The sequence below is a fragment of the Pristiophorus japonicus genome, chromosome 15, assembly GCF_044704955.1.
Source record: "Pristiophorus japonicus isolate sPriJap1 chromosome 15, sPriJap1.hap1, whole genome shotgun sequence".
NCBI lineage: Eukaryota > Metazoa > Chordata > Chondrichthyes > Pristiophoridae > Pristiophorus > Pristiophorus japonicus.
Window position 1 is genome coordinate 40,546,552 of NC_091991.1, and position 288,358 is coordinate 40,834,909.

At 44.2% G+C, this 288,358-nt stretch overlaps 1 protein-coding gene across 3 annotated transcripts; it reads left to right on the forward strand.

The window, feature by feature from the left end:
* Positions 1–87,220: 87,220 nt before the first annotated feature.
* Positions 87,221–219,089, forward strand: tfec (transcription factor EC). Of its 3 annotated transcripts, none has more exons than XM_070900356.1 (8): positions 87,221–87,256; positions 166,865–167,113; positions 175,107–175,205; positions 196,713–196,848; positions 200,746–200,802; positions 200,940–201,015; positions 201,843–202,023; positions 217,556–219,089. In XM_070900356.1, exons 2-8 carry the CDS (start codon positions 167,021–167,023, stop codon positions 217,931–217,933), a joined length of 1,020 nt encoding a protein of 339 aa, XP_070756457.1. In that variant the 5' UTR covers positions 87,221–87,256; positions 166,865–167,020; the 3' UTR covers positions 217,934–219,089. The 3 variants fall into 3 exon arrangements, with proteins under 3 accessions (XP_070756457.1, XP_070756455.1, XP_070756456.1); XM_070900354.1 differs by lacking the exon at positions 87,221–87,256 and adding an exon at positions 165,427–165,571; XM_070900355.1 differs by lacking the exon at positions 87,221–87,256 and adding an exon at positions 165,427–165,571 and having other exon boundaries at positions 201,876–202,023.
* The last annotated feature ends 69,269 nt before the right edge of the window (positions 219,090–288,358 follow it).

A 288,358-nucleotide genomic window follows, 5' to 3' on the forward strand; every position in this document is an offset into this window, starting at 1 on the left:
ATTGAACAAGTACTTTGGTTCGGTATTCACTAAGGAGGACACAAACAACCTTCCGGATATAAAAGGGGTCAGAGAATCTAGTAAGGAGGAGGAACTGAGGGAAATCCTTATTAGTTGGGAAATTGTGTTGGGGAAATTGATGGGATTGAAGGCCGATAAATCCCCAGGGCCTGATGGACTGCATATCAGAGTACTTAAGGAGGTGGCCTTAGAAATAGCGGATGCATTGACAGTCATTTTCCAACATTCCATAGATTCTGGATCAGTTCCTATGGAGTGGAGGGTAGCCAATGTAACCCTACTTTTAATAAAAAAAGGAGGGAGAGAGAAAACAGGAAATTATAATCCGGTCAGCCTGACATCGGTAGTGGGTAAAATGATGGAATCAATTATTAAGGATGTCATAGCAGCGCATTTGGAAAGAGGTGACATGATAGGTCCAAGTCAGCATGGATTTGTGAAAGGGAAATCATGCTTGACAAATCTTCTGGAATTTTTTGAGGATGTTTCCAGTCGAGTGTACAAGGGAGAACCAGTTGATGTGGTGTATTTGGACTTTCAGAAGGCTTTCGACAAGGTCCCACGCAAGAGATTAATGTGCAAAGTTAAAGCACATGGGATTGGGGGTAGTGTGCTGACGTGGATTGAGAACTGGTTGGCAGACAGGAAGCAAAGAGTAGGAGTAAATGGGTACTTTTCAGAATGGCAGGCAGTGACTAGTGGGGTACTGCAAGGTTCTGTGTTGGGGCCCCAGCTGTTTACATTGTACATTAATGATTTAGACGAGGGGATTAAATGAAGTATCTCCAAATTTGCGGATGACACTAAGTTGGGTGGCAGTGTGAGCTGCGAGGAGGATGCTATGAGACTGCAGAGTAATTTGGATAGGTTAGGTGAGTGGGCAAATGCATGGCAGATGAAGTATAATGTAGATAAATGTGAGGTTATCCACTTTTGTTGTAAAAACAGAGAGACAGACTATTATCTGAATGGTGACAGATTAGGAAAAGGGGAGGTGCAACGAGACGTGGGTGTCATGGTACATCAGTCATTGAAGGTTGGCATGCAGGTACAGCAGGCGGTTAAGAAAGCAAATGGCATGTTGGCCTTCATAGCGAGGGGATTTGAGTACAGGGGCAGGGAGGTGTTGCTACAGTTGTACAGGGCCTTGGTGAGGCCACACCTGGAGTATTGTGTACAGTTTTGGTCTCCTAACTTGAGGAAGGACATTCTTGCTATTGAGGGAGTGCAGCGAAGGTTCACCAGACTGATTCCTGGGATGGTGGGACTGACATAGCAAGAAAGATTGGATCAACTGGCCTTGTATTCACTGGAGTTCAGAAGAATGAGAGGGGATCTCATAGAAACGTTTAAAATTCTACCGGGTTTAGACAGGTTAGATGCAGGAAGAATGTTCCCAATGTTGGGGAAGTCCAGAACCAGGGGTCACAGTCTAATGATAAGGGGTAAGCCATTTAGGACCGAGATGAGGAGAAACATCTTCACCCAGAGAGTGGTGAACCTGTGGAATTCTCTACCACAGAAAGTAGTTGAGGCCAATTCACTAAATATATTCAAAAAGGAGTTAGATATAGTCCTTATTACTAGGGGGATCAAGGGGTATGGTGAGAAAGCAGGAATGGGGTACTGAAGTTGCATGTTCAGCCATGAACTCATTGAATGGCGGTGCAGGCTCGAAGGGCCGAATGGCCTACTCCTGCACCTATTTTCTATGTTTCTATGTTTCTATGTTGCCTTGTATTTACTCTGAACAGCCACCAGAGGGCTCTTCCCCTGGAGTCCTAAGGGATTCCATAATCCCTGGGGAGCACAGATATTTAAGGAGGCTTCACATGTTGGAGAGGCACTCTGGAGACCTGCAATAAAAGACTACGGTTACACTTTACTTTGAGCTCACAGTATTCAGTCTGCCTCTTTCTCCATACTCAACAAGAACAACCTGAGTTTCTCCCATCTAACCACATAATTCTAAATCCTCATCCTGGAACCATTCTAGTAAATCTTTTCTGTACCCTCTCCAGAGCCTTCATGTCCTTCCTAAAATGTGGTGCCCAGCTGGCACTGAACTAGTGTTTTATGTAGGTTTCGCATAACCTCCTGGTTTTTGTACACTATGCCTCTATTTATAAAGCCCAGGATCACAAATGCTTTGTTAACTGCTTTGCTAACCTGTCCTGCCAACTTCAAACATTTTTGCACAAACATCCCCAGGGTTCTCTGTCCTTGCACCCTCTTTAAAATTGTACCATTCGACATGTATTATCTCTCCTCATTCTTCCTCCCAAAATGTATCATGCCACATTTCTCTGCGTTGAATTTAATCTGCCATATGTCCGCCTATTCCACCACCCTGTGTGTCCTCTTGAAGTCTACTACTATCTTCCTCATTGTTTGCTACACTTCCAAGTTTCGTGTCATCTTCAAATTTTGAAATTATGCCCAGTACCCCCAAGTCCATGTCATTAATATATATCAAAAACAGCAGTGGTCCTAGTATTGAACCTTGGAGAACACCACTGTATACCTCTCTCCAGAAAAACAGCCATTCACCACAACTCTCTGCTATCTATCCCATAGCCAGTTTTATATTCATTCTGCTACTGCCCCTTTTATTCCATGAGCTTCAATTTTGCTAACAAGCCTATTATGTGTTACTTTATCAAACGCCTTTTGAAAGTCTATATAGAAACATAGAAAATAGGTGCAGGAGTAGGCCATTCGGTCCCTCGAGCCTGCATCACCATTCAATAAGATCATGGCTGATCATTCCCTCAGTACTCCTTTCCTGCTTTCTCTCCATATCCCTGATCCCCTTAGCCGTAAGGGCCATATCTAACTCCCTCTTGAATATATCAATTGAACTGGCATCAACAACTCTCTGCGGCAGGGAATTCCACAGGTTAAAAACTCTCTGAGTGAAGAAGTTTCTCCTCATCTCAGTCCTAAATGGCCTACCCCTTATCCTAAGACTGTGTCCCCTGGTTCTGGACTTCCCCAACATCGGGAACATTCTACCTGCATCTAACCTGTCCCGTCCCGTCAGAATCTTGTATGTTTCTATGAGATCCCCTCTCATTCTTCTGAACTCCAATATATAAAGGCCCAGTTGATCCAGTCTCTCCTCATATGTCAGTCTCGCCATCCCGTGAATCAGTCTGGTGAACCTTCGCTGCACTCCCTCAATCGCAAGAACGTCCTTCCTCAGATTAGGAGACCAAAACTGAACACAATATTCCAGTTGAGGTCTCACCAAGGCCCTGTACAATTGCAGTAAGACCTCCCTGCTCCTATAATCAAATCCCCTCGCTATGAAGGCCAACATACCATTTGCCTTCTTCACCGCCTGCTGTACCTGTATGCCAACTTTCAATGACTGATGAACCATGACACCCAGGTCTCGTTGCACCTCCCCTTTTCCTAATCTGCCGCCATTCAGATAATATTCTGTCTTCGCGTTTTTGCCCCCAAAGTGGATAACCTCACATTTATCCACATTATACTGCATCTGCCATGCATTTGCCCACTCACCTAACCTGTCCAAGTCATCTTGCAGCCTCTTAGCGCCCCCCCTCACAGCTCACACCGCCACCCAGTTTAGTGTCATCTGCAAACTTGGAGATATTACACTGAATTCCTTCATCTAAATCATTGATGTATATTGTGAAGAGCTGGGGTCCCAGCACTGAGCCGTGCGGCACTCCACTAGTCACTGCCTGCCATTCTGAAAAGGACCCACTTATCCCGATTCACTGCAACCTGTCTGCCAACCAGTTCTCTAGCCACGTCAGTATATTACGCCCAATACCATGCGCTTTGATTTTGCACACTAATCTCTTGTGTGGGACCTTGTGAAAAGCCTTTTGAAAGTCCAAATACACCATATCCACTGGTTCTCCCTTGTCCACTCTACGAGTTACATCCTCAAAAAATTCCAGAAGATTTGTCAAGCATGATTTCCCCTTCATAAATCCATGCTGACTTGGACCGATCCTGTCACTGCTTTCCAAATGCACTGCTATTTCATCCTTAATAATTGATTCCAACATTTTCCCCACTACTGATGTCAGGCTAACTGGTCTATAATTACCCGTTTTCTCGCTCCCTCCCTTTTTAAAAAGTGATGTTACATTAGCTACCCTCCAGTCCATAGGAACTGATCCAGAGTCGATAGACTGTTGGAAAATGATCACCAATGCATCCACTATTTCTAGGGCCACTTCCTTAAGTACTCTGGGATGCAGACTATCAGGCCCCGGGGATTTAGCGGCCTTCAATCCCATCAATTTCCCTAACACAATTTCTCGCCTAATAAGGATATCCTTCAGTTCCTCCTTCTCACTAGTACCTCGGTCGGTCCCGTAGTATTTCTGGAAGGTTATTTGTGTCTTCCTTCGTGAAGACAGAACCAAAGTATTTGTTCAATTGGTCTGCCATTTCTTTGTTCCCCATTATAAATTCACCTGAATCCGACTGCAAGGTGCCTACGTTTGTCTTCACTAATCTTTTTCTCTTCACATATCTATAGAAGCTTTTGCAGTCAGTTTTTATGTTCCCGGCAAGCTTCTTCTCGTACTCTATTTTCCCCCTCTTAATTAAATCCTTTGTCCTCCTCTGCTGAATTCTAAATTTCTCCCAGTCCTCAGGTTCGCTGCTTTTTCTGGCCAATTTATATGTCTCTTCCTTGGATTTAACACTATCCTTAATTTCCCTTGTTAGCCACGGTTGAGCCACCTTCCCCATTTTACTTTTACTCCAGACAGGGATGTACAATTGCTGAAGTTCATCCATGTGATCTTTAAATGTTTGCCATTGCCTATCCACCGTCAACCCTTTAAATATCATTTGCCAGTCTATCCTAGCCAATTTACGCCTCAAACCATCGAAGTTACCTTTCCTTAAGTTCAGGACCCTAATTTCTGAATTAACTGTATCACTCTCCATCCTATTAAAGAATTCTACCATGTTATGGTCACTCTTCCCCACGGGGTCTCGCACAACAAGATTGCTAATTAGTCCTTTCTCATTGCACATCACCCAGTCTAGGATGGCCAGCTCCCGAGTTGGTTCCTCGACATATTGGTCTAGAAAACCATCCCTAATACACTCCAGGAAATCCTCCTCCACCGTATTGCTACCAGTTTGGTTAGCCCAATCAGTATGTAAATTAAAGTCACCCATGATAACTGCTGTACCTTTATTGCATGCATCCCTAATTTCTTGTTTGATGCTGCCTCCAACCTTACTACTACTGTTTAATGGTCTGTACACAACTCCCACTCGCGTTTACTGCCCCTTGGTATTCCGTAGCTCCACCCATACCGATTCCACATCATCCAAGCTAATGTCCTTTCTTACTATTGCATTAATTTCCTCTTTAACCAGCAACGCCACCCCGCCTCCTTTTCCTTTCTGTCTATCCTTCCTAAATGTTGAATACCCCTGGATGTTGAGTTCCAAGCCTTGGTCACTCTGGAGCCATGTCTCCGTGATGCCAATTACATCATACCCGTTAACTGCTATCTGCGCAGTTAATTCGTCCACCTTTTTCCGAATACTCCTCGCATTGAGGCACAGAGCCTTCAGGCTTGTCTTTCTAACATACTTAGCCCCTTTATAATTTTGCTGTAATTTAGCCCTTTTTGCTTTTTGCCTTAAGTTTCCCTGCCCTCCACTTTTACTTTTCTTCTTTCTATCTTTTGCTTCTGCCCCCATTTTACTTTCCTCTGTCTCCCTGCATAGGTTCCCATCCCCCTGCCATATTTTTAATTCCTCCAACTGCATTGTATTTATCCACCCTCTCTGTTATCTCATCAAAAAAGTCAATTAGATTACTCAAACATGATTTTCCCTTAACAAACCCATGCTGGCTCTCCTTTATTGGTCCATGCTTGTCCAAGTGGCTGTTAATTTTCTCCTGGATTATTGTTTCTAAAAGCTTCCCCATCACCGACATTAAACTGACTGATCTGCAATTGCCACGTTTATTCTTCTCCCATTTTTTGAACAAGGTTGTAACATTTGCAATCCTCAACTCCTCTGTATCTGAGGAGGATTGGAAGATGGTGGCTAGCACCTCTGCAATTTCAGCCCCTTAGTTTCCTCAGCAACCTTGGAGCATCCCATCAAGACCAGGTGACTTATCTACTTTAAGTACTGCCAGCCTTTCGAGTACTTCCTCTTTATTTTTATCTCATCGAGTATCCTGACAACGTCTTTGTTTACTGTAGCTTTGGCAAGTCTTCTCCCTTGGCAAACACCAATGCAAAGTACTCATTTAGTACCTCAGCCATGCCTTCTGCCTCCACCAATAGTTCTCTATTTTGGTTCCTAATCAGCCCCACCGCTCCTCTGACAACCCTTTTACTGTTAATATGCCTACAGAAGATCTTTGGATGAACTTTTATGTTAGTCGCCTATCTATTCTCGTACTGTCTTTTTGCCTCTCTTATTTCCTTTTTCACTTCTCCTCTGTACTTTTTATATTCAGCTTGATTCTCCCTAGTATTATCAAGCTGACATCTGTCAAACGCCTTTTTTTTCTGCTTCATCCTACTCTCTAACTCCGTCTAATAGAAATAATATCTGTTTTTACTTAATTTATAAGGAGAAAAGGAAAGATAATCCTGAAGAAGACTTTCTTAGAATTGAACAGTTGCAGATTCTTGGTGGTAATCAGAGTTATGGTTATAATCACAGAATCATAGAAATTTACAGCACGGAAGGGGGCCATTTCAGCCCATTGTGTCTGCGCTGGCCACAATGCTATCCAGCCTAATCCCACTTTCCAGCTCTTGGTTTGTAGCCCTGTAGGTTACGGCACTTCAAGTGCACATCCAAATATGTTTAAATGTAGTGAGGGTTTCTGCCTCTACCACCCTTTCAGGCAGTGAGTTCCAGACCCCCACCACCCTCTGAGTGAAGAAATTTCCCCTTAAATCCCCTCTAAACCTGTTACCAATTACTTTAAATCTATGTCCCCTGGTTGCTGACCCCTCTGCTAAGGGAAACAGCCCTTACTATCCCCTCTATCTAGGCCCCTCATAATTTTATACACCTCAATAAGGTTTCCCCTCAACCTCCTCTGTTCCAAAAAAAAAACCCTCCTCTGTATCCTCTCTAGTGCAATCACATCTTGCCTGTAATGCGGTGACCAGAACTGCATGCAGTACTCCAGCTGTGGCCTAACTAGTGTTTTATACAGCTCCAAGCATAACCTCCCCGCTCTTGTATTCTATGCCTCGTCTAATAAAGGCAAGTATTCTGTATGCCTTCTTAACCACCTTATCTACCTGGCCTGCTACCTTCAGGGATCTGTGGACATGCACTTCAAGGTCCCTTTGTTGTGGGTTCAAGTCCCGCTCCAGGAACTAGAGCTCATAAATCTAGGCTGACACTCCAGTGCAGTGCTGAGGGAGTGCTGCATTGTTGGAGGTGCCGTCTGTTAGATGAGACGTTAAACCAAGGCCATCTGCCCTCTCAGGTGGATGTAAAAGATCCCATGGCACTATTTCAAAGAAAACCAAGGGAGTTATTCTTGGGTCCTGGCCAATATTTATCCCTCAATCAACATAACAAAAACAAATATCTGGTCATTATCACATTCCTGTTTGCGGGAGCTTGATTGTGTGCAAAAATCTGCCGCGTTTCCCACATTACAACACTTACTACACTCTAAAAGTACCTAATTGGCTATAAAGTGCTTTGTGACGTCTGGTGGTCATGAAAGGTACTATATATACGCAAGTCTTTCTTTCTTTCTTTCCTCTATACCTCTCAGTGCCCTACCATTTAATATGTATTCCCTTGCCTTGTTAGCCCTCCCCAAGTGCATTACCTCGCACTTTTCCAGACTGAATTCCATTTGCCAGTGTTCGGCCCACCTGACCAGTTCATTGATATCTTCCTGCAGTCTACAGATTTTTCTCCATGATCAACCACACAGCTGATTTTAGTATCATCTGCAAACTTCTTAATCATATCCCCTACATTCAAGTCTAAATCATTGATATATACCACAATAAGCAAGGGACCTAGTACTGAGCCCTAGTACACCCATCAACCATTACCCTTTGCTTCCTGCCTCTGAGGCAATTTTGGATCCAACTTGCCACTTTGCCCTGAATCCCATGGGCTTTTACTTTCGTGACCAGTCTGCCATGTGGGACCTCATCAAAAGCCTTACTCAAATATATATTTACTACATCAAATGCACCACCCTCATCGATCCTCCTTGTTACCTAATCAAACAAGAAATTTGAATTATGTCTCTTGTCATAATTATATCAACAGATTCTGGCAAGATTTAAATACTAATAGTTTTGCAATTTAGAGTTTGATATTTAAAAACTTTGGGCGAACTTCTTTGGGATTTTTCCCATCTGCTGTCGTAACTCTGGTGGAAATTCAACAGAAACCCCATTTACCCACATGGATAGGGTTTCTGTCAAAGTTATGGCAGTGGAATGGGAGAAGACCAAGGAAATTCATCTCCTATATTTTCTACAGATGGCATTAATGAAAACTTGCCTGTTTCTTTGCTCTTTTCCTCAAAACTCATTATTTTCCCTCCCAGTTCTTTATTCTGGTTTCTTATGTTTTAAATTTTCAAAAATTTGTAATGACATGTACTAGTTAGCACATAAATGTCAAATGTTTTATGTTACTTATATGTCTTTGGGCTAAGAGGAACCCTTCTGATTACAGTTACAGTACCATGACAGACTGGATGTGATGGGTTTGGAGGAGCCTGGAACACCCTGTACTGGACTAAGTTGGCTTGTTATAATGATTCTGGGAGCCAAAAAGTTGGTCTGCAAAATCTTTGAAATCATTTTGTGTTACAATCGCTTATGAATTTCTAGTACCTTGAGATCATAATCATCTTGAATCTGTAAGTATTGTAATGCGTCTTGTGGCTTTTGGGGGCACTAATATGTCAAAGATAAACACATTCTAGTTTGTAGAAAGTAGGATCAGGCATGCAGTGAATGGCATAGTTTCTCTGAAACATTTATGCCTGCCACCTCATCTTGGGAAGCATTATGGAAAGAGATAAGGAAGAAGTATTACAGTAGCGTCAGTAATGAATGCCTTCCAACCGTGGTAAAATGGCAATACATCATTTGGTAAGTTGTTGTTGTGCAAAGCTTGTAATTTTATTAGTGAAGGTAGTAAGTGGAACAATTAAACTAATAAAGCATACTTGCTGTGTCCTTCCCCCAATTCTTCTATAGATCACAGCCCAGAGATTTGGAGAGCACTCTCCTCAAAGCAGGAGCGGTGTCTCAGGTTAGGGACTCCTCCAGCACTAAGAGCTCTCAGTCTATGATTATGTACTGCCTTCTTTTGAAAGTAGATACAAAATATACAGATTTAGAAAACTATGCATTGCCTACACTCATCCTTGTGTGAATCCAATAAATTGCAGCGAGTATGTCATTTCTGGTGGCAATGTTAGTTCTGGGCACACCTTGTATGTGACAGCATATGCTATTTCAATGCCACAAAGAATGTAAGATCCGCAGCTACATGGAGGTGACAGCATGTGTAAAATAGCTGAAGATTGTCTCTATGCTTTGTGTGCTGCCCCCCCCCCCCCCCGTTAGTGAATCAGCTATAACAATTTGCATTTATATAGTGTCTTTAACATAGAAAATAAATTATTTGTGGATTTTGCAGAAGTGTGAGGAAATAGGTTGGAAAGCTAAAGAAAAGGAGATTAGGACGGGTCACCCAAAGCTTGTGCAAAGAGGTTAGTTTTGAGGCAAGTATTAAAGGAGGAGAATGAAGTAGAAAGGTGGGGGGACAGGGGGGTTAGGGAGTGAATTCCAGAGTGGGAACTAGGCAGCTGAAGGTATGCCCACCAATGATAGGCAGAGAAGGGAGAATACACAAGAAGCTGGAGCCAGAGTTTTTTTTGGGGGGCGGTAGTGGGAGATGGGGGCGGGGGGAGGAATTTTAGGGTTGGAGGAGGTTACAGAGATAGAGCGGGGTGAAACCATTGAAGAATGTGAGGCATTGGAGGACCAGAGTCAATGTAGGACAGCAAGGATGTGTGTGATGGGCAAGCTGGACTTGGTGAGAGATATGATATAAGTAGCAGAATTAGGGATCAGCTGAAGTTTGTGAAGGATGAGAGGTCGGCAAGGAGAGCATGGGAATGACAAAGGCATGTATGGGGCATTGGGCAGCAGATGGGCTGAGGAAGGGAAAGGGTTGGAATTCGGCAGTCTTTGTGATGAGAAGGGTGTGAGTTCAGAATCACAGCACATTGAGGTTGTGAAACATCTGGGTCAGCCTGAGATAGTGGCCTTTGATGGAGATGGTGTCGATTGTGAGGGAACAGAATTTATGAGGATGGCCTAAAACAATGGTTTTGCTCTTTCAAATGTTTTGCTGGTGTAATCATTCAAGACTGGGCATTGAATGAGCAGTCTGTCAGCACAAAGGCAGTGGAGAGGTTGAGAGAGTTGGTAGAGAAGTAGAGTTATTTATAATATGCGTGCATATGGAAATTCTCATCAAGAGGTTGTTAGACATATGCCAGGTTAAGCCTATCTCTATTCATTTTAATAATCAAGATCGACTATAAACCAATCTGGTGGATGTATTGTGTTTAATCAGAGTTTAAGACAGAATATAACACATTAGTTATATAGCAAAAACATACAACCGTAACAGATAGTTAATACCCATCCCGATCGGACAAACAGCTGGCGCACATGAGCAGTTCTCTTTAGCTTGCAGTATCTCTCTTTGTCTGGAGCCTTCTTTGGTCCGCTCTCCCCTCGCACCGTCTGTGACTACAAGATTCCGGGAGGTCACTTTTAACCTATTTTTAGGGGTAGGCCTGAACCTGAATATTGACAAGGCCTTTTAACCTATAAAGGTTCCCCAAAAACCTTAATATCCAATAAGACTTCTAGTTCTTTGTCTTGAACTTCGAAACAAAGCCCACCTTAAACATGTCATGATTCTGGCCATATTTCATTGTTTATACCTTATTGAAGTCACTTTTCTGTAGAATTCCTTTGATAGCTCTCTGTTTATACTAAACCAGGGTTTCTTCCTGTGGAAAACATTTCATATCTCTCTCGTCTCCTTTGATCCCATGAAGCCAAACCATAAAAATGCTTGCCTCAGAACCGTTATCTCTTTTACGATGTAGCAACATGTTTAAGTTAATACCTACAACTTCCATTCATTATCTTCACCAGCAATTATGTTAAGGTAACTTCAAACCCTGTCCTTTGCATTATACATAAAGTACATTAAGTCTTAACTTAAAAACAACAGATAATCGCTTCACAACAGGAAGATTGTATATAGTACGAAGAACTATACCATCCATTTCTAAGCATGTTCCAAAGCTACCTGGACTACACTTCCGCCCACCCCGCTTCCTGTAAGGACTCTCTTCTATTTTCCCAGTTTCTCCGTCGCATCTGTTCTGACGATGCCACATTCCATACTAGTGCTTTCAATATGTCTTCCTTTTTCCTCAACCGAGGATTCCTCTCTACTGTGGTTGAGTAAATGGATGAGACGTTAAACCGAGGCCCCGTCTGCCCTCTCACATGGCACTATTTCTAAGAAGAGCAGGGGAATTATCCTCAGCGTCCTCACCAATATTTATCCCTCAATCAACATAACAAAAGCAGATTATCTGGTCATTATCACATTGCTGTGAGTTTGAGAGAGGAGCAGCGAGAGATTATAAAGAGACGTGGTCAGGACCAAGGAGAGGCGAGGGCCCAGGGGCAGCACGGGCCCGCCCACACTGTGATATGTGTGCGCACTAGGTCTGTGCAGCAGAGCTGGTCTCCAGTCGTCTTGGATAACCCTTGCCACTGGACCAAGACCTATCTTTGTCAAGCCCGTGTGGTGGCTGGTGTGCAACGGTCACCACACGTTAAAAAAATCCATGCACAGGCATCTTCCACACTATAAGATTTAGTTCGGGACCTGGAATATTAGATCCTTCATTGAAACACCTGTGAACTTTTTGGCGTGGAAGCAAGTCATCCTTGACTTGAGGGATTGCCTATGATGATGGATGATTGACATGGCCCTCGATCGTGTCCATTTCCCACACTTCTGCTCTCCCCATTTCCCTTCCCTCTCAGAACCATGATAGGGTTCCCCTTCTCCTCACCTTTCATCCCACCGGGCTCTACATTCAACGAACCATGCTCCGCCTTTTCTGCCACTTCCAGCGTGATCCCACCCCAAATACATCTTCCCCTCCCCTCGTCTTTCAGCGTTCTGAAGGGACATGCTCCCTCCGCGACACTCTGGTCCACTCCTCAGTCACCCCCAGCAGCCCCTCCCCTTCCCACAGCACCTTCCCGTGCAAGCCCAGGAGATGCAACACCTGCCCTTTTACCTCCTCCCTTCCCATCGTCCAGGATCCCAAACACTCCTTCCGGGTGAAACCGTGATTTACTTGTACTTCTTTCAATTTAGTAGACTATATTCGCTGCTCATGATGTGGTCTCCTCTACATTGGGGAGACCAAACGTAGAATGGGTGACCACTTTGCGGAGCACCTCCGTTCAGCACGTAAGTGTGACCCCGAGCTTCCGGTAGCCTGACACTTTAATTCTCCGCTTCACTCCCACGCTGACCTTTCTGTCCTCGGCCTCTTACACTGTTCCAAGGAAACTCAACGTAAACTCGAGGACTAGCATCTCATCTTTCTATTAAGCACTTTACAGCTTTCTGGAATCAACACCGAGTTCAACAATCTCAGACCATAACCTCTGCCCCTATTTTTTCAGATGACAGCTGTTGATGATTGTGCTGTACCTATTTACACCTCTTCTAGACTCATCTTTTGTTTCTTTACTTGTCCCGTTACCATCTCCTTTTGATTTGTATAATCACACCTTTTGTTATGTAATCACTCCTGCCTTCTACCTACCACAGGCCTTCCCTTTTCTTCTTTTCTCCCCTCCCCCCTTTCCCTGCCTCTGCATTTGTTTAAAATCTGTTACATCTCTAGCTTTTTCCAATTCTGATGAAAGGCCATTGACCTGAAACATTGGGGCCAAAATTCAGGCCCGCTAGAAACCTGCCGCACCTACGAGTTCTTATCTGTTTTTACCGCCATATGGGAAGAGGTCGACTCCTGATCAATATTCAGGTCTTTGTTGTTTTTATCGACAAGACCGGAAGTCGGTCATAATAGGGGCAGGAATGGGGCGGTAAGTCCTGCTGAAGGGCTGAAGTTGGGGCGGGACCAAGTCTTTGCTGTTGTCACTCAGCGGCGGAGCGGTGGTGATGTCAGTGTGTGTCACCACGTCTCTTCCCTCATTTAAAGGGGAGAGAATCGGTGATTCTGTAGATTCGGCCACTGGGCCACGAGGGAGGGTTTCGGGCGGGCCAGCGGCCTGGCCGAACCCAGGGCAATAATTGGCCGATCGATCGGGAAGTCAGCTGTCAAAAATAAAAACATGGCGGCCGCGGCAGTGCGCTCTCCCCTTGAAGAGCCGCCACGCTGCCGTGCCGCACACACACAGAACATGGTGCCCCAACAGAAAAAGCTGTCAGAGGAACCACGCGGCAGAGCAAAGATTTTTGCAGGTAAATTTGGGGCGGCGTGTGCTGGAGGTGCGGGAGTTCAGTGGTGCGCGCTTTGATGATGCACTTGTGGTGGTCAGCAGCGGTGGGGCGGAAGTGGGGACAGGCCAAAAAATCCCCGAGGTGAATTTGGGTCGTGGCGGCCAATCGAATGCAACGCTGCGGCCTTCGATTCTGCTGCAAAACAGCGGTAACAGGTCTTATCTGGACCCTGAATTTCGGCCCCATTAACTTTGTTTCTCTCTCCACAGATGCTGCCTGACCTGCAGAGTGTTTCCAGCATTTCTGTTTTTATTTCGAACTGATGCCTGACATTGTTTGATGCCCTGGTACAGCAAAATCTGGCCCAATATCCAACAGCCATTCAGCCCAAATAAGGTGTTGACAAAGGTCATACACTAATGTTTAACTCTCTCCAAGAATAAAAATTAAACAATTTTGTAACTTCCCTATGTATATATTTTCAATGCGAACTAAAAACCCTCTATAAATCTTAATATTTCTTTGTTTAGTGAGTTAATCAGCATTTTCTTGATGTAAACTGCACCTTTATGAAAAGCTACCAAAAAATGTAAATTAAACAACAACGAAAAAAAAGCCAGCTCGATCTGGATCATATTAAAGAATTTCTGCAAGAAACCAAAAGATAATTGAAGTCAGTTATTTGGGTGTAACATATTTGAAAGTAGCACGGTAAATGTGAATTGAAATAAATTTTTAGAAAGGGAAGCATGAGCCTCTTGGTCACGAGTTAAATTTTTAACAACAACAGACTTTTGAAGAACTCTTGGTGAGAATATCGTGCTAAATTTTCCTTAATTCTTTGTCTTTTTAAAACAGACTTCAAAACTTGGCATATTATTTTATTAGTTCCTAAACTAGAAAACTCAATTTATTCAATTTAAGGAAATGCAGCTTTGATTTTTTCCTAAGATTCTTACAACTGTAGTACAGTATAGTTTATTTCAAAAGTATTTACCACCTGTCATATTTGACTGACCGGGGGGAGATTTGATGCATCTCATTGGAAGCAGTTTTCACTCCAATGGCATAGTCTGAACTCTCCCTAGTTACCTGTTATCTCAGCAGCTATTTACTGTGCCGTTTATAGCTCAGCGCTGCTTTCTCCTGGCTGTATGCTCTGTCAACGGCTGCACGCATAGGCATGCTTTGGAGAGGACAGTAAGAAGAGCGACGACGTCCAAAATCGTTGAGTGGGCGTCAATTCGGCATTGCACGCTGATTGATGTCACGCTCCTGGTAATTAAAATACTCACGGCGAGTGCAGGCTACAGCAGCACTGCTGACTTGTCGGAAATGGATGGAAGCGAGCCGGCGCTAGAGGTTCGGATTTCTAGGCTGAATAGTTCATAGAATTGCTTTCAAATGTTTTTAAATGCAGATAAAACTTAGTTGCAACCATGATCACATGACAACATTTCACATGTTTAAAGGCACTATAGAGTCACCGCTGATAATTTTTTCATACAGAGAAACTGCAAATGTTAGAAATGTAATGAAGGGCCCCACAAAATATTGACCTGTTCTTCGGTTTCAGATTCTAACTGATCTGCTGGATATTTTCAGTACTTTTTATGCTAATTTTCTGTTTGTTACAATGTAATACAATATTCAACTAAGCATACTGATTAAGGCATTTTTCATCACATGTTATTGTGTTGATGTAGTTAGTCAGATGACTAGATGATTGGGCAATTTCCAAGCATTATTAAATATTCTACAGAACTTAAGAGTTCTGATTTGTCATTTAGAGTTACAACAAATGTTACATTTTTATTTTGCATGTTTTTTAATCTATAAAATCATTCTAGGTTGTAGCAAAGGGAAAGAACACAAGAATTTCACGAAAAGTCCCTATTACAAAAGTTGGTTGTGGCTTTCTTTAAATGTCTCATTGTTGTGTGACTTTGATTCTAATATGTTACATCTGACAAAGAATAATAGTTATACAAATAGTAACACCTTACATTTCAAAGATATTCTCTTAAAAAGTTAGTTCAAGAATGATACGACAGGTTTTATTTTCAGGATGCAGATAATAGGAAACTTTGTCGGCATTAAAAAGAGGAACTGATTGTAGCAGTATTTATGGGACACTCTCAATTGCAGATCTGCAGTGCTAACTTGAAAAGAGACTGGGTAGCTTCAGTAACATATGCACTGACTGCAATCAGAGTGGAACCACCTCAAATATTTATATTCAGGTAGGATGCACTTCCTTTCCATAAATGCTGCATTTCATCCATACAAAATATTCCTTAGACTATAGAATATAGATGATTAGTAAGTTTTTAAGAGAAATATAATTGTAATTGTAAAGCTATGATTAAGTAATGTAATATACAATATAAATATGTGGGATGTAATATATTTGGATTTTCAAAAGGCCTTTGATAAGTTACTGCATAGTAGACACATAACTAAGGCTGGAGCATGTGGAGTCACAGAATGGATAGAAAACTGGCTGCGGAACAAAAAGTAGACAGTAGTGGCTAAGGGCAGCTACACAGACTGGCAAAAGGTGTAAAGTGGTGTTTGACAGGGATCGGTGCTGGGACCACTGTTAATCACAATTTAAATTAATGATTTGGACTCGGGAATCAGAAGTATAATTTCAAAATTTGCGGACGACACCCAATTGGGAGGAATAGTTAATACAAAGGAAGAATGTGACAGAATACAGGAAGACATTAATAACCTTGCATAATTGGCATGTAATTGGAAAATTAATGTCAATATAGGTAAATGTGAGGTGGTGCATTTTGGTAGGAAGAATAAGAAGGCCATATACTGATTCGATGATAAGAGTCTAAATGGGGTAGAGCGGCAAAGGGATCGAGGGGTACAGATACACAAATCACTAAACATAGCGACACGGGTTAATAAGGTCATAAAAAAGCAAACCAAACACTGGGGTTCATTTCTAGAGGGATAGAATTGAAAAGAAGAGAAGTTGGCCTAGATTTTGTGGTCTGAATGCAATACGAACTTACCTGATGGGGACCGTCTTCTGTGAACTTGCTCTCCGACGTTGTGTACTCGAGGGCAGCATAATGGCCCATGGATCCCAGGGGTGCAGCGTGTGTGGAAATGTACCTGGGATCATGTGGGCCTGGTGCTCTAATCAGGAAGCAGAAGGTCTCTTATTGAGAATTGATTTTTGAAGGATTTATATTTGGGGAACAAACATTGCAATAAGCTTTGCATACAGATAGCTTCAATTTCACTTTCAATTTAAACAAAGATATTCTGATTTTTATCCCTTCATCCAAAGTGCGTTTTACATTTTGCCTCTTGTCTGATGAATTGATGGCACAAGAGTGAAATCGGGATAAGACCAAGCATTTGTTTATCAAAATATGAAGCAGTGCAGTTGTAATTATTAATGTGTAGTTGAATACTTGATTCTGTGTGTATGCCTGTCAATTTGTACTATTCCACATTTTCTCTGGGTTATTTCCCAAATGAGACACTCAGGTTCTATAGAATTCTCGGATGTCATCTAATTGCAAAAAAAATCATCCAATACAGTAATAAGGCATTAGAGGAAGATCTTTTTAAAACCCTTACACTGTGGAATCAGGCCCGGAGCTTTTTTCCACCAGCTGTAAAGTTTTCGAACGGAATTGATGGGGAATTAGCCCAACTCTGTGCCAGCAATTAGGGTTTGCAATGCCGGTGTGGTGCTGGTGCAGATGATCTGTCAAGTCAAAATTGAGTGATCGCAAGTTCGGGATTTAGCGCCTGAACAAGTACATGTGGAAATCCCAAACATACTGCCAATTCAAAGGCGGTATGATGGCGTACTCTCAGAGTACGCCATTACACCCACTGCAAATTATGGCTGGTCATGTTAAACATTAGGCTTAGAAATTGGATACTTTGGAAATAAATATGCAGGCACAGCGATGCGAGATATGCCCATGCCCGTTCAAGGACCACAGGCAGCACGCCAACTTCGTGCTGCCTGTTAATTATAATAATTGCAAGCGCACAGCCTAGTGCTGAACGCACTGCTGACAGGCTGTGTGTTCAGCACGGAGACAAAGTTTGCATTGTTCGAGTGAGGCTAACTTTACTTAAAGATAGCCTGTTCCTCTTAAAGGCAGTCTGCACCTCCTGAGGTGAGCTGCCTTCTGCTGATGAAAAATGGTAAAAGAACTTCAGCACTAACCAAAGGCACCCAGGGTCTCTGATGCAGCACTCCAGCTTTGTGCAGGGGTTCAACACTGAAAGAGAAGTCCTCTGCCGACAGGGGACCAGGAGGCTCTCCAGAAAGAAGGATGTGGGACCAGATCTCAGGCAATGCCACCCCAAGGAACTAGCTCCAGCGCCCAAAGAAGTTTCATGGCCTCAGACGAGTAGTCAAGTTCAGTGAATGCATCTTCAAAAGCCGTCGCCTACCAACTGCATCACTAGCATTACACACTGCTCAATGCACGAATCCCCCCCCAACCCCCAACAATCTCTACCAAACACCTCACATTCCTAGCTTCACCTCACCCCCTTGGATGAGACAGTACTGGCTAAGCCCTTGAGCATGGCTGAGCCCTTGGGAAGTGGTGGGGCTGAAAGAATACAAGATGCCAGTGTTCTCATACATTATCTTCCTTCTCACATCCCACTTTCCCCTCATCCCACAACATGTTCTGATTTACAAACTACACATGGTGTAAGCATCCATCTCTCCTGCCTTCCTTTCCTGCCCTCCCCTCACCACAACCCTACCCTTATGTCTTCCTCATTTCAGACACCCAAGAAATGCAGCCTGTCCAGCCAATGGTTGACCAAGAATAGGAGAGTGAAGAAGAAAAAGAAGAAGAAACACCCTCACTCAATTTCACACTCCCAGCCACTAGCCCCACGAGGTCATCCTGCAAGACCATCTGCAGTCTCCCCCACTGAAAGTCAGCAGCCTTGCACCAGCCATGCTGCAGCCATTAGGGTAACACTGCATAAGAGCACTAAGATAGGTAAAAGCACATGCACGACAGTTGCTAAGGGAATGCACAAGGATGATGAGCTGATTTTTTGATGTAATATTGGATGCATGTTTGGTTAAAGTTGGATTGCAAAGTTTGCTTTGTGATGGCTTTTATTTTAGCATTGTGTTCAAGGGGAAGCCTTGATGATCAGTAACAGAGGGAAGGTAAGTTGTGGGACTAATGGTGAAAGGGAAATTGGGGCTGTGTTCACTGGTGCTGCAGGAGGATGATTTCAACTGGATATCTTGTCCAGAAAAGGGCTGTCTGGGATGTCTCCTTCCTTCTTCTTTCTCCTCGTCTACTTCCTCCTCTTCTGCTTTTTCCTCTTCTGCTTCTTCCTCTTCCTCCCCCTCGTCCTCCCCCTGCGAGCAGCTTGTCCCTTTTGCTGCCTCTGCTGCATCTCCATGTCATGCTGCAGCACAAGGGGCACTGCAACTACAGCCCCCAGGCAAGTCATGTTCTTAGAGGCCTTCTTTTAAGAACCAAAACTATGTAAATGTCCAGCAGCACTCCCTGCACTCCCTTCTCACTTTTAAAAACTTTTAAATGTATTGCACCAAGCCACTATTCAAATAAAATTTAAAGAAACCATTAAAAAAGCAAAAATCTAAACTCACCTTAAAGTTGCATGTGTCCCTTTAAGAAGCACAGGTAGGGGTGTCCGTTATACAGCTGAACGCACATTCTGTTGTGCGTGCTTTGGAGACGACGTTAAAAGGAGCAGCGACGTCCAAAATATCAGACTGTGTGTCAATTCAGCACTTCACGCTGATTGACGTTCCAATCTGACTCATCTAAATATCTGGAGCGAATGCAGGCAGTGACAGCGCTGCTGACCTGTCCAAAATGGTGGCTGCCACGTTCTGTGCCGGAAGTGGGTGGAAGGGAGGTGGCCATTTTTTCTTACAAACGGGCCAAATTTCATGGCTATAGAACCTTGGTTAGAATACACTTGGGGTATTGTGCAGAGTTCTGGTCTCCGTAATATGAAAGTGATATAGAGGCGTCGGAAAAAGTGCAAAAAAGATTCACAAGGATAATGCTATAACTGAGAGGATCAGAATAGGCTGAACAGGCCGGGGCTCTTTTCTTTGAAAGAAAGAAAGACTTGCATTTATATAATGCCTTTAATGACCACCGGACATCTCAAAGTGCTTTCCAGCCAATGAAGTACCTTTGGAGTGTAATCACTGTTGTAATGTGGGAAACTCGGCAGCCAATTTGCGCACAAGCAACTCCCACAAACAGCAATGTGATAATGACCAGATGTTATGGTGGTTGGCCAGGCAAGCGGGGATAACTCCCCTGCTCTTATTCTAAATAATGTCATGGGATCTTTTACGTCCACCTGAGAGAGCAGAGTTTAACCTCAGTTTAACCTCTCATCCGAAAGACGGCACCTCCGACTGTGCAGCACTCCCTCAGCACTGCACTGGAGTGTCAGCCTAGATTTTTGTACTCAAGTCCCTGGAGTGGGACTTGAACCCACAACCTTCTGACCCAGAGGCGAGTGTGCCACCCACTCTGTGTAACTCTATGTAACTCTAGTTCTGTTGCACTTATCTACAGCTAATAGCGGGATTCTTTTTGGAGTAATGCCTGATTTCAAATATTCATATCAGATTTGCTTTTTGTTATGCTGTTTTTCTTTTGTGTGAAGAGATAGCGTGATGCTGAATGAAAATGGATCAATGTCTAGTTTGGAATAGGACTGAAGATTATAGGGAAAAACAATAACAATCAAATATTTCATGGAATGTCAAATTTTTTGTCTCATAATACTCCAGTGAAGCATCTTGGGACATTTTACTACATTAAAGGCACTATATAAATACAAACTGTTGTTGTTTTGCTGTTGTTGTTGTAAAAAGCAACTCGCCAGGCTTGAACAATGGAAATGTGAGGATGTGGACACTCTTTTCCTGGTCTCAGGCTGAATCTAGAATTACAGCACATCACAACTGTGACATAATGGCAGTCAACAGTGAAGCGACGGCGATCGCTGCTGACCTTGAAGAAAGCTGCCCACAAAGATCTCAGGATCTCTGTGGCAAAAACATGAGCTTTCCCGACGGTAAATTGATTATAGTGCTGTCATCCACAGCGCAGAGCAACAGTGATGTCATCAAGCTGTCTAAGCAGCCAATCACATTGAAGAATTCTCACAGACAGCAAACCAAGAAATAAAAAGCACTGATTCAATTCACTTTTTGAAAATTTTACAGAGAGTAAAATAAGATTGGGACATACACATGGGGTTAAGGTAGAAGCTGAAATATCATAACCAAACTTAAATAAAATATATATTTTTAAAATTATTTTAAACATCTAGTAATTTTCTATCATAATGGAGAAAATTGACATTCCACAAAAAGAACATTTGTTTTTCAGGGCCAAAATGGTTATTCAGCAGTCAATTCACCTTTAAAAATGCAGTTACACCTACTCCAACAAGGCTAAACTTTTACTGGAGTGTTTAACAGTGAAATTAGATTGGAAAAGCTTAAGTTTTTGTCAGTTCAAGTGATTTCACTGATTGCTGGTTCTGGGGTGGTCCACAGCGCAGCCTGTGGCGGAGCAGGGAATAACTGACTGCAACTTCAGGATTTCTGTGTTTATCTGCGCATTCCCTAAAGTGAACGTTGATAGTTCATCATCATTACTGCAGCAAAATCTGGGCCAATATCCTCAGTTGATCCCTGCTGTTCTCACTTACTCATGTGGTAATTAATATAATGTGGTTAAATGTGGGCTCGGGAGGAGAACTCCTGCTCCTCTAGGCTCCATATTCAGGTACCTTACTTACCTTCTTTGTTGCAGGCATTCCCTAGGGCTGGCTTCCCTGAGTGCAACCTATGCTGGAACTGGCTTCCTTAGGGGAAACCAATCTTGGAGAGGGGACCTCAAGCAACCATTAGGCCCCTTCAGGCATGGGTAAAGGATGAATCTTGTTTACCCTTACTCAATATGGCAGGTGGCCGGAAGTGTGCATGCACTTCCTGCCTGACACTTTGGGGCCTTGGGTGTCCACACAGTGCCCAACAAACGGGTGCTGCCAGATGCAATTTCTAGGCTCATTTTTTTCTAGCTTTTATTCAACTATGATCTCTTGATATCATCATACCTGAGCCCTTTCCATGGCCTTAATATCCTTCCTATAATGTCACACTTTCAACTGAATGGCTTAAATTTGCTATTCATAAAACAGCTCAACATGAGTGAAATATCCTGGTAACGTTTGTGATATTGCTGGAAATCTATAATCGGCAATCATGGCAGAATTAGACATGTTACTAGGCTGTCAAAAACAAAATGTCCAACACTGATAGATGAAATTTGCTAGAATATTTAAAAGCGAAATTTCACTGCAACTCATGGTAAGATCCAGATCTGATTCACCTTGCTGTTTAGTTACTCTGACAATCATGATCTATCGAGAGGAAGAGACACCTGAAGTGGGAAGCAGCAGAAAAATAAAAGGAGAATATTTAAAGTGCAGTATCTACACAGATACGTACAGCCTTCGATCAGCAGTCAATGTTCAGGAGATTTGAGTCATCATCATAGGCAGTCCCTCGGAATTGAGGGAGACTTGCTTCCACTCTTAACATGAGTTCTTAGGCGGCTGTACAGTCCAATACGGGAATTACAGTCTTTGTCACAGGTAGGACAGATAGTGGTTGAGGGAAGGGGCAGATGGGACTGCTTTGCCGCACGCTCTTTCCGCTGCCTGCGCTTGATTTCTGCATGCTCTCGACGATGAGACTCGAGATGCTCAGCACCCTCCCGAATGCACTTCTTCCACTTAGGGCGGTCTTTGGCCAGGGACTCCCAGACGTCAGTAGGGATGTTGCACTTTATCAGGGAGGCTTTGAGGGTCTCCTTGTAATGTTTCCCCTGCCCACCTTGGGCTCATTTGCCGTGAAGGAGTTCCGAGTAGAGCGCTTGCTTTGGGAGTCTCGTGTCTGGCATGCAAACTATGTGGCCTGCTCAGCGGAGCTGATCAAGTGTGGTCAGCACCATTGATATGCATCCCATTTGGTTGAAATACAACAATCTTTATGAATGAATGGAATGCACTGACACGATTCAAGTGCACAAATATGGTATGTTGACTGTTTATACTGATAACCATTCTTAATGAATAGTACCAGACATCTAGTCATTAAGATCTGAGAGCCATTGTTTTACACAGTGTGATATGTCAAGTTAATGGTTTTTAGTGGGGTATAACAAAATAAGGAACCCTTTATTTATTGGAATAGCCATTAGGGAAGAGTGTAGCACTGCAGGAATCTCCCACGGAAATTTCACTTCCTCTTTTTGAAGTGTCAATATAATGTTGTGAAAATAAAACAAATACTATATCTTATTAGAGTGCATGAGATATACTTAATTATAAATGGAACCTTTGGTTTATTTGTATTTAGTTGTTTTGATAGACATTATTTTGAAGCAGAGATGCCGACACCTTCTTGCCATTGCTCAAAATGTAACTTTCCATTTCAAATTGTACACGGAAAGTCCAGAGATAAGTTCCTGCAATATAGGATGTTTATTAATTTTTGTATGCCACAATCTCATGAGCATATGACTCATTCTCACATTTAATCCGAATGACAGGAAAAGACTCTCCAGATGTATTATTATGTTTGTTGCTGGCCTTGGAAAACTCTACAAAAAAGTGCAATGTCATGTCAATGTGTGTAAATTAGACTAAATAAAAGGGAAATCTTTTCTAATAACCATCATCCTACTATATTAATTGTAATTAAGAAAACAAGATTAAAAAATAAATTAATTAGAGATAAAATAACTACAACAACCTTTGACTAAGTCAGAATATAATAAAACAAAATCCCAGCCAGTATCACCAGTAGAAATAATGCTAGAACCAAATATTGGATTTTAGCAATTGAGTTTAGGGGTTGTCTACAATATAAACTATGACTAAAACTCAAATAGTACTGTGTGTAGTTCTATGCACACTATTATAGCAAGGAGACTGGTTATCTGGAAAAAATGCAACACTGGTTTTACTAGGATTGTACAAGGAATAAGGATACAATTATGGTGAGAGCTTTGAAAAACAGGGACAGTCTTTACCAGAGCAGAGAAAGTAAAGGAGGATCTAATAAAAGTATTCAAAGTGTTGTAAAGGTATGAGAGGGTGAATGGCAATTATTTCCACTGATTGGTGAATCAGTAGCAGAAGGTCATAATGTAAAATCAGTGCTAAAAGCACACGGAGAAATTGTGTCATGCAAAGAGTTATCAGAAATTAGCATACACTATCACAAGTGGTTATTGAAGTCGAGTCCATCATGGCACTAAAAGAGGATTAGATTACACTTGAAGAGAAAAAATATTAAAAGGGAGGGGACACGAGATTAGAGTAGATGGCTAGCACACAAATGATGAAATAAATGGCCTCCTTTGCGCTGAAATTTCTATAGCTGCACCTGAACCTGAAGATTAAATTACAGCCCTGATCTCACCCCCTTCACATTGCTTATTTTTGCATGGTAAGGAGCAGGGGGTGAGGGCTATTGCAGTCGATGTTCGACATGGCTTTTGGTATGATCCATGCCTTTGAAACATGAAGCAATTCACAAAGAGATATTTATTAGCTCCTTATGGTACAAGCAAAAAGAGTTTACTGGTGCTTAGAATATATTGTAAATAACCTTAGTTAGGTTGTAATTATGTAGAAGATACTGAGCTGCTTTCTGTTAAGATTCCAACATTTAACATTAAAGTGGTAGCTATGTATTCTGTCTTTTTTATTTTTATGGGCGAGGGGTTGAAAAACTTAGATGTACAGTGTAATGTCTACATAACTAGAGTTGCAGTATTGAATTTGTTTTATATTAATACTGTCTTTCACTACAGTCATAGTTAAAGTATGGTCACTATTATTTTATAACTCCCTTATTTGAAAATATTTTTTCAGTGCCTCTGTCTCATGTATCTATCGCTGCTCCCTAAGTGAGATAGCAGGGTGGCAAGCTGCTCACATGCCACTGTCCATACTGATGTGTAACTGAAAGATTGACTCATCCCTGATTTTCTCCTCTCTCCAGTGGCGAAGTGCCTTGCCTTTTCTTACTACCTTCTGCTGATAGCCCAGTTAAGATGGGAACCTCTGCATGAGGAATGATGGACAGATTCCAGCAGCCATCTCCCCATTCATGTGTCGGTACACACTGTCATTATATATTGGTGCCATGATGAATGTTTGGTATTCCCATTCACCCATCACCCCACAAACCCACACCGGCTCCCAGTCACTGAACACCGGTAATTTAAAATTCTCATCCTTGTGTTTAAATGCCTTCATGGCCTTACACCTCCCTTTCTCCGTAACCACTTCCAGCCTTACACCACACTCACTCCTAGAACTCCCCATTCTTCTGGCTCTGGATACTTGAGTATCCCTACCCTCCCTGCCCTTTGTCCCACCTATGGCAGTCATGCCTTCAGCCATCTAGGCCCCATACTCTGGCATTCCCTCCTTAAACTGCTTTGCCTCTTTCCCTCCCACTCCACCTTTAAGACCCTCCTTAAAGACCATTTCCTTGACCATCACCCTTCCTAATATCTCCTTCTTTGGCTCAGTATCCATGTTTGTTTAATTATACCTCTGTGAAAGATGCTATATAAATGTAAGTTGTTGATATTCCTGTTGTTGTAGGCTAATGCCCCAAGCCATACTGATGCAACTTCTCTCAAATTCTGCAGTGTGAGTTGTTTGTCAAAATTGTAATTACAGAGTTATCAAAAATCTTCAAATAATGCAGCTTGATTATCAAATCATTAATCTCAGTGATCATCATGTACAATATTCATTGCATTTTAGTTTTAGCAGTATGAGGAGTGCAACAAGTAGCAACATTTATGTTTAGTGGTCCTGGATCTGTAATGAATAGAAAAATTCCCCCGTCCCAGGTCCAGTAATGGCCAGTATTTATCATAAATCGTTCACATGATAAAGGGCCAGTGAAAGGAAATCCTTTCAGTTCATTTGCACGTGTCTCTGCAAAAATAGTAATGTCTGGTGCCTAAAAGTAATTTAAAAATTCCCATGATAGCATGTGACTTTATTATGTCACTCCTCTTGTTCTACTTCTGTTTCTTTCGAAAGATAAACAACAGATCTCGAAAAGTTTTCAGTCACAGACAGCTGGGATATGATTGGCAGTCAGCCCTCTGAGATAAACAAGATACTAGTGATACTTGCTGTAATACGCATTTAAACAGGATTCTTGATTTGATGTATAAAATATATATTCAATCAGATAGACTTTGTAAGTTTTACTTGTTTTCATTGTGTGTTTTTCTAAGTTTGGTGAACACTGGTTTTACCGTAGGCCACCAAGGGAAGACTGTCCTTGTGTTGTACATTTAGCATTTTCAAATAGCTAAATTTAATGTTGTAATATAAAATAAATTGATATAGTAAGCGTATAATTAATAAACGTAGAAAAAATATTCTGATGAAAATAAAGAAAATGAGCCTTCTGACAACTTCTGTGAACATAGAAATGCAGGGTTTGGGTTATAGGAAAAAGTTTGTATTGCAATTAACCTACATTTGCATGTGCTAACTAATTCCAATTTGCCTAAATTAACATTATTCCTAACAATATAATTATACTCCCTGAGTTGTAAGGTACTATTTAATGTTCTAACTGACCTCATTTACACATATAAAAGACAGTTAGTTCACATTTAATTAAGTCATCGGTGATTCCTAGTGGTATATACAATTATACTTTCCAAGTTTCATAAAGTTACATCTTATTTCTTGAGTAATGTGGGAAATCCCTGTTTCCTAAGCAACATCATTTACATATGGGAATCTAGTAAATTAGGAACAATTCCTTTACATGTTATCCCTGAAAGGACAGCAGTTATACTCTCCAGCTTTCATAAATATAAAACATTTTTTTTACTTTTACTATCTGCATTTAATAATTCTCAGGAGAAAATCAGATTTTAAAATCTTTAAGCATTCTTTTGATAAATTAAACCTACAGAGATGATGGGGACAGTGTTGGCCTCTGCCCGAAACGGGTGCTAAGTCAGCAGTGTGAAACCGGAGTCAGTTGGCCCGAACCACTTTGGCTTCAGGCCTCATTTGAATGCCAGCAGCAAGCTGTAGCTCACACGCTCTGCCAATTTGCAGCTGAAGGTTGCAAACAGGGTCCTTCAACTGGCATAGAACCCCGATTGACATTTCTAAGCAGCCTCCTGCTCAGAAAATGTGGGCCTGCTGCTTACCCACTGAAAAGTGCAACAGGCAGGCCTTGGGCATCAACTGAGCAGTCGAGGTGCCCGCACACACCCCGCTTTTCAACTGCCAGCCGCCCATGTGAGATACGGGCATCCAGCAGTCAAAAGTCTCCCGTTGTTTGTTTATTTGAATTGTGTATTTTGTGTCTGCATTTAAAGGGTAATTTTAACACCCCCCCCCCACCACCCCCAGGATGGGCGAGACAGTGTTGGGGGGAGAGTTAAATTGTTAAAAATGGGGAAACCAACCCTACCCCGCCACGAACAGCTCCTGAGAGGTGGGTCACTAATTATAATATTTTAATGAGGCTGCTTCAGATTTTGTCATCAATTTGCATGGAACGGCTGTGGGCCTGGTTTCCTGGCAGCTAAAGGGAGGCAGGAGCTGCCAGCTTCAGCAGGTAAGTGCTTTTCCAGCACTGCTTGTGGGCCAGCAGGGGCAGGAGTGCTTCCCCACCCCCCAAGTTCCTCAAATAAGCCTACCTCGATCTGCCTCACTCTGTGCGATCTTCAGCACCTCCTTCACGATTGGCCCCCACACCCATGATCTCTCCCCGGCTCCCCTGACTATCTCTTGGACCCCCTCCCCACGATCTCTGCCCTCCCCACGATCTCTGCCCTCCCAACGATCTATGTCCTCCCTGCGATCTCTGCCCTCCCTGCGATCTCTGCCCTCCCTGCGATCTCTGCCCTCCCCGTGATCTCTGCCCTCCCCGCGATCTCTGCCCTCCCCGTGATCTCTGCCCTCCCCGCGATCTCTGCCCTCCCCGTGATCTCTGCCCTCCCTGCGATCTCTGCCCTCCCCGTGATCTCTGCCCTCCCCGCGATCTCTGCCCTCCCCGAGATCTCTGCCCTCCCTGCGATCTCTCCCTCCCTCTCTGCCACTCTCTGAGCAACAACCACACGACCCCCACAACCGCCTATTTTTTCGATTGACAAAGACCGTCCCCAGCAATCCCCGGCTGCTGCCTTGTATCGCAGGCTTTCCCGCCCGACAGTCAGCCAGTCAGTCTGTCAATCTGGCCAGCTGTTTGGCGAGAAATGAAGTAAAAAAATTCTCATGAAGCTCTGCCATTAAATTCTGCAGGATCTCTGCATTCCCACCATTTACAGGTATCCCAGCTGGTGACAGGTGCCCCTGCTCCCTCCCTGTATTCCTGTAAATATCAGGGCCCATAAGCTTCTATTCTCAATGCCAAGCCGTAGATCAGGTTGTCAAACATTTTGGTGTTGGGGACGCTCTTTAAATCTTGATATACTCCAAGGGACCCCCTTTCCTAACCTTCAAAAGACAGTGATTGAAAGGGAAATAGCGCTATCAGTGTAGAAACTGTTTATTTTAATAGTATATGCCACAACACAACTCACATGCTAGTAAATCAAAAAATAGAGAAAGCTGATGATAAATGGACAGAAATCTTTTGCTCTTACAGTCTTCTAAAAGTTCTTATAGACTTTTAGGGTCCAGGGATCCCAGTTTTAAAATCTACATCGTAGATGACGTTAATCTAATGTTATTCTGTAGCATTTAGTCTTAAAGTGGTAAAAATAATTATTTTCAGGGCTACGGGGGAAGGGCAGTGGAGTGGGACTAGCTGAAGTGCTCTTGCAGAGAGCCAGCATAGGCACGTTGGACTGAATGACCTCCTTCTGTACTGTAACCATTCTATGATTCTAATTTCCACGTGAGTTTTTGGTGGAAACCCTGGAGAAGCTATGTAAACAGCCAGTTACACCACATCTGAGGTTTCCGCTGATCTACTGCCCATGTTATGGCAAGACATTGGGAAACGCCCCCATGGACATTCTATACCAGTGTTTTCTGGAGCTTCAGCAGGCCATTTGGAACCTTGAGCCTGCTCCACCATTTAATAAGATCATGGCTGATCTGATCATGGTCTCAGCTCCACTTCCCTGCCCGCTCCTCATAACCCTTTACTCCCTTATCGGCCAAAAATCTGTCTATCTCCGCCTTAAATATATTCAATGACCCAGCCTCCATAGCTCTCTGGGCAGAGAATTCCATAGATTTACAACCCTCTGAGAGAAGAAATTTCCCCTCGTCTCAGTTTTAAATGGGCGGCCCCTTATTCTAAGACTATATCCCCTAGTTTTAGTTTCCCCATGAGTGGAAATATCCTCTCTGCCTCCACCTTGTCGAGCTCCCTCATTATCTTATAAGTTTCAATAAGATCACCACTCATTCTTCTGAACTCCAATGAGTATAGGCCCAAATTATCCTCATAAGTCAACTCCCTCATCTCCAGAATCAACCTAGTGAACCTTCTCTGAACAGCCTCCAATGCAAGTATATCCTTCCTTAAATACGGAGACCAAAACTGCATGCAGTACTCCAGGTGTGGCCTCACCAATACCTGTACAGTTGTAGCAGGACTTCTCTGCTTTTATACTCTATCCCCCTTGCAATAAAGGCCAACATTCCATTTGCCTTCCTGATTACTTGCTGTACCTGCATACTCACTTTTTGTGTTTCATGCACAAGTGTCCCAGGTCTCTCTGTACTGCAGCACTTTGCAATTTTTCTCCATTAAAATTATAATTTGCTTTTCTATTATTTCTGCCAAAGTGGATAACCTCACATTTTCCCACATTGTACTCCATCTGCCAAATTTTTGCCCACTCACTTAGCCTGTCTATATCCCTTTGGAGATTGTTCGTGTCCTCCTCACAATTTGCTTTCCCACTCATCTTTGTATCATCAGCAAACTTGGCTACATTACACTTGGTCCCTTCATCCAAGTCATTAATATAGATTGTAAATAGTTGAGGATCCAGCACCGATCCCTGCGGCACACCACTAGTTACTGTTTGACAACCAGAAAATGACCCATTTATCTCTGTTTTCTGTTAGTTAGCCAATCCTCTATCCATGGTAATATATTACCCCCAACCCCATGAGCTTTTATCTTGTGCAGTAACCTCTTACCTGCATAAGTAGCTGTGACAATTTCATAATTTCATTACACAACTATAAGTATCGTTGAGCTGCAGAGAAGAAGCAGTGACTCTTGTGTATGGAGAGAAGAGTGAGATTCAGTAACAGTCAAACTAAATCTGCCTGAATTGTACTATGTTGTAAAAACCCTAAATGTACTCTTGGAAGAAGTGTGGCATAATGGATATATTGTCCAAAAGGTTTGTTGCATATAGTATCTTACAGTAATTGGATTGGATTCAAATGCACACTCACACGGCATAAATCATTCATTAGGCAATAATGAGGGTCACACTTAATGTTTGTTGTAAACAGACGTGGGGTTAAGTCAGGAAAGAGAATATTTTTTCCATAAATTGTTCATCACCTATAATTTAAGCATCTCTAGACAGCGTGGCCTTGTTTCAAATCATCAAACATTAACGTCTTGTTTTTGCATGACTAAGCAGTAAATCATGGTCAATGTACTGTGACAAGACTGCATGTAGGTTTACTGGTGGCATGGTGTCATTCTTAGTGACATGTCTGAGTATGAAGCTTCTGAAGTAAAATTTATGGTCCACTATAAATCAGCTTGAATTTTTGAGGGTTGATGGGGTTGATAATTTACAATCACTATTCCACATCACTTGTATGTTTATGTGCTTTATATTCTGTGTCTGAAGTGTGGTACAGCCTACTTTACTTTACAGTGAGATTGGACAAAGCAGGCTTCTAGAGGTGCAGGATACTTTAAAACTGCTCTTCACGTCTAGAATTAGTGTTTAAACTCAGCCCAGACTGATAAGATAAAAAGGCCCTCTTTAATAGTTAGTGGAACGGTAGTATGGTGGTTATATTACTGGACTAATGATCCAGAGGCCTAGACTAATAATCCAGCAATGTGAGTTCAAATCCCACCATGGCAACTGGGGAATTTAAATTCAGTTAATTAAATAAATTTAGAATTAAAATGCTAGTATCAGTAATGGTGACCATGTAACTACTGGGTTGTTGGAAAAGTCTAACTGGTTCACTAATGTCCTTTTAGGGAAGGAAATCTGCCGTCCATAACCAGCCCAGACCCACAGCAATAAAGTTGACTCTTAACTGCCCTGTGAAATGGCCTAGCAAGCCACTCAGTTAAAGGAAATTAGAGATGGACAATAAATGCTGGCCTTGCCAGTGATGCCCACATCCCATGAATGAATAAAGAAAAAAAATAGTGCCACTGGTGAAATTGGCAAAATAAAACATACAACTAATAGCCTTTTCTGTTTAGCAGCAAGTGCACAGGTATCTATACCTGTTTACAGTAAGTGTGACCCTCCACCACTCTGAGGGAAACAATTCTTGCCTCTACTTTTTTTTCCAGGCTCGTTAATTTGTTTACTCACGTCTTCTAATTCTGCAATCACAGTTTAAAGTTAAGTATCCTGCTTGCATTCTTGTCAACCAGTTCTGTTATTTTAAAGCCAGGATCAGGTACTAAAATGATTTCTAAACATTTTCTAATCTTCCTTTGAAACAAATCCAGCACTCACAAAGCTTCTGTAACATTTGCCATTTCACACAATTCTGAAACTCTGAGGGCTTACTTTAGCCTAATTAAGGTATTAAGGCTTGGGAATGTAATTAACAGTAATTAGAGACTTCACATAATTACATTGTAGCAGGACAAAATACAAACATTGATAAAGATAAAAAGAGTCTTCTTAGGAAAGTAATCCCAATTATTCACACACAAGGGGGTAGTTTTTGACTTTGTCGATAATGTAAAACGTGTGATAGTGAATCGGCAGCCCATTTTATTTTCTATTGACTTTGCTTGGGCTAGTTCTTTAGGGTTTTTGCGAATCTTTTGCCGAAGTTACTGCAGACAATCAAGAGAACGCCCAAAGAAATTGTCCTTTCTTGCTGTGTTGGTTAAGGGAGAAATGTTGGTCAAGACACTGGGTAGCTTCTTGGTCTGCCTCAAATACATCATCCTGAAAAGGCAGCTTGGGACCACGGTTTAACATCTCCTCCAAAAGATAGCACCTCCGGCAATGCAGCGCTCCCTCAGTGCTGTACTGAAATGTCAGTATAGATTACATCCTCAAATCCATAGGGTGGGGCTTGAATGCCCAACCCTCTAACTCAGAGACAAGGTTGCTGCCAACTGAGCCAAGCTCACATTTGCAAATAGAGCCAATTTCTGCTTGGTGGTGGGCCCCATTTCCACTGTGAGTAGGGCTGGTATGCCTTCTTGCTCTTGGTATACCAGCTGCTGGGTGCATCCCAGGCCAGGACTGTGGAAACTCCTAGCTTGGGAGTCCTTTTCCAAAGTCCACATGGAATGCAGCTACTGGTTTCAGACTGGCAGATGCAGTGTAAGTGCACACTATGGCCCATAATTTGCAGCACCTACGAGCACATACAAGGTACTTACACAATGTAAGGGCTGCACAAGTTCCGGGTTTCCACGTGCAAAGCACATGCGCGAAAATCCGGAACTTGCAATCTGTCAAGAATCTTCTTGACAAATCCAATGCACCCCTAGGAAAAGGGCATCCACGGGCCTCTACCCATGGATACCCGGAGAGGCCCAGGACTGCGAGTCTCCGTACCTCCCAGACCACCAGGTATCCGGGCATTTTATTTGCGGATCAGAGGCATTTCCCCATGGGAAGCCTCCGACCGCAAATTCCGGGCCATTATTTTAATTTCTGATCTTTCTAACAAATTTAGGGCCTATGGTTTTTTCAATAAGCTCACAATTTCTAACTTCTTCTTCAATCTCACTTAAACTTAGAATTGTACACAATGTTTATGAAAAGCATGTAACTTTTCACTGAACTCATTGCATTATTATTGTGAATCACCTTTAGAAAACGGAGTAGTGAATATCTCTAAATTTTCGACGTCCGTTCCTGGTTTTACTGTTAGCAGAATCTAATGTGCATAGTCTCCCTTTCTATCCACTGCTCCAAGAAATAGTTTTTTGTGGTTGTTCTTTCTTGCCCTTCACTTCTACATGTTAGGACTCAGAGATTTCCTGTTGTGAGTGTTTCCTGGTTTGTATGTTTGTTCCTCTTCTTCACTTCCACATGGGTCACCTGGAGTTCTCAATCTCACAGTCCTAAGGTGTGTATGGTGTGATCTATGTGTTGCTCCTGGGTCCCTGGAGTTGCCAAAGCCATTTTCAAAGTTGCTGCCATTTTAGGTATCATTGCCGCTAGGTGCTGTTACCATCTTGTTCTTCTGCACTTGGGAAATGTACATCTGAGGGTTGAGTACATAATATAATATATAGAACATAATGACCATTCGAGAGTGATTATAAAGTATAATCTAATCAAGTTTCAGAGGATGTGGAAAACAGTTTTCCTGCCCTGCTCGGCCATTTGCAAGGGCCAGTTGCACTCCCGTCTTGCGCCTCTGGCCGGGCCTTGTGCCTGAACATCAGGCAGGAAACAGGAGTGTAGCTGTAGGCCTGAGAGAACTGCAGCCATGCTCTTGGCTCATGCCATTAGGGCCTTCTCATCCTGGGGTTTGGCAATACAATTTGACTGGCCTTTCATTTTACTCGTTGGCCTGTCCCCTGGCCATGGGGTCCTGTAACAGGCACCTGTAGCTAGCTTCAGGGGATCTATCATATTCAAACATTGTGCCTGTAGTTACATACTTAGGGGAAGCCTAGAGGGCAGTGAAATGGGGGGCAGAGACCTGATGTAACTTGTCTCTGCTACATTTCCCTCTTCTATACACTGATACAGAAACACACAAGAAGAACACGCGGATTACTATTTGCAATTGACAAGCCACTGTATTAATTTTTAGCATAGAATGGAGTTTTCCACAAGATCATTGATAGCAGTGGCAATAACACTGATGCTACAAAATTAAGCATCTGGTTCTTGAAGTATAGTAATGTGTTCTTCATACTCGTGGATGACGGTACCAACAATGAAACAGTGGAAGTTCATGGTTGCTGGGTGAATTGATGACCATGTAGACCGATCCATGGTAGATATTATCTACCACAAGCCTCGCATAACTATGTTTCTGGGGGTTTTGTTGTTGACTTTGCTGGTCCTTGCCTCTCTCTTGTGTCTGGCCTCCATACTGGTGTGGAATTGAAGCACAAAGCCCTTTACTCCTTCTCTCATTTCAGCATGCACTGGTGTCTGTCGTTGACCAGGGTTTCCCCAAGAGTCAACCACTCTGTTGCACTGCTTCAAGTGAACCTTCAGTGTGTCGATGTAATGCTTTTGTTGTCTGCACTGATTTTGTCTGCCATTCACTAGTTCTCCATAAGTCCACTGCTTCAGCAACCATACGTCTTCCATTCTAACAACATGTCCAGCCCAATAGAGTTGAGTATTGATTATCATAGCCTCATATTGGTGATGTCAGCGCATTACAGTACTTTGTGCCAGTGATCTTGTCCTGCCACCTAACATGAAATAAGGTGCAAAGGTATCTTCAGTGAAGCAGTTGAGTGTGCCTTCTATAGAGTGGCCATGTTTTGCGTCCATACAGGAGACTGATAACCGCATTATAAACCTTCAGTTGAGTAGCAACCTTGATGCTGCGCTGATTCCAAACGTGTGCATGCTACCAAAGGCCACGCTTGCACACGAACCATCACTTCCTTATTGATCCTTGCATCATCAGATAGTACATCCACTTGTCAATAACCCATCTGGCATTAAAATTGGAACCAAGATAGTGCATTATGTAATTACAATGTAGTTTAAACTTTTGTGGTTTAAACTTCACTTGTGGTCAAAATGGCAATACACTAAAACTGGGGAAACTTAGGAGTGGTTCAATTATTCTTGATCTAAATATAATGTTGAACTGGAGTTTCTTACAAAATTTCCCTTAGTTTATTTCAATCAGCTGCAAGTACGAAACCCCCTCAGGCCAGAGTCCTTGGTCTAACCATCATCAGCTGATTCATCAGTGACCTTCACTGATGATTCTACAGTCTTTGACTTGACTTACAGCTCCTTAGATCATGAAGCAGCCCTAGTCATCAAAAGCAGAACATGGACAACATCCAGGCTTGTGCTGACATACAACAAATGTGACAAGTAACATTTGCATCACATAAATGTCAGGATATGACCATCCCAACAAGAAAAGGCCCAACCACTTCTCCCTGATTTCAACAGCACAATCAGCAAATCCTCCACCAACAACATCCTGGGGTTTCCCATTGGTCAGAAACTTAACTGGACCAACCGCACCAACAAGTAGGCTGCAAGACCACGGCATACGCTGAATACTCTGCAATGACTAGCTCGCTTCCTAACCCCTTAAAACCTCTCTACTATCTACAAGCCTTAAGTCAGGAGTGTGTTGAAATACTGAGTCCCAACATGAATCTGTTCAGCCACAACAGTACTCAAGAAATTCAACACCATCCAAGACAAAGCAGTCTGTTTGATCGGTACCCCTGCCACAAACTCAATGTATATCCTCGCCACTATTAGTGCACTGTGACTGCAGTATGTACTATCTGCACTGCAGCAACTTGCCAAGCTGACTTCGAAAGCACTTCCTAGCTCTGTGGCCTCTTTCACCCAGGAGGAGGAAAGCAGCAATATCACAGATTTACCATCACCTCCACGTTCATTTCTAAGTCATACACCATCCTGACATGTGCCATTGCAGCGAAGGAACAGCGATATATATCCAAGAAGGCAGTCCCTCATCACCCTCTCTGGGGAACTGGGGATGGGCAATAAATGAGACCTTTTCAGCATTGCCCACATGTCAAATTTTTAAAAAGCATTGCATCAGAAGATGATGAGGGATAGGCCATCATTTGACCTTACCTGTCAGCCAAACATTTCATCTGTGCTTGATGATTCTACCTGAGATCAAGAACTCACTGTCCAGGGGAAGCTTGGGACAAACACTGCTGAGTCTGTACCACAATCTACAAGTCTATGCGATGGGACAAGGCAAGTAATTGGGGGGGGGGGACCTGCTACCAAGTGCAGGTGTAGCTAACTGTCTTTCAAAATGTAAATTCTGTCTGGAAACCATGCATCTCTGCAAATTAGAGTTTGGAAAGTAAAACATGATCAGTGACAGCAAGTGATAATAATGATGAACTCAAGGTTGTGTGCACATGGAAGTTTTATCATAGCACTGTTTATTTTAATACTTGGCTTTAATACATATCAGAACAATCTCTGGCATCATAAATACCCAACATACTTATGCCTGCTTATTCATTATTATCTGACTAGATACATCATCATCATCATCATCATAGGCAGTCCCTCAAAATCGAGGAAGACTTGCTTCCACTTTAAAAGTGAGTTCTCAGGTAACTGTACAGTCCAATATGGGAATTACAGTCTCTGTCACAGGTGGGACAGACAGTGGTTGAAGGAAAGGGTGGGTGGGGAATCTGGTTTGCCGCACGCTCCTTCCGCTGCCTGAGCTTGTTTTCTGCATGCTCTCAGCGACGAGACGCGAGGTGCTAGATACATGATAATGCTCATTCTCAAAACATCTCATTGTTCTACGTTAAAGATATGCTTCTGTGAAGTCAACAATTTAAAATACTTTATCACTACAGGGCACAACAAAATTAAAAAGTTCCCTCCCCCCTCTCACAAAATCAAACTGGAAACAAAATATCATCAAATGTCAATTTTTGGAAAAATTTGCAATTTGGAATAATATAGTGCTGAAATTGCTGAACCCCCCCCCCCCCCACCTTCAAAAACATTTAAAAAATCTGTGGCTGTAATAAATCTTTTGGCCTTGAAATTTACAGTTTCTCTGAGGTTTCCGTGGGTCTCCGACTGAAGTGGTAGGTAGCCCTATGGACATTCACAGCCATTACCTTCTAAACACAATGGTTAATAATGTCTGTAAATTAATCCATTAAAAATTAGCATTTCTTTAATCCACCGAATGTTTTATTGAAGTTTCCCTCGCACACTCAAATCTATGGCAGTGCACCCATGTCAGCTTTAAAAACAAGCATTTTCTGCAGAATATATAATTCAGAGTTTTGATTTAGATTTGTCTGGAAGAAATTTGCACAGATTGCTTTTTAAAAGATGTAATGGGATTAAAGAACGTTGCAGTTACTGCTGAACTATTAAAACATGTATTTGTAATATATATATATATAAAGAGCCAGCAGGGGGCATCTCTCCCCATTGTATGTATTACTTCTGGTTATTTAAATAGAATGGTATAGTAGAGATGATAAAATAGTAATATTTTGGCAGGGATAACAGATACAACAAGGCACTACACGAAGGATTTTTTTAACACCACTAATTCCAGCTTTGCTACCTTTTACTTTTGGTATTTGCCTTTGCATTTTGTTAATTATTTTTTCACACTCTTTAGGTTCCCTAAATGATGCTTGACATCACATCCAAGGCTTGCATACGTTGCTCTTAGCAGACAAAACACATCAGGTTGATATAAGTGACCTGCTAATGGTATTTGGCATGACCTTTTACCTTAGAGTGCACAAGATCAGCGTCCGCTTGATACTGTTCTACCAATAGAGTACCACCTAATATACCTGGGGCTCGAAATTCGGTTATGTCCTGTTTGGGGGCAGTAACCAAGGCAAGGTGAGACTTCCTGCGCCCGGCTTGGAAGTCCTGCCCGAGCCGCGAAATTCCGGTTACCGACCTTCACAGGAAGTGGAACGTAATGTCGCATGTTCCACTTCCTTTTGGGGTGGGATCGGTGGCGTGACGTGGGCGCGTCACGGAGCACTAAGCGGCCTCTGCATAGCACTGATGTGTTTCAATTCTCCTTGCATTCCATTAAAAGGGAGGGCGCTGCAAACTCTGCAGGCCCTTTGAAGACCTCCGCTGGGCCGCCAGGGCTAAGATTCAGCCCAGTAACTGCACACCTTAAACAAAACCTAAAGCAGATTATCTGGTCATTGTCACGTTGCTGTTTCTGGGATCTCGCTGTGCATGATTTGGCTGCTACGTTTCCTACTTTACAACAGTGACTACACTTCAAAAATAATTCATAGGCTGTAAAGCGCTTTGCAATGTCCTGAGGTTGTGAAAGGTGCTATATAAATGCAAGTCTTTCTTTCATTCTCAGTCTTAAAGAGTTAAAATAATTTTGAATCGCCTACTCCGTACCCCTTTTTGCGGACAGAGGGTTTACCTTTTGCAACTGGAATTGTATTTCCACAAAATTAAATTTCATCCTAATTTATTGTTGGCCTTGAAGTTATTAATCTTAAGGATTGGTGAAGTACTTGGATCAATCGAACTACATTCAGATACAAGTTCACAGCAGAAAACATTGATGCTTTCAGCCGATCTGAATGATAAAAAGTTACTTGACTTGACCCATGAGCATTGCTTTAGTTTGAGGCCATCTGCTGGACACAATGAATAAGACAGCCTAGTTTAAAGAAGGATTCAGTACAATGATTTATCATTAGAAGGATACAATATGGAACAACATATAATGCTGGAAACACACAGTAGGTCAGGCAGCATCTGTGGAGAGAGAAACAGTTAACGTTTTGGGTTGATGACCTTTGATCAGTTGAACAGTCATTGACCTGAAACGTTAACTCTGTTTCTCTCTCCACAAATGTTGCCTGACCTGCTGAGTATTTCTAGCATTTTCTGTTTTTATTTCAGATTTCCAGTAGCATAGTATTATGCTTTTGTATGGAATAACATATACTGACTGTTGAAATTTATGTTGTGACCATTTGTGTAGCCTCTGCAGTGATTAGGGCATGGACAGGTGATCTGCCATGATCCTTGCCTCCTGGACTTACTGCTTAGTCAAAACCAAGTGCTAGTTGAGCAAAAGCTTCCTTCAAATTAACATCAATGAGTGAAGCTGTACCGATTGGCTCGTACCAAAATCTCTGCACTTTAGCTCCAGGTCCATCTCGCTGCCTGGTAATTTGCTCAGATAGACCCTGGCACTGCATCACCCCAGTGCCCTGTTTGACCCTGAGCTGAGCCTCAAACCCATCAATGTGTTTATAGATGAAAAATTCAAGCATTTACAAAGTCAAAAGTTAAATTCCAGCTCTGATCCTATAGGGTAGCAAGCTGGTCACTTATATTGGAAGTACAATTATAATCTTCCACAACCCCTCACTGGATGGAGTGGTTCAGATGAATTTCTGGGGATGTGCAGTGAGAATGGAGGGAAGGAGCAGCGATGAGCTGCTGGTGTATAGCTCTGGCTGTAGGTTGATGGAGACTTCCAACTTTCTCCCTTTCATGTGGTGGATGGTCCTTTTCATCTGTTGCCAACGGTATCTCTCCTCCATTGCATGACAGAGTTAAGCAAGAGGCAGCATGCCACCACTATCTCATGGTTGTACTGCAGGAAACCTCTAGACAGTAGAATTATTGTATGAGGGTTGATTCCTCGATGCTCCAATTGGGCTGGTTGTGTCTGAACTCCACAGGCATCTGTAGGTTTTGGAGCAGTGTCATCCATTGTCGGTGACTTGTTGCTCCTCATCAATGAGAGGGAGAATGTTGGACTGCCACAGGATGTAGGCAGCAGGAGAGATACCTGATAAGCAGGCACACACCTACATGAACTACACCTCAAAAGTACTTCATTGACTGTAAAGCTATTGGTGGTCACATAACAGCTGGACATTAAGTAAGTGAAACCCGTTGCTGTGGGTATGCAGTCAATGGCACTCTACACGTGGGAATCCAGCAATGCCTGAAAACCCCACAGTCCTTTCTTGCCAATTCCTGAGGTCATGGGGAATGTGATGAATTAATTTGCCTGACAAAAAAAAGTATGCTTATATAGCACCTTCCATGACCTCAGGATGTCCCAAAGTGTTTCAGTTCTTTTGAATTGTAGTCACTGTTGTAATGTAGGAAATATGGCAGGCAATTTGCACACAGCAAGCACCCACAAACGCAATGTGATAATAATCAGGTAATCTGTTTTTTAGTGATGTTGATAATAGGGGATAAATATTGGGTAAGACACCGGGGATGACCCCCCTGCTCTTCTTCGAAATAGCGCCATGGGATCTTTTACACCTGAGAGAGCAGACGGGCACAGTTTTTGTGCTCAAGTCCCTGGGGTGGGACTTCAACCCACAAACTTCCGACAAGCAGCATGTCTGTGACTGCTTTACGTAGGAATGCACTACAGCCTGAAATAACCCTAATGCATTATAATTCCGGACAATGATCACCGTAACTGCCACAGGCATCACCATCATAGGCAATCCCTCGGAATCGAGGAAGAAACATAGAAACATAGAAAATAGGTGCAGGAGTAGGCCATTCGGCCCTTCTAGCCTGCACCGCCATTCAATGAGTTCATGGCTGACTTGCTTCCACTCTTACCATGAGTTCTCAGGTGGCTGTACAGTCCAATATGAGAACCGCAGTCTCTGTCACAGGTGGGACAGCAGTCATTGAGGGAAGGGGTGGGTGGGACTGGTTTGCCACATGCTCTTTCCGCTACCTGCGCTTGATTTCTGCATACTCTCGGTGACGATACTCGAAGAGCTCAGCGCCCTCCCGGATGCACTTCCTCCACTTAGGGTGGTCTTTGGCCAGGGACTCCCAGGTGTCAGTGGGGATGTCGCACTTTATCAGGGAGGCCTTGAGGATGCCCTTGTCACGTTTCCGCTGCCCACCTTTGGCTCGTTTGCCCTGAAGAAGTTCTAAGTAGAGCGTTTGCTTTGGGAGTCTCGTGTCTGGCATACGAACTATGTGGCCTGCCCAGCGGAGCTGATCAAGTGTGGTCAGTGTTTCAATGCTGGGGATGTTGGTCTGGTCGAGGACGCTAATGTTGGTACGTCTGTCCTCCCAGGAGATTTGTAGGATCTTGCGGAGACATCATTGGTGGTATTTCTCCAGTGACTTGAGGTGTCTACTGTACATGGTTCATGTTTTTGAGCCATACAGGAGGGTGGGTATTACTACAGCCCTGTAGACCATGTGCTTGGTGGCAGTTTTGAGGGCCAGGTCTTCAAATACTCTTTTCCTCAGGTGACCGAAGGCTGCACTGGCGCACTGGAAGCAGTGTTGGATCTCGTCGTCAATGCCTCCTCTTGTTGATAGGAGGCTCCCGAGATAAGGGGAGTGGTCCACGTTGTCCAGGGCTGCGCCGTGGATCTTGATGACTGGGGGGCAGTGCTGTGTGGTGAGGACAGGTTGGTGGAGGACCTTTGTCTTACTGATGTTTAGCGTAAGGCCCATGCTTTCGTACGCCTCAGTAAATACGTCGACTATGTCCTGGAGTTCAGCCTCTGTATGTGCGCAGACACAGGCATCATCCGCGTACTGTAGATTGACGACAGAGGTTGGGGTGGTCTTGGACCTGGCCTGGAGACGGCGAAGGTTGAATAGGTTCCCACTGGTTCTGTAGTTTAGCTCCACTCCAGCGGGGGGCTTGTTGACTGTGAGGTGGAACATGGCAGCAATGCAGTGCCAACTATCTCAGCGGGCTCCAGCTCCAGTGGCAGCATTCTGCAGATTTCTGAAATGGCCTTCTGTGCGACGTGCAATCTCCTTCTACAATGCTCCTTCCTGTGGTTGAGGTATCTCAGTCTGGGCCTGTGGACCATATAGGCAAGGTCACCTGCAGGCAGTCCTTCTCCTTCCTGGACTCCTTGCTGGACCCCATGATGCTCCCTGAAGCTCTCCCACTCGTTGCTGCCGCTCCTATTCCTTCTTCTTCTGCAGCCAGGACCGAATGGCCATTCTCATCCTGCAGTAAAGCAAACACTTCACTGTGCAAAGAAATGCTAAAAAGCACAATTTCAGCAAAACAATTTCTCAGAAACGCTCCTTCAACTCTCCAGACAGGCACCAATGAACGCTTGCAGAGGAATGACCCTTTGAATAGTACTGGCCATTTCCGGTTGTATCACCCAGCACTACTGAGTGGGTCCGGCAATGAGCCTTCACCTCTCTAAAGTCAATTAGAATGGCGTTGGGGTGCGATTGATGTCTTAGTGATATCATTGGACCCCAATTTGCATACTTTCATGAGGCCCTGCCAACTTCAGGTGGGAGCCTGATCATCTATGCCAATCAAAATGGCAGCAGGCGGAATGACAGCGGGAACAGGGTGGTAAGTTCTCCAGTCCCATTTTCTTTGAGCTACCACCCCCGCTCCTGCTTGAAAATCTGAGTTGAAAATCAGCCTTGTGGGTTCCATGAAAACCTGTTTTGTCTTTTTTGAAATCAGAAGGAGCACATTAGAACCAAGTGACATTTGTAATTTATTACCCATGCACAAGGAGCAACTTAAATAGCGTTCTTCTTCTTCTTCTTCTTCTTCTTCTTCTTCACATAAATACATTTATCTTTGATCTTAAACTAACCTAAATTTCTTGGCTAAGGAGAAATCTTTGTATGGGGCAGTTAACTTTTTCTCCAAATGTTATTCCAATTATAAAGAAGCAGGAGAGTATGGTGGCCTTTAACTTTGATAGAAGCAAGCCCAAGAAATTGATTCCTTTAGCTTTTAATCCGAAATATACCTCATATCAGATTATTTTCTCATATAAATGTCATTACCGACAGCTGCATGGCGAGGTCTTCTATAGCCATTGTATTGGGGGGGAATTGAATTTGTTAAATAGTGAAGATCTGGCTATTAAATTTGCATGGAACAGAAGAAATAAAATAATTAGTGTTGAAAAGAGCAAATCTGTAGGTGTGTGGAGTTTAAAAGGGTGTTTGAGCATGCTGAGCTGCTGAAAGAGTGCTCTGTCTCTAAAGAAAAATACTGCTTAGTATTTTCACCACTGCATGATCAAAATAAGGGCTACAAATTAGTTCATGCTCATTGAAGCTACATAGCCTCATGCAGAGAGCTGTCTTTGGGAATGTTTTAATGAGCAGAGAAGGTCACCGGCATGTGACACCATTTTTCAGAGTTCCTCAGAAATGATGCAAATTTCCTGTCCAAACAGTTTAGCAGCAGAGAGTACTCTTCTGCCACACAGCGGCACAGCGCAAGTGTTTTCATCCTGGCATTGGCATGAAGTGTTTGTGTCACCAAATGTGACACAGTTATTTTCATGCTGCGTCCATCCATTTCATGTTCGGAAGCTGCCACAGTGGGTACACTGAGGGTGCATGCTGGGTGAAAAACCAGGCAGGACAATGAGATCCACATCCCACTGAAAGTTCTTTTTCTTCCATTCTGGAATAGAGCTTCAAGAGAATATTTTAAATTAAATAAAAACATCTCGGCTGTCTCAGAAGAGACACCAAATGCAAAAATATATTCAAGATATTTTGGAGAAACAAAAACAAACTTACGGGAAGAACCAGCACGCCATTGATCGCAGAAAAGTCCTATCTCTGTCTGGTATTTGACTAAAAATTGTAGTCAGCCAGAGATTGAAATGAATGTTACAACATGGTGGCTAGCTTTGGAAGTGAAACACCTGGGGGAGAAATTGGACTTTCGCCCGAAACGGAGTGATTGCTCCCCATGCCAGTCCAGGCCAGCGCAAGACACGAGTCAAATTCAACATCATTTGAATAGACGCGGCAAACTGTGGATGCCAAATGGGTTTCCAATTCCAGCCAGCTCCGATGCCGTGCCGGCCCGCAGCGAGGTCCTGGAGCAGGGACGGAATCCGAAGCCGAGGGGGCGTGAGCCAGGGTTGGCAGCGGCCCACAGTACTTTAGCTGAACCAGTAGAATCACTCTCGCTCTCTTTGGGTCCTCAACAATATAATTTAAAAAAGGTTTTGCGGGCGTTTTTTGAGCAGTTTCCAGAGGTCCCTTTAAAGACCGCAGGGTCGGCCTCTCAAGACCTGGTACAACTGAGCAGAGCTTGCATGATGCAAGCTCCATCCATTGTACCTGAATTTTGCATTGGGGTCCTACAACTGGTGTAAGACACAAGTTGCATGGTAAAATTACCTTACACCTGTTCCAGGCAGGCAGCTCGCCCATTTACAGGCTGGCTCGAATATGGCATCAGGCAGGCCTTGGGCATCAATGGGGCAGTAGAGATGCCCCTCCTGTTTTTCAGGCGCAGAACGGATGGCCATGAGTTGAATTTCTTCCCCACTGAGTAAAATATTGGTGGCATTTGAAGGTTAAGTTTAAGCTGTGATTATCAATTCTTGCATTGTATTGCATAAAATGGATGATACACTTGTAGTTCTACTTTCACATCTATAACCAAGTGAATCCATGAATGTAAAGCTTGTGTACTTTGAAAGGGACATAATATTGTATTAAGAATGCATTTATTGCACCCCTTATTTACTTTAATGACCAATTTCTGGGAGAACTTCTGTTGCATCATGGTTACAATTGCACTACACAAAAATATTGTATTAAAGTTTGGGGGAGAATGTATTTTCTTGGAAAAAGGTGAAACTATTTTGTATTTATATGTGAAATCTTTTGCATCTGTTTCTGTTTTCAATTACAACTTTTTTTGATAGATTCACTATAAAATGCTGTGGGCTAGAAATTCCCTTGCGTCCCATTTGGGGGGGGGGTGTTAAATTTTGAAATCTCTCAAAATTATCGCCAGCCGATAATCCTTTTTTTCTCCGGGGTACTTCAGTTTTAACACTCCAAGAGGGAAGTGGAGCACTAAATCAAGCGCTAGATGTTATCTATGCAACACTATGTAACCAGCATTCTACCGCCACCAGAGGGCGTATCTGTTGGAGTCCCAAGGGATTCCAGCATCTCTTGGGAGCACTGTATATAAGCAGGCCTCCCATGAGTACCAACACTCTGGAGTTAGAATAAAGAGCCTAAGGTCACACTTACTCACGTCTACAGTACTCACTCACATTGCTTTATTTAAGACATAACAACTGGCGACGAGATAATGAACCATGCAGAGAATGCAGCGAACTGTTGGTATCCTGGAGAAATTCTCAGAAGCGGATAATTGGGAGGCCTTCATGGAGCAACTCGACCAATACTTCGTGGTCAACGAGCTGGAAGGGAATGCAAATGCAGTCAAACAAAGGGCGATCCTCCTCACCATCTGCGGGGCAACAACCTATGGCCTCATGCAGAATCTTCTTGCTCCGGTGAAATCAACAACCAAATCGTATGAAGAACTGTGTATGCTGGTCTGGGAGCACCTACATCTGAAGAGGAGCGTTCTGATGGCAAGGTATCGATTTTACACATGTCAACGGTCTGAAGGCCAGGAAGTGGCGAGCTACGTCGCTGAACTAAGGTGCCTTGCAGGACATTGCGAATTCGATGGATTCCTGGAGTAAATGCTAAGAGACTTTTTTGTGCTTGGCATTGGCCATGAGATTATCCTTTGCAAACTATTGACTGTTGAAACACTGAACCTGAGCAAAGCCATAACGATAGCCCAGGCATTTATGTCCACCAGCGATAACACCAAACAAATTTCACAGCATAAAGATGTTTCGGCAAGTACTGTACACAAAGTAACGTCGTTTTCAGGCAGGAATGCATATGGCAGAACGTACCCGCCTGCAGCTGCATGACCTCAGATGACTCAGAGTCTGCCATCAAGTGTTAATGCGAGACAATTGACATCTTGTTGGTGCTGTGGAGGTGATTATCGAGCCCATCAATGCCGCGTCAAACACTATGCATGCAAAGGCTGTGGAACAATGGGACACCGCCAGCGAATGTGCAGACGAGCTGCAAACCCTGCAAACCACCACATTGCAGAGGAAGACCGATCCATGGTGGATCAAACTGAACTAGAGACGCAAACTGAGGAGGCAGAATTGTACGGGGTACACACCTTCACCACGAAATGTCCACCGATCATGTTAAAAGACGAACTGAACAGAATTCTGGTATCTATGGAACTGGACACAGGTGCAAGTCAGTCCATTATGAGCAAAAAGGCCTTCGACAGGCTGTGGTGCACATATGCCCAAGCTGAGCTCCATTCATACCAAGCTGAGAACTTAAATTAAAGAGCTGATCCCTGTAATTGGCAGCGCAGCAGTAAAAGTCTCCTATGATGGAGCAGTGCATGAACTCCCACTATGGATTGTACCAGGAGATGGCCCCACACTGTTCGGCAGAAGCTGGCTGGGAAAAATCCGGTGGAACTGGGATGACATCCGAGCACTTTCGTCCATCGACGACGCCTCATGTGCCCAGGTTCTGAGCAAGTTTCCATCGTTGTTTGAGCCAGGCATCGGAAGTTTCTCGGGGGCGAAGGTGCAGATCCACTTGATTCCCAGTACACGACCCATCCACCACAAGGCACGGACGGTGCCATACACGATGCGAGAGAAAGTGGAGATCGAGATAGACAGGCTGCAACGAGAAGGCATCATTGCGCCGGTGGAGTTCAACGAGTGGGCCAGTCCGATTGTTCCAGTTCTCAAAGGCGATGGCATGGTCAGAATTTGTGGGGACTATAAAGTAACGATTAACCATTTTTCGCTGCAGGACCAGTACCTGCTAACCAAGGCAGACGACCTATTTGCGACGCTGGCAGGAGGAAAGACATTCACCAAGTTGGACCTGACCTCGGCCTACATGACGCAAGAGCTGGCGGAATCTTTGAAAGGCCTCACCTGCATCAACACGCACAAAGGTCTGTTCATCTACAATAGATGCCCGTTTGGGATTCGATCGGCCGCGGCTATTTTTCAAAGGAACATGGAGGATCTGCTAAAGTCAGTTCTGCGCACCGTGGTTTTCCAGGATGACATATTGATCACAGGTCGGGACACCATCGAACCCTTGAAGAACCTGGAAGAAGTTCTAATTCGCTAGATCGCATGGGACTCAGGTTGAAACGCTCAAATTGTGTTTTCCTGGTGCTAGAGATCGAGTTCTCAGGGAGAAGAATCGCAGCAGACATCAGACCCACTGACGCCAAGACGGAGGCCATCAAGAACGCGCAGAGACCACAGAACGTGACAGAGCTGCGGACGTTCCTGGGACTCCTCAATTATTTTGGTAATTTCCTACCCGGGTTAAGCACCTTGCTAGAACCTCTACACATGTTGCTACGCAAGGGAGATGACTGGGTATAGGGGAAATCACAAGAGACAGCTTTTGAGAAAGCCCAAAATCTGTTATGTTCCAACAAACTGCTTGTCCTGTATGATCCTTGTAAACGTTTAGTGCTAGCTTGCAATTCATCTTCGTATGGGGTCAGGTGTGTGCTGCAACAAACTAACGAATCTGGAACATTGCAACCGGTTGCTTATGCGTCCAGGAGCTTGTCCAAGACCGAAAGGGCCTACAGCATGATTGAAAAAGAAGCTCTGGTATGCGTATACGGGGTAAAACAAATGCATCAGTATTTGTTTGGGCATAAGTTTGAGTTAGAAACTGACCATAAGCCGCTCATATTGCTATTCTCAGAAAGCAAAGGTATCAATAACAATGCCTCTGCTCGCATCAAAGACGGGCGCTTACGCTGTCTGCATATAACTATGTAATTCACCACAGGCCAGGCACAGAGAACTGCGCTGATGTCCTCAGTCGGCTACCATTGCCCACCACCGGGGTGAAAATGGCACAGCTTGCAGACTTGACTTAGTGATGGATGCATTTGAAAATGAAAAGTCACCCGTTGCTGCCCGCCAGATCAGGACGTGGACCAGCCAGGATCCTTTACTGTCCCTTGTAAAAAAAAAAACTGTGTCCTCCATGGGAGCTGGTCCAACGTCCCAGCGGGGATGCATGAAGAGATCAAGCCGTTCCAGTGGCGTAAAGACAAAATGTCCATGCAGGCGGACTGTCTTTTGTGGGGTAATTGCATGGTTTTGCCCTAGAAAGGCAGGGAAACATTCATACACGACCTACACAGTACCCACCCAGGCATAGTAATGATGAAAGCTATAGCCAGATCCCATGTGTGGTGGCCCAGCATCAACTCAGATTTGGAGTCTTGCGTTCGCCAATGCAACACTTGCTCTCAACTGAGCAATGCACCCAGGGAGGCACCGCTAAGTTTGTGGTCATGGCCCTCCAATCCGTGGTCTAGGATCCACGTTGACTTCACTGGCTCGTTTCTAGGCAAAATGTTCTTGGTTGTTGTGGATGCTTATTCAAAATGGATTGAGTGTGTAATAATGTCTGTAAGCACATCCACTGCCACCATCGAAAACCTACGAGCCATGTTTGCCACACACGGCCTGCCTGATGTCCTTGTCAGCGACAACGGGCCGTGTTTCACCAGCGCTGAATTCAAAGAATTCATGACCCGCAATGGGATCAAGCATGTCACATCTGCCTAGTTCAAGCCCTCATCCAATGGCCAGGCAGAATGGGCAGTCTAAACCATCAAGCAAAGCTTGAAATGCATGTCGGAAGGCTCCCTGCAGACCCGCCTGTCCTGCTCAGCTACTGCTCCAGACCCCACTCACTCACCAGGGTTCCCCCAGCCGAGCTGCTCATGAAAAGGGCGCTCAAAACAACCTGATCTCCAGGATCATGTTGAAGGCAGATGGCATCAACAAAGCATGTACCATGATCGCGCAAATTTGTCACTCGATATTGAGGTCAATGACCCTATATTTGTACTCAACTATGGACATGGTTCCAAATGGCTTGCTGGCACTGTCATAGCCAAAGAAGGGAGTAGAGTGTCTCAGGTCAAACTCGCAAATGGACTAACTTCCAGAAAGCATTTGGACCAAACCAAACTGTGATTCACAGACAGCCACGAGCAACCTGAAGAGGACACCACCAACTTCGACCCTCCGACACACACACACAAGTGGCAACCGACATCACGGTTGATCGTTAAGCTGAACTCACCATCCCCAGCAGCTCAGCAGGGCCAGCTGCACAGCAGCCCAGCGAAGGCCCAACCAACTCACCTGCACCTGCATTTGTACCGAGACAATCGACTAGGGAGCAGAAAGCCCCAGATTGTCTCACCCTGAAAATAAGTGTACTGTTGACTTTGGGAGGGAGTGATGTTATGGATGCAACACTATGTAACCAGCATTCTACCGCCACCAGAGGGCATGTCTGTTGGAGTCACAAGGGATCCCAGCATCCCTTGAGAGCACTGTATATAAGCAGGCCTCCCATGCTGTACCAACATTCTGGAGTTAGAATAAAGAGACTGAGGTCACACTTGCTCACGTCTACAGTACTCAATCACATTACGTTATTTAAGACATAACACTAACCATCTCTCTTAGTGCGCTGAAGTGTGTGGGAGGGGCGGTAGCAGCAGAGTGCTGAGGAATGTTTAGTGCAGTGTTACCGGCATCAGAGGCTGCTTCCCTCGCTTAAAGGGCAGAGCCAATAATGGTTTACAACATTCTTCTACTGCGTTCTGTGTGGCGAGGTGACCCACATGACTGCCATTACAGCCCACTCACTCACGCAGCAATGAGGCCTTCAAAACTTTCAGCAGGCATCAGACTGGTTCAAAGAATAAAGATTGGCCTACCTGATCATTATTGCCTTTAATTAGCACTCCCCAAGCGGCCAGCCGAGGTGACAATGCCTCCTCTTCCTGCCATTGTTGATGCCTGGCGATGCAGCAGAGGGGGGAAGCCAATCTCACATCCAGGGCAGTAACGGGGCGCTGCGCACTTGATGATGTCACGATCTGCAAGGCGTAAGAGACTGAGGCGGTAAGTGTTAGCGGCAGCGCTGAACTGGCAGGGAAGCTCGCGGGCGTCGGTGATTTCTCCGCGCCCGGTCGGTAACCCCTTAATGCCCCATTACCGCCCCCTGCAGGCGCTAATGGGAGGCGCAAAGCAACAGAATTTCTCCCTTTTTATAACATTGTGGTGTTGTTCAAGATGAAAGGGCCAATCTTCGTGTCCCTAATACTTTGTGAGCGCCAATTCATGCAATGTTAGGGGCAGGTAATTGGAATGTACACCAGTAACACTGGCCCCAATATTTATGGGTGGGAGTGGGGACGCCTGTCAGTGGCCAGAAACCAGGAAATACCAGAAAGGTGGAGGTCCTGCCGAATTTAACGGCAGGATCTTATTCGAATTTTCAGAGTAGGTTTGGCTGCCAGGCTGGAAAGCCTGCAGTATAAGGGAATCAAGACAATCGGGAGTCAGTGGAGCGGGGTGGGGGGGGGGGGTGGGGTAGGGAGTTCGTGGGAGAAGGTGCTCAGAGCACAGCAGCGAGAAGGGGGGGGAGGAGGGAGAGATCATGGGGGGCAGAGATTGCAGGGGGAGAGATCAGTTTGTGGGGGAGAGATCGGATCACGGGGGGAGAGACCGGATTGTGGGGGGAGTGTTCGGATTGCGGGGGGAGAGTTCCGACTGTGGAGAGGGAAGCAAATCGCAGGGAGAAAGGCAGATCTCAGTAGGTTTGCTTGAGGGGTCAAGCGGAAGCAGTCCTGCTCCTCCTAGCCCACAAGCATTGCTGGAAAAGTACTTACCTACTGGATCTGGCAGCTCCAACCTCCTGTTACCTGCCGGGTTTCTCGAGCCCTGGGAAATCCGGGCCACACCCGTTAAATTTAAATTGCTACCAAAACCTGAGGAACAGAGCTTCATTAACATTTTAAAACCACTGGCTCGCTTCCCCTGAGTGGCTTATTCTGATGACCTCAAACCCACCACAGTTAAAGTAGGTTCGTTTGTGGGGGGGGTTCGAATCGCGTTTCACATTTTTACCAATTTACCCCTTCCCCGACCCTCTCCCAACTGTTGTGGGGAGGTTAAAATGACCCCCATTGGGTCTATGCCCTTGAAACAGTTGGGAGCATTCAAATCTCATGCAATTGATGTGGAAGTGACATAATAACACGTCTTACATCATTATCCAAGGACTCCGCTGGGAGGACACCAGGAATGACGAACGCCCAGGAAATCTGAGCAATAGGTGCTTCTAGGCTATTCTACGCCTGGAGATCAGACTAGGAGCCACTGACAACCTTTATTTAGGTTAGGGGTCCATGGAACAAGACCTTTGGTCCAGCTGGGCTGCACTGTGGGTGTGATAGAACAGTCAGAAAGAGCATCCACTGGTGCTAACATCAGTCACCTTTACGCTTCACACATTGATGTACTGCATGCAACTTTCTGCCTTAACTCTGAGCGAGTGTTACCCTGTACTTGCCCATCACACGAGCCGAATCTGTAAAAACGATAGGCATCATAAGAGACACAAAGTGCACTTTGGTTGGAGAAAGATGGAAGGTGAAAATCAGTTCTAAAATCTTAACAGCAGTTTATAATTTTATAATTCCTTTAATGAAATTTAACAGGACCAATTTTCCTTGTCCCCACACTTGGTGCTAGTCAGGTGCACCTGGAGCGCGCTCCACCTGACATGACCTGTATTTTTGGATTCAAGCATACTCCAGTGCAGGCCACCCCTTGACAAGGCCAAGTGCCTGGAAGCGAGCGAAGAAAGTCAGGGGCTGAGAGAATGCAGTAACAATAATGGCAGGCTGCTATAGGGCCTTTTGGCTGCTGTCCAATAACAGCAACTAGAAGGCTATCAGGTCTGAAGGTGGCATCTGGTACCTGAAAGAAAATATTTTTTTCCTTAGCTTCATTTTCTTGCTGCTTGCCTTTGCTCGGGGCAGCTGAACGGAGAGTGACAGGGAGCAGGTCTTAATGCCTAGTTTTGCTTGGCGACACACTAGTTGCCCACCTGATGTTGCTAGAACAAAATGAGGTGGGATTAGGTCACTCCTCATCATTTGCCGATGATCCGATTCAAACACCCCACCCCCCACCCTCAGAGACAACCTCAGAAATATCTTAGCCAATGCAGAGGGGGCATTGCGGATCTTCACCCCATGCGCCTTGCTCCTGGGGAATAAGCATTCCAAGGGCTGGTGTAAATACTGAACTGACGAGTAAAAAATATCAATATAGGTTTAAGAAACTAATGTACATGCTTTTCCGTTGCCATAAGAGACAGACAGTAACACAGATTACGGATTGTTAAAGGTTGGATGAAATCTGATTCCCATAGTTTCTAAAAATATATCAGTAATTTTACTTCAGAATAATATTCTGCTTAAGTTCACATCACATTGATAAAATTCTCAGTACTTTACTTGGAAGGAAGCGCCACTGAAATAATTAACCTTCCAATGAATTATTGATAAGGTACACGTTAATGAACCTGCAATGTAAAAATTAATTTGCAGTTCAAATTCTTTTCCATTTTTTATTCCAGCTGCAAAGCTTCCGAAAACGGGGCAAAATCAGAATGCAGTCACGGACTGGATTTCGGTTAGAGCTGATGCAACAACAACTGCAGCAGCAGGAGAGGTGGGAGAATGCATGGCAACAGCAAAACACTTCCCAATACATTCAACAGCATCTTCCAGTCTTGTCCACAGCTCATGAGTTCCAGGACATCTTCCCAATAGAGACATGGAACCAAGTGCAGATACCAGAGAATATTTTCAAGGTAGTACAGAAGTCCAGTGAAAACTTTCAAAGATCCACAATTTGGTTCTTGACAATGTTTACTTTTTGTTAAATGGCCACTTGTGATATAATTTGTCCTGTTTAAATTATCCTAATCCTGAAGAAAGTTACTGGTAACAGTGTGAAGTACATCTAAATGTTTGCTTACAATCTACAAGGAGTTTCATTTACTACTCAAAATAACTCACATATAGCAATGGATTCATATTGTTTCTGTAAACTCAGTTTTAACTTTAGACTACTAAAGTCATTTCTGTCTTACCATTTTTAGAAGTATTAGTTAGTACTGTGATGCTGAAACAAATTCTATTGTAGCAAAAAAGATATTCAGATGTCAGTAGAAGTTTCTTATATATCATGCGTATACAAGTAAATCTTTATTTTAAAAAACATTTCTGTTTGTCCTGTGTTCTTCCTCCACCTGCATTATCTTATTTTTATTTAACATTTACTTTTTTTTTATAGCTAACAACTCCTATTGTGACACTTTAATCTATTTTTAAAAAGTATATTTTCTTACTGTTTTTTCTGTGCCATCTCAGGTCCCATATTGCTAATTGGCTGAAAACTAATTCTTAAGGCTACTGTACTCATCCAGTTGAGTGCTAGAACTGTAAATACTGCTATACACACATTTTAGTTTCTTTTTGAAAAATATTGGGACATCTTCAACACAGGACTCTTAAAGATAACAGTTCAAGGGAACTTAGAAAAGGCACATTGTCACAATGTTAAAAATTGGGAACTGTTAGTTACAAAGTTAGTGCAAGTATGAAGCAGGGTTTCCAACATTTTTGCTAACAATAATTTAAGTTGCATTTGTATTGACCTAAAAATTGCCGAGGCTCTGCATCACTGGTGAAAGTGGAGTCGGACTTATGCCTGCCGGAATCGGAGGAGGCTGACCCTGTCAGAAATTCCGGGGTCAGCTAATTTAAATAATACTATGAGACAAGGGTGGAAATCCCTCGAGCAGGGGATCAATTACACCCGGGAGCCCAGAAAGTTCGAGAAGGATAGAGAAAGGTGCAACTTGTTTATTTAAAAGACCCTGCACAATGCACATTACATTTAACATTATAACTATCATTTTGGGATACCTTATGTGAGTACTTTGAGACGTGACGTGTGGTAAGTGCAACAGGCTTGGGAGCAACAGGTGACTGGAGTTTTCCTATTATCACGGCTGGATCTGTTGTGTAATAATTGATAGAGATTGAGTTCTATGGTTACCTTTGTATCATGCGACGACCAGGATGGTTGAAGCTGAACTGGATGGACCTTGGTCTTTTTTCATCTAGCAATTCCTATGTTCCTATGTTAGCAGGCTCTTGGAAGAGGATCTGAAAAGGCTGGAGCTAAAGAAGGAAAAAGGCTAGCTTCTAACTTTTCAGAGACTGGTATGGAAAGATGCTGGTACAAATATGAGAATGGAGGGATGCCATGGTAGGAAAACCAGGGAAGAAGTTATCACATGCAACAGTATTGGGCATGTGGAAGGAGGTGGCTGTGAGTGGGACCTCCAATAACTCAAGGAGCTCGTTGCTATATCGGTAAAAGTTGAATGAATGCAGGAAGTAAGCACAGGTAAGAGTGTTTTCAGATGAATAAGAGGGCAGATAACTGGACTACAGGTACAGACTGTATGCAGATTTTTGGGGGCTATATGGTTTACTATCAAATAAATGTATGATTACTCTACATGCATTGGACTGGACTATTGGAGTATTGTGTTCAGTTCTGGGCACTGCATCTCCAGAGGATATATTGGCCTTGGAAGGGGCGCAGCACAGATTCATCAGAATGAGACCAGGGCTAAAAAGGTTAAATTATGAGGACAGATTCTATAAACTAGCTTTATATTCCCTTAAGTGTAGAGATTAAGAGGTGATTTAATTGAGACTTTTAAGATGATTAAAGCAGTTGATAGGGTAGATAGAGAGAAACTATTTCCTCTGGTGGAGGAGTCCAGAACAAAAGGGGCACAACTTTAAAATCAGAGCCTGGCCATTCAGGAAACACTTCTTCACACAAAGGGTGGTGGAAATCTGGAACTCTCTCCCTCAAAAAGCTCCTTAGCCACTGACTCCATCCCTCTCCCAACTTCTGTCTGAGGCTGAACCACACTGTTCGCAACCTTGCTGTCATATTTGACCCTGAAATGAGCTTTCGACCACATCCGCAGCATAACTGACCGCCTATTTTCACCTCTGTAACCTCACCCATCTCCGCCCTTGCCTCAGCTCATCCGCTGCTGAAGGCCTCATCCATGCCTTTGTTACCTCTATACTTGACTATTCCAACGTACTCCTAGCTGGCATCCGAAATTCTACCCTACGTAAACTAGAGGTAATCCAAAACTCGGCTGCCAGTGTCCTAACTCGCACCAAGTCCCGCTCTCCCATCACCCCTGTGCTCGCTGACCCACATTGGCTCCTGGTTAAGCAATGCCTCGATTTCAAAATTATCATCCTTGTTTTCAAATCCCTCCAATGCCCCGCCCCTCCCTATCTCTGTAATCTCCTTCAGCCCCACAATCCCCCGAGACGTCTGTGCTCCTCTAATTCTGCCCTCTTAAACATCCCTGATTATAATCGCTCAGCCATTGGTGGCCGTGCCTCCTGTTGCCTAGGTTCTAATCTCTGGAATTCCCAGCCTAAACCTCTCCACCTCTCTACCTCTCTTTCTTCCTTCAAGACGCTCCTTAAAACCAACCTTTTTGACCAAGCCCTAATTTCTCCTTATGTGGCTCGGTGTCAATTTTTTTGTCTCCTAATATTCCTGTGAAGCACCTTGAGATGTTGTTGTTGATAAATACAAGTCGTTGTTGTTGATGCTAGGTCAATTGTTAATTTCAAAACTGAGAATAATAGATTTTTGTTAGGTAAGGGTATTAAGGTGTATGGAACCAAGGCGCGTAAATGGACTTAACATACAGATCAGTATCTTATTAGATACATGGGAGCTGAAATTCAGGCTGCTGATAAGTCCCGTTAACGCCCGTTTGTGGCGGCCATGCGACGGAATCCAATGGCCGTTGCTTTGCCGTCAATTGGCCGCCACGACTGAAATTTGCCGCGGGAGTTTTGGGGCGTTGTCCACTTCCGCCCTGATTGGCCGACTTCCGTGGCGGTATAGGGCTTGTGGCAGTGATGATGCAATCAAAGTGCGCACCGCTGCCGCTCCGCCCCTGAATCTATTTTCACCATGGCTGGTTAGTGACAGTGTCCCCACCAGTTTTTTAGGTCGGTGCACTGTGGGAGGCCACCAGCTGGTGTGTTGCAATCGGACTTTGGTTGATCAGAATTTTTCGGGGATTTTTGTGGAACTTTGGAAAAACAGTAGCAGCCTTGTGAGAACTTTTGCTGATTGAGTAAACCTTTTTTACTCTTGCTCATTAGTCGTGGCCATTGGGCGTCATTCCTAGCTCCACAGAGTCCACCAGGTGAAGGTTGAGCCTACAGCCATAATGGACTTGGTTTTGGCAGGGGAACGCCTGCTCCACATTTTCAGAGGCAGGGTGGCATGCTGGAGGAGGTGTCGCCGTCACCAACGGGTCCTCAGACAGCAGGGAAGGGAGGCAGCAGCCATGGCTGCCCAACATGTAGAAGGGCCTGCAGATGGCCGCAGACCTCCATGTCGAGAGGCTGGACAGGAGGGAGATGGCGTGAGGAGGTGAGGTACGCTGACCCCCCCCTCACCAGAAAGTGGCTGAGGAGCCTTGCCAGCAGCAGCCTGCAGAGGCTCCGCAACATGATGAGGAAGAGGGAGAAGGCGCTCATCCAGCTGGCAAGGGAGGGGCCCAGCACATAGCTCTGGCAAGGAGGCCCTACCGTCCAAGGTATACCGGCATCAGTTCTCCTTCCTCCAGCTCAGCCACGAGCAATGTATGCGAAGGCTGCAATTTACGAAGGACATCCTGACCGAGCTCTGCAATGTCCTGCGGCCAGATCTGGAGCCTCACATAAGGCGGAAGACCGCTCTCAGCATTAAGACAAAACTGACCATAGCTCTGAACTTTTATGCTACCAGCTCGTTCCAGTCTGCAAGTGCAGACATCTCTAATATCTCACAATTCTCCGCCCATTTCTCCATCCGACAGGTCAACAATGCGCTATACAAGAGAAGACTCCAACGTGTTAGTCAGAGTAGAAATAGCAGGATAGTTCAGATGAATACGTGGCTTGAGGAAAGGTGTAAGAGGGAAGGGACTTTGGAACTTGTTCTGGGGGAGGTGGGACCAGTACAAACCGGATGGTCTGCACCTGGGCAGGACCGGAACCGATGTCCGAGGGGGAGTGTTTGCTAGTGCTTTTGGGGAGGGTTTAAACTAATATGGCAGGGGGATGGGAATCTATGCAGGGAGTCAGAGGGAAGTAAAAAGGGGGCAAAAGCAAAAAGTAGAAAGGAGATAAGGAAAAGTGGAGGGCAGAGAAATCAAAGGCAAAAATCAAAAAGGGCCACATAAAACATAATTCTAAAAGGACAAAGAGTGTTAAAAAAAACAAGCCTGAAGGCTCTATGTCTCAATGTGAGGAGCATTCATAATAAGGTGGATGAATTAACTGCGCAGATAGCTGTTAATGGATATGATGTAATTGTGATTACGGAGACATGGCTCCAGGGTGACCAAGGCTGGGCACTCAACATCCAGGGGTATTCAATATTCAGGAAGGCTAGACAGAAAGGAAAAGGAGGTGGGATAGCGTTGCTGGTTAAAGAGGAGATCAACGCAATAGTAATGAAGGTCATTGGCTTGGATGATGTGGAATCTGTGTGGGTAGAGCTGTGGAACACTAAAGGGCAGAAAACGCTAGTCGGAGTTGTGTACAGACTACCAAACAGTAGTAGTGAGGTTGGGGATGGCCTCAAACAGGAAATTAAGGGTGCATGCAATAAAGGTACAGCAGTTATCAGGGGTGCCTTTAATCTACATATTGATTGGGCTAACCAAACTGGTAGCAATACGGGGGAGGAAGATTTCCTGGAGTGTATAAGGGATGGTTTTCTAGACCAATATGTCGAGGAACCAACTAGAGAGCTGGTCATCCTGGACTGGGTGTTGTGTAATGATAGAGGATTAATTAGCAATCTTGTTGTGCGAGGCCCCTTGGGGAAGAGTGACCATAATATGGTAGAATTCTTCATTAAGATGGAGAGTGACACAGTTAATTAGGAAATAAAGAAAGGTAACTTCGACGGTATGAGACATTAATTGGCGAGGATAGACTGGTGAATGATACTTAAAGGGTTGACGGTGGATAGGCAATGGCAGACATTTAAAGATCACATGGATGAACTTCAAGAATTGTACATCCCTGTCTGGAGTAAAAATAAAATGGGGAAGGTGGCTCAACCGTGGCTAACAAGGGAAATTAAGGATAGTGTTAAATCCAAGGAAGAGGCATATAAATTGGCCAGAAAAAACAGCAAACCTGAGGACTGGGAGAAATTTAGAATTCAGCAGGGGAGGACAAAGGGTTTAATTAGGAGGGGGAAAATAGAATATGAGAGTGAGCTTGCAGGGAACATAAAAACTGACTGCAAAAGCTTCTATAGATATGTGAAGAGAAAAAGATTAGTGAAGACAAATGTAGGTCCCTTGCAGTCAGATTCTGGTGAATTTATAATGGGGAACAAAGAAATGGCAGACCAATTGAACAAATACTTTGGTTCTGTCTTCACAAAGGAAGACACAAATAACCTTCCGGAAATACTAGGGGACCGAGGGTCTAGTGAGAAGGAGGAACTGAAGGAAATCCTTATTAGTCAGGAAATGGTGTTAGGGAAATTGATGGGATTGAAGGCCGATAAATCCCCAGGGCCTGATAGTCTGCATCCCAGAGTACTTAAGGAAGTGGCCCTAGAAATAGTGGATACATTGGTGATCATTTTGCAACATTCTATAGACTCTGGATCAGTTCCTATAGATTGGAGGGTAGCTAATGTAACCCCACTTTTTAAAAAAGGAGGGAGAGAGAAAACAGAATTATAGACCGGTTAGCCTGATATCGGTAGTGGGGAAAATGTTGGAATCAATTATTAAAGATGTAATAGCAGCGCATTTGGAAAGCAATGACAGGATCGGTCCAAGACAGCATGAATTTATGAAAGGGAAATCATGCTTGACAAATCTTCTAGAATTTTTTGAGCATGTAACTTGTAGAGTGGACAAGGGAGAACCAGTGGATGTGGTGTATTTGGACTTTCAAAAGGCTTTTGACAAGGTCTCACACAAGAGATTAGTGTGCAAAATTAAAGCACATGATATTGGGGATAATGTATTGACGTGGATAGAGAACTGGTTGGCAGACAGGAAACAGAGAGTAGGAATAAACAGGTCCTTTTCAGAATGGCAGGCAATGACTAGTGGGGTACCACAAGGTTCATGCTGAGACCGCAGCTATTTACAATATACACTAATGATTTAGACAAAGGAATTGAATGTAATATCTCCAAGTTTGCAGATGACACTAAGCTGGGCGGCAGTGTGAGCTGTTAAGAGGATGCTAAGAGGCTGCAGGGTGACTTGGACAGGTTAGGCAAGTGGGCAAATGCATGGCAGATGCAGTATAATGTAGATAAATGTGAGGTTATCCACTTTGGTGGCAAGAACAGGAAGGCATAATGTTATCTGAATGGTGACAGATTAAGCAAAGGGGAGGTGCAACGAGATCTGGGTGTCATGTTACATCAGTCATTGAAAGTTGGCATGCAGGTACAGCAGGCGGTGATGAAGGCAAACGGCATGTTTGCCTTCATAGCGAGAGGATTTGAGTGTAGGAGCAGGGAGGTCTTACTGCAGTTGTATAGGACCTTGGTGAGGCCACACCTTGAATATTTTGTACAATTTTGGTCTCCTAATCTGAGGAATCACATCTTGCTATTGAGGGAGTGCAGCGAAGTTTCACCAGACTGATTCCTGGGATGGCAGGACTGACATATGAAGAAAGACTGGATTGGCTAGGCTTATATTCACTGGAATTTAGAAGAGTGAGAGGGGATCTCATAGAAACATATAAAATTCTGATGGTATTGGACAGGTTAGATGCAGGAAGAATGTTCCCGATGTTGGGGAAGTCCAGAACCAGGGGTCACATTCTAAGGATAAGGGGTAAGCCATTTAGGACCGAGATGAGGAAAAACTTCTTCACTTAGAGAATTGTGAACCTGTGGAATTCTCTACCACAGAAAGTTGTTGAGGCCAGTTCATTAGATATATTCAAAAGGGAGTTAGATGCGGCCCTTTTGGCTAAAGGGATCAAGGGGTATGGAGAGGAACAGGAATGGAGTACTGAAGTTGCATGATCAGCCATGATCATATTGAATGGTGGTGCAGGCTCGAAGGGCCGAATGGCCTACTCCTGCACCTATTTTCTATGTTTCTATGTTTCTAATATATCTCCTTCCCGATGACCAGGGAGAAACAAGTGGAGTGCCAGGCCGGATTTGTCCAGATTTCAGGGTTCCCCCAGGGTGCAGGGGGCCATCGACTGCACACATGTTGGCCTGAGGGCACCGCGTCACCATCCAGAAATATTCATCAACAGAAAGGGGTACCACTCCCTGAATGTTCAGTTGGTATGTGACCACCAGCGAAGGATCCTGGCAGTTGATGCCAGGTATCCAGGCAGCAGCCATGATGCCTTCATCCTGTGCCAGAGCAGTGTGCTCGCCCTCTTCACTGGTCAAAACCAGGATTATGTGTGGCTGCTTGGGGATAAGAGATATCCCCTGTCCACTTAACTGCTCATCCACTTCGCAACACCAGGACTGCGGCCAAGCATGCCTATAACGATGCTTAGCATCCTCATTCAGGCCAACATCCCCAGCTTTGAAGCACTGACCACACTTGATCAGCTCCGCTGGGCAGGCCACATAGTTTGCATGCCAGACACGAGGCTCCCAAAGCAAGCACGCTACTCTGAACTCATCCACGGCAAACGAACCAAAGGTGGGCAGAGGAAACATTACAAGGACACCCTCAAGGCCTCCCTGATAAAGTGCGACATCCCCACTGACGCCTGGGAGTCCCTGGCCAAAGACCGCCCTAAGTGGAGGAAGTGCATCCGGGAGGGCGCTGAGCTCTTTGCGTATCGTCGCCGAGAGCATGCAGAAATCAAACGCAGGCAGCGGAAGGAGCGTGCGGCAAACCAGGCTCCCCGCCCACCCTTCCCTTCAACCACTGTCTGTCCCACCTGTGACAGAGACTGTGGCTCTCGTATTGGACTGTACAGCCACCTAAGAACTCATGCTAAGAGTGGAAGCAAGTCTTCCTCGATTCCGAGGGACTGCCTATGATGATGAACGATGTTCATTCTGGGGCCAGGTGCATCATTGTACACTGCATTGGCATGCTTAAACAATGTTCCGTTGCCTGGACCGCTCTGATGGCTCATTGCAGTCCTCACCTGAACGGGTCTCCAGCTTTGTGGTCGTCTGCTGCATGCTGCATAACCTGGCTGTCATGAGGGGACAGCAGCTGGAGGTCAATCCAGCAGTACCACCGCAGGAGGAGCTGCAGCAGCAGCAGGAGGTGCAGGAGGAGCTGCAGCAGCAGCAGGAGGTGCAGGAGGAGGTGCAGCAGCAGCAGGAGGTGCAGGAGGAGGCGCAGGAGGAGAAGGAGGACCAGGATGCGTGTCGCGAGCCACCCAGGAGGTGTCGTCGCCATCCCAACCCTGCAAGGGAAGTGCAGACATGTCTGATTGCTGCTCAATTCAGATAATTTCATCCCCACATGACCCTTCAGTTTCTACTTTCCATGGCCATCCCAATGAGTGCCTTAAAGCATAATTGCCCACCGTCACATTATATACCAGCCCAGATATGGGCGCAAAAAATAAAGATTTAATACATCATCAAAATTACTCCAAACAACTAAAACAACAAAAAATAGTGCCGAAAAGTAACATATATACATCATTTGCCACCCTTGTGCATTTCCATATAACCCCTCTTACGTGTGCCTACCCTACTACTGTGCATCAATATCTCCCCTGTGGCTGCCTCATGGGTCTAGGAAGGCTGCTGTGTCCCCTGCATGGAAGCTGCAGATGTCCTTCTAGGATGCTCTCGAGCAGCTTTGGGCCTGGAAGGGCCGGCTGCAGACTGGTCAGCACCCTCCTGGGAGGGTTCAATCTGGCTGGGCTCGGATGAGGCCATGCGTGGAGGCACTGGCGGAGTGACAGGTCTGGGGCCAGGAATGCTGCGATCCTGAGGGAGCGCATCATCCGTATCCTAGTGTGAGGAGCCTCAGTCCCTCACCGGGTACAGCACGATATCACCACCACCAATCTGAGGGAGCTCAGGTTGGTGCTGTGGCCCACACCGGAAAGTCCCCCATGGCCCGTGGTGGACCCAGCTGGGAAGGAAACACTTAGGTGTCGGGTGACATCGACCTGAGACTGCTTGAGAGCAGCCAGAGTCTCAAAGCCACCAGATATGACAGCATTTAGATGCTCCGTGGCCTGTTGCACAGAGTGCATAAGAGCATTCTGAGCTTCCAGGGCCGTGGCAATACTCTCCAAACCAGCACCGATGCGCTCGTTCCCTTGCGCCTGTGCTGCAATGGCAGCTGCCACTTCACCTGTGAGTTGCAGCCTCACATCTGGATCCGTACGGTCTCTGGGAGTCCACCATGGCCTGCACACAGGCAATGATGGGCTCCATGGAGTACGCAGAGCTGTCGACAATGCGGGAGGCGGACTCCTCCATGCTCCTCACCACTTCCGACAGCCTCTCCCGCACCCTTGCCAATGCCCCCAACATCTGGGAATGCATGGCCTCCACCCTTCTTTCCTAAGCCCCAACCTCGATGGGCTCATCCGAGTCCTCCTCAGCAGAACTCCGGTGCGGACGCTCCCCCTGGAGAGATGGCACCTGAGGTTGCCTCGCCCCATCATCATGCTGCAGCCCGCTACGCCCCAGTGCAACACGCAGTGCAGATCCCTGAACTATCTGGACTAGATCCGACTGCGTGTTCCCAGTAACTGAGCTGGCGCATGTGGGTGGAAGCAGTGATGTGGTGCTGCCAACAGTGTCCCCATTTCCCTCTTCCTCATGGGACAGGTCCCCAAAAAATGGAGTGAGATCCAGGGTGTCAGCAAGGCTTGATCCCTGAATGCCCTCAATGGTGTCAGGATGTTGATCTGTCTCATTATCATCAAGGGTCTCCTCCAGGGCTCGCGACGGTGTCTCAGCAGCCGATGTCTCAGGGGGAGCAGCTCCCTCGCCTCGGCTGCCACTCGGCCTCTCATCTGCAAGCATCAATGGGAGAAGGCCTGCCGTGAGGGGGAGGTGGGGAATTTACACATGGAGCCTACAAGTAGAAGACTTTCAGAGGGAAAGGCACAGTGTGCGCTGTCGCTTTCAGGGAGAGATATCATTAACTTTCACTTACCCTCATCGGCATCGCCAGTGCCCTGAGCCACAGGGAAGGCACCATGTCTGCCCACGAGCGCCTCGACCCTCACCTCCAACAGTGTGAGGATTTGAATGTCAGCCTCGCCACCACCTGTCCTCCTTTGCTCAAAGTGATTATTATCAAGTTTGGCCTGTAATACAAAGAATGGTTGGTTCGTAGCACCTTGATGATGCATCAGAGATGAGAGCACAAGTGTGTGTCCCTGACATGCAGCTGTAAATGTGAGATGAGAGGGCCTCCATTGCAAACACACACACACATATATATATATATATATATATATATAGAGGCCTCAGCAATGAAATGCTGTGTCAGTGACTAAAGAGTAACGGTGGGAAATAAGAGAAGGATGAAGGAGAGGCTTGCAGATGGAAGGTGAGCCATTGGTGGAACAGGTACTCACGTTCATCAAACGAATGATGTCGTTCAGCCTTTTCCTACATTGGGTTGCTGTCTAATCATAGATGTAGGTCCCCGACACCTCTACTGCGATCTCCCTCCTGGCATTACTGAACACTTTGCGAGTTGTTTTCCCTGCATCTGGGGATAGGACTCGCCTCCTTCCCTCGACAGCCTGCATCAGGGTCTCCAGCTCCGTGTCGAAAATCAGGTTGTCTTCCTTCCCACAGTAGCACCAGCCATGATCTTCAATGCAAGGCCTTCCCTCATCGGGGCCTAGCTGAAAACCCGGGCCTTTAAGAAGGCCAGGGAGCAGCTGGCTCGATGGCTGGAAATCACCATAAGGGTGAATTTCCCTGTGTGAATAGCGCCCCAACCAGCCCACCCACACCGCTGCAAAGTATCAATTTGGAAGGTCATTACCGCTGGAGACCATTTTTTAAAAAAAAGGTGAAAATCGATCCATTGGTCGCCTCAATCATAGCGGCGGTAATCGCGGGAAAAAGGCGGTAAGTGTACCAGCTTTCTGCCGGCACTGAATTTCGGCCCTAGGATCTAACTGAATGGCAGAACAGGCTCGACGGGCTAAATAGCCTACTCCTGTTCATTTGCGTTCAAGTGGAAAATTGAGCAGAAAAAATGTCTGCACAAAACAAAGATTCAATTGAAATCTCAAAGTATTTCAAGAATTTTGCTACATACTGCTCTACGTGTGCCAAGTTTGCAAAGAATGTTTTAACTTGTTTGGCAGATGCTTTCATAATTGACTGGCTATGCGATTGTAACATTATAAATGCTATGAAGCTATGATTCACATACTGAGTCTGATAGCACAGTACAACCTGCACGTTATAGGAAAGAACACTGGAGAAAGATGCCATATAGTAACTACTTGACTACTATTCATTCACTAATTTAATTAACGTCCTTGCGTGCTTTGGACTAACAAAATGTGACCCTTAGATGTAGTACATTTGTTTGTACCTGTACTTTAATATTATTTGCATTAACAGCAAGATGTAGCAGGAGATGACTATATCAAAACAGCGATCTCACAAAACTGATCTTAATTATTTTGGGAAGTTAGAAAGCACTGGAGAAGTTGTGCTCGGGTATCAGATTTCCCAGAGCTCAATTCGTGGTTCAGCAAATGACGATTAACTGTGAATTTAAACTCCTACGCAAGAGTTGGAGCTTGAGCCAATGGTACTTCAATAGACAGCAGAAATGAAGCTCAAATTCTGTGTAAATATTTTTGGATTTTGAGGTGCAACTGCTGTCCTGAGTATATACAGGGAGTCTGGCTTCCAGGAATTCCTGTTGTAATGGTGCTTCAGCCATAGTCTGCTCGATGTTCACCTGCCATATACCTTGATTCCCTTAATATCCAAAAATCTATCAATCTCTGTCTTGAATATGCTTCCACACCTCTGGGGTAGAGAATTCCAAAGATTTACAACCCTCTAATTGAAGAAATTTCTCCTCATCCCAATCTGAAATGACCGACCCCTTATTCTGAGACTGTGACCTCTGGTTCTCGACTCCTCAGCCAGAGGAAACATCCTCCCTGCATCTACCCTGTCAAGTTCTGTAAGCATTTTGTATGTTTCAATGAGATTACCTTTCATTCTTCTAAACTCTAGAGAATATAGGCCTAGTCTACTCAATCTCTCCTCATAGGACAATTTCCCCATCCCAGGAATCAGCCTGGTGAAGCTTTGTTGCACTCCCTCTATGGCAAGTATATCTTTCCTTAGGTAAGGAGACCAAAACTATAAACAATACTCCAGATGCGGTCGCACCAAGGCCTTGTATATTGCAGTATTACATACTCTTTGCCTCTATTAATAAAGCCAAGGATCCCCGTTACTATTTTAACAGCATCCTCAATTTGTCCTGCCACCTTAAAAGATTTGTGCACGTACACTCATGGGTCATCCTGTTCCTGCACCCACTTTAAAATTGCACTATTTACTTCACATTGCCTCTCCTCATTTTTTCTACCAAAAGGCATCACTTCACACTTCTCTGCTTTAAATTTCATCTGCCATGTGTCTGCCATTTTAACCCCTTTGACTTCATAAATCCAGTGCCACCCAAATTAGCCTCAGATACAGAGATATTTCTTGCTATCAACTGGTTGGACATGACACAACCGATAAATTCAGAGCCTAGAATGCATTCAAAATAACAGTTAAAAAGGAAAGTTTTGAATTATTTTCATCATTATTTGTTGGCGACATGCCAATGTCGAAGCCATAAAAGGCCAGTTAGGATAGTCTGAAAAGGCACTGGAATGGTTAAAGAATAGTCCAACTGCAGGGTGACCTTATGGACATGATGGCACAATATGTGTGGCATAATTTGACCATTTTTATCGTGCAGAGAGGATTACATGGGCTTGTTAACATTCCCCAAATGTCACAATGTTAAAACCACATTGTTTCTGGGATCACTGAACAATTATGTGTGCCTTTCCCTTGCTCACTCAACATCAAACAATAAATTGTACAGTTTCCTTCTTTTAATGCTGCAGGAATGGAGGTCCAATAGCTCAGCTCTTTAGTGTCATTAGAAGAATTTTGCATTCTGGGTCACTCTTACTAGAAGGAATTGTAACCTTGGTTTGGTGTAACTCATATTTAATCTCCTTTGTCTGTTTGATCAATAAAGCCCCACAGTTGTGTAGAATATTATGAATTACGTAAATATGGAATTGAACCAATTCAGTAAAGTTTTAATGAAATATTTTTAAAATGTCAATAATAAAACCAATATAATACCTGAATCATAGTTTCTCAAAATCCAGACATATTCTTGTTGGAGGTTTTCAATTAACTTAATGGTCTAGTATAATGAACAGTTTTAGATGAAGCGCACTAATGCTAAAAACAATTTAAAAGGGTCTGAAGTAACTGTAGTTTCTAAAATAAAGGTGGATTTAGTAGAATAAACATGGCAACAGGGAATGTTAAGCTGATTTTGACTAAAATGGGCCCAAATTTATTTGAATCCCAGCAACATTGCATAGCAGAAGTCCAGTTTAACAATAACACCTAACAATATGATAATCTGCTCGTGATTTATCTTTGTCAGTAAGTTTCCAAATAAAAATTATTAACCATCTTTTTTGAAATTAAAAAAAAAAATCCAGTGATCATTTTTAAAAAGATGACGTGTGAATGAATGGTCATAGGGAGTAAGCAGACCATTCTCAGGTGCTTTTTGGAACTGCAAAAGGTTTTAATAAATCATACATGACAATGTTGTTTTATATCCTCGTTGTGACTTGGTTATTTAACTAGCATACAACATGCTCGGTCCAGATTTTCTTATCGGGTGGGATCCTGCTGGATTGATGGTGGGTGGGCTTTGTGCCTACTCATCTCCAAGGGTGACTCTGGCAGATCATCTGGGGCCTGGCTCATTTCAAATTTACTGGCGGACCTGCAGCAGTCAGAAAGTTAACATGCAGGTACAGGAAACAATTGGAATGGCAAATGGTATGTTGGGCTTTATTGCAAGGGGTTGGAGTTCAAGAATAAGGAAGTCTTGTTACAATTGTACAGGGCTTTGGTGAGACCACACCTGGAGTACTGTGTACAGTTTTGGTCTCCGTACCTAAGATAGGATAAACTTGCCTTAGAGGGGGTGCAACAAAGGTTCACTAGATTGATTCCTGGGATGATATGGTTGGCCTATGAGGAAAGATTGAGTAGAATGTGCCTATGCTCTCTGGAGTTCAGAATAATGAAAGGTGATCTCATTGGAACATATAAGATTCTGAGAGGGCTTGACAGAGAGTCTAGAGTCTGGCTGGAGAGATGTGAGCTCAGGGATATTGTCTCAGGATAATGGGTCAGCCATTTATGACAGAGATGAGCAGGAATTTTTTCACTCGGGTCTGTGAATCTTTGGAATTCTTTACCCCAGGCGGCTGTGGATGCTGAATTGTTGAATATATTCAAGGCTGAGATCGACAGATTTTTGGACTCTAAAGGAATCAAGGGAAATAGGGATTGGGCGGAAAAGTGGAGTGGAGGTTGAAGATCAGCCATGATCTTATTGAATGGTAGAGCAGGCTCGAAGGATCATACGGACTGCTCTTAATTCTTATGTTTTTATGTTCTTAGTATTTCCACTGCTGCTGGATCATCCATCTTAATTTGCAGGGGGTGGGGGGTGGAAAATGGTTGCACCACCTCTTGCAAAAATTAAAATAAAACTTAGCTTCCCTAGATCCATTGGTTGCTCTGTGATTGATAGTGCTAGACAAGGTGGCCCTTTAATGTTAAACTCTTTTCCCCTCCCCCCCACCCCCGCCCGCTCCACTGCCCGTTCCTGATGGTCAGTGTTGCGAGGTCATTAATGATGAGAAATATGTGAGATGCTGTATTGCTGTTGTTAACTCATCATTTACAAACACCCATCTAAATATGTGGGATATCCTGGAAGTAAAGGTGGATGTTGGAGAGCCAATGGAACAGCTCTATGCCATGGGGGTTATTTTGTTGAAAGGGTAAAAACAGGCGCTAAATGGGTGCTGTGCTAATAAGACATATGTGTTTGAAAGTCTGGTTTTAGCACGCAATTTTGGACCTAATTGATGATTACCATAACTTGAACTTGACCGAAGTGCTAAAACAGGGACACGTGCAGGTTTAGCACTCAAGCGCTGATTAGATGCAATTTTCGTGGAGCAGTATATGTGGGCTCCATGCATCCATTTCCACTAAAGGTGTGGAGTGGACTGGCTGCCGCACAGTGGCAGATTTCAGGATGGCTCAGGGACCAAGTGAGATGGCACACATGTTCTCAGTTGCGGCACTGGCAGTCCTGTTGAGGGGATCCAGAGGAGGAAGGATGTACCCACGGGGGCGAAGTGCATCTCATCCTCCTGTTCCTCTCTCCTGGTGGTTCTCTGCCTGGCCTCAACTCCTCCTCCCATTTCACCTGGGACCCAAATTAAGATGCTGATTACCAAGCACTATATTTCTCCTGGTGACTCTTATTATGTGTCCAATAAGGTAGAGTAGCACAGTACTTATACATTTTAGGTGAAGTCCCCAGAGAATTTCCAAAATAAATGTTGATAGAGTATTGATGAAGTCTTGAAAAAGTGTCACAGAAAGTCTCTCGATGTGTTTCGAAAGTCAATTATCTTCAAAACTCCAGCAGCAAGTAAACAGTAAAAGGTGATATACCATTTAAGGCGGTGTCCACCGGTACGCTCGCGGCCTTCCGCGAGAGGTGGGCACCGGAGGGACTGGAGTGCATCATCACCCCCAGTAACCAAATTTTAATTTGATTTTAATGTCTAAAGTTTAATTTGTTTAAGTTGTCGGTTTTAGTGCCCCCCCCCCACACACACCTTTGAGCCAGCGGGCACTTGTATAATTTGTGATTTAATGCCCTCAAAAAACACCCCAAAAAACAAGAGGGCACTTGTTTGAAAATGTTTGGTGTGTCCTCCCCCCACCCCCCTTTAATCAGGGGGCACTTGATTTAATTGTTTCCTACAAAATAATTGTTAGGTCAAGCACTAGCCACCAATATGTTGTGCTGCCTCCTTAATGAGCGGCAGCAGGCACTTTAAGTGGCAATCTGCTACTCAACGATTCTCTGATGCCCATTCCTAATGCAAGGTTAACTCCTTTACCAAGATGGCATCCTGTGCTAAATGCGGGCTAAACCGGCATTTCAGCTTAAGACCCCATCTCGGCCACCTCAGAGACTCTCTAGCCCCTAAAGTATCTGGAGTAAATTTCCCCCATTATTACTTACTTACACCCACCAAAATCAAGCAGTATCAGGGTGGAGAATGCAGTCCAAAGTGTAAAGGAAATCTCTCTGCTTCAAGACATTTTGAGAAGAGGCTTGTTAGAAAGCACAAATATGTGTCTTAAGTTACTTGCTGGGAATTTCCTTGCCGGGGTAGGGGGATATCGGCGTATTTTTCCGATCGAGCACTGTCATTTTGGCAGATCAGTGGAAACCCTGTTTATGCATGTCTCCAGGCGTTCCACCAATCTTACACCAAAGTTATGACAGAAGAACCTGCAAGGAAATTCCTGGCAGCTTTGTTTGAGTAACTGAACGCAGCGATTTCTATTTTACGCACTTATGTATGTGACTTGGATTGGAGATCGTATAACTTGTGAGTGATAGATTGTCATAAGAATCCTTGAATAAATACCAGCAAAGCATATTTGAAAAGTTAAATATGTTTTTCTCTTTTCAATGCATTTCCTATTGTGAAGGAGAAACTCCACATATATCATTGGTTAAAACAGTGCTGAATGATTTAGCACTGGAAATGTAGCCCTGATATTCCTCTCGTACATATCTGGGGAATGCACAGTTTCCAGGTCTCTGTCCCCTTTATATTGCCGTGGGTTTTCTGGGGCTTCCCCCATGGGGGTATGAAGCACCTGTGCCTACACCAAGCATAAGCATTGTACTCACTGCCTCTCTGAATGCTGGTTCTGCCTCATTTGAAGGGGCCCTGAAGAAGCGGCCGCAAGTCCCTGTACATGGCTCCCCACGGATTGGAGGGTCTGAAGGGTTGGGTGGGCAGACCAAAAGACCAAGAAGGCTAAGAAGATAAATGGCCTCTTTTTCCCATAGAGACCTATTGAATCCTTGGGTTTTTGAATAGCAGCCAGAAACAAGATAAGTGGCCTCTTTTTCCCATAGGGACCTATTTGAATCCTTGGGTTTTTGAATAGCAGCCAGAAACCTTTGGAGCAGCGACTGACTTTTCACCTCTGATTCTGTATGCAGGTCTCTGTTGGGGGCAGGTCTGTGTCAGGGACATGTCGGGGCCATGTTAAAGACCTGCAAATTCAGGAGGGTTCCGCTCAGGTCAAAACCAGAGCATTTTGAGTTTCCTGGCAAAGGTGGGAGAGAAATATCAGGGCCATATGCTTACAATAATTTTGAAACTATTTACGAATGCTCTGCTGATCAAAACAGTGCTGTACTTTAATCATGAATGATTGATATTATTTTACAGTAAATTCAAAGCTATTAATGCAAAAGTCCTATCTATTTAAAAAAGGTATGGGGGAAATAGTGAGTTAAACTGTTCAGTTTTACAATATTACCAGCCACATATTGAACTTGGATCTTTTTTCTATTAAGAAAAAATATGTTTTTTTATGGGAGGAGCAGAACAGGAGGATAGTTAAATGCTCTGAAGAGTTCAAATAAGTTAAACACTTTCTGCACTGCTTGTATTTTCATAGTGAATCAAGGCTCCAAATATATTTTACCTCCTGACAGTACTGATCTTGTTAAACCCAGCAACTTTCTAAAACAGAATTACTCAGTGTAGCAGGTGGCTGCATAAATCCAAGTCTTCAGTTCGTTACCAATGTTTTAATCCTATTACTGCTAACTGAGTGAAGTCTGCAGTCCTTTTCAGTTATGTAAAGTTTGAGTCATAATTAGAATCAAAGGGAAGTAAAGAACCTTGTTAATACCAGTACTTAGCTCTCCTCACTTTATTAATGCAGCTTAGTTAAAAAAAATCACTTGATTGGATTTTCAGAAAAATGTATACCTAGTGGGACAAAGCAACATAAACCTTAATATAGTCTTACTTTGTGAAAATGAATATTTAGATTTGTGACAATGAAATAGAAGCAACAAATCTGAATGTGCACTTGAAGTTATGTCAACAGCCAATCTGTATATGTGAGAGTAAACATAAGCCAACAATTAATCTGAATGTATGCTGGAAGAATGAGTCAATAACTAAAGTACCTGGGCATGCTTTATATTTCTAGACTAGTTATACTACACAGTTTGCGTCGGTGTAAAGTCAAAATGCTTTGCTTTCATGTAAGTGTAATTTGGGTGTGAAATCTCTTGAATCCAATTTAGCAAATAGGTATGGAGTCATCTCCAAGAGGTTGTCTACTATTGTTTAGGCTTCATGCCAGTTGCAGTATAACTACACTCTGGCATGAAGCAATTTAAAAAGTTCCTTGGCTTTATGCTGACATTAAAATGTAAGTAGGATTTGGATGTCATTTTGCCTGGCTGGAGAGTACTGGTTTCAAACAGGTAGCTTCAGTATAATTGTGTCTTTATATAAAAAATTGCAAAACACAGACATTAAATATGATCAAGAAACACAAGTATTCCTGAATTCCATGGTGCTATATACCATGTACTGTGTTGAAAAGCACTTGGGGCTAATCTCACTGCATCATTGTACATTATGTGAGTGAAATTGGTCAACACCTGTAGCGCAAAGCAGGCTGATAGCGAATCGGCCCCGTTTTACACTGTGCCTGATTTTCGTTTCCATTAAATGAAGCGCAGTGTAAAACAGGCTGCTGATTTACGATCAGTCTGTTTCGTGCTAATGCCGTTAACCAATTTCAGCCCCTATATGTTAGGAGTCAGATATATGGACAAACATCCTAAGCTTCTGATTTAGTGACAATTTGTCAGGTGTAAGGAACATTTACAGACTGTTGCATAAAGCTACAAGCTCGATCCTGTTCATATTATATCACAATAGATGCCCAGCCTCAATAAACTTGCCATCGTGCAGTTTGGGATAATGAATTTTAGCAACGTTTTTCCAGGTTGATACTTATTGTTTGGGATTAGTGCAACATACTGCTCAGAAAAATACTTCAATAAACCAAATTTGGTAGAAAACAATCTGAAAATTTCCAATTCTGGATTGAAATTGTCTCCCCATACACAATCATGTACAATGATATTGCCCATGTTTATTTCAGTGATGATTGGATCTCTGGGAGGAGCTGCCTCCACTGATACCTTGTCGTAGCACCCCAAAATAACTGAATGGACAAAGGATTTGGATATTTCAGCTACCTTTATTTGTAGATATGTTTTTTTGTTGGTTTTGTTTGGATGAGTTTTCTAATGTTCCTGAGAGACTGGCTGGTCCAATAGGCACCTGCTATTTCTGCTGAAATAACATAGCTGCCACCAGCCTACCTGACCGTCTCCTTCTTCCATCAAAAATAAAACGGGGAAGGTGGCTCAACCGTGGCTAACAAGGGAAATTAAGGATAGTGTTAAATCCAAGGAAGAGGCATACAAATTAGCCAGAAAAAGTAACAAGCCGGAGGACTGGGAGAAATTTAGAATACAGTGGAGGAGGACAAAGGGTTTAATTAAGAGGGGGAAAATAGAGTATGAGAGTAAGCTTGCCGGAAACATAAAAAATGACTGCAAAAACTTCTATAGATATGTGAAGAGAAAAAGATTAGTGAAGACAAACGTTGGTCCCTTGCAGTCGGATTCAGGTGAATTTATAATGGGGAACAAAGAAATGGCAGACCAATTGAACAAGTACTTTGGTTCTGCCTTCATAAAGGAAGACACAAATAACCTTCCCGATGTACTAGGGGTCCGAAGGTCTAGTGAGAAGGAGGAACTGAAAGATATCCTTATCAGGCGGGAAATTGTGTTAGGAAAATTGACGGGATTGAAGGCCGATAAATCCCCAGGGCTGGATAGTCTACATCCCAGAGTACTTAAGGAAGTGGCCCTAGAAATAGTGGATGCATTGGTGATAATTTTCCAACAGTCTATCGACTCTGGATCAGTTCCTATGGACTGGAGGGTTGCTAATGTAACACCACTTTTTAAAAAAGGAGGGAGAGAGAAAACAGGTAATTATAGACCAGTTAGCCTGACATCAGTAGTGGGGAACATGTTGGAATCAATCATTAAGGATGAAATAGCAGCACATTTGGAAAGCAGTGATAGGATTGGTCCAAGTCAGCATGGATTTATGAAGGGGAAATCATGCTTGACAACTCTTCTGGAATTTTTTGAGGATGTAATTAGTAGAGTGGACAAGGGAAAACCAGTGGATGTGGTGTCTTTGGACTTTCAAAAGGCTTTTTACAAGGTCCCACACAAGAGATTGGTGTGCAAAATCAAAGCACATGGTATTGGGGGTAATGTACTGACGTGGATAGAGAACTGGTTGGCAGACAGGAAGCAGAGAGTCTGGATTAACGGGTCCTTTTCAGAATGGCAGGCAGTGACTAGTGGAGTGCCGCAGGGCTCACTGCTGGGACCCCAGCTCTTTGCAATATATATTAATGATTTGGATGAAGGAATTGAGTGTAATATCTCCAAGTTTACAGATGACACTAAACTGGGTGGCAATGTGAGCTGTGAGGAGGATGCTAAGAGGCTGCAGGGTGATTTGGACAGGTTAGGCAAGTGGGCAAATACATGGCAGATGCAGTATAATGTAGATAAATGTGAGGTTATCCACTTTGGGGGCAAAAACACGAAGGCAGAATATTATCTGAATGGCGGCAGATTAGGAAAAGGGGAGGTGCAGCGAGACCTGGGTGTCATGATTCATCAGTCATTGAAGGTTGGCATGCAAGTACAGCAGGCGGTGAAGAAGGCAAATGGTACTTTGGCCTTCATAGCAAGGGGATTTGAGTATAGGAGCAGGGAATTCTTACTGCAGTTGTACAGGGCCTTGGTGAGGCCCCACCTGGAATATTGTGTTCAGTTTTGGTCTCCTAATCTGAGGAAGGATGTTCTTGCTATTGAGGGAGTGCAGTGGAGGTTCACCAGACTGATTCCTGGGATGGCAGGACTGACATATGAGGAGAGACTGGATCGACTGGGCCTGTATTCACTGGAGTTTAGAAGGATGAGAGGGGATCTCATAGAAACATATTAAATTCTGACGGGACTGGACAGGTTAGATGCAGGAAGAATGTTCCCGATGTTGGGGAAGTCCAGAACCAGGGGACATAGTTTTAGGATAAGGGGTAAGCCATTTAGGACTGAGATGAGGAGGAATTTCTTCACTCAGAGAGTTGTTAGCCTATGGAATTCCCTACCGCAGAGAGTTGTTGATGCCAGTTCATTGGATATATTCAAGAGGGAGTAAGATATGGCCCTTGCGGCTAAAGGGATCAAGGGGTATGGAGAGAAAGCAGGAACGGGGTACTGAAGGAATGATCAGCCATGATCTTATTGAATGGTGGTGCAGGATCGAAGGGCCGGATGGCCTATTCCTGCACCTATTTTCTATGTTTCTATGTTTCTATGTTTTAAAGAGTTTTTGTGGAACTTATCTGGAACATAGATTAGGAAGGCAAGCAAACCTGTTCACAGGACTGATCAAAACAACCCTGGGAGAGATTGTTGGCAACCATTAGTGCAGAAATAGTAATTACTTTGACTGCTAAGAGCAGCTTTCTAAAGTGGCCATGTAGCATTAAATGCATAATCAGGTTTGCCTGTGTTACTTAATAGGCAGAGTTTTGTCAGTTCTTTGTTGGGCCACAAGATGGAGCTTAGAGAAAGAAGAGATGATTTGCCTATCCGTCAGTGATCACACTACAGTGTTTTTAGTAGTATGGAGCAGTCAAAGGACTGTTTGCTTCACTCTACCTCCCTCCATCGAAGTGAGAAGTTTGATGATAAACAGCTAAAATAGAAACAGGAAAGATTGAATCTTAAAGGTGATATTGTTAGCGGATGGTCAGCAGCAATTTTCAAGATGTGATCAAATAATTAAATGGGAACCAGAACCTAGAAAGCGCTGGCATTGGTGGTATGATGCAGCTCAGAATCACTAAGAGTGGAAAGTTGGAGAAATACTTGCTCCACTGGTTGGGAGTGTCGAGGAGGTGGCAGCAACGCATAATAATTTACATACATATTTCTCTAAATTATGAGGTGCTCACTTTGGTTCATTTGTCGCATGCTTTGACGTATATATAGCAGTCCCGATGCTGTGGGTGAGTTCACAACAGTCATGCCTTGAACCATTCTGGGGAGTGAAATCATTAGCAGCACTGTCAGCAAAAGCTCAACTCTTTAGTTTAAATATATAACATTAGCTTAAATCCTATAAATTAGTTTCCATAATCTCACTGAAATATAGTAGATGATTTCTCCTTTCATTTCAAAATCCTGACATCATTTCAAGGAGAGTAAGTGATGGAAATATTTTGCAGGTGCTTTATTTTAAACAAGTCTGTAGACAAAGTGGAGGTTTCCTCATATTGATATTCTGAAGGATTAGAATCAAATTGTGTCATGATTAATCTGGTCTACAGAAGCAAACTAACTCAGCAACTTGTTGAGCATTTAAGAGACACGACTGTGCAACACGTATCTTAATGTTTACTGTAAGTTGGGGACATGTCAATTTAAGGAGTTCTTTAAGTAAGATTGGGGATTTGCTCCAAGTTGTATAACTGTTAGTTATAAAAAGCTGCTCAAGATATTTTACTGCACAAATTTTCGTTGGTTCAAAATGATAGGAGATTGGCAAAACAAATTTAATCACAACACTTGCTGCAACCTTTCCTCTGTCAAATATCGACTATTGTCCCAAAGTGTAAGGCCACAAAGTAATATAAACACATTTTCTGATCCCCTCAAAATAAGCTGCTCATGTCCAGGTGAACATCTATCCTGTCTAAACTGTTGAAGAAAACAGATATATACCCACACCCGAGATCACCGGGGACACATTTTAGTAGCTAGCCTGTATGAAGTAGGTTTCACAGGTCTATCTCCCTCCCCCACCCTAACCATCCAAGTACAGTACCAGTAACTGGTTGTGTTGTGTAATCTGTAAAGCATGCACTCCCATGTTTCGCCACCAGGGAGTGTATCCCCTGAAGTCCCAAGGGATCCCAGCATCCCTTGGGAGCACTGTATATAAGCCGGCCCCGAAGGCCTGTTCCTCAGTCTGAAGTGTCTTAATAAAGGCTGAGGTCACTGTTACTTGAACATCCCTGTGTGCAGTCTCATCTGTGTTAGGAACACAATAACTGGCAACGAGTATACGAATCCAATGTAAAGATGCAGCAAACTGTGGGCATCCTGGAGAAGTTCTCGGAGGGTGAGGACTGGGAAGCCTATGTTGAACGACTAGACCAGTACTTTGTAGCCAACGAGCTGGATGGAGAAGGAAGCACTGCAAAACGAGAGCGGTCCTCCTCATGGTCTGCGGGGCACCGACCTACAGCCTCATGAAGAATCTTCTGGCTCCAGTGAAACCCACAGATAAGTCATATGAGGAGCTGTGTATACTGGTTCGGGAGCATCTTAACCCAACGGAGAGCGTGCTGATGGCGAGGTATCGGTTCTACACGTGCCAGCGATCTGAAGGTCAGGAAGGGGTGAGCTACGTCGCCGAGCTAAGGAGACTTGCAGGACAATGTGAGTTTGATGGCTACCTGGAGCAAATGCTCAGAGACTTTTTTGTACTGGGCATTGGCCACGAGACCATCCTACGAAAACTTTTGACTGTAGAGACACCGACCTCAGTAAAGCCATTACGATAGCACAGGCGTTTATGTCCACCAGTGATAACACCAAACAAATCTCTCAGCACACAAGTGCTAGCAATGTTCATAAATTAACTGGAACTGTGTTTGCGAGCAGAAATGTACAGGACAGAAACCACGAGTCTGCAACTGCCAGCAGGCCTCAGGTGACCCAGATGACTCAGAGTCCGCAACAAAGGATTAATGCAAGGCAACTCACACCTTGTTGGCGTTATGGAGACTTCCATTCAGCCTATTCATGCTGCTTCAAAGGGTATGTTTGCAAGAGCTGTGGAACAATGGGGCACCTTCAACGAGCTTGCAGATGAGCTGCAAGCTCTGCAAAACCTGCTAACCACCACGTGGCAGAGGAAGATCGGTCCATGGTGGATCAAAGCAATTTCGAGCCTCAGAGAGAGGAGGCAAATGCTGAAGTACACGGGGTGCACACATTTTCGACGAAATGTCCACCTATAATGCTAAATGTTAAATTGAATGGCTTACCTGTAGCAATGGAATTGGACACTGGTGCTAGCCAATCCATCATGGGTAAAAAGATGTTTGAGAGACTGTGGTGCAACAAGGCACTCAGACCAGCCCTAAGCTCTATCCACACGAAACTGAGAACGTACACCAAAGAGCTCATCACTGTCCTGGGCAGCGCCAGGGTCAAGGTCACCTACGAGGGCACGGTGCACGAACTGCCACTCTGGATTGTCCCGGGCGATGGCCCCACACTGTTTGGAAGGAGCTGGCTGGGCAAAATCCGCTGGAACTGGGATGACATCCGAGCGCTATCACATGTCGATGAGGCCTCATGTACCCAGATTCTTAACAAATTTCCTTCCCTTTTTGAGCCAGGCATTGGAAACTTTGGCAGACAACCTATTTGCGATTCTGGCAGGAGGCAAGACGTTCACCAAGCTCGACCTGACTTCGGCCTACATGATGCAGGAGCTGGAGGAGTCTTTAAAGGGCCTCACCTGCATCAACACGCACAAGGGACTGTTCATCTACAACAGATGCCCGTTTGGAATTCAGTCGGCTGCAGCGATCTTCCAGAGAAACATGGAGAGCCTACTCAAGTCGGTATCACGCACGGTGGTTTTTCAGGACGACATATTGGTCACAGGTCGGGACACCGTAGAGCACCTACAAAACCTGGAGGAGGTCCTCCAGCGACTGGATCGTATAGGGCTGCGGCTGAAGTGGTCGAAATGCGTCTTCATGGCAACAGTCGTGGAGTTTTTGGGGAGAAAGATTGTGGTGGATGTCATTCGGCCTACAGACGCCAAGACAGAGGCTGTCAGGAACCCGCCCAGGCCCCAGAACATCACGGAGCTGCAGTTGTTCCTGGGACTCCTCAACTATTTTGATAACTTCTGACCGGGGTTAAGCACCCTCTTAGAGCCCCTACATGTGTTATTGTGTAAAGGTGAGAACTTGGTGTGGGGAAAAAACCAAGTAATTGCTTTCGAGAAAGCCAGAAACATTTTATGCTCCAACAAACTGTTTGTATTGTATAACCCGTGTAAAAGACTCGTGCTAGCATGTGATGCGTCGTCGTACAACAAGCAGTGTATTACAACAAGCCAACATTGCGGGGAAGTTGCAACCTGTCGCCTATGTCTCCAGGAGTTTGTCTACGGCTGAGAGGGTCTACAGCATGATTGAGAAATAGGCATTAGCGTGTGTGTTCGTGGTAAAGAAAATGCATCAGTACCTGTTTGCCCTCAAATTTGAGCTGGAAACCGATCACAAGCCCCTCATATCCCTGTTCGCTGAAAACAAGGGGATAAATACTGATGCCTCAGCCCGCATACAAAGCTGGGCACTCGCGCTATCAGCGTATAACTATGCCATCCGCCACAGGCCAGGCACCGAGAACTGTGCGAATGCTCTCAGTCGGCTACCATTGCCCACCACGGGGGTGGAAATGGCGCAGCCTGCAAACTTGTTGATGGTGGCACAGCCCGCATACTTGTTGATGGTCATGGAAGCGTTTGAAAATGATAAATCACCTGTCACGGCCCGCCAGATTAGGACTTGGACCAGCCAAGATCCTCTGCTGTCCCTAATAAAAATCTGTATACTGCATGGGAGCTGGGCCAGCATCCCCGTTGAAATGCAAGAGTTAATCAAGCCGTTTCAGCGGCGAAAGGACGAGCTGTACATTCAGGCAGACTGCCTGTTGTGGGGTAACTGCGTAGTGCTACCCAAAAAGTGCAGGGAGACGTTCATCTCGTATCTCCACAGCACACACCCGAGTATAGTAATGATGAAAGCGATAGCCAGATCCCGGTATCGACTCTGACTTAGAGTCCTGTGTACGGCAATGCACCGTGTGTGCTCAGTTGAGCAATGCGCCCAGAGAAGCACCACTAAGTTTGTGGTCCTGGGTCTCCAGACCATGGTCGAGGATCCATGTTGACTATGCGGGCCCGTTTCTCGGTAAAATGTTCCTGGTGGTGGTGGATGCTTTTTCAAAATGGATTGAATGTGAAATAATGTCAGGAAGCACTGCCACCGCCACCATTGAAAGCCTGAGGGCCATGTTTGCCACCCACGGCCTGCCTGACATACTGGTCAGTGACAACAGGCCACGTTTCACCAGTGCCGAATTTAAAGAATTCATGACCCGCAATGGGATCAAACATGTCACCTCTGCCCCATTTAAACCAGCCTCCAATGGGCAGGCAGAGCGGAAAGTAGAAACAATCAAACAGAACCTTAAACGAGTCACAGAAGGCTCACTCCAAACCCACCTGTCCCGAGTACTGCTCAGCTACCGCACGAGACTCCACTCGCTCACACGGGTGCCCCTGGCTGAGCTACTCATGAAAAGAACACCAACCTGCATAATCAGGTAGAGAGCAGGCAGCAGCAACAAAATGTAAACGATGATCGCGCGACTGTGTCATGGGAAATTGATCTGAATGACCCTTTGTATGTAGTAAACTATGGACATGGTCCCAAGTGGATCGCGGGCACGGTGATAGCTAAAGAAGGGAGTAGAGTGTTTGTAGTCAAACTAGACAATGGACAAATTTGCAGAAAGCACCTGGACCAAACGAGGCTGTGGTTCACAGACGGCCCTGAACAATCCACAGCAGACACCACCTTTTTCGAGCCCACAACACACACCCAAAGGATCAACGACACCACGCTGGACCAGGAAATCGAACCCATCACAACCAACAGCCCAGCAAGGCCAGGCTCACCCAGCAGCCCTGCAGGGCCAACAACACGCCTGCCCAGCGAGGGCACAGCGAACACACCAGAACAGACATTTGTACCGAGGCGGTCCATCAGGGAAAGAAAGGCTCCCGACCGCCTCACTTTGTAAATAGTTTTCACTTTGACTTTGGGGGGGAGTGAAGTTGTGTATCTGTAAAGCATGCACTCCCATGTTCCGCCACCAGGGAGCTCATCCCCTGAAGTACCAAGGGATCCCAGCATCCCTTAGGAGCACTGTACATAAGCCGGCCCCTAAGGCATATTCCTCACTCTGGAGTTTCTTTATAAAGACTGAGGTCACTGTTACTTTAACCTCCCTGTGTGCCGTCTCATCTGTGTTAGGAACATAATAGGTTGTACATTAAAGAGTTTTCCTCCCCTGTTTAGAAGAACAGGTTCAAATCACAGCCTGCGGGATCAATAGGGGAGTTCAGTGGATGAGCCCCAAGGGTAAATTTAACTACCCGCCCGATCGGTTTGCTCATGAGGTCAATGCTCCTGTTGTCCACCAATGAAAACTCAAACTTACACTTGGGCAACAAACTAGTGACTATTCCAATTGATGAGTGGGAAGAAGGGGAATGGGTCCCTTTGAATCAAGGTGTTTCCAAGATGATGTGCCTAGAAATTCAAGTTCAGAACTAACTTAACTTTCTGACAGACTTTTAATCTGACACCTGAACCAGGCAGGGCTACAGTTGATGATCCACTAACACTCTGGCTCAGTAATGGTAGCCAGAAAGGTAGATCTGTCACAGAGGACTGGGATTCTTCCCACTCAGTTCCAGATAACTACAAGCCAAAATCTACACAAGCAGTAGGTTGCTTACAGTGGTTTGTACTGGTAGAGATCTTTGCGCTCCTCCAATTCTGACCTCTTGCGCATCCCCGATTTTTATCACACCCTCATTGGCGGCTGTGCCTTCAGCTGCCTAGACCCTAAGCTCTGGAATTCCCTCATAAACCTTTCCTCCCCCGCCCCTGCCTCTCTCACCCCCTTCAAGACATTAAAACCTACCTCTTTGACAAAGCTTTTGGTCACCTGTCCTAATATCTCCTTATGTGGCTTGGTGTCAAATTCTGTTTAATAACGATCCTGTGAAGCAACTTGGGACATTTTACTATGTTAAAGGTGCTATATAAATGCAAGTGCTGTTTTTGTGGGTTAGAAAAGCAAGGAAACACGTTCATAGGACTAATTAATACAACCATGGGAAGGAAGAAAACTAGTAAAAAGACATTAGTGCCGAAATAGCAATTAATCTGACTGCCCAGAGCAAGCTGCATAAATTTGGCTAGTTGAACCCCAGCAGTACCTCTGCAGACACTTGAGGGCCTCTCAGACTTGGCTTGGCTAAACTGATCGTAGGACTTGAATAAGTGGGTTGCATCCCCAACGGGCAAAGTGTGCATTCCATATATCAGACAAACAAATTCTACAGTTGTAAATTTCTCAGGGTTAGAAATTCAGCTCCATAGCATCTGATTTTTCGGCGCTACAGGTGGCTTTTTCAAAAATGGTGTCTGCGTCGCGCGCTCACACTTCTGACGCTGGACGCCATCTTGGTGAGGGTGGTAGGGCGGGCACTGCAATGGAAGTATGTTGAGTGGGCAGATCCTGACGTCAATCAGCGTGCAACACTGATTTGGCGTGAGTGCTGCCATTTTCATCCTCAATGCTGGAGCTAATGCTCTGTCTTAACCTTGCACAGCTAAACATGCACTCAGCAGCAGCAACGGACCCTCACCAGTGCTATTTAAAGGGATCAGCAACCACTCTGAGATTAGTTGCTAATTAATTACTATCGGCTCTATGTAAGTTTGTGGACGTGTTTAGAGCTTTCCAAAGTTGTTTAAAGTTGGTGAGGTGACAGGAAGTGGTGATGCAAGTGGAGAAGGTCTTCGTTCTGACTTCAAGGGTTCTGGTCAGACCACTTGCTCCCAGTCATGGGTGCTCTAGTTGTCATCCTCATTGGCTTGCAGCATGACAGGGAGATGGAGCAGAGGCAGCGAAGGAGAGGACAAGCTGCTCACAGAGGGAGGAGGAGGGGGAGAAGGGCTCTCAGCAGGAGGCCTTATGCACCTAGGGTCTTCTGAGAGCAATTCTCTTACCTCAACTTGAGCCAGGAGCAGTGCGTAAGGCGTCTGCACTTTACGAAGGTAACGCATTTGCCTGGATGGCCTCCTGGCCTCCTGTGGAAATAGGACCTCTCTCCTCCTGTCCACCTCCTGCAGTAAGGCCTCCAGTGCTGCATCGAAGAACCTTCGAGCCCACTCTCTCCCCTGTTGTGAGATCATTGCATTTTTTTGCTGCGCTCACTCGCTTACCCAGCCAGTTGAATGACCTGCTGCAGGCAGAATGCACCTCCCCTTTAAGAGGCGCAGACTGCCTTTAACAAGTGCAGGCTAGCTTTAATTGGTGCTAGCCGCGCATGAACTTTGGACCACTGCTGATTCTTCAGCCACTCAGCAGTGCGTTCCATAGTGAGCTGAACGCACCAATCATGTTAATCATCAGGCAGCACGAGGTTAGCATGCTGCCTGCATTACATTGAACAGACGCCGGGTGATTGCGCATCGCGATCCCTGTGCCGTTTTCAGACCAAACTAATTTTTAGCCCTCAGTATCTTGGTTGTGAGATGCTTAAATGTGATAGTTTTCCTACTGCATCAAACACCCAGGTGTTGCAGATGTTGAATGCAGATTTGTAGCATTGTAGTGGCGAATGAAAGTTGGTGCAATGTTTAGTGGACACAATCTAGAAATTATTTTGGCTTTATGATTTAACATTGCCCCTAATACCCAAACAAGAATATTATCGAAACATACTTGGTGCACAATACCGCAATACTTTGCAGCGGCTGTTCAAAATATCACTGAAATGAAGCTGTTGGGCCACAAACTGTATTCAAAAAATGATTTCATAAATACTGCTATGGTTCAACTACAATGACGTATATTTTGCAGAGGGGGTGAAATTCATTATCACCCCGTTTGGGGACGGTAACAGATGGGAGGCGTGAAACTTAACACAGGGCGCTAAAGTTTCGCTCCTCTCAAAAATTTGGGTTGCTGCTCCCGGAAGGAAGTGGAACGCTAAATCAAGCACTCCACTTTCTTCTTGGAGCGCTAACGGGACGGTCGCCTCAGCAGGGCTGCACCCTGGGCCGTGCAGCACTGCCACGTCCAATGGGCTCTTCCCTCACTTAAAGGGAAGGGCTCACGCTGCAGACTCTGCAAATTAAAAAGGGACCTACCTGGACCACCAAGGAGCAGGGGTGCCACACGATCAGCTCGGCACTCAAGCAAAGTGCTGGGCTGAACGATCACGGCCAGGACCCCGCAAAAGAAACAGCGAAAAACAAGGTAAGTGTTTTTTAAATTTTCCATCGGCCACCTCGCCTTTAATTTTTGCCCCTGTAGCGGCTGGCCGCCCGATCCACACCTCCTGCAACTGCCAGTGTTTACGCCCAGTGCTGCTGCAGTAGATGATGCGCACGGTGATGACATCACGATCTCCAGGCGCAGGAAATCAGGGCGCAAAGTCATAGCGCTGCCTTTAAAATCCTGCCCACTATGGGGGGAGTTGTTGCCATCATTGAATTAACATAACATAAGAACATAAGAATTAGGAACAGGAGTAGGCCATCTAGCCCCTCGAGCCTGCTCTGCCATTCAATAAGGTCATGGCTGATCTGGCCGTGGACTCAGCTCCACTTACCCGCCCGCTCCCCGTAACCCTTAATTCCCTTGTTGGTTAAAAATCTATCTATCTGTGATTTGAATACATTCAATGAGCTAGCCTCAACTGCTTCCTTGGGCAGAGAATTCCACAGATTCACAACCCTCTGGGAGAAGAAATTCCTTCTCAACTCGGTTTTACCCAAAATGCCTTTGAAGCTTGAAAACGGCAAGAATCAAGGGCCCAAAATTCCACATGGACTTTTTTTGGTGTAGTTGTAGAGGTACATCCGATTTTTTAGTGGCCCAACCGCACCAAAATAAGTTCCAAGTTTCGCTGGCATAACTTTTCATTTTGGAATGGCGCAGATGTCCTTAAGCTCTGTGATTGGAGCTTAATGTCTGCGCTGAAAAACTGAGGTTGCCAGGGTAATGAGGGACACACTAAAGGGCTGAGGCAATAAATAAAGCATTTCCCCTTTGTAAAATAGATCACTAAGTGAAACTTGGGACAACAGACTGAAATTTCAATATATGAAACAGTATGAAATTCCTTTATTCTTTTTTAGTATTTATAGATTTTTTTCACTCTACAGTGCCGGTGCCACTGCAATCCCGAGCCAAAAGGCCCCCGCACCGGCCCGCACTTATCCCGGGCTGAATGGACCTTGCACCGGCCCGCACCTATCCCAGACCGAAAGGACCCCTGGCCCCCTACCCCCCTCGCAGATTTTAGTTTGCTCCAAAAAAACTAGCCCAAAAAGATGGTGCAGAATGGTGGCGAAAATTCAGCCCCAAAACTTTGAAATACCATAACTGTAAGAATGAGAGATCAAAAGATTTGTGATGTGAAGCCAATGCCTAATGGAATTTTTGGCCTGAGAGGCTAACTTGAAGACTGTTTTAAACAAGATTATTTGACTGAATTATAAGCAGAGAAACTTATACATATATATATGTAAATCAAATTAACCTTTTAAAAATTCGAGTAATATAGAATTAGACAGCAGGGTTTTACTGATCCCTCCCCTTTACACTTGCTTTATCTCTCCAATAGATCTGTGATGCACTGCAAATATCTGTCAGCTTCATTCATTAGAGATTTACTTCAAGAAATATTTAGGCTTGTAACCTATATTGCACGTGGATGATTTCTTAGAAAACAAGTACTTCATCTTCCTTTGCACAAACAGCAAGTTGACTCAATCCTACTGTCGACCCCCAACAAAATTTATCATGTAATAATCTAGCCAGTCTAAAGTCTACATCTGCATTTGGAGCCATCTTTATCAGTTTCTTCTCTCACTGGTTTCTCCTCCTTTTCTTTTCAGAGTCTTGTAACATGTTATCTAACTGTTCTTTATGGCCCTTACACTGTCTAGAATGCTTTATTTGTGCTAACTGTTGGTGGTGATTAGGGGAAAGGATTGTCTGCATCACCAGTCATTCAGGGATTTTAGTGTGCAGTTAATTCACACGAAGCTCCACAACCATCTGTTCATGGTTTGTTAGGCTGGAAAGTTTTATTTCTACTGTTGTACCATTTAGTTGGCAGCAGTATAGCGCCTCCTGACAGAGGTGGAACCACGTATAAAGCATTTGAGGGGAACATTGGAGTGCGGAGAATGGTGGGGAAGAGAAGGACATAAATCATGTCAAAAATGTAATGGGCTCAAGCCCTTCATATCCTCCCAATGATTGTGCCTATTTTACCTCACCCGTATTACAGAAATGTGCTACATTTAGAATGTGGAACTCCGTACCACAAGGAGTATGCTCCTAGCATAGGAGCATTTAAGGGGAAGCCAGATAAACACATGAGGGAGAAAGGAATAGAAGGATATGTTGATGGGGGTAGATGAAGAAGGGTGGGAGGAGGCTCGTGTGGAGCATAAACACCGGCATCGACCTGTGCTGTAAAAAACAGTAATAATTCTACTATTCCTTTGACTGCAAAACACCTGCCTATGTGAAGTGAAGTGTGCCACTACAAATTACTTCTGGCAGGTGCCAATTTATGGGAGGTATGCAGGACAAATGAGCTCACTCGGCACTGTATGTCAGGGCACTGTCTTTTCTTCAGAATTGCATTTTGTGGTTTAACTGGTATAATTTTTTTTTCCGACTGAACTGCATAGTGTGCAATAACAGCAAAAGTTAGATGGTTCCTCTTTCAATTAGTGTCACCCAGTGCTAGTTCTTCTGTGTAAGTGAGGAAATGTAACCGAAGGATTCCTTCCAGCGTTGCATACGACTGAGTGGTAAAAATTCAACATCTCTTACTTACTTATCTGATCATAATCCAATAAGGGTTCCAGTGGGTAAGGAACAGCATTATTTGTGAATGAAAGCCTAAAAAACAGTTTCTATCTGATTAATTCAGTAAAAATGAGATGAAGAGCCTTTTTCTTTAAAAAGAAACTACTCTATGAAAGGAAAACTACTATCAGATCAGGTTAAAGATGGCGTACCAGTGAGAATACTGCAGTTTAATTCAGTTTGTGGATACTGACTATGGGGTTTGAGGTAAAATCAGTCTTATTGTTGCACAACAATTTATGGGGAGGTTTTTTTAAATGAAAATGATAATGTGCATTCTTTGATTTACATAAAGTTACAAACTGTTAAGAAAATAGACACTCAATGATAGTAAGAGTCCTTTTGTCAAGATTAGTGTATTTTGGTTTGAACAGAATCCTCCCTGATACCTTGAACTGATAGTTTTGTTTGCATTGCTGCACTCTTAATACAGCTTCAGAATTGAGTTAGTGACATTGTGTAAATAAAACACATTAATAGGGTAATTAAAGGGGCTCTACTGTCAGTAAGAAAGTGCATAGGAACATAACAACAGGGGTAGGCCATTGAACCCCTCGAGTTCGTTCTGCCATTCAATTCGATCATGACTGATTACCTCAATACCATTTACCCAGCTTCGTTCCATCTGCCCTGATAACCTTACCAAACAAAAATCTATCGATCTCAGTCTTGAACATTTCAATTGCCCCAACATCCACAGCCTTTTGTGGGAGTGATTTCTAGATTTCCACTACTCTTAGCATGACTTCTTGATTTCACTCCTAAATGGCCTAGCTCTAATTTTAAGATTTTGCCCTCTTTTTCTGGATTCCCCCACAAGAGAAAATAGTTTCTCTGTATCTACCCTATTGAATTATTTTATTATTTTAAACACATTGATTAGATCACCCCTCAAACTTCAAAACTCAAAGGAATACAAGCCAAGTTTATGCAACCTGTCCTCATAAATGTTATTTACCTGTCTAGCATGCATTGGAACATTTCCATTTTATAATGATTACATTTTTAAATGTAGTTGAAAGTCTCAAGTGCAATTGTATAAGGATGATCTGGGATTGCAGTCAAGTACTTGAACCATATCCAAGCTTTATACAGGATTAGTAACATCTTTTCATGTAATAGCATTTCAGGAAAAGAATGAGATTAAAAATCATATTTGTCAGAATTTATGCTCTTCCTCTCAGGCTTGAAAGGGTTAGTTATGTGGAAGAGAAGCATTGAGTTCTACACAATTGAATCCATTGTTACAGAATATTGACAGTGAATGTAGCAATCCAAATAATCAAGGAGAATGCTGAGCAGTGGTAGCCTTGGCTGAGAACGTTGTGCAGAGGATGAGCAGTCCAGGGCCATTGCTTTTCTGACAGTGGCCAATGGCCTCCACTGGTGAAGAAGAATTGCATCGTAAACCAGACCCAGGCAATTCCTCAAAATCCCTCCTCTCCACATTGCCGCTGGAGCCCTGAAGAAATATTAGAACAGAGATTAAAAAGAACCTGGGCCGGTGTACAAAAAACACCAAGAATTGGATTAATTGGCATAGCACAAGGTGGCTGGGCACAGTTGGGGAAAGTGTCAGTCTTGGAAGAATCCCTACCAAGTACGAGTGTCCATGCAATTAGCTGTTCGAACTCTAACCCTTTCAGAATAATTAATGAATAACAGAGGGGATCAGGACAAAGACACAAAGTGATTTGGTGAGTCCTAGCAAGTAATACATCAAAGAATGTTGGTAATTGGCCCTGTGGCTTTCATTCTTTGCCCTATTTCTTTCAATTCATTGACTCAAAATAATGGGTTCAGGTTCATTATCAACAGGTTTAAGCACTAAGATTCCAACACTCCAACAAAGCTCTGATTGTGGCCGTACTTGTGGCTAAGTAGTAGGTGTAGACCTGAGTGCATATGCTTGAAAGGCAAAGTGGTCGCTTAACAGTGAATTTGAATCTCTCTGCAATTTAGACTGAAAAAGTTCAATAACTTTTCTTATTCAAGATTTACTAAATTTAATGATGTTGGAATACAGCTGGTATGGGCAGGTAGGTGCTGTTTAAAGAACTTCTTTGTATTTTTAAAAAATCACTGTGGACCAATCTTTGCTAATTTATAAAAGTCTCCAGAGATAACTGGATGCTTTTTAAAAGCTGTCTGTTATCATGAGAATGCTGTGTATAAAGTATCACAAGAATGAATTATACTTAATTTCCTAATCGAAGTATACATAGAGTTTCAGATGAGCTTGGATTTTGAGTGGATCTCAGCATTTTATCTTTTTGCAGGTCTTGCACAAAACACTGTGTGTGATGTATGACAGAGAACAGCTTTGTAGTTGCTCATTTTGCAAAGCCTCTTGTGGGTTAGTGGTAAAGTGCAACAGTGAGAGGTTATTCCAGACTAGAGTGTGAATGTGGAAATCTGAACAGTTGCAGTTTTCGAACAAATGTTAATACTGACAAGTAACACAAGTTGGTGCCATTATCAAGGGATTGGTGCACAATGTGAACTCCAGTGGTTTCAGTTTAATAACGACGGACTCTCTTTCTATCAACCATACATCACAGCTTTTGGAAAGCAATATCTTAATAAAAACTATAATTCATTTAGGATTTTTTGGTTGTAACCAAATTAATTAGTTTTGCGCCTTTTATTGTCAAGGTGGAAAAAAGAAGGCTTTAGGTTAAGAGCTCTGCACATAGACTCCGGAAGTACAAGCACAGGATACTAGTCACAATATATGCTTGCATAATTTTAATTCTAGGTTTCCTATACTTACAATTATTCACTAAGAAAAACAAAAGAAAGAAAGAACTTGCATTTATATAATACCTTTCGCAACCTTAGGATGTCCCAAAGTGCTTTACAGCCATTGAAGTACTTTTTTTAAAGTGTAGTCAGTGTTGTAACGTACAAAGAGAGGATTAAGGTACTAAAAATAATTATGCATTTAAAATTGTTTAAAGACTTGCAAATACTTTAATAAACGGACATCTGATTTATTTCTTTATTATGAACATTCATTTTTTTACTTTTATAAATTAAACATGTCCTCCAATAATACTATTTTCCAATAGAGAACTGATTCTCCCGATGTGATCTTACAATACTTCTAATTGTATATATGTTTGCAAAAAATGATTGCACCATCCACTAGAAATAAGACTTTTCCTATCCTGGTTTTTTACATAGATTTTCTTTATTTACATCTATTGTGTCCAATACCATTTTCAGCTTCCTACAGTTGTATTTATTTCACTCTTGTTTGTTGCTCGTGTATATTATGACTATGATTGCTGGAGCTGTAGTGGAACAATGTGTCAATCATGATGTCTAGTTATGGTTGAAACTTTCAGCAGGATTCTTGATAATTTAGACAATAATCGAGATGGTTTAACGTGAGGTAGTTCAGAAATACAATGGCCACATTCTGCGCCTGCAGTTCCCAGATGGACCTGCTGGTCTGGCTTTGGTTCTCCGAGCAACACAGCATCACATCCCACCAAATAGGGCTTCTAGCTCACTACTCCTGCTCCAATTTCAAATGCTACAGACATGGCTCAAAATAACTTGAAATGTTGTAAAAATTAAAATAAAACTATATCAAAGGAATCTGGAGATAGAATGGGATTTAGATGAATGATTACTGATTCATGGAGAAACACTAGCCTGGAAACTCGGCCGCATTGCCTGTGGGTGTTAAGGACACCTTGGCCCTTAACTTTTATGCCACGGGCTCTTTCCAAGCTGCAGCAGGTGACATCAGCAACATATTCAAGTTCGCAGTACACCATTGTAGCAGGGAGGTCAGCAAGGCTCTCTATGGCACAAGGAACACATACATCTCCTTGCCTATGGACAGAGCGAAGCAGGATGAGAGAGCGCACTAGGCCTTGTTCACGTGGCAGGCTTCCTCAGGGTCCAAGGTGCTATAGGCTGCACCCACATTGCCTTGCATGCTCCCAATAACCATCCTGGTTTCTCAATAGGAAGAGATTCCACTTACTCAATATGCAGCTGGTTTGTGACCATAGGCAGCACATCACATAGGTCTGTGCCCATTATTCTGACAGTCGTCATGATTTATTAATCCTGCCCCAGTCCGCTGTGCTGCCTTTATTCCAAATAGGCCAACAAGTTACAGGTTGGCTGTTGGGCGATAAGGACTATCCTCTTCAGACATGGCTCATGACTCCTCTCAGGGACCTGTGCACAGCTGCAGAGCTGGTCTACAATGAGAGCTATGCCACCACCAAAAATATTATCAAACAAACAATTGCCACTCTCAAGCAACACTTCCACTGCCTGGCCCACTCCGTAGGAGTTTGGCAGTACACCCATGAGCGGATATTCAAATTTGTGGTTGTTTGCAGCATGCTCCACAACTTTGCCATCGTATGGGTTGAAGCTTTACCACCACTTGTGCAGCAACAAATGCAGGAGGAGGAGCAGGAGCTGGAGGATGATAGCCAGTACGCTTTCTTCGAGGAGGTGAGGGGGTGTGCAGGTGGGCTGTTGTCTAGAGTTCTGTGCGACCTTATCCTGCAAGAAAGGAGAGTGATAGTGAGAGTCGTATGAGGTGTTTTGAGAATGTGCCTGAAATGGTACAAGAGCTGGTATTCAGTGCGTGAGATGTGAGTTGTAGGTAACTGAGAGTTGTAATAATGGTGAGTGTGCGAATGTAAGGAGAAAGAAATGTAGTGAAGTGTGGTGCAGTGATTGTAGAGATTGAAAGGAAGCAGAGAAGGGTATTCTTGTGAGTTCTGTGAGTCTCGTGATTAGTGAAGCTGCAGTTAGTGGAGGTATGAGCAGAGACTACAAGGGCAGTATTCTTACCTTGACAAAGCCAGTTACGTCATTGAACTTCTTCTGGCATTGCAGCCATGTCCTGGGTGCTAAACACATGGCATTCACACACTCTGCGACCTCCTTCCATTATTGCTGGAATTGATGCCTGTAAGGTGTCCTGCCATCAGGGGATGAAGAGGCGGTCCCTCCTCCTGTACATTGCCTGAACAGAGCCTCCAAGGCAGCATTCGCGAACCTTGGTGCTCCTTCAGCACTTGTTACAGTCATTTCTCTCCTTACGTCTTTTCCTGGTGTTGGCAGCCAGAATGTGCCTCCCATTAAGAGGTGCTGGCTGCCTTTAAGTGGTGTCAGACACCCCCGATATCCCCCCTCCCCCCCACAGGTGTGTAGCCAATGAGCAGAATAAGTAGCACTGGATGTAAACCTGAGTGATTAAAATGATCAGGCAACACAAATATTTACAGGAGAGATTTACACTGGGTGTCATATATTGCAGTATCCAATCTAAAAGCAATAGCAAAACTGCTGCCATTGACTGGAGACGCCATCCCTTACTGTAATCATATATACAAAGTGACTCCTAAACTTATTGATCTCAGCAGCAGCAAGTGAAACTTTCAACCAGTATTTCCCCCAATATGTCAGGATGAAATGAAGAATTACTGAGACAGTTTAAAGGTAAAAATAAATGTTGCTGCAGATATAAAATACTGCCCATGGTTGCCCTTTAAATGTACATGTCATGTATGTAACCACAATGTAACACCACTGTATTACTCTATACACTCAACCTAGACGCACACCTTGACCACAAGGGGTGAACTTGTGGGAGACACTCCTTACCTGATCACACAGGTAAAAAAAGGGAGGTCCCACGCAGGGTCATCACTTGGAGTCCTGTGAATAAAGAGTTAAGGTTACGGAGTGACCTTGTTCATAGAATGTGCCTCGTGTGGTTTTATGCTGTAGAGTAAGGAGTTTACAGTACGTAAAATTGAATTACCATAAACCTGCTCAGTTGTGCTTTATCAATATCTATGAGGTATTCAAAGCAATGGTGGACTAATTTCTGATTCCTCACGTCTGGTATCATGACAGAAATACATTTTGAAAAAACAAAGTCCAAAAACCCCAGAAAAAAAGCACATTGCACACTTTGGGAACAATAGCTGTATATAAGAACTACGAATAGTGCAAATCTCAGGTGAGACACAAACTGTGTCTAAAACTAAAAATTAAGCCCAGATTTTATCTTGGGGTGAAAAATTGGATGGACGGGGTTGGGGTAAGCAGGAAGCCCCCAGAATATCGCCAGTATGAGGCACAGGTGATTTTAACTCCTGATCCTCATTTTAATATGATTGATGGGCTGCCCACCCGATTGCATTGAGAAACAGGCAGCCTCCCCATTTTGCCCACACAAATTTAAGTGGGCACCCTGAGGCCGAATTAAAGTGGGAATGCACTTCTTAAAGTGAGATTGAATTCCCTATTTTGATATTTTGTTCCACAATTTTGGTAGAATTAATGAGTCCCAGGTTTCACGTTGCCTCCCTTGAAGTCTTAGTGGAGGAAGTCAGGGAAAGCTGGGAGGTACTGTTCCCAAGCATTCATAGGTGCATCTTCAGGGCCACTATCCAGGAGATTTGGCCAGAAGTGGGTGACAGCATCACTGCCAACAGCATCACCCCCAGGACCAGGCTTCAGTGTAGGAAGAGGTTCAATAACCTCACAAGGGCAACAAGGGTGAGTAAAGCTCTTCATCTGTCCATCTCTCTCAACAACACCTGTCAACACTCCTTTCACCTCCTTTTTCACTACTCTCAACAATTCTCACCCCTCCATCGCATTCTTCAGCATTCAATCAGAAGGGCAAACTGCAACATCTCTCTTTTTCATTCCAAATATATTCACCTCTTCCTTTGCTGTCTTCACAACATAACAGCATTCTCTGCTCACATGCTAGCACTTGCACAACCACTAAACCCTCCCAGGACTCCTTCCTCCCTTCATATTCCACACACTTGGCTTTACATTCATCACCTCCCCATCTCATTTCATCTTGCTTCTTCTCCAGTTCTCAGCAGATGCACTATATATATATAATATAATATAATATAATATAATATAATATAATATAATATAACACAAGCAATACACATCTCCACTTACCTCTTCAACAGCCACTCACTAACTCTCATCCTTTCTATTTGCAGGATAAGACTGTACATAATGCAAAGGAGAGCAGCAAGATGAGGGGAGGAACACTGGACATAATAACCCTCATCCAAATGGAGCAGGAAGCCCTAGAGATTAGTGGCCCAGGCACAGCGAGGCGAATACAAAGCTGGCGGCTTATCTGAGTAGGGGATCTGAATATTACTTGTAACCTTTCATTCACCTCAGCAAATAGCCAGCAAGCTTCACAACTTTTAGCTGTTTTCTGAAGACTTTCCCCTGAGAATGTCCAGCTTCTCAGTGCCATCCTAACTCTTGTCCCTTATCTCTTTCCTCTAGGTCCTTCTCAGCAGCAAGAGCTTCCTGAAGATGACTATCGGGCAGAGGACAATCCTCCTGAGGATGTACCGTCACACGCTCTACCCCTCCCAAGCACTAGCACAGACATTGGCACTCTGAGTGGGTTAGATAGTGAGTCAGAGGGGTCTGCACGTGGTGAAACAGGCAGTGCAAGTCAGCAGCAGCAGGTAATGGTGGCAGGGACTGTTCAGGAGACAGCTGGCCATAAGATGGTGCCCTTTCCCAGCTCTGCTGAGCAAGACAGAGATGAGGACGTCAAGAACCGAGGCATAACAAGAAAACTGCTTCCCTCTCACACTAGGTGTTGGAAGGATTTTCAGCACTCTAGCTGAAAGTACGGAGGAGTCCACTTTCAGCCTTGGAGAGACAGATGGAGAAATGGTGAGGAGCTTTCAAGGCATCACTCATCTTCTGCAGTCTGCCCTTCCGCAGATGAATGGACGTGATGAGCCTCAGCCCCTTGGGAATGGCAGTAGTGCAGTGGGAGTGACATGTGTTGCCCTCTCTTAGGAGGTCAGCACATCTCCTCCCTCACCATCCCCTCAACCAATACCAACCATGGTGCCAGAAAACCAACGGGGCAGATGACCCCTGCAGCAGCCGGGCCCTCACAGTCTTGAGCACCCACAAGTCACTGGCCATAAGCATCTCAAGGGTCCCAATATGAGCAACAGCAGCCTTCCACCAGTTTTGCTGAGACCACTAGGGGAGCTCTGCATAGCAGTAGTAGCATTAGTAAACCTTCTTTTAAGAAAGGCACCATGGGATGACATTTGGGTGTGAAATGAATAGAAGGCAATTAATATTTTGGGAATTAAATTCATTATCTTTGTCACATTTGACACTAAATTCTGCAAAGTGGTTTTATAACGGCTTCTGAAACTTGATGGTCAGTATATCATTGATATATAAATTGGTTGAATGATTTCAATGTTCCTTAATACAGGATTAAGGGAGAGACAAAGTATATAAAAAACTATAATGCAGAGGGGCTTTGTGTAGATTTAATGGGCAGGGGAATGAGCTGGTCACCAGAATCACTGAGCAATTAACTCACCCCTCGCATCTCTTGCTGCAAGGTGTTGAGGTAGCCCTCCTTCTTCTGCTACTTCCTTGCCTTCCCACGGTCTTCCTCATACAATGATGACTGTTGCTGTTGCTCTGCTTCCTCCATATTTAGGCCTCTCTGTCTGTCAAGGTTTTGCAGGATGTCAGACTTAGTTCAAGGCGGTTGATTATCAGAAGCTACTTGGCTTTTGGCAAGCTAAGACTGCTAAGTCAAAAGCAGATTCATCGAGCTCGATTCTAACCTTACCCGCCCGGCGGAAGCCAGGTGGATGGGATGTTAAAATTGAACAGGTTACTTACCCACTCAGATCCTGACAATTTCTGCTGTTAAACTGTAGGGTTTTGCAGGCGGATGAGTTGCCTGCTTAAAGCAGGCAAGACCCTCATAAATTTATCCAAACCGGAATTCTATCATGTCAAAAGGACCCCGATGTAATTTTAATGATGCAGATCTGAGGATAGAAGAGTCCCTTCAGGTTAATCTGAAACGCTCCTTTGTGGAGCCAGGAGGATAGCTCATCTGAGCTCCACAAGGAATGCCAAAGCCTCTCCTGCCTTGGAATCCTTCCTCCCCAAATTGCCTCACTGCCACCTCCCTGGAAGCCGGTGGCTCAGCCATCCGATCTTTGACTCCAGCAGCCACTCTGTAGCCTCTTCATGCCTGGTTTGGACAGGAAATGGATTGGCAGTATTTAAATATTGCCCAGCAGTTGTCCATTCCACCATCTTATCAATATCTTACAGCTGTCTCTGCTCCTCAGAATTATTTATTATTTTAGTACCATCTGAAAGTTTGGGTAGAACCCTCTTGAACATTATGTCCAAATCATTGATGTATGCAGTTAACAGAACTGATCCCAGGACAGATCCTTATGGATCATGTTAGAAATAACCTCTTTATGGCTATCTCTGGTCACTTTAAATAATGCAGTTGGAGTGCAAACCAATATGGTGAGTATATTGTGTTTAATCAGAGTTTAAACACAATATACAGCAAAAACATACAACCATGACAAGTAGATGATACCCATTCGATTGGACAGATGTTGACACACGTGAGCAATTCTCTTCCTTTCGTCTAGAGCCTCCTTCTCTCTCTCTCTTCCGTCTATGAGGACAACCTTTAGGAGGCTACATTTATTTTGTTTTTAGGGGTGGGCCTGAGCCGGGATATTGAAAAGACCTTTTGATCTATAGAGGTTTCCCTAAAAACTTACTATCCAATGCCGTATCGCGTTCTTTGTTTCGATTCTGAATCAATTCCCCTCCCTAAAGATGTCTCATGATTTTGGTCACATGTCTTGTTATTAATACTTTCCCAAAGATGCCTTCCTGTGGAATTTGTTTAATCTCTCTCGTCCCTATTCTCTCGGGTATAATCAGTACAAGGCCTAATCCTTACCCAAAGCAGAGCTTTCTCACTTCCACCAGTTGTTACCTCCTTTATGATGTAGCAAATTGCCTTGTGTTTACACAAACTTCTACCACAGAACTGCAAGTGTTTTGTTAAACTAACTTCAATCCCCTATTTTAACATTATACATAAATTACATAAACAAGGGTCAAGTCATAACTTAAAAACAGATAATCGCTTAGCAACAAGGAGATTGTATATAGTACAAAGAAGCCATACCATCCACTGGAAGCCAAGATATTAGCATTTCTAAGATTCTGTCTAGTCTGAGAAGACTTTTTTTCTGCAATTTGAACATAACCATTTAAACACAGCATTTTTCATGTCACAGTTTTAATCACATAACCCATATAAATTTTTAGGCATCTTTAGTTTCCAACAATGGCCTAGAAATCCCGGTCCTCTCCTTCCCGCAGGCGCTCGACAGAAAAAGGTAAAAAAGATGCGCACCTACCTTATCCTGCTGTGTCCACCAGCGATCCCAGTCCTGAGGCCTCCTTTCCCTGCACATCGGAGTGGGTGCACATCGGGACATTCATATGTTGGAACTGGAATCACATGGCACTGGGCAGCCAATCAGGTACTGTATTTTCTCATTCATAATAATGGGAACTCCATAAGTAGGAGTTCCCATTATTATGATTGAGAAACACCCCCCAAACACAAATAAAAAATAGAAAATACAGCACATATTTAAGATTGATTTAAATCAAAGTTGAAAATGTCTTATAAAAAAATATATATTTTTCCGATTTTTAAAATGTTTTTTAATTATGGTTTAAAATAAACTTACTTTAGTGGGCAGGGTTTTTAACGTTAAAATGTGTTTTTAAAACTTTATTTTACTATGTTTCTGCATGTTTTAAAACTCTTGCGCCTGTAAAAATAGGCTATGCGTCTGCTTTTATTGGGCGCAAGAGTTTTCAGGACATCCGCTGGGCAAGATATGGGTAAATATCGCAATCTTGCCCATGTGGATGTCCTGTCTGTGGGGATATGGTCAATCTGTTGTGCGCTGAAAATCAGCATTTGCGATGCCTTCCCGTGTCCTTAAACACTCCGAATGGACCCAGGTAGGCTGGGATTTCTAGGCCAATCATTTCTAACCACTTCCATCCATTCTGATAAACTGCTTTTCACTCTCTTCTAACCATTTTAAAATCCAATTTGCTATCCTTTCCTAATTCGTTTAATCTTCTCCGATAATCTTTTATGTGGAACCTTGTCAAAAGCTTCCTGAAAGTCGGAGCGACCACAACAGTTGCTCCAGCCAGGAGGCTGTGGATGCCTCAACCACCCGGCATTAAAATCGAAGTGGGGCAGTATTGAAGTGGGAAAAAGACATGCTCGATTTTAACACCCCTTCTGCTCGGTTTCTGCTGAGTGGAGGTTAAAAACCCCTTATAATTTCTAGGGCCTCCATTCTTTCTTCGCCAATTTCCTTCAGGAGCATTGGATGTATTTAGTCAGGCCCGGGTAATCAACTAGTTTTCCGTGCTTTGTGTTTGATGCACTTTTTATATAAGGTAAGAGCCACAATATACATGGGAGCCAGATATCTCTACAATGTGTAAAGAGAGATTTGGCAATTTGGCTTTTAGATGGCAAAATCCACGGCGTGGCCTTGGACAACGTGGACCACTTTCCATACCTCGGGAGCCTACTATCAGCAAGAGCAGACATCGGCGACGAGGTCCAACATTGCCTCCAGTGCGCCAGCATAGCCTTCGGTCGCCTGAAGAAGAGAGTGTTCGAAAACCAGGCCCTCAAATCTGGCACCAGGCTAATGGTCTACAGGGCTGTAGTGATACCTGCCCTCCTGTATGGTTCAGAGACGTAGATCATATACAGTAGACACCTCAAATCGCTATAGAAATACCACCAACGATGTCTCCGCAAGATCCTGCAAATCCCCTGGAAGGATAGATGCACCAACGTCTGTGTTCTTGATCAGGCCAACATCCCCAGCATCGAAGCACTGACCACACTCGACCAGATCCGTTGGGCGGGCCACATTGTCCGCATGCCTGACACAAGACTCCCAAGGCATGCGCTCTACTTGAAACTCCTACACGGCAAGCGATCCCCAGGTGGGCAGAGGAAATGTTTCAAGGACACCCTCAAAGTTTCCTTGATAAAGTGCAACATCCCCATCGACACCTGGGAATCCCTGGCCAAAGACCACCCTAAGTGGAGGAAGAGCATCCAGGAGGGTGCTAAGCACCTCGAGTCTCGTTGTCGAGAGCATGCAGAAAACAAGCACAGGCAACGGAAGGAGTGTGCGGCAAACCAGGCTCCCCACCCACCCTTTCCTTCAACGACTATCTGTCCCACCTGTGACAGAAACTGTAATTCCCATATTGGACTGTACAGTCACCTGAGAACTCACTTTGAGAGTGGAAGCAAGTCTTCCTCAATTTCGAGGGACTGCCTATGATGGTGAGAATTTTCTTGCGGGCGGAGATGATTTAGAATGAAAAATGGAGGTATGATGGCAAATTTGACCTGCATGCGATTGATGCAAATTGGATACAATGAGGAAAGCCATCAATCATCAATCATCAAAACCTGTTATCACCCTGATGTAAGGGGCACATAGGTGCAAACTTAACTCCACATCAGCTCCCTTTTCTGATACTGATGGACCTGCTTTGTATTTTCAGTATGTTCTGTTTTTATTTTGGATAATTTTAGGGAACAATTTGTTATCAGTAATACAGACACGCTTGTTTGTTGTAAAAAAAAATTGCACTTTTTGAAAAGAAACAGCTACTATTATTGTACCATTTCTAAACAGCACATTTATTTCCAATCTTAAAAGGAGGACTTTTCTGTCAACTACTCAGAATGCAGTATGGTTTGGAAGGGGAAATGTTACAGAATTGATAACAAGAAATATAGGCTGCCTTTTAAAACTTGTAACATTAGGAATGTTTCTATGCAATATCTTTTGCAACATTCATTACAAGCAAATATCGATCATCGACACAATTGTAAATGTTGAGGTGCAACAATATTACAGGGCTGAAATTGCCCCTTTCTGTAAGAGCCGTGGGCACGGGTCGGTTAAGGACTCACCATTCGGTTGGCGCGGAAGGTCCGTCATTTTGAAAATTTCCCTCCTTTGTTTTTTTTTTGCAGTGATGTACGGGACCGCCCTGGCCGTCTTCCTGTCCCGTCGGGCACGCGCGGACTTCTTACCCACCGGTGGTGACCCCCCCCTTCCGCCCTGCGTGGGCAATTGCCTGGCGGTAGCAGGTAGCCCGCCACTTGGTGCCCCCGACTGATTTTCCAGGACGGAAGTTTCTTGTGGTTGGGCGATGCGTTCACCCTTAAAGGGGAGGGTGCACTGTCGCAGCTGCCATTTTATTTTCATTGTCGGCTGACTACTAGTTCGGCCCGACGATGGTGGCCACGGGTTCGGCTGGGGCCACCATGGGCAGCTTGGCACCTCCTCTTGGGTACCAGGCTGCTGGCCCAGCTGAAACCCTCCCTGCTGGCCCAGTGTTTGCTACTAAAGTGGCTGCAGAGTTCGTATCGGCTCGCCCCTTTAACTGAAGGGGAGGGCCATTGTGACGCATCAGCGTGACGCGGCACATCCGCGTCGCTCTGACGTCATCAGTGCGGCGCTGATGACTCAGAGCGACAGACGTTCTGACCTACCCGCACTTCTGCTCTGCTGACGGTCCCACATCTGCTCCGCTCCCAAAAAAAACAAAGCTGAATTTCCATGGAGTGTCGGCCCCATGCATTGAGGCGGACAGAACACTTAAAAAATGGAAGGTTTGCCCCATCTGGGGCGGAGGGCAATTTCGGTTCTTACATCTCTTATATTAAATCAAACCCACACAGTACCACTGAACAGTTCCACTAACTCTGATTGAGGTGGGAGAAGAGTGAGATTTGTGTACTACTGTATTTAGTTAGAATAATCAACTGAAAATACTTTTTAAGGGAAACAAATAGGGGAAAGTTGGAAAAAAGTTCAAACAGGATTGTGAAATACATTATTGCAGTGACCATTGAGTTCAAAAAATTACAATGCTTAAGACGGAAATAATAATTGCTTGAAGAAAAATGTCAGAGCTTGGAGAGGAGCATATAAATGGCATTAATTAGCTCTAATGTGGGGCCAGCATTAGCACAAGGCATATTGAGATAAATGGCCATCATCTACAAAAAAAAGTAAGAGCTTGCATTGATATAGCACCTTTCATGACCTCAGAATATCCCAAAGCGCTTTACAGCCAAAGAAGTACTTTTGACGTGTAGTCACTGTTGTAATGTAGGAAAATTACACTAAAGTTTCTATGAATCTATGAACGGCTTCTTGGAATAACACAATACTGGCAACTATGGGGTTAAAGCTATATTGGAGGCAGAATTTGAAATACCAGCTTAATTATCTTAATCACTGACTTCAACAAAGTTTATTTTTTCCATAATACCATTCCAGCAAATAGACCTTCAAGAGGTCAGCACATCTCCAGTAATCGTGTATTGGACCATTATTGATTTAATCTGCATTAAGTCATTCTGTCTGAGTAGTTGCCTGCTGTGATGAAAGAATGGTGTCACATTGAATTAGTTGCATTTAGTAATGATTGCCAAAACATTCTTTCATTCTACACCTATCACTAGAGGGTTGTTAGTATTTACTTGAATAGACATATACAGTGGTCTGTGCTTCAAAGCATCTGAAGATGTCTTGTGCCCTCCACCAGCAGTAGATCACTCTCAGTGCTAATGTGTCTGAATGCACTGAGAGTGATCTTCCGCTGGTGGAGGATAAGAAATCTTCAGTTGCTTTGAAGCACAGACCTCTATATAGCACATCTTGGTGTTAATAGTAACAATCATAATAGTAATTGCAGTTAATAGGAACCATGCTTTCCTTTCAGAAGTGATATTAAATAGAGAAGCATTATTATTTCAATTCCTCAGCTCCCTAAAAGTGATTGCGTGAAAGCTTCTCACAAGCTGCTAACATTTAATGAGTTTATTTTGCAATAATTTTTACAGTATGTTAAACTGTTCAAATGAAAACATCTGACAAGTTGTTCATTAGCATTGCTCAAACTACTTAACTTCAAGAATAAAATGAGTAGGTTAGAACTAAAGGGGTGAAATTCTATAGCACTGAAAAACGGGCGCGGGCACCACGATACAAGATATATCCACATTCGTTCAAAAAGCTCAGGCAAATTCGTGCTGCCGCTAATTATAATGATTGTAGCGCACAGCCCAGTGCTGAATGTGCTGCTGACAGACTGTGCATTTAGCACGGGGCCCAAGTTCTCGATATTACTTAAAGCTAGCTTGTGCCTCTTAAAGATAAGCTGCCTTCTGCTGATAAAAAGTGAGAAGTGCTTCAGCACTAACCAAATGGCTCAACAGGCCAGAGAAAGGGTACCTAAGGTCTCAGACACAGCACTCAAGCTATGTGCAGGTGGTGAACACTGGAAGGGCCTCCAGAAAGAAGGATGTGGGACCAGATCGGCGAGGCATTCACTGCCAGCAGTGTCGCCTCCAGGACCTGACTCCAGTGTCTAAAGAAGTTTCAAGGTCAGTGACTGCATCTTCAAAAGCCGTTGCCTACCAAATGCACCACAAGCTTCATGCACTGCTTGATGCAAGATGCCCCCAGCCCCATCACTCACCCTCCAACAATCTCTACCAAACACGAGGTACACCTCACATTCCTAACTTCACCTCACCCCTGGCCTTTCTTTGCAGGGACATGGCTGAGTGCTTAGCCAGCGGCGGGGCTGAAAGAATACAAGATGCCTGTATCCTCAAACGTTATTTTCCTTCTCAGATCCCACTTCCCCCTCATTCCACAATCTTTCATGATTTACAAGCTGCACATGGTGTAAGCATGCACCTCTTGCTTTCCTACTCTCCCCTCACCACAACCCTACCCTTGTGCCTTCCTCATTTCAGACACCCATGAAATCCAGCCTGCCCAACCAGTGGTTGACCAAGAAGAGGGAGAGGAGAGTGAAGAAGAAGAAACACCGTCACTCGATTTCACACTCCCAGCCATCAGCTCCTCCAAGACGTCTTGCGAGGCCATCTGCAGTCTCCCCCACTGAAAGCCAGCAGCCTCCCACCAGCCATGCTGCAGCCACTGGGGTAGCACTGCATAAGGGCACTAGGATAGACAAAGGCACATGCAAGTTACTCACTAAGGAAATGCATAAGGGGGATTAGTTGATTTTTTGATGTAATATTGGATGCATATATGGATAAAGTTAGATTAGAAAGTTTGCCTTGTGGTGGCTTTTATTTCAGCATTGTGGTCAAGAGGTCGCTGTGATGGTCAGTAACAGATGGTAAGATGTAGGACTAAGGTTGAAAGGACAATTGGGGTTGTGTTCACTAGCGGATAATTCAAACCCACATAACCTGGCCAGAAAGGGGCCTTCTGGGTTGCCTCCTTCTTTCTGCATTCTTCTCTTACTCCTCCTCCTCCTCACTCTGTGAGCAGCTTGTCCGCTTTGCTGCCTCTGCTCCATCTCCATGTGATGTTGCAGCCCAAGGGGGACTGCAACTAAAGCCCCTAGGATCAGGAGCAAGTGGTATTCCCAGAGGCCTTCCTTTAACATCCAAAGCCTTGCAATCATCCAGCAGCATTGCCTGCACTCCCTTCACAATTTAACAACTTTTTAAATGTCTTACACCAAGTCACTACTCAAATAAAATGTAAAGAAACAAGTACAAATGCAAAAATCTAAACTTAGCTGAAAGTTGCATGTGAAAAAATAAGAAAGAAAGACTTGGATTTATATTGCGCCTTTCACAACCACCGGACATCTCAAAGGGCTTTACAGCCAATGAAGTACTTTTGGAGTGTAGTCACTGTTGTAATATAGGAAAAGCAGCAGCCAATTTCTGCCCAAGCAAGCTCCCAGAAACAGCAATGTGATAATGACCAGATAATTTTTTTTTGTATTGATTGAGAGATAAATATTGGCCAGGACACCGGGGGTAACTCCCCTGCTTTTCTTCAAAATAGTGCTATGGGATCTTTTACGTCCACTTGAGAGAGCAGTCGAGGCCTCGGTTTAACGTCTCATCCAAAAAACGGCAGCTCCAACAGTGCAGCACTCCCTCAGCACTGCACTGGAGTATCAGCCGAGATTTATTTTTGTGCTCAAGTCCCAGGAGTGGGATTTAAATCCACAATTTTCTGACTCAGAGGCAAGTGTGCTACTCACTGAGCCACAGCTGACACTTGTCCCTTTAAGAAGCACTGGTAGGAGTCCGTCGAACAGCTGAACCCATGTTGTGCTGTGTGTGCTTTAAAAAGGGCGTTAAAAGAAGCGCCAATATCAGAAATAGCAGGTCGTGTGTCAATTCAGCGTTGCGCGCTGATTGACATCACATTCTGACTAATTACCATATGTGCAGGCAAAGGCAGCATTGCCGACCTGCCCAAAATGGCGTTCTGCAGCAACGAGGTGGCTGCTATTTTTTCACCTAAACTGGCCTTATCAGCTGCCAGTAATGGGCCGAATTTCACGGCCACCATGTTTAAGCTCCATGACCCAACAACTTTTCGTCATAGAAAGCATAAATTTAATGTAGTTTTAAAGCAATTACAGTTGGAAAAAGTCTCCCATCCACATGTTATTTTTTTATCTCCTCGGTACTTCCCTCCCCCAGACATAACATTCAGCACAATGACATAATCATGCTGATTGCACAAGGGTCAAACTAATGGTCTCAGCACTTTTAATAAGCAAAACACCACAATTCTCGATAGTACAGACTGTAAACAAGTAGATTGGGAGACCGTCTCTTCCTCCTTCAGTTTCAACAGAGGACCTTACTCACTATTTTGTTACATTTTAAATGCTTCAGTTGCCAAAATTGTACCAGAAATGATCCAGCTGTTCAGGGATTAGAAAACTATGGGCCTTTGTACCGGTACTGTTGCACTTGTCTGTGATTTCAGGTAGGAACTGTTAGTGAAATAAATTTTTGGTTCTAGTCAGGACATTTTTTGTATCTTGTATCCGATGTCGTAATGGAGTGCATCTGACTCCTGCAGTATAAATGTGCGTTTGCCTGCTATTGTATTCATGTTCTTTGACAGTCCTGGTGATCTAGTGATGAACATGGGCATTCATTCCCTGGCGGGTTAGTAAGGAAGATAGATATGTCCATATTCTTAAGGGGGGGTTTGCACACCGGCCCAGTATTAGGTTTAGTCTATGGTTCCTATACTGCACAGAGCAATCTTTCTCAACAGTAATCTGACCTTTATCCTATTTGTCTTATCTGTGGAGCTGATGTCCCTGTGGGAGTAACTCAGACAGCAAGCTGTTGCCAAACTAGAATCTGTACTTCCTGCTCATTCACATGGTTAACCTACATCTCGAATTGAAAACAAGTTCTCAGTAATTAAAAGGGATTAGAAGTTGATTGTTTAAGTTATATTATGAGCATATTAGACTTAAATAAACACTCCCATATAGTGCAGCTTTATATTCATGGCTCAGATTGAGGGAGATAACTTGCTTCTCTTTCACTCCCCCATTCAGTGTGCTTATACCAGCTTCTGTCTCATCTTTGGCTCACACTTTGTGAGCTGGAGCAAGGGAAAATTAAGACAGCAATTAAATAGCATACATCCTCATTAAGACTGTTTGTATTAAGTATCTGTTACTGCTAAAAGCTGACCTATTGTGCAGTCAGTCATCTTATTACATCTACATTGATTAGTGCAAAGTTGTACCAGGTCACACTTGATCTAATTTTACAATTAATATTGCAAATTATGACTGCCATGCATTGACTGAATTCCACATAAAACTTAGTTATATCACATAATTGGTCATTCTAATTAAGGAAGAAAGACATTCTTTAATTAGTAAGTCTGACCAGAAATCGTATAGACTGGCTTTTGAAACTGTAATCTTATTTACGAATTCCTATCCTATAATTATAATTGGTGAGAATACTCCACAGTACCAGTATATTTTGATTCAAGTTGTTATCTGAATGTTACTAAAGTATTACAGTTTCAAGTGCATGCTTTAGGGTTTTTGCTTTTAATGGTGATCTAAAACATGGCAGTATTAATATCTAATGTAATTGTATACAGTGAAGATTGATTTGAGTTTTTTAAAAAGTCAATTATTTGAGATGGTCACATTGCCTATAAGGTGGTCACAGATTGGAAAGCTAAGGGTAAGCATTCAGGTGTTTAGGTGATAGAGTAATTTATTTATCTCTGTACAGTGGTGGTGATAGTCTGTCTCTGCTCATCTTGCCGGCTTGTTTCTTTGCATTATATATTCAGATTAACACTAGTCAATTTTCAGGTGGCTCATATCTGTAATTAAAACATATTAAGATTCCTTCCTAAATTGCTCTCTTGTTCAATACTTGTCATTAAACTTTGGCTCTGTTCTGTACTCTCAGTAAGATTAATTTAGATGCTTTCATTTATTGTAGACTATGAAGTATCTGTTGACCTTGTTATTTAAGCCTTCACATTCCTGTCTTTGTGTGTAAATGCCATGAAGAAAATCTTTTTATAGTCAAAGAATAGACTTGACCTACGTTGACCTCTGATCCTAGCTGTCCTTTTTACAGCAGCTCTTATGATCTGAGTGTTCCAGATACGTTGGCTGTCAGTCAACACTCAGCACAAAATGTTCATCTTTTCAAATGTGTAACAAAGCAGAATGTCTGACACACATTCTCATGCTGAAAATACAAGGGCATCTAATGTTTTGGAAATACCTATCGTAATAGAGAGGGCATGGTGTACTTGAACTTAAAAAAAAATCTCGTAGTAGAGGATTGCTGTTAACTGGCTATAAACATCATATTATTGGTCATCACATTTGGGGTGAAGAGTTCCTCTGGGTGCTAGTGTTACAAATGTAGTTCTGCCATCGATACCTTCTCTGGTTCAGTGGGGCTAGTCACTGTCCAAGCAGTTTTAGCAATTTACTTCTATGGGAGTTGACTCACAATCCCTTATATCTACTTGTCCGATAGCGTAACCCAGGGACATAATGAGTATTTCCTTGTCATCTTGATTTCTTTTTGTGTTTTTCACATATATGTTTCTTCAATTTGTGTAAATGCAGACCTATTAAACAATCGGTGAGATGATGCTTGGTATGAATTGTTAAACTATTTTATTTCAGAGCATGTGAACATACAGAAAAACAGTTATAACTGGATTTACTTATTTCAATCAATACAACTGGTCTTCCTAGTGATAACTGAAGTCATTGGGGATCAGGGGGAAAAACTCTCCAGTGGCTGGAGTCATACCTAGCACAAAGGAAGATGGTTGTGGGTGTTGGAGGCCAATCACCTCAGCCTCAGGACATCGCTGCAGGAGTTCCTCAAAGCCTAGGTTCAATGATTTTCAACTGCTTCATCAATGATCTTCCCTCTATCATAAGATCAGAAAGGGGGCTGTTTGCTGATGATTGCTCAGTGTTCAGCTCCATTGTAATTAAAAGGGGACAAGTCCGACTGCGGCAACTACAGAGGAATCCCCCTGTTATCAGCCACTGGGAAAGTCGTCGCTAAAATCCTCCTTAACCATCTTCCCCCTGTGGCTGAGGAGCTCCTCCCGGAGTCACAGTATGGATTTCATCCTTTACAGGATACAACGGACATGATTTTTACAGCGCGACAGCTGCAAGAAAAATGCAGGGAACAGCACCAACCCTTGTACATGGCCGCCTTTGACCTTACAAAGGCCTTTGACACTGTCAACCACGAGGGACTATGGAGCGTCCTCCTCCGTTTTGGCTGCCCCCAAAAGTTTGTCACCATCCTCCACCTGCTGCACGACGACATGCAAGCCGTGATCCTGACCAACGGATCCATCACCGACCCAATCCACTTCCGGACCGGGGTCAAGCAGGGCTGCGTCATCGCGCTAGCCCTCTTCTCGATCTTCCTCGCTACAATGCTCCACCTCACACTCAACAAGTTCCCCGCTGGAGTGGAACTAAACTACAGAACCAGTGGGAACCTGTTCAACCTTCATTGTCTCCAGGCCAGATCCAAGACCGTCCCAACCTCTGTCGTCAAACTGCAGTACGCGGATGACGCTTGCGTCTGTGCACATTCAGAGACTGAACTTTAGGTCATAGTCAACATCTTCACTGAGGCGTATGAAAGCATAGACCTTACACTAAACATCCATATGACAAAGGTCCTCCACCAACCTGACCCCGCCACACAGCACTGCCCCCCCAGTCATCAAGATCCACAGTGCGGCCCTGGACAACGTGGACCACTTTCTGTTATGTTTAGAATAACTCCACAAGACTGTATATCTTAAGCTCAAACTGTTGTGACTTTGGTCTCTTTATCGTAACTCCAGAGTAAAGAGGCAGCATGGTAGACTGCCTTTTATACCTGCTTGTCCAGGGTGTGCAGGTGACCCTTGGGTCTCCCACAGGTGCGCCCCCCCGGTAGCAAGTCTTACACATTGGTAATGTTTACATACATAACATCATTTCCCCCCCCCAAAGTCTTATGTACAAGTTATTTACAAGTTGAAGTGATCCGGGGCTCTGCGTTCCTGGGTTGATCGCTTGATTTGAAGTCCTGGCATAGGTCGGTCGGTCGGATCATTGCTGCACTGCGGTATGGCTGGTCTGATCGGACTGTCAGGCATTGAGTTTCATTCTGGTGGTTGACCGCGAGGTCGATTACTGGTTGGGTGTGTGTGGGTGGATCAATGATGGTAATGTCCTCTTCAAACTGTTCTTGGTTGTCAGTGAACCACAGTTTGGTCTGATCCAAGTGCTTTCTGCACGTTTGTCCGTTCAAAAGTTTGACAACAAACACTCTATTCCCCTCCTTGGCTAACACAGTGCCAACAACCCATTTGGGACCATGACCATAATTAAGAACATACACAGGGTCATTGACCTCAATGTCACGTGATACAGCCACGCGATCGTGGTACATGTTATGCCGGTGACGCCGGGTTTCTACATGATCATTGAGATCCGGGCGGACTAAAGAGAGCCTGGTTTTGAGCGCTCTCTTCATTAGCAATTTTGCAGGGGGATCCCTGGTAAGTGAGTGGGGTCGCGTGTGGTAGCTTAGCATAATCCGAGATAACTGGGTCTGCGGGGAACCGTCCGTCACGCGTTTCAAGCTCTGCTTGATGGTTTGGACTGCCCGTTCCACTTGACCATTGGATGCGGGCTTAAAAGGCACAAACCTGACATGCTTGATGCCATTATGGGTTATAAACTCGTTGAATTCTGAGCTGGTGAAGCATGGTCCATTAACAAGGATGTCAGGCAAACCATGGGTGGCGAACATGGCCGGAGGCTTTCAATGATGGCAGTGGATGTACATGATGTAATTATTATACATTCAATCCATTTAGAGTAAGTGTCCACCGCTACTAGGAACATCTTTCCTAGAAAGAGGCCAGCGAAATCTATGTGGACCCTTGACCATGGTTTGGAGTGCCATGACCACAGACTCAGTGGGACCTCCCTTGGTGCATTGCTCAACTGTGAGCAAGTGTTACATTGGTGTACGCATGACTTCAACTCCGAGTGAATGCTGGGCCACCAAACATGCGACTTGGTGATAGCCTTCATCATGACTATGCCTGGGTGGGTACTGTGAAGGTCGCGTATAAACGTTTCCCTGCCTTTTTTGGCAAAATTACACAATTCCCCTATAGGAGGCAGTCCGAATGGATGGACATTTCGTCCTTGCGTCGGTGGAACGGTTTAATTTTGTCTTGCATTTCCCCTGGGACCGCTGACCAGCTCCCATTGAGGACACAGCTTTTTACTAGTGATAGCACCAGGTCCTGGCTAGCCAAGTCCTGATCTGGCAAGCCAAGGCGAGTGACCCCTCGCTCTCAAAAGCATCCATTACAAGAAGCAAGTCAGCGGGTTGCACCATTTCCACCCTGGTGGTGGGCAATGGTAGCCGACTGAGGGCATCTGCACTGTTCTCAGTGCCTGGTCTGTGGCGGATTACATAATCATACACAGAGAACGTTAGTGCCCATCTTTGGATGCGGGACGAAGCATTGGTGTTAATACCTTTGCTTTCTGAGAACAACAAAATGAGCAGCTTGTGGTTGGTTTCGAGCTCGAACCAGAGCCCAAATAGGTATTGGTGCATTTTCTTAACCCCGTATACGCATGCTAATGCTTCTTTTTCAACCATACTGTCGGCTCTTTCAGCCTTAGATAAGCTTCTGGACGCATATGCAACCGGTTGCAGTTTGCCTGACCCATTGGCTTGCTGTAACACACCCTGTACAAAGATGCATCACAAGCTAGTACTAAACATTTACACAGGTCATACAATACAAGTAACTTGTTAGAACATTGCAGGTTTCTGGCCTTGTTAAAGGCTGTCTCTTGAGCTTCACCCCAAAGCCAGTCACCACCCTTGCGTAGCAATAAATGCAATGGTCCAGCAAAGTGCTCAACTCCGGTAGAAAGTTACCAAAATAGTTGAGGAGTCCCAGGAACGAACGCAGCTCCATCACATTCTGTGGTCTGGGTGCATTCTTGATGGCCTCCGTCTTGGAGTCCATGGGTCTGATGCCGTCCGCCGGAATCTTTCTCCCCAGAAATTCGACCTCTGGCGCCAGGAAAACACACTTGGAGCCTTTCAATCTGAGTCCCACTCTGTCTAGTCGCTTGAGAATCTCTTCCAGGTTGTGCAAGTGTTCGGTGGTTTTGTGGCCAGTGATCAAGATATCGTCTTGGAACCACCACGGTGCGCGGAACCGATTTCAGCAGACTCTCCATGTTCCTCTGGAAGATGGCAGCCGCCAAATGAATCCCAAAGAGGCATCTGTGGTATATGAACAGTTCTCTGTGCGTGGTGATGCAGGTCAATTTTTTCAAAGGTTCAGCCAGCTCCTGTGTCATGTAAGCAGAGGTTATATCCAGCTTGGTGAACGACTTCTCCCCTGTTAGCATTGCAAACAGGTCATCCGCTTTGGGAAGTGGGTACTGGTGCTGTAATGAGACTCCGTTAATCGTTACCTTGTAGTCCCCGCAGATTCTGACCATCCCATTGCTCTTCAACACCGGAACAATTGGACTGGCCCAACCATTGAACTCAACTGGTGATATGATCCCCTCTCGTTGAAGTCTGTCCAGCTTGATCTCGACTTTCTCTTGTATCATGTATGGAACCGCTTGGGCCTTATGATGAATGGGTCATGCATCAGGCACTTTGGTGCCTATGAAGTTGCCGATGCCTGGCTCGAATAACGACGGGAATTTTAGCACCTGGGCGCATGAGGCATCATCCTCCAAAGACAGTGCTTTGATGTCATCACAGTTCCATTGGATCTTTCCTAGCCAGCTTCTGCCGAACAGGGTTGGGCCATCGCCTGGTACAATCCATAGTGATAAATCATGCACAGTTCCATCGTACGATACCTTCACTGCCGCACTGCCAATGACTGGTATGAGCTCTTTGGTGTAAGTGCGCAGCTTGGTGTAGATCGGACTTAGTTTTGGCCTTTGTGCCTTGTTGCCCTACAGTTTCTCAAAAGCTTACTGGCTCATAATTGACTGACTCGCCCCCGTGTCCAATTCCATGGAAACTGGAATGCCGTTTAATTTGACTTTTAACATTATTGGAGGGCTTGTGGTGGTGAAGGTGTGTACCCCAAACACTTCCTCTTCAGCCTCGGGTTGAGTTGCCTCTCTTACTCATTCAGTGTGATCCACGCCGGATCGGTCATCTTCTGCCGACTCTGCCACGTGGTGAGTCGCAGTATGTTTGCACATTCGCTGGAGGTGCCCCATTGTTCCACAGCTCTTGCACACGTAGTGCTTGAATCGACATTGATGGGCTCGATGATTACCCCCCGCAGCGCCAACGTGGTGCGAATGGATTCACATTCACGCCCCACGGCGGACTCTGAGTCATCCTAGGTCTGGCCTGTGCGGGCATGTAGGCCCTGCCATGTACAGTTCTGCCTGCTGAAGGCGTTATTTTATGCACAGTACTTGCTGGTGAGTTCCGATGCTGCAATGATATCTGTTTAGTGTTATCATTCGTGGACATAAAAGCCTGGTCTATTGTGATGGCCTTGCTCAGATCTAGGGATTCGGCAGACAGCAGTTTGCGAAGAATGACCTCGTGGCTGATTCCAAGCACGATAAAGTCCCGCAACACTTCCCCCAAAAATCCAGCAAATACGCACGGTCCCGCAAGGCGTTTTAGGTCGGCGACATAGCTCGCCATGTCCTGGCCCTCGGAGTGGTGGTGCGTATAAAAGTGATACCTAGCCATCAAATGCACTGCTTCTGCTTCAGGGGTTCCTGAACCAACGTGCACAACTCTTCATATGTCTTCTCCGTTGGTTTCATCAGTGCTAGCAGATTTTTGATGAGGCCATATATTGTGGACCCACAAACAGTGAGGAGAATCACCCTGCGCTTGACAGCGGTTTTTTCCTTTTCCAGCTCGTTGGCCACGAAGTACTGGTCAAGACGCTCAACGAAGGCTTCCCAATCATCACCCTCAACAAATCTCTCAAGAATACCAACGGCAGCCATCACTGCGTGAAAGTTCGTGATCTGTTACTTGTCACCAATTGTTATGTTTAGAATAACTCCACAAGATTGTATATCTTAAGCTCAAACTGTTGTGACCTTGTTCTCTTTATTGTACCTCCAGAGTGAGGAGGCAGCATGGTAGACTGCCTTTTATACCTGTTTGCCCAGGGTGCAAGTGACCCTTGGGTTCCCACAGGTGCGCCCCCTGGTGGCAAGTCCTACACATTGATAATGTTTACATACATAACACTTTCCATACCTCGGGAGCCTATTATCAGCAAGGGCAGGCATCGACAATGGGATCCAACACCGCCCTCCTGTATGGCTCAGGAACGTGGACCATATACAGTAGACACCTCAAATCACTTTTGAAATACCACCTATGATGTCTCCGCAAGATCCTGCAAATCCCCTGGGAGGATAGACATGCCAATGTTAGTGTCCTCGATCAGGCCAACATCCCCAGCATCGAAGCACTGACCACACTCGACCTGCTCTGTTGGGCGGGCCACCATGTTCGCATGCCTGACACAAGACTCCCAAAGCAAGCGCTCTACTCAGAACTCCTACACGGCAAGCGAGCCCAAGGTGGGAAGGGGAAATGTTTCAAGGACACCCTCAAAGCCTCCTTGCTTAACAAAGGACAATGGCCACTATATTTATGGGTGGCGGGGAGGGAGCGGGGGAGCCCGGGTGCAGGGAGGAAACTTGGAAATCCTGGACACACGGAGGTCCTGCCGACTTTAACGATCGGACCGCAGCATCATTTTTTATTCCGTTTCCGGTCCAGCAGCTTGGTTGATTGACAGGCCGGGTGGGAAAGGTAGTGGTAGAAGGCCGCAGCCAGGGATCATTGGGAACAGGAATGATTGGTGGTGGTGGGTGGTGTCAGAGCGAGGTAAGCAAAGATCGGGGCTTGGCTGGTGGGTTCGGAGACCAGCAATCGGGAGGGACAGCTGGGAATGATCTGGTCTTGGTGGGGGGCATTGGAGCATGGCAATTGGGAGGGAGGGAGACAAAGATTGCGGGTTACTGTGGGTGGTGTCGGCCGATAACAGCAGTGAAGAGAGGCCTCGATCGACACAAGGATTGCTTGAGGGGCCAGGCGGAGCACTATTCCTCCTCATAGCTTACAAGGAGGGCTATAAAAATCACTTACCTGGCTGCTCCAGTCTCCATTTAGCTGCCGGGTTCCCTGAGCCCTTGGAAAACCGTCCGGCCCACGTTAAATTTAAATCAGGCTCCCAACTGCACTGTGTGAGCCTGGTTTAAATATTATAATGAGGTGTCCCACCTCTCGAAAGTGGGACACAGCCATGCCTCGCACCCCGCCACTGTAAAAACATCAGGTTGGGGTTCTGTTCTGTGATTTTTAATTTTTACCCCTCCGACCCTCGACCCTCTCCTGCCCCTCGGGGGTTGTGGGGGGGGGGTGTTAATATTGACCCCAATATTACTGCTTTCATCAAAGGTGGGGGTTTCATTTTATTGTTCTGAGATGTTAGCGACACCCTGCACATGTAGTCCATGAAGATATTTCAGAATTCACCTTTCTCATAATATCACAAAAGCATGAAATTTGATTAAAATTTAATTTGAAACGTGATATAAACACAGTCCCAGTCAGCAGTGAATATGGCAAGTGTCCCCAACTCCTGAGGACTGTCATAACTAAGACACAACTTAAACATTTAGGAGTTAGAATCATAGAATCGTACTGCACAGAAGGAGGCCATTCGGCCTGTCGAGCCTGTGCCGGCCCTTTGAAAGAGCTATCCAATTAGTTCTACTCCCCTGCTTTTTCCTCATAATCCTGCAAATTAACTCTCATCAATTACATGTCCAATTGCCCTTTGAAAGTTCCAATGGAATCTGATTCCACCTCCCTTTCAGGTAGTGCGTTCCAAATCTTAACATCCCTCTATGTGAAAACATTTTTCCTCTTTTCACCTCATTATTTTACCAATTATTTTGAATCTATGACCTCTGATTATCTACGACTTTTTAAATAACCAGTACTAAACTTTTAAACAACTACTAGGAAGAGTGTAAGGATGCATTTACATTTCAAGTTTAGTGTTGATGTGAAATTACTTGTTGTAGGGCATGTATTTGTTTTATACTCTACCCCGATTCTTTTACTTTGAAACTTATAGGGGAAAAGGACAACACCTGGCACAAAATTTAGGCTTAACACAGTGTCAGTTTTATTACACAGAAAAACTAACCAAAACTATAGAACTAGACTTCTGAGAGAAATCGATTAGAGACATACAATCACCCTTCCTGATTGTAGCTTGTAAGTTCGTGGTCGTTGGTTCCGTGACTGGTTGGTTATTCTTCTAGCCGTTCTCTGCAGTACTGTTCCTTCTGTGTACGTTCTGTACCTCACTTCGGTATCACACTTCCGTTACCCCGCTGAACAATAATGGACAACTGGTGGTGGGTATATGTGTACCTGTACAGGTACCCTTCTTCTACGTCAATCTGTTCCTTCCATCTGTTCTTCTTACATGTCCTTCTGTGTGTTGAGCTGCTTCTAGCTAGCATATTTATATCCATGTTTTGACTGATCTCCCGCCACTGCAGTTTCTGATAAATTGTTTATATCGATACATTGCTTTGTGGTGATCCTGATTGATTGACTGCAATAATGGACTCTTCTGTTCCCAGTTTGCACATAGTGTCTGCAAAACTCAAAATGATTCCCCATCTTAACCTCTCATTCCCCAAAAATGTGCACCTGTGGTGATTCCTTTGTTGTCCGGTCTTTTTGCAGACTTGGCGTCTCCAGTGAGTTTGTTTTTCCCCATCCTTGGCCAATCAAGTCCAGGGCCTCATGTAACATCATCATCATCATCACCATAGGCAGTCCCTCGGAATCGAGGAAGACTTGCTTCCACTCCTGACGTGAGTTCTTTGCTGGCTGAACAGTCCAATACGAGAGCCACAGACTCTGTCACAGGTGGGACAGATAGTTGTTGAGGGAATGGGTGGATGGGACTGGTTTGCCGCATGCTCTTTCCGCTGCCTGTGCTTAATTTCTGCATGCTCTCGGCGTTGAGACTCAAAGCGCTCAACGCCCTCCCGGATGTACTTTCTCCACTTAGGGCGGTCTTTGGCCAGGGACTCCCAGGTGTCAGTCGTGATGTCGCACTTTTTCAGGGAGACTTTGAGGGTGTCCTTGTAACGTTTCCGCTGCCCATCTTTGGCTTGTTTGCCTTATGTAACAACTCCATTGTTCTTATGCATAAAGTCAGTTTTAGTTCCTGACCACAGAGTGTCCTTAATTTGGGTGAGTCAGCACCTGCCCTAAGGCTGGCGCCTTTTTGCTCCCATTGTCCAGTTTAATTCCAAAAGCTTGTATTAAATTCCAAAAGCTTGTATTAATCAATTATTAGTTCATGGTCTCCTTCTGTGCTTTCCTGAAGATTAGTAACCTTACACTTGCAGTGTATTTGCAGAGATAAGGGCTGACTTGTTTCTGATGTTAAGTATGTATCCAGAAAGCACTTTGCCCTGACACTACAATTGTAGTGTAAATGCATCAAAAGTGACCCTTCAAACATTTCTAACTGCTCCTAAATCTCCTGTCCTTCCTGACTTTTGCTAAAGGGGAAAGAAGAGGATTATATACTCCAGAAATGATGAGCTTTAGTCTTCAGGTTGTTCATATTTACAGAATGAAGTCTTATGAAACAGGTCCCATTTCTAATTGCATTTCATGTTAAATTAACACAACTAATGGAATTCTGTAGTCTCCAGGCAACAGCTATCATAAAGTAACAGTAGCTGAGCAGGAGTTCAAAATCAGCACAGCCTAGTTTAACCTACGGCCTTGAGTAACTCAAACCAAACAACTGTTCTCAATAATTAAAAAAGTCAACTTAAGTACTTTGGATCAACTTCTGTTTCACACTTTAATCTTCATTCTGTTGAAATAACTACATATATGTAAGCAACCAATTTATTTTAGATTGGAACTATTCCTCGTCTACTATAGGAATTCTTTCATATTGACAGAATTCTAAAATATGGGTCTCAAAAATATTCTCCCACCAAGCAATGGCCTCTGAATTCTATACAACTCATTTTGTCATATAAAGATCAGAATTTCCATATGAAAAATAAGCCTATGATAGGGTTGCTTATGACATTTGGCTGACTGAATGGTCGTCCACACTCAAAGTGAAGAAGCGATCTGAGTTTGAGGCCTTGCCTCATCTACATTTGCTCGGTCACCCCGTTTCTGACCCAGTCGTGAACCCCTTCTTCGCTTACCCGAGGGTCAGTGCGACACCCGATCTTCAAACAGGCTTCACTTTGTGCAGAATCTTTTTAGGCGGTCCCACACCAAAAAGGAATGAGTTCACAGGTGTTTCAATGAAGGACCTAATATTCCAGGTCGCAAACTACATATTGAAGGGTGGAAGATGCTTGTGCATGGATTTTTTTTAACGTGTGGTGGCCATTGCCCATCAGTCACCACACGGGCTTGACAGAGCTAGGTCTTGATCCAGTGGCAAGGATTAACCAAGACAACTGGAGACCAGCTCTGCTGCACAGACTTAGTGCGCACACATATCGCTGTGTGGGCTGGCCTGTGCTGCCCCTGAGCCCACGCTTCTTCTGGGCCCCGAACTCATGCCTCTCCTGGGCCCCGATCACGTCGCTGTGCAATCTCTCGCTGCTCCTTCGCCCCATCCTCGCTGCTCCTGCTGCACCTGCCCATGCTCCAATCAGCGACCTGGTTTATGGTGCTGTCCAATCCAGTCACCTCTTCACAGCTGTCAGTGGAAATGAGGCCCAAGACACAATAGCAGGGGAACCTCGGGCGCAGGGATCATACCCTGCGCCCCCCGCACCCCCCCATCCCTTGTGACTAAATTTCCAAGTTATTGTGCCATCCAATCCTCCTGGGAGCTTGCTCTCCAGCACAGTAGTATAATTAAAATACAAAATATAATGCAATGCATGGTACAGAACCTTAAGCCATCGGAAAGCTCATGCATGTTAGTAAAGCTCGCTGCCAGAGTTGGAAGACTATTATACAACCCAAATGCCATCAACCCACAGATTTGCATCTTTATTTCATAACTGTGTAACTGCCTTTGAATTTTTACATATCTTGAATTCCACTTTTTATAGTATGAATCCCAAATATTGTAATACATTCATATCGCTAATGATAAAAATTTTGTCTAAACTATTGAAATGAGAACCAATATAGTGGAAAGTAAGGGAGAAGTGCTGAACACTGACAGTTTACACATGAAACAATTGTGTATTAACTTGCTGATGAATACATTTCATTAAGCAACCAGAAATTAGTTTGGCCTTATAACAGGCTTTAGAAATTCAAAAAATAATTAATATTTTTTCATGACCTTAATTCCGCCTTTGCATTTCCTTCTTCTCTTCTTCTATTTTCTTTTAAAGCACAATTACAATATTATTTTTTCTCTGGAAGATTTTGGATGTAAATAAAACAGAATATGAAAAATATTCCAATTACTGACTACTTAGTAAATGTAGATTATAAACCAAATGAATAGAACATATTAGAGAACATGCCAAAGAAGCTGGCCTCCGCTGATGCTTGCATAGAAATGATTGAAAATGGGGAACTAACTAGCCCTCAAATTCACTCTAACAATCAGTCTCCCAACATTCGAAGTTGTCAGGTGCTCTTTAAAAGGCCTATAATAAATGTAGGTACATTATCAGTACATTGCATTTATTGACACAGAATATATAGCAAAAATATAACTATCAAGAGACGCAAAGATATATATTTCCTAAAGCAATTCTTGCCATACTAAAAGAAACAGCAAAGCATTTCTTATGAATTGACAATGGGAGCACTGAATTGAAAATATTTTAATTCTTGGATGTAAGAAAATCTAGACACTCAATAAATGAATAGATTTCTTCCTTGACTTTTATGTTGATATGCTCTGTGTACTTGTACCCTTAAAAATAATATTCTGGCCCACAACTATATTTGTGAAAAAATATCTTTAGGTTTACAGTACGCTACCTTGACTGTGATTGTGATATGTCATTTTATCAGAATTTATGAAAATTAGTCTTTCATGATGTTTAACTATCCATAGTTTGCAAATGTGTAGTGTGGATAAATGTGTTTTCTTGTAAGCCATATGAAAGTCTATAGCTGGTTTTATGAGCTATTTCTATTAAGAATTTCCAGCTTGCAAGCTGGAAACTCCTAATACAGATCAGGATGAGGTAGCATAGTGGTTGTGTTACTGGACTAGTAATCCAGAGACATGAGTTCATCCCCACCACGGCAGCTGGGGAATTTAAATTCAGTTAATTAAATAAACCTGGAATAAAAAGCTAATATCAGTTATGAAACTACCGGATTGTTGTAAAAACCCATCTGTAGAGAACAGATTAGAAATTGGTTAATAGTGATAGACTTCAAGAAGACATAGACAGGCTAGTGGAATGGGCGGACACATGGCAGATGAAATTTAACGCAGAAAAGTGCGAAGTGATACATTTTGGTAGGAAGAACGAAGAGAGCCAATATAAACTAAAGGGTAGAATTCTAAAGGGGGTGCATGAACAGAGAGACTGAGGGTATATGTGCATAAATCATTGAAGGTGTCAAGGCAGGTTGAGAAAGCGGTTAAAAAAGTATATGGGATCCTGGGCTTCATAAATAGAGGCATAGAGTACAAAAACAAGGAGGTTATGATGAACCTTTATAAAACACAGGTTCGGCCTCAGTTGGAGTATTGTGTCCAATTTTGGGCTCCGCACTTTAGGAAGGATGTGAAGGCCTTAGAGAGGGTGCAGAAAAGATTTACAAGAATGGTTCCAGGGATGAGGGACTTCTGTTACGTGGATAGACTGAAGAAGCTGGGGTTGTTTTCCTTAGAGCTGAGAAGGTTGAAAGGAGATTTGATAGAGGTGTTCAAAATCATGAGGGGTCTAGACAGAATAGATAGAGAGAAACTGTTCCCATTAGCAGAAGGGTCGAGAACCAGAGAACACAAATTTAAAGTGATTGGCAGAAGAACCAAAGGCGCCATGAGGGAAAACTTTTTTACGCAGTGACATGTGGAACCTTACCTGAAGGAAAAAAAATTGCAAGGCTAAAGTGAAAGGGCAGAGGAATGGGACTGGCTGAAGTGCTCTTGCAGAGAACCGGCACAGACTCGACAGGCTGAATGTGTTGTAACCGTTCTATGCTTCTATGATACTATGTAAATAACATGTGGCTGGACAAACTAACTCGATTACAGACTGATTCACCAATAGAGTTATTTTTTTAAAAGCTTAAACAAAAGCTTCTATAGTTAGAGGTAAAGGCTGTGGGTGACTGCCAAACGGTGACCCAAATTGTTAACTTCACCACGTTCTTTAAAGACTCACATATCACTTTTGATGAAAGTAACTAACATTGGGTTAACAAATGCCAGTGAAAGCATGTTCCTGGCAGGTGAGATGTGCAAACATGGCATACACAAAATCGGTGTGCAGCTGTATAGCTTTTCAAATGCAAGGGCAAGATTTTCTCCAGGCAATTTCCCAATTATAAAATTGGATTAAAATTAATAGAACTTGCTAAAAGGGACACATTATCTTACTTAGGATGTTGAGTAAATTAGATTTTTGAAAGGGTTGTACTGAAGGTCAACTAAAAAGGATGTTGCGACAGAATTAAAGTATGGTATTGAACTTAAAACAGTAGCGATGGTATCTCTAGCCAATGCGTTATTATCTAAATTCAAACCATAGAAAATGAAATCTACAGAATTCCCATTGAATATTATTAAATCATATCACTGAGTTTCAAGTACGATTATATAATGAGTAAAACTTCAAAGGACAGTAACGGTATTTAGAACACATAAACTGTGAAAAATTAGTTCAGAGGATTGAACAATTACAATTTTTAAAATAGAACTTTGGAAACATCTGTGGGATAGCAAGAAGAATGTGTATTGATCTGCCAGTCAAAGAATGTCGGGGCATAAATTCATCGGCACTGGTCTCAGGCATAAAGGTGGCGATGCAACTGAACCTCATTAACATGAATTGGGCGAGATTCTGGTGCCTGTCACGCTGCCACAGACAGCTGGCCCATTTAAAGAAATAAATATCAAACCACTTACCTCGCCGACAGTGGCTGGAAGGTAAGTCCGAGGAGGCAGGGGGGTGGCGGGGAAGAGTGCCGAATGGGATACTTTGCAGTTGGGGAAGAACTCCTGCTTCTCCTGACTCCACAACAATGATTTTTTTTTAAACTTACCTTTTGGTGTCAGTCGCTCAGTGACTGCATAAGAATGCCAAGCTGGGCAGGCCAGACTCCTGCTCAGCTCTGCGACATCCAATTTATCGAAGAGGGCCTAAAACAGGCATTAGGCCTCTTATTTACATATGTAAGGGGCCTGATGGCTGTTTTAGGCAGCCACCAAGTATGCCTGAAAAATTGCCCAACCCGCTAACGAGTAGTATGTCTTTCAGTCATCTTGTGAGTGTGGGACGTTAGTCCCTGAAATTGGCCCTAAGTTTTATGGCTGTAAAATGGATGCAATCAGGCCCAATTTCTACCCAACTATCTATTAGATAAATAAAAATTGTGGGGCTAAAAATTCGGTTGCATAGCGCACTTTGTTTGGGCGCCATGGGTGCCGATTTGGCTTGAGAATGGCGTCCAAGCAGCGTGCGCACATTTCTAGTGTGGGCCGTGTCAGCTGCCATTTTGGTGAGGGTGTTAGTGTCGGTGCTGGGAGCATGCGCTGTAATTATGTAGAGTACGCAGTTCGTGACGTCAATCAGCCTGCATCGCGTTCCCAGCGCTCGTTTTCAGGGGCTATCAAAATTTTAGCCTTATAACCTGAACATTCATTCATTACTACTTACTAGTGGGTCTCTCAACACCCAACTTAGGGTGTTGAGCTTCTTGAGTGTTGTTGGAGCTGCACTCATCCAAGCAGGTGGAGAGTATTCCATCACACTCCTAACTTGTGCCTTGCAGATGGTAGAAAGGCTCAACACCCTAAGTTGGAGATTATGGTTTCTTTCTTACATGTCTCTGTTGTTTTTGTGTTGCTATTTGTCTTGCTGTCTCGTCTCTTCTGTTTATGTCTTCTTCTGTTTTTCTTTCTGTTTTTTTCCTTTTCTTTTCTTCTTGGTGCAAGATGGTGAGTGGGGTAGCATGGTGTGGTGGGAAAGGGACTACATTTTACAGTGGAGCCTATGAGAAAAATCTGACCCCCAGCAACTCTCTTCCCACCCCTCTCCAATCAGGGGTGTAAAATGGGCAGCCGACCCACTGCTGCCTGTTTGCCTCCTGGCAGGAATAATTAAAGTCAACCCTCTGTGTCTCTCAGTTTAACTTGGTTGCTGAAATATCTAGAAGACAAAACAAAAGCTACAACAGCTGTGGAATCAGTATATTTCACACACACACGCACATGCATCAGGCCTGGAGTCACACCTGGGATAAAGGAAGATGGTTGTGGTTGTTGGTGGTCAATTATCACAACCCCAGGACATCGCTACAGGAGTTCCTCAGGGCAGTGCCCTGGCAAAGCCATCTTCAGCTGCTTCATCAATGACCCTCCCTCCATCATAAGAAGTGGGGATGTTCGCTGATGATTGCAGTGTTCAGTTCCATTCTCCACTCCTCAGCTAACGAAGCAGTCCATGCCCACATTCAGCAAAACCTGGACGACATTCAGGCTTGGGCTGATAAGTGGTAAATTACATTCACGCCACAAAAGTGCCAGACAATGACTATCTCCAACAAGCGAGAGTCTAACCACCTCTCCTTGATATTCAACAGCATTACCATCACCGAATCCCCCACCATCAACATCCTGCGGTTCGCCATTGACCAGAAACTTAACTGGACCAGCCACATAAGCACTGTGGCAACAAGAGCAGGTCAGAGGCTGGGTATTCTGTGGCGAGTGTCTCACTTCCTGAGTCCCCAAAGCCTTTCCACCATCTGCAAGGCACAAGTTAGGAGTGTGATGGAATACTCTCCACTTGCCTGGATGAGTGCAGCTCCAACAACACTCTAGAAGCTCAACACCGTCCAGGACAAAGCAGCACGCTTGATTGGCGCCCCATCCACCACCTTCACCATTCACTCCCTGCATCATCGGCGCACTGTGGCTGCAGTGTGCACCAGTTACAAGATGCACTGCAGCAACTCGCCACAGCTTCTTCGGCAGCAGCTCCCAAACCCGCAACCTCTACCATCTAGAAGAACAAGGGCAGCTGGCGCATGGGAGCACCATCACCTGCAAGTTCCGCTTCAAGTTACGCACCATCCTGACTTGGAAATATATCGCCGTTCCATCATCGTCGCTGGGTCAAAATCCTGGAACTCCCACCTTAATAGCACCATGGGAGTATCTTCACCACAAGGACTCACAAAGTTCATAAAGGTGGCTCACCACCACCTTCTCAAGGGCAATTAGGGATGGGCAATAAATGCTGGCCTTGCCAGCGACGCCCACGAATTTTAAAAAAGACTGAAAATCTTGATGTGAGTGCCTGAATACATTTACCGGGACCGGCACCACAGAGCTTGCAAGAGTTTTTAGAGTCTGGGAAGATTCTCCGTTAAATATTACTAGGTGGCTTGCACCACTATAGGCATATCTTTGGCACCCTCTAGAAGATGGGTGCGGAGATATGTGCTGGAAAACTGCATATGGGTTTGCCAGCACAATTTGCCCAGAATAGGCCAAACACAGAACCATCAACCCCCTTTATGAATCTCAAAATGCTGCTAGATCTATAAGCGTCCAAACAAGTCCCAGTCCTGAATCTACAAATGGGTCCCATTTCTACTGTTCTGGTGAAGGGTGATCGACCTGAAATGCTAACTTTGTTTCTCTCTCCGCCTGCTGATTATTTCCAGCATTTTCTGTTTTTATTTCCTATTTCCACTGTCTGTCTACCAATATGCTACTGCTCCCCAGACATACCAACGTGCTGCTGGATTCCCAGACTGACCTGAGGAAATTTCCAGCCAGGGAGCACCCTTCCTCCAGGCCACACCCCCTCTGACACAGCAGACTATATTTGGGATGGAAAGAGGGAGTGTGGAGAATGGCTTGCAGAAATCGGGGGCCAGCTACTCTCTGCATCTAAAAATACAAATACACTCAACATATACTTTTCATGAATAACGCTTTTGAAATTTGTCTTCTAACTTTTCTTCAACGCATTTTGAGAAATAACTGAACAGGTGCTGTTGGAAGCTGTAGAGGAACATTCCTTTTGTTCAGCTGACTGAATGAAACTAATGCATCCTGGGAAATTGGGTACACTATATATGCTCTCACTGCACAATTTGAATTCAGCTAACAGAATCACAGGTCTGGGCACAGATATCAATTCATGCCCCTACCTCGTCCCCTTTTGGGGGAATTTGGGACAGTCGAAGACATTTAAGTAAAATATGTAATGAAGGCATTAAAAGAACACAAGTCAGTTCAGTGTCAGAGGCCAATCATCACATCCCAGGATATCACTGCAGGAGTTCCTCAAGGCAATGCTCTCAGCCCAATCGTCTTCAGGTGTTTCATGAAGTCTGGAGTGGGTTCTTTACAAATGATTCTACAGTGCTTGGGTCCATTCAGAACTTCTCTGTAAGTGGCAAGTAATGATATCTCCTCATGAACTTTAAAGGCACCACCATATGTTGGAGGTCATCACTAACCAGAAGCTTAACTAGATTAGTCTCGTCAACAATGTGGCTGCAAGAGCAGACCAGAGACTGGGTACAGTATGATGAGTGGTTCAGCTCCTGACCGCACAAATCCTCTTCAGCATCGACAAGACTCAAGTCAGGGGTGTGACAGAATACTCACCACTTGGCTGGATGGATGCAGCTGCAGCAGCGATCAAGCTCAATAACAGCCAGGATAGAGCAGACTGCTTAATCAGTGCTCATGTCACTGCACTCAATATCCTCTGCCTCCATCGTTGGAGCACTGTGTGAGAGGCCAAGTGACATAGGGCTCAATTTTCCCCCAGTGATTTGCAGTTTTTTTGGAGAAGGCTGCTTTTTCTGGTCTAACTTAAAAATCCACAGTTTTCCCAATCAATTTGCACCAGCATAACCCATTTAGTTACATTTTGTTTTAGGTAAGTTTTTTTTTCATCTAAAGGGGGCGTAACCAGCCACCTATGCCAATTCTGGCCATTTGGTGAACTTTGGTCAGCTGATAGTTACTCCATTTCTGCTTAGGCCAGTGTATGTGGCCGCTCGAGAAGACCCTTGTAGAGAGTCAAAGAAATCGGCGCAGCTAAGTAAATTGGAAGCTATTCGGCCTGGGCTAGGGGCGGAAAGTGGAGCGGACCTGGACCGGCATTCACTCGGGGACCGGAGAGGCTCGGCGGGGGAGGGAGCGTACTGACCGGCACTCACTCAGGGCCACAGCGGACCGGGACCGGAGACAGTCGGCGGGGGAGGGAGCGCACTTATCGACAAGCCCTTCGGCCTGGGCTAGGGGCGGGAAGTGGAGCGGACCGAGGGAAAGCACTCACTCGGGGACCGGAGAGGGTCGGCGGGGAGGGAGCAACTGTGTTATCCAGAAAGACCTGGGCATGGAGATGCCTCTGGAAGTGCCATAGCTGTTTTGGAGGTTAAAAAACATGGAGTATCAGGAGGACCATTACTCAGATAACTCCTCAGTGATGGCAGAAGCACGAATCCAAACTCAACTTATCAATAAAGTGTTTGCAATTGTTTAACAATCTTCCTTTGTCATCATTTAACCCCACCTTCACAAAAATTACAAGTCCATTAATCCAGTACCCATCCTATGTTATCACATCACATCGGAATTCTTTGGCCCTACATGGTCATCCAAACCTACATAATATGAATGAATAACCGAGCATTACATAAGTCCACAGTTTTCTGTATGACTATAATTTCCATGAATAACTAAAGATAAAATAAGTCAACATTCTCCTTTATTACAAGCAACTTAAAAGTGACTATAAACCATCCCATTCTTTCCTTAGTCTATGCTTACCCTGGATATCTAAATGTGCCTTTCCTTCTCCTATTCTACTGCTTCTCCTAGCTGCACCCACTTGAGATCCCGGTCCCAGTCTGGAGGCCTCTCGATTGCCAACTCAGAGCTGTACTGCGCATGCGCGTCCATTGCAGCGACGTCAAAAACGTACGTTTTTTACCCCTGCTTGCGCAGAAGGCCCGGCTGCGCTTTTTGGCACAGAGAGCAGGCTCCACCCACCGCGGCGACTGGCCACCCTGCGTGGCTCCGGATTGCAGTATAAAGATTCGGATTGCAGTATAAAGATTGCAGTATAAAGAACTTTGGACATGTTTTTCTGGCGCATTTCTGGACCTAAAAACCCGGCGTAACTCTGGCAATATGCCAGAAAACGGACTTGGGCAAAATTGAGCCCAATGGAACTAATTGTGTCAGTTACAGAGCATATGCACTCGTTGCAAGCTGCAAGATTTGTAATATAGTAGATCGATAGGGATATATACTGATGAACTTTCATTACTAAAGCAAAACTTAATTGTCCTAAAGCCTAAACTATTTTTTTTTATATAACTCAAAGATGTTTTATTATTACATAAAGAGCAAGAGGATAACTAAGGAAAGACTAGGGCCTATTAGGGAGCAAAATGGTTATCTATGTGTGGAGGCGGAGGATGTGGGTAAGGTATTTAACGAATACTTTGCGGCTGTCATCACAAAAGAGTGGTCGATGCCGATGTTGAAGTTAAGGAGGAAGAGAGTGAAATATTGGATGACATAAACATAGTAAGAGAGGAAGCACTAAGCGGTTTAGCATCTTTGAAAGTAGATGAATCGCAGGACCAGATGAAATATATCCTAGGCTATTAAAAGAAGCAAGGGAGGAAATTGCGGAGGCTCTGACTATCATTTTCCAATTCTCCCAGGAGTGGTGCCAGAGAATTGAAAAACTGCTAGCATTGTACTTGTAAAGTCCTGTCCCCTCAGTACAGATTCACAGGAGGCATATAGTGAAGTCAAGGTCACTCTGGACCTGCACCTTTATTTCACAGCTCTGGAATGCTGCACTTGTCTGAGACCTGTCCTTATATACCTGTCTCTTGCAAGTGCACCCCTGGTGGTAAGGTATGCTGGTGGTTACAGGTCATATCTTATTACAGTCATGTATAGCATGTTAGGATACAGTTATATATAATAATATAAGATACATGACATCACCCTCCTCCTATTGTCTTTATAGGTTCAGTCTCTCAGGTGGTCTACGCTCTCGCGTGGAGCGTCTGAGTTGTGGTTCAGTTGTTTGCCTTGGTGTCTGTTTTTCTTTGGGTGTGGTTGCTGGTATCTCACCTGGGCTGTCTGTTTCGATTGGTGTGATTGTTGTTGACTCACCTGGGCTGTCTGTTGGGATTGCCCTTTCCTCAGGTTGTTCCCTCTGTCTGTCCACCAGGTGTGGTGCGAGTTCCACATTGTAGTCTGCCTCTGGTTCCGCAGTGTTGTTGGTAAATCTGCTTTTGACTTGGTCTACATGTCTCCGGCAGGTTTTTCCAATGTCCATTTGTACTACCAGTAGCCTGTTTCCGTCCTTGCCCGTTACTGTCCCTGCAAGCCATTTGGGACCCCTGCCATAGTTTAGTACAACCACTTTGTCCCCTATCTCATTCCATCTCCCCCTCGATTTTCTGTCATGATACTCAGTCAGCTTACAGCGTTTTGCCTCAACGATTTCGTGCATGTCTGGGAGGATTAACGAGAGCCTTATTTTTAAAGTCCTTTTCATCAACAGTTGCGCGGGGGGATCCCAGTCAATAAGTGCGGACGAGATCTGTATGCCAGCAGCAGTCGCGACAGGCGACCCTGCAGCGCGGGACCTTGGATTTTAAGCATGCCTTATTTAATGATTTGCACTGCTCTCTCCGCCTGGCCTTTGGAGGCCGGCTTGAACGGTGCCGTCTTGACGTGATTTATGCCGTGGTCAATTATAAAGTCTTGGAATTCGGACCATTGTCACTGACCTATATGTCAGGGATTCCATGCATTGTAAACATGGTTGCGAGGCTCTCCACAGTGGTGGAGGTTGTGCTCGAGTTTAAAATGGTGCATTCGATCCACTTTGAAAATGCATTTACAACTATGAGGAACATTTTGCCCATGAATGGGCCCGCATAGTCTACGTGCACCCGCAACCACAGTTTGGTAGGCCAGGGGCTCAGTGGAGCCCCCCTGGGGGCATTGCTGAGTTGAGCACAAATGGTGCACCTTCGGACGCAGAGCTCCAAGTCGGTGTAAATACCAGGCCACCAGACGTGGGATCTGGCTATGGCCTTCATGAGAACAATCCCCGGGTGCTTGCGGTGGAGCTCCCGGACAAACGCCTCTCTGCCTCGCAGAGGCATGACTACTCGGCTGCCCCACATCAGGCAGTCTGCTTGTAGTGATAGCTCATGCATGCGCCTGTGAAAGGGTTTTAATTCCTCGGGGCAGGCATCGCGAGCCTCTGCCCAGTCACCGGTTAGGACACATCTTTTTACTAAGGATAACGTGGGGTCGCTGGCCGTCCAGGCTCCGATTTGGCGAGCCGTCATGGGCGAACCTGTGGACTCAAAGGCATTGATTGCCATGACTATCTCACAGTCCTGTTCATCAGACCCTTCTGTGGTCGCCAGGGGTAGCCTGCTGAGCGTGTCGGCACAGTTGTCTGTGCCTGGTCTGTGCCTTATGGTATAGTCGTAGGACGCCAGCATAAGTGCCTACCGTTGAATTCGCACCGAGGCATTGCCGTTTATTGCCTTGCTCTCAGATAGGAGGGAAGTGAGGGGTTTGTGGTCGGTTTCTAATGTGAACTTGGCCCCAAAAATGTATTGGTGCATCTTTTTGACACCGTACACACACGCGAGCGCCTCCTTCTCTACCATTCCGTACCCGCGCTCCGCCCGTGAAAGTGACCTGGAGGCATAAGCTATGGGTTGTAATTAGCCCGCACTATTGACATGTTGCAAAACGCACCCGACCCCATACGCTGACGCATCGCATGTGAGAACTAGCTTTTTACCTGGGTCAAAGAAAGTCAAAACACTGTTGGAACACAGAAGGTTGCGTGCCTTATTGAAGGCGCGTTCCTGGGCGTCCCCCCAAAACCAATCGCACCCCTTCCTGAGTAGCACATGGAGAGGCTCCAGCAGTGTGCTTAAGTTCTGCATAAAGTTCCCAAAGTAATTGAGTAACCCGAGAAAGGCGTGCAGTTCTGAGACATTCCGGGGCCTGGATGCCAGGCGAATTGCTTCTGTTTTGGACTCTGTTGGACGGATTCCATCAGCGTCAATCCTTCTGCCCAAAAATTCAGCCTCGGGTGTGAGAAACAGGCACTTGGATTTCTTGACTAGTAGGCCTACCCGATCCAACCGCTTTAGTACTTCCTTCAAATTACGGAGATGGGAGCCGGTGTCCCTGCCCGTGATAAGTATGTCGTCTTGAAATACAACCGTCCCCGGGATGGACTTGAGCAGACTCTACATGTTGCGCTGGAATATGGCAGCTGCCGACCTGATGCCGAATGGGCATCGATTGTACATGAAAAGGCCTCGATGTGTGTTGATGGTGGTGAGTAGCTTGGATTCCTCGGTCAATTCTTGCGTCATATATGCAGATGTGAGGTTTAATTTTGAGAAAAGTTTACCTCCAGCCAATGTGGCAAATAAGTCCTCCGCTCTGGGCAGCGGGTACTGGTCCTGTAGGGAGACTCTGTTTATGGTATATTTGTAGTCCCCACAGATTCGTACGGATCCATCAGGCTTCATGACTGGGACGATGGAACTTGCCCAGTCGCTAAATTCCACAGGTGATATAATGCCTTCCCGCAGAAGCCTGTCTAGTTCGTGTTCAATCTTTTCCCTCATCACATAGGGTACAGCTCTGGCCTTGTGATGGACCGGTCTAGCATCCTGTGTAATGTAGATTTTGACTTTGGCCCCTTTGAAAGTGCCCACACCTGGCTGAAAGAGATGTTCAAATCGCTTTAAAACTGTTGAGCAGGAGGTCCGTTCCTCTAATGACATGGCATGGACATCATCCCATTTCCAGTTTAGTTTTGCCAGCCAGCTTATCCCCAACAGTGCTGGGGTGTCTCCGGGGACAATCCACAGGGGAAGTCGGTTCACTGTCCCTTTGTGTGTGACAGAGAGCATGGCGCTGCCGAGGACTGGTATGATTTCTTTGGTATAGGTCCTTAGTTTGGTGTCGACCCTTGTGAGTTTTGGTCTGTCTCTTTTATGCGGCACAGTTGTTCAAATTGTTGAGCGCCCATGAGAGATTGACTCGCTCCCGTATCCAGCTCCATGTTGACAGATATCCCGTTGAGTAGGACCCTCATCATTATAGGAGGCGTCCTGTTGTAGGAGCAGTGGCCATTGATCGTGTTGACCCGCTGTACATCGGTGTCCCGGGTACTGTCCCCACCATCTTCTGGTCCGCTTTCCGACCCATCCGATTCGTATACCAGCCGAGCTGCCGTTTTTTTGCACATGCGGGCCAAATGCCCTGTATATTCACAATTGCTGCAAACAGCCTGCTGAAATCGACATCCCCTTGATGAGTGCCCACCCCCACACCTCCAGCACAGACCTGTTCCATTGTTCAAAGTGTTCCCAAAAAATGAGCCGCGTCTGGCTGATCTCTCTTGAGCTTCTCTCAGTTTGTAGTTGATTGCTCGCATTGTGGGTTGATGAGGTGTGAATGGACGTTCCTGTGGCCCTTGATGGCTTCTGCCTGCTGTTCTCCCGGTTTTTTCTGTGTGTGGTGGTAGCAGCTTGTTTAGTGCTGTGAACTTCTTGTTCCGATATTTCGTTAGTTGTCGTACCTGTATTGTAAATCAACCTCGTTTCTTCTCCCCCTACCAAGAATGTCTGTGCAACCAGTGCTGCTGCCTCTAAGGTCAGGTTCTTGGTCTCTATGAGCTTTCGGAATATGCTTGCATGGCCTATTCCTTCAATGAAAAAGTCTCTCAGCATTTCTCTCCTCAGTTCATCGGAGAACTCACATAAACTAGCCAACCTCCGAAGTTCCGCCACGAAGTCGGGTATGCTCTGGCCCACACAGCGTCTGTAGTTGTAGAACCTGTGTCTGGCCATGTGTAGGCTGCTCGCTGGTTTCAGGTGGTCTCTTACCAGTGTGCTCAATTCTTCAAACGACTTGCTTGCTGGTTTCTCGGGTGCCAACAGATCCTTCATTAAAGCGTATGTTTTCGAGCCACAGCTGGTCAAGAGATGGGCTCTTCTCTTGTCTGCCTTATCGTCGCCTAACCAGTCTTTGGTTAGAAAGCTTTGCTGGAGCCTTTCTATAAAGTCCTCCCAACTGTCTCCCGCATTGTACTTTTCATCTGATCCGTTGTTCGCCATTCTGTGGATTCTGTAATCCCGTAACTCGTTGCCACTGTAAAGTCCTGTCCCCTCAGTACAGATTCACATGAGGCATGTAGTGAAGTCAAGGTCACTCTGGACCTGCACCTTTATTTCACAGCTCTGGAATGCTGCACTTGTCTGAGACCTGTCCTTATATACCTGTCTCTTGCAAGTGCACCCCTGGTGGTAAGGTATGCTGGTGGTTACAGGTCATATCTTATTACAGTCATGTATCGCATGTTAGGATACAGTTATATATAATAATGTAAGATACATGATGGTACTCTTGTTTAAAAAGGGAGGAAGGGATAAACTGAGTAATTACAGGCCAGTTTAAACGCGGTGGTGGGAAAATTATTGGATGAATTCTGAGGGACAGTATAAACCTTCACTTAGAAAGACACAGATTAATCAAGGACAGTCAGCATGGATTTGTTAAGAGAAAGTTGTGTCTGACTAACTTCATTTAATTTTTTGGGGAGGTAACAAGGAGGGTCGATGAGGGCAGTGCATTTGATGTAGATTTTAGCAAAGCTTTTGACAAGATCCCACATGGCAGGCTGAGCAAAAAAGTTAAAGCCCATGGGATCTAAGGGAGAGTGGCAAATTGGATCCAAAATTGGCTCAGTGGCAGGAAGCAAAGAGTAATGATTGATGGGTGTTTTTGCAACTGGAAGGCTGTTTCCAGTGTGATTCCATGGGGTTCAGTACTCGGTCACTTGCTTTTCGTAGTATGTATTAATGATTTAGACTTAACTGTCGGGGACATGATAAAGATATTTACAGATGATACAAAAATTGGCCGTGTGGTTGACAGTGAGGAGGAAAACTCTAGACTGCAGGAAGATATCGATGAACTGGTCAGTTGGGTAGAACAATGGCAAATGGAATTCAATCCGGAAAAGTGTGAGGTAATACATTTGGGGAGGGGCAACAAGGCAAGGGAATACACAATAAATGGGAGGATACTGAGAGGTGTGGAGGAACAGAGGGACCTTGGCGAGTATGTCCACAGATCCTTACAGGTAGCAGGACAGGTTGATAAGATAGCTAAAAAGTATACGGAATGTTTTCCTTTATTAGCCGAGGCATAGAATATAAGAGCAGGGAAGTTATGCTAGAACTGTATATAACACTAGTTAGGCCACAGCTTGAGTACTGCATACAGTTCTGATCACCACATTACAGGAAAGATGCGATTGCACTAGACGGAGTGCAGAGGAGATTTACGAGGATGTTGCCAGGACTGGAAAATTTTAGCTATGAGGAAAGATTGGATAGGCTGGGTTTGTTTTCTTTGGAACAGAGGAGGCTGAGGGGAGAGTTAATTGAGGTGTATAAAATTATGAGGGGCCTAGATAGAGTGGATAGCATGGACCTATTTCCCTTAGTAGTGGGGTCAATAACCAGGGGGCATAGATTTAAAGTAATTGGTAGAAGGATTAGAGAGGAGATGAGGAAAAACAAAATTCGCCCAGAGGGTGGTGGGGGTCTGGAACTCAGTGCCTGAAAGGATGGCTCAGGCAGAAACCCTCCTCACATTTAAAAAGTACTTGGATGTGCATTTAAAGAGCCGTGACCTACAGGTCTATGGAAGGTGCTGGAAGGTGGGAATAGGCTGGGTAGATCTTTTTCGATCGACATGGACACAATGGGCTGAATGGCCTCCTTCTGTGTCGTAATTTTCTATCATTCTATAACTCTCCACCATACTTTTTCCAGTAGCTTGTTTGGCCTACACTGAAATGAAAACTGAACAATGATCGCTGTGTGTGCACAATCCTAAAGTACAGATTATAGGAAGTTGGTGTAACCGAAGATAAGCTTAATGCAGGAAAAAAAGGGGATCTGTGTATGAACTTTCAGCTCCTGTTTTCAGAGGAAGTGGTGATGACAAGAGAAAGAGAGAGGAGCTGTGAAATCAGTATGCGGTCCATACATCAGACCATTCATTTAAACAAGCACTGCAGCTGCTTCTTGACATAGTTGTATCTTGACGCTTCACATAGGAAGTCCTTTTACTCGAAAGTGCAGTGTCATTTCTTTCTCATCCTTTTCTGGAATTCAAGCGCTGTTGAAAAGGAAAGAAGCTAAGGCATGTGGCTTCTCTTTTATAACTGGGCTTTACGCTGAAATATCCTTAGATATTCACTCAGGTCTTTATTAAATCCATTGAATCTTAGTATTGAGTTGTACGTGTTGCATTCCCTGATGCATCAGCGAGCATGAGTCAATGCTGTGTTGTAGAGCTGATAGCACTGACAGAAATCCAATTAGTGCCGGTAGGTAGCACATTTACCAATGACTTTATCTGTGGATTCTGTTTCATTTATAAAGATATATTGAGCCTTAAAAAGTCAGAGCCCTTCCTTTTGTAGGAGCTGCAGTTTATTTCTGCTTTGATGGGAGAGGTTAAAAGTATACTGTAAGAAAAAAATCTGATTAAATATGTTTCAGGTTGAGGCAGTAAAAAGAGGTTAAAAATTTAATGATCAATTTAATTTGGCAATGCTTTTGATGAGTCATTTTAGCTTGCTTGTACATGTAAACATGGCTGAAAATACTCTTAACATACTTTTAATTATTTTTCATAAAAGAAAGTGTAGCTTAATACTAGTTACTCACTGATATTGGGAATGGGATTATTGATTAATAAAGCAACATATGCATATAGTTCATCTTAAATAATAACTAATAAATTAATAATTGAATGAATATTTATGTCATTTTTTATATCCTGTTAAACTGCATTGTGGAGTCAAACTCAAAACTGGCTAAGGTTATATTGAAGTGTATCTTTTATATGTGAGTATATGTTATTTCCACAATAGATGTCTCTAAGAATATGGTGCAAAGCTAAAGTGATTTGTTTAAGTTTGGCAAATAAGAGCTGGTGTTTTAATCACTGTAGTAATTGGTGTACTTCCTGGAAGCGAAAAGATTTAATCCTAATTTGTACCAACCTTAGTAACAACTACCATTTATTCAGCTGGTGCCATACAAGTCTGGCGGGAAAGCTTTAAAAATGTTTTAAAGCAAGTAAATGGTGCAGCCTAAGTAGATTATTAACAGAAATTAATACTTACATTTGGATTTGAATTTGGAATTAGACCTCCCTGAAATTAGGAAAATCTGAATCTGAGGCTGAAAACATCTGAAAGGCAAATACACACAAAGCCTTCCAGACCACTAGTGAACAATGATAATCCCTCAGTAGGTCACCAATTAGTCCCAGACCACAGCTAGGCTGCAAGAAAGCAGGAGTCAGTCAGGTATCGCAACATGTTCAACGGGAAATTGGATATGCCAAACTAGATCATTAGAGAATTCAGCCAATTACCTCCTCTAGAGAATGTGAGAATTCATTCAATTTACTTCTCCAGAGCATTAGAGAGTTTAGTCAATTATCTTCTCTAGAGCATGCGCAAATTCATTCAGTTATCTCCTCTAGAGTATCAGAGAATTCAGTCAATGACCTTCTCTAGATGATCGGAGAATTCAGTCAATTACCTCCTCAAGAGCATCAGATAATTGAGTCAATTACCTCCTTGAGAGCATCAGATAAGTGAATCAAGTACCTCCTTGAGAGCATCAGATAATTGAGCCAATTACCTCCTCGCGAGCATCAGATAATTGAGTCACTTGCCTCCTCCAGCACATAAAATTCAGTCAATCACCTCCTCGAGAGCATCAGATAATTGAGTCAGTTGCCTCTTGCAGCACATAGAATTCAGTTAATTACCTCCTTGAGAGCATTAGATAATTAAGTCAATTACCTCCTCGAGAGCATCAAATAATTGAGTCAGTTGCCTCCTCGAGAGCATCAGATAATTGAGTCAGTTGCCTCCTCTAGCACATCAGAGAATTCAGTCAATTACCTCATCTCGAGCATCAGATAATTTAGCCAACTACCTCCTCCAGAGCATCAGATAATAGAATCAATTACCTCCACCAGATCATTAGATTTATTAGATATGTATCACCAGGGAAATCATTTGCAAACTGCTACAAAAAAGACTCAGAGCTTGAATGGATAATTCCATGCTTCACCACTAGGGAAATGAATGTAGAGTCTACCTGTCCAGAAAAAAATAGATGCACAGCCATTATTTCACCACATGAAGCAACAAAATATAGAAATTAAACAAGTAAACAGATACCAATGTTGACTCACTCGCTTCCAGTCATCAATATCCTCCAAAAGAGGAAGCAACATGTACAGAATAGAAAGAAATCAGCAAAAGGTGTAACTACACAGACAGCACTACTTTCTTAAAATGACAGACACGCTAGACTTTGTAGTCAGAATAGGGACAACATTCAGATTTTTATAAAATATCTATAATCAGTATTTTGAAGACATTCTACCTACACCAGAGATTAACTATCTGGAACCTGGGATGGCCATGAGTGTTTCAATTGTAAAATTCTATGCGATTTTAAGGCTGCCTGCTCTGAGTTGGTACCTGGTCCAGGGTGACTTGGCTGAAAAGTGTAGATATTATTTGAATGGAAGTCTGGTGAATGTTGACTGAATGTCAATAGGACCTCCATGATGCAGCAGGTAGGAACTATTGGAGTACTGGTGTTCTGTGGATTGTCTATGTACTGGAAATGTAGGGATATCTTTGCATTGGGATGGTGTTACGTAATTTCCTTTCTTGGAGCCAGTAGCATGAAAATGCTTGGGTAAGTGCTTTTTGTGCCAGTCTGAACACTACTACTCTGGATTCAGTGAAACCCTGGAAGGGAGAAAGAGAAAAGAAAGATGTAATTTTCCGCCACAAACTCCATTCCCTAGCCACTGACTCCATCCCTCTCCCTAACTTCTGTCTGAGGTTGAATTAGACTGCTCGCCACATTGGTGTCATATTTGACCCTGAAATGAGCTTTCAACGACATATCTGCAGCATAACTAAGACTGCCTATTTCCACCTCCGTAACATTGCTTATCTCTGCCCTTGCCTCAGCTCATCTGCTGCTGAAGCCCTCATCTATGACTTTGTTACCTCTAGACTTGACTATTCCAATGCACTCCTGGCTGGCCTCCCACATTCTACCCTACATAAACTAGAGGTGATCCAAAACCTGGCTAGCCATGTCCTAACTCGCACCGAGTCCTGCTCACCCATCACCCCTGTGCTCGCTGACTTATATTGGCTTCCGGTTAAGCAACGTCTCGATTTCAAAATTCTGATCCATATTTTCAAATCCCTCCATGGCCTCACCCCTCCCTATCTCTAATCTCCTCCAGCCCCACAACCCCCTGAGATGTCTGCGCTCCTCTAATTCTGCCCTCTTGAACAGGCTTGAATATAATCGCTCAACCATTGGTGGCGTGCCTTCTATTGCCTAGGCCCCAAGCTCTGGAACTCCCTGCCTAAACCTCTCTGCCTCTCTTTCCTACTTCAAAATGCTCCTTAAAACCTATCTCTTTGACCAAGCTTTTGGTCACCTGCGCTAATTTCTACTAATGCAGTAATGTTTTATCTCATAATACTCCTTTGGACTTTTCACTGCGTTAAAGGCGCTATATAAATACAAGTTGTTGTTGTTATCTGTGCTATTACAAACTACCAGTTGTAATTGAGATTTGCTGTATCACAATTCTAAAACATATTATCCAGTGCTGTGAACTGACATCATGAGTGATACTATCTTAATATTTAAATCGTATAAAATTATATTTTTGGCATTTTTTTAATGCTTTGATGAACATAAATGAGGTTAATGGTGGGGACTGGAGCACTTCTTTTCACTTTGCACACCGACACCTATATCACCTGAAATAGGCCAATATAGCTGTAGAAAATGAAGGGATATGAGGCAGGGAGGCCTACCACTGCATCTCCAACCTAAACAGCACTGCCAGAAATCTTCTTTCCCCGCTCCAGCAAGTAAGTTGACCGGTTAACTCTTGACGGCCTGGCCACATGTGAATGACGGCAGGGAGGAAGGGCCTGCGAACCAAGCTGATTTCCCTGCTCCGCCACATTGTTCGGCTCTACTACAATCAGCCTTATAGACCACTGTAAGGAGATAGGGGTAGATCATGGGGCAATGGTGGAAGGTTTGCTGAACAGTCTTTTGGAGGAATTGGGTTCAGTAGTGGGCATCTCTGTCTGAGACTGAGTGAGAGTGCTAATTTGTACGGAATTGGGGACTTAAGTATCAATTAGTGCCATAAATGGAACTTGTACAATAGCTGTTCGAACAGAATATCAATGGCAGCACTTAAGGGACAATTTTAACCTTGGCTGCCCAGCAGGAATGGGACCATGCAAGATGACACCACAAAGGCTGGTAGCAAATGACTCCACACTTTCAGCCATAGTGCTGAAACTCCCAATTGCTGATATAACTGCTTTTGTAAGGCATACCGAGTGCCAATGTCTGTGCTGGTGCTTGGAAGGGATGGAGCATCAGATGGTGCATCCTCAGGAGGACTTTCCTCCTCTAAGGTATCTCCTTTAGGAAGCTTTTGTTACTCAGAAAGACCTAGAGGAAAGAGAAAAGGGACAAGAGTTAGGGTGGCAGTGAGGCAGGTGACAGTCTTCAGAAGGCAGCTTGTAGTTATGAAGCTGAGGTGAATGAAATAATATACAGACATTCTGCTCAGGTAAGCCACCAGCAGCACCTTCCCTGATGCGCACAGCTTTTCCTGCCACTAATCTCCAAGATTCCTGCTCCATTGGCGCGAGGGCTATTACGTCCTCCCCTTGTCTTGCATCTCTCCTTGGCATTATGCGCTATCTTGGCCTACAGTAAGAGAGGATGAGAGTTAGTGAGTGGCTGTTGAAAAGGTAAGTAGAGATGTCTAGGGCTTATGCATATAGTACATGTGCAAAGAGCTGGAGAAGAAGGAAGATGGAATGAGGATGGGGAGGTGATAAATGTAAACTTGTGTGTAGAATGTAAAGCGATGAAGGAATGCTGGGAGGAGTTGCTGGCTGTGCAAAGGCTAGGAGGTAAGAAAAGAATGCTGTTAGTATGTGGTGTGAAGAGAGCAAAAGAAGATGTTCGTGTATATGAAATGAGATAAAAAAAGGTGTTACAATGTGCCCTTGTGCTTGTATGTTAAAGGATGTAATCAGGAAGAGGATGTGTGTAATATAGAGCTCCACCTAGTGGACTACTGCTCCTCCTAGTGGACTACTGTGGCACTGCAACTGCTGATGTATATAATAAAAGCATCATGTGACAAAGTCACCTGACAAGATCCTGTCGGACCATCTTATATATGTGTTTGTGATGCCGTAAAGAATATATCACATTGGCGATGTAGGATCAGATTTCTGGATACCCTAGCTGAAATTTTTGTTGGTGAATGATCCAGCTAACCAACAGAGTGACTTTGAGAGGTTCTTTGTTTTGTAGCGCAGCTAAAAATCCAAGGTAAATTACAAGCACACTTGGCTGAACTATCAGAGTCCAGATGACCGCGCCTATGGGAATAATAGGGTATTTGGATGAGTTCCATCGCAACCAGGTGACTTTCGGAGTGTATGTGGAGTGGCTAGAAATGTTTTTCACTGCGAATAGTATTGTTGAAACATACCAAGAGTCCACTATACCACCCTGCTTCAAATGGTGCAGCAGAGCGCAGAGTACAAATTTTAAAATGTGCCCTCATCAAGCAAATATTGGATACAAATCCAAAGAAATAGCAGTTGTCGTTGGACCACAAACTAGCAAGTTAGCTGATTACTTATCGTAATACTCCTCATACAACTACTGATAGAACACCAGAATTATTTCTCAAATGACAGGCATGAACCAGTTTGTCGTTGTTAAAGCCTAACATAAGAACATAAGAACTTAAGAAATAGGCCATTTGGCCCCTCGAGCCTGCTCCACCATTCAATAAGATCATGGCTGATCTGATCGTGGGCTCAGCTCCACTTCCCTGCCTGCTCCCCATAACCCTCTACTCCCTTACCGCTCAAAAATTTGTCTATCTCCACCTTAAATATATTCAATGACCCAGCCTCCATACTTCTCTAGGGCAGAGAATTCCATAGATTTCTGAGAGAAGAAATCCTCCTAATCTCAGCTTTAAATGGGCGACCTCTTATTTTGAAACTATACCCCCTAGTTCTAGATTCCTCCATGAGTGGAAATATCCTCTCTGCATCTATCTTGTCGAGCCCCCTCATTATCTTATATGTTTCAATAAGATCACCTCTCATTCTTCTGAACTATAATGAGTATAGGCCCAATCTACTTAACCTTTCTTCATAAGACAACCCCTTCATCTCTGGAATCAACCTAGTGAACCTTATCTGAACTGCCTCTAATGCAAGTATATTCTTCCATAAATAAGGAGACCAAAACTGTACGCAGTATTCCAGGTGTTGCCTCATCAGTACCCTGTACAATTGTAGCAGGACTTCTCTGCTTTTATACTCTATCCCCCTTACAATAAAGGCCAACATTCCATTTGCCTTCCTCATTACTTGCTGTACCTGCATACAAATTTTTTGTGTTTCATGCATAGGGACCCCCAGATCCTTCTGTACTGCAGCATTTTGGAATTTTTCTCCATTTAAATAATAATTTGCTTCTTAATTTTTTCTGCCAAAGTGGATAACCTCACATTTTCCCACATTATACGCCATCTACCAAACTTTTGCCCATTCACTTAGCCTGTCTATATCCATTTTAAAATGTTTTGTGTCCTCCACACAACTTGCTTTCCCACTCATCTTTGTATCATCAGCAAACTTGGCTACATTACACTCGGTCCCTTCATCCAAGTCATTAATGTAGATTGTAAATAGATGAGGCCCCAGCACCAATCCCTGTGGCACCCCACTAGTTACTGTTTGCCAACCGGAAAATGACCCATTTATCCTGACTCTATGTTTTCTGTTAGCCAGCCAATCCTCTATCCATGCTAATCATCATCATAGGCAGTCCCTCAAAATCGAGAAAGACTTGCTTCCACTCTAAAAGTGAGTTCTCAGATGGCTGTACAGTCCAATGCGGGAATTACAGTCTCTGTCACAGATGGGGCAGACAGTGGTTGAAGGAAAGGGTGGGTGGGGAGCCTGGTTTGTCTCATGCTCCTTCCGCTGTCTGCGCTTGATTTCTGCATGCTCTCGGTAACGAGACTTGCGGTGCTCAGCGCCTTCGCAGATGCTCTTCCTCCACTTTGGACGGTCTTGGGCCAGGGATTCCCAGGTGCCGGTGGGGATGTTTCACTTTATCAAGGAGGCTTTGAGTGTGTCCTTGAAATGTTTCCTCTGCCCACCTGGGCTCGCTTGCCGTGTAGGAGTTCCGAGTAGAGTGCTTGCTTAGGGAGCCTCTACCTAAGCCTGTTTTGAGGGGTTGTTATGAAGGGAACAGTGGGATAGAGAACTATAAATAGCTATTACAGTTTATGAGAATATCAATAGGAACACTCAGCTTTCTTAGAATCCTATAAATAGTCTAGAGGGAGAGGGCAGGAAATAGATATTTCTCTAAGTCTTACTAACATTTTTTTTCATAGTTTGTAAAATATGCAAAATATTTAATTACTTGACTTAGGCATGCAACCAAAACCTTCAATTAATAACACTTGTCTCATCGACTGGGCCACTTATCAATGGTCTTTAGTTTGAATCTGAGCAACTAAATGTCTGCAAAGAAGGAAGCATTCGAATCATAATTCGAATCCTGTTCAGTACATCTCTGAGAACTTGTATTTGGTCCTCACATGTAATTAACTAATTGACTAGACTTACCGGTACAATTATTGGTGGTTAGACAGATTAGAATTTCAATTATTCTGAAAGTGAAAAGGCTGCTTTTGAAGAAGATTCACTGTAACATAATTTTAGTTACTAAGGACATCTTTTCCCAAAAATAAAATTCTCTCACCAAAGCAGAATACCAAAATTAGATCGACTGCATCATTAGCTTTGCACAGTACAGTACTTTCGTACCTCCATGATCTTGTGAAAGTATGGTGCTTGTGAAACATGTTGGGGTGGAGCTCGACTTTGATAGTGTAAAATGGATGCTAGTGAGTCGGCAGCTCGTTGTACATTTCTCCCGATTTTTATTTCCTCTGACTTCAATAGAAATAAAAATGGGGAGCGATCAATATTCCCTTTCATTGGGCTGCATGGCCCACTCAAATGTCCGCGCATGCGCGGTTTATCCTATTGTAAAGCCGGCAAGCAGCCTGCGTGGGATCTCTAGACAGTTGCATGGCCGCATAGCTTAACAGGAACATTGGGAGAGATTATAATGGACTGCCAACTCGCTATCACCTGTTTTACACTATCACACAAAGTCAAGATCCATCCTATGTTGAGTCATTGAGGACCACCTTATTCTCTAAACTAAAGCAATAGGATACAGTTTGGAACTGATTATTCTAACAACAAACAAAAGGATGAGGAATCAAAAACTACTCGCTGAATGAGATTATGGATTAAAATGTATGACTACATTTTTCACATTTTGAACAGGTTGACTGGAAACGAAACCATTGGAAATGAATGAAAGTAATAACTTTTTTTAATTAAAGAGTATAATTGCAAATAAATGGTCATGACTGTGTGATGGACAGATTGATTGCAGCAATAATGAGATATGAAAGTACTGTATTGTGCAAAGCTATTCATGCAGTTCATCTAATTTTAGTATTGTGTGTGTGTGTAAAAGGACTTTTTTGGAAAAAGATGATGTCTCGTAAGGCTCCTCAAACAGATAACATATTATTCTATGAGGATTTAATGAATCAAGCAGCCTGATATACGCTGGACAAAATAAAAATATTTTATGCCAAATACTGAATGAAGTATCTGTTTTCTTTGATTTCAGAGTATTTTACTCTGAGTAAATATATAATCAACAAAATAAAAGCCAAAGGGCTGGATTTTCGGTTGTCTATAGCCTCAGTTAGTGGCCAGAGGGGACGTTAATGTGAGCGTTAGAGTTTAGCCACCGGGCACGCAGCTTTTGGCACCCCAACATAAAATTAGTTACAGGTTTATCGGAGGCACAAACTGCTAGTGCCTGGCTGTTGACGATCACTCTGATCATGACACCATCCTAGTGCAACGCGCCGCTTGCGCCCAGTTCGGTAAATTAGGTGCGGCCACCTCATTTAGCAACCGACAATAATCACAGTCAGTACAGCCTTCTAGAGGTGTTAAATGATGGCTACTTAAAGGGATGAGGAAGTGCTTCCCTCGGAGGTCAGAGTCAGTGCAACATTTACACAGAGCACGGTATGTGAGCATCCGAGTTTGCAGCAGTAGACACACATAACAGTTTATCGTTAGAAAAAATAACTTGCTAAACTTTGATGGGTGCATTACTATGCCACCAGCATAGCATTGTACACACTTAACAAGGCGACGTCAACAGAGAAGGACTGTTGGCCATGTCGGCGGCCGAAGGAGGACAGCCCCTAGACGTCGGTGCAGGAGGCCATAAGCCCCCCCAAGGCTTCACCAGCGGCAACACTCATACCTGGACCTGTCCAAGAAGCAATGTGTCAGAAGGCTGCATTTCCGAAAGGGGGTAGTTACAGAGAACTGCCATCTCCTGCAGGCAGACCTGCAGCCTGACATTGGCACCAGGACTGCGCTGCCCGTCGCAGTGAAGGTCACAGTGGCATTCACTTTCTATGCCTCCGGCTCCTTCCAGCCTGCATCAGGGGACATATGCAGTGTCTCACAATTCACAGCACATCGCTCCATCCACGACGTCACACAGGCACACTACACACGCAGAATGGACGCCATTATTTTCCAGAGGACCAGTGAGAAAGAAGATTTTCCAGGATAGTGGGCTTCCCTAGGGTGCAAGGAGCAATTGACTTGCGAGCACCATTCCAGAATGCAGCTGTTTTCAGAAACAGAAAGGGATACCACTCCCTAAGTGTGCAGCTGGTATGCTGGTGAAATTCTTATCTTCTGCCTCCAGTCTTTGGTCTGCTTCAGGACTTTTGCAGATCCTCTGATCTACAACCATCACAGGGCAGTCCAAGTTTCATCAGATGTCTTACCCTTGAGCACCCCAACAATTCTAGGCATAGCAAGATGATGCAGGTGGCCAGGAATGCCCTCTCCCATTTTATTAACATGGAATTGATGGGCCTGCCCCTCCTACAGGGTTAGGCCCACTGAAGTCTATGGGGGAAATTCTGGGCAAAGGGGGAGGACACCTGGCATAATAAGACTTCACCTTTTGCTTCTTCATTGCTCATCGAGAACCCAATTTCCCAGGTCTAGTGAAGAGGAAAATCTACCCGATTATATGACAATAACTCAAATGATAGGATTGAACTTCCATGCAGCAAAGTTTACTTATGATCCCTTAAGGTGCTATGGTTAATACCTGTGTAAAGTAGCATACATAGGAGACGTGAATGAGAGCGTTAAGCATTCAAATATGAACTTTGCCAATTGGAACTTCTAGCCCAACAGCGGTAAGTTTTTCCTGTCCTGTGGATATACCTTTAGGAAAAATCTCTTTCCAATAATGTACTAAAAGGACATTATGTGATGAAAACAGCAATGTTTATTTGGAGGAGCACACAAATGCTTCAACGGACAGGAATATCGGACGGGTTGTATAATGGATATCCGATCCACTACATCCCGTTTTGTGCACCCGCCAATACTGAATTGTTAAATTAGGAGGCATTGGCCCATAATTTGCGGTCAGTGGCAAAGCAAAGACTGCTGTGACGTCAACAAGCTACCTAAGCAGCCAATCAAAATGCAGCATTCTCACACACAGCAAACCAGGAAATAGGCAAGCTCCTTTGATTATAACTTTAAAAAAAATGTTAGAGAGCAAATCAAAGATTGGGACTCTCACATGGAGAAAAAGAAAACCTGAAATAAAGAAGAACAAACATTTTTTAAATAATTTTTTTGTTAAGTTTCTTAAAATTTGTAATTTTGTATTAAAATGGATAAGTTCAACACTGCATAAAATTAAAATTCATTTTTCCAGGCCATAATCTTTGTTTAACAATCAATACGCTGTTAAAACCCCAGTTACACCTAATCCAAAAGGGTCCAACTTTTACTGAGGTATCTAACAGCAGTATTTCTGCAGAAAAGCCAACATTTTTGTCCGTTTAAATGATTTGAGAGCACTGTTTGCCAGCTCTGGAGCGGGCACAGCGTAGCCTGTGGAGGATCAGTGAATGACCCACTGCAACTTCAGAATTTCCGCGTTTGGCTGAGCATACGCTAAATCCTAAAGTTGCGGTCAGTTTCAAAGGCGAAATGAGGGCAAGCGCTCCCAGTTCGCCGTCATCAGGACCACAAATTCCAGGCCATTTTCTCCTTACTAAAGTATAATTTTTGGCTCTGGTGCAGGAAAATTGTATTCTATTTTAAAACATCAATGTATTCATTGTGGTAAAAATGGTTGTAAATACATAGCCTTCCACTTATACAGGGGTACCAACATGCCATGTTAAGTTACAACCCTTTTCTAATAAAATTTGTACTATGCATTTTTACAGTGACCTTTTGAAACAGGTGAATGATTGGTAATGGTCCAGAACTTTTAAAAAAACAATGTGACAATGGTACAAAGTACAGAAAATATTATGCAGCAAATGATTCTTTTGCACTATTTTTTCGACACCATGCAGAATGTGCTGTAAAATTAGTTCAGAGTATATAAATCTTCTATATTAGACAACAAACAATTCAGCCTGGCCAGGATGACAGTACAGTGAATGATAATACAGCAGCAGCTCATAAAGGAGGCAGTAAGAAGGCTTAAACATAGAAACAAAGAAAATAGCAGTAATAGGTCATTTCGCCCTTCGAGCCTGCACCACCATTCACTATGATCATGGCTGATCCTCTATCTCAACACCATATTCCTGCTTTTTCCCCATACCCCTTGATGCCTATTGTGTCTAGAAATCTATCTATCTCCTCCTTAAATATATTCAGTGACTTGGCCTCCACAGCCTTCTGTGATAGAGAATTCCACAGGTTCACCACTCTCTGAGTGAAAAGATTTCTCCTCCTCTTGGTCCTAAATTTCCTACCCTGTATCCTGAGACTGTGACCCCTTGTTCTAGACTCCCAGCCAGGGAAAACATCCTCCCTGCCTCCAGTCTGTCCAACCCCATCAGAATTTTATATGTTTCAATGAGATCCCCTCTCATTCTTCTAAACTCTAGTGAATACAGGCCTAGTCGACCCAATCTCTCCTCATATACAACAGTCCTGCAATCCAAGGAATCAGTCTGGTGAACCTTCGCTGCACTCCCTCTATGGCAAGTGTATCCTTTCTTAGGTAAGGAGACCAAAACTACACACAATACTTCAGGTGTTGTCTCACCAAGACCCTGTATAACTGTAGTAGGACAGGGTCTTGGTGAGACAACTCAAATCCTCTTGCAATGAAGGCCAACATACCATTTGCCTTCCTAACTGCTTGCTGTACCTGCACGTTTGCTTTCAATGACTGGTGTACAAGGACACCCAGGTTCTTTTGTACATCGACATTTCCTAAGCTATCACCATTTAAATAATACTTCGTCTTTATGTTTTTCTTTCCAGTGGATAACTTCACATTTATCCACGTTATACTCCATCTGCCATGTGTTTGCCCACTCACTCAATCTATCTAAATCGTCTTGCTGCGACTTTGCATCCTCCTCACAACTCACAATCCCACCTAGATTTGTGTCATTAGCAAACTTGGAAATATTACATTTGGTTCCCTCATCTAAATCATTTATATATATTGTGAAGTATATATATTGTGAATATATATTTATATATAGTCAAGGCCACCTACGGTCCAAACACGCAAGATCCTACCCCACTGCTGACCAAGAACAAGGAAACACTCATCAAGGACACCGAGGCAGTCAGGGCCCGCTGGAAGGAGCACTTCGAAGATCTCCTCAATTGAGACTTTGCCTTTGACCCGAGTGTTCTCAATTCCATCCCGCAGCATGCTACCCACCACCACCTCAGTAAAACCCCAACACTGCACAAGGTAGAAAAAACCATAATACAGCTTAAGAACAACAAGGCTACGGGAGTGGATGGAATCTCTGCTGAGGCACTGAAGCATGGCGGAGAGGCACTGTTGGCGCGAATACATGACCTCATCTCTCTCATCTGGAGGGAGGAGAGCATGCCGGGAGATTTCAGAGATGCAGTGATCATGACCATCTTTAAAAAAGGGAACAAGTCCGACTGCAGCAACTACAGCCACTGGGAAAGTCGTCACTAGAGTCCTCCTCAATTGTCTTCTCCCCGTGGCTGAGGAGCTCCTCTTGGAGTTCGTCCCCTACGGGGCACAACGGACATGATTTTTGCAGCGCGACAACTGCAGGAGAAATGCAGGGAACAGCACCAGCCCTTATACATGCCCTTCTTCGACCCTACAAAGGCCTTTGACTCTGTCAACCGCGGAGGTCTATGGAGCGTCCTCCTCCGTTTCGGATGCCCCCAAAAGTTCGTCACCATCCTCCGCCTGTTCCACAACGACATGCAGGCCGTGATCCTTATCAACGGATCCATTACAGACCCAATCCAAGTCCGGACCGGGGTCAAGCAGGGCTGCGTCATCGCCCCAATCCTCTTCTCAATCTTCCTCGCTGCCATGCTCCACCTCACAGTCACAAAGCTCCCCGCTGGAGTGGAATTAAACTGCAGAACCAGTGGGAACCTGTTCAACCTTCGCCATCTCCAGGCCAGGTCCAAGACCATCCCAACCTCTGTCGTTGAGCTACAGTACGTGGATGACACCTGCATCTGTGCACATACAGAGGCTGAACTCCAGGACATAGTGGATGTATTTACTGAGGCGCACGAAAGCATGGGTCTTATGGCTAAACATCCCATAAGACAAAGGTCCTCCACCAGCCTGTCCTTGCCACACAGCAAACCCCCCCTCCGCCCCCCCAGCCATCAAGATCCACGACAACGTGGACTATTTCCCATAACTCGGGAGCCTCTTATCAACAAGAGCAGACATTGACGACGAGATTCAACACCGCCTCCAGTGTGTCAGTGCAGCCTTCGGCTACCTGAGGAAAAGAGTATTTGAAGATCAGGCCTTCAAACCTGCCACCAAGCTCATGGTCTACAGGGCTGTAGTAATACCCGCCCTCCTGTATGGCTCAGAGACATGGACCATGTACAGTAGACACCTCAAGTCGCTGGAGAAATATCACCTACAATGCCTCCGCAAGATCCTACAAATCCCCTGGGAGGACAGACACACCAACATTAGCATCCTCAACCAGTCCAACAGCCCCAGCATTGAAGCACTGACCACACTTGATCAGCTCCGCTGGGCAGGCCACATCGTTCGCATGCCAAACACGAGACTCCCAAAGCAAGCGCTCTACTTGGAACTCCTTCATGGCAAATGAGCCAAAGGTGGGCAGAGGAAACATTACAGGGATATGCTCAAAGCCTCCCTGAAAAAGTGCAACATCCCCACTGACGCCTGAGAGTCCTTGGCCAAAGACTGCCCTAAGTGGAGGAAGTGCATCTGGGAGGGTGCTGAGCACCTCGAGTCTCATCGCCGAGAGCATACAGAAATCAAGCGCAGGCAGCAGAAAGAGTGTGCAGCAAATCTGTCCCACCCAGCCTTTCCCTCAATGACAACCTGTCCCACCTGTGACAGGGATTGTGGCTCTCGTACTGGACTATTCAGCCACCTTAGGATTCATTTTAAGAGTGGAAGCAAGTCTTCCTCGATTCCGAGGGACTGCCTATGATGATGATGATGATATATTGTGAATAACTGGGGCCCAAGCACTGATACCTGTGGTATCCCACTTGTCACTGCCCACCACCCCGAAAAAGACTCGTTTATTCCTACTCTCGGTTTCCTGTCAGCTAATCCAAATACACTGCATCCACTGGTTCCCCCTTATCTACTCTATCAGTTACATCCTCAAAAAACTCCAGTAGGTTTGTCAAACATGATTTTCCTTTCATAAATCCATGTTGACTTTTTCTAGTCCCATTGATATTATCTAAGTGTGCTGTGATCACATCCTTTTTAATAGACTCTAGCATTTTCCCTACTACTGATGTTAGGCTAACCGGTCTGTACTTCCCTGTTTTCTCTCTCCCTCCTTTTTTAAATAGTGAGGTTACATTTGCCAACTTCCAATCTGCAGGAACTGTTCCATAATCTATAGAATTTTAGAAGATGACAACCAATGCATCCACTATTTCCATGGCTATCTCTTTTAGTACTCTGGGATGTTAATCATCAGGCCCTGGGAATTTATCGGCCTTCAGTCCCATTAGTTTCTCCAGCACTATTTTCTTACAAATACTCATTTCCTTTAGTTCCTCTTCTTCCCTAGCATTTCTGGGATGTTATTTGTGTCCTCTTCCATAAAGACAGAACCGAAGTATTTATTTAATTGTTCTGCCATTTCCTTGTTCCCCATTATAAATTCTCCCGTTTCTGTCTGTAAAGGATCTACATTTGTCTTCACTAATCTTTTTCTTTTTACGTACTTGTAGAAACTTTTGCAGACGGTTTTTATGTTCTTGCAAGTTTACTCTCATATTCTATTTTTCCCCTCTTAATCAATCTCTTGGTCCTTTTTTGCTGAGTTCTAAACTGCTCCCAATCCTCAGGCTTACTACTTTTTCTGGCGTCTTTGTATAACTCCTCTTTGGATCTAATGCTATCCTTATTTTTTTTTTGCTAGCCATGGTTGGGCCACTTTTCCTTTTGTGTTTTTACGCCAGAAAGGAATGTATAACTGTTACAATTCATGCATTCGTTCCTTAAATATTAGCCATTGCCTATCCACTGTCATGCCTTTTAATGAAGCTTCCTAATCTATCATAGCCAATTAATTCCTCATATCTTCGTAGTTTCCTTTGTTTAGATTTAGGACCCTAGTTTAGGATTGGACTACTTCACTTTCCATCTTAATAAAGAATTCAATCATGTTATGATCACTCTTCTCGAAAGGACCTCACACAACAAGGCTGTTAATTAAGCCCTTCTCATTGCACAATACCCAATCTAGGATAGGCTGTTCCCTAGTAGGCTCCTCATCATATTGGTCTAAAAAAACATCTCGTACACACTCCAGGAATTCATCTTCCACAGTATTATTACTAATTTGGCTTGGCTCGTCTATATGTAGATTAAAGTCACCTACGATTACTTTAGTACCCTTGTTACATGCATCTCTAATTTCCTGCGAGATGCCGTCCCCTACATTACCACTACTGTTTGGAGCCCTATAGACAACTCCCACCAATGTTTTCTGCCCTTTGGTACTCCTTAGCTCCACCCAAACTGATTCTACAACTTGATTTTCTGAGCCAATATCCTTTCTCACTATTGCTTTGATTTCATCCTTTACCAACAACGCCACACCACCCCCTTTTCCTTTTTGCCTGTCCTTCCTAAATATCAAATATCCTTGGATATTCAGTTCCCAACCCTGGTCACCTGCAACCATGTCTCTGTAATTGCAACTATATCGTATCCGTTTACCTCTATTTGTGATGTTAATTTGTCTACCTTATCACAGATGCTTCATGCATTCAGATACAATGCTTTTAGAATTGTCTTTTTAACATTATTAGACATCATAACATTATTTCGTACTATAGCCCTATTTGTCTTATTGCTATTTTTTCTTACCTGGACCCTATTTGTTAGTGCACTCTTTTATTTGTATGCTCTGTCCCTTCCTGAAATAATCTGGTTATCCTTACCACAATCATTTTCCTGCATTGCTTCCTTTTCTTTTTTCTTTAGCATTCTAGATTTCTCTCTACTACGACCGTCCTGCACCCCTTATTTAGTTTAAAGCCCTGTCTATCTCCCTAGTTATTCGATTCGCTAGAACTCTGGTCTCAGCATAGTTCAGGTGTAGTCCGTCCCCACGGAACAGCTCTCTCTTTCCCAAGTATTGGTGCCAGTGCCCCACAAATTGAAACCCACTTCTCCCCCACATCAACCTCTGAGCCACGCATTTATCTCCCTGATTTTATTGACAATATGCAGAGATTATTACCTTCGTGGTTCTGCTTTTCAATTTAGTCCTTAGCTGTTCAAACTCTCTCAGCAGATCCTCTTTCTTAGTCCTACCTATGTCATTGGTAACTACGTGTACCACGCCAACTGGGTTCTCCCTCTCCCACTCCAAGTTCTTCTGCAGCCCAGAGGAGATGTCCTTTACCCTGGCACCAGGTAGGCAAAACAGCCTTCGGGACGCATGCTCTTGGCTGAAGAGAACCCTATCTATCCCCCTAACTATGCTGTTCCCTACTACAACCACCTGCCTCTTTACTCCCCCACTTGAATGGCTTTCTGCGCCATGGTGCCTTGGTCAGTCTGCTCGTCCACCCCGCAGTCTGCATACTTGTCCACAGGAGTTGCAAGAACCTCAAATCTATTGGACAAGTGCAGGGACTGAGGCTCCTGCAATACTACCTCCTGGATCCCCGTACCTGCTCCACTCGCAGTCTCACCCTCCTGTCCCTGACCACGTGTCAATTCTAAAGTATTTAAGCTAAAGATGACCAACCTCAGGAATAACTGTTTGGAAAATGTGTTTTTTTTGTTTCAAAATCCATAATTTGATCACTGTGCCATTTGGATGTACTCTTTCTGTGATAACAATGGTGGACACTTGTTCTGACTCTTGCCCCAACCAAAACAAAAGGCTTGCCATTCGTTCCCCCCACCCCGCCTTTTGTTAACATAGAAACATAGAAAATAGGTGCAGGAGTAGGCCATTCAGCCCTTTAAGGTATGGGACATGTATCATATTTTTATTATTCCTTGAGACAGTGATGTAAATTGTGCTCACTCATGCTGCTCTTTCCACCAATCTATGATCATCCATCTGCACTGTTCTCAGTATCACTGCCAATAAGCTGAAAGAAGGAACTTTGCCTTGGGTTGTAAGCACAGCTCAGCCGAACCTCAGAAAACTATGAATATTGCACAATGTGTTTAGCAATGGTTGCCAGAGCAATATTAATTTTAATTGGTGAAAAGATTTGGATTTGATCCTAATGAACACTCAATGGTCGGTATAGCATTTACAATTTCCACACTGGATGAGCCAAACACTCGCTTATGATAGCTGAGCTTGAGGAGATGCACCAAGGGCTGCACTTGAGCTCCTAAAGTTACACATCCAAATGTCAACAACCACCGACTATCTGTATATTATTAACCAAGGACCTTTTGAGTACATTGCATTTTTTGTAATGGATAATCTAACATCTATTATTCTCCACAATGCTATTTTTGTACAGATGTGTTCATGCATTTTATAAACCTGCTGATCTTTGGCAGCTGTACTTTGAATATTTGCTTCATTTTGAGCTTGGGGCATTTTGGATCAGCCACAGCATCACAAATGTTAATTTATATATTTGAACTGCTATTTTTAGTTGCTAAAAGTTATGCAGTTTATAATAACGTTCTGTGGCATTAAACATTTGGGCTATTTATCATTTAGCAACAAATCCTATTTTAGACTATGAATTTTAGCATGGTAATTATAGGCAAATGTCCAGAGGTTAGTTTTTACATCAAAAGTTGTGGAAATCTTTCAATGAATAGACGTTTCTCTTCTGTGTCAGCTGTGAAACTTATCAGTGTAATCTCTACTTGACAAGAACACAGTTGTATAAAGAAGTGCATGGATACTTATTCTTAACCACATGTGTTGTCCTTATTGATCCATCTGCGATGGGGATATTTTGTATCCGGAGCCCTAATACAAAAGAATAACTAGAGTTTAAGGGCCCAAGTTTCAGTTGAGGATTAGAACGGTGCACTTCTGAGAGATCCGCCGATTTCCTGGAATAAAAAGCAAGCCGGTTTCCTACCTTGCTATTCTCGACTGAAATTAGGCCTCCTATGGCCTCGGCATAGTACAGCGGGGGCGGAGTTACAGCCCTGTGCCTAAAAGACTGCTGGCAGCAGCTTGCGTGCGCAGTGGAGTCCGCGTGCGTATGCAGTAGAGTCTGCGCGCGTACGCAGTAGCTCCTGGCACCCAGATTCTGTGTACGTGTGCTACAGGCTGTGTGGGGGGGGGGGGGGGGCAAAGCACACCGCCCAAAGCCCAATGCTGCAGGCTCTGCAATTTAAAAATCACCTACTTGGAAGTGTTTGCGTGCAGGAATCAGCGAAGAAAGCGGCAACTAAAAAGGTACGTTTTTTTTTACGTACCCCAGCCACCTCGTCGTAAATCATGGCCCCGGTAGTGTCCAGCCGCCCAATCCACGCCTCCTGCAGCTGCCGGTGTTTTCGCCGCTGCTCTGAGCCCTGGCCAAATGGGTTCCCCGCCGCGACCTGGTTTTTATCCATGTTTATTAATTATTCTAAAACTGCTCAGAAAGTAATCAGTGCTCCTCCTAGACTCGAAGTGCCTTACAGGCACCAGAGAGGCACTTTGTTCCAATGTTGATATGTTTGGTAATTTTGATAAAGTCATCTGTTGTGTCTTGCTGTAGTCGGAGCATTGAAACACTTACAAATAAAGAGGATAGCTCACAGTGACTGAAGCCTCCGACTGCAATATCTGCACCCACATCTTTAAAATGTAGTCTAAAGGAAACTAGCTGGAATTTACCGAAAGAGCTCCTCGGTTTCTGAACTTCAATATCAAAAGGTTAACTGCTTTGAATTAATGGAACATTGCTACATTGTTGATTATGCAGTACTCGATTATATTTACGTATAATTCTAATTTTCTTGGAGGTGTTCAAACAGATTCAATTTAATGTAAGTCAATGGCAGAAAGTCTTGATAATTCAACTGTGCAATCATAATATTCAGAACGTAAGTGTCTGTTGTTGTTGATAAGAATGCTATTCTGAGGTTGAGTTACTACACTGCTGCTGGAGTCTCTCGCACCTAGCCCTGGCCGAAGGGCATTGCCGGTGCGTGCTCCAGTCGGGAAGGTAAGACTCTTTACTAATTATTACTTGATTTATTTTACATTTTCTATTATTTACTAAATGCTATGGTTTATATGGTTCTTTATTGGTTACAGTGCTGTGTTTAATGCTTTAGTGCTTAGTGTTTAATGCTTCCCACCCCCTGTCTCTGGCTACCTGCGCTGAACTCTTAACTCACCGCAGGGTTTTTCAGAACGTACAAAAGTGGACACTTGCTCTGGCCTAAGTTAGTTTGGTGTAAGTTTTAACTGTCGAAACTTGCATAAATGGCTAAAACAGGGGTAAGTGGTTGGTAACACCCCCTTTTGAAAAAAAAAACAGAAAAAAACCTAACTAACTCGATTACACTGGAGCAACTTAAAAGTGGAGAATTGCGATTTTTAAGTTACTCCAAAAAAATCGAGTTGCTCCAAAAAAAACGGAGCAACTCCAGTTGAAACTTGGGCCCTTAGTGTGAATTCTCAACTAAAAGAATTTCCACATAATGAGCTGTGTCATTTTTATGCTTATAGGAGATTGAGAGATATTTACACACAGTTTCCTGGATCAGCTCATTTGCACATTCATTGGAATAGTGATTGGTGTAAATCCCGTGTAAAACAAGTGTATGGAAATTAGAATGCAGCCTTAAGAATGAAAGTTCTGGCTGAACGCTGCAGCAGCAGACTGGGACAGGCAGTTTGCTGCATGTCTTGTGAAACTATTCTTGAGATTTTTCAAGGATAGCTGTTGCAGGAACAGCTGGCAGACGTAGTCAAACAAGGCAGCAGTGCATGGCACACTGACACAAGGCAAGGTGGCATAATCTCACAGAATTTGATTTACAAGCCGTTATCAAGGAAATTAACACCAGGAGTCAGACTGCTGGGTGTCTGTGGCAACAAATTTGCCAGAAATGTCACTCGTACCATGTGGGAGAATGGGGTGGGAAGGAGGAAGTGGCACTCCTTCACCGCAAAAGGTTCAATGACCTCAATAGGACCAGTAAAGTTACGCAGTGGACACTCTCCTTTTTCTTCAATGGTCACCCTAGAAACCAGTACGCTCTTCACTCACTACAAGGAACAAGCTCGCCGCTGACCTTGAAGAAAGCCGCCCACAAAGATCTGTCAATTGGTGTCAATTTCAGCTCTCTTGAACCTTAGTTTGAATCTAGGGCCAAATCAAGTGAATCACCAGTGTCCAGCAACAGTGATGTCAGCAAACAGCCAATCACATTGAAGAATTCTCATAGACAGCAAACCAGGAAGTAAAATGCACAGATTATAATTTACTTTAAATACATTTTACAGAGAGCAAAATAAAGATTGGGTTACACATAGGATTCAGGTAGAAGGTATAACATCATAAACACATTAAAGAAAAATTCTATTAAAAACTTGTAATTCTTAATCATTTTAATGGGAAAATGTGACATTCCACAAATATAAAATTAGTTTTTCACGGCCAGAATGGCTGTTGACAGTTGGTACACCGTTAGAAACCCACTTTCAACAAGGCTTAACGCTTTAAGGGGTTTATAACAGCAATATTCTATCATGAAAGGTAAAGTTTTCATCCTTCCATACCATTTGAATTGATTGCCAGCTCTGGGGAATTCCTCAGCACAATCTGTGGTGGAGCAGGGAATGACTGACCGCAACTTCCGGATTTCCGTGTTTATCTGCGCATGCGCTAAATCCTAAGTTGCTGTCACTTTCAGAGGGTTAATGACGGCAAACATTGGCAGTTACACCATCATTACCACTGCAAAGTCCGGGCCAATATCGTTTTTTTTATAAGCTGAAAACAGGAACTATGCTATGGCTTCAATTTAAGTGGCTCTGCCCATGATGAGCAAGTATCATAAAATTGGGCTCTGATCTCGTGTGACCCAAAATCTCTCCATCACAAAGGCTGCCGACATCCATCTCTGTAGCATCACCTGTCTCAGCCCCTGCCTCAGCTTATCTGGAGCTGTAACTATCATCCAAGTTTTTGTCACCTCTTGTCTCAACTATTCCAATGATCTCCTGGACTTCCCATCTTCCACCCTCCATAAACTGAAGCTCATCCAATATTCTGCTGTCCGTATTCTAAGCCGCACCAAGTCCTGCTCATCCATCACCCTATGCTGGCTGACCTACATTAGCTCCTAGTCCATCAACCCCTAGCTTTTATAATTCCCATTCTTTTGTTTAAATCCCTCCCTAGCTTTGTCCCTCCCTAGCTCTGTGATATCCTCCACCTCTACAACCCTCCAAGAACTCTGCATTCTTCCAACTCTGGCAGCTTGTACACTCCCACTCTATTAGCAACCATGCTTTCAGCTCCTCCACCTCTCCACTTCCTCCTCCTTGAAGACCCTTCTTAAAACCTACCTGCTTGACCATGCCTTCTTTCGGATGAGACATTAAACTAAAGATCTGTCTGCTCTCTCAGGTGGAAGCAAAAGATCCCATGGTACTATTTTAAAAAGAGCAGGGGAGTTCTCCCTGATGTCCTGACCAATATTTATCACTTGAACATCACTGAAAACAGATTATCTGGTCACTATCGTATTGCTGCTTGTGGGACCTTGCTGTGTGCAAATTGACTGCCGCGTTCCCTACGTTATAACAGTGACTACACTACAAAATTGGCTGTAATCCACTTTGGGATGTCCTGAGGTTATGAAAGATGAAATATAAATGCAAATCTTTCTTTCATTCTTTCTTCTGCACTGAACATTTTGCATAGATTATTTTTTACCCTCTATATTGTGGCCTTTTGCTGTAAGGCTATTTTTTGGCAAAGACGCACATTTGTGGAGTCTGTGTTTGCAGACCACAACATTCCTAGCTGGCCAAGTAAGAGGCCAACAGGCTTCAGGACCTATGCTCTACTGCAGAGGCAGTGGCCGAGCTATGCCACCTTCTCCTGCCTGACTTAATCAACTTTAATGACTGGCATGGCTCCTCCCACATCTGTAAAGATCACAATGGTAATGTAACAGAATCCTCCCAAGCCACCACTGGGCATGTTTGCAAGATAAGTCAGTCTGCTGTTTATTCCTGTATCAAGCGAGTGATTGACACCATGTCAGGAGAAGCACTTTCATCACTTACTCAGTTGAAAAGAGACACCAACTGGAACACCATTATCACCTGGCAGGCTTTCTAAGAACTCGAGGTGTTATAAATGAACCCATGTTGGCTATCAGGACTCCATGTGTGAATTCTAATGCATACATTAATAGGAAGAGGTACCATTCAGAGAGGTGGTTTTAGATGACAGAATCTTACGTGATAATATCTGTTATTGGGAGTGTCCTTTGATGTTTTCATTCTGTAGCAGCTCAATGTCCCTGCATTATTTAATGGTTCCCAGAAAATGGGAGACCAGAGTTACCCTTTGCAATCATAAACTCCCCACAATGCAGCAGTGTGCAGATACAACGAGGCCTCTGCAACCAGCTGAAATACTCCTGAGAATAGAATAAGGCTGCTGAAACAATGATTCCAATATTGGGATTATGCAGGCAAGGTGCTGCTCTATAATCCAGCCAAAGTCTCAAAGATCATTAGCATCTGCTACATGCTTTCAAATTTTGACATGCAAAGTGGGATCAGCATGCAGCAGGATGATGATGAGGTCTATGGCTCTGCAGCCACATAGGAAGAGAAAGAGGACAACAGTAATGGAGAGGATAGCCTGCTGTAGAGGTTGGACTATAACTTTGCTGTCGACAGATATGTCTGGTAATGGGTACTTTTGTGACTGTCCAATTTGGGTTTTTCATGTTAACATCCAGACATTGCAACCCCAAGAATATTTTGGGCTAAAAATTCGATTGCGTAGCGCCCGTTGTCTGGACGCCACGGATGCCTTTTTGGGTTGAAAATAGTGTCCGAGCCATACACGCACAATTCTGGCGCAGGCTGCATCGGACGCCATCTCGGTGATAGGGTTAGCATCAGTGCTGGGAACATGCGACAGAAGTATGTAGTGTAGGCAGATCGTGATGTCAATCAGCGTGCAACGCCACATACAACTATTTTGTTGTAAACTAAGGAGGACACAAACAACATTCCAGATATAAAAGGGGTCAAAGGGTCTAGTAAGGAGGAGGAACTGAGGGAAATCCTTATTAGTCGGGAAATTGTATTGGGGAAATTGATGGGATCGAAGGCCGATAAATCCCCAGGGCCTGATGGACTGCATCCCAGAGTACTCAAGGAGGTGGCCTTGGAAATAGCGGATGCATTGACAGTCATTTTCCAACATTCCATTGACTCTGGATCAGTTCCTATCGAGTGGAGGGTAGCCAATGTAACCCCACTTTTTAAAAAAGGAGGGAGAGAGAAAACAGGGAATTATAGACCGGTCAGCCTGACCTCAGTAGTGGGTAAAATGATGGAATCGATTATTAAGGATGTCATAGCAGCGCATTTGGAAAGAGGTGACATGATAGGTCCAAGTCAGCATGGATTTGTGAAAGGGAAATCATGCTTGACAAATCTTCTGGAATTTTTTGAGGATGTTTCCAGTAGAGTGGACAAGGGAGAACCAGTTGATGTGGTATATTTGGACTTTCAGAAGGCTTTCGACAAGGTCCCACACAAGAGATTAATGTGCAAAGTTGAAGCACATGGGATTGGGGGTAGTGTGCTGACATAGATTGAGAACTGGTTGTCAGACAGGAAGCAAAGAGTAGGAGTAAATGGGTACTTTTCAGAATGGCAGGCAGTGACTAGTGGGGTACCGCAAGGTTCTGTGCTGGGGCCTCAGCTGTTTACACTGTACATTAATGATTTAGACGAGAGGATTAAATGTAGTATCTCCAAATTTGCGGATGACACTAAGTTGGGTGGCAGTGTGAGCTGCGAGGAGGATGCTATGAGGCTGCAGAGTGACTTGGATAGGTTAGGTGAGTGGGCAAATGCATGGCAGATGAAGTATAATGTGGATAAATGTGAGGTTATCCACTTTGGTGGTAAAAACAGAGAGACAGACTATTATCTGAATGATGACAGATTAGGAAAAGGAGAGGTGCAACGAGACCTGGGTGTCATGGTACATCAGTCATTGAAGGTTGGCATGCAGGTACAGCAGGCGGTTAAAAAAGCAAATGGCATGTTGGCCTTCATAGCGAGGGGATTTGAGTACAGGGGCAGGGAGGTGTTGCTACAGTTGTACAGGGCCTTGGTGAGGCCACACCTGGAGTATTGTGTACAGTTTTGGTCTCCTAACTTGAGGAAGGACATTCTTGCTATTGAGGGAGTGCAGCGAAGGTTCATCAGACTGATTCCTGGGATGGTGGAACTGACCTATCAAGAAAGACTGGATCAACTGGGCTTGTATTCACTGGAGTTTAGAAGAATGAGAGGGGACCTCATAGAAACGTTTAAAATTCTGACGGGTTTAGACAGGTTGGATGCAGGAAGAATGTTCCCAATGTTGGGGAAGTCCAGAACCAGGGGTCACAGTCTAAGGATAAGGGGTAAGCCATTTAGGACCGAGATGAGGAGAAACTTCTTCACCCAGAGAGTGGTGAACCTGTGGAATTCTCTACCACAGAAAGTAGTTGAGGCCAATTCACTAAATATATTCAAAAAGGAGTTAGATGAAGTCCTTACTACTCGGGGGATCAAGGGGTATGGCGAGAAAGCAGGAAGGGGGTACTGAATTTGCATGTTCAGCCATGAACTCATTGAATGGCGGCGCAGGCTAGAAGGGCCTAATGGCCTACTCCTGCACCTATTTTCTATGTTTCTATGTTTCTATGTTTAACTAATAATCAAGTGCCCCCTGATTAAAGGTGGAGGGAGGGGGCACATTACAAAAACATTTCAAGTGCCCCCTTGTTTTTTTGCAGGGAGGGCACTAAGAACACAAATTATACAAGTGCCTCCTGGCTAAAAGGGTGGGGAGGCACTAAAACTGACAAACTTAAACAATTAAACTTTAGACACTAAAGGTTCAAATAAAAATTTGGTTGCTGGGGGTGACGATGCACTCCAGACCCTCCGGCGCCCACCTCCAACAGAAGGCCGCGAGCATACCGGTGGAAACCACGTGCTCCATCTCCAGGGACATCCCGGCTCGGATGTAACCGCAGAAGAGAGGCAGGCAGTCAGGCTGAATGACCCTCCTCGACCACCCGCTGCCAGCTGATGGCCCCCTTGGCCATGCTCAAGCGCAGTCCTACGAGGAGGCCCTCGGACCCACCCGCTCCCCTCCGCACAGGGTGCCCAAAGATTAGGAGTGTGGGACTGAAGTGCAACCAGAATTTGAGGAGCAGCCTTCAAATAATGCAATAGGGGCTGCAACCTCACACATTCAATAAAAAAATGGAACACGGACTCTTCCAGACCGCAGAAATTGCAGGCGGTCTGGGAGCCTGTGAACCGACTTAAAAACTTATTGCACGGGACTGTTCTATGCAATACCCTCCAGGCCAAGTCCCCATTAAATAGAGGGAGGACTCCCGCGTAAAGTGCACTCCATTGGGGACCCCCGCCTCCACAGGGACGGCAAGATGGTGCGCCATGACGTGTCTGGATGGCAGACGAGGGTGGCAAAGTGGAGAGTGTGCAAGAGCAGCCTGTACAGGAATCCCCTCCGCGCAGAACTGAAATGCACGAAGGGGATTTCCCCGAGGAGGCTCAAGTTGTGAGGCGCCGGCTCCACAACGCCACGTACAACTATTTTGTTGTGAACAAAATAAACATTAATTCCAGGCTGGAGCTGGCGACTTCTGTAACATCTCGCAGTTCACCGTTCACTGCTGTATAAGAGAAGTGACAGCTGCTCTTTATGCCAGTAGAGGGCACTTCATTGTCTTCTCTCTGACCAGAGTGAAACAGATGGAGCATGTACATGGCTTTGCCAGGGTAATGGGCTTCCCCAGTGGTGCAGTGCGCCATCAACTGCATGCCCATAGTTTTGCGGGCACCACATCTAAATACTGAGATGTACCGTAACTGCAAAGGTTAACATTTTCTGAATATGCAGTTGGTGTGTGACCATGCTGAGCACATCATGATGGTAAAAGCCCAGTATCCTGGCAACAGTAATGATGCTTTCATCCTGCGGCAGCCCACTGTTCCCTCAATCTTGGAGCTACCAAGACAAACCAGAGGGTGGCTACTGGGCAGCACGGTCTATCCGCTGACCATGATTCTGCTGTGTAACCCACACACATGTGGGCAGCATGCGCACAATGAGAGCCATGCTGTCACACGGAACCTGATAGAGATGACCATTGGCATCCTTAAACAACGCTTCCACTGCCTGGACCTCCTTGGAGGAGCCCTGACGTACTCAGCAGAAGGCGTCTCAAGATTCGTCATGGTGTGCTGCATGCTCCACAACTTCGCCATCATGAGGCCCCAGCCTTTGCCACCAGGTATATGGCGACCAGCTGAGGAGGAGGGGAAGGAGGAGGAGCAGGAAATGGAAGAGGAGGAAGATTAAGGGAGGAGGCAACCCAGATAGTTCCTTTCTGTCCAGGCTATCTGTGATTGACTCATCCGACTGGGGTATGAGTGAACACAATCTCAATTCCCCATTAAACAATAGTCCCACACCTTACCGTCTCACTGTTACTGATCATCACACCATCCTCTTGGCCACAATGCTGAAATAAAACCACCGCAAAAGAAACATTCCATCCAACCTAACATAACAAAGTCAACGAATCACTCTTGTGCATTCCCCTAGTGCCTATCTTCAGTGTGGCTTTGCCTGTCTTAGTGCTCCTTCGAAGTACTAACCTGGTGGCTGCAGCATGTCTGGTGGAAGGCTGCAGACTTTCAGTGGGGGACAGTGCAGACTGACATGTAGGATGACCTTGAGCAGCTCTGGGCCTAGAAGGCTCAGCTGTGGACTGTACCACCTCGACATGGACCGCAGCAGTGTTGCCTGGCTGGATAACAGAAAACAGCACGGGCATTGGCGGAGTGGCATTGATGGGAGGACGAATGCTGTCATGCTGGGAGTGCTCCATGGAGCCACTGCCACTCCCTCTGAGCAGCATTTTCACATTCATAAACATCTGTTGGAGGACAGATTGCTCCACTGCTGTGACACCCTGCAAGCCCCTTTCCACACTAGTAAACAAAGCCACAATGACAGTAGTCTAAGCTTGCGTGGCAACAAGCCGAGACTGCATGAGAGCAGTCTGAGCTTGCATGATTTCAATATGAACTTCTACTGCAGCACTAAGATGCAGCATGGATTGTGCTTGTGCTGCTTGAAGCCGAGACATCAGCCATCAGATGCTGCATGATGGTTGGGTCCTGCTTCTAAACTACCCTCTAAACTTTGCGCAGTGCCATTATCTGAGCTGATGGCTGTGAGTGTCAGATCAAGTGTTGTTGTTTCTTCATCATCATTCTCTTTTCCCTCTTCTTGAACCACTGACTAGGCAGGTCAGATTTTTTGGGTCTCTGAAATGAGAAAAACACAATGGTAGAGTTGTGATGAGTGGAGTGGTTAAGCAAGACATGAATGCTTACACTGGGTGATACTTGTAAATCAGAAGAGATTGTGGGATGAGGAGCAAGAGGCATGTGAGAATGAAGATAACGTTTGAGGACACTGACATCTTGTACTCTTTCAGCCCTGCCCCTCCTAAGAATGGGCAGCTCCGTCTCCTCCATGGGGGTGAGCTGATTTAGGCGAGCCTATCCCTCTCCGGTTAGGTTCTGCTGACGCTGGTTATGCGGCACCTTTCCCTGCAAGAGAAAGGGAAGTGTGTCAGTGAGTGTGGTGCAATGTGTTTGGGTGATATGCCTGTCATGGTTGAATAGCTGACAGTGTGTGCAAGCTGTGAGATGTGGGTGTGATACTTGCATCAGCGATAAGTGTGTAAGGGTGAGATGGAGCAATGGAATGTGAGGTATGAGTCATGATTGATAGAGATTGTTGATAGGTCGGTGATGGTGGTGTGGTGAACTGAGCGGTGTGGTGAACTGAGCAATGTGCGAGGCTTGTGGTGCAGTTTGTGGGATGTGGCATTTGAAGATAAATTCATTGATGTTTACTATTTGTCTGAAGTCATTAAACTTCTTCCTACACTTCATCCAGGTCCTCGGATGCTGGCATTCACCACAATTGCTATCTGTTCCCACTGCTCCCACTGTTGCCTGGAGGGCCTCCTGGCCTCCTGTGTAAAGAGTACTTCTCTCCTGCTATTGACCTCCTGCACCAAAGCCTCCAGTGCTGCATTGGAGAAACTTGGTGCACGCTGTCTCCCCTGTTGTGCCTTCATTAATAGTTGATTCCCACTGTCTTCCTCAGCCAGTTCAATGATATGCTGCAGGCAGAATGCACCTCTCTGTTAAGAGGTGCAGACTGCCTTTAAGTAGTGCAGGCTAGCTTTAATTGGTGTCAGCCTCGCAAGAACTTGGGCCCCCCTGCTGATTGTTCAGTCACTCAGCAGTGCATTCAGTACTGAGCTGAATGCCACAATCATAGAAATGGGCAAGCAGCATGAAGTTCAGGTGCTGTCTGTAGTCCTCCGAATGGGCACAGGTTGCTAGCGCATTGCGATCCCCGTGCCCATTTTTGGGGGCAAATGAATTTCTAGGGCACTGCCTATTCCCTCCAAAAAAAACTGTACTTCAGCTCTCTCTCAACAAATATTTGCCTTTCTACAGGCCAACCCAACACTGTTCATGCATTAACACTATTTACAATGCATATTTGCTTTAAATCCTACATCTATTCTTCACTGGATGCTTCTATAAGGTGTGTTTGTCCTACTCAACTGTAGGAAAGTGTTCTCAGTGGGAGGGGAAACTGGAGTGGAAGACTGCTTTGGGTGCAGTGCCATGATTGAATTGTCCCTGAATCTCTGGGTGCAGGGCAATGCAATGTCCCTTCAACATTTAGAGCCGTGTCTGGCAATACAATGTCTGCAAGTAGCTGCCTCCTTCCTGAGACTTCCTCATACTTTTGAGGGACCTGATTGGAGTGAGAGAATGTGCAGATAAGTTAAGAGGGAGTGTCCTCCAGTCACAGCCCAATACCAGGCAGTCTGTAAATGATCCACATTCTGCATGAGAGCAGTCTGTAAGATGTCACTAATGTGGTATAGCGTGCTATCACTGTTCTTTCCAAATGATCACCCAGTGAAAAGGAAGAAGTGAAAGAGTATGCTGATGTAAGAGGGGCTTCGGATATGTGTGGCAATGTATAGCCAGAGGAGATTGCTGACTTAGGGTGACACAAGCTCATGGAAGGGTTTGTAATTGAGAGCAGGATATTAAAATCAATCCCTGTGACGTGGGGAATCAGTGGAGCCTAGCAAAGGTAGGGGTAATTTATGCAGGTAAGGACTTTGGCTTTAGCATTTCGGATAAGGTGTAACTGTTGGGGAATGGAGTCACGAAGACTGGTGATAACCAGAGAGACCTGGCCATGTATGTACACAAAACTTTGAAGGTGGCAGGGCAAGTTAAGAAGGCTGTTAAAAAGGCATATGGGATCCTCGGCATAGAATACAAAAGCAAGGAAATTATGCCAAACCTGAATAGAACACTGGTTGGGCCCCAGCTGGAGTATTGTGGTGATTTCTGGGTCCCACACTTTAGGAAGGATGTCAAGACCTTGGAGAGGGTACAGAGAAATGGTATTAGGGATGCAGGACTTTGGTCATGTGGAGGGACTAGATAAGTTGGAATTGTTCTCCTTAGAGCAGAAGTTAAGGCGAGATTTGATAGAGGTATTCAAAATCATGAAGGTTTCGATAGAATAAATAAGGAGCAACTGTTTCCAGTGGCAGAAGGGTCAGTTAGCAAAGGACACAGATTTAAGGTAATTGGCAAACGAACCAGAGACGACATAGGGGAAAAACAATTACGCAGCAAATTGTTAGGATCTGGAATGCGCTGTCTGAAAGGGTGATGGAGGCATACTTGAATGGGGAAAATTTGCAGGGCTATGGGGAAAGAGCAAAAGAGTGGGACAAATAGGATCGCTTTTTCAAAGAGCCGGCACAGGCATGTTGGGTCAAATGGCCTCCTTCTATGCTGTATCATGATGCTATAAAGGCATGGATTTTCCCAGCAGTGAAGAACGGTAAAGGTGAGGACAGATGATGTTGTGAAGATGGATGAAAGCAGTGTTGATAATGGAATTGATGCGGGGGTGGCGGGGGGGAGAAATCAGCTCAGGATCAAGCAGTATGCCAAGATTACACATCCCTGGACTTAGTCTGAGGAGGCAGCTTGGGAGCTGATGGAATCAAGGCTGGGGCATGCAAGTACTGCCAAGTTTCAATTTTGCCAACATTATTTGGATTACATTTTAACTCATCAATATCTTAAGGCCAGACAGGCAATTGGAGAGTGTAGAAACTGCTTTGGAATTGATAAACCAGGTGGAGAGGTATAGTTGGATGTCATCAGTATATATAGAATCATAGAATGGCTACAGCACAGAAGGGAGCCATTCGGCCCATCGAGCCTGTGCTAGCTCTCTGCTAGAGCACTTCAGCTAGTCCCACTCTCCCGCCTTTCCCCATAGCCCTGCACATTTATTTCTGTGGAAGTTGACCACATGATATTGGTGAGGGGTAGCAAGAGCAGAGAACCACCTGTACATCACAGTTTGGTTCTTTATCAAGCAGTATCCCTGCTGGATTGTCACCCCAACCAAAGGAATACTCTCAGATAAACCATGGGAATAAACAAATATTTCAGCTTTTCACACAGGTAGATTCTGTGTAAATGTAGGATCATTTTTATGGGTTTTTACATACCCTTTGGTTCAACAGGTCTATGCCGGAGTTTATGCTCCACATCAGCCTCCTCCCACCTTACTTCATCTCACTCTATCAACATATCCTTCTATTCCTTTCTCCCTCATGTGTTAATCTAGCTTCGCCTTAAATGCATCTATGCTAGTTGCCTCAATTAGACCCTCTTAGTTCTGGTAGCATCCTTGTAAATCTAATTTGCACTTTCTCTAGTGCTTCGATATCATTTCCCCAATATAAAGTCCAGAACTGAGCACAGATTTTATCTTCTTGGAGATGAATCAGGAAAATCAGAAGTAATAACTATTAAAGAGAATTGCCCCTTTCATTAAGGCCTGTTACCATCGCAAATCGAGTTCCACATTCTCACCACTCTCTAAGTTTCTATGATTCTGGAATCATAGACGTTTCTCTTGAATTCCTGACTGGATTTATAAGTGACTATCTTATACTTACAACCCCTAGTTTTGGTCTGCTCTACAAGTGGAAACATCTTATCTATATCTACCCTATCGAACCCTTTGATAATTTTAAAGACCTCTATCAGGTCACCTCTCAGCCTTCTCTTTTCTAGAGAAAAGAGACCCAGCCTGTTCAGTCCTTCCTGATAGTTTTACCCTCTTAGTTCTGGTAGCATCCTTGTAAATCTAATTTGCACTTTCTCTAGTGCTTTGATATCATTTCCCCAATATAAAGTCCAGAACTGAGCACAGATTTTATCTTCTTGGAGATGAATCAGGAAAATCAGAAGTAATAACTATTAAAGAGAATTGCCCCTTTCATTAAGGCCTGTTACCATCGCAAATCGGCGGCCACACAGCGGAGTGCAGTGGCCGTCAAATTTTCGTGGAATAGCCGCTGATATCCCAATTGCCCTTCTGAGGTTTCCCGGCAGTGCTGCAATCCCCCCCCCCGCCACCCCACACTACCGCTCCGCTGCTGCCAATCCGTGTTAAGCGCATTATCACCGTGAGCACCGCCGATCTACCGCCCCCCTCTCCCCCCCCCCCCCCCCACCCCGCAACAGTGAAAATTCACTCTGAAAATCTTCGGCCCGCCTGGCGGTTTTTGCCCGGTGGTCCAATGAGGCTGTAGCCTTCTGCAACGGCGTTGCGGCTTCCCTTAAAGGGTAGGATGCACTATCGCTGCTGCCTTGTTTTCTTTTGTCAGCCGACTGCCGTGTCAGCCCGGCAATTATGCCCCGGTGGCCCAGTGGAGCGAAGTTTTAAAATCGCGAAGACTCTCCCCTTTAAGTGAAAGGGAGAGCCTTGGTGACATGGCGCCGTAATGACGTCATCGCGGCGGTCACTCCGCACCGCCCCCAACTTCCGCCCCACAGGTGTTGCTACCACCGCGTATCTGCCCCTCTAGTGTAGTCACTGCCCCATTAAGAGCGACTTTCAGTTCCAAATTAGAAAAAACAACAAAGAGTGGAATTTTGCTCAAGAGGCAACCTCAACCACAGCTGTGGTAAAAACCATTGAAACAGGGTGCGTGCACCCCGTTTCAGGTAGAGGGAAATTTCGGCCCCAAAGAGTTTAACTTTCATCCACTCTGATTCAAACAAGACTCTTCAAGGCATTAGGGCAGTATTTTTCAAAAGACCACTACTCTTCAAAATTTGTTTTATAATTTTTGAAATATGCACTTTTTTTCTTATACAATAAGGATGAGATTGTATTTTGTATTGCTGCACATCATAAAATTGCTAAATCACATAAAATACATCTGCATTGTATTCTTCGTAAACATTATAAAAGTGACCTTGGGACACGGGTATTTTTACATTTTGACACAAACGCTTTGCCTGGTTCTGAAAGAAAAAGAAGAAAATCATTATCCAATTAATCTTGTAAATCCAGAAGGGAAAATGTCAGTATAGAGATGGTTTAAAAATAATACTTCAACTCTGATGTAGTTTTGTAGCAAGAATACAAATTGTGCCTCCTGGGGCTTTTTATAAGGTGACAGCAACTCCCTTCAAATCTAATGAGCAAATTGAAAATGCATAATGCCATATTTTTGTTTACAATGGGACTGCATTCGTACCATTTCAAAGTCAGTGCTGATGAACAGTCTGCCCTTCTATATGTAAATACAAGCAACACAATGAACTATAGAAATAAGTAATAAGCATGTTTTGGGAGAGGAAGAACAAACAGTGTATTATCCAGAGAGACCCTGGAGGAAAATGTGGCACAAGACAGTTAAATAAATGGTTGCTACTTAATAACGAGGCAGAGTAGTGCCGCTTTGTGGAATTCTTGATAACTAGACTATGCAGAATTACTGTTGTGATCAAATTGAGGGAAAGTGACGTCTTTCTAAATCAGAAGCTCTCTGAAGTACTTGTCACACTATAATGGAAGAATGGTCTCGTCTACACCAATTAGATCCTTTAGCATTCCTTGTCAGTTTATAAAGTCTTCTGCTTGGCTTCAGCAGTAGCACTCTTCTGAAGATTGGCCGCAGAAAGATAATTCTGCAAAGGAGTGTGGAATTCTTGTCCTCACAAACTTCAAGTGAACTACATATTCTTCTGTGATCCAGAATGCCACACATATCAGAATATGCATATTACAAGGTGAGAATCAGCTCCATTATGATGGACAGTTTAGCTTTTGCAGCTGATGGTAGCCGTGAATTGATAAATTCTAGTATTTCATACTTTCTCGTGCTGTCCGACGTACACATAATCCCCCTGTGTTCAGCACTGCAACAGTTCCCAATGGCATACTGGTCTTCTGACGAAGAACCTGAAGAAGTGTTGTTTGTTTTGGTGTACGTGTGCATGATACAGCTCAGTCCCATTACAGTCTAACGGTGTGACCTCAATTAGATTCAATTATTACTATTTATATTTTAAAGTCTTTCGCTAAGAGATAAATTACTCAATATTTCAGGACAGCGTTTCTTCATGAAATTAGAGGTGATATCTTTGTCATATTTAAAGAGACATACATTAATGGATTGACCAGATATCATTACTTTGAAAATGATATATATCCTTTAAATAAATACTACAAATAGGTCAATAATCTCAAAAATGTAACTTGTGTCACAGATTCTGAAATATGTGGACAATGTCTAATTATATTGGATTTCCTCTGGTGCTATGTGTAACAGTCATAACCCTGTTCTTTCTAAACAAGTTTACAATGTTATTACACATAGAGCATACAGAAAGTCTTGATTTTATTAAGGGGAAATGATTATATGATTCAGTTTCAATCTCTTTCCACAGGGTTTCGAAGAGAATAACCTTTCAGAACAATATGGTTACTCTAGAGTATCTTGGCATTAAGTAGTAATAAGATTGGTAAAGCAATAACTGAGTAGTTTATTGTTAATTTAACACGAGAAACTTAAAACCTTCAGACAAAAATAAGTTTACTTAATCATTTTTTAAACTTCTTCCTGCATAAACCTCTTTACAAATCACAGAGTTAATACATGTCATGAGCGAATCAGATGTTTTTCAGATGCTAGTACTTTCAGACACACTCAACGCCATGGGATTGATTGTTTTATTGTATTTAAAACTCACTTTGGACATTCTTATAGATCAAAACAAAAACAGAATGGTTAATTCCTGTAATGCAACTGTGACCAATTGATTGATGTTACCAGTTTCCCTTCTCTAGTATTTCAGTTTTATCTCTGTTATTGCACAGATACAGCAACAGTGACAACAATATTTTGGAGTAGTTGAAGGTCTGCTGTTTCTGTTGGGTACAGACCAGAAATGTATCTTTGTAATGTGTTGCCATGCACAGTGAAAGTACATAAAGTCATGTGCTCTATACCCATCGACTATTACTTTTACAATAAAGTATAAATGAAGAGTCTTCAAAGTTTTTCACATTATTTTCAACAGGTCCAGACGCACCTGGAAAACCCAACAAAGTATCACATCCACCAGACACAGAGGCAACAGGTGAAACAGTACCTGGCACTGGGCACCAAGCTTTCCAATCAGACCCTCTCCATTTCTCACTCACACCCAGGAGAATCTGTTGGAGCAATTCCTATTATGAGAAATGGCCATATTCCCGCTGGCAACAAAAGTAATACGCCTGACAGCCCAATCACACTGCTTTCTCGAGGAACAAGTCATGAAAATGAGGTAATCTTTCTTTTAGTACTTTTGCATATTTTTATAACAATTAATTAATTACAGTACAGAGCAAAATTATAAGTGTTTCACTAATCTATATTCAACTTCTGACTACAGGATGAGCGTCCGAAATCCGGAGTTCCAAAATTCGGAATGTTCCGGAATCCGGACACCGCGCCAATCCGTGGTGGGGTCATCTGGAAACCGGAAAATGTTCCGAAATCCAGACTCACCCCACCTTGGAGGCCTGACCTCACCCGGGCCTGACCTCGTTCCGGTCCTTGCCTGCCTGACCTCGCCCCAGCTCGATCTCGCCCCAGCCCTCAGCTGCCTGACCTCGCCCTGGCCCGACTTTGCCCCGGCCCTCGGTGGCCCGACCTTGCCCCTGTTGTGTATCTGTAAAGCATGCACTCCCATTTTCCGCCACCAGGGAGCGCAGCCCCTAAAGTCCCAAGGGATCCCAGCATCCCTTGGGAGCACTGTATATAAGCCGGCCCCTAAGTCCCGTTACTCACTCTGGAGTGTCTTAATAAAGACTGAGGTCACTGTTACTTTAACCTCCCTGTGTGTAGTCTCATCTGTGTTAGGAACACAACAACTGGCAATGAGTACACGCATCCAACGCAAAGATGCAGCAAACTGTGGGCATCCTGGAGAAGTTTTCGGAGGGTGAGGACTGGGAAGCCGATGTCGAACGGTTAGACCAGTACTTTGTAACCAATGAGCTGGATGGAGAAGGAAGCGCTGCAAAAAGGATAGCAGTCCTCCTCACGGTCTGCGGGTCACCAACCTACAGCCTCATGAAGAATCTTCTGGCTCCGGTGAAACCCACAGATAAGTCGTATGAGGAGCTGTGTTCACTGGTTCGGGAACATCTTAACCCAAGGGAAAGCGTGCTGATGGCAAGGTATCGGTTCTATACGTACCAGCGATCTGAAGGTCAGGAAGTGCTGAGCTATGTCGCCGAGCTGAGGCGACTTGCAGGACAAGGTGAGTTTGATGGCTACCTGGAGCAAATGCTCAGAGTCTTATTTGTACTGGGCATTGGCCACCAAACCATCCTACGGAAACTTTTGACTGTAGAGACACCGACTCTCAGTAAAGCCATTGCGATAGCACAGGCGTTTATGTCCACCAGTGATAACATCAAACAAATCTCTCAGCACACAAGTGCTAGCAATGTTCATAAATTAACTGGAACTGTGTTTGCGAGCAGAAATGTACAGGGCAGAACCTACGAGTCTGCAACTGCCAGCAGGCCTCACATGACCCAGATGACTCAGAGTCCGCAACAAAGGATGAATGCAAGGCAATTCACACCTTGTTGACGTTGTGGAGCCTTCCAGTCAACATATTCATGCCCCTTCAAAGGGTATGTTTGCAAGAGATCTGGAACAATGGGGCACCTCCAACGAGCTTGCAGACGAGCTGCAAGCTCTGCAAAACCTGCTAACCACCACATGGCAGATTGGTCCATGGTGGATCAAAGCATTTTCGAGCCTCAGAGAGAGGAAGCAGATGCTGAAGTACACGGGGTGCACACATTTTTGATGAAATGTCCACCTATAATGCAAAACGTAAAATCAAATGGCTTACCCGTAGCCATGGAACTGGACACTGGCGCTAGCCAATCCATCATGAGTAAAAAGATGTTTGAGAGACTGTGGTGCAACAAGGCACTCAGACCAGCCCTGAGCCCCATCCACACGAAACTGAGAATGTACACCAAAGAGCTTATCACTGTTCTGGGCAGCGCCATGGTCAAGGTCAACTACGAGAGCACGGTGCATGAACTGCCATTCTGGATTGTCCCGGGCAATGGCCCCACAATGCTTGGAAGGAGCTGGCTGGGCAAAATCCGCTGGAACTGGGATGACATCCGAGCGCTATCACAAGTCGATGAGGCCTCATGTACCCAGGTTCTGAACAATTTTCCTTCGATTTTTGAGCCAGGCATTGGAAACTTTTCCGGGGCGAAGGTGCGGATCCACTTGGTCCCAGAGGCATGACCCATTCACCACAAGGCGCGAGCAGTACCTCACATGATGAGGGAGAGAGTGGAAATCGAGCTGGACAGGCTGCAACGCGAGGGCATCATCTCCCCAGTGGAATTCAGCGAGTGGGCCAGCCCGATTGTTCCAGTACTCAAAAGTGACGGCACGGTCAAGATTTGCGGCGATTATAAAGTAACTATTAATCGTTTCTCGCTACAGGACCAATACCCGCTACTTAAGGCAGACGACCTATTTGTGACGCTGGCAGGAGGCAAGATGCTCACCAAGCTCGACCTGACTTCGGCCGACATGATGCAGGAGCTGGAGGAGTCTTCGAAGGCCCTCACCTGCATCAACACATATAAGGGACTGTTCATCTACAACAGATGCCCGTTTGGAATTCGGTCGGCTGCAGCGATCTTCCAGAGAAACATGCAGAGCCTACTCAAGTCAGTACCATGCACAGTGGTTTTTCAGGACGACATATTGGTCACAGGTCGGGACACCGTAGAGCACCTACAAAACCTGGAGGAGGTCCTCCAGTGACTGGATCGCGTAGGGATGCGGCTGAGGAGGTCGACATGCATCTTCATGGCAACAGAAGTGGTATTTTGGGGGAGAAAGATCGCGGCGGACGGCATTCGGCCCACAGACGCTAAGACAGAGGCTGTCAGGAACGCGCCCAGGCCCCAGGACGTCACGGAGCTGCGGTCGTTCCTAGGACTCCTCAACTATTTTGGTAACTTCCTACCGGGGTTAAGCATCCTCTTAACATGTGTTATTGCGTAAAGGTGAGAACTGGATATCGCAAAAAAACCAAGTAATTGCTTTTGAGAAAGCCAGAAATATTTTATGCTCCAACAAGCTGCTTGTATTGTATAACCCGTGTAAAAGACTTGTGCTAGCATGTGTCGCGTCGTTGTACGGAGTCGGGTGTGTATTACAACAAGCTAACGTTGCGGTGAAGTTGCAACCTGTCGCCTATGCCACCAGAAGCTTGTCTAAGGCCGAGAAGGCCTGCAGCATGATTGAGAAAGAGACATTAGCATGTGTGTTCGGGGTAAAGAAAATGCATCAGTACCTGTTTAGTCTCAAATTTGAGCTGGAAACCGATCACAAGCCCCTCATATCCCTGTTCACTGAAAACAAGGGGATAAATACTAATGCCTCAGCCCGTATACAAAGGTGGGCACTTGCGCTATCAGCATATAACTATACCATCCGTCATAGGCCAGGCATTGAGAACTGTGCGGATGCTCTCAGTCGGCTACCATTGTCCACCACGGGGGTGGAAATGACGTAGCCTGCAAACTTGTTGATGGTGACGCAGCCCGCAGACTTGTTGATGGTCATGGAAGCGTTTGAAAATGATAAATCACCTGTCACGGCCTGCCAGATTAGGACTTGGACCAGCCAAGATCCCCTGCAGTCCCTAGTAAAAAACTGTGTACTGCATGGGAGCTGGGCCAGCATCCCCGTTGAAATGCAAGAGCTAATCAAGCCGTTCCAGCGGCGAAAGGACGAGCTGTCCATTCAGGCAGACTGCCTGTTGTGGGGTAACTGCGTAGTGCTACCGAAAAAGGGCAGAGAGACGTTCATCTCGGATCTCCACAGCACACACCCGGGTATAGTAATGATGAAAGCGATAGCCAGATCCCATGTGTGGTGGCCCGATATTGACTCTGACTTTGTGTCCTGTGTGTGGCAATGCAGCATGTGTGCTCAGTTGAGCAACGCGCCCAGAGAGGCACCACTAAGTTTGTGGTCCTGGCTCTCCAGCCCATGGTCGAGAATCCATGTTGACTATGCGGGCCCGTTTCTCGGTAAAATGTTCCTGGTGGTGGTGGATGCTTTTTCAAAATGGATTGAATGTGAAATAATGTTGGGAAGCACCGCCACCACCACCATTGAAAGCCTGAGGGCCATGTTTGCCATCCACGGCCTGCCTGACATACTGGTCAGTGACAACAGGCCATGTTTCACCAGTGCCGAATTTAAAGAATTCATGACCCGCAATGGGATCAAACATGTCACCTCGGCCCCGTTTAAACCAGCCTCCAATGGGCAGGCAGAGCGGGCAGTACAAACCATCAAACAGAGCCTCAAACGAGTCACAAAAGGCTCACTCCAAATCCGCTTGTCCTGAGTACTGCTCAGCTACCGCACGAGACTCCACTCGCTCACAAGGGTGCCCCCGGCTGAGCTACTCATGAAAAGGACACTTAAAACCAGACTCTCGCTGGTTCACCCCAACCTGCATGATCAGGTAGAGAGCAGGCAGCAGCAACAAAATGTAAACGATGGTCACGCCACTGTGTCACGGGAAATTGATCCGAATGACCCTGTGTACGTGCTACACTATGGACATGGTCCTAAGTGGATTGCGGGCACGGTGATAGCTAAAGAAGGTAGTAGGGTGTTTGTAGTCAAACTAGACAATGGACAAATTTGCAGAAAGCACCTGGACCAAACGAGGCTGCGGTTCACAGACTGCCCTGAACAACCCACAGCAGACACCACCTTTTTCGAGCCCACAACACACACCCAAAGGATCAACGACACCACGCCAGACCAGGAAATTGAACCCATCACGCCCAACAGTCCAGCAAGGCCAGGCTCACCCAGCAGCCCTGCAGGGCCAACAACACGCCAACCCAGCGAGGGCACAGCCAACACACCAGAACAGACATTTGTACCGATGCGGTCCACCAGGGAAAGAAAGGCTCCCGACTGCCTCACCTTGTAAATAGTTTTCACTTTGACTTTGTGAGGGGGAGTGATGTTGTGTATCTGTAAAGCATGCACTCTAATGTACCGCCACCAGGGAACGCATCCCCTGAAGTCCCAAGGGATCCCAGCATCCCTTGGGAGCACTGTATATAAGCCAGCCCCTAAGGCCTGTTACTCACTCTGGAGTGTCTTAATAAAGACTTGAGGTCACTGTTACTTTAACCTCCCTGTGTGCAGTCTCATCTGTGTTCGGAACACAACAGCCCCGGCCCTCGGCGGCCCGGCCTCATCCCTGCCCTCCGCGGCCCGACCTTGCCTCGGCCCTCGGCGGCCTGACCTCGCCCGGCCCTACCTCGCCCCGGTCCTCGGTGTCCCGACCTTGCTCCGGCCCTCGGCGGCCCGACCTCCGGCCCAACTTCACCGCGCCTTTGCCCGCCCCGACTTTGCCCGCCCTGTCCCTTGGCGGCCCAACCTCACCCCCACTGTCTATGGCCCGACCTCCGGCCCAACTTCACCGCGCCTTTGCCCGCCCCGACTTTGCCCGCCCTGTCCCTTGGCGGCCCAACCTCACCCCCACTGTCTATGGCCCGACCTCCGGCCCAACTTCACCGCGACTTCGCCCGCCCCGACTTTGCCACAACTTCGCCCGCCCCGGCCCTCGGCGGCCCGACCTCGCCCTGGCCCTGGCCCTGGCTCCCCCCCTTCTCCCCCCCGGCCATGGCTACTCCTTCTTCTCCCCCCTCTCCCCCTTACCTCAGCTGCCAGACCCCACCCACCTCGACCCAGGCAAAGACGTTCCAAAATCCGGAAATACCCGGAACCCGGAACGGCCTCGGTCCCGAAGTTTTTGGATTTCGAACGCTCAACCTGTACTTTAAATTATAAATATGACATTGAATGCAAGTTCTGACTGCAGATCATTTTTAATTTGCAGATCATGCAAGTTTTTCTAATGAGCTATTTCTGGGTCATAAAATAAGCTATTTCATCTCTTGTTTTTTTATTCTTCCCCTAATTCTTATGAATTTGTTATAAAAGGGTAACTAATGGATGCATTACAGGACTAATTTAGTTTATATATATTCTGAAATGTCACATGTTTAAGTAGCATGGTCTTCATATAAAAATGGTCAAACCTATATTTTGTTTGTTTATAAATATATAATGCAGTGATGTAAATCCAGCTAAAATGTTAAAATGTATAATTCTATCACCTGGCTGTGCGTTTTTCACAGTATAACTGAATCTTCACAAAGTTAGAGGAACTAAATAATTTGTAGAAAGTTGTTTTGCATTGACTTTAGGAGCCGTCTAAATGAGTTATTGGATTTCTTCAACTTTGAGGAACTTCAGAGGCTATGTGAAAGTCACAAAACTCTATCCACAAATCACTTACATGAATTTTGATGATAAAATTGACTCTTCTGATTCTACTCCCACATCAAATATAAAGAGAAAATGGCAAATACATTTTCTTGAAGACAGTGAGCCTTTAAATTTTCATAAAATGAGGTTAAGATTTGGATTCCAACATACATGGGCTGCCAAGTGGGCATTTCCATCAGTAACACTGGAGAGGAGGGAACACATAAGATAGTGAGTCCAGGGAAAGAGGGCTGTCGCAATTTTCCGCAAGTTATTCATTCGGGAATTTTTGATTTTCTCTTGAAGAGTTAGTTATTTTATTTTAACTGGTTCCAACTGGCTGTCCTTTCAGCTTCCAAATGCAGATACAAAAGTTTGTTAAAATGAAATTATTTTGATTTTAGTTAAAGAATTTGTGCCAATGAAGAATGACAAAACAAGCTTTGCTGAAGGATAGCATTTATAAAAGCAGATTCTTCTTTTTTTTTTTAATTAATTTATTTTCTTCCCTTTTTTGCTATGCACCTTCTCCAGTCCAGAGGACAAGTTGAAGATTTTCTCCAAGTTCTTCACTACCGCCAGTGTTCAGCTACTTGTGAGGAGTTGTGTGATGGGGTCTTTTCTGACTCTTTGTCTTATTGTTCGCTCTCCCTGTGGGAATGCCTTATTCATCCATGTTACAGTCTGTTGGATCTTCATTCTGTGAAGCCAATAGTTTCCTCTTAATCAGGAATACTCCAGGACTGCTTTTAAAGTATGTTCAATTATTGCTCCATTTACAGAAAATTATAAGTACATTTTTAAAATGTAATTCTAAAATGTGTTCGCTCCAGTTTTTGTCCCTTTCAGTGCCATGTACTATCCTCCAGTTGAGAAAGCAGGCAGCTGTCTTGCTGTGATACAATGTCAAGGCTGCACATGAGCTTTCTGCTTGGAGCAGCACGGGAGAATGGCCAGAGTGAAGCATTCCATGTCCCATCCTCTCCGTAAGGAAGTGCATAATTCCTGCTTGCCACTTCCCTTGATGGCACAATCAAAAGAGGGAACTCACAACATGGGGAATTACAGGCATAAACCTGCATTTTACTGGGTAACATGCATATAAGCCCTGTAAATTAGATGGGATGTTTAACATCCTGGGCAGAGGAACTGATATACACAGCAGGGCAAGCCATGTTCGTAACAGAGGTGTTGATATTCATGTGTTAAACACCTAAAGATGGGTATGGTGCCTGTGTGAGTGACAACATCCCTGTGTCTACATAGTAAGTATGGGCCTCATACAATGTGACAAATGAAATGTCGAGCAGGTCTCCATTTACATGGTGTGTACGGTATGCCATACATTGAAAATAACAATCATTGCTAAATAGCAGCAGCCAGTATTCCACAATGTAGCTGAAGTCATGAAGCTGTCCACTTGGGAAAAAATAAAATGGCAGTATATTAACGAGTAGTAATTTTGAACTGAGATCGGTTCATGTCATTCAATGGAAGCACCTCAATGACCACAGAGCAACATTTTTTATTCTTCATTGATTTTTGGTTGCACTAATAGCATAAATACAAAAATCAAGACAGATTAACAGTGCAATTGTTTTGAGTAAATGCCCAAAACTATACTTCCTGAATGAGCTAGTGTTTAACAGAGCTGTGTTTTGTTACCTTGGCTAAAAGCTGTGTTTTTAAGTCAAAGCCATATACATGTACAGCATGCATTAGTTATACCAATACAGGTTTCTTATCTGCAATTTGCTGTAACTATGAGTGAACACATGGGCAATACAACGACTTGACTCAGGATTTGTGATGTATTGCAGCTCTCAGCCCATTCCCTTTTGATTGTCACTTAAAATGAAATTGAGAGCACTGTATTTTGACAATGTCATTTTCACCTGCACAACACGTTTTAGATGGATGAAGTTATCGATGATTTAATCAGTTTGGAATCAAGCTGCTTCAATGAGGATTCTCTTGGCTGTATGGAACCACCTTCTCTCATGCATAACACAGTAAGTACTGATAAAGGAAGGAGAGCATTTTTAGGGGCCTATATTTTGGGGGGAGGACTAAAGGCCCAGCATTGGGTCGACTCCAAGGTATTAAAATGAGTGGGAAATTTCATTTTTGCCATTCTCCATAGCACCTCTTTCATGACATGGCAGCAGGGAAAATAGTTCAAGGAAAGGAACCATGAAACGGTGGAGAAGCAATTCCACTCTCATGTACGCCTTGAATTTGCTGCTTAATGTTTAGGCTAAACTGTTTTTATATTTTCTTGTACATTAGTTGCTTTGAATGCACTAGAATGATATAACTGAACTATTATTGTAATATTGTGCTGGAGAAAGCCAAAGTCACTGATACTGTGCCTGTTTCTAAATGTGCACAACAGATTCAAAAAAGTCACAGCGAAAAGGTAATTGCAATTTTAATCTTAATGTTAATTTGAGGGGAGAATTCAACTTCTTCCATAATGCCATAAAAATAGTTTACATAACTGTCCATGCCACTTAATTGCCCTCCACTTTAATATACAATGTGTACTTGATTCCATTTTTATATGGTTTGATGCTCCATTGGGAGCAGTGCAAGGAGACAGTCGAATTAAACATGCTGCAGTGAGTCAAGCACCATTCGAGCTACTTTTTATCCAAATGTGCAGGTTACATAGGTTTCAACCTAATGGTGCTGCTAAGATCAATTAATTTTACAGTGAAAATATTAAAGCATAATATGAAATTCTACTTTCAAAAGAAACATAACTTGGCCAGAATAGCACATTTGCCCTCTAATTCTGCCCTCTTGAGCATCCCTGATTATAATCACTCAACCTTTGGTGGCCGTGCCTTCTGTTGCCTAGGCCCAAAGCTCTGGAACTCCTTCAAGACGCTCCTTAAAACATACCTCTTTGACCATACTTTTGGTCACCTGCGTTAATTTCTACTTAAGTGGCTCGGTGTCAATTTTTAAAATCTCATAATATTCCTGTGAAGTGCCTTGGTATGTCTCACTATGTTAAAGGCACTTCACAGGAATATTATAAATATATATAACTATATATAAATACAAGTTGTTATTGTTGTTGATTTGATTTGATAAGAGCCCAGACAGGCATTTTTTTAAATTCATTTTATATTTTGCTACTATTTTTTTACCCGTCCTCTGCTGAAGGCACTGATGGATTGTAGTTGTCCTCTGGTATGCTGCCACAGTTTCCATCGTTGATGCGTGTTCTGCAACAGCAAGTGACAGTAGGCTATTTTACCATTGGGAACATCACAGCTGAGCGCAATCCTGCAATCCTCAGCAGTGATGCTTCTCATGGTAAAATAGTTGCTGACATTTGCCAGCAAGGATCACAGATGGAGGGTAGGCATTTGGGCAAGGTACTGGAGGGAGACTGTAGGAATCTGCATCTTGTTATTGGATAGTGATGAGAAGCAGTAACTTTGGCTGATTTTTTTTCGTTCTCTGGCCGAGAGGTACCAATACCCAAATTATTCTTTGACAAAATCAAAAGGGAGGGGAATATCCACACTTATTGTCTCACCACCACAGAGAAAAACGACTTGTGTGATCTGAAACAGGAAACTGCTACTGTTATCAGTGCATGTGATGCAGTGAAGTTTATCCACACCATTTAGTTTAATGTGTGGTGCATAAAATAACTGCACACTATGGCCCCAAGTTTCCACATGCGGCGAAAAAGGCGCACCTCAGAGCTGGGCGCCTGTTTTTCGCGCCGAAAACAGCGCCGGAAAAAAAGTGCGGTATTCTCGAGCTCCTTGGAGCTCGATGTCTGCTTGGCGCGGCGCACAGGGGGCGGAGCCTACCACTCGCGCCGATTTTGTAAGTAGGAGGGGGCCGGTACAATTGAAATGAGGCTTCTTGGTGCCGGCAACCCTGCGCGTGCGCGTTGGAGCGTTCGCGCACGCGCAGTCTGAAGTAAACATTGGCACTCGGCCATTTTTAAAAGTGCTGCAGAAAAAGTGAAGATTTGTTTCTTGGACCCCTGCAAAGGCTTGTATTTTAATTTTCTTGATATTTCTGTGTGTGAGGGAGTGCTTTTAGCAACACTGCTGAATAAATCACCTGCTGAAATCAGTGAGTTCAGCTTTTCACTGCTAAACTTGCAGAACCGGTGTCTGCAAATTAAGGACTGTGTGTTTGGAGAAATAAGAGTGCCAATTCAACTTTGCAATGGATCAACATCCACCAAGAACAAAGAATTTCTTGCATGAGGAAGTGGAGATATTAGTCAACGTAATTGAGCAGAGATGGCAGGAGCTAGATACCAGCAACAGAGGTCGCATAAAAGTGCCACCAAAAGAAATGAAGAAACGCTGGAACCAAGTTGCAGAAGATTACTGCGCAGTGGTGCATACCAGGAGATCTGGAAGTCAGTGTAAAAAGAAATGGCACGACCTTGGTCAAGTAGTTAGTGTAAGTAATATTTCCCATTTTTAATTTAATCGTAATTGTAACCTTGCTATCTATATGTCCCACCTTGCAGACTGACACACTCTGTAAAAAGTTATATTTTACTCTTTGCAGAAGAAATTGGCCCACAACAAAAGGGAGGCAACTCGGACAGGAGAAGGCGTGCCCAATCTGCATCCACTGACACCCTTGGAACAAAGGGTAGCTGCTATGATGAGTCGGACATGGAGTAAAGCAATCGGGACAGCACAAGCTGGGCCCGCACGCGAGGAAGAGGGTAAGTCCTGAAAATGCATCATGGCCCTTTAAATCAATCTGCTGCCTGGCCTGCTATGTGTGAGAGTACTCATGCCACCCACCCAGCCCCCTCCCTTGCTGTTAAGCATTTGACTGTTCTGATGTATTTTGCAGAACATGATGATGATGATGATGATGATGATGATGATGATGACGATGCTGCTGCTGCCAACCCTGAGGATCCTGAGGGTACAGAACAAGAACCAGTACAACCAGCTGCGGACGATCCAGACTGGATGATGGCAGCGATGACTGAAATGTCTGCAGGGGAGAGCTTCCAATTTAATGTTTATGAGCCCCCATCAAGGGGCATCAGAGTTTCAATCCCTACCATAGGTCTTGGTTCCACCTTCCATGGTTTCGCTTCCGATGTTGCTGGTCCCAGTGGTGCTGCTGGTATAATGCAGCATTCTACAGTCAGTACACTACCCGTCCCAGCCTGTGCCTCCCTCTCGCATAGGTTCTGGTTCCACCTACTATGGTTTTGATTCCGACGTTTCGGGTCCCAGTGTTGCTGCTGATATCATGGAGCAGTTTACACCCATTCGTCCAACATCCCAGCCCACGGCTCGCACTCGAGTGCTGTCGTCTGGAACACCGAGCGTCCTACCGTTCCAGCCCGAGCCTCTCCCTCTAGTTCTGCCGTCTGCAACACAGAGCATCCCACCATTCCAGCCCGAGCCTCTCCCTCCAGTTCAGCCGTCTGGAACACAGAGCTTCCCACAGTCCCAGCCTGCGCCTCCCTGTGTAGTGGTGCCGCTTGCAACACCGAGCATCCCACCGTCCGTGCCCGCGCCTCCCAGTGTAGTGGTGCCACAAGGCAGACCCAGGCAGAGGAGAAGGAGATTGGAGACACGCTCTCCTGAGATGCAGCGTGCAACAGATGCGACTCAGGTTGTGGCATTGGGTATGGAGACCAATGAGCTTACCCGATCACTCATCGGTGACACGGGAACTTAGGGAGGGAATGTCCGAGGGAGTGCAATCGACGGCTCAGGCCGTCAGGGAGGGCATGCAAGTGTCGGCACAGGCCATCAGGGGGGGCCTGGTTAAGGTAGCTGCTGCAATAAGGGCACACAGCCCAGCCAATCAAATGACACTCCCATGAGGAAGTGAACATTCACTGAGATATGGATGAGACATGGTTGCAGCCTTTCTTTGCTGCTTTTGTTCTTGTTCTTGATGTAGCTGTAGTAGCGTTTTTCAAATTGAAATTGTTTTGTAAGTTTTGTAACTTTACAACTTATAAGGGATCTTATGGTTTTTAAGTGATCTTATAGTGTAAATGCACTCACATTTTTTTGTATATTATTTAATTTTGCACCTAAAAAGTGATCCTGAAGTTTAAGTGTTCTTCAGAGTGTAAGATTTTTCACAATGAAACTGTTTTGTAACTTTACAACATATAAGTGATCTCAGGGTTTTCAAGTGATCTTATAGTGTAAATGCTCTCATATTCTGTAAATTATTTAATTTTGCATCTAAAAAGTGATCTTGAAGTGTAAATGATCTTAGAGTGTAAAATTTTTTACATAGAAAGTGTTTTGTAACTTTTGTAACTTTACAAATTTATAAGTGATCTTAAAGTTTTTAAGTGCTCTTCAAGAGTCATATTAAAAAGTATAGTTTGATACAACAAATATTTTATTAGAGTGACGTTAACTTTCCAATAAAATATTTTTTCATTAAAACGGTTTCATGTTCCATTAACACAACACAACGTAGGAACAACTGCAAAGAATAAACATGTCCAAATGCAAAAGTGGTCGCAGAGCCCTCAGGCATCAGTAGTTGAAGCATTCACGGATGAGCTGCTGGCGCAAGTCTCGAGCAATCGTTAAAGGGGCACGATGGACGGCCCTCCTCCGACCTCGTGCTCCGGCATCAGGCACTTGCATGCTTTCCTGATTGTCGTTATCATCCACATCCTGGTCTTCCGTAATAATAACATCATGCACTGGAACCTCACGTCGGTCTTCGGGTTCCACTACCAGCTCCTGCTGTCTCATGATGGCTAAGTTATGAAGCATGCAGCACACAACAGTGAAGTGACCGACAATCTGAGGAGAGTATTGCAATTGTCCTCCGAAATGGTCCAGGCATCGGAATCGCTGTTTCAATATGCCAGTGGTCCTCTCAATGATGCTGCGCGTCGCAATGTGCGCCATGTTGTATTGACGGTCAGCTTCTGTCCGTGTCACGCGTAGGGGCGTCATGAGCCAGGTGGTCAGGCCGTACCCTTTGTCTCCCAGTAGCCAGCTCTGCCCTTCTGGCTGCTGCTCAAACATGTCAGATAGAACGCTGTCGCGTAGGATGAATGCATCGTGGGTGCTGCCAGGGTATCTCGCATCGACTGACATGATGCGCTGCTTGTCGTCACACACGAGCTGCACATTGATAGAGTGGAAACCTTTCCTATTTCGGTACTGCTCAGATTCCTCCAAGGGTGCTCGCAAGGCTATGTGGGTACAATCAATGCAGCCTTGTACCTTTGGGAAGCCAGCAATCCTGAAGAAGCCCACAGCCCTCTCATGGATCGCTTGTGCGGTCATTGGGAAATTGATGAAGTCATTCCTTCGCGCATAAAGTGCAGCCGTGACCTGGTAAACGCAGGCATGTATTGCACGTTGAGAGATGGCACACACATCTCTAGTTGTAGCCTGAAACGATCCCGAGGCATAGAAAGAAAGTGCTGCTGTTACCTTCACTTCAACAGACAAGGCAGTTGTCCTTCTGCTTCTGGGCTGCAAATCTGCTCTCAGCATATCACAGATCTCAGTGACAACTTCTCTGTGAAAACACAGCCTTTTCACACAATCAGCCTCGCTCATGTCCAGGTACGACGCCTGGTTCGATATTGTCGACGTGGGTAAGGTCTCCTGCCCATTAACCTATGGGCTACGACGTTCCTGGTGCGGTGAGCTCTAATCAATTCTCTCCTATGCAGTGAATTGATGGCAAACCATTGCATAATACATGGTGTTGACAATGCAGCACCCATTCTGCAAATTTAAATATAAAACTGTCGATGTGGCTGCCTCTCCCTGTCCAAATGGCCTCAGTCCCCCTCACAGCTCGAAGGCTGCTGCTGTATCTTTGGCTGCCGGCCAGCCACTGACGCCGCCCCTAAAGCGTGGCCGAATGCCTCAAGAACCTTAATGAGCTGCGTGTGTCCTGCGATGATTCTTCGGCTGCCGGCCAGCCACTGACGCCGCTGCAATCCCATGGCCGAATGGCCTCGGGTCCGTCCGGTTGCTGCATCTTCGCGGGGAATGAAGGCCTGCCTCAAGCACCGCAGCTCAGCTCGAAGGCTGCTTGCTGCCTGCCGCTGCCGTCGAGACACTGACGCCACACCGCTGCCTGAAAGGCCTGCCTGAAGCACTTTCACACAGGTAGGAACATGGTTTATTTAATCTTTTCTTTGCTTATAAATTTTTATTCAGATTGGATTTATTTGTATAATATTTGTATAAGTATAACTAAGGATTGATTGTAGAATTTATTGTCTTCCCTTCCCCCCCCACCTCGTTCCCTACGCCTAATTTGTAACCTGCGCCTGATTTTTTAAAGTGTAGACAAGGTTTTTTCAAGCGTACAAAAATCTTCACTTACTCCATTCTAAGTTAGTTTGGAGTACGTTTTCACTGTGGAAACTTTGAAATCAGGCGTCAGTAGCCGGACATGCCCCCTTTTGAAAAATAAATTCTGTTCCAAAGTGAAACTGTTCTACCTGACTAGAACTGCAGAAAACTAAATGTGGAGAATTCCGATTTCTAAGATACTCCGTTCTACACCAGTTGCTCCTAAAAATCAGGAGCAAATCACGTGGAAAATTGGGGCCTATATGTTGTTCAGGCTGACAGGGCAAGCATTACTTGTGGAATCGCACAGCAGCAGGAGTCTGCTCTGTCAAGAAATGTGCTGTACTTTTATATTAGGAGTTTATTATTTGCTTTGGCTCAATTTTCCCCTATGTGTCTAGTACACAAATATTAGCTACATTTGTCTGGTATGTGCATAAAAGTATCTTTATCCACAGAGAGGCGGAGAGAAAAAATGCTCAACATTTTGGGTAGCATTCTTAAAACAAACAAGCTCAGATTGAACAAATTTGACTTTCAATGGATTAACAAACAAAATAAAGGTGAAATAAAGAGGAATAAATGACCGCTACAAAGCCCATACAGGGAAATAGGAAAGAGATCACTTGGAGGAAAATTCAGGGTGATCAGTGGGGCAAAAAGGAGCCGAGAAAAAAAAAACAGCAGCATAGTCTAAACACAAGAATAAAAATATTTGGTCAGTACTACAGCATTAGGAAGACAGCCAGAAAAGAGGCTGCAAACTGAGGATGAACACTTACTTCCTCCAAGTATTCACAAGGGAAGACATGAGCAACATGCCCTCCCCAAACAGAGATAACTTTAGCAAAAACAATGCCTTTGATATAAATGAAATGGAAGTCCAAGACAGGCTAAAATGGATGAAAATAAATAAAACTTCAGGGACAGATGTTATTTATCCCAGAGTGCTGAGAGACTAGGGAGGAGATTTGTGAGACGCTGACAGACATCATGAGCGACATTGGGAAGGTACAAGTAGAGTGGAAACAGATCCATTAGCCTTACTTCCATTCCATGTAGAATAATGGAATCGATTATCAGGAGTAAACATATCTGTATAACAATAACCTAGTAAATAGCAGTTAATCTCGATTCAGAAGGAGAAGATCCTGCCTGACCAATCTCCTCCACTTCTTGGAGGAAGTGGCAACCCAGTGTACTGTGGAAAGCCCTCCATATGTTTTTTTTGTGTTCTTGGGATGTGAGCAACATAGGCATTTTATAAACTTCTGCATGAAAGACTATCAATTAAACTCAAAGCTGTAGTGATTCAGGGTGAACTCTGAGAACAGATAAGGTGAAAGGTGAAAAAAACAAGGGGGCTGAAATTCCCCCTTTCTATAAGGCCCGTGGCCACCGAGTCTCCGTGGAGGGGCCGCCATTTTTAAAATTGCCCTTCCTCAGGTTTGGAACGGTGTAGGGGACCGTTCTGCCCGTTTTCCCGCCACGGCGTGCATGCGTCGATCCCTTACCGACCATCAGCGACCCCTACCCGAAATTGCCTAGTGGGAAATTGCCCCTTTCCCAGAATTGCCCCGGGGGAGCGGCCCCACCACTGGTCAGTGCCACTGATAGCTTTTGCTGTCGGTACCCTTTCTGTGGATTGGCGATGTCATGTGTTTTTTTGGTCGGCTGACTGCCAGATCGGGCCGACAATTATGGCCATGGGTTCGGCCAGGCCTCCAACAGGCTGCTGGCCCAGCCGAAACTCTCCCTGGTGGCCCAGTGTTTGCCACTAAAGTGGCTGCAGAGTTTGCAGTGGCCCTCTCCTTTAATTGATGGGGAGGGATGTTGTGACGCGCCAGTGCGATGACATCATCAGCACGGCACTGATGACTTTGAGCGGTGGCTACTCCGACCCGCCCCCACTTCCATCCCGCTTGTACTCGTAAGGAGAGTTATGTCGGGGTTGGGAGGTGCAGGGAAAGTACTGAGTGGGGTGCCCCAGAGCTTAGTGTTCAGTCCACTGCAGTTTCTAATTTACACAAATGATTTGGATTTGGAAACTCAATACAAAGTGGTTGAAGGAGGTTGGGGGGCAAGGGGGGGGGAGGGGAGAGAAATCGGAGGAGGTAGCCCAGAAGGTACAGACTGTGTTGGACAAAATATGTATGAGAGAGCAAAGGCAGATGAAATTTAATGCAGAAAAGTGTAAAGTGCTGCACATAGCATAAAAAAAAACACAACACTTGCACTCTATGAATGATGCTGGACTAGCTAAGGATGAAGCTGAATTAAAGTAAGAATCTAAGTATGATTAGTAGATCCAGAGTCCAACAAAGGAAGGAGACCTGTCTTTGAGTAAAGGGGGAAGTGGTGCCAAAAAGTGTTTAAAGCAGCACATAATAAAAAGAATGAGTGAATGATCAGAGGTGATCAGATATAATGATAATGAAGACTTTTCTAATGCTCTTATTCAGAAGAATATATCAAATTGCATGCAATGCAGACCATTTATACATTATTTTGAGAGATGATAATCCCTGATATTTGTGTACAAACAGGGATTTACAGGATGGTTTAAAAAAAAATCCACAGGATGGGTTTCTAGAAAATGGATTTTTTAAATTTACCTGGGTTGGCAGCCAAGGGGGCAACTGAAGAATCCTAAGTGAAGCAGACATTGGGCTTATTGCCAACTAATTTCTGGATGGGGTCCTTCAACAAGTTCATCATCATCATAGGCAGTCCCTCGAAATGAGGATAACTTGCTTCCACGCCAAAAAAAGGATGAGTTCACAGATGTTTCGAATGAAGAACCCGAACTGCATCCTCAAGGGTGGAAGATGCCTGTGCGTGGATTTTTTTAATGTGTGGTGTCCATTGCACACCAGCCACCATACGGGCTTGACAGAGTTAGGTCTTGGTCCAGTGGCAAGGATTACCCAAGACAACTGGAGATCTGCTCTGCTGCACGAACCTAGTGCGCACACATATTGCAGTGTGGGCTGGCTGGTGCTGCCCCTGGGCCCCTGGTCCCGAGCTCACGCCTCCCCTGGGCCCCAATCACATTCCTCCACAGTCTCTCACAGCTCCTTCGCCCCTCTCGCCGCTCCTGCTGCATCTGCCCATGCTCCAATCACCGACCTGGACTTTGCTGAAGTCACTCTTTGCTGCCGTTGCCCTCCTGCACCAGCTTGCACTGTACCTTGTAGTGGCATGCCTCCACCCTGCTCACTGGGCCGCCGCCCGCTGCTCCTTTTATGGCCCCGACCTGCCGCTGATGGTTTCTTGCAGGTCGGGACCTTCAACAAGCTCCTGAATTCGGCTTAGGCATCTGCCTGAGACACCTAACGAAAGCAGTGTGATCAACGCCTGTGCAAATTGGGCACAGGCCGTCCCACTGTTAAACTGCTACGGTTTGCACCCATTTGATGCCCTAAAAACGGGTGCAATGAATACCAATTTTTACCCCATTATCTTTTTCAGATTAGCCTGGATTGATAGATTCTCTGTACAATTTTAAACTATCATATATTAAAAAAATACAATTCCAAAGATCATGATTATTATTTTGTAGTTTGTAAAGAATGACAACAGCCAAGTGAAATGAGCTTGAACAGTCACATTAAAATATGCCCTAAAATAACAGTAAAGTTTGTCTATCTATGAAGCATAGTGCTCAAGATGATTATTGGTTGCCTTGCAATCACCTCCCACTATTCAGGGTTGCTAGGCATTGATGCATTATTCAGTGGGAATTATGAACATAGTATTACTTACTGGTGGTATCCACCATGGTGAAATCTATATATGCAGCTTGGAAAGAATATTTCTAGCAGTTAAGCGGAAACTAAAGATAAAGGCAGACTTGCTATTATTCATGGCAAGTCCTGAAAAGTAAAATCTCTAATATCCAACCAGGAGTATACCTTCTACATATCAGATCGTCAAGCACAGATTTATTGATTTTTCACCTCACTGTTTAACTTCTGTTGAAATAGTTTCTTGCAAGCCAGTAAACATTAACAATTGCACTGCTTGACATAACATCAAAGAGCTGAACAGCCTACAGGAGAATGATTTTGCGAATTTCACTCTGTATCAGATTAGTGTTAAAGTCCACGAAGTCAGAGTTCATTTCTTTTTGTGAATTGATGTTCAGCACATGTATCTTAATCCCTGCTCACATCGCAGCTCTGAGAAAGAAGGAAAGTTAAAATGAAGGAGAAAAGCAAAACAATTACTATTGTGGAGTTTATAGAATCACAGAATATAAAACTGGTAAGAAATAGACTTTTTCCTTATTGTTTGGGCTATAGTCAGTAGATATCGGAGACAGCATATTGAGAAATATGTACAAAATTAAAATATCATGAGATAAATGTAGTGCAGTACATTACTGCAGTACAGTACCCCTGTGCTGAATGCAGAGTCCTAAAATGGTAGCAGCATTTGTGCATCAAACGTAAAATAGTAGCAAAATTACAATGGCTTTGCTTATTCAAATAACACTGCAAATGAAAACATTCTTGGAATTGTGTAACTTTCTATAGGCTAGACTTTGCATTGTTGTCCAGATTCCCCAAAAATAGGCAGTATTTCTCCTTTAATATTCAGTAGTAAGAATTTAGCGATCATTTTCTGTAAACCTTAGACTTAATACTGTATTTTCAAAAACCACAATGGACATGAGTTGAGGCATGTATGAAGAGTATCATTGCCTTTTTAAATGGATATCAGGAAGTAGAACCACCTGTACTATAATATTAAGGTTAATAAAGTGCAGGGTGTTGCAAAAACAACAATCTAATGCTTGTAGTTAACATGTAAGCATCTTGCAGTTTTTAAAAATGCAGATTAGATGTTTTTGTCTCCTGTGAGGCTTTTCAACTTTCAAAGGTTATCAATGGATTATAAAGTAACCAAAGTACAAACAGGATGACACCGAGCCAGGCCTTTTGTGATGTAATTATGACAAAAACTACAACGTAGAACGGAGTAGGTGGTCATACCATTTGAATTCTCATTATTTTTGATATTTTACAATGCAATCCAAATGTTAACATGTTCTTAAAAACAAACTAAAAAATGATTGACAGCAAGAGCAATTAATTGATTCTTCATAATAAGCTTTCATGTTTACTGGAGTATTTACCTTGTGTGCAGGTCTCTAAAAGTATTAGCCAAAACGTTACATTATTTTTCCATGTAAAATAGCCGTCTCTAATACTATAATGTAACTTTATTTATAGGAAAGATTGGGCTGGATTTTTGGCTTTTGAGATTTCGGGGTGGTAATGATAACGGGGTGGCCGTGATAACGCCTGGAAAAATTCAGTCAGAAAAATTGGGCAGATTATGGGGCTGAGCCCTAAAGGAGGCGTTACACACCTCACTTGGGGCGCTAAGTCGGCATGTGAAAATGTCGAGCTAAACAGCCGGCCTCGAAGTGCTGTAAGAGAGACCTGGGGAGAACCCCGCCCCGGGCCCCCCGCCCCCTGAAAAAAACCCACCAAAAACATTCCCAATAACTAAATCACGCCACCACAACATAAATCTCGCCACCACAACATAAATCACCAAAAAATAAAATAAAAACCAATCACACTTACCCGAGGTCGACATTACTTACCTCATTGCAGCTGCTACAGCTCGGACCACCCGCTTTCACAGGCGGTCCCAGCAGGGAGCCCTACGCATTGCTACGGGTTGGGCGGGAGCCAAAAATGGAGCTGGTGTCGTAACCAGGGGCGTTGCATACCGGCTCGCCACTTCCGGGCGGTAATGTTCCACGCCCCGCCGAAACCAGTCCCGAAAACCCCGGCAGGGCGCTGAAAGCTGGTCGCCCGCTCAGAAGAGCTGGCCACCGCCATTGCCACCCTCCGGGGTGAAAACAGAGGCAGCAACAAGCCAAAAATCCAGCCCCAAATCTTTTGAAGCTGCATTCGTCAACCTGCTGTATTACATTTGGTATACGTTCCAAAGTCTTCCATTATTTTTTCATAACTTTACTAGTTTATATGGAGTTAAATACAGAATGGAGTTTAACACTTTAATTCAAAGTTTCCTTCTCAGCAAAATTCCCCATATAATGCTTACTGTTATGAAATGGTGAAACTGTCCCTGCAATTACTCAATGTGGAAATAGCAGATGGGAATTTCAAAATGTCTGGAGGGGTTTCACAAGTTAAAGATAAATATTAGAAGCTGTAAAAATACTTGAGACAAATGCTAATACTTTTAAGCTTAAAAATCCTATGGCACTATTCAAAGAAGAGCAGGGAAGCTCTCCCCAATATCCTGGATAATAAGGACATAAGAACATAAGAAATAGGAACAGGAGTAGGCCATACATTCCGCGAGCCTGCTCCGCCATTTAATATGATCATGGCTGATCTGATCATGCACTAAGGTCCACTTCCCTGTCCGCTCCCCAAAACCCCCTATTTCCTTATTGGTTAAGAAACTGTCTATCGCTGTCTTAAAATTTATTCAATGACCCAACTTCCACAGCTCTCTGAGGCAGTGAATTCCACAGATTTACAACCCTCTGAGAGAAGAAATTCCTCATCTCTGTTTTAAATGGGCGGCCCCTTATTCTAAAATCATGCCCCCTAGTTCTAGTCTCCCCCATCAGTGGAAACATCCTCTCTGCATCCACCTTGTCAAGCCCCCTCATAATCTTATACGTTTCGATAAGATCACCGCTCATTCTTCTGAATTCCAATGAGTAGAGGCCCAACCTACTCAACCTTTCCTCATAAGTCAACCCCCTCATCTCCGGAATCAACCTAATGAACCTTCTCTAAACTGCTCCAAAGCAAGTATATCCTTTCTTAAATATGGAAACCAAAACTGTACACAGTATTCCAGGTGTGGTCTCACCAATACCCTGTATAACTGTAGCAAGACTTCCCTGCTTTTATACTTCATCCCCTTTGCAATAAAGGCCAAGATTCCATTGGCCTTCCTGATCACTTGCTTTAACTGCATACTCACTTTTTGTGGTTTCATGCACCAGGACCCCCAGGTCCCGCTGTACTGCAGCACATTGCAATTTTTCTCCATTTAAATAATAACTTGCTCTTCGATTTTTTTTCTGCCAAAATGCATAACCTCACACTTTCCAACATTATACTCCATCTGCCAAATTTTTGGCCACTCACTTAGCCTGTCTATGTCCTTTTGCAGATTTTTTGTGTCCTCCTCACACATTGCTTTTCCTCCCATCTTTGTATTGTCAGCAAACTTGGTTACGTTACACTCAGTCCCTGCATCCAAGTCATTAATATAGATTGTAAGTAGTTGGGGTCCCAGCACTGATCCCTGCGACACCCCACCAGTTACTGATTGTCAACCCGAGAATGATCCATTTATCCCGACTCTCTGTTTTCCGTTACTTAGCCAATCCTCTATCCATGCTAATATATTACCCCCAACCCTGTGAACTTTTATCTTGTGCAGTAACCTTTTATGTGGCACTTTGTCAAATGCCTTCTGGAAGTCCAAATACACCACATCCACTGGTTCCCCTTTATCCACCTTATTCGTTACATCCTCAAAGAATTCCAGCAAATTTGTCAAACATGACTTCCCTTTCATAAAGCCATGCTGACTCTGCCTGACTGAATTATGCTTTTCCAAATGTCCTGCTGCTGCTTCTTTAATAATAGACGCCAACATTTTCCCAACCACAGACGTTAGGCTAACTGGTCTATAGTTTCCTGCTTTTTGTCTGCCTTCTTTTTTTAAACAGGGGCATTACATTTGCAGTTTTCCAATCTGCTGGGACCTCCCCAGAATCTAGGGAATTTTGGTAAATTACAACCAATGCATCCACAATCCCTGCCGCTACTTCTCTGAAGACCTTAGGATGCAAGCCATAAGGTCCAGAGGATTTATTCGCCTTTAGTCCCATTATCTTAATGAATACCACCTCCTTAGTGATTGTGATTGTGTTAAGTTCCTACCCCCCAATAGCCCCTTGACTATCCACTGTTGGGATATTTTTAGTGTCCTCTACTGTAAAGACTGATACAAAATGTTTGTTCAGAGTTTCTGCCATCTCCATGTTTCCTATTATTAATTATCTGGTCTTGTCCTCTAAGGGACCAACACTTACTTTAGCCACTCTGTTCCTTTTTATATACCTGTAGAAACTCTTGCTATCCATTTTTATATTTCATGCTAGTTTACTTTCATAGTCTATCATCTCTTTCTTAATCCTTGTTTTAGTCACATTCTTTGCTGGTTTTTAAAAGCTTCCCAATCTTCTGTCCTCCCACCAGTTTTTGTCACTTTGTATGCCCTTGTTTTTAATTCAATACCATCCTTTATTTCTTTAGTTAGCCACAGATGGCTATCTTTTCTTTTACACCCTTTCCTCCTCACTGGAATATATTTTTCTTGAGAATTATGAAATATCTCCTTAAATGTACACCACTGTTCATCAACCATCCTACACAATAATCTATTTTCCCAGTCTACTTTAGCCAACTCTGCCCTCATATCTTTGTAGTCTCCTTTATTTAAGCTTAATACTCTGGTTTGAGATCCAACTTTCTTGCCTGCCATCTGAATTTGAAATTCAACCATGCTAAGGGTCCCCTCATTCCAAGGGGATCCTTTACAAGGAGATTGTTTATTAATCCTGTCTCATTACACAGGACCAGATCTAAGATAGCCTACCCTGGTTGGTTCCGTTACATACTGCTCAAGGAACCCGTCCCTTATGCACTCTATGAACTCTTCCTCAAGGCTACCCTGACCAATTTGATTTGTCCAATCAATATGGAGGTTAAAATCACCCATGATTATTGCTGTTCCCTTTTTACAAGCCCCCACTATAAAATGTTTATCGTTCAACCAACATAACTAAAAGAAGATTATCAGGTCATTATCTCATTGCTACTTGTGGGACTTTGCTGTGTGCAATTTAGCTGCTGCATTTCCTATTTTGTCACAGTCCCTGCATTTCAAAAAGTACTTCATTGGCTGTAAAGTGCTTTGGGACATCCTGAGGTCATTAAAGCCCCTATATAAATGTAAGTTCTTTCTTTCTTGTGTGTGACTTCAAGTAAAAGAAATAAGCTTAAAGGAATTTAATTTCTTAAACTTGTTTTTATGCAATCTATTTTCACCAGTTCAATCTTAACTGAATTCTCAATCTGTTGTGTCAGCCTTGGCTCAGTGGTAACACTCTCACCTGTGAGTTATAGGCTAGAGCTTTGAACACATAGGCTGAAATCTTCCCAGCCCGGCGAGTGCCGGTTTGGAGGCGCGGCTGCTGTCAAAATGACCCTGATTGATAGCAGGTCGGGATCCCACTCTAAACCCACCTCCATGTGAGTTTCTGAACTGTCATATCTGCGTTCGGATCGCAGACTTGATAGCAAGTGGCGGAACAGGGAATTTATATAATTAAAAGTACTTAAATGGTAGTTAAGATGGTTAAAAGCAGGCACGCACAATTTTACCAAACTTTTGACAGGTTTGCCATGCCTTGGGTTTCATGCCAGGTAAGTGGAGTCAGGTTCTCAGTGACAATCACAATCACTAAGGAGGTGGTACTCAGTAAGATAATGGGACTAAAGGCAGATAATTCCCCTGGACCCGATGGCTTACTTCCTAGGATCTTTAAGAGAAGTAGCGGCAGGGATTGTGGATGCATTGGTTGTAAGGTACCAAAATTCCCTGGATTCTGGGGAGGTCCCAGCAGATTGGAGAACTGCAAATGTAACACCCCTATTTAAAAAAGGAGGCAGATAAAAAGCAGGAAACTATAGACCAGTTAGCCTAACATCTGTGGTTGGGAAAATGTTGGAGTCCATTATTAAAGAAGCAGTAGCAGGACATTTGGAAAAGCAAAATTTGACCAGGCAGAGTCAGCATGGATTTATGAAGGGTAAGTCATGTTTGACAAATTTGCTGGAATTCTTTGAGGATGTAATGAACAGAGTGGATAAAGGGGAACTAGTGGATGTGGTGTATTTAGACTTCCAGAAGGCATTTGACAAGGTGCGACATAAAAGGTTACTGCACAAGATAAAAGTTCACAGGTTTGGGGATAATATATTAGCATGGATAGAGGATTGGCTAAGTAACAGAAAACAGAGAGTCGGGATAAATGGTTCATTCTCTGGTTGGTAACCAGTAACTAATGGGATGTCACAAGGATCAGTGCTGGGATCCCAACTATTTACAATCTATATTAACGACTTGGAAGAAGGGACTGAGTGTAACTTAGCCAAGTTTGCTGACAATACAAAGATGGGAGGAAAAGCAACGTGTGAGGAGGACACAAAAAATCTGCAAAAGGACATAGACAGGCTAAGTGAGTGGGCAAAAATTTGGCAGATGGAGTATAATGTTGGAAAGTGTGAGTTCATGCACTTTGGCAGAAAAAAAATCAAAGAGCAAGTTATTATTTAAATGGAGAAAGATTGCAAAGTGCTGCAGTACAGCGGGACCTGGGGGTACTTGTGCCTGAAACACAAAAGGATAGTATGCAGGTACAGCAAGTGATCAGGAAGGCCAATGGAATCTTGGCCTTTATTGCAAAGGGGATGAAGTATAAAAGCAGGGAAGGCTTGCTACAGCTATACGGGATATGGGTGAGGCCACACCTGGAATATTGCGTGCAGTTTTGGTTTCCATATTTACGAAAGGATATACTTAGGCAGTTCATAGAAGGTTCACTAGGTTGATTCCGGAGATGAGGGGGTTGACTTACAAGGAAAGGTTGAGTAGGTTGGGCTTCTACTCATTGGAATTCAGAAGAATGAGAGGTGATCTTATCAAAACGTATAAGATTATGAGGGGGCTTGACAAGGTGGATGCAGAGAGGATGTTTCCACTGATGGGGGAGATTGGAACTAGAGGGCATGATCTTAGAATAAAGGACTGCCCATTTAAAACAGAGATGAGGAAAAATTTATTCTCTCAGAGCATTGTAAATCTTTGGAATTCACTGCCTCAGAGAGCTGTGGAAGCTGGGACATTGACTAAATTTAAGACAGAAATAGACAGTTTCTTAAACGATAAGGGGATCAGGAGTTATGGGGAACGGGCAACGAAGTGGAGCTGAGTCCATGATCAGATCAACCATGATCTTATTGAATGGCGGAGCAGGCTCGAGGGGCTGTATGGCCTACTCCTGTTCCTATTTCTTATGTTCTTATGTTCTTATGCCTCTCCATCACTTTGGCTAGTTGACAGTTGCAGAAGTGCTATAAAAGCTACCATTTCATGGCTGTTCACTTTCTAATGTCAGAAGCTGAAGCCTTCAGGTTTTGGAAGAGGCTTTTGAGCTGTATGCAGGTTGGAAGTGTTTGCAGTGAACTCTATATTCACTGTCACCTCCTTGGAGCAACCACTCTCACCATTGACAGATCGCTTCCGTCATCTCAACCTCACCTGCCTTCTTTTGCAGCATCATCAGTCCCCTTGAAAAAATCTCACCTTGATCTATAGAATCCCACTACCAACATCACTAAACACATCAGCATCACCAATCTTCTTCGCAATCACCTGATGCTGCACAGGACACAGGACATCAGCACCCGATCTCATTGCTACCTGGGAGGCAAGGGATGGCCTCACCATGGCCACACTTATTTCATTTCATGCTGTGCACTCTGACTCCCACATGATGCACCAGGTTGGCACCACCCCACATCAGCTCCATAAAGCATCCCTGCAATGTCCAAATCATTCCTTTCACATTCATCACTATTGTGGGGGGTACCGTTATGTCTCACCTTTCACTACAGCTCACTAAACCACAAATCTGTCCAAGAACACAAAGTGCTGAAAATAAAGATTTCAATGTTTGACTACGCATCAACATTGACTATACATGAACAATGGCTAAAGGATCTAAGTGCCTACCCTTGTGTGTTGTTAGTTGGCATGACTGGACAAGGATGAGGGTGAGTATGAGAGATGGTGAGTGAAATGAGGAACTGATAATGTAGATAGCGAGAGTGGGATGGGTGGAGGTGCATAGTCAGTTGGTGTGAGTATGGATGTGCAGGGTAGAGTAGGGAAGGCAGAATGATGGGGATGTGATGAGTAAGAGGATGAGTTTGAGTGTAGCTTTGCAGTAACATTTCGTGATCTACTGAGATCATTGAAAGGTTTGTATCACTGCAGCCTAGTCCTCCTGACAACATCCCTGCTTGTGTCCTCCTGTGCAATGTGCAACGAGGCTGCGTGGATCTCTTGGGGAGGTCCCTTCCACCCATGGGCCGGGAAGAGAACCTCTCTGCATGCTGTGACTACTTTCATAAGCATCTAGAGGGAGTCATGGGAGCAGTGCTTCTCAGTGTTTGCAGCACCTCAATGCTGCAGAATAGTGACAGAAGAACTGTCAAAACCATTGTGGGCATGGTCCCTTTAAGGAAACTGGCTGATGACACATCATCAAATGACATCATCAGACTGGCTCCCTCTTAAATTGGCTGGGAAACCCGCAGGGCGAGATTAACAAGCCCGAACATTGGAAGATTTGGGAGAGAGAGTGGGCTCGGGCTTTCCACACGCCACCAACCCTGGCTGCATTGATCTCGCCACGTGTGGAGAGATCGCAGCCATAGGTTGGCACTCCAGTGCAGTACTGAGGGAATGCTGCAATGTTGGAATTGCTATCTTTTAGATGAGATGTTAAACAGAGGGCCCATAAAAGAACTCATGGCACTATTCAAAGAAGAGCAGGGGACATATCCCAGTGTCCGAGCTAACATTTATCCCTCAACCATCACCACTAAAACAGATTATTTGTTCATTTATTTCATTGCTGTTTGTGAAACCCTGCTCTGCACAAATTACAGGGACTAGACTTCAAAAGTACTTTATTGGTCGTGAAGCACTTTGGAATGTCCTGAGGTCATGAAGGTGCTATATGAATGCAACTCCTTTCCTTTCTCTTTGTATGACCTTTCTGATTTGAAACTATATAGTAAAACTTCCTTGATGACTCAGTAAATAAATGCACCATAAATGGCTAGAAATTCCCCCATGTGCTACATATATCCTATAGGCAAAGTCATAGTGGCTACATAATTTGGTCAGGAGATAAATGAAAATCATGGAGGAATTTGTAGTCAATAGCATTATACTCATCCATAGATACCTGGACGCTTCCAGCTTTGTACGGAATCAGTTGATCTCAGCCAGGGTGCTACAGGTTCAGCAACACTGGGACTAGAGAAGAGAAAAGCTCAGGTTTCCATTCCTGATCACTATCTATTGCCCCCTGCTGTGATACCGCTCACAGTTGAAGTGCCTGTTGACATGCAAGGCAGAGGCTAACATTTGAAGAATAGACCCTCAAGTGATGTAGCAGAGAAATTCTGACACTCGTGTAACAATACCTTAGCATAAATTATTATAAAAGAGCAAATGAAAAAACACAAACTCCTTAATAGTTGTAAGATAGTTTGTGAATTGTGATAGACTGTTTTCCAAAATATGCAATTTTTTTCACAGTACATAGCTTGTACTAGTTTGAACTATTTACTTCATACTGACATTCAGCAAATGAAACTTCTGGCATTGATTTCACCAACAGAATAATCTGTATTGGAGTGTGATCTGCTTATGGAATTTTACTCAAGTACTATCCTGTTTAGACAGAAATGGCTCATGACAAAGCAGAGAGCATTCAGTGTAACTGTATATAACAAACACAAACTAAAAATAGACAAAATATATTTATGCTGTTATGTGATGTCTGGCAAGTTGTTGCAAGCCATCTACAGCTGTAGATATTATAAGATGTATCAACATCATCCCTTTGAATATATTTTGTCTATTTTTAGTTTGTGTTTGTTATATACAGTTGCACTGAATGCTCTCTGCTTTGTCATGAGTTATTGCTATCTAAACAGGATAGTACTTGAGTAAAATTCCATAAGCAGATCACACTCCAATACAGATTATTCTGCTGGTGAAATCAATGCCAGAAGTTTCATTTGCTGAATGTCAGTATGAAGTAAATAGTTCAAACTAGTACAAGCTATGTATTGTGAAAAAAGTTGCATATTTTGGAAAACAGTCTATCACAATTCACAAACTATCTTACAACTATTAAGGAGTTTGTGTTTTTTCATTTGCTCTTTTATAATAATTTATGCTAAGGTATTGTTACACGAGTATCAGAATTTCTCTGCTACATCACTTGAGGGTCTATTCTTCAAATGTTAGCCTCTGCCTTGCATGTCACTTCAACTGTGCTAATTACCACAGATCAAAATAAGACCACCACTTCATGGTATCAAGAATTAATACATTACTTATTCTACAACTCTTTTTGAGGAGTACAAATAAACATTAGATCGAGTGCCCCCCGATCTGGGGAACACTCCAGACACTTATAACTGCCCTCTTTTTTGTTGTTTTTTTTTGTTTTTTTTACTTATTCTACATTTTCTAGTACATGTCTACAAATGTTCTTCATCAACCTTTTAAAAACAGTTCCAATGATTATAATGAACCAACAACAGCTGTTGAAATTGAAACTCTGACTCCAGATTAGTGCCAGCAATTTAGGAATGAATACAATCAAAACTTTAGATACATGAGTAACCCAGATAACCAGGATGTAAGAAGATTTAAGTGCATTGACCAATTTATATTTGAGTTTGAAAAAATGGTTAGGAGAAAGGGAAGCAGAAAGAAATAGTGGTTTAGTGATTTCTGGTATTCTTTTCCAACATGTTGCTGTAGTATTCATTTTGCCTGCTGAATGTCTCTGTGTAGCATAACTCATTCCTTTTTATGTGGAATGATTTCCATAGATCCACTATACTGCTTAATTGATTGATACCTACGAGCAGATACTTACTTTATAAATTGCAGGTGATAAAACATGGATTTTAAATAGTTGGTTTTAGCTGTGTCCCATATAAAGTTGATTGTTTTCAATTAAGGTAAGGTGCAGTTGATTTTTTTAAAGAAAGTTGCCAAAGACTATTGAATATGTAGTAATTGAGCTAACTGGTCTCAATCTGATAGGTTATATTTACTAGTTTTCAGGACTCTGGTGGTCTCAAACTGAAGAAAATACTAAGTATGTTTTCTCAGTATTAATACATGAATGTAAATGCAGTATAAGTACTGTATAAAATATCAGACTGCAAATCTTTGACACTCTATTTTACAAGTTTTGAGTATTTATCTATTCTGGTTTTTTTCTCTCTCTTGTTTAACCAGCTGCCATTGTCCAGCAGTATTCTAGATGTCTATGGTGATGATCAGGGAATGATTGCGAATAATATTGGACTCACTGGCACTTCCTGCTCTAGTAACCTTCCAGTGAAAAGGGAAATCACAACTACACATTCTGGAAGTAAGTGGTGTATTAATCAGTAATATATTGTAAATCCTTCTGAAATTACAGTGGTTAAACTTTTTGAATTTTTGAGATTGATGAGGCTCCATCTAGAAAACCTAATGTTGGTATAAAGGATATTTCTTAATTTATGGTGATCTCTGATTATATTAAAATAAATGCAGTTTTTCTGATTTTGAAATTGTATTCTAAGCATGTGCTTTGGGAAGGAACACATGGTTCTAAATACTAGGTATCAGTAGGTACAATTGGACTGGTATATCTGAGAACATTAAATTAGCTACACTATTTTCAAAAGTAGTGTCCTGTCTACAATATCTATGCAGACCAAATCCATTTGTGCTGTGGCAGGGAGCATACTTCCTGCTTGCTGGCAACAATGAGCATCAGGGTTCTTTTTTGACTACCACTTGTAATGGTAGTAAATCCATTTGACACAGAGATCATATCTGTAAAGGATGCTCCAGTTATTTTCCATTTGTGGGTTGGAATCTCAAGGCATGAGATATGAAACATAGTTTGATAACATCAAAGAGTTATTCCAAATCCTGGGCTTTAGGGCAATAGCACTATCATGACAATTAATCTTTCAGCACATTTAAAAAACATAGCTATAGTTCTTCAAGCTAGTATATGTCTTTAAATAACTGGTCTGCTGGCAGAGGTCCATCCCTTCATTCATGTCTTTGAATAGGGCAGTGCAAAGTTTTCTTTAAAGGCACAGATTCTTGTCTCTAGCAAGAATAAGCAGGAGCTGCCACTTCTTAACCTTTTGGCTCCACCTTTTTCCTCCACTGACATTCTTCCCATGACCTGAATTGGAACTCATTGACCTTTGTTGTGAAAGCTGACTCCAAGAAGCATCTTTCATGCCAATCACTTCCTCCTCCTCCTCCAGAAGCTTCTTAATTCTCCACGAAGCTCAAGTCCTTCTCAAGATGCATGTATGTTTCAGTTATCAGTCAGAGGTCAATAACTACAGTTTAGTTTTCAGCCAGTTTACTTTGCAACTTGGAATTCTGTCAGTAAAGAGCTCGGCACTTGTATGAATGGAGAGTTCCCCTTCCCAATGTTTACATTTTAGATTCTTTATGCTCTTAAACAATTGCATTAATTGCAGGTAAATATAAAAAGTAATGCCCCCCCCCCCACAGCTGTGAATGGAGTCAGACTACACGGACTCCAGCACTGCTGTGTCTGGAAATGAGTCCGAACCTGACTTTGTATTTACACTACAATTTTAGTGTTGGTGAAAAGCAGACCCATGCTTTGCACTGATGTGACAGTTGTGATATTAAAGCACCTGATGACTTGAATATTGCTCCATAATTAATGTCCTCACACTTCTGGTCAGGATGCAAATAAAGCTTGTCCTCTTAACTTGTATTTAAATAGCACCTTTTAATGTAGTAAAACATCCCAAGGCACTTCATGGGAGCGTTATAAAACAAAATTTGACATTAAATCACAAAGGAGATATTGGGGCAGATGACCAAAAGCTTGGTCAAAGTGGTAGATTTTAAGGAGCATCTTAAAGGAGGAAAGAGGTTTAGGGAGGGAATTCCAGAGCTTAGGGCCTTGGCAGCTGAAGGCATAGCCACCAATGGAGGAGTGATTAAAATCAGGGATGATCAGGAGGCCAGAATTAGAGGAGTGAAGATATATCGAGAGATTACAGAGATGGGAGGGGCAAGGCCATGGAGGGATTTGAAAATCAGGATAACAATTTTAAAATTGCTGCAATGCTTAGCCAGGAGCCAAAATAGGTCAGCGAGCAAAGAGGTGATGGGTGAATGGCACTTGGTGCGAATTAGGACATGGGCAGAGTTTTGGATGACCTCATGTTTACGGAGGGTAGAACATGGGAGCCTGTGCATTGAATAGTCAAGACTAGAGGTAACAAAGGCATAGATGAGGGTTTCAGCAATGAGCTAAGGCAGGGGTGGAGTCGGCAATGTTCCGGAGTGGAAATAGGTGGCCTTAGTGATGGTGCGGATACTTGGTCAGACAAACCTCTAATGCCCTACGTTCTTTCTTTGTTTTAAGCCTTCTTGTCTTTTAATTTTATCAGTACCACTTCTTTGAACTTCTCTCTTCAATTCTTAAGATAAGAATAGGCCACCATACACTCTTTCACTTCCCTACACCCTCATAGCATTGAAAGCAAGCTTGCTGTTGTGGTCTAGCACTCAATTTATGGGGCCGAAATTCAGGTGCACCAGGAAGCTGGCACGCCTATGAGTTTTGGCGTGGTACTTACCGCTGGAACTCCTGGTGTGGTGAGTAGATCCATTTCCTGCAGGACTTTGACATTTTTTCAAAGTCCTACAGGAAATGGATCATAATGGGGGCTGACTGGCTGAAAATGGGTCGGTTAGGGCCTTCGCTGCTGTCAATCAGCGGTGGAGTCGTGGTGACGCCACAGCACGTGTGCGTCACCACACTCTATCATTTTTTAACTTTGGCCACTAGGCCACCAGGGAGGGTTTTGGCTGGGCCAGTGGCCTGGCACCTAAGAGGAGGTACCAGGCTGTCCGTTGATGGCCTGGCCGAACCCAGGGGGCAGTATTTTGCCGGTCGATTGGCAAGTTGGCCGGCAAAAATGTTTCCGTTGTGGCTGCGGCAGTGGGCCCTCCCCTTTAAGGGCGTCTGCGCTGCCGGGCCGCACTCAGTGCAGAGATGGTGCACCAGCAGAAAAACCTGCCGGAGGCACCGTGTAGTGGGGGTTGACGGATTCAGGTGAAAATCGATGGGTAAGTATTTTTTCATTGCTCAACATTGGCAGTGAAACTACTTGGGCGGGATGGGGTCCAGGCCAAAAAATCCCCAACATGAATTTAGGTCAGGTCGGCCTGTTGACTCCAAAGCAGTGGCTATTCGATTTTTAGGAATGCCGCCGCAAATGGGCATTAATGGGTCTCTGAGACCCTGAATTTCGGCCCCTATGTCTCAGCACCTCCACAGCTAAGGATCTGTCTTCCTTCCTGCTACATTCTTCAGGCGTTGAAACCAAAGTTTTGCAACATCTTATCACTATTTTGTTTCATCTCTTTATTATTCCATGGTGTGCTGTACAGTAGACCTTTGCCTTTGTTTCTCAATTTAAAAAAAATAGCAGCACTCTATAATTTGTGCTGTGGAAAGGGGTAGTGGTTTGCTAGAATAGTTGGGCAATTCTACTGCTACCAACTCTCCTCAGAAATTACAGGCAGAGGGAATCCCATCCATTTATTTCCCCTTTTTACATGTTCTAAAAGTAGTTCTAGAAAAAGCAAAAAACTTAAACCTATTAAGAATAAAAAAGATCTCTATCACATTCCACCAATTCAACATGAAAGATTTTTTCAGCTGATTTTATGGCCACTTTCAGTAACCAAGAATAGGACCCTCTGTCTAATATTGTAATTAATATCATGCTCTATTAAAGCCTAATGAATTTAGGAAGCTGGGTGAACGCCTCCCTTCAATATTTAAATCAATACAGCAGTCTTTCAGATTGTGGTATTTTTAGAACACTGGCTTATTATGAAAATTCACAATTGTGCACTTGACAGTAGATTTTACTGGTTAACTGGATTAAGATTGGTTGCTGTGGTCATGCAAAATTAACTCTATCTGGATAATCTTGTGGAGTGGGGGGACGGGGGTGTATATATTTAAATAAAAACTAATTTCATTTGGGAAATGTTCTAGTGGAATAAATTAAATAATTCAGGGATGGGGACTTATTCAGGAATTGCTTGCAAAGACCGTCTACCAAGATGACTTTATACAATGACTACTGAAGGCTGTTGGGATGGCAGGCAGAGGACTATCAATGCATGTGATTGTGTTGCATTCAAAATAGATCTCATGGTCGCTTGAAACTAACCAAGTCCTCATTAACTGCTGCAGATGCTGAAACCCGTGCACTTGTTAAAGAAAGGCAAAAGAAAGATAATCACAACTTGAGTAAGTGTGGTCTAATTCAATGTTATTGTGTTGAAAGTTTTGGTTCTGTCTTGGGCTGTATTTAGGTATAATTGTACCTGAATACAGTATATGCAATTTCATCACATGCAACTAATTTAATTCTTGCTACTTAACAGTTGAACGAAGACGAAGATTCAACATCAATTATCGTATCAAAGAGCTTGGTACCTTAATTCCAAAGTCAAATGATCCGTAAGTATAGATAGGTATTGATGCGTTTAAAAGAATCCTGTTTTTCAAACTTTTAACACTTGGGTTTTAGTTGCATTTCTGCACAAAGCTGGATCAACGGCCTGCACAATCCCAACTACTTTAGAACTTCCTTACAGCCCGTCTCCTCTTCTCTCAGCGTAGTGCTGCATACAGTGACGTTGTAATTACTTTAAACAAATGATCCTGCTGGATTTAATTGCTTTTAAAAATTGGTATTTAATTATAAAACTATTAACTGTAAAATGTATCATTACAGTATCCAGTTACCTTATTGGACTATCAAAACCACCTTCTATACAGAAGTCCCCAGATTCTATTTCTGGAAAATATTAATGTTGATTTTAAAGTCTTAAAGAGCAGCATTGATGCAATGGCCAATGAAGAGAATTCATTGTGCATTACTAATTTTAAAATACCAATTAATTAAAATTGGGTATGAGAGCAAGGAGGTAATATGCTCAAATGCTGTCTCTAGCATGTGAATAATGAGTGTGAAACCAGACTGGATAGGATACTGATCTCCAATCTGTTAATGAGTTTAATGGGAATCTTCCTAGTCTTTATCCTGTGATAAGAGTATGTCTGAGGTTGAGGGTTAAGAGCAGTTGTTAGGGAAGTTTTTCATTGATCTGTGAACACTTGTAAATTAGATAATATTGCTTCCCCCAGTGTGCAAGCTCTATAAAACATTAACCAAGAATCCATAACCCTCTTTACATTGTCATTTGTTTTCACTTTTAAAGTAACTGTTCAATTTATTAATTTGATTACATTTTTCCTTTTTTGATAAAATTCTGCTGAGGCAGACTTTTATTAAAAGATGACCTTTTACTCTGCAGTGATGTGCGCTGGAACAAAGGTACCATTTTGAAAGCATCTGTGGAATACATCAAGTGGCTCCAAAAAGAGCAGCACCGTGTCCGAGAATTAGAAAACAGGCAAAAGAAACTGGAACAGGCTAACAGGAGACTAATGCTGCGGATTCAGGTTTGTAAAGATTCCAAAGGACGTGTGTTTTTTGTGCTATGCAGTTATTTGGGGAGGGAAAGGAGGATTTGATGGGTGCCGGTGAAACCTGTATGAGCTTCTGTCCTTGGTGGAAGGAAAGAAAGAGTTGGATATTTTAAACACTTAAAAATAAATAAATAATGTATTCATTCGCAGGATGTGGGCATCGCTGGCAAGGTCACCATTTATTGTCCATCCAAGTTGCTTTTGAGAAGGGGGTGGCGAGCTGCCTTCTTGAACCGCCGCAGTCAATGTGGTAAAGGTACTCCCACTGTGCTGTTGGATGGGGAGTTCTGGGATTTTGAACCAGCAACGATGATAGAACAGTGTCAAATTTCCAAGTCAAGATAGTGTGTGAATTGGAGGGGAATTCTGAGGTAATGGTGTTCCTAATGCGCCTGTTGCCTTGGCCTTCTAGGTGGTAGAGGTCGTGGGTTTGGGAGGTGCTGTTGAAGAAGCCTTGGTGAGTTGCTGAAGTGCATCTTGTGGATGGTACACAGTGCAGCCATGTTGCCCTGGTGGTGGAGGAAATATATGTTTAAGGTGGTGAATGGGGTGCCAATGAAGTGGGCTGCTTTGTCTTGGATGTTATCGAGCTTCTTCAGTGTTGTTGGCGCTGCACTTATACAGGCAAGTGGAGAGTATTCCATCATACTCTTGACTTGTGCCTTTATAGGCAGTGGAAAGGCTTTGGCGAGTCAGCAGGCGAGACATTCGCCGCAGAATACCCAGCTTCTGATCTGCTCTTAGCCACAGTATTTATGTAGCTGGTCCAGTTAATTTTCTGGTCAATGGTGACCCCCAGGATGTTGAGGGTTTCGGTGATGGTAATGCCATTGAATGTCAAATGGAGGTAGTTAGACTCTTATTGTCTGGCACTTGTGTGGTATGAATATTACTTGCCACATGTCATCCAGGTCTTGCTACATGCAGGCACGGACTACTTATTATCTGAGGAATTGCGAAAGGAATTATCAGCGAACATCTCCACTTCTGACCTTTTATGATGGAGGGAAGATCATTTATGAAGCAGTTGAAGATGGTTAAGCCTTCAACCGAGCCAGGGCACGGCACTGAGGAACTCCTGCAGTGATGTTCTGGGCTGAGATGATTGGCCTCTAACAACCATCATCTTTTTGTGCAGTGTATGATCCAGCCCTTGGATTGTTTCTCCCCCTGATCCCCATTGACTTCAGTTTTACTAGGGCTCCTTGGTGAAACACTTGGTCAAATGCTGCCTTGATGTCAAGGGCTGTCACATTCACCTCACTTCTGGAATTCAGTTCTTTTTGTCCATGTTTGGACCAAGACTGTAATGAGGTCAGGAGCAGAGTGGTTCTGGAGGGATTCAAATTGAGTAGGTTATTGGAGAGTAAGTGCTGCCTGTTAACACTGTCGATGTATCTGTCCATTAGTTACTTTGCTGATGATTGAGAGTAGACTGATGGGGCGGTTATTGGTTTTGTCCTTTGTGTTGTGGACAGGACATACCTGGGAAATTCTCCACTTTGTCTGGTAGATGCTAGTGTTGTAGCTGTATTGAAACAGAGGTATGGCTAGTTCTGGAGCATAGATCTTCAGCAACAGCCAGGTGTTAGACATAACCTCTTTACAGCTATCTCTAGTCACTTTAAATAAGCCGGTTCGAATGCAAACCAATATAGTGGTAGTGAAATAGGATGTCCGATTTTTTTACTAGGTCCTCCTGCTGCAGAGTAATATTTACTTGTATTTGGGTTATATTGTGAGTTTTTATGGGAATCAAATAAGTGTTTCCTCCTCTAGTCATTTCAGTAGGTCTTAAGCAGAAGGTTGGCCATCTGACCTGACTGTTGTCTAGCCTGTGGGTATATTGTGTAGAAGAGGTGGTCATACAATAGCGTCCCTGACTTAGATAACTAACCAGAGTGTGATTATTGCCCCATGTTTGGACGGTGCAAGTAGGTGACTCTTCATCTACAGTGAACCCGCATGCTGGTGTCCCTGGTTTGATACTGTCACATCTACACATCTATAATCCTTTGTTTTTAGTACAACAATCCAAATTAGGGGCCTTCCAGGTCACACCTTGCTTAATCAAATAGTGTGGATATTCTGCATATTGCTTGTGTACCTTCCCTTCCATAGATCCTATTTATTTTACCTTGAACACTTCCCACCTATTCATATTTAATCGGGGCAACCATAAGACTACTCGTATAAGAATGCTTTTGGAGTCTAGATAATCATTATGCTCCACACCTAGGCATGGTAATTTGGCATAGTAAGCTAACCAATGTTTCCTAGTAGTACACCATGGTTCAGTCTTGTTAAACCATTTCTCTAAATACTTGTTGTTCACAAAGTTAGGTATCTGATTATTTTCAATGACCATCTGACTCTTCTGTACTTGATCCAACAGAAAACTTCCATACATAGCACAAGGGATGCACTTAGAAGACTGGTCCTTCCTTACTTCAGATTCTTTAATTATCTCATTAACCTTATCCTGAATCTCAAATGTTTAAAGTTGTTTTAGTGCTTCTTCCAATTTCTTAATTTGATCTGAACCTTCCTTATTTAATTTGGCTCAAATTCCATTCAATTATCCCCCCATAGCCTCATCATGTTCCCACATAGATTCTATGTCTATTCTATTCCATGCTGCAGTTCCTGCTGTAGAAACATAGAACATAGAAATCTACAACACAGAACCATTTCGGCCCATCGTGTCTGCTCCGGTGGCTTCTATTCCTATCCATTCTCCCAACCTTCGCTTATTTCTCGACTTAATCATACCATTTCCTCCCCTTAGCACTGGTTCATACCATTGTTCATCAATCGGGGGGCCAAGATTCGTCACCGTCTTTTCCCGTATTCCTTTCAACAAAATCCATAACTATTTGCCTCACCTGATAACTGTAAAATATCTCATGTGCATGCTTGCACAGTCCTTTAGCATTTGGACTGCTGAAAGGTTAAATATCACTGGGACAATCTCGTATCTAACGCATTATACGGGCTCTCATGGGTGCGATTTACTACTAAACCATTATCGGATCCTTCTGTTATTTTGGGACAGTTCCCTTTCCTATTATTGGTTTTAATTTGCCGCGATCTCCCCTCTCTCTCTTTTGTGTTATTACAACGACACCTCTGCTATTAACATACCATCCCCACCCAGCATCGTGTGTTATTGCGCTTATTATTTTCTTGCCACTTGACTTTCCACTGGTATTTACCCTCCTGTCTCAGCCAAGAAGATGGCCAATTCAAATCATATTTCTTGATGTCCCATTTTTCGCCTTTTACTTCAAAGGATATTTCCATTCGTCCAGTTTTAACCAATATTATGGATACCTTCAGGTACCATCCCAGGGCTTTGCCTTCTGGGGTATCTGAATTGTAGCCCTTTGTGCTGCAATGTAGTTGTACCCGCACTCCATTTCCTTCATGAACCAAAGGTGGTGCTTCCAAATAGTAACCGTCGACGGACGTACCACACATCCCTCGCATATGAATTTTGTTTTGCATATTTCCTTCAAAACTCTGCCCTCACCGTCTGTTTGATTGTAGTATTCCACCCAGTTCGTAGAGATTAGAGAGGCGTTCTGAGTGTCTTGTGTATATAATGACCCCCAGCAAGAGGGTTCAATAACTGATACAGCGTGTTATCATTCTTAACTGGTTCTGTAAGGTAAAATATGCAATATTTATTCTTTCACAGTTTTCAATTGATTGATATGGTACCATTTAGCTACCTTAGTCCTCCCCTTTTCCCCAGGAAATTACACCAGATAAACCGAAAAACTGGCCCTCTTGATAATCGGAAAGGGGACATTCTACTTTAGTTCAAAGCAATGTTGCCTCTTTCCATAGTTTAGTACTATTAATACATCTCCCACTTGATACTCAATAGGTCGAACTTTCTTGAAGTATTTCTTTGCCTGGATTTTTGATTTGCCTGTTTGTGTAGCTACAAACGTGTGTGTCTGCAGCCCATGAAGTGGGCTGAGGTAACAGACATCCATTTTGATGCCATGCAATAACAACTACATAGGGTGAATAACTGGACTGGAGGGAAGGGAGGTTGATGTCCCCACCTGGGATACTCGAGACTGACTTTAAGGGAGGGGTAGGGGCTTGCCAGAGGTCACCGTTAACAGTGGCATCCATAGCAGCACGATCTACCTGTGAGTAACCTGGGTGTGTACGTTAGAAGAACGTGAGTGGGACTTCACCTTACCAACATAAACAGAGGCTGATTGTGAATGTAAAGAGTCCCAAAGGGAAGCAAAGAGGTCTGCATGGAGCAGGGTCTTGCCATCAACAGTACAAAAATTATTTCCAGCATACAGCAGTAAAGATAGCAAAGTGTTAATCACATAGGCACTATCTGACCAAACATTAATGGGTATGTCATGGGTAATTTAGATCACTGTTACCAGGGCTGCAACTTCAGCATATTGAGCGGAGTGGGGAATGCATTTATATTTAATTTCTGTCAGGCATAACTACTGCAAATCCAGTAAAGGGCTTTCCATGTGATCGGATGACCCATCAATGTAGATATCCTGGACGCCACTTAACACTGTAGCAGAGATGGGGTGACGGTCGAACTTCAGTGGTGGAAGTGAGCATTCATGACTCTTTTTGCTCCCCCCCCGGCCCCACGCTCGTACAGTAGGAGCTAAGGTAGTAGAGTTGTCTGCTTTGGTGTTATTTTCAAATCTCTGAGGTAACAGAAGAGTCCAATGACTGAGTCGAACAGAGAAGACCTAAGTGTCCCCTGGTTTATGTAGAAGTTTCAAAGAAGTGTAGGAGCTGTGGATTATTATTTTGTTCAACCTGGTCATGAACGTGAAGTGTTTAATCACCCAAAAAGTGGCCAGCAGATGTCGCTCACACAGTTTAGCTCGTCTCCACGCCAGTCAAAATACGAGAGGTGTACGCAATTGGCATAAGTTTATCATGTACCTCTTGGCACAGCATGGCAGCAAGACTCTGATCTGTGGATCCCACCTCCATATGGAAAGGCTTGTCTCAGTCAGGGCTTGTCAGGCATGTGACTTGCATAACAGCAGTTTTAAGGAGGGACACAGCTGTGGTATGTTCAGCTGTCCAATCACGCACCGCTGAATCCTCTTCGCCCTTTAATAGTTCATATAGGGGTTTGGCCAGCTCTGGTATCCCACCAGACCCAAGAAGGAACAAAGTGCGGTTTTGGATGCAGGCAATGGTAAATTGCTGAATCACATCAATCTTCTGCTGGTCTGGACTAAGCTATTTCGGTCCCACAGTAATCCCTAAAAATATTAACAATCGTGCTGCCTTTTGCTAAATTTTTAGTCCAGCCTTCAGAAGAAGATCCAAAAACTCCTCCATTAGTTCAATATGAGTCTGTTTGTCAGGTGTAGCAAGCAAAAGGTCATCTACATACTGCAGCAGGCAATCTGGTCTCAAGAAAAGTTTAAGTGCCTGAGCTATCCGTTTGTGGAATATAGTCAGGGCATTGTGAATACCTTGAGGTAAACATGTCCATGTGTAACTTTGACCTTCAAAGGTGAAGGCAAACTTGTACTGATCCTCTGCCTGAACAGGAATACTTCAAGGTGGAGAAGTAGCAGCTATCTGGTGGAATCTGGGACAGGAGAGTGGGGGTCTCCCGAACAACAGGGGCGCAAGCTGGGGTTACCGAATTAAGCTTGCGATAAACAATTGTTAGACACCAATTATCATCTGGTTTCTTAACTGGCCAGGTTGGAGAGAATTGGTGGTAAAAATGTCAGTGCAGATAACACCCTGCTTTAACAATGAATCAATAGTAGACCGAACATAAGGTTTACTCTCAGCCGGAATGGAATACTGCTTAACAGGAGAATGGGAGGGTCCATTAATCTCCTTATCTCCTGACATTCTACCACAATCCTGTTTGAACTTAGCAAAAACCTCTGAAAATTTGTTTATTGACCACGGGATCTTCATTTCCGGGAAGGGCGAAAAACCTTTGGGTTTTTTAATCACATATGGGCATCCGACATAGGTGTTGGTGTTCCTCATTAAAATGGCACCAAAGATGATTATTAGCGTAGTTAAGGACAGCACTGTGTTTATGCAGTGTGTCGCTTTCGAGGACACCTTTCTGGTCATGGGTGGCCATATATACAGGAGAGGAGACATCAATGGCATTCCCATCGACAGACAAGACTATGGAGCTCAATCCCTGACTAGCTAACTGAATAGTAGCATTAAAGCCAGAAAGGTTTAGGGTGGTGCCAGAATGGGAAAAGGGAGCAGGTTCATGTAAAATAGGTATGGCGGAGCTGGAATCCACAAGTATAACATGGTGGCGGCCTCCATGATCAGTGGCCCGGACAAAGGGTCGTCCGTCCTCCCCGTACCAGACAGGAGAGGATGTGGTTACCGTGGAGGCCTGTGACCGTCACTGGGGCCGCGAGTCTGGGAGCACATCTCCGCTACATGTAACAGATATTTTTCCCCCTTGTCTGATGTTTCATGGCCGCAACTGATGCCTAAAGGCTTTCTAGCTGCTGCTGCACAGGGTTCAAATCAGGTCCGTTACCTTCATGGATTGGGGGTTGGTAACATGGGCCATTATTTGGACATCAACTATAGCAGTAGTCGCGAGCATAATGTCCAGGCTTAAAACAGTAATAACAAATTAAGTTGCGTCTGTCTCCAAGCTGGTGAAGGGTCTGTGGAATCGGAGGACCCTTCACCACCAAGACTTTGGACTCTGTAGGGGTGAGGGGCGATTTAACTAGGTCCTAAGCTCGAGTGCGAGAGTCCAACAGATCAGCCCATGGGGTTCCCTGATGGACAGTAATATCAAGAATATCTCTTACTGTGGGGGGGGGCGGGGGGTAAAAGAACATTGATGAATGTCAGTTTAAATCCCTCAGTTTCCCAAAACTCTTGGTCGTCCCGGTTTTCCTGGGACTGGTCGTACAAATCATACAATCGATTTGCAAAGACCATGGGGTGTTCGGCAACCTCTTGCCAGACTTCCCCAGTCGAGCTTGTGAAAGTAACTGATTTCATACCCAAACTGGTACAAATTGCATCCATGACAATCCACCAACTCTTACCTTTATCATAGATTTCACATGGGAGTGATGCCTTGAGTTGCCGTGAGGCACTTGCCAACAGAATTTGTTTAAAGTCTTTCAACTCCTAACTAACTCAGGGTGACAGCGACGGAAATCACCCAGTCACTTGGTAGGGCAACTGGGTTCATCCCCAATTTATTCGCCCCAAGTCTTTGGCCAGTGCTTTGCACTCTGGCAGGGTCAAACTTCTTCTGGTCATAGATATTTCCTCATTTTTAGGTAGGTTGCAGGCTATAGAGGAGGGATTATTATTGAATTCATCATCTGTGTGTAGGGTCACCAAATCGAGTGGTAGTAGTCCCTATATTAACCTGCTTGGTTTCTACTGGGGCAGTTTGTCCTGAATAGAGAGGGGGATGCACAGAGAGTGTGGGACTATTTTGGCAGATGGGATTATTATTGCACTGGACTTTTCTTGTTCGATCGTCCATATTAAAATAGGATTCCTGGGTTTAAGACAACTATTGGCTGTAACAGCCACCGCTTGTCTCCCCAGTTTTCCCTTCAATTCCATGATTTGTAATTCGCATTGAGTATAGTCGGCATTTGCCAGAGGGGGTTTCTCAAGTCATTTTCTCAAGGCCTCCCTGGCATCCTCCAGTTGTGAGATCAGGGATTCATTTTTTAATTTCTAGACCTGATGGTGGCATCTTGAAGCAAGTCGTGCTTCATTTGCTGAGGCTCGCTCTTGACGTAGAAGAGCACAGGTTGTGACATGTCTGTCCTGCCAGTCCTGTAACTCCCTTTCAAATTGTGCATTTCTCTCTCTCAGGAGTACAACTTTGCCTCCAAAATGGCACATAAGTGGGCTGTGTAAGCCAGCCTATTTCTGGCTTCCTTAACTTTACATTTCTCGTCATCCTGCACTATCTCGATCTTGGGCCCCGGGGGTCTCTAACTTATCTGAAAGACTGTTTGCAACTTTGTCTCTAAAATACACAGCTGCCATCCCAATATCAATACCTGGTATCTTTACGACCGTGATCGGACAGACAGTTGACACACATGAGCAATTCTCGTCCGTTCATCTAAAGCGACCCCCTCCCCCACCCCTTCCTGCCCTGGGGGTGCTGAGGCCCACACGCACTCTCTGCACAATTCCCTTCAGTCTTGCATCGGTCGCTCGGTCTGTGTGTGAAAGCGACAGGAACTGCTGCTGCGTTGAATGTGGGATGGCCGGTGATCCGGCCTCCCTCCCGCACCGACCTCCCCACAGCCCCCGAGAGAGGGACAGCCTGACACTCGCACAGATAACTGCAGCCATCGAGCTGCACAGCGCCCTCTGTGTCTCTGTACTGGAGGCCTGTGGGCAGGCAGAGCTCCCTCAGCACCCGTCACACTGACTGACTGATACTGGAACCTGCAGCTCCTCTTGGTCCCTTCCTTGGTCTCTGATCCTAATACAAGAGCCCTTTTGTAATTAAAATGAAGAATGTGATTCGAAGGTCTGAGCAGTTTCTTCACTTTTCCCCGGGACTCGGCTTCTTCCTCGCTACAGTGGGATTTTTAAGTCTGGGGTAGGCGTGATCTCCCGTGGTCTGGCAAATTCTCTAATCCAGCACAGGTCAGGTCCTGAGGGTGCCGGATTAGAGAGGTTCTACTGACTATGGAGAGTATACTACACAGTACTATACTCTCCATAGGAAACCAAAACATTAGCACTTCTAAGCATCTATCTGGTCCGAGGAGACTTTCCATCTGCAATTCGAACATAACCATTTAAATCCAGCATTTCTCCCATTACAGTTTTAATCACATAACCATATACATTTTTAGGCATCTTTTAGTTTCTAAGAGGGATGTTGTCGGGCTCAGCCTTTGCTGTATCCAATACGCTCAGCTGGAATGAATCGAATTGGCTGAAGACTGGCATCTGCGATGGTGGGGACCTCCGACGGAGGGCAAGATGGATCATCCACTTGGCAGTTCTGGCGAAGATAGTTGAGAAGGATTTAACCTAGTCTTTTGCATTCACATGCTTAGTTCTGCCATTGTTGAGGATGGGACTTTTCATGGAGCCTCCTCCTCCCATTAGTTGTTTAATTTCGTCCACCATTCACGACTGGATGTGGCAGGACTGTAGAGCTTTCTTCTGATTCGTTAGTTGTGGGATCACTCAGCTCAGCCTGTAGCATGCTGCTTCCACTATTTAGCATGCATGTAGTCCTGTGTTCTAGCTTCACCAGGTTGGCACCAGGTGCTGCTCCTTCTACACACTTCATTGAATCAAGATTGGTCCCCTGGCTTGATGGTAATGGTAGAGTGAGGGAAATGCCAGGCCATGAGGTTATGGATTGTAGTGGAATACAATACTGCTGCTGATGGCTCACAGTGCTTCATGGATGCCCAGTTTTGAGTTGCTAAATCTGTTAATCTATCCAATTTAGCACGGTAGTAGAGCCACACAACACGATGGAGGGTGTCCTCAGTGTGAAGATGGAACTTCATCTCCACAAGGACTGTGTGTTGATCACTCCTACTAATACTGTCATGGACAGATGCATCTGCAACCAGTAGATTGACGAGGATGAGGTCAACATAGAAACATAGAAACATAGAAAATAGGTGCAGGAGTAGGCCATTCGGCCCTTCTAGCCTGCACCGCCATTCAATGAGTTCATGGCTGAACATTCAACTTCAGTACCCCATTCCTGCTTTCTCACCATACCCCTTGATCCCCCTAGTAGTAAGGACCTCATCTAACTCCTTTTTGAATATATTTAGTGAATTGGCCTCAACAACTTTCTGTGGTAGAGAATTCCACAGGTTCACCACTCTCTGGGTGAAGTAGGGTTTTCCGTCATTTTGGTTCTTTCAACCCCTGGCAGCTATGCCTTTCAGGACTCTGCCAGCTCAGCCAGTGTTTCTACTACCGAGCGGTGATGGATATTGAAGTCCCCAAACAAAAGTACATTCTGTGCTTGTTGAGCACTTCTATCAAACTTCCTCTTAACCTTCTCTCTAAGGGAGCAACCCCAGTTTCTCCATATAACTGAAGTCCCTCATTCCTGGTACTATTCTAGTAAATCTCTTCTAAGGCCTTGATATCCTTCCTAAACGTGGTAAACGAGCCAAAGGTGGGCAGCAGAAGCGTTACAAGGACACCCTCAAAGTCTCCCTGGAAAAGTGCGACATCACCACTGACACCTGGGAGACCCTGGCTGAAAACCACCCGAGGTGGAGAAAGTGTATCCGGGAGGGCGTTGAGTTCTTCGAGTCTCAACGCAAAAAGCGTGAAGAGGTCAAGCGCAGACAGCGGAAGGAGTGCGCAGCAAACCAACCTCACCCACCCCTTCCCTCGACAAATGTCTGTCACACCTGTGATAGGGTCTGTGGCTCTCGTATTGGACTGTTCAGGCACCAGAGAACTCACTTTGGGAGTGGAAGCAAGTCTTCCTCGATTCCGAGAGACTGCCTATGATGGATCCTTCCTAAAGTGTAGTGCCCTGAATTGAACACAGTACTCCAGCTGAAGCCTTGCTTTTGTACACTATGTTTCTATTCACAAAGCCAAGGATCCTGTATGCTTTATTAACAGCCTGCCACCTTCAAAGATTTGTGTATGTACACCCCCAGTGCTCTCTGTGCCTGCACCTCCTTTAAAATTTATTTTATATTGCCTCTCCTCATTCCTCCTACCAAAATGTATCACTTCACACTTCTCTGCTTTAAATTTCATCTGTCATGTGTCTGCCCATTTCACTGGTCTATCTATGTCCTCCTGAAGTCTGTTACTATCCTTTTCATTGTTTACTACAATTCTGAGTTTAGTGTCATCTGCATGCTTTGAAATTATGCCCTGCATACCCAAGTTCAGGTGATTAATATATATCAAAAAGAGCAGTGGTCCTAATACGATCATCATCATAGGCAGTCCCTCGAAATCGAGGAAGACTTGCTTCCACTCTTAAAAATGAGTTCTTAGGTGACTCAACAGTCCAATACAGGAATTACAGTCTCTGTCACAGGTGGGTCAGACAGTCATTGAAGGACTGGTTTGCTGCACGCACCTTCTGCTGACGGCACTTGGTTTCTGCATGTGCTTGGTGATGAGACTCGAGGTGCACAGCACCCTCCTGGATGCACTTCCTCCATTTAGGACTGTCTTTGCCCAGGGACTCCCAGGTGTCGGTGGGGATGTTGCATTTTTATCAAGGAGGCTTTGAGAGCGTCCTTGCAACGTTTCCTCTGGCCACTTTGGGCTCGCTTGCTGTGTAGGAGTTCCGAGTAGAGCGCTCTCTTGTGTCAGGCATGCAAACAATGTGGCCCACCCAGCGGAGCTGGTCGAGTGTGATCAGTGCTTCAATGCCAGGGGTGTTGGCCTGGTCGAGGATGCTATCGTTGGTGCGTCTGTCCTCCCAGGGGATTTGCAGGATCTTGCGGAGACATTGGTGGTATTTCTCCAGCGATTTGAGGTGTCTACTGCATATGGTCCACGTCTCTGAACCATACAGGAGAGCGGGTATACATGAGCTTGGTTGCAGATTTGAGGGCCTAATACCTAATACCAATCTCTGGGGAACACCCTCCATACTGTATACTACGCTCCAACTTGGAAAAACAACCGTTTTCTGCTTCTGTCCCATAGCCAATTTTGTATCCATGCTACTTCTGTCCCTTTAATCCCATGGGCTTTAATTTTGTTAACAAGCCTATTATGTGGTACTTTATGAAACTCCTTTTAACAGTCCATATACATGACATTGACCTTCTCCATTACTTGGTCAAAGAACTCAAATCAAGTTAGTCAAACAATATTTACCTTTAACAAATCCATGCTGAATTTTATTTATTAGCCCATACTTTTCCAAGTGCTAATTGTTTGTCTTTGGATTATTCTCTCAAAGTTTACCCATCGTTGATGTTGGGCTGACTGGCCTGTAATTGCTGGTTTATCCCTCACGGCCCTGTTCAAAAAAAGGAGAAATGTTTGCAATCCTCCAGTCTTCTGGCACTACCCCCATATAAGGAGGATTGGAAGATTGTGGCCAGAGTCTCAGCAATTTCCACCCTTACTTCCTTCAGTATCCTAGGATACATCCCATCCAGACTGGGTGACTTCATTGGCAGCATCATCCTCTCTAGTGAATAAAGATGCAAAGTGCTCACTTAATATCACCGCTATGCCCTCTGCTTCCATGAAGATCTCCATTTCGGTCCCTAATCGGACCGACCATCCCTCATGACCACCCTTTTACTATTTATATGTTTATAAAAGAATTTTGGATTCCCTTTTATGTTAGCCACTAGTATTATTTTCATACTCTCTGCCCCTCTTCCTTTTTTTTAGATGGTCTCTGCACTTTCTGTATTCAACTTTGTTCTCTACTATATTATGAATCTTACACTTGTCATGAGCCTGCTTTTACTGTTTTATTGTAATTTCTATGGGGCTGAATTTGTGGTCGGAGGCTTCCCTCGGGTGGGTGCCTCTCTCCTGCAAAAATTCTGCGAACTTAACTGAGGTTCGGACACTTGTGCTCCTGGGCCTCTCTGCGCATAGGCCTGCATAGAGGCTTGCGTACCCCAGGGACGCATGTGGTTCGCAAGCGCTCCTGGGACCATGTGGGCTTGCCCAACCAATCAAAGAAGGGAATCCCCATTCATGCTTATGGGGATTCAGCATGTACAGAACTCCCATAAGTATGAATGGGGATCACATAAAAAATACCTCTATCTATATATATAATATATATATATATATCAAATAAATATATATCAAATAAATAAAAATAAAAAACAAGCAAAAAAAAAAAAGAAATGGAGATCAAATGGCATTTAATTAAATATATATATATTTTTGAAAAATAGCCTGTTTTACCAGGGCTAAAAAATAAACTTACTTTACTGCATATGGTTTTTAATGTATAAATGATAAAATTTTCTTTTTCTGTTTTTTAAAACTCTGATGGCGTCTGCTTTTACCAGGCGTAAGAATTTCATGGGCGTTCACTGGGCAGATCGCCACCAACGAGTGCCCTTTTCGTGGGGATTTATATTATCTGTCAGTAGGCACTGCAAATTATGGCCCTATATCTTTAGTCATCCAAGCAGCTTGAACTTTGAATGCCCTTCCTTTCTCCCCTCGTGGGAATGTGTTTACTCTGTATCTGAACCATCTCCTCTTTGAAGGCCTCCTATTGTTCAATTACTGTTTTGCCCACCAATATTTGATTCCAATTCACCTGTGCCAGATCCCCTTTCAACTCACTTGAAATGTGCTCTTCTTCAGTTTAAGTATTATTATGATTAATTGTTTCTTGTCCTTATTCATAACTACTCGAAGCCTAGTATTATGATCACTTCCCCAAATACTCTCCCACAGAAAATGGTCCACTTGGCCCACTTCATTCCCCAGAACTCCTTCCTTCCTCGTTGGACTGGAATAAACTGATCAATAAATTTCTCTTGTACATAATTCAGGAATTTCTCCCTCACTTTGCCCTTTACACTGTTACTATCCCAGTCGATATCACGATAATTGAAGTTTCCCATTATCATTACTCTCTAGTTCTTCCATTTTTCTATAATTTGCTTCTCTTTCTCCCTCCCACTATTTGTTGTCCTATAGTATACACCCAATAGCATAATAGTTCCTCTATTGTTCATTTATTCTAACCAAATAGATTCTGGGGTGGAAAATGTCCTCCGTCCAGTTTTGGGCGGATAATTCGAATGAATTGAATTATTAGCGCCTGGTGGGAGTCAGAGGGAAGAGGCGGAAGATTCGTCTCTTTAACGGTGATAACACCTCCCAGTGCTTTGTTTGAGGTGGTGGGGTGGGTTTGGGTCGGGAGCGGGGCGGTGATGACGTCAGCGCGATGCGAATGTGCTGTGTTGTGCTGATGCATAGTAACGTCTCTCCCCTTCAGTTAAGGGAAATGACACTGTGAGGCCTCCGTGGCACCCACTGAGCCACCAGGAAAAGGTTCAGCTGGGCCGGCCACCCAGAGGGGGACAATCAAAAGAAAATGGTCACTGTGGTGGTGCGCCCTCCCCTTTTAAGGGTGGCCGCGCTGCCCAGCCACTGGCAGTTTCCTGCTTCGCGAAGCTATCAGTGGCACCAACCGCAATTTCCCCCACGGGGCAGAAAAGGGGTTGCCGCTGGACAGTAAGGGGTTGGCATACGGCCGACAAGGGGTCAGCGCTGGGCGGGGCATGGCAGAAAGTTGGGCGCGGCCGAAACCAATTTCACTTTTTTTTGATAAAGTAATTCTTTCTATTAAAAAGCAATAAATATGTCAGTGATTACATGGTAGAAAAGCCTCCCTGTTTCTATAAAGTTTCCCGATAACAGCTTTTCCTCTTCTGGAGCCTATTCCTAGCTGCCACCCCTCTCTCTCTTTTTTTTGATCTTCCCCATTGTTCCTGATTACCCTGTAGCCAGGAATATCAAATTCCTAATCCTCCCCTTTGTGCCAGAGCTCCATTATTGCCACTATATCTATTGCATGTCCGTGTCACTCCAGACTACAACTTCCAGAATGCATCTAAACCCAAGCCTAAGGTGGACTAAAAAGGCAGGCCAGAGTTTGTAAGCACATCGAAGAATGACCAGTGCTGCACTCAACATTTATATCCAAATCTTTCAAATGTAGCCCAAATTTCTTATTGGGGGGGGGGGGGGAAACAAACAAATATACTCCCAGATACAGTAGTCTGAGTTCGAAATCTGAGTAAATTAGTTGCATTCCTAGTAAACAGGAGAGCCTCTTCTGACATTCAGTATTAATTTTTTAATTCTCCTCTTCAATCCCGTTGGGTTTGATTTACCCCCTGGGATTGTTCACATGAGAATGTTACCAGCTAAACATCAACCTAACCTTGAGCTGTGCTACAGGAGAGCAGAGAGTTTTTTTTAGATGTATATTCTGTTCAAGGATGTAACCAATAAAAGTCCAATCAAAATAAGTGACCGTTTTGTGGAGTTGCATTTGAGAGGTTTTTATGTTTACATTTTCTTCCTCCATCCCAATATTGCAAATAGTTTTAGACAAAAGGTAAAATGACCATGTGTATATAATGGAAATTTTTACCCACATGGGTGCAAACCCTGCCCCCACTAACAAAACCTTTTTTTAACATGTTAAAAATAATGTTTTTAACTTTTTTTTGCATTGGAGCTCATGTATTTTCGGATGGGTTAGGAAAAGAGACTTGTAATTTTCCCCCTACACCTTCAAAAACATTTACATTTGGTTATGTGTCCTAGGAAATTTGGTTGAGACTGCTAGCATTGTTGTCGCCTAGTCCATAGTCTTAATACAGCTATGTACTGGACAAGTCCTACACATTATTAATGATGACCTCCTTCTCCATGTTTAAATGTAAGTTATGGTTTTCTTTTGCATATATAAATGATTTGATACATCCAAGATGACTGTTTCTCATTCAAATTGCAGGAGCTGGAAATGCAGGCCCGAGCTCATGGGCTGCCCACCATGTCATCGGCCCTTAATCCAACCGAGCTGGCTGCTCACCTCATCAAGCACGAGTCCTACCAAGAGGGCAATGGCCCTGATTACCTGCAACAGCCAATCTTACCTCAGATGTTGAGTGAACTCAATGAAGGGTCCTGTAGTTTCTTGGACCCTTTGTTACATTTCACAGACTTGTCCTTCAGTGCTGCTTTGAAACAAGAGAATAGGCTTGATGACATTCTAATAGACAACACAATCTCTCCATTGGGTGCAGATCCGCTGTTGTCTGCATCACCACCTGGTGCATCTAAAGGAAGCAGTAGGAGAAGTAGCTTCAGCACAGATGATGATGAACTGTGATAACGACCATTCTCTGTGATACAGTGAGGGACTGTGATCATGTCATTTCTTAAGAAAAATGATTAAACACACTGGAATGATTTGCTTACTGCTTAAGTACTGATGCCCTTTGAGCCATTTGCACATCAGACTGTTAAACTTTTACTCAAGGTTAGAATCCTCTTCACATGTTTGATGTTTATTTCACTTCAGTGCTGCTATTAACAATCCTTCACGAGGGAAACCAAGAGATCTAGTGAGTTCACAATGACAAAATAAAAATTGCACATTTTCAGAAGAAATATAAAATCATATGCACAATTAATAGAGAATGTAAAGCTCCAACATCCTTTTTCCCTAAGTATATTCACAAACGACCAATTGATCTGTGTACTTGGGCTCAAACTGAAGTGGTACAAAACACAAAAAGTAATAAATATCAAACTGAATTTTTATAGAAAAGAAATGATCAGACTGAAATACTTTAAGAAATGGAAATGGGATAGTAAAAGTTCCTGTCAAAACTGAATGTCAGACAAATGCACATTAAACTATTATTTTCTGTAGTTGCAGTATAGCTATGTCCTGTCAATCAGAATTGTTACAGACACCAGGCCGTTTAATGAAGGATCAGATGGAATTACGTTTTTCTGAATACAAAATAAAGATCTTGTGTGTGTGTGTGTGTGTGTGTGTGTGTGTCCTTTTTAGAAATTTGTGTGTTTCCTTCCCCCCCACCCTCCCACCCCCAATGCCCAAGTATATTTGAGTCAAAACTGCATCCTTATGCTTTAAGGGAGAGAGATTCTCAGCTCAGCTGGTTCTGTTTGACTGGGTGTGGACCAGACTCGTACATAGCTTCCCATTTCTGTTATTTAAAAATAGCAATTGAGCAAAAGGGAGATGTTGATTTTTCACTTTTGAGAAATACCCAAGTGATGCAAAAATAATTTTTTTAATAAACTCCTATTGTAATACTGACCCTCTCTTTCTGGATCTATGCGGGAATGATGTTGTATTATGCATAAAAGCCCACGTTCAGCGTATAATTAGGGTGTATATTAGTTTGTTAGAATTATAGTGCATTAAGCAAGTGCAAAATGTAGAAAAAATACTTAATTCATTCTTGCTTGAATAAGAATAAAAGGTGTTGAAAGCTCCCACACTGTCTAGAGGAGTTTTCTAAGTAAAACTTTAGTTTCTAAGGAATGTTACTTTGCTTCTAAATTTTTATTTTGCTGTAAAAAGTAATTAAGGTCCTAGAAATTACATTCTGATTTTGTTTAAAATATGCTTCCGTATTATTTCAGAAGCCATGTTTCTTTTTAAACTATTTTATTTGGTGTAAAACAATCTTCCTCACTGTATTATTAATTGTTGGAGCCGTTTGATTAGTGGGTGATGAACTGCATAATTAAAGATATTTGTTGCAATTAGAAAATGGAGCATTACAATAGCTCGCTCTTTTTTTTCCTTTAATCATTTCCCAACTATTCAACAACAACCTGCATTAATATTGAATCTTTAATATAGCAAAGCATTTTTAAAGAATCAGAAAAGAAGAGGTCACTGAGCCAAAGAAGGAGCATATAGGAGGGGTGACCAAAAAGCTTGGTCAGAATGGGGTTTTAAGAAGGGTCTTAAAGGAGGAAAGGGAGGTGGAGAAGTAAGGGAAATTAGGGAGGGAAGGCCAGAGTGTGAGTGGCTGAAGTCATGGCTGCCAAATGTGGGGGTAAATGCAGAAGAGGCCCAGTTTCAGAGAAATTCAACATTTAGACCAAGTTGTAGGGCTGGAGAATGTTACAGACATAGCGAAGGATGAGGTCATGAAAGGATTTAAACACTGGATGAATTTTAAATTGAGATATTGTGGGGGGACCGGTAGCCAATTTAGGCCAGCGAGGAGGGAAGTGATGGGTGAGCTGGATGGGATTTAGGCAGCATAAAATATTGAATATAATTAGTCTATATTATAATTAGCCTATATTAATTTAACTGATGCTGATGGCATTGCTTCAGCACAAGTGAATAGGCTTTAAACCTGCTGGAATATACAAGATGTCCAGGGACCTGCAGCTTTATGATTAGCTATAATCGTGTTCTGAGTGATAAACACTCGTGACGCCTTAGCGACATTTTGATTACATAATAGATTAAATTACAATCTTGTCTTTGGAAGGCTGCCCTTCAAACAATCTAGAATTCTTGAAAGTAATGCAAACTTTTTAACATATACAATAGACTGGGAATGGAAAACTGATTGGAACTTGAGTCATTTAGCCAGTCTTTGCTTTAGAAAGATGATGTACAAGCAAAACAATATTGCTAATGAAGACTAATTTTCAATGGGAGAAAATGTTTCAACATAGTGTTTACCCTGTTCTGTATAAATGGGGTTACAACTTTCTTACACAGAGTGCACAGACAAGATGCTAGTTTTGGAAATGAGGGAAGAGATGAAGATTTTGACAGCTTAATGAGAACAGGGTTAACTGTAAATATCTTGTGCAAGGCTTTTTTGGGCTTGAGCACTGAATCATTAAGACTTTAGACTTGTAAATCTATATTCCAGGCTATAAACTATTTACTGAAATGTACTATCATTGTATAATTGCAACTTTTGTATGAAATAACCATTTGTAAGATTTGTATAGATTTTTAATCTTCTGTGTAAAAGATTCAGCACTGAATTCTTGTGTGGAAAATTCTTCATGTACATAGTGTATTTTTTCCTGTCATCACTGTCATTGAAATGGACATTACTAAAACTAGTAAACTCACCATAAAACAAGATTCAAACTTGTGATCTTCATACTTCGTCTTGTAGTATTCAGCCTAGTGTAATTTATTTTCTTGTTAAATAGAAATGCCCTTAGCTTATAGAAGACCATTCCATATTGTGCTTAAACTGTTTAAAAAAAAAAAGGTGCATGACAAATACCAAAATATGTTTCTCATTTAATGAAAATGTAACCCATCACATTTTAGCCTTTTTAACCATTTTTCCCACAGAGAGGATTGGGGGGAAAGTTGCCTTTTTAATATTGTGGTTTTTAAAGTAAAATATATTCCCAAATTTGAAAAAAGGCACCCAGATAAAAGGTAATTATTCAGCTTTGGGGGAATTTTTTTTTTTTTAAAAGCCTGTAGGCCCTCACAAAATGCTTATAGTTTAATCAATAAACACCTCTTGCACAGTCTGTTGGAATACCTTTTGACCCCTTTCCAGCTGTGAGCAGAGGAAGATAAAACAGACAGACAAGCAGTCATCTCCTTAAAGAGTAAGCAGTAAGAGCTTTTGTGGAGATGTAGGTTTGAAATGCAGTTGTTAGAAGTCACCTTGTTTGAGTCAACTATGATAACCACCTGATGTGAGGAAGTGTGGGGTACTTTATTAAACTTAGTGTTGTGTATGCAATAACTGTTGGACAGAATACTGTTTAACTCCAAGAGGTATAACCTTGGCTCTGCTTTATTAAGGCCCAAAGTGACTAATATACAAAATGGCTAGCCTTTTATACTTGGGCTGCACACATGGCGTGCAGCCCAATGGCCCCCAACAGTGACTCCATCTAGTGGCTAGTGATCCCAAAAGTACATACATGACAATACCCCCCTCTGAGATATTAACACAGTCTTTTACAAATTGAGACTGTCAGGTGTTTTACGCTCCCGGGTTGACCATCTCAGTTCAACTCCAGCCTTGGGTGAGTGTTCAGAGTCTGTTGTGACTGGTGGCTGGGTGGCTGATCTAGTGGGAGTGGCAATGGCCATGTCAGGGATTGAAAGTTCATTTTCATTGAACACGTCAGTGATTGAAAGTCACAATTCACTGATGACCACTGAGTCCTCTGATGACTGGGGGTAGGTCGGTTGGTCATCGATTGTCTCTTCCTCAGACTGTTCCGGTTCGTCTGTGTGCCACAGCTTTGTCTGATCCATATGTTTCCTGCATGTTTGCCCATTTTTGAGCTTGACAATAAATACTCTGTTGCCCTCCTTGGCCATGACAGTGCCAGCAATCCACTTGGGACCCTAACCATAATTCAGAACATATACAGGATCATTTACAGAAATATCGCGTGACACAGTTGCGCGATTGTGATACCCTTGCTGACTTTGTCTTCTATATTCAACATGATTATTCAAATCAGGGTGTACAAGAGATAGCTTGGTCTTGGACCTCTCTTCATCATTAGTTCAGCAGGCGAGACCCCCGTAACCGTATGTGGTCTTATCCTGTAACTAAGCAGGATACATGATAGGCGGGTCTGCAGTGACCCTTGGGTTACTCGCTTCATACTCTGCTTTATGATTTGGACAGCACGTTCTGCTTGCCCATTTCTTGGGCATAACATGATTGGTCCACAGTATACAATCCGACTGAATAGACAGTTCGTCTTTGCGACGAATGTAAGGTTTGGTCTCCTCGCATGTTTGCTTGGATATGGCAGACCGATTACCTTTGAGGATGCCACTCTTCATCACCGATAAAATCGGGTCCTGGCTAGTCCAGGTCTTAACTTGTTGAGCCGTGACAGAGGTTCCTTCATTCTCAAAAGCATTCATAACTAACAATAGGTCCGCCAGTTGTGGCGTTTCCACCTCTGGTGTGGGCAACCACAGACGGCTCAAAGCATTGGGACAATTCTCGGTGCCAGGTCTATGGCGATTGACATAATCATAAGCAGATAATGTCAGCGCCCACCTCTGGAGGAGGGATGAAGTATTGGTATTGATACCTTTGTTTTCAGAGAACAGTGAAATGAGCGGCTTGTGATCTGTCTCCAGTTCAAACCGAAGACCAAACAGTTACTGATGCATCTTTTTAACCCCATACACACAAGCTAGTGCTTCTTTCTCTACCATGCTGTAGGCTCTCTCCGCTTTAGACAAACTTTTTGAAGCATATGCGACTGGTTGAAATTTACCCGACTCATTAGCTTGTTGGAGTATGCAACCAATTCCATATGACGAAGCATCACAGGCCAATACTAAACGTTTACATGGGTCATAATGTACCAGCAGCTTGAAAGAGCAAAGCAGATTAATGGCTTTCTCAAAAGCTCTGTCTTGAAATGCACCCCACACCCAGTTGTTGCCTTTTCTTAGCAGCATGTGCAGTGGTTCTAATAAGGTGCTCAATTTAGGTAGGAAGTTACCGAAGTAGTTGAGTAGACCTAGGAACGAACGCAGCTCCGTCACATTCTACGGCTTGGGTGCATTCTTGATGGCCTTGGTTTTTGCGTCCGTGGGCCTGATACCATCAGCAGCAATTTTCCTCCCCAGGAATTCGACCTCTGGTGCCATGAAGACGCACTTCTAGCATTTCGATCTGAGTCCCACTTTGTCCAGACGATGTAGAACCTCTTCCAGATTGTTCAGATGTTCCTCGGAGTCATGACCTGTGATCAGGATGCCATTTTGGAACATGACGGTTCTGGGAACGGACTTCAGGAGACTCTCCATGTTCCTCTGAAATATTGCTGCAGCCGAGCGAATTCCAAAAGGGCACCTGTGATAAATAAACAGTCCTTTACACTGTTAATGCACGTAAGTCTCTTCGACATATCGACCAGCTCCTGTGTCATGTAGGCCGACGTCAAGTCCAGTCTGCTGAACGGCTTCCCCCTTGGCAAGGGTTGCAAACAAGTCATCAGCCTTCGGTAACGAGTACTGATTCTATTTTGAAACCCTGTTGATCGTAGCCTTGTAGTCTCCACAGATTCTGACTGTGCCATCACTTTTTAGCACAGGAACAATGGGGCTGGCCCATTCATTAAATTCATCTGGTGATATGATCCCTTCACGCTGAAGTCTGTTCAGTTCGATTTCGACCTACTCCCTCATCATATACGGAACTGCTCGAGCTTTATGATGGATGGATCTTGGATCCGAGTCCACGTGGATCTGCACTTGGCTCCCATGAAGTTGCCGATACCCGGTTCGAACAGCAAGGAGCACTTGCTCAGTACTTGGGCACATGTATGTTCCTCCGACGACAACACCTTGATGTCGTTCCAGTCGCATCTGATTTTTTCAAGCCAGTTGCTGCCGAACAGCATTGGGCCATTGCCTGGGACAATCCATAGCGGTAACTCGTGAACTGCACCATTATATGACACTTTAATTGTGGCACTGCCAATCATCGTTATGAGTTCTTTGGTATACGTGCGCAACTTGGCATTGATTGGACTCAGCCTGGGCCTCACAGCCTTAGTATCCCACAGCTTGTCGAATGCCCTCTGGCTCATTATCAATTAACTCACCCACGTGCCCATCGATACCGACACCCCATTAAATTTCACATTGATCATTATCGGTTTGCTCTTAGTTAGGAACGAGCATAGTCCATACACTTCCTCCTCTGGTATCTCGGATTGCGTATCCGGATCCGCGCTAGTCTGACCATCATCCTCCACGTGGTGTGTCGCAGCACGCTTGCTCATCTGCACACACTTGCGTTGGAGATGCCCCACTCTCAGACAGCCTTTGCAACTATATTGCTTAAATTGGCACTGCTGGTGCCGGTGATTTCCCCCACAATGCCAACACGGAGAAATCGGATGCATTCCTGCTGGCAGACTTTGGGTAGCCATAGGTTTCGTGTACAGGATCAGGTAGGCCCTGCCATGTGCCACTCTGCCGAACGCCGAATCAATCATATTTACAATCTTTGCTGAGTTTTGATTTTTCACTGATATCTTCTTTAGACTTCTATCCATCGTCATGCATGACTGAGCGATCGTGATGGCCCTGTTCAAGTCCAACGTCTCCACCGCCAGTAGTTTATGCAGGATCACCTCATGGTTGATGCCGATTACAAAGAAGTCCCGCAGCATGTCTGCCAACACAGCCCCGAACTTACACAGTCCCGCTAGACGTCTCAGGTCAGCAACGAATTCCGCCACATTCTGGCCCTCTGAGCGAATGTGCGTATAAAATCTATATCTCGAGATGATGATGCCTTCATCTGGCTTAAGTTGGTCCTGTACCAGTGTACACAATTCTTCATACGTCTTCTCTGTTGGACTCACAGGCAGGAGTAGATTCTTTATCAGAGCATAAATCTTTGGACCGCAAGCCGTGAGGAACACCACCCGGCGCTGATCTGCACTGCCGACCTCCTCCATTTTGTTGGCCACGAAGAACTGGCTCAAATGGCTCACAAAGTCTGCCCAATCTTCTCCTTCCACAAATCGCTCCAACAATCCAATTGTGCTCATTTTTGCATGCAAAGGTTCTTGTTGCCTCATCCCCAAATGTTGTGTATGCAATAACTGTTAGACTGAGCACTGTTTAACTCCAAGAGGTATAACCTTGATTCTCCTTTCTTAAGGTCCAAAGTGACTAATATACAAAATGGCTGGCCTTTTCTACTTGGGCTGCACACACGTGATAGTGATGCCATCTAGTGGCTAGTGATCCCAAAAGTACATACATGACGCTTGGATTATTCTATGGTACAGGTGGATACAGGACAGTACGATTTAATTCTCCTAAAAGTAAGACTCTCGGTCCGCCAACAGGAATGACGATATTACTGAATCTGAGAAGATATCTTTGGTGATCTGAATTTGTAATGATTGGTGGTAGCTACCTGGAATTCTGAGCTACACTGGTGGTGAAGGTGAATCAAAACATTTGAAAATTAAAAATAAACAGACAGATTTTTAAAATGTCCAAATTGATCAGATTTATCATATGCCAGAACAGAAGCAGTGAGATTTAAAAAATACCCAATAAAGCAAAACTGGTTGAGTTTGAGAGATTAACCTACAAAGAAAAAGTGAATGAGAGTTTCAGGTAAGACAGCACACATTTTAAATAGAACTTGAGTGATGTGCGTGCATTATGAGAGGGAACAACAAAATTCAAAGTCAGCAGAATAAATTTTTTATTGGAATGTTGCATATTTGGTGCTGTCTCTCATTTCCGTTTTGGGGCTGTGGTATGGAATGGGAAATTGATGTAATGATGGGCAGAGTAACAGAGAAGTGGCCTGGAATTCATTGGAACTGACGTCTGATGAGGTGCTCGTGGACCACCCTTGCAGAAGGCCGATTGCGTGCCTGCCTCCTCCGTCACTGCTGTTCTTGCTCCTGTTCCTCATCCTCCTCGTCCTCCCTGGTGCAAGGGTCAAGGATGTCTCTGAGCAGCTGCAGGGCATTTTGGAGGGGGAGGGTGAACAGCCAGTTGTCGTGGTGCATATAGGTACCAACGCTATAGGTAAAAAATGGGATGAGGTCCTACAAGCTGAATTTAGGGAGCTAGGGGTTAAATTAAAAAGTAGGACCTCAAAGGTAGTAATCTCAGGATTGCTACTAGTGCCGTGTGCTAGTCAGAGTAGAAATAGCAGGATAGTTAATATGAATACGTGGCTTGAGAAATGGTGCAAGAGGGAGGGTTTCAAATTCCTGGGACATTGGAACCGGTTCTGGTGGAGAAACTTCTTCACTCAGAGAATTGTGAACCTGTGGAATTCTCTACCACAGAAAGTTGTTGAGGCCAGTTCAGCTAGATATATTCAAAAAGGAGTTAGATGTGGCCCTTACAGCTAAAGGGATCATGGGGTATGGAGAGAAAGCAGGAATGGGGTACTGAGGTGACTGATCAGCCATGATCATATTGAATGGTGGTGCAGGCTCGAAGGGCCAAATGGCCTACTCCTGCACCTATTTTCTATGTTTCTATGTTTCATCGTCCTCCTCCTCCTCCTCTATCTCCTCCCCCTGCTCCTCCTCATCCTTGTCCTCCTCCCCCTACTCCTCCTTCTCCTCCTCCTCCCGAGGTGGTGGAGCTATGCCTGGTGGCAATGGCTGCGCTCTCATGATGGCCAGTTTTTGCAGCATGCAGCAGACGACGACAAAAAAGGACACCCGCTCAGCCGAGTACTGGAGGACCCCTCCCGAGCGGTCAAGGCAGCGGAACCATTGCTTGAGCATGCCAATGGTTTGCTCAATTATGTTCCTGGTGGCAGCAAAGCTCTCATTATATGGGTACTGGGCACGAGTGTTGAGGTTGTGGAGGGGGTCATGAGCCAGGTGGAGAGCGGAAAGCCCTCGTCTCCGACCACACAGCTGCGAGCTTGATGTGGTGGTTTAAAGAGAGCTGGGACACCAGTCTGGCACAGGATAAGAACAGAATATAAGAAATAGGAGAGCAGTAGGCTATTAGGCCCCTCGATCCTGCTCCACCATTTAATAAGATCATGGCTGATTGATCATGAACTCAGCTCCACTTCCCTGCCCACTCCCCATAACCCTTTATTCCCTTATCTCTCAAAAATCTGTCTATTCAATGACCTAGCCTCCATAGCTCTCTGGAGCAGAGAATTCCAGAAATTTACAATCCTCAGAGACAAGTAATTCCTCCTCATCTCAGTTTTAAATGGCTGGCCCCTTATTCTGAGACTATGTCCCCCAGTTTTAGTTTCCCCTATGAGTGGAAATATCCTCCCTGCATCCATCTTGTCGAGCCCCCTCATTATCTTATATGTTTCGATAAGATCACCTCTCATTCTTCTGAACTCCAATGAGTATTGGCCCAACCTACTCAACCTTTCTTCATAAGTCAACCACCTCATTTCCATAATCAACCTCGTGAACCTTCTCTGAACAGCCTCCAATGCAAGTATATCCTTCCTTAAATACGGAGACCAAAACTGTAGGCAGAGTCCTAGCTATGACTGCCTTTTCGTGGGATATATGGAACGTTCTTTGTTCCAGTCTTACTCAGGTCTCCTCCCTCACCTCTTTCTCCGGTACATTGATGACTGTATCACTGCCGTTTCCTGCTCTTGCCCTGAACTTGAAACTTCCTTTCAGTTTGCATCCAATTTCCACCCTTCCCTCACCTTCACATGGTCCATCTCCGACTCTTCCCTTCCCTTCCTCGACTTCTTCGTCTCCATCTCTGGGGATAGGCTTTCAACAAGTATCCACCATAAGCCCACTGACTCACACAGCTACGTGGACTACACTTCCTCCCACCCCGCATCCTGTAAGGACTCCATTCCGTTCTCCCAGTTTCTCCGTCTCCATCGCATCTGCTCTGATGGCGCCACCTTTCACACCAGTGCCTCTGACATGTCTTCCTTTTTCCTCAACAGAGGATTCCCCTCGGCCATGGTTAACATGGCCCCTCAACCGTGTTCATTCTATTTCCCGCACCTCTGCTCTCACCCCTTCTCCTCCCTCTCAGAACCATGACAGGGTTCCCCTTGTCCTCACCTTTCACCCCACCAGCCTCCATGTTTAACGGATCATCCTCTGCCATTTCCACCACCTCCAATGTGATCCCAGCACCAATCACATCTTCTCCTCCCCTCCCCTCTCAGCATTCTGAAGGGACTGCTCCCTCCGCGACACCCTTGTCCATTCCGCAGTCATCCCCAGCAACCCCTCCTCTTCTCACAGCACCTTTCCATGCAAGCACCGGAGATACAACACCTGCCCTTTTACCTCCTCCCTTCCCACTATCCAGGGCCCCAAATACTCCTTTCAGGTGAAACAGCGATTTACTTGTACTTTTTTCAATTTAGTATACTGTATTGGCTGCTCACGCTGTGGTCTCCTCTACATTGAGGAGACCAAGCGTAGATTGGGTGATTGCTTTGCGGCGTAGCTCCATTCAGTGCGCAAGTGTGACCCTGAGCTTCTGGTCACCTGTCACTTTAATTCTCCACTCCATTCCCACTCTGACCTCTCCGTCCTCGGTTTCCTACACTGTTCCAACGAAGCTCAACACAAGCTCGAGGAACAGCATCTCATTGCACTTTACCGTCTTCTGGACTCAACATTGAGTTCAACAATTTCAGAGCGTAGCCGCTGACAATCTTTGCCTCCCTTCCCCCCCCCCACCACCCCCCACCCTACCCCCAACCACAGAGCCTGTTACTTTCTTTCTATTTTTCTCCTTGTCTCTAATGGCAGCTGGTCATTATCCTAACATTCGCACTCTATCTTGACGAATGTTTTTCTAACTCCTGGCATTACCATTTGAATTTGGGCCATCATCCCTTTTGTCTCTCTAATCTCTCCTGTCTTCCAACTGATCTCAGACCTTCCCTTTTGTTCTTCAATCCCCTCCCCCTTTCAGTGCTTGTTAGGGATCCGTTCTTTCCGAACACTCACCAGTTCTGACGAAGAGCCATCGACCTGAAACGTTAACTCTGCTTTCTCTCCATAGATGCTGCCTGACCCGCTGAGATTTCCAGCATTTTCTGTATTCTCTCTTTGTCTGGCCCCACCTAATACCGTACTATTTCTTACTCTACATGTCTTTCCCAATCCTTTGTGCACCTTTTTTCTCCTTTCTGTTGCTATATCCTGGTGCCCATCCCCCTGCCAAATTAGTTTAAACCCTAACAATGAATACATTGTTACATATTTAAGCATACATGAATCATAGGATATATTCTTGTGAATCAACTGAAATAGTTTTCTTGTATAATGAAAGTTGTTTGTTGATGCCATTTTATTTCCTTCTTACTTATTTTCTTGCCTTAGTTCATCAGCCTGTTTTTTTGTAATCCACATAAATTTCAGTTATATATAGATTTGTAACTTCAAGGGGGAGAAATTCGGCTGCTTAGCGCCTCTCGTTAGCACCTGGGGGTAGGCGCTAACGGGGCACTAGGGCATTACTGACCAGGCTCAGCGAATTCAGTGACGCCCACGAACTTCAGTGCTGGTTTAGCCCCAGCGCTAACACTTACCACCTTGGCATCTCGCACCTCACAAATCATGACATCATAAAGTGTACAGCACCCTGTTATCGCCCCGGATGTGAAATTGCCTACCTACCCTGCTGTATCGCTGGGCATCAACAATGGCAGGAAGAGGAGGTGTTGTCAACTCGGCTGGCCACTTCGGGAACGCTAATTGAAGGGATTGGTTTTCGGGTCGGCCAGCTTTTATTATTTGTACCAATCTGGTGCCTTCTGAAAGCTTTTGCTGTTTCATTGCTGCAATATGTACAAGCCCTCCACTTTCTGAGAGTGTTTGGGGCTGTAATGGTAGTCGCGCCATCATCGGCCCTTCCCTTTAAGCGAGGGAAGCAGTCTCTGATGCCATTAGCATTGCACTCCACATTGTTCAGCGCTCTGCCATTACCACTCCACTCTCGGACTTTAGCTCCCCAACAGAAGTGGTTAGCGTTTGATTTAGCACTCCACTTCCCTCTTGGAGCGCTAAAGCTGAATTTCCCGGCAGGAGAGAATCATTATCACCTGGTGCTACTTTTTTTCGTTTTCAAAAGTTGCCGCCCGAAATGGGGCGCTACAGAATTAGAGCCAAAATTGTTTAATCTTCACGGTCTTGCTGCATGTCAACAAACTGTCTATCTTACATTATATTGTATCATACTGATGGTGCACATTTGTTTAATCAGAACTGTTATCCAAGGTTTATCAATTACTGCTGTTATTTCCATTGGCATTTTAAAACTGGCTGAAAATCGTGAATATTTTCAATAAAAATGAGTTTTGCAATTCATAAAGACTTTTCAAGGAGCATTGCAGAGAAGTCCACCCAAATTGCACAGAGGTATAGACATTCAAAAACACAGTGATTTAAAAGATTAATTGTGTGTTACCTGGGGTAATTTTTCAAGTGAATGCTTTAATATGGCAGTTTTTTGATGATATTACAGGCAATTTAACAACAAAAAATTACTGGCAGCCTATGGTGTAATTATTGTCTTCATTATAACCAATAGCTTTCTGCAGTTTTTAATTTGCTGGGTAGTGAAAAAATAATAATTATAGGATAAAAAGTAGAAAAATCACATTACATTTTTTAGTTAATTTTATTTCATGGGGAACTGAACATTACAAAACATCAGCAGAATATTTTGTACAGTCTGCTTCATTGGTTATACATGGATGAAACCCCAAATTGCAGGCAATATAACACTTTAGGCAGTTGTAAGTGTGTTCAGTTTATCAACCAGGCAGAAACACTGTACGTTCTGATATGCAACCTATTGTTGCCAGCAAAGGTGGAATTGCTCAAATCTACCACCTCAGTGGCAGTGAAGGAGATACCTGACCTACACTGCAAATATGATACAACATGTTAGCAGTACTAAAGGCTGCAAAACAGAGACTAGAACTAAAGTCCAAAGGTAGCCACATTTCGTTCCAACCCATATCAATACTATCAACCATAAGAGAGCAAGCCGCATTGAAAATTTGATGGATGCAACATAATTCTAATGAAACAGATCAATTAGCTTAATTAGATGATAAAAGGAAAATGGAATGCAATAAAAAAAGTCAAGGCACAGCAAAGAAGCTGCAAAATAACAACGAACTTTGATCTGAACACGTGATCCTAAAATATTGCTATTTCATAGGGAAGGAGGATCATTGGCAGGCTGAGCCATCTAGTATGTGTGAAGCATATATTTTATATAAGTGACTTCACAAGTAGTACAAGTATTTCAGAGTGTCAACCCAGAGCAGCTTGTATTATCAACTTACTGACTCACATGAATGCCCTTGCTTCTCAGCTGCACTTGACCTTTGTAAGTTACTCTGTGCCTCTAATTGTATATCCAGCAGTTCTTTGGTATTATTAGCACGTGCTCAGAACAAAGACCTTCTTATCTCCACGGATGGCTTATTTTGATCCAGTTCCATCCCATACATTTCTGCGGCTAAAGATATCCAGGGTCAGCTCAGGAGTTGGGAGTGCCTTTTGTTCTGTCTCATTGCAATAGTCAAGCATTGAAAAGATAGGCTGTAAGACTGTAAGACATGTCAAATGATGCAGTTCAGAAATGTACATGTCAAATGGTGCATTTGCCTATTCTATTTAGAGATTATATTTTTCTACTAGGCATAACATTGACATTTCAACATCCTCTGGGTCCAGGACATCTGATCAATGTGTATATACCACATTCTGCTCCCTGAGCCTCTATACAGTGGATCAGTGCACATGATAGTTGAGGGTTTCCACTAACTTCACAGACTTTAAATAAATAGAGTCTACAAAAAATATACAGCTCTATCCACAAGAGCTAGAGGATCTGCATCAACAGGACAGAGCACATGTTTGCCACACAGCACCGATGGTGGCCTTTCAATAATCTACCACCATCACTGAATCGAATTCTTTATTGGGTCTTTAACACTCAGGTTGCAATGAGGATAACTATATTGATTTGAATATTTATTTTGCCAAGCATTTATTTCTCACAACTATACCTCCAAAATCTTCGTTTCACGTTCATGTCATTTTCCATTCCCAATGAATATGTTCCAGAACCTACCACTAGGGAGGGTGAACAGACATGTTGCTTGTTCACTCTCCAATAGCAGGTTGTTGACTGTTCAATTGCACAGAACTCTATTAACCTGTGAGTTTTACTGTCATCATTATATTCAGGGTGCCTTCACTTGTGAGTGCTGCAACAAAACATTTATTACGTAATATTGTACTTAATCAATTTCTAATATGTTCATTCAAACAAACGCACAAGTAAAAGGCAATGCACAGAAATCATTAAATGTATTTCACTGTACACCATTGAGGGCACTGTTACACTTAAGGCTTTTTCCCACATTTTTGTCATGTCCATGGCTCAGATAGTTTCCATCAGCAGACAGAATCTCCGATGAACAAGAACCTTAATTTTTATACGTTTGGTTTATGGTTTAAGTTGTCCAGATTTAACAATTATCCTCTAATTGCAGTATATTGATCACTGGAGGACACATGGGATGTCCACCATGTTCTCCTGCCTTTCTGAAAGATGGAAAATAATTTGCCACTAGATTAATGTGTATAGGCTAAAACTACTTATTCAGATGTATTTGCAGGTTAAACAGTGGATAAAAGCGGAAAGGCAGACAAATGCATGAAAACTGCACAATACTTATAAAACAAGAAAACGGTAACCAGTCCACAAGGTGATAATACATCCTTTCTCTTCTTATTGGTCCAGATTTGATGGTCAGTGGTGAAGTGATGGCACTCGCCGCTGACCTCGAAGAAATCTGCCTCCAAAGGTCTCCGTGGCATGGATTTTACCTCTTCCGACGTTAATTTGATTCTGGCGCTAAGTCTAGGGGATCTCCAACATCCAGCAACAGTGATGTCATCAAGTTGGTTAAAGCAGCCGATCACAATGAAGAATTCTTACAGCCAGCAAACCAGGAAGTATAATGCATTGATTATCCTTCACTTTTTAATCATTTTACAGAGAGCGAAGTAATGATTGGGGCATACACATGGGATTAAGGTAGAAGCTGAAATATCATAAACAAACCTTAAACAATATATATTACATCAGAAACTGCAGAATTTTTATCATAATGGAAAAATTTGACATTCCACAAATATAAGATTCATTTTTCAGAGCCAGAACGGTTGTTGTTCAGCAGTAGTAATGACTCAGTACCCCATTAAAAACCCAGTTACACCTCATTGAATAAGGCTTAATTCTTTGGGGGTTTTAACAGCAATATTAGAGCGTGAAAGCTGAAGTTCTCGTCAGTTTAATGATTTCAATTGATTGCCGGCTGTAGGGAGTTCAACAGCACACCCTATAGAGGAGCAGAGAATGATTGCCAGCCACTTCTGGATTTCCGCATTTAACTGCGCATGTGCAAGTGCTAGAAGCTGCTGTCAGTTTCACAATTGTAATGATAGCGAACGGTGACAGTTTCACCATATTACATCCGCAAATTCTGGGCCATAAGCAACAAGACAGTTGGATGAATGAGTCAGATTGTCTCTCAGTAAACTTTTACGATGCAATGCTGTACGGGAATAGTGCAAATCCTTTCACCCACATAGTGTGGATCATTTGCCAGATGACAGGAACAATTCATCATGGTCAGTATATGTTGTCTCTTCTTGAAACAATACAATTTGAAAACTAATTTAATCTGACACATTCAGGTTAATATGAAAAATAAGTGAGTTCAATTGTATTTATTTCAGTCCTCTGGCATAGATTAACACTCAGATTAGCACTTTTTCGACTACACAGCTTGAAAGAAGTTAATTTTATCTGTCCCCCAAATAATTGGTGTTCTTAGTCCACTTCCATAAAACATTTACCATTACATCACAGCTTCAAACTGGTGTAAACAATGCCCAAGGTAGCTTAAAGAAAGAACTTGAATATATAGCACCTTTCACATCCTCAGGATATGTCAGAGTGCTTCATAACCAATACATTTGTTTTGAAGTGTGGTCGCTATTATGTAGAGAATGCAGCAGCCAAATTGCTCACAACAAAGTCTCATAAACAGCAATGAGATAAATGACCAGTTTTTCTGTTTTAGTGGTTTTGGTTAACACCTAAGCTGTCACTCTTCACATGTGGGAAATTGGTATAAAAATTACAGTCAGAAAAGTTATAGGATTTGGAAGATTATTTATTTGTTGAAATACACAATGGGTTGAGAACACATGCAGAAATCATGCGTGCATGTGACAGACAGAAACATCCCTTTCACATGATTTCATTAAAAAAATCCTTACTATGCAAAAGTTCCAAAGTGAAAGTGGTTGTGAGATGAGCTCATCAAGGATAATTAATGGACCTGATTACTAAAGTTCATTAATTGTCTGAACATGAATTTCCTGTAAGAAGTACTCAATCATTATCTTTTAAAATATGTCTATAGGCAACACATAATTAGAAAACTGCAGTTTAATTCATTTTTTTATTTTTGCAATTTAAAACTACTGTTATTAGCTTAATGAGATGCTCTTTCAGAACATGTTTAACATGGCATGAAACAACTCCTCAGGTGGTTTTCTTTCCTTCTTTCTGGCGCCTGTCACACATTCAGCAACAGTGAAAGCAGCAGAAGCTTTACTATTACCTTTTAAACGAGGCTTCATCTAAATGTCATTACCTTGTTACTGTAATAGCTCTCCCTCAATTACTGATGGTGCAAAAAGGTCATGATGATTGGCTAACGGCGATATAAACCATGGTCAATTCCCAAGGTTTAGATCAATTAACCCATTATTCTATCTGCATAAAATTTATTAAACCATCGTGAAACTTTTATCTAAGGCATGTAGATAGAACTAGAGTATGAAATATTCTACACCTGCAAATATTATGACTGGACACAGTACAAGTTTGGCCCCAGGCATCAGTCCAATTTACAGCATCCATTCTGTCCACCTCTTGCTTGTTCTTTCTCTGCAATGGTACAAGTATAACAATACATTTAAGGTAGATGGCACAAAATGTTTTGGTGTTGTGTTGCTGGATATATTTACTAGTTCGCACTACTTTGGTACTTATGGTACTAGTGGTGTGGGGTAGATTTTCATCTTTATCATCTGGGCATTAAGCATGCCGGGATGGATTGCAGGAAGGGAAATTTGATGATGAGAATTGTGTAGCAGTAACAAAACCTGCCTTATTTTCCTTCTGTAGAAATTGAACATTCACTTCTTGTCTATAGAACCTAGAGGATAGGTTGAGGGCAGACATTCCTTAATGGCACCCAAAGATTTTTCCTTATTTAGGTCCATGCTCATCTACAAGGGACAACCAGCAGCTGGGACATAATAGGACGAGAGAAGGATGAGAACTTCAACTCACAAGGAGAGGACCAATCCACCACTCTCAACTGGCCGCTCCAAAAGATTGCAGAAGAGACAGACGTGGACAACAGAAATCAAGCAGATAAGGTGCTGGTCATAGTGGCAGGGCCACCTCATGACCCAGCAGGATTCACCGTAGGCAAGTTATGAGATTCCCATTGCCACCATTCTTGCTCTTCCCACTGAGGTAGCACTTAAATAGTGCAGGTGAAACAGATGAAGGAGCAACATTGATGCAGGATCACACATGTGGGATAGATTTGCTCATTCTTTGGAAAATTTTTGATGGTTAATATGTAAGGATAGTAATAAAGCCTCGGAAGGGGGGTGGAAGGAATTCCAGCTATATTGTTATTATGAAGCTATATATTATACCACAGAGAGAACAATAGTCGATAGAATTTGGTCATCATCGCATCTATTGTCTGAACAGAAAACGGGGGCAAAAATGACCAATTTTGTGGGACTATATGCCCTGTGTCCCAAGGATGCTTGAAAAATGTTGGATGCCATATTAGCCTCAGACGATTTTCAGGCATCCAGGGTGGCTGCCTAAAACAAGAGTTAAGCTCCTTATTAGGATATACAAGGGGCCTAACATCTATTTTAGGACCCCTCAGGGACCAATTAAAGTCACATTGGTGTCCTAATGGTGTTATAGAATCCTGGTTTGAATTTATTCATGAACCACCTGCCTGTTTCTGGTGAGTGCAATTGCCATCGGAGTCACCTCTGGAGTTAAAAGGGTGGTTGGCAGATTTCTGGTTTGAACAGGACGTTAAGTCGATTTTTACAATATTAACTGTTGCCACCAGGCGGATTGGGTTAAAATTGGAACCATGCTCTCATGTGTTCTCAACACGTGATCAATGAGGTAACATACTCTGGGTGAATAATAAACTGCTTGAACTGCTGAGAAGCTCACTGAAACTAATATGTGACATCTTATACTCTCTGAATTTCTACTGAGATGGGTGGTACATCTGAGGCTATAAAGTAAGAATCAGGTTTATTAAGAAGCAAAATTAAACAGAAGCAAGAACACTATCCGCAGATTTCAGTGAAGTATAATACAGGTACAACCTCCCAAATCCGGAGGACCAAAATCCGGCATGTTCCAAAATCCGGACATCGCACAGAACGGTGGAGGGGTCGTTCGAAATCCGTAAAAATGTTCCGAAATCCGACATTGTTTTCACAACAGTAAATAACACCTCCCCCCCCCCCACCCCCGCCCCCAACACGCACAGACACACATGCACCAAAAAAAATAGCAAAAAACATGTAATGTAAATAAGACTAGAAAGACTTGTTACTGTAAAGTCACTCAGGTACAAACCTGGCTCAACTTTATTCCAGCTCAAGGTGCACGTAGCACATGGTACCCGTTCTTATATATCAGGGGCTGATGACATCCCGACAGTGGTGGCCCCTGGTGTCTTGGATGCAATACATCAGTACATAACAATACATATCAATACATAACAATATCCCCCTTTAAGATCTTTGTATCAGTCTCTTTACAAGTTAAAACGGTCTGGAGCTTTCCGCTCATGAGTTGATCATCTCAGTTCAACTCTAGTTCTGGGCGAGTATTCAGAGTCAGTTATGACCGGAGGCTGAGTGACCGATATGATGGGAGTGGTGACGACCATATCATGGACTAAAAGTCCAGGTTCAGTAATGACACCAGAGTCCTCTGATGAATGAACATTGGTTAGTTGGACCAAACAATCACTGACTGCATCTTCCTCAACTGGTTCAAGTTCATCCGTGTGCCACAGTTTTATCTGATCAACATGTTTCCTGCATGTTTGCCCATTCTTGAGCATGACAATAAACACTCTGTTACCCTCCTTGGCCGTAACAGTGCCGGCGATCTATTTGGGACCTTGACCATAATTCAGCACATAGACTGGGTCGTTGACAGAGATGTCACGAGACACAGCAGTCCGATCATGATACCATTGTTGATCTTGACGTCTGTTTTCAACATGGTCATTCAATCAGGATGGACGAGAGAAAGCTTGGTCTTGAGGCTTCTCTTCATCAGTAGTTCAGCAAGGGAGACCCCGGTAAGCATGTGAGGTCTTGTCCTGTAACTAAGCAGAGCGGGTTGTTCAAACGTTTCATGCTCTGCTTGATCGTTTGAACAGCCCGCTCTGCTTGACCATTAGAAGCAGGTTTGAATGGGGCTGACCTCACATGTTTAATACCATTGAGTTTCATGAACTCTTGAAACTCCAGACTTGTGAAGCAAGATCCGTTGTCGCTCACAACAATGTCAGGCAAACCATGAGTAGCAAACATGACACGAAGGCTCTCAATAGTAGCTGTGGACATACTGGATGACATAATAATACACTCTATCCACTTTGAATATGCATCCGCCACAACAAAAAACATCTTTCCCAGGAAGGGACCCGCAAAATCGCTGTGTAATCTCGACTATGGTTTAGATGGCACAACCAAAGATTCAGCGGAGATTCCGCTGGTGCTTTACTTAGCTGCATGCAAGTATTGCACTGATGCACACATGATTCTAGATCAGAGTCAATTCTAGGCCACCAAACATGAGCCCTGGCAATGGCTTTCATCATGACAATGCCAGGATGAGTGCTATGCAGCTCACGTACAAATTTTCTCTGCCTTTTTTAGGCATAACAACACAATTGTCCCACAGTAGACAATCTGACTGAATGGATAGTTCATCTTTGTGACGGTTGTAAGGTTTGGTTTCATCACACAGTTCCATAGATATTGCAGACCAATCACCACTGAGGACACACCATTTCACAATCGATAAAATAGGATTATGGTTGGTCCAGATCCTCACTCGTTGAGCATGACAGGAGTTCCTTCACATAGAAACATAGAAAATAGGTGCAGGAGTAGGCCATTCATTTCTTCGAGCCTGCACCACCATTCAATAAGATCATGGCTGATCATTCACCTCAGTACCCCTTTCCTGCTTTCTCGCCATACCCCTTCATCCCTTTAGCCATAAGAGCCATATCTAACTCCCTCTTGAATATATCCAATGAACTGGCATCAACAACTCTCTGCGGTAGGGAATTCCACAGGTTAACTCTCTGAGTGAAGAAATTTCTCCTCTTCTCAGTCCTAAATGGCTTACCCATTAACCTTAGACTGTGTCCCCTGGTTCTGGATTTCCCCAACATCGGGAACATTCTTCCTGCATCTAACCTGTCCAGTCCCGTCAGAATTTTATATGTTTCTATGAGATCCCCTCTCATCCTTCTAAACTCCAGTGAATACAGGCCCAGTCGATCCAGTCTCTCCTCATATGTCAGTCCTGCCATCCTGGGAATCAATCTGGTGAACCTTCACTGCACTCACTCAATAGCAAGAACATCCTTCCTCAGATTAGGAGAACAAAACTGAACACAATATTCCAGGTGAGACCTCACCAAGGCCCTGTACAACTGCAGTAAGACCTCTCTGCTCCTATACTCAAATCCCCGAGCTATGAAGGCCAACATACCATTTGCCTTCTTCACCGCCTGCTGTACCTCATACCAACTTTCAATGACTGATGTACCATGACACCCAGGTCTCATTGCACCTCCCCTTTTCCTAATCTGCCACCATTCAGATAATATTCTGCCATCATGTTTTTGCCACCCAAGTGGATAACCTCACATTTAGCCACATTGCCATGCATTTGCCCACTCACCTAACCTGTCCAAGTCACCCTGCAGCCTCTTAGCGTCCTCCTCACAGCTCACACATGCTAGTAATGGATGCTTTCGAGAATAATGGATGCTTTTGACAAGGTTCCACACAAGAGATTGGTGTGCAAAATCAAAGCGCATGGTATTAGGGGTAATGTACTGACGTGGATAGAGGACTGGTTGGCAGACAGGAAGCAGAGAGTCGGGATAAACTGGTCCTTTTCAGAATGACAGGCAGTGACTAGTGGAGTGCCGCAGGTTTCAGTGCTGGGACCCCAGCTCTTTACAATATACATTAACGATTTGGATGCAGGAATTGAGTGTAATATCTCCAAGTTTGCAGATGACACTAAACTGGGTGATGGTGTGAGCTGTGAGGGGGATGCTGAGAGGCTGCAGGGTGACTTGGACAGGTTAGGTGAGTGGGCAAATGCATGGCAGATGCAGCATAATGTGGATAAATGTGAGGTTATCCATTTTGGGAGCAAAAACACGAAGGCAGAATATTATCTGAATGGTGGTAGATTAGGAAAAGGGGAGGTGCAACGAGACCTGGGTGTCATGGTTCATCAGTCATTGAAGGTTGGCATGCAGGTATAGCAGGCGGTGAAGAAGGCAAATGGTATGTTGGCCTTCATAGCTAGGGGATTTGAGTATAGGAGCAGGGAGGTCTTACTGCAGTTGTACAGGGCCTTAGTGAGGCCTCATCTGGAATATTGTGTTCAGTTTTGTTCTCCTAATCTGAGGAAGGACGTTCTTGCTATTGAGGGAGTGCAGTGAAGGTTCACCAGATTGATTCCCAGGATGGCAGGACTGTCATATGAGGAGAGACTGGATCAACTAGGCCTTTATATATTGGAGTTTAGAAGGATGAGAGGGGATCTCATAGAAACGTATAAGATTCTGACAGGAGTGGACAGGTTAGATGTGGGAAGAATGTCCCGATGTTGGGGAAGTCCAGAACCAGGGGACATAGTCTTAGGATAAGGAGTAGGCCATTTAGGACTGAGATGAGAGGAAACTTCTTCACTCAGAGAGTTGTTAACCTGTGGAATTCCCTGCCGCAGAGAGTTGTTGATGATACTTCATTGGATATATTCAAGAAGGAGTTAGATATGGCCCTTACGGCTAAGGGGATCAAGGGGTATGGAAAGAAAGCAGGAAAGGGGTACTGAGGGAATGATCAGCCATGATCTTATTGAATGGCGGTGCAGGCTCGAAAGGCCAAATGGCCTGCTCCTGCATCTATTTTCTATGTTTCTATATTTCTAATTCTCAGTGCCAGGTCTATGATGAATAACATAATCATAGGCAGACAATGTCAACGCCCATCTCTGGATTGGGGACGATGCATTGGTATTTATGCCTTTGTTTTTCTGAAAACAGTGAAATGAGTGGCTTGGGATCCATTTCAAGTTCAAAATGAAGACGAAACAGGTCGTGATGCATTTTTTTGACCCCATATACAGAGGTCAAAGCTTCTTTTTCTACCAAGCTGTAAGCTCTTTCCACCTTTGACAAACTTTTTGAAGCATACCCAACAGGTCGTAGCTCACCCGACTCATTTGCTTGTTGGAGTACACAGCCAACCCCATATGATGAAGCATCACAGGCCAATACCAGACTCTAACACTGATCATAGTGAACAAGCAGCTTGTTTGAACAGAGCAGATTCTTGGCTTTCTCAAAAGCTCTATCTTGAAATATACCCCAGACCAGTTGTCGCCTTTTCTGAGCAGCATGTGCAGTGGCTCTAGTAAAGTGCTTAATCTGGGTAAGAAATTACCAAAGTAGTTGAATAGCCCAAGGAATGAACGCAGCTCCATCACATTCTGAGGTCTGGGTGCATTTTTAATGGCCTCAGGTTTCGAATCAGTGGGCCTGATGCCATCAGCAGTAATCTTTCTCCCCAAGAATTCAACTTCTCGTTCCATGAAGACAAACTTTGAATCTTTCAGCCTGAGTCCCACTTTGGCCAAACTATTGTGTTGCTAACACAGATGAGGCTGCACACAGGGAAGTTAAAGTAACAGTGATCTCAGTCTTTAATAAGACACTCCAGAGTGAGGAACAGGCCTTAGGGGCCGGCTTATATACAGTGCTCCCAAGGGATGCTGGGATCCCTTGGGACTTCAGGGGATGAGCTCCCTGGTGGAGGAACATGGGAGTGCATGCCTTACAGATACATAACATCACCCCCTCCCCCAAAGTCAAAGTGAAAACTATTTACAAGGTGAGGCGGTCGGGAGCCTTTCTTTCCCTGGTGGACCGCCTCGGTACAAATGTCTGTTCTGGTGTGTTGGCTGTGCGCTTGCTGGGCTGGCGTGTTGTTGGCCCTGCAGGACTGCTAGTTGAGCCTGGCCTTGCTGGGCTGTTGGGCGTGATGGGTTCCATTTCCTGGTCCGGGGTGGTGTCGTTGATCTTTTGGGTATGTGTTGTGGCCTCGAAAAAGGTGGTGTCTGCTGTGGGTTGTTCAGGGCAGTCTGTGAACCGCAGCCTCGTTTGGTTCAGATGCTTTCTGCAAATTTGTCCATTGTCGAGTTTGACTACAAACACCCTACTCCCTTCTTTAGCTATCACCGTGCCCGCGATCCACTTGGGACCTTGTCCATAGTGTAGCACATACACAGGGTCATTCAGATCAATTTCCTGTGACAGTGGCGCGACCAGCGTTTAGATTTTGTTGCTGCCGCCTGCTCTCTACCTGATCATGCAGGTTGGGGTGAACCAGCGAGAGTCTGGTTTTAAGTGTCCATTTCATGAGTAGTTCAGCCGGGGGCATCCCTGTGAGCGAGTGGGGTCTCATGCGGTAGCTGAGCAGTACTCGGGACAGGCAGGTTTGGAGTGAGCCTTCTGTGACTCATTTAAGGCTCTGTTTGATGGTTTGTACTGCCCGCTCTGCCTGCCCATTGGAGGCTGGTTTAAACGGGGCTGAGGTGACATGTTTGATCCCATTGCGGGTCATGAATTCTTTAAATTTGGCACTGGTGAAACATGGCCCGTTGTCACTGACCAGTATGTCAGGCAGGCCGTGGGTGGCAAACATGGCCCTCAGGCTTTCAATGGTGGCGGTGGCGGTGCTTCCCGATATTATTTCACATTCAATCCCTTTTGAAAAAGCATCCACCACCACCAGGAACATTTTACCGAGAAACGGGCCCGCATAGTCGACATTGATCCTCGACTATGGGCTGGAGGGCCAGGACCACAAACTTAGTGGTTCCTCTCTGGGTGCGTTGCTCAACTGAGCACACACGCTGCATTGCCGTACACAGGACTCTAAGTCAGAGTCGATACCGGGCCACCACACGTGGGATCTGGCTATCGCTTTCATCATTACTATATCCGGGTGTGTGCTGTGGAGATCCGAGATGAACGTCTCCCTGCCCTTTTTTGGTAGCACTACGCAGTTACCCCACAACAGGCAGTCTGCCTGAATGGACAGCTCGTTCTTTCGCCGCTGGAACGGTTTGATTAGCTCTTGCATTTCAACGGGGATGCTGGCCCAGCTCCCATGCAGTACACAGATTTTTATTAGGGACAGCAGAGGATCTTGGCTGGTCCAAGTCCTAATCTGGCGGGCCGTGACAGGTGATTTATCATTTTCAAACGCTTCCATGACCATCAACAAGTATACGGGCTGCGCCACCATCAACAAGTTTTCAGGCTGTGCCATTTCCACCCCCGTGGTGGGCAATGATAGCCGACTGAGAGCATCCGCACAGTTCTCGGTGCCTGGCCTGTGGCGGATGGTATAGTTATACACTGATAGCGCGAGTGCCCACCTTTGTATGCGGGCTGAGGCATTAGTATTTATCCCCTTGTTTTCAGCGAACAGGGATGTGAGAGGCTTGTGATCGGTTTCCAGCTCAAATTTGAGGGCAAACAAGTACTGATGCAATTTCTTTACCCCGAACACACATGCTAATGCCTCTTTGCCTCTTTCTCAATCATGCTGTAGGCCCTCTCGGCCTTAGACAAGCTCCTGGTGGCATAGGCGACAGGTTGCAACTTCCCTGCAACGTTAGCTTGTTGTAATACACTCCCGACTCCGTACGACGACGCGTCACACATTAGCATAAGTCTTTTACATGGGTGATACAATACAAGCAGCTTGTTGGAGCATAAAATGTTTCTGGCTTTCTCAAAAGCAATTACTTGGTTTTTTCCCCCCATACCCAGTTCTCATCTTTGCGCAATAACACATGTAGGGGCTCTAAAAGGGTGTTTAACCCCAGTAGGAAGTTACCAAAATAGTTGAGGAGTCCCAGGAACAACTGCAGCTCCGTGACATTCTGTAGCCTGGGCGCGTTCCTGACAGCCTCTGTCTTGGCGTCTGTGGGCCGAATGCCGTCCGCCGCAATCTTTCTCCCCAAAACTCCACTTCTGTTGCCATGAAGACGCATTTTGACCTCTTCAGCCACAGCCCTATGCGATCCAGTCACTGTAGGACCTCCTCCAGGTTTTGTAGGTGCTCGGCAGTGTCCTGACCCATCACCAATATGTTATCCTGAAAAACCACCATGCGTGGTACCGACTTGAGTAGGCTCTCCATGTTTCTCTGGAAGATCGCTGCAGCCAACCGAATTCCAAATGGGCGCATCGCTGATCTAACACTCCCACGACGACATTCCCAGCAGAAAATCTTTGGCCTGCCCGGCGGTGATCCAGTATGGCTGTGGCTTTTTGCAGCGGCCGTGCAGCTTCCCTTAAAAGGGAGGGCTCATTGCCGCTGCCACCATTTTTTTTTTGTCGGCCGACTGCCAGGTCGGCCCGACAATTATGCCTCCGGATACGGCTGGGCTGCCAACAGGCAGCCTGGCATCCCCTCTTGGGTGCCAGGCCACTGGCCCGGCCGAAACGCTCCCTGGTGGCCCAATGGACCGAAGTTTTAAAAGCACGGAGGCTCTGCTCTTTAAGTGAGGGTGAGAACCGTGGTGACGCGGGGCCGCGATGTTGTCATCGCGCCGATGAATACGCATCGCCCCAACTTCTGCCCCTCAGTTCTTGTCACCACTGCGTTTTTGCCCCTCAGGTATAGTCATCGCCCTCCATTATGACCGACTTCCAGATGAAAACAAAAAAAAACAAAGAGCAGAATTTCCCGAAAGAGTTGGCCTGAACTGCAGCTGCGGTAAAAAACAACGAAACGTGCGTGTGCCCCATTTCAGGCGGGGGGGGGCAATTTGTACCCCTAAATATTTTAATTGTTTTCTTTCTTTTCCTTTCTGTATATTTTTCTCTCTCTCTTAATACAATCTTTCTTTTCCTCTCTTTATTTCTCTTTCTGTACCTGACTTGTCTCCAATTCACCCTCATTCTCCATTGTTCCTCTGTTTCTTTCTCAATTCATAAATCTTTTTGGTTAAGGAGATAGACTATTGGTCCCTTCATTCACTAAGGTTCCAGATGGCCTGTTGCCCTCGTCACGCCATTGTCAGCTTGTACTGCCAGCACGTTACGATGCAAATTATGTTCAAGCTGGAGATTCAGGAAAAAGTCTAGCTAAAGGCGTGAGCCATGAGATGCCCTGCTCCAGTAATATTTGGTCCTATTTTTTTATATTTTTTTGTGGACTTTTGCACCTGGCAAACACAGTTGCAACTCTAAAATTTAATTCCCGCGCTGACTGAGCAGAACTGGCCAATTGAAATATAGGATTCCTGCTTGCAGTTGTAAATAGGGGGTGTTGTCAATTTGACATAAGGAAATACGTAGATCGGGAGAAAACAGTTAAAACGTATTGCCCTATTATTTAGCAAGTAAGAGAAGACTCAAAGATCCCCTAGGTGATAAAAGTAACTGAAGTGGGTCACTGGGGCTCGCGTCTTGGACAGATTTGCAAACTATTTCATGGACTAAGTCTTTGAAGGATCACCAGTCGTGACTGCTATCTTAACATACGATCCTGATTATCAGACGCACAGCCTGGAAGTGACTGAAAGGCTAGAGTCTCCGAGTCATCACCTAGATACCTGTGAAGATTATTTTTGATAGAAAGCTCAGTAGTCAGAAGCTGCCTAGTTTGGGTATACCTGGCTACTTATCCAAGTTCATTAGTTACCTTTTTTCCTGTTGCTCAGGTGGAAGCAAATACAAGACTGCATGTGTGAGTTTTTCTAATGCATTAAGAACGCAGATTGTTTAAAGATTGCAGAGAACTGTTACAATTTCCTGACTTTTTTGTTTTTAAAGAAGCACTGGGACATATGAGGTACAGGTACAACCTCCAAATCCAGAAACCTCGGGACCAACCTCCACGTTCAATGGATCATCCTCCGCCATTTCTGCTACCTCAAGCGTGATCAACTAGGGGGGAGAGGAACCAACTAGGGGGGAGGCCATCTTAGACTGGGTGTTGTGTAATGAGAGAGGATTAATTAGCAATCTCATTGTGCGAGGCCCCTTGGGGAAGAGTGACCATAATATGGTGGAATTCTGCATTAGGATGGAGAATGAAACAGTAATTTCAGAGACCATGGTCCAGAACTTAAAGAAGGGTAACTTTGAAGGTATGAGGCGTGAATTGGCTAGGATAGATTGGCGAATGATACTTAGGGGGTTGACTGTGGATGGGCAATGGCAGACATTTAGAGACCGCATGGATGAAGTACAACAATTGTACATTCCTGTCTGGCGTAAAAATAAAAAGGGGAAGGTGGCTCAACCATGGCTATCTAGGGAAATCAGGGATAGTATTAAAGCCAAGGAAGTGGCATACAAATTGGCCAGAAATAGCAGCGAACCTGGGGACTGGGAGAAATTTAGAACTCAGCAGAGGAGGACAAAGGGTTTGATTAGGACAGGGAAAATGGAGTACGAGAAGAAGCTTGCAGGGAACATTAAGGCGGATTGCAAAAGTTTCTATAGGTATGTAAAGAGAAAAAGGTTGGTGAAGACAAACGTAGGTCCCCTGCAGTCAGAATCAGGGGAAGTCATAACGGGGAACAAAGAAATGGCGGATCAATTGAACAAGTACTTTGGTTCGGTATTCACTAAGGAGGATACAAACAACCTTCCGGATATAAAAGGGGTCAGAGGGTCTAGTAAGGAAGAGGAACTGAGGGAAATCTTTATTAGTCGGGAAATTGTGTTGGGGAAATTGATGGGATTGAAGGCCGATAAATCCCCAGGGCCTGATGGCCTGCATCCTAGAGTACTTAAGGAGGTGGCCTTGGAAATAGCGGATGCATTGACAGTCATTTTCCAACATTCCATTGACTCTGGATCAGTTCCTATGGAGTGGAGGGTAGCCAATGTAACCCCACTTTTTAAAAAAGGAGGGAGAGAGAAAACAGGGAATTATAGACCGGTCAGCCTGACCTCAGTAGTGGGTAAAATGATGGAATCAATTATTAAGGATGTCATAGCAGTGCATCTGGAAAATGGTGACATGATAGGTCGAAGTCAGCATGGATTTGTGAAAGGGAAATCATGCTTGACAAATCTTCTGGAATTTTTTGAGGATGTTTCCAGTAAAGTGGACAAAGGAGAACCAGTTGATGTGGTATATTTGGACTTTCAGAAGGCTTTCGACAAGGTCCCACACAAGAGATTAATGTGCAAAGTTAAAGCACATGGGATTGGGGGTAGTGTGCTGACGTGGATTGAGAACTGGTTGTCAGACAGGAAGCAAAGAGTAGGAGTAAACGGGTACTTTTCAGAATGGCAGGCAGTGACTAGTGGAGTGCCGCAAGGTTCTGTGCTGGGGCCCCAGCTGTTTACATTGTACATTAATGATTTAGACGAGGGGATTAAATGCAGTATCTCCAAATTTGCGGATGATACTAAGTTGGGTGGCAGTGTGAGCTGCGAGGAGGATGCTATTAGGCTGCAGAGTGACTTGGATAGGTTAGGTGAGTGGGCAAATGCATGGCAGATGAAGTATAATGTGGATAAATGTGAGGTTATCCACTTTGGTGGTAAAAACAGAGAGACAGACTATTATCTGAATGGTGACAGATTAGGAAAAGGGAAGGTGCAACGAGACCTGGGTGTCATGGTACATCAGTCATTGAAGGTTGGCATGCAGGTACAGCAGGCGGTTAAGAAAGCAAATGGCATGTTGGCCTTCATAGCGAGGGGATTTGAATACAGGGGCAGGGAGGTGTTGCTACAGTTGTACAGGGCCTTGGTGAGGCCACACCTGGAGTATTGTGTACAGTTTTGGTCTCCTAACTTGAGGAAGGACATTCTTGCTATTGAGGGAGTGCAGCGAAGGTTCACCAGACTGATTCCCGGGATGGCGGGACTGACCTATCAAGAAAGATTGGATCAATTGGGCTTGTATTCACTGGAGTTCAGAAGAATGAGAGGGGACCTCATAGAAACGTTTAAAATTCTGACGGGTTTAGACAGGTTAGATGCAGAAAGAATGTTCCCAATGTTGGGGAGGTCCAGAACCAGGGGTCACAGTCTGAGGATAAGGGGTAAGCCATTTAGGACCGAGATGAGGAGAAACTTCTTCACCCAGAGAGTGGTGAACCTGTGGAATTCTCTACCACAGAAAGTAGTTGAGGCCAATTCACTAAATATATTCAAAAGGGAGTTAGATGAAGTCCTTACTACTCGGGGGATCAAGGGTTATGGCGAGAAAGCAGGAATGGGGTACTGAAGTTTCATGTTCAGCCATGAACTCATTGAATGGCGGTGCAGGCTAGAAGGGCTGAATGGCCTGCTCCTGCACCTATTTTCTATGTTTCTATGTTTCTATGTTTCTATGTTTCTATCCCACCATTAATCAAATCTTCCTCTCCCCTCCCCTCTCAGCATTTCGAAGGGACTGCTCCCTCCGCGACACCCTGGTCCATTCCGCAGTCACCCCCAGCACCCCCTCCCCTTCCCATGGCACCTTTCCGTGCAAGCGCAGGAGATGTAACACCAGCCCTTTTACCTCCTCCCTTCCCACTATCCAGGGTCCCAAATACTCCTTCCAGATGAAACAGCGATTTACTTGTACTTCTTTCAATTTAATATACTGTATTCACTGCTCATGATGTGGTCTCCTCTACACTGGGGAGACCAAGCGTAGATTGGGGAATCGCTTTGCGGAGTACCTCCGTTCAGTCCGCAAGTGTGACCCTGAGCTTCTGGTCGCCTGTCACTTTAATTCTCCACTCCACTCCCACTCTGACCTCTCCGTCCTCAGTCTCCTACACTGTTCCAACGAAGCTCAACACAAGCTCGAGGAACAGCACCTCATCTTTTGTTTAGGCACATTATAGCCTTCTGGACTCAACATCAAGTTCAAAAATTTCAGAGCGTAACTGCTGCCAATCTTTGACTCCCATTCCTTCCCCTCCCTGCCCCCAGAGCCTTTTTCTTTATTTCTTTTTTTCTCCCTGTCTCTAATGGCATCATTCATCATCATAGGCAGTCCCTCGGAATCGAGGAAGACTTGCTTCCACTCCTAAAATGAGTCCTTAGGTGGCTGAACAGTCCAATACGAGAGCCACAGTCCCTGTCACAGGTGGGACAGATAGTCGCTGAGGGTAAGGGAGGGTGGGACTGATTTGCCGCACGCTGTTTCTGCTGCCTGCGCTAGACTTCTGCATGCTCTCGGCGATGAGACTCGAGGTGCTCAGCGCCCTCCCAGATGCACTTTCTCCAGTTTGGGCAGTCTTTAGCCAGGGACTCCCAGGTGTCAGTGGAGATGTTGCACTTTATCAGGGAGGCTTTGAGGGTGTCCTTGTAGGCTTATATGCTTATGCTTATGGAGGGAGTCACAGCTTGCAAGGATGTTCTCTTCCCTTCCAATGGGCGGAAAAGACCTCCCCAACGCAGCCTGGTTCCATCTGGGTGGGACTGCACTCACCTGGTTCCATTCTTATCTATCTCATTGTAGGCAGAGAATCACCTGCAACGGCTTCTCTTCCCGCCCTTGTATCGTTACCTCTGGTGTCCCCAAGGATCTCTCCTTGGCCCCCATTTATTTCTCATTTACATATTGCCCCTTGGCGATATCTTCCAGAAACACAGCGTCAGTTTCTACATGTACACTGAGGACAGTCAGCTCTACCTCGCTACCACATCTCTTGACCCCACCATGGTTTCTAAATTGTCAGACTGCTTGTCCGACATCCAGTTCTCGATGAGCAGAAATTTTCTCCAATTGAATGCTGTGAAGACCGAAGCCATTGTTTTCGGTCCCCGCCACAACCTCCGTTCCCTAGACACTGACTCCATCCCTCTCCCCAACTCCTGTCTGAGGCTGAACCAGACTGTTCGCAACCTTGGTGTCATATTTGACCCTGAAATGAGCTTTCAACCATATAACCACAGCATAACTAAGATCATCCATTCTACCTCCGTAACATTGCCCGTCTCCGCCCTTCCCTCAGCTCATCCGCTGCTGAAGTCCTCACCTTACCTTTGTTACCTCTAGACATGACTATTCTAACGCTGTCCTGGCTGGCTTCCCACATTCTACCCTATGTAAATTAGAGGTGATCCAAAACTTGACTGCCCATGTACTAACTCGCACCAAGTCCGGCTCACCCATCACACCTGTGCTCACTAACCTACAGTGGCTTACGGTTAAGCAACGCGTCGATTTTAAAATTCTCATTGTAATTTTTAAATCCCTCCATGGCCTCACCCCTCCCTATCTCTGTAATCTTCTCCAGTCGAAAAACCCCCGAGATGTCTGCGCTCCTCTAATTCTTCCCTTCTGAGCATCTCTAATTGTAATTGCTCAACCATTGGTAGCCGTGCCTTCTGTTGCCTAGGCCCCAAGCTCTGGAACTCTCTCCCTAAATGTCTCCACCTCTCTACCTCTACTTCCTCCTTCAAGACGCTCCTTAACACATACCTCTTTGACCAAGCTTTTGGTCACCTGCGCTAATTTCTACTTATGCGGATCAGTGTCAAATGTTTATCGCATACTACTTCTGTGAAGTGCCTTGGTACGTTTCACTATGTTAAAGGCAGTATATAAATACAAGTTGTTGTTGTTGGTTGCACATTGCACAGAGGGCACAAGCAGGGATGTTGTCAGGAGGACCTGGCTGCAGTAGCACAAACCTTTCAATGATCTCAGTAGATCACGAGACGTAACTGCAAAGCCACACTCAAACTCATCTTGCTGTGCCACTCATCACAACCCCATCACTCTGCCTTCCCTACCCTACTCCTGCACATCCTTACTCAGACCAACTTACCTTCCATCTCTACCATCCCTCTCTCCATCTACATTATCATTAGCCACCCCTCACACTCACCCTCATCCTAGTCCAATCATACCATCTAACAACACACAAGGGTAGGCACTTGTGTGTTTTAGCCAACGTTCATATGAAGTTTCTGTTAATGTGGTGTCAAACATTAAAACCTTTATTTTCAACAGTTTGCGTTCTTGTTCAGATTTGTGTGCACCTTTGGAAGTGGCTTAGTGAGTTGCAGTGAATGGTGAGACATAACGGTACCGTCGTAATGCCGATAAGTATGAAAGGAATGGCTTGGGCATTGTAGGGATGCTTTATGGTGTTGGTGTGGAGTGGTGCCAACTTGGGGCATCATGTGGCAGCCAGGGTGTACAGCATCAAGTGAACTAAATCTGGCCATGGTGAGGCTTTCTCTGGTGTCCTGGGCAGCAATGTGGTCGGGTGCTGTGCCCTCTGTCCTGTGCAGCATCAGTTGTTTGCGGAGAAAGTTAATGTTGTTGGTGCTGCTGGTGTGCCTGGTGCTGCTGGTGTTGGGGCTGATTGTGCTCGGATTCTGAGGACCAAAGTGAGATAGTATAAACCTTCACCATTCTGATGTAATAGACGGCAGGTGAATTTGAGCTGACAAAAGCGATCTGTCAATGGTGAGAGAGGTTGTTCCAATGAGGTGACACTGGATAAAGAGTTTACTCTAAACACTTGCAACCTGCATAAAGCTGAATCTGTCTTCCAAATGCAGTAAGCAACAGTTTCTGAACTTGGAAAGTGAACAGCTGTGAGATGGAAGCTTTTATACCACATTTCCAGCTGTCAAGAAATATGAACTCTGGCTTGCTTATCTGACCTGATGCTCGAGCAGCGTGGACAAGGGCAACCTGGTAAACTCTGAAGGTGAGCTGAAAATAGTTTTAGACCTCTGCCATAATGATCTGAATTGCATCCCCTGCCACTGCATGTCGAGTCTGTTTAGCACTGACAGATCCGACATTTGGGAAAGGTGTGTGGCGGCAGATTGACCATGGGGTCCCACACCACTGTCTAAAAAAAACATTTTCCTACCCAACCCGCTGACCCCCTGTAAAATTCTGCCCCCAGAATCTGAACCAGGAAGTGTACGTTAGAATATTTAATTCATGGTCAAATCATGTACAGAAAGCAAAATAAAGAGGGGAAGAAAGATGAGATTAAGAGAGAGAAATAAAAGAGACAAAAAGTGTCAGAGAGATTGTTTGGCAGCAATTAAGACTTACCGTGCTGTTAAAAATGCCATTTACACAAGGGTACAAGCCGTAACATTTCCTGCCGTGTAAAGTGGGTATCTCATGGGTATGTACAGCAACTTCAAATCATTCCATGTGCTCCAATGTCGAATCGCTCGGTGAGATACCATTATCGTGAAGCTTCTGGAGGAGCAGGCAAACTCGGACAATAGCTTCTTGATTTCTGTGTCTAACTGAGCATGTGCGGTTGCCAGAGGTTGCTGTCCGATTTACTCTTTAATAATGGTGAGCGCTGATAGTTTCACAGAATCATAGAAATTTACAACACGGAAGGAGGCCATTTTTTGCCCATCGTATCCGCGCCGGCCGACCAAGAGCTATCCAGCCTAATCCCATTTTCCAGCTCTTGGTTCGTATACCTGTAGGTTACAGCACTTTGGGCTCAAAATTGGCCAGGAGTTGCTCTGTTTTTTTTGGAGCAACTTGATTTTTCTGGAGTATCTTAAAAAGCTCCATTTTGCACATTCAATTTGCGCCAGTGTAAGTGAGTTAGTTATCATTTTTTTAGTTTAGTTTTTCTCAAAAGGGGGCGTTACCAGCCACCTACGCCAGTTTTGGCCATTTAGGCCACTTTGACCAGCTAATGGTTACTCCAAATCTACTTAGGCCAGTGTATGTGGCCACTTCAGAAAACCCTTGTGAAGAGTTAAGAAATCAGCGCAGGTAGGTACATCGGAGGCTAGCAAAACTGAATGACTTGACTAAAGAATGTGAATAGGATCAAACAGCTATACAGGACATCATATGACAAACTTCACAAAGTTAATTTACTATACAACAGAAGCATTCATGGAAGCTTAAACTACAAAAATAAAAGAAGTAAAAGATAGTGGAATTAAATTGCCCTAATCTCACAACTAATTTAAACAACTATTTGTTTGCAATGATTATACTGGGCCAAAATTGAGCCCATATTATCTATATAAAGCCTACTTCAATAAATAAGATATTCTCTCAGTGTTCCTCCGTCATTTATGTTCTTCTCTCATAATAGCACCAGGTGAATAGGCTTGACAAATGGTCACTACTACTCACAAGAGACAAAACATATTTACATAATTTTTTCAAAATATCCAAAAGTCCATGAAAATGACAAGCCATTAAGAAAGTTCAAAAATAGCTACAGTGCATAAAATTTCAAACTTGAGGTCGATCGCACCGGGACACCACTCGGCCAGGGCTAGGTGCAGGCATCAGGTCCCACACACACAGCGGCTGCAGCATGCACACAGAGAGGCTGGGGGCGAGGAGCTACTGCACATGCGCAAACACTCCACTGCCCATGTGGAGACGTCCCGGCACTGTTTTCAGCATAGGATGCTGGCTCCGCCCCCGACCCGACTGGCCACGCTGCGCGAAGACCAAGGAGAGGCTGGACAGCGGCCAAAGTGGGGAGAGATTCTTTCGGCGCACTTATCAACGGAGAAAACCGGCGCATCTCCAGTAAGTGCGCCGAAAAAAGAGTTGGCTAAATTTGAGCCCTTTAAGTGCACATCCAAGTATCTTTTAAATGTGGTGAGGGTTTCTGCCTCTACCACCCTTTCAGGCAGTGAGTTCCAGATCCCCACCACCCTCTGGGTGAAGACATTTTCCTTCATATCTCCTCTAAACCTCCTCCCAATTACTTTAAATCTGTGCCTCCTGGTTGTTGACCCCTCTGCCAAGGGGAACAGGTCCCTCCTATCCACTCTATCCAGGCCCCTCATAATTTTATACACCTCAATCAGGTCTCCCCTCAGCCTCCTCTGTTCCAAACAAAACAGACCCAGCATCTCCAATCTTTCCTCATAGCCAAAATTCTCCAGTCCAGGCAACATTCTTGTAAATCTCCTCTGCACCCTTTCCAGTGCAATCACATCTTTCCTGTAATGTGGTAACCAGAACTGCATACAGCACTCCAGCTGCGGCCTAAACAGTGTTTTATGCAGTTCAAGCATAACCTCCTTGCTCTTGTATTCCATGCCTCGACTAATAAAGGCAAATATTCGATATGCCTTCTTAACCACCTTATCTACCTGGCCTGCTGCCTTCAGGGATCTATGGACCTGCACTCCAAGGTCCTTTTATTCCTCTACACTTTTCAGTGCCGTACTATTTAATGTGTATTCCTTTGCCTTGTTAGACCTCCCCAAATGCATTACCTCACACTTATCTGGATTGAATTCCATTTGCCACTGTTCTGCCCACCTGACCAGTTCATTGATATCTTCCTGCAATCCGCAGCTTTCTTCTTCATTATCAACCACACAGACAATTTTAGTATTAATGGCAAACTTCTTAATCATACCCCCAACATTTAAGTCCAATTCATTGATATATACCACAAAAATCAAGGGACCCAGTACTGAGCCCTGTGGAACCCCACTGGATACAGCCTTCTAGTCACAAAAACACCCGATTTTGGATCCAACTTGCCACTTTGCCCTGGATCCCATGGGCTATTACTTTTGTGACCAGTCTGCCATGTGGGACCTTATCAAAAGCTTTGCTAAAATCCATAAATTACTGCATCATATGCACTGCACCATCGACCCTCATCGTTTCCTCCTCGAAAAATTCAATCAAGTTAGTCAGACATTTAACAAATCCATGCTGACTGCCCTTGATTAATCGATGTCTTTCCAAATGAAGATTTATCCTGTCCCTCAGGATTTTTTTCAATAATTTTACCACCCAGAGGTGAGGTTGATTGACCTGTAATTACTCGGTCTATCCCTTTCTCCCTTTTTAAACAAAGGTACAACATTAGCAGTCCTCCAGTCCTCTAGCATTATTTCATAATTTTTTTCAAAACACGGGCCAATGTGTTTTTCTTAAAAAGCTTAAGCTTTTGGTTCAGATTCTGTTCTTCCTTATTAGTGACAGATTTCCTGTGTGACATTTCTGTTTTCCACCTCAATACAATACATCCACAGTAAAATTTCCTATGACCAGTTCAGTGCGCTATTTCCATTTGTCACAGTGTCGCACTTTTGTTTAGTCTCTGTTTTTCTCTACTTATCAGAAAAAATTCCATTGTTGGTGGTGGTGGGGAGTGGGGGGTGGAGGTGTGTTTTGAAGTCAAAGCTCATGCCTTGACAACACCACCAAAACCTGCTCCTCGTGACTTTTGACAGAATATTTTGTTCATTGGATATTTTACCTGAATCTAAGACTGTTTATGTATTCACCATTCAGTTTCTGACAAATTATAAAATCTGGGCAATTACAGTGTATGATTTTTGTCAAATAGTAATTGAAAATATTTTAAAGATGAAATTAAACTCATTTTGGTAACAAACATTAGAAAAATCAGAATTTCTGAATGTACACATATTAAAGTGGATTGAAAAACTGAACTCAGGCACGACTTTGCAAGCAGTTTTAATGGGCCCAAATTTCCCCAGGAGTTGCTCCGTTTTTTTTGGAATAAATTGATTTTTCTGGAGTATCTTAAAAATCACCATTCTGCACATTTAATTTGCGCCAGTGTAAGTGAGTTAGTTAGGATTTTTTGAGTTTAATTTTTTTTCAAAAGGGGGCATTACCAGCCACCTATGCCTGTTTTGGCCATTTAGAAACATAGAAACATAGAAAATAGGTGCAGGTGTAGGCCATTCAGCCCTTCTAGCCTGCACCGCCATTCAATGAGTTCATGGCTGAACATGCAACTTCAGTACCCCCTTCCTGCTTTCTCGCCATACCCCTTAATCCCCCTAGTAGTAAGGACTTCATCTAACTCCCTTTTGAATATATTTAGTGAATTGGCCTCAACTACTTTTTGTGGGAGAGAATTCCACAGGTTCACCACTCTCTGCGTGAAGAAGTTTCTCCTCATCTCGGTCCTAAATGGCTTACCCCTTATCCTTAGACTGTGACCCCTGGTTCTGGGCTTCCCCAACATTGGGAACATTCTTCCTGCATCTAACCTGTCTAAACCCGTCAGAATTTTAAGCGTTTCTATGAGGTCCCCTCTCATTCTTCTGAACTCCAGTGAATACAAGCCCAATTGATACAATCTTTCTTGATAGGTCAGTCCCACCATCCCGGGAATCAGTCTGGTGAATCTTCGCTGCACTCCCTCAATAGCAAGAATGTCCTTCCTCAAGTTAGGAGACCAAAACTGTACACAATACTCCAGGTGTGGCCTCACCAAGGCCCTGTACAACTGTAGCAACACCTCCCTGCCCCTGTACTCAAATCCCCTCGCTATGAAGGCCAACATGCCATTTGCTTTCTTAACCGCCTGCTGCACCTGCATGCCAACCTTCAATGACTGATGTACCATGACACCCAGGTCTCGTTGCACCTCCCCCTTTCCTAATCTGTCACCATTCAGATAATAGTCTGTCTCTCTGTTTTTACCACCAAAGTGGATAACCTCACATTTATCCACATTATATTTCATCTGCCATGCATTTGCCCACTCACCTAACCTATCCAAGTCACTCTGCAGCCTCATAGCATCCTCCTCGCAGCTCACACTGCCACCCAACTTAGTGTCATCTGCAAATTTGGAGACACTACATTTAATCCCCTCGTCTAAATCATTAATGTACAATGTAAACAGCTGGGGCCCCAGCACAGAACCTTGCGGTACCCCACTAGTCACCGCCTGCCATTCTGAAAAGTACCCATTTACTCCTACTCTTTGCTTCCTGTCTGACAACCAGTTCTCAATCCCATGTGCTTTAACTTTGCACATTAATCTCTTGTGTGGGACCTTGTCGAAAGCCTTCTGAAAGTCCAAAGCCAGTTTGGACAGCTAATAGTTGCTTCAAACAAACTTAGGCCAGCGTATGTGGCCACTTGTGGCCGCACAGAAAACCCTTGCGGACAGTTAAGGTAGCCTCCAAATGATAGTGTTACGATAGGAATGCTAGTTTTTTTTAAAATCCCAAACAGCGAGACTGGACAGGGTGTAGGTGCTATCAGCCTGATTAAACTGAGTATGGGGTTTTTACAAGAATCAAAATGATCTTGTAATGAAGGCTGAAGTATACGGGCCACTTAAGCAAGGGGAGGGTTTTCTTTGTAAGTACTAGATCAAGAGCATCAACGCTCTCGCCTAATGGATTCGTGTGCAACATCACACCACATTGGATTTTGACTTCTGCAGAACCAAAGAATTGCCCTGACTAGGTTTAGAAATTTAAAACGTTAGACGTAACAAAAAAAGCATGTCCAAATGTAAACTTAAATTTTGATAGTCAGCATTGCATAGTGTGACTCTGATCATTAGTAATATTTTAGAATTCTATGCAGTAGTGGGTGAGCTGTAAGATACTGCAGGTAGGGAATTTTTAGTAAAGGGTAGCTAGATATTAAAGTACTGGAAAATCTTTGAAGATTCTTTCTCTCCCCCCATCAAAACTCTTCCCCTCCCCCCGATCAAAACTCTTCCCCTCCCCCGCCCCGATCAAAACTCCTCCCCCCACCAACCTGTTTCTTGTAGCCCTCAGCGCGGGAAGGCAGCGGCCGGCCTGTGCGGCAGGTCACTCGGCCCGGGATATTATAGATAGATTTTTAACCAATAAGGGAATTAAGGGTTACGGGGAGTGGGCGGGTAAATGGAGCTGAGTCCACGGCCAGATCAGCCATGATCTTGTTGAATAGCGGAGCAGGCTCGAGGGGCTAGATGGCCTACTCCTGTTCCTAATTCTTATGTTCTTATGTTCTTATGTTCTAGGGGTGGGACGCGTTGGGTCCCATGCTGCAGGCATCATCATCACAATCATGGGAGGAGCTACTGCGCATGCGCAAACACTCTACTGCGCATGCGGACAGCTGCCGGCACTGTTTTCGGCGCAGGGTTGTAGCTCCGCCCCCCCACTGCTTTTGCCACACCATGCCAAGCCCTAGGACGGTCCATGGAGCGGGGAGAATACCGAGCTACATTTTTGATGCCATTTCCGGAGCAGAAAGTTGGCGCACCTCAGGCAAGTGCGCCGAAAAAACTGGAGGGCCAAATTTGGACACTACGGGTGGGGACTTCTTGTTTTAAACCCGTTTTCTATATTATTGATTGGCAACCCTTGGTAAGTGCCTGCAGCATAAAATTACTGCCTAGGATGATACCAACAGGAGTTAAATTCTATTATTTGCACTGACGTATCTTACATCCGTGTCATGACGTACTTTGGCATTCTTTTTTACCAGGGTAGCACTTATCACGAGGTTTAAATGGAATATAAATCTGATTTAAATGTATTTTTCACACTATTACACCATTGTTCGACCACTAAAACCAATTCTGAATCAAGAGATCTAAACCATGTTTCCTAAATTCCATACCACTTGTAACCAATTTGTCGCAGTCAAATTCTGACAAGCAGATTGTTTATGATCAAGGACTTCTAGCTTGCAAGCCATAAATTCCTGAGTGTATGAAACTGCACATCACACAGTTCAACCAGTATTTTCATTAACAATGTTTAAAATGTTGAAAAACTGCAGAGGTCTCAATCACTTCTGAATTTCTTTGTACTACATTCTGGAACTTGGTTCAATTTTGCCCATTTTAAAGTCAATAGTGGTTAAAAAGCAGCCATTCCTATCAACAACAAAGTTTAAACTGGATGTTCCATCATACAAAGTCTGTGCCCAATTTGTATTATCTGCAATTTCCCATTGACCCAGAACGCCAGCCATAGAAGCACCTATCACAAACACGGGTACAGCAGCATAATGGTTATGTTACTGGACTAGTAATCTACCTGTCGCAGATGTATCTGTCCATGACAGTATTGGTAAGAGTGACCACTGCATAGTTCTTGTGGCGACGAAGTCCCCTCTTAACGTTGAGGACACCCTCCATCATGTTGTGTGGCACTACCACCAAGCTAAATGGGATAGGTTCAGAACAGATCTAGCAGCTCAAAGCTGGGTATCCATGAGGCGTTGTGGGCCATCAGCAGCAGCAAAATCATATTTCACCACAATCTGTAACCTCATGGCCTGGCATATTCCTCACTCTACCATTACCATCAAACCAGGTAACCAACCCTGGTTCAATGAGGAGTGTCGAAGAGTGTGTCAAGAGAAGCACCGGGTGTTCCTAAAAATGAGGTGTCAACCTGATGAAACTATAATACAGGACTACTTGCATGCTAAACAACAGAACAGCAGAGCTAAGCAATCCCACAACCAACAGATCAGATCTTAGCTCTGCAGTCCTGCCACATCCAGTCATGAATGGCAGTGGAGAATTAAACAACTGACAGGAGGAGGAGGCTTCAATGATGGCGGAGCCCAGCACATGTGTGCAAAAGACAAGGCTGAATTGTTGGCAATCATCTTCAGCTAGAAGTGCCGAGTGGATGATCCATCTTGACTTCCTCCTGAGGTTCCAACCATCAGAGATGCCGGTCTTCAGCCAATTTGTTCACTCCAGATGATATCAAGAAACAGCTGAGCACGCTGGATACAGCAAAGGCTATGGGTCCCAACAACATCCCGGGCTGTAGTGCTGAAGAATTGTGCTCCAGAACTAGTTGCACCTCTAGCCTAGCTGTTCCAGTACAGCTGCAACACTGGAATCTATCCGACAGAAAGTGGAAAATTGCTCAGGTATATCCTGTCCACAAAAAGCAGGACAAATCCAATCCGTCCAATTGCCACCCCATCAGTCTACTCTCAATCATCAGCAAAGTGATGGAAGGTGTCGTCAACGTTGCTATCAGGCGGCACTTACCAATAAACAGCTCACCGATGCTCAGTTGGATTCCATCGGAACTATTTGGCTCCAAAATTCTTTACAACCTTGGTCCAAACACAGACAAAAGAGCTGAATTCTAGAGGAGAGATGAGAGTAAATGCCCTTGACATCAAGACAGCATTTAACCGAGTGTGGCATCAAGGAGCCCTAGTAAAACTTAAGTCAATGGGAATCAGGAGAAAATTCTCCAGTGGCTGGAGTCATACCTGTTGTGTATGTAATGACTCGCTAGACTGAATACTGTAAACTAACATAGGTACAAACCTGGCTCTGCTTTATTAGGGCCCAAAGTGATTACATTACACGATGGCTTGCCTTTTATACCTGGGCCACACACACACGAGCGTACAACCCAATGGCCTCCGACAGTGGTGCCACCTGGTGGCTAGTAACCCCAAGCATACATGACAATATCCCCCTTTAAGATATTAGTAACAGTCTTTTTACAAATTGAGACAGTCCGGGGCTTTCCGCTCCCGAGTTAATCGTCTCAGTTCAACTCCAGCCTTGGGCGAGCTTTGTGAGTCTGTTATGACTGGGGGCTGGGTAGCTGATCTCATGGGAGTGGCAATGACCATGTCAGGGATTGAAAGTCCAGATTCATTGATGACAGCGGAGTCCTCTGATGACTGAGGTTAGGTTGGTTGGTCACTGGCTGTGTCTTCCTCAGACTGTTCCGGTTCATCCGTGTACCGCAGCTTTATCTGATCAACATGTTTCCTGCATGTTTGCCCATTCTTGAGCTTGACGATAAACACTCTGTTACCCTCCTTGGCCGTAACAGTACCGGTGATCCACTTGGGACCTTGACCATAATTTAGTACATACACAGGATCGTTAACAGAAATGTTGCATGACACAGCAGCGCAATCATGTTACCATTGCTGACTTTGACGTCTGTATTCAACATGATCGTTCAAGTCAGGATGGATAAGAGAGAACTTGATCTTGAGACCTCTCTTCATCAATAGTTCAGCAGGAGGGACCGAGGTAAGCATGTGGGGTCTTGTCCTGTAACTAAGCAATATGCATGACAAGCGAGTCTGCAGTGAACCTTGAGTTACACGTTTCATACTCTGCTTGATGGTTTGGACAGCACGCTCTGCTTGATCATTAGATACGGGTTTGAATGGTGCTGACCTCACACATTTGATACCATTGAGTTTCATGAACTCTTGAAACTCCATACTAGTGAATCAAGGTCCGTTGTCACTTACAACGATGTCAGGCAGACCATGAGTGGCAAATGACAAAGGTTCTCAATGGTTGCTGTGGATGTACTGGATGGCATGATTATACACTCGAGCCACTTGGAATATGCATCCACTGTTGTGTATGTAAACTTGTATATACCTTGTACAGCCACCAGAGGGCTCATCCCCTGGAGTCCCAAGGGATCCCATCATCCCTTGGGAGCACAGATACTTAAGGAGGCCTCACAGGCTGGAGAGGCGCTCTGGAGACCTGCAATAAAAGACTAAGGCCACACTTTACTTTGAGCTCACAGTATCCAGTCAGGCTCTTTATTCATACATAACATCCACCACAACTAAAAACATCTTTCCCAGGAAGGGACCTGCAAAAGTCGATGTGGATCCTGGACCATGGTTTAGATGGCCATGACCACAGAATCAGCGGCAATTCCGCTGGTGCTTTACTTAGCTGCATGCAAGTGTTGCACTGATGCAACATAATTCCAGCTCAGAGTCAATTCCAGGCCACCATACATGAGACCTGGCAATAGCTTTCATCATGACAATACCAGGATGAGTGCGATGTAGATCATGTACAAATTTCTCTCTGCCTTTCTTAGGCATAACAACATGATTACCCCACAGTAAACAATCTGACTGAATGGATAGTTCCTCTTTGCGACGGTTGTAAGGTTTGGTCTCATCACCCATTTTCTTGGGTATGGCAGACCAATCACCACTGAGGACACAACGTTTCACAACCGATAATATTGGGTCCTGGCTAGTCCAGGTCTTAACTTGTTGAGCCGCGACAGGGATTCCTTCACTTTCAAAAGCATCCATAACTAACAATAGGTCTGCAGGTTGTGGACAATGGCAGACAGCTCAGTGCATCGGCACAATTCTAGGTGCCAGGTCTATGACGAATTAGATAATCTTAGGCAGACAATGTCAGCACCCATCTCTGGATGCGGGACGATTCATTGGTATTGATACCTTTGTTTTCCGAAAATAGTGAAATGAGTGGCTTGTGATCCGTTTCAAGTTCAAAACGAAAACCAAACAGGTACTTATGCATCTTTTTAACCCCATACACACAGGCTAATGCATCTTTTTCTACCATGCTGTAGGCTCTTTCCGCCTTTGGCAAACTTTTAGAAGCATATGCAACAGGTTGTAGTTTACCCGACTCATTAGCTTGTTGGAGCACGCAACCAACTCCATATGACGAAGCATCACAGGCCAATACTAGACGCTTACACAGATCATAATGTACCAGCAGCTTGTTAGAGCAAAGCAGATTAGTCGCTTTCTCAAAAGCTCTATCTTTAGACGTCCCCTAAACCCAGTTGTCGCCTTTTCTTAGCAGCATCTGCAGTGGTGCTAATGAAGTGCCCAATCTAGGTAGGAAATTACTGAAGTAGTTGAGTAGACCAAGGAACGAATGCAGCTTCGTCACATTCTGAGGCTTGGGTGCATTTTAGATGACCTTGGTTTTCGAGTCCGTAGGCCTGATGCTGTCAGCAGCAATTTTCCTCCCCAGGAATTCGACTTCCGATGCCATGAAGACGGACTTCGAACGTTTCAGTCTGAGTCCCACTTTGTCCAGATGATGTAGAACCTCTTCCAGGTTGTTCAGATGTTCGGCGGTGTCATGACCTGTGACCAGGATGTCATCTTGGAACACGACGGTTCTAGGTTCGGACTTCAGTAGACTCTCCATGTTCCTCTGAAATATGGCTGCAGCTGAGCGAATTCCGAAAGGAACCTGTTGTAGATAAACAGTCCTTTATGAATGTTGATGCACGTAAGTTTCTTCGATGTCTCGACCAGCTCCTGTGTCATGTAGGCCGACGTCAGATCCAGTTTAGTGAATGATTCCCCCAGGCTAGCGTTGCAAACAGGTCATCAGTCTTCGGTAAAGTATTGATCCTTTTTTGAAACTCGGTTGATCGTAACCTTGTGATCGCCACAAATCCTGACAATGCCATCACTCTTCAACACAGGAACAATGGGGCTGGCCCATTCGTTAAATTCGACCGGTGATATGACCCCTTCATGCTGGAGCTTGTCCAGTTCGATTTCGACCTTCTCCCTCATCATGTACGGAGCTGCCCGAGCTTTATGATGGATGGGTCTTGCATCCGAGTCCACGTGGATCTGCACCTTGGCTCGTGTGGAATTGCCGATGGCTGTTTCAAACAGCATGGGGAACTTGCTCAGCACTTGAGCACATGGAGTATCATCCTCCGACGACAACGCTTTGATACCATTCCAATTCCATTTGATTTTTTCTAGTCAATTGCTGCGAACAGCTTTGGACCATTGCCTGGAACAATCCATAAAGATAAATCATGAACCGTACCATCATACGACACCTTGACTACTGCAATGCCAATCACCATTATGAGTTCTTTAGTGTACGTACGCAACTTGGCATTGACTGGACTCAGTTTAGGCCTCACAGCCTTAGTATCCCACAGCTTATCGAATGTCCTCTGGCTCATTATTGATTGACTCGCACCCATGTCCAATTCCATCGGTACCGGCACACCGTTAAGTTTCACATTAATCATTATCGGTTGGCTCTTTGTTCGGAACGAATACAGTCCATACTCTTCCTCCTCTGGTATCTCGGATTGCATATCCGGATCCGCGTTATATTGGTCATCATCCTCCATGTGGTGTGTCACAGCACGCTTGCTCAGTTGCGGACACATGTGCTAGAGATGCCCCAGTCTTGAACAGCCTTTATAAATGTACTGTTTAAACCGACATTGATGAGGCCAATGATTGCCCCCATAACACCAACACGGTGAAATCGGATTCATTCCCATTGGCGGACTTTGGGCAGCTACAGGTTTCGCATTCTCAGTCGAGTAGGCCCTACCATATGCAGCTCTGCCAAACGATGATACAATCCTGTTTACAGTACTTGCTGAGTTCCGATTTTTCGATGATATCTGCTTCATGTTTTTGTCCGTCGTCATGCATGCCTTGGCAATCGTGATGTCCTTGCTCAAATCCAGCGTCTCCACCGCCAGTAGCTTATGCAGGATCACCTCGTGGTTGATGCCGATTACAAAGAAGTCGCACAGCATGTCTCCCAATGTGTTTTCGAACTTGCATGGTCCAGCTAGACATCTTAGGTCGGCAACGAATTCTGACACATCCTGGCCCTCAGAACGAACGTGCTTGTAAAATCGATATCGTGAGATGATGGTTTGAGATGGTCACGTACCAGAGCACACAATTCTTCATAGTCCTTGTCTGTTGGACTTGCAGGCGAGAGAAGATTCTTTATTAGTCCATAGTTTTTCGAACCACAAACTGTGAGGAAGACCGCCCTGCGCCTAACTGCATCAGTGGGTTTCTCCATTTTGTTGTCCACGAAGTACTGGTCCAGGCGAGCTACAACATTTGCGCAGTTCTCTCCCTCCACGAATCTCTCCAGAATTCCAATTGTGCTCATTTTTTTTGCATGAGAAAGTTCTTAAGTTACCTCTCCGCCAAATGTTATGTGTGCAATAACTCGATAGTCTGAATACTGTAAACTAACACAGGTACAAACCTGGCTCTGCTTTATTAGGGCTTGCCTTTTATGCCTGGGCCACACACATGTGCGTACAGCCCAATGACCTCTGACAGTGGTGCCACCTGGTGGCTAGTAACCCCAAGCATACATACATGACAATACCAAGCACAAAGGAAGATGGTTGTGGTTGCTCAAGACCAATCATCACAGCCCCAGAACATCACTGCAAGAGTTCCTCAGGGCAGTATCCTCGGCCCAACCATCTTCCCTCCATCATAAGGTCAGAAGTGGGGATGTTCGCTGATGATTGCACAGTGTTCAATTCCATTCACAATTCCTCAATGAAGCAGTTCTGCTTGCATGCAGCATGTCCTGGACAACATTCAGGTTTGGCAGATAAATGACAAGTAACATTCACGCCACACAAGTGACAGGCAATGACCATCTCCAACAAGAGAGTCTAACCACATCCCCTTGGCAGTACCATCGTCGAATGCCCCACCATCAACAGCCTGGGGGTTACCATTGACCAGAAACTTAACTGGACCGGCCACATAAATACTGTGGTGAGAGCAGGTCAGAGGCTGGGTATTCTGCAGCGAGTGTCTCACCTCCTGACTCCCCAAAGCCATTCCACCATCTACAAGGCACAAGACAGAAGCGTGATGGAATATTCTCCACTTGCCTGGATGAGCGCAGCTCCAACACCGCTCAAGAAGCTCAATGCCATCGAGAACAATGCAGTCCACTTGATCGGCACCCCATCCACCACCTCAAACATTCACTCCCTTCACCACTGGCACAACGTGCTTCCAGTGTGTACCATCTACAAGATGCACTGCAGCAACTCACTAAGGCTTCTTCGACAGCACCTCCCAAACCCGCGACCTCTACCACCTAGAAGTAGTAGAAGAGCAGCAGACACATTAGACCATGGGTCGAGTCTCAGAAAAATGATTTTCGTACCCCCCTCTGGAGAAGTACTTCATATTCACACCAGTTTTAGTTTAGGGACCACTTATCACGAAAATCAATGTTCCCATCTTTAAAAAGTGTTCATTTTACAAATCCCGTCTCGTCAAAACCCAGAGTGATGGCGTAATTTCGAGTTACTTAAATGACCAATCACAATTGCTGTATTTGTCATGTACTGTGAAATCAGCCAATCATAATCTTTGTACTAGATCAATTAGAGTCAGTCAGTGCATGCATCGAAACAATGGCATGCTGCATGCACGTAGTTGCGGGTGCCAAAGGCAACATAATTTATTTTTTGGACTCTAGCTGGATCGAATTTTTCACAAGTGTTCATCAGTGGAAATATACTGGAACTAGAGAAGTTAAAATTGCAGAGAATGCCATCGAAAGTTTAGATCTGGAGCTGGTTATTGCACCAGAAGGACTCGCAGCATCGGCAGTGCTACATGCGTTTCACTGATCCAGGATCAACAGAGCCAAGAAGAAGCAAGAAAGGGAAAATTAGAACCATGAATGTGAGTACACGTGATATTTCCTATGAAACGGAGTCAGCCTACAAATGTTTATATCCAACTTTCGTTCCTTAGTTCAATGGTTATGCCATTTGCCATGTTCCACTTGGTGGGCTTGCTTCAGCCCCACATGTTTATTTCTGTGTAGACTGACCCGAGGCTGAAATTGCCCTTTTCTAGAAGACCTCTGGCCGCCTGAAAGCAGCGGCCACGGGTCGGTCTGCAATGGCCGCTGAATCTCCGTGGAGTGGCCACCATTTAAATAATTGCCCTTCTTCAGGTTTGGAGCAGTGTAGGGGACCGCTCCGCCCATTTTCCCACCGCGGCATGCACGCGCCGACACCTTACTGACTGGCGGGGACCCCTTCCCGAACTTGCCCCATGGGAAATTGCCCCTTTCCTGGAATTGCCCCATGGGAATGGCGCCGCTGCTGGTCGGTACCCCCGACAGCTTTTGCTGTTGGTGCACTCTCTGTGGCTTGGCGGCGCGGCTGCCCTTAAAGGCGAGGTGGCGGTGCTGGTGACGCCATGTTATTTTTTTTTTGTCGGCCAACTGCCAGGTCGGGCCTCTATTATGGCCGCGGGTTCAGACGGGCTGCCAACAGGTAGCCTGGCACCCCCTCTTTGGTGTCAGGCCTCTGGCCTGACCGAAACACTCCCTGGTGGCCCAGTGTTTGCCACTAAAGTGGCTGCAGAGTTCGCAGTAGCCCTCCCCTTTAATTGATAGGGAGGAACGTTGTGACACACCAGTGCGATGACGTCATCAGCACGGCACTGATGACTTGCAGCATCAGTCATTCCACCCCGCCCCCCACTTCCGACCCCATGATGGAGCCACTTCCGCCCGACTCCAAAAAAAAGCACGAAGTGCTGAATTTCTCCGGTTTGGCCGCCCCATGCATTGGGGCGGGCAGAACACTTTGGGCGGTGGGCAATTTTCGCCTCACTGACTCTAAACTTCTCACTTTGGTCATAACACACATAAACAGGTTTTTTGACTAAGGGTCATGGTCAGTGGGGCTGATTAGAAAACCATTTTATCATTCTTTCGTAGCCATTGCAGGACCAGTATGTGAGGAGTAAAGCCGCCACCAAGGTTCGACTGCTTCGCTCAAAGACACCAGACCCCAAGGTTATACCTGCGAGGGCTTCCCATTTTCTTCCAGTGCAGTGCCTTCTCTACAAGAAGGACATGAACATTGTGGAGAGACACAACCAAAACCGATGAAAAGAGAGACTGGTATAATGTGAGATTAAAACTGCAGGTAAGCTGCTCCTTGCAGCAGAAACCTGCAAAGATGAGGCAATCCTGTTGCATATCTGTGGACAAGATCTTGTTGCCCTTGAAGCAAGGTATCATCTTAGCTGCTACCAGAGCTACACCAGATTTCTGACCAGAAAGGAGCAGGAAGACCCTCCAGAAGGCAACCTCTACCAGGCAGGATATAGGCACTTCTGTGATACGGTGACAGAGGGCAGGATTGTAAAGAATCGTGAAGTTCTGAAAGCTGAGCAGTTTGTTTAAAAGATGCATTTTTGAGAAAGAGAGTATCGATGCTTCTTCTTATAAAACATATAATCCTAAACGTAGAATTCAGAAATCTTATCCATTCCTGAAATTTGTCAGATCATTACACAGTGAGAATGATCTTGTTTTTGTCGAAGATCTTGCAGCAGAAGAAGTTGTTGAGGAGGCAGTCAGAGATTTGCTTTCAGAAACAAGCACAAGTGAGCCAAAGTTCCCATCACAGGATTGGATTTAAGACCTGACTGCAGGCACTTGTACCGTGCTGCTCTGACACTGAAGCACTTAAGGAAAGAGAAGTCTGGTGTCGTTCCTCTGCTGAGATTACCACCAACTGCCAAGGAATTAACTCTGGATGTGGCAAAGAATTTGGTACCAGATGAGCTTTTTAATTTCCTGGCATGGACAACGGGAATCACAAGTGAGCTTCCGGTAGACAACTCACAGGTAGCAGTAAATGACATCAACAACTGCAAGATTATTTCTGTTTGCCAAAACATCATGAATCTAGGATTGAAAGGGAGGAGGCTCATGCCAAAACACTCAGCTTTGGCCATGTCTGTCAGACACATGACTGGCTCAGCACAGTGGATCGGTCTTCGGAATGGTGCTGGGCACTGCTCTTCAAATTCTCAAGCACTAGAACATGAGCTGCAGATTCAATGCGATGAGCAGTATATCCCACCCAATATCAAGCCCAACGTACACACAACATTGGTTTGGGACAACAGCAATTTCGGAGAGGAGACATTGTCAGGAAAAGGTACAACTCAATAGAAATGGCATACTAATTCAAAGGAATGAGTCAACTGCAACAAAACAACCAGAACTACCGGCCTTGAAGAAAACGAAAAAAGATCCCTACAGCCACCCCCCAGGAATATTGACTTGTATAGCAGAGGTCAAAGTAAAGGCCCACAGCTGTTCGGTGAGGGAGTACAATTGGAGCTTGAAAATCACATGCATATCCAAGAAGATGCATGCAGCTTGGATAGTGCGTACTTCCTCAGTAAGTTGCCAGAGATGAGGGCTGAGGAAACAGGTACTCCTGATTCTGATCATGATTCATTGATATGCATTTAATTCCAGCCTCTAAATTTTTTTTCAGATCTATTTTGTTTTTTCAGTACTTCTATCTTTTAAAAAATCAATACTATTACTTTAATTATTATTATAATTATTATTATAATTATATGATTGACAAATGAGTGCGGGTGTCCGTCTGAAATGTCAATAAGTGTGTATGAAATAAACGGTTGCTCTGGTCGATTTCTTTCTTAGCAACGGATATGAAAACAATACTTAGATTTATGTATAACTGCACCATATGATGCATCCAGACCTCAGATGTCCTCAGTGATACTTCTTTTTAACAATTCTTACACTATACATGCTTAAAATTTAGCAGAAGCACTGATATGTCACCGTTGCTAGGGAAAAGAAAGTTTAAGCCTATCTCTATTCACTTTAATAATCAGGATTGACTGTAAAACCAATCTGCTGGATATGGTGGGCCCGAAATTCATGGCCGTCCATTTCTCGGCGGCCACCAGGCGGGAGGTCCATTTTTGGTGCCTGTCGGGATCCACTTTGGTCGCCGTTGCATGGGAGGCAGCGGGAGCAGCAGCGGACATCAGTCGGCAAGCGGGAGCAGGCGGGACTCAGCGGCACGCATCATCAGAATGCATCAGGTAGAGATCTCTCCACTCGGGTTTTTTCAGACTCCACTGCGCATGCGCGGGATTTAGGCGTTTTTTTTTATTGTAGTTCTGTGTAGCCTGTTGTAGTCCTTTTGTGGCCCTTGCACACTAATTGAGTAAGTGCTCAGGGCCATTAAAGGACATCACTCAATTTCAACTATGAGGGGAGAGGAGAGGCGAGGAGAGAGACAGGAGAGAAAGAGAGGATACAGAGAAGAGAGTAGAGGATACAGAGAAGAGAAGATAAGAGAGGAGAGGAGAGAGAGAAGAGAGAGAGAAGAGGAGAGAGACTATAGAGGAGAGAGGAGAGAGAGAGGAAGGGGAGAGGAGAGAGGAGAGAGTTGGAGGTTAGAGAGCAGAGGTGGAATTGGAGTTGGGCTAGTCTGAGTTGCAGAGGGGGCAGTGTGACAACTTTATAACCAAACTGTTCAGCAGCCATTCCTCTCATCATAGAGGGTGAGTGGGCAGAAAGCATCAATGAAGACTGCCGGAACCAGGCCCAGAGCTCCGTGGTTCAATAAGCAGGAGTAGGAGGAGCTAGTGACAGAGGTGAAGCGCAGGTACAGCGAACTCACCTGGGATGAGTGTGGCAAGCCTCCACCAGCCCAATACCGCCGTCTTTGGATGGACATAGATCAGATGGTCAGTACAATAGACAACGTGGAGCGGGATGGGGACCAATGCCGCAAATGGTGGAACGATTCGGTGGCAGCAGCTAAAGTGAGCACAAATTTATTCGGCCCCTCCTGTCCAAGGCCAAAAAGGTTGTGCGCGCGTGTGTGTGTGTGGGAATGTGTGTGGGGGACATGAGCAAAGGGGGTAAAGGCTGCAATGTTTCTTTGTGCAGAGAAAACAAGCAGCCAAAGAGGCAAGCCTGAGTGCGACCGGAGGAGGCCCACAAGATGTGATGGTATTGACCAGGCTGGAGGAGCGTGCATTGGCATTGGTGGGACATCGCCGCATTCCAACTGTTATGTTCAGAATAACTCCACAAGACTGTATATCTTAAGCTCAAACTGTTGTGACCTTGGTCTCTTTATTGTAACTCCAGAGTGAGGAAGCAGCATGGTAGACTGCCTTTTATACCTGCTTGCCCAGGGTGTGCAGGTGACCCTTGGGTCTCCCACAGGTCCACCCCCTGGTGGCAAGTCTTACACATTGGTAATGTTTACATACATAACATCATTCCCCTCCAAAGTCTTAGATACAAGTTATTTACAAGTTGAGGCGATCCAGGGCTCTGCGTTCCTGGGTTGATCGCCTGAGTTGAAGTCCTGGCATAGGTGGGTCGGTCGGATCATTGTTGCACTACGGCGTGGCTGGTCTGATCAGACTGTCGGGCATGGTGGGTTCATCCTCTTGGTTGACCGCCAGGTCGATTGCTGGTTGGGTGTGTGTAGGTGGATCAATGATGGTAATGTCCTCTTCAAACTGTTCTTGGTTGTCAGTGAACGGCATTGTGGTCTGATCCAAGTGCTTTCTGCATGTTAGTCCATTTAAAAGTTTGACAAAAAACACTCTATTCCCCTCCTTGGCTAACACAGTGCCAGCAACCCATTTGGGACCATGACCGTAATTAACGACAAACACAGGGTCATTAACCTCAATGCCACATGATACAGCTGCGAGATCGTGGTAAACGTTATGCCGGTGACGCCGGATTTCTACATGATCATTGAGATCCGGGTGGACTAAGGCGAGCCTGGTTTTGAGCGCTCTCATTAGCAATTCTGCAGGGGGAACCCCGGTAAGCGAGTGGGGTCGCGTGCGGTAGCTGAGCAGAATCCGAGATAACCGGGTCTGCAGGGAACCATCTGTCATATGTTTCAAGCTCTGCTTGATGGTTTGAACTGCCTGTTCTGCTTGACCATTGGATGCGGGCTTAAATGGCGCAGACCTGACATGCTTGATGCCATTGCGGGTCGTGAACTCGTTGAATTCCGAGCTGGTGAAACATGGTCCATTGTCACTAACAAGGACGTCGGGCAAACCATGGGTGACAAACATAGCCCGGAGGTTTTCAATGGTGGCAGTGGACGTACATGACGACATTATTATACATTCAATCCATTTAGAGGATGCGTCCACTGCTACTAGGAACATGTTTCCTAGAAAGGGACCAGCGAAATCTACGTGGACCCTGGATCACGGTTTGGAGGGCCATGACTACAGACGCAGTGGGGCCTCCCTTGGTGCATTGCTCAACTGTGCGCAAGTGTTACATTGGTGTACGCATGACTCCAATTACGAGTCAATGCCGGGCCACTAAACATGCAACCTGGCGATAGCCTTCATCATGACTGTACCTGGGTGGACGCATATAAACGTTTCCCTGCCTTTTTTTGGCAAAATTACATGATTCCCCCATAGGAGACAGTCCAAATGGATGGACATTTCATCCTTGCGTCGGTGGAATGGCTTAATTTCGTCTTTCAATTCCCCTAGTACTGCCGACCAGTTCCCATTGAGAACGCAGCTTTTTACTAGTGATAGCACTGGGTCCTGGCTGCTCCAGGTCCTGACCTAGTGAGCTGTGACGGGTGACCCCTCGCTCTCAAAAGCATCCATTACAAGAAGCAAGTCTGCGGGTTGTGCCATTTCCACCCCCGGTGGTGGACAATAGTAGCTGACTGAGGGCATCCTCACAGTTCTCAGTGCCTGTTCTGTGGCAAATTACATAATCATACACAGATAACGTTAGTGCCCATCTTTGAATGTGGGACGAAGCTTTGGTGTTAATACCTTTGCTTTCTGGGAACAGCGAAATAAGCGGCTTGTGGTCAGTTTCGAGCTCGAACCGGAGTCCAAATCGGTATTGGTGCATTTTCTTAACCCTGAATACGCATGTTAATGCTTCTTTCTCAACCATTCTGTAGGCTCTTTCAACCTTAGATAAGCTTCTGGATGCATATGCAACCGGTTGCAGTTTGCCTGATCCATTGGCTTGCTGTAACACACAACCAATGTCGTACAAAGATGCATCACAAGCTAGTACTAAACGTTTACACGGGTCATACAATACAAGTAACTTGTTAGAACATAGCAGGTTTCCGGCCTTGTTAAAGGCTGTCTCTTGAGATTTACCCCAAACTTAGTCGTCACCCTTGCGTAGCAATAAATGCAATGGTTCCAGCAAAGTGCTCAACCCCGGTAGCAAGTTACCAAAATAGTTAAAGAGTCCCAGGAAAGAACACAGCTCCATCACATTCAGTGGTCTGGGTGTATTCTTGATGGCCTCCGTCTTGGAGTCCGTGGGTCTGATGCCGTCCGCCGCAATCTTTCTCCCCAGAAATTCAGCCTCTGCGCCAGGAAAACACATTTGGAGCGTTTCAGTCTGAGTCCCACTCTGTCCAGTCGCTTGAGAACCTCTTCCAGGTTGTGCAAGTGTTCGGTAGTGTTGTGGCCAGTGATCAAGATGTCGTCTTGAAACACCATGATGCACGGAACTGATTTCAGCAGACTCTCCATGTTCCTCTGGAAGATGGCCACAGCTGAGCGAATCCCAAAGGGACACCTGTGGTATATGAACAGTCCTCTGTGAGTTTTGATGCACGTCAATTTTTTCGAAGGTTCAGCTAGCTCCTGTGTCATGTAAGCAGAGGTTAGATCCAGCTTAGTGAATGACTTCCCCCCTGCCAGCATTGCAAACAGGTCGTCCGCTTTGGGTAGTGGGTACTGGTCCTTTAACAAGACTCGGTTGATCGTTATCTTGTAGTCCCCACAGATTCTGGCTGTCCCGTCGCTTTTCAACACCGGAACAATTGGACTGGCCCACTCGTTGAATTCAACTGGCGATATGATCCCCTCTCGTTGAAGTCTGTCCAGCTCGATCTCGACTTTCTCTCGCATCATGTATGGAACCGCTCGGGTCTTGGGATGAATGGGTCGTGCATCAGGGACTAGATGGATCTTCATTTTGGTACCTGTGAAGTTGTCGATGCCTGGCTCGAATGATGACGGGAATTTGTTTAGCACTTGGGCGCATGAGGCGTCATCCTCAGAAGACAGTGCTTTGATGTCGTCCCAGTTCCATCGGATCTTTCCTAGCTAGCTTCTGCCGAACAGCGTTGGGCCATCGCCTGGTACAATCCACAGTGATAAATCATGCACAGTTCCATCGTACGATACCTTCACTGCCGCACTGCCAATGACTGATAGGAGCTCTTTGGTGTAAGTGCGCAGCTTGGTGTGGATTGGGCTTAGTTTTGGCCTTTGCGCCTTGTTGCCCCATAGTTTCTCAAAAGCCTTCTGGCTCACAATTGACTGACTCGCCCCGTGTCCAATTCCATGGAAACTGGAATGCCGTTTAATTTGAGTTTTAACATTATCAGAGGGCTTTTGATGGTGAAGTTGTGTACCCCTTACACTTCCTCTTCAGCCTTGGGTTGAGTTGCCTCTCTTACTCCTTCAGCGTCATCCGTGCCGGATTGGTCATCTTCTGCCAACTCTGCCACGTGGTGAGTCACAGCATGTCTGCACATTCGCTGGAGTTGCCCCATTGTTCCACAGCTCTTGCACATGTAGTGCTTGAATCGACATTGATGGGCTCGATGATTAACCCCGCAGCACCAACATGGTGCTAATGGTTTCGCATTCACGCCCCATGGCGGACTCTGAGTCATCCTAGGTCTGGCCTCTGCTGGCGTGTCGGCCCTGCCATGTACAGTTCTGCCTGCTGAAGGCGTTATTTTATGCACAGTACTTGCCGGTGAGTTCCGATGCTGCAATGATATCTGTTTAGTGTTATCGTTCGTGGACATAAAAGCCTGAGCTATCATGATGGCCTTGCTCAGAGCTAGGGATTCGGCAGACAGCAGCTGGCGAAGAATGACCTCGTGGCCGATACCAAGCACGAAAAATTCCCGCAACACTTCCCCTAAAAATCCAGCAAATACGCACGGTCCCGCAAGGTGACTTAGGTTGGCGGCATAGCTCACCAGGTCCTGGCCCTCGGAGCGGTGGTGCATATAAAAGCGATACGTGGCCATCAAATGCACTGCTTCGGCTTAAGGTGTTCCTGAACCAACGTGCACAACTCTTCATATGTCTTCTCTTTTGGTTTCATCGGTGCTAGCAGATTTTTGATGAGGCCATATATCGTGGACCTGCAAACGGTGAGGAAAATCGCCCTGCGCTTGATCGCGGTGTCTTCCTTTTCCAACTCGTTGGCCACGGAGTACTGATCAAGACAGTCAATGAAGGCTTCCCAATCATCACCCTCAACAAATCTCTCATGGATACCAATGGCAGCCATAACCGCGTGAAAGTTCGTGATCTGTTACTCATCGCCAGTTGTGTACAGACCACCAAACAGTAGTAGTGAGGTTGGGGATGGCATTAAACAGGAAATTAGGGATGTATGCAATAAAGGTACAGCAGTTATCATGGGTGACTTTAATCTGCAAAAAAATTGGGCCTACCAAACTGGTAGCAATACAGTGGAGGAGGATTTCCTGGAGTGTATAAGGGATGGTTTTCTAGACCAATACGTCGAGGAACCAACTAGAGAGCTGGCCATCCTAGACTGGATGTTGTGCAATGAGAGAGGATAAATTAGCAATCTTGTTGTGCGAGGCCTCTTGAGAAAAAGTGACCATAATATGGTAGAATTCGTCATTAAGATGGAGAGTGACACAGTTAATTCAGAGACTAGAGTCCTGAACTTAAAGAAAGGTAACTTCGATGGTATGAGACATGAATTGGCTAGAATAGACTGGCGAATGATACTTAAAGGGTTGACGGTGGATAGATAATGGCAGACATTTAAAGATCACATGGATGAACTTCAACAATTGCACATCCCTGTCTGGCATAAAAATAAAACGGGGAAGGTGGCTCAACCGTGGCTAACAAGGGAAATTAGGGCTAGTGTTAAATCCAAGGAAGAGGCATATAATTTGACCAGAAAAAGCAGCAAACCTGAGGACTGGGAGAAATTTAGAATTCAGCAGAGGAGGACAAAGGGTTTAATTAGGAGGGGGAAAATAGAATATGAGAGTAAGCTTGCAGGGAACATAAAAACTGACTGCAAAAGCTTCTATAGATATGTGAAGAGAAAAAGATTAGTGAAGACAAATGTAGGTCCTTTGCAGTCAGAATCAGGTGAATTTATAATGGGGAACAAAGAAATGGCAGACCAATTGAACAAATACTTTGGTTCTGTCTTCACTTAGGAAGACACAAATAACCTTCCAGAAATACTAGGGGACTGAGGGTCTAGCGAGAAGGAGGAACTGAAGGAAATCCTTATTAGTCAGGAAATTGTGTTAGGAAATTTGATGAGACTGAAGGCCAATAAATCCCCAGGACCTGATAGTCTGCAACCCAGAGTACTTAAGGAAGCGGCCCTAGAAATAGTGGATGCATTGGTGGTCATTTTCCAACATTTTATAGACTCTGGATCAGTTCCTATGAATTGGAGGGTACCTAATGTCACCCCACTTTTTGAAAAAGGAGGGAGAGAGAAAACAGGGAATTATAGACCAATTAGCCTGACATCGGTAGTGGGGAAAATGATGGAATCAATTATTAAAGATGTAATACCAGCGCATTTGGAAAGCAGTGACAGGATCAGTCCAAGTCAGCATGGATTTATGAAAGGGAAATCTTGCTTGACAAATCTTCTAGAATTTTTTGAGGATGTAACTAGTAGAGTGGACAAGGGAGAACCAGTGGATGTGGTGTATTTGGACTTTCAAAAGGCTTTTGACAAGGTCCCACACAAGAGATTAATGTGCAAAATTAAAGCACATGGTATTGGGGGTAATGTATTGACATGGATAGAGAACTAGTTGGCAGATAGGAAGCAAAGATAAGGAATAAACTGGTCCTTTTTAGAATGGCAGGCAGTGACTAGTGGGGTTCAGTGTTGGGACCCCAGCTATTTACAATATACATTAATGATGTAGACGAAGGAATTGAATGTAATATCTCCAAGTTTGCAGATGACGCTAAGCTGGGTGGCAGTGTGAGCTGTGCGGAGGATGCTAAGAGGCTGTAAAGTGACTTGGACAGATTAGATGAGTGGGCAAATGCATGGCAGATGCAGTATAATGTAGATAAATGTGAGGTTATCCACTTTGGTGGCAAAAACAGGAAGGCAGAATATTATCTGAATGGTGTCAGATTAGGAAAAGGGGTGGTGCAATGAGACCTGGGTATCATGGTACATCAGTCATTGAAAGAGACCTGGGTGTCAAGGTACATCAGTCATTGAAAGTTGTCATGCAGATACAGCAGGAGGTGAAGAAGGCAAATGATATGTTGGCCTTCATAGCGAGAGGATTTGCATATAGGAGCAGGGAGGTCTTACTGCAGTTGTACAGGGCCTTGGTGTGGAGGTAGGTCGCAGGATGCAGCAAACCATGGCTGGGATAGCTGCCAGCATCGCCACAATCACTTAGCAGCACGATGAAAGGATGGAGCATCCCCTCACAGTTTTGGAGTGCACATCAGAAAGCGTCGAGGCCATGTGGCTGGAGATGGCTTCTGCATGCGTGATGCAAGCCCCCGACCCCACACCCTCCAGGCAAACAGATGCAAAAGAGCAGGAGATCACGGTGCCTTCGGTCCTGCGCCCAATGAGACGCACGCATCTACACACATGGTGCTGCCCTCTTGTTCAACCTCCTGAACCAGAGGCAGTGAAGGGCAGAGGAGGGCCACTACGTCGTGTAGGCGTGGGGAGGAAGAGGAAAGTGGGCATGGCTGAAAGGGGTGGGGGGAAGAGGAATGGTGGTGCCGGGTAGAGGGGTGAGTGTTGCTTCCTCATCTAAATTATGTATATGTGCTAATATTATGTAACGTTTGTCATTGTGCACGTAAATACATTCACATTGTTGACCCTCTGTTTGTGCGTGTGTCATTTTTATATCATATTTGTGGTGCGTTGCGCCAACCATACATCTGTCCTTCAGGTCATCTGCTTCATCGGGAATATCTTCCCATCCACATCTGACTGCAGTGTATAATGGGTCCTGTCATCAGGGCTTCGCAAGACGACAATGAATGCAGGAAGACTGCCATTCAATTACTCTAGTTTACCAAGTTGCAGGGCAGACCTTAAGGCTTGCATTTCAACCCTCTTTTTGTGAGGCCAAAGATGGAGGAGTGCCACCCCTCAGATGACATGGTCATCAATTACATTGCAGTACATTGTGCGAGACAATTAATGAATCAGCTTGAATGTACAACATGTGAGATGCTGAGCATGTGTCAGTCACTCATAATAATTTTCCCTTTGCCATTGGCCTTCTCAATGATGGACTTTCAACAAGGTGCAACAAAAAAGCCTCCATTAGTTTACTCACATTTCAGTCGGTTTTATCACATCCAATTTAAACATCACCATCACAAGAAAGTAATGCAACATTGACATAATTTCTTTCCAGCAATCCCACTGATATGGTGCAGAATCCGACTGGCTGCCGTGATGTGATGGCCACCAGCAGTCCCTCCCAGTCGATGTGCCAGAGCAGCCCCAATGCACTCCATCTCTCCCTCCCTCCCTCCCAGCCGCTGTGCCAGGGTTGCCCCAATGCATTCCATCTCTCCCTCCTTCCCACCCACCTGCTGTGCGATTGCTGCTTGCTCACACTGCTCCCGCCCTCCCGATTGATGCTGAAATAGTGCTAACTTCCGCCCGATGTGCGAGTGCTGGCCCACTGCTGCCCAGCTCAGACCTGCTTTTCCAGAGCAGTCCTTCTGGCGGGCGGCAGGTCAGCGGGAGTGCAGCAAAAGTGCACAAAATGGCGATTATCTGACTTCCGGCATGGGCGGCGGGACACTGCAACATGAGCCCCACCAATCTTCCGCTGGGCTGATCCTTGATAGCAGATGGTCGGTTCCAGAGGAATCGCCCAGAAAACGGCCATTCCTGGCGGAACCTCGGCGGCTGCGGGCGGGACATCGATGAAAGTCGGCCCCATTGAGTTTAATCAAAGTTTAAGACGGAATATAGCACATTACTTATATAGCAAAAACATACAACCATAACAGATAGTTAATAACTATCCCGATCGGACAAACGACTGCCGCACGTGAACAGTTCTCTTTAGCTTGCCATCTCTTTCTCTGGCTAGAGCTTCCTTCACTAAAGCATGGGATCACTCTCGAAGAGTGTTCGACCAGCTTGACTTCTGATCCACTCTCCCCTCTACCGTCTGTGACTACAAGCTTCCGGGAGGTCACTTTTAATCTATTTTTAAGGGTGGGCCTGAACCTGAATATTGACAAGACCTTTTGATCTTTAGAGGTTCCCATAAACCTTAATATCCAATAAGAGCTCGAGTTCTTTGTTTTGAAGCTCGAAGCAAAGCCTGTCTTAAACATGAGTCACGATTCTGGCCATATATCATTGTTTATACCTTATCGAAGTCGCTTTTCTGTAGCATTCCTTTGATATCTCTCTGTTTATACTAACCCAGGGTTTCTTCCTGTGGAAAACGTTTCATATCTCTCTCGTCTCCTTTGATCCCCTGAAGCCAAACCAGAAAACTGCTTGTCCCAGAGCCGTTATCTCTTTTACGACGTAGCAACATGTTTACGTTAACACCTACAACTTCCATTCATTATCTTCACCAGCAGTTTTGTTAAGGTAACTTCAAACCCTACCCTTCGTAAAATACATAAAATACATAAACAAGGTTCAAGTCTTAACTTAAAAACTACAGATAATCGCTCAGCAACAGGGAGACTCTATATAGTACGAAGAACTATACCATCCATTTCTAAGCATTTCTATGATTTGAATAGACATTCCGTCTGCAGTTCAAAACAACGATTTAAACACAGCATTCGTATCCGTTTTATACATTCGTCCAAGAGCACCCTAACCTCAGTCATCGAGCTACAGTACGACGCCTGCGTCTGCACACATACAGAGGCTGAACTCCAGGACATAGTAGACATATTTACTGAGGCGTACGAAAGCATGGGCCTTACACTAAACATCCCTCAGACAAATGTCCTCCACCAGTCTGTCCTTGCTGCACAACACTGCCCCCAAGTCATCAAGATCCACGGCGCGGCCCTGGGCAACGTGGACCATTTCCCATACCTCGGGAGCCTCTTATCAACAAGAGCAGACATTAACGACGAGATTCAACATCGCCTCCAGTGCGCTAGTGCAACCTTCGGCCGCCTGAGGAAAAGAGTGTTTGAAGACCAGACCCTCAAAACTGCCACCAAGCTCATGGTTTGCAGGGCTGTAGTAATACCCGCCCTCCTGTATGGCTTAGAGACATGGACCACGTACAGTAGACACCTCAAGTCGCTGGAGAAATACCACCAATGATGTCTCCGCAAGATCCTACAAATCCCCTGGGAGGACAGATGCACCAACAATAGCGTCCTCGACCAGGCCGACATCCCCAGGATTGAAGCACTGACCACTGGGCAGGTCACATTGTTTACATGCCAGACTCCCAAAACAAGCGCTTTACTCGGAAGTCCTTCACGGCAAACAAGCCCACGGTGGGCAGAGGAAACGTTACAGGTCACCCTCAAAGCCTCCCTGATAAAGTGCAACATCCCCACTGACACCTGGGAGTCCCTGGCCAAAGACCACACTAAGTGGAGGAAGTGCATCTGGGAGGGTGCTGAGCACCTCAAGTCTCATCGCCGAGAGCATGCAGAAATCAAGCGCAGGCAGCGGAAAGAGCATGCGGCAAACCTGTCCCACCCACCCTCTCCCTCAACGACTATCTGTCCCACCTGTGACAGAGACTGTGGTTCTTGTATTGGACTGTTCAGCCACCTAAGAACTCATTTTAAGAGTGGAAGCAAGTCTTTCTCGATTCCGAGGGACTGCCTATGATGATGATGATATATTCGTATCAGTTTTATATATTTTTAGGCATCCCTGATTTCTAACATACAGGCAACTATCGATTATCTGGGTCCCTCGGGGATTGGGCTATGCCGGGTAAACGATTTCTCCGTTAGAGCGAGTGACATTATAAAGTTAAAACCCGATGCCTTCCCGGCCAAAAGGACTCCAAACACACCGGCCCGATGCCTTCCTGGGCCGAAATTTTAAATCTCATTACAATGGTTTCCTGTTGGATCCATGTGCAGATAATCGAGAGTTGCCTGTATTGTCAAAACTGGAAAATGTTACTGATGTAACAGGTTTTATGCAAGCACAGAGGTGGAGGAAGGGAAGGAAAGATCAAAAAGGATAGGGTGGAAGGCAGGAGTGAATAAATGTCAAAAGGGATTCTACCCTACATAAACATGAGGTCACCCAAAACTCGGCTGCCCGTGTCCTAACTTGCACCAAGTCCCGTTCACCCATCACCCCTGTGCTTGCTGACTTACATTGGCTCCTAGTTAAGCAATTTCAAAATTCTCATCCTTGTTTTCAAATACCTCCATGGCCTCGCCCCTCCCTATCTCTGTAATCTCCTCCAGCCCCACAACCCCACAGTAGATAAGTGCTCCTCTAATTCTGCCCTCTGGAGCATCCCTGATCATAATCGCTGAACCATTGGTGGCCGTGCCTTCTGTTGCCTTGGCCCAACGCTCTGGAATTCCCTGCCTAAACCTCTCTGCCTCTCTACCTCTCTTTCCTCCTTTAAGACGCTCCTTAAAACCTACCTCTTCGGCCAAGCTTTTGGTCACCTGCCCTAATTTCTCCGTACGTGGCTTGGTGCCAAGTCAACCAAGTGAATATGTGGCTCCTTGTCTCTAAATTTCCTGGAATTCTTTCCATTTCATATGATCACCCAGGTACTTATGGATGAGGAAGGCCATTTGACCAGTCTTAATTCATACAACAAGACCAGGCATATATTTCCCCACTGCTGTACTCCATACTGCTGCATCTAGTTGTTTCTTCAATGATTGCAGGGTTTTCACCTGTAACACTCTGCCTGGAAGTCCATTCTGTGTGTTGATCACTCTCCTGATATGTTGGCCCCAAGTTTTGTCCCGCGGCGAAAACGGCACACCTCTGAGCTGGGCGCCTGTTTTTCGCGCCGAAAACTGCGCTTAAAAAAAAGTCCAATATTCTCGAGCTCCTTGGAGCTCGATGTCTGCTTGGCGCGACGCGCTCTTCGCAGCAGGGGGCGGAGCCTAACACTCGCGCCGATTTTCTAAGTAGCAGGGGGCGGGTACAATTTAAATTAGCCTTCGTGGTGCCGGCAACCCTGCGCGTGCGCATTGGAGCGTGCGCGCATGCGCAGTCTCAAACAAACATTAGCACTCGGCCATTTTTAAAAGGACTGCAGAAAAAGTGAAGATTTGTTTCTTGGACCCACTGACGCCGTCCCATAAGTGTGGCCGAATGGCCTAAAGAATCTTGATCAGCTGCGTGTGTCCTGTGTTCTTTCTTCGGCTCCCGGCCAGCCACTGACGCCGCTGCTATCCCATGGCCGAATGGCCTCACGTCCGTCCTTCTGCTCCTGATCTTCGGCTGCCTTCGAGCCACTGACGCCGCCCCATAAGCGTGGCCGAACGGCCTGAAGAATCTTAAATCAGCTGCGTGTGTCCTGTGTTCATTTTTCGGCTCCCGGCCATCCACTGACGCCGCTGCAATCCCATGGCCGAATGGCCTCAAGTCCGTCCGGGTGCTGCATCTTCGTGGGGAATGAAGGCCTGCCTCAAGCACTGCAGCTCAGCTCGAAGGCTGCTTCCCGCCTACCGCTGCCGTCGAGACACTGACGCCACACCCCTGCCTGTCTCCAACATGAAAGGCCTGCCTGAAGCACAGCAGCTCGAATGCTGCTGCTGTTTCACACAGGTAGGAAGATGGTTTATTTAATATTTTCTTTGCTTATACATTTTTATTCAGGTTTGATTTATTTGTATAATATTTGTATAAGTATAACTAAGGATTGATTGTAGAATTTAATGACTTCCCTTCGCCCCCCCTCCCCCACACCTCGTTCCCTACGCCTAATTTGTAACCTACACCTGATTTTCTAAAATGTAGACAAGGTTTTTTCGAGCGTAAAAAATCTTCACTTACTCCATTCTAAGTTAGTTTGGAGTAAGTTTTCACTGACGAAACTTTGAAAACAGGCGTAAGTGGCCGGACACGCCCCCTTTTGAAAAAAAAATTCTGTTCCAAAGTGAAACTGTTCTAACTGACTAGAACTGGAGCAAACTAAATGGTGAGAATTCTGATTTCTAAGATACTCCGTTCTACACCAGTTGCTCCTAAAAATCAGGAGCAAATCATGGCGAAACTTGGGGCCAATATAACCCCCCATGTGAAGTGCCTTGGGATGTTTTATTTTGCTAAAGGTGCTATATAAATACAAGTTGTTGTTGGATGATGGTGCAAGGCAAAAGGAGATGGTAATGCGACAAGTAAAGAAACAAAAGATGGGTCGAGAGGAATGCAACAGCAGAATCATTACCAGCACTTGCTGTCCAAAAAGATAGGAGCAGTGGTTATGATCTGGGTATGAATTGCATTTATATTGGAAAGTCTCGGCTGCTTTTTCTGATTTAAACTGACAATGAAAGAAAATGCTTCACAAATTGTGCACAAAGATATATTAGATATACTGTTTGATAGAACACTTTGGATCATAGAGATGTGAAGTTTGGTGATCCATATAGTTTGATGAGCTCACACCTTGAGTATGGTGTCCAGTTCTAGTTACCAAAAAACAAAGGAGACATTCAAACACTGGAGGCAGTGCAGAGAAGAGCCATGAGGCTAAACCCGAGAATCAGAAACCTGAATTATGAAGAAAGACTGAAAGAAAGTCTTGTATTTATTTTTGCCTTTCACAAACTCACGGCATTCCAAATGCTTTACAGCTAATTATGTACTTTTGAAGTGTAGTCACTCTTGTAATGTCGGAAATGCAGCAGTCAATTTACACACAGCAAGCTCCCACAAACAGCAATGAAATAAATGACCAGATAATCTGATTTAGTTGTTAGTTGAGGGGTAAACGTTGGCCAGGCCACTGAGAGAACTCCCCAGGAGATATTAGGGCTTTTCAGGCTGGAAAGGAGATGTCTGGGAGGTGATCATATAGATTAGAGGTCTGTAAGATAACAAATGGCTTATCTAGAATATCACTTTAAACAGCGGAAGTAGAACAAGGGGAACACAGATTCGAAATAGTATGAGATAACTTGAGAACTGATAATCAGGAGAGTGGTCAACGGACTTCCAGGCAGAGTGTAACAGGTGAAAACCCTGCAATCATTGAAGAAACAACTAGATGCAACAGTATGGAGTACAGCAGTGAGGGAATATAGATCTAGTCTGGTTGGATGACTTAAAACTGATTGAATGGCCTTCCTCATCCATAAGTACCTGGGTGATCTTAAGAAATGGAAAGAATTCCAGGAACATTAGAGACAGATGCACATGGCTGCTTTCAGTGCAAATTCCAGTGACATCTAGTGGCAATGAGTTGCATTGCTCTTTGGGTGACATGGGCGACATTTTCCTTCTCAGAAAACAGGTTAAATACCCGTTCCTCTGTTTCTTACAACCTGCCACCCAAGTGACAAAATGTACTGTTTTAAAATGTGGAATTTGATTGACTGAATTTGGTAGCGGTACATCTGTAATAATGCTCCTATTAAGCTTCTGAAGCAGCTGGCAAGCCACTTAACCATTAAAAAAATTATAAAATATTTGACTGTGGCCATTTCCAAAGTCTGTTTTTCCCATGAATCCCTGCAGCTGCTCAATGGAGAAAGTCAGGCCCATTTTCATGGATAAAGAAGACCCACCAATGTATTACAAATGGAAAGTACATAGCAATCTGTCACACAGAATGTGAATTTGGCATCCACGAGTGAGATGTAGAAGAAGCTGCACAATTGCACAACTTTACAAAAAGCACAACAGTAAGATGAGAATGTTAGTATAAATGATTGATACCATATATATGGAGATGGAGGAAACTCCTAGTCAGAGATATACCTAGCAATTTGATGTTGGTATAGCCACCAACAAATCTATTGATAGTAAGTGCGACCTCTGAAAGAAATGAGCCCATATTGACTACAGTAAATGAGGCCCCTGGTATCGAATTATAGGTGCAGATAGTAGGCGTTTTGTATCTCCTGCAGATCTTCAGTTGGATAGGAAACCACCCCTCAGTGCTCTTCCTCCAACAAGAGGAGCTCATAGCAATAAGGTACATCAGCATATAAGGGGAACAGACATCCACAAAATATATTGAATACCCAGCACATGTACATAGCTACAAAGTCAAATGTATTTATTTATAACATTATTATCGTTCTTTCATCATGCAAAAAAACTGAAAACATCAATGATCTAAAATGGAACCTTGCAAAACATATATAGTTCCACACATGCCATTCTAGAAAATACACAAAAACTAACTGACAGCTTCTAAAAAGTTGTTGCAATCACTGAAAAACTTATATCTTAAAATAGCCCTGAATACAGGCCCAGGACATAAAACAGCAGGTAGTTAAACTTAATTTGGGACTTTTTCTATGTTAAAGGCACAATATAAAGACAAGTTGTTGTTGCTAACATTGTGATAACTTCATAACTTAACTTCAAGTGCACTCAACATTCCATCACTTTTATTGCTACAAAATATAGTACATCAATACCTGAAGAGGTATGCAGTCACTGTTGAACATGGAAGTAATTTTACCCACAGCAAGGTCTGAATTGGTCAATAAGATGAAGGACCAGTTAATCTGTGATTTGGTCATTAGTTATGTTGGTTGAGGTAGAAGTGTTGGCCAGGGCACTGGGAGACCTCTTTGCTCCTCTTCAAGTAGTGCCACTGGATAACTTGTGCCTCAGAGATAGAATGTTATAAACTGAACAAAGTTGACATCCAAAAGATTTAGAAAAACTTTGCAATATTTGGTGTACAGTATCAGTTAAATGAGATCAGTAAGTTTGATGTTTGAAAAAAACTTACTTCTATTTTTTAGTTAACCTTTAAGATCATTGAAGTCTTGTGGAAATGTCACATTTTATTGTAGATTCTGCAGACTTTTCTTGCAGTAACATAGCTTCTTACAAGATGACAGTGGGATCTTATGGAGAGTTTTGCATGTTGGTGCCTTCCTTAATTTATAGATTTGTGACTATTTATATTTTCATAAGAACATAATAAATAGGAGCAGCAGTAGGCCATTTGACCCCTCGAGCCTGCTCCACCATTTAATACAATCATGGCTGATCTGATCTTGGACTCAGCTCCATTTCCCTGTCCGCTCCCCATAACCCCTTATTTCCCTTATCGCTCAAAAATCTGTCTATCTCCGCCTTAAATATATTCAATGACCCAGCCTCCACAGTGCTCTGGGGCAGAGAATCCCATAGATTTACAACCCTCTGAGAGAAGAAATTACTCTTCATCTCAGTTTTAAATGGGCGGCCCCTTATTCTGAGACTATGTCCCCTAGTTTTCGTTTCCCCTATGAGTGGAAATATCCTCTCTGCATCTACCTTGTCGAGCCCCCTCATTATCTTATAAGTTTCAATAGATCACCTCATATTCTTCTGAACTCCAATGTGTATAGGCCCAACCGACTCAACCTATCTTCATAAGTCAAACCCCTCATCTCCGGAATTGATCTAGTGATCTTAACAGCCTCCAATGCAAGTATATCCTTCCTTAAATACGGAGACCAAAACTGTACGCAGTACTCCAGGTATGGCCTTACCAATACCCTGTACAGTTGTAGCAGGACTTCTCTGCTTTTATACTCTATCCCCCTTGCAATAAAGGCCAATATTCTGTTTGCCTTCCTGATTACTTGCTGTACCTGCATACTAACTTTTTGTGTTTCATGCACAAGGATCCCCAGGTCTCTCTGTACTGCAGCACTTTGCAATTTTTCTCCATTTAAATTATAATTTACTTTCCTATTATTTCCGCCAAAGTGGATAACCTCACATTTTCCCTCATTATATCTGCCAAATGTTTGCCCACTCACTTAGTCTGTCTATATCCCTTTGCAGATTTTTTGTGTCCTCCTCACAATTTGCTTTCCCACCCACCTTTGTAGCATCAGCAAACTTGGCTATATTACACTCAGTCTCATCATCCAAGTCAGTAATATAGATTGTAAATAGTTGAGGACCCAGCACCGATCCCTGCGGCACCCCACTAGTCGCTGTTTGCCAACCAGAAAATGACCCATTTATCCCAACTCTGTGTTTTCTGTTAGTATGTATGTTTTCAAATAGTATGAATACACAGTGTAGCTTGTAAGTGGCCCAAGGGTGCACTAATTCACCGAGATGCTTGGAAAAATCCCACTGGACTTGCCAAATATTCTTCTTGTTGGGGATTAAAGATGCCTTGCTGTTCCCCAGGGCATCTAGTACAAATTCTGTGCACTGCTTTGTACTGATACTGCCCAGCAACCCATAAAGCTGAATGGATTGAGAAAACTTCATATTGACTATATGCCAACATACAGACTGTGTTTTTCAATTAAGCAGATGTAATGTTTTCTTTCAGACATAAGAAATTTAAAATCAATATTTATGTCTGACAACTCAATGCAAAGAAGTACAGGAAGGAAAATCATTTTATTAGGTAATAAAAACAGACTTTGGAAAAGATCTAAAACTTCTGAAATCTTTTTAATGCGGCGTTTGAATTCAATGATTGCAAGTATCAACACTGACACTAATCAAACATTACAGACAGAGTTAGCTTGCGATGGGGTTATGTTGGAAATTGCCTTTTCAGGCTAACTCTGGTCACCTTAATAATCAGGTTCAAGTGCAAACCAATATGATGGATATATTGTGTTTATTCAGAGTTTAGGACGGAATATAACACACGAGTTGTACAGCAAAAGCAGACCAGTTTGACAAGCAGTTCTCCAGCTTATGGCCTCTCTTCCTTTCGTCTAGAATCCCAAGAGCGATTGACTTCAATGAGCGGGGTCCATTCTCGAAAGAGCGTTCCACCAGCTCACCCCTGTGTGGTTCTCCCTTCCCGATCTGTCTGAATAAGCCCTCGTGGTGTTTCTTTTATCCTCTTTTGAGGGATGGGCCTGGGATTGAATTAATGACAGGGCTATTCGACCTATGGAGGCTCCCTTAAAAACTCATTACCCAATAGTACTTTTAGTTCTTTGTCTCCACTTGTCGATGAAGACCCATCCCAAAGGAGGGATCTTTACAACCATTACACATCTTTTCTTGTTTATAGTTTTGAAGCCCAATCCATCCATCTGGACTCCCCTTATCTCTTCAAGCCCTGATCCCTCATAGCTATAGTCTCTTATCTCAGCCTGTCTCATCCTCCCTGCCCCTGCCCCAACCGGTGCATGTCTCATGCGCAACCTTAGGCCATTAAATCAGAGGCCCCAGGCTAGAACCGTCTCACTTCAGGCAGTCGTCATGGATACCCTAACTACCATTCCTTCTATTCTATGTCTTTTATACCAATTAACTTTTAATTATATTTACAAGCAGTTCTGTTAAACAAACTCCAAATTCTACCTTAGCATTATAATTGGTTATTAGCAATAATTGAAGAAACATGAGGTTGGACCTTCATTGGCCAAATTAAAGACTAAGTCAAAATGTTGTGCATTCTCTAATCTAACTCATTAAAACCACTGTCTGAGGCAAGTCTTCCAGGAAAGTGAAACTTACGCAGTCTCAAATAAAAAATAGCTTATAGATTAACCCTTTACTTGTCTCCAGCAGAAACATCTAAACAGGGTATTACTTTTTCAGGTAACCCTAATTTCTAACAGTTAGTTGCAATTAGTTAAGCCTTGAAAAAGGCCTCAGTACGACCCAGTCATTTGGAATGGTTGAAATTGTTCTGAGGGGCCTTACAAGCAAAATAAACTATCTTTTATAAACAAGTTCCCCCATCATTTTTTCCATCAGGTTTTGTATTACCACAAATACCTTCCAGTTTACAGTTAATTATATTAAAATTAGACTGCGATGACATCATTTTCTGCAATTCCTGATGTTTATACAGGCATGGCATTTAGTCATCTATCTACTTTTATATGCTGTTTATGGAAGTACATTCAAAGAGCCCTACAGTAAGATTTGTAGCAGCATTTTAAGGCTATTTTTGAACCTGTTTCCACTTAGTCAGACTGAACATCCAGAATATTATGAAAAATGGGTTTCTCAATGGGAATCTTCCTTTACTTATGTTTTTTGGGTCAGGCTACAGCAGAGGCAGGACGTTCCCACCTGCACATCCCCTGTCATCCACATTTACAGGTAGAAACACACCTAGTTGGTAATAACCATGGAGACTGAATACACAGGCTATGAGTCAGCAGATAGCCAGATGCAGAGCTGTATAATCTGCTGCAAGAATGCCTGCAGCAAATGTGCTACAGGGCTGGCAGTGCCAGTGGCAGTAATGGCCAGATGGGCCCTCAAGTTCTTTTTACAGCCTTTTCCATGCTGCAATGTTGTCCTATGAGGATGGTGCAAACAGCACCACTGCTACCTCATACTACACCACCTCTAATTCATCGACTGTTAAACAGAGGGTTGGACTGCTGTGCCTCACCATCATTTGGCTGCAGACTCTGTTTCTTGCCTGAATATGTATGGTCCTACCCACCTGTTTTTCCAGGTATTTCTGTTACTTAACAGTTTTTGTAAAGG

Excerpts from the sequence above, each read along its gene's own strand:
- tfec (XM_070900354.1), top strand. The coding sequence starts at position 165,539 with ATGCCACACATATCAGAATATGCATATTACAAG. Across the intron at positions 165,572-166,864 it reads CAGAATATGCATATTACAAG|GTCCAGACGCACCTGGAAAA; the intron begins GTGAGAATCAGC and ends TATTTTCAACAG. Across the intron at positions 202,024-217,555 it reads GACTAATGCTGCGGATTCAG|GAGCTGGAAATGCAGGCCCG; the intron begins GTTTGTAAAGAT and ends TTCAAATTGCAG.